Raw genomic sequence first — 288,358 nt, forward strand, 5'->3', positions numbered from 1 at the left:
TTAGCAAAGATGGATGAAGGCAATTTTCATATGTGGCTTCAACTACATTTGGATGTGAGCCGGGTCATTTAGTCTTTTTCCCTTTCAAATATGGTACGATTTACAAGTTCAAGAAAATTAGTTCTTTATTGCTAAAATTGAGCTCCAATTTAATAATCCTTACATTTAATAAGGTGTGAATCAGTAGTGCTTTAAAGTGATTTCATAAGTTAGAAATTTATGAAATACTCCCATTTTATTAAAATTTCTACAAAATCACTATTGTAATTAAATCTAGAGACATCACTTAAACGTCACATTTCAACAGAGGTCTAAATAATGGGACATAGTTCTAATGTTAAAATACATGTATAAACTTTCATGGCACCTTTTGTAATTTTGCAAGTAAAACTAAGTTTCTTCTCGTATTAAGGAATTTCTTCTGGCCCCTCAAATAATCCTACTCTCTGGGGCTGGAGGGTGTCAACTTCACTGCAAAACTCCAGTCCCAATTCATATTCAAGATGGTGTTCTTTGCTTGCTGGAGATGAGCTATGTATCCAAACAAGAAGACGGCTTCCAGGCACTGCTGATAGAAAGGGACAGGACACTTGACTGAACCTGTGCAAAGTGCACGAGATTTTTAGTATTCCTAGGCTCGGTCCTCGGAGCTCCTCAATTATTCTCAAGACTTATGTGAAAGGTTCCACCGATGTCATGGGTATCTACATGGAATAGAGTCAGTCTTCCTCTGTTTTGACTAGTGGACGCAATCATCCCTGGACCATTACAGGTGCGTGGATTGATTAAAACATTGTTTTGTTAAATACCTGTTAAATAACTCTGATACAGATAAATAAATAGTTCCCATATAAATGAAACTTCTGGCCATTTATGATCTTACTATGTGCTTCCGCCAGGCAGCACACTAACTATATTGTGCAGATCATCTTGCTTATGTCTATGGACTAATTCTTTTACCATCTTTTTTGCCGTTAGTTTTATTTTATTACTGTCTTAGTTGGAAGAATATAGTTTTCGAAGTTGGACAAGCATAGGTTAAATACTCGCTCTGTTATTATATCTGTTATTATGGAGGTAAAACTAGCTATATAAAAATGCCTTATTTGCAACAAGGAGCTGTTGATTCTTATGAGGATTTAACAGAATTTAATCCAAACATTAATACTATCAATGTGGCAGAGCTTATGATTTAGAAATGTGAGGCAGCATGTGTCATGCAAGGAATTGTATTCATTTCTTGAAGTATTTGCAAATCATATGAGAAAAGTGTGAATAAGAAAAAAGGCCTTGTGACCTTTCATTTGTTTTATTTTTGCAAAGCCATGCATAAATCCTAAGAAAAACCAGCATCTACCAGGCGCATACTCAGTGAACTACATGCCTAGACCTGGATGAATTTTAAAGAGACTCTTTTGATCATCTTATTGCTATAACTGCAAAATCTTTTGCACTGAAAGAAATTGCTAGTCCTGCAATATTGGAAAACCTTGATATATAGGCAAGCATTGTAATAATTAAATATTGCTATGTCTTACATTTGCACACTAACTATGTTAGAGATAGGAACAGACAAAGATCATCCAACAGTCATTCTTATTTTATAGAGAATTTCCCTAAGGAAAATAAAAGATTTAATGACACATTGCCTGGTGTGGGCGCACACGCCTGTAATCCCAGCACTTGGGAGGCAGAGGCAGGCGGATCTCTGTGAGCTCGATGCCAGCTTGATCTACAAAGTGAGTCCAGTATAGCCAAGGATACACAGAGAAACACTGTCACCCTGTCTCAAAAAGCCAAAAAGAAGGAGGAGGAGGAGGAGAAAGAAGAAGAAGAAGAAGAAGAAGAAGAAGAAGAAGAAGAAGAAGAAGAAGAAGAAGAAGAAGAAGAAGAAGAGAACAGATGAAGAGCATGACAGAATAAGATGAAACAAATGTAAAATAACAGTAGAAAAATAAGTTTCATAGCTATTTAGTAGTTGAACTACTTCTGATTGCTCTAAAGATTAACTGTAACAAAATATTATACATATTCCCCAAAGCCCAAGATGAAATCACAATAGCTAGGCATGGTAATGGGAGATATAGAATCCAAGGTGTGTTTCAGCTACACAGCAAGTCCGAGGCCGCAGGAGACCTTGCCCGAACAAACAAAACTAAAGAAAAAAAAAAAAGAACAAATAAAAAGGAAGGAAAGAAGGAAGAAATTAAAGATTTTCAGAGAAAATTTTCTTCCCTAAATCCATGCAGATCATCTGAGTAGTTTGTTTAATATCATGAGAACATCAGGGAAGTGCATTCCTTCGTGTGTTTTTCACTTTGCCCAATTAATCCAGAGGACTCACCATATATACTTTCATTGACTTCTTTTGGAAACTTACCTAATGCTCACTGAGCTTTCCCTTTCATCTTAAGAAAAATCACATGTAAATGTCTTAATTAAATTTTAATAATATCATTAGCTCTAAAATATTCTGTGATCAAAAGGAGTCTCCTTTCTCCCTCTCCCCTCCCCCTCCTGGCTTCCACCCCTCTCTCTGTCTCTCTTGTGCATATTCTCCAAATACTATTAATTATGTGTATCATCACGAATACTTGTGTTTCCTGTGAGATCTTCATAAAGGGCCCTAGGGAATTGGAGTCCAACAGTACATAGCCACTGCTATGATCACTAATTACATTCCTGAACTGAATTAAAATTTTTCTCCTTTATTGTGATGACGTGAGTGAGAGCTGGCCACAAACACCTAACAGCAGCACAAAGCAAGAAAAACTAACTTAGAAAGTCAATACCGATCCTTTTCTCTGAGCAGGGGACACTCACCTTCAGCCATAATTACAGTGACATGTGGCCCCGTGACCTTGGGCGACCACTTGCAGAGTCATAAATGGTAAAATTTCTTTTGTCATAAGGTAGAGGCCCAAAGGAGTTCTAATCAACCACTGTCCCTGCAGTGTCTCGTGAATCAAAATTGTTTCTAAAATAGAACTATTCTTTTAAAAACCAGGCTGTCTGTGTTCCTATCTACCACCTCCGTACACATTTCCACCGAAAACTTCTGTCAGAACCACTGCCTTATGTTTTCCCAGAGTCCCTTAAAAGGAGGCACTTAAAACTTTTAGTTGAAAATGTCCACAACATGAAGCTATAACAACCTTATGATAAATAAATTTCTGACTCACAGACACATAAATCTGGTAGGCAGGTATCTCAAATAAAGACAAATATTTATCAAAACAAATAATATTGAAACACAATTTCACTATGTCAAATTGTGTTTACCATGTTGGCTCTCATTTAAAAGTTGAAAGGGAAATTTTCTGCCACAATCAAAACATTTTACAGTCTCTTTGCTGAAAGGATTAAAGGTATTTGATTTGTTTTCACAAATGGAAAAGTTCTTGAAAACTTTTATTACAAAAATAGGGCAATACCAGCCAAAAAATATTTTTAAAATCTTTATGCCTTACCATCTGTGCTCTCTAAGCCACTGAGCTTAATAAAATGAATTTAATAGTCAAATGATCACATATTGCACAGGTTTATTAATTTTGACCTTAATGAGAGTTAGCATATTCTAATCGTGCTGACGTTGGGATGTGCAGGCAGCATCAGAGATGCTCAGAGAGAGGTGCAGTCTTCGTGCAGCAGGTTCTCACCACCTGCTTTCAAACTCAGAAGCATGGCCTACTGTCCCTTTTTACTAAGTGAAAATGGAGCCTTTCTAATGCATTAGAAGCTACCACAGAAAGTTGGTTCTGCGTGGCACAAGGAGAGGGCCAAGGTCTGCAGAGGAGATCAGCGCATATTCGCAGGGCGTGAGCATCTGAGGGATGGGTAGCTCAGCAGAGAGCTGAAGAATACATAGGAAATTAAAGGAAAAATAGGCTGTGAGGTGGGTCCTCGCAGAGCTACATCACAGAATTTGCCTTGGGTACCTGAGTTTTGCACATGCTAGCTTCCAAACTGCAAATAAAATAAAATAATGAAAACTTCTGTTATGGCTAAGTCTCTGAATCTATGAGGGCTGGTTATGGCAGTCCAAAACTACATCACTAGTGCCAAGAGTAGTATTTTTTTTTTAAGTTGACCATGACACTTCCCAATTAAAATGTTTTACATCTATTACTGATAGCAAGGTAAAATGCACCTTGGAAAAAATAGGGTCCGCTTTTTATATTTCTGCAGTTTTCTTTTATATACTCTGTCTCACTTCTCATTCCCGTTGTAATCCAGCCTTATAGTTTTGACTGTATCTGTCCTATTAATCTTCTACGCCTGTATTGCAAGTCATTATTTGTTTTACTGTATTATTTATATCACAAAAATACAATATAAGTACAATGTAAGACTCTCTCAGTGTGTCACAGCATGAATATCAAGTTCAGATGACAATTTACAGAAGTCCTATTCTTCTACATGGGTGTATGACTTGATACAAGTATCTTTATGCATGAAATCATTTATGGTACATTGTTAAAGGAGTATTAATAGTGGGCTGCAGATAAGGCTCACTGATTACAGGAACTTGCTGATTTTGTAGAGACTTCAGGTTCGATTCTTGGCACCCACATGGCAGCTCATAGGCATCTGTAATGCCAGTTCTGGATCTAACATCATCTTCTGCCTTCATTAGGCAATGCATGCATGCAGTATGCATGCACATATGCACACAAATACTCATACACATAAAAATAGATATGTAAAATTAATTAATTAAAACACTGTTTTTAAAGGAGTACTAACAGGATCTATCTCTTTGTTTATAACAGATGTTGTTATGTTGGTGTACAGACAATTCAACTGGCCTGTCTTCAGGCAACCTCAGGGTCCTGACAATGTCCTATGCCACCACCTGTGCTACGCATTCGAAAGATAAGAACCCACGGGGCCACCCATCTCTTCCTCTCTCTCTCTCTCTCTCTCTCTCTCTCTCTCTCTCTCTCTCTCTCTCTCTCTCTCTCTCTTTCACACACACTCTCTCTCTCTGTTTCACTCTGCTATAGATGCCCTCCCATTTTCTCCTCTCTTCCCCCTTTTCCACAATAAGTCTCATTTCATACCAGATCTGTTGCTTGGCATCTTTATCATATGTTATAACAGATGTAGCCATCAAAACCTTACCGCACAGCACACAAACAAGTGCTAAAGCGGGATGGAGGCATGTCAACTGGCCGCAGGTTGCAGCAGAGTGTGCCCATACATCACTTCACTCCAGTGGGTTCACTACTGTTGTCAGCCTGTGGAAAACCTGTGTTGTCTTTTTGAAACTCTAGAAATTTTGAACATTTTTTGACAAGGGGTTGGTGAATCAACCATGGATATGAATATGGCAACTATGGTTAAGGAGAGCCAGCTGTAATTCCAGATCCATTTTGGGGGGGGGGTTTACAATCTCAATTTAACAACTTACGCCTTAAAGAATCAGAATTTAATATCATGCTAACACACGCATGCCAGAAATGTTATATAGGCCTATTTATAGTTTGCTAATGTAGTGACTGAATGAAGCACTTCATAAGGTTTCACCCATTGTATTAAAGAATAAACTATTTTAAAATGTGTGCATACCATTTTTATAACTTTTTCAACTCTGGTTTTGAAGAAGCCAAACATATTGACATGAGCAAAATAAGCTATACAACTAAAGACAAGAATCGCCTTACTTTGTTTGATTACATTCTTTCTTACACATATTTGTGAGTAAGGACATGAAGATAGTCTCACAGTGAGGGTTTCTTTGAGGCTGTACTGAAGCTTGTGGCTGAGCCCTGTGAGCACTTTGAATTAATAGTCAGAGTGATGGCCATGATCTGAGTCAGTGGTCTTCAACTTTTCTAATGCTATGACCTTTTAATACAGTTCCTAGTGTTGTGGTGACCCCCAACCACAAAATTGTTTCATTGCTACTTCGTAATTGTAATTTGGCTATTTTTATAAATCTCAGTGTAAATATCTGATACGTGACCTCTGTGGACGGTCGCAACCCACAGGTTGAGAACCCACCACTCTAGCTGTTTGTGGCTTTAGAGAATGGAAATATTTAAATCATTGTGTTCTGACCTCAGTGGAGGATCACTGACCTCAGAGGAACAGGATCTCCTGCCTAGCTTAAAATGTTTTTCCTATGAAGCAACAGATTCTCACTGGGATTCATATTCAAACAGAAGGAGTCAGTACATCAGTCATCTGTAAGACTGGGATGGTTAAAGAGAGGCTGTTGGGTTGAGGATTATATTCAGTTGTCTACTTTTTGTCCTATCAATCTTATATATTTCTACATTTCCCCCTTTTTCTTTTCCATCCCCTATCTCCAAGCCTAAGAAATAAAGATAAAGAAAAAGAGAGAGACATCCCTAAGTCCAACCTTGTTTTCTTTCTGAATAAGACCAATAATAACTTATAACTAACTCCCAATGAAAATAAACATCTATAGCCCAACCCTCCCCCCTTAAGGGAAATGGGGCATTGCTCTCTTAATGTTCCTTCAGGCTGATTTGAGATGAATAATACCTTTGTAGGGGCCCAAATAAAATTAGGGGAAATGGTTAAACAAGCTATGAATAGATAGTTTAGATTTACAATTAAGCTTAGTTGTTTAGGGATTAAAATGTTTTTAGGTCTAGATAGATGTTTTAAGTTTGTGATAGATATTATTTTACATTTTAGACACACCAAAATAGGAAAGATATTTTCTTCAAGATTGTTAAATAAAAATAGCCAAAACACAGTGAATGCAACATTTATATAATTCCTGACTGTTTTGTGGTCCTTCTTGCTGTATGTAATTTGTTGTATATGTGTATAATAATATAAATATATGTGTGTAAAAAAGAAAAATTTTAAATTAAAAAGTCTTTTTTTTTTAATCAATTTCGAGTGCTTGGGCTTAATGTGGGAAGTTTATAGACAAGATGTTATTTGCCACAGGTTCCCCAGTGGGGAGGCATTTCAGGGTAACTGAGTGTTACCAAGCAGCTATACTTACTGAGATGTCCTGACATGCCAGTGAAATGTGACAGGGTCTTGTCCATGCCAGCCTCAGCAGCTCTGTCCTGCTCAGAGCTTGAAGTAAATAACAAGACTGTTAATTAATTTCCTTTGAACTCAGAATTGCATGGTTTGGAATCAAGATCCTGGGCCAGTGGTGACTGAGAAGACATTGGCAACACAGCAAAGGGCCATATGAGAGTGATCCAATTCGAGCCTAATCATCTTTAAACCAACACAGGGCACTTCCAATAAAGAGCCCATTTGAGTCAATGAAAATGAACTTGAATTATTGAAAATTGATTTGGATCTCTACACTGAGAACCGAACTTCCCATTAAGAGAATAGAAAAAATGTATCTTTTGTTGATCATCACTAACATATATTCTGGGGTTTTACAGATAAGTACTAATTCTAAAACAAACATATGCATCACATGTTGCATGATAACAATTAAAAAAAGAAAATAAGACAATACAAAATACGCTACCAAAGAGCTAAAAAGATTTAGATGTTCACTGATCAATTTAATATTTGTTAATATTTTCCTTTTTATATTAATGTAGATTTATACTGTATATATTACTCTTTATGCTACTCTTTATTTACTTTATAGTATATGTGTATGTATATATATACATATATTAATATAAAACTATACATTTTGGCTAATTACTTTAAGTAATTTAAAGACACCATGGCATTGTCCCATCATTCCTTCAGTATGAAAAGAACGCATTTACATGTGATCATAATAATGATCTTGTACCTACTGTCATTGTTAGCTTCAGCTTTCAGTGTCATACAGACCTGAGAAGAGAGAGTCTCTGCTGTGGAACTGTCTTATTCAAATTGTCCTGTGGTCTTGTCTGTGTGGCATTTTACCAATTGATAAGTAATGTAGGTGGGCCCAGCCCACTGTGGGGACTAGCCTAGGCTATAGAAGAGAGGGAGCTGAGTAAGCCAGGAGAAGCTAGCCAGTGAGCAGCTTTCCCACGTGGGCGCTGCTTCAATTCCTCCCTCTGGGTTTATGCTTCGAGTTGCTGCCTTGGCTTCCCTCAATGACAGATCATAACCTAAAAGCCACACAACCCCTTCCTACCTGAGGAGTTGTTTTGGTCATGTTGGTCACAGCATCAGAAGGAAAAGTAGAATACCTGAGAGAAGGGGCAGCGGTTCCCAAAAACCTTCAGAGTCTCAGTTCAAGTGGGAACTTTCTAACTGTTATAATTCATCCTAAAATCAAGGTTTTAATTAAAAATCCCATGCCACTTATTTCCTTCTTATGTCTCTTAGGACTTTAAAAGAAGCATAATTTCTACTTTTTTTTTATTTTCCCTAAGCTAATTCTTTTATTGTTAAGATTATCATATAATTACAACATTTCTCCCTTCCCTTTCTTCCCTCCTAAACTTCCCATATATACCGCCCTGCTCTAATTCAAATTCATGCCACTTTTTTCACTAATTATTACACATATATGTATTCCTACATATATATATGAATACATGTATATGAATTCATATATATATATGTATATATGTATGTGTTCCAAAATATAAATTGCTCAGGCTTTATAATGGTTTTTGTATATATCCTTTCAGAGTTGGTAATTTGGTATTGGATAATCAATTGGTGGAGGGTTCTTATACTACAGGAAAACACAGCCAACCAAAGTACAGAGTTGAGGAGTCCAGTCCCGATAGATACAGCTGAGAAAACACTGTTGTACCTAAGACTCAGGTAACACTGAAGAGGAGCCAGAAAGATTGCAAGAGCCAGGGAATCAGGGAGTTTGCTAAAAGGAAGCAAACTGTTCAAAGACATTACCATAGACTTCCTGGAGAATTCCTGTATTCTGCCTTCAATGTTCTTTCATGTTTGTATTTGTCCTTCCTTCCTTCCTTCCTCCCTTCCTTCCTTCCTTCCTTCTTTCCTTTCTTTCTTTCTGCTTGCTTGTTTACATGTTCCCTATATACTGCATAAAATGGAAACTAAGATTAAATCATGTTTAAACATATTTTGAATCCTTTTGGCAAAAAACAAAACAACAACAACAAAAAAACCCTCATAGAGAAAAATCAGCTGTTCTTGTCTCACAGTTTAGCACACTGAATTTTGCACTAATGAACAGGTAGTGCTGGGCAAATTTTGAGCCGAGTAGAACACTGCTCTGTGACTGCATGCTACTGGTTTTGCAACAGCCAGGTAATCTGTTGAGAAATAACCAGTATTGTGTGAGTGTTGTTTCTCAATATTTTCCCAGGAGAGGGTAGTTTGCATAGTGCTTCCACCCCAGGTGTTTCAATGTGATTAGCTAAATGTCTTTCTAACTTAACTCTCCCTTTCACATTTACAGCCCTAGTAAATAAAACATTCTTTATCAATTAGAATCACTTTTTAAACATTTTGACTGAAGCTCTTAAAATAGACCTAGGAATATTTTTCCCGTGTCCTAATTACTAACTTTCAGAGAAAGAACTTGATGTATGGTTTATCTCTGTTAAAAACTTATCTTGACTTTCTTTTCTTTTTCCATTCATATATTACTTTATTTATTTTTTTCTCCTTTATTAATTTATTCTTGTTACATCTCAATGGTTATCCCATCCCTTGTATCCTCCCATTTTTCCCTCCCTCCCATTTTCCCCTTATTCCCCTCCCCTATGACTGTTCCTGAGGGGGATTACCTCCCCCTGTATATGCTCATAGGGTATCAAGTCTCTTCTCGGTAGCCTGCTGTCCTTCCTCTGGGTGCCACCAGGTCTTCCCATCCAGGGGACGTGGTCAAAGGTCAGTACAACTATTGACTCCACGCTAAGCAAATCCACCTTGTATATTTCATAATTTCATACTGCTATCGAATGCTCTTCTGTTAGGCTAAGGCAGGCCCTTCAAGCTGGATTCTGTAACTTTTAAACATAATTTCACAAATTCCTGAATGCTTTTTAGATAACTAACCTAGGCTAACACCCACTTCCGCCTCCATACTTTACTCATTCAGTTACTTTCTTCGTGTCCCTGGTTCCTTAAGTGAGAACTGATCATTAAGAAACAAAACTGGCCTGAAGAGCACTGAGTCTCACAGGGACAGCAGCAGCACTTCTGGTCTCTCTCAGCAAAAAGGCTAGAGAGCATTTCTCCCAAGACTGTGATTTCATTGCATAATTCTTAACAATTAATTAAATAGAAACCTTCATTTTTCATCGTAGGACATGATTGTATTTGATTTTATTTTTACATTTCCTTTTCATTGTGTTTGTGATTGCTGCTATCAAACATTTTTGTTCATTGCACAGCCGAATACATTACATAAAGTGGTCTTCATTCGAGTATATCATGTAATTTGACCACAGTTGTTCCCCACAACCATCTTTTGTCCCTCTCATTGTCTCCGGCTCTTTTCCTCAAAATGTGACACTCATACTTTCATGTCATACAATAAACATGTGCACAAGCACACACAAACACACACACACAGACACACACACACACACACACACACACACACACACACACACACAGGTAATCTACATTTGACATGTGTGAAATTCAATTCTTAAGTAAAACAATGATTACCATTGGAAAACCTGACATAATTTTTTGGTCCTTCTACATTTTTACATTTTTTTTACTATGCATCACAACGGGTAAATATGTATTATGTTGGAAAGTTATGTTGATGTTAATATTTATATTTTGAAAGGCTTGCAAGTACATACAAGGAATGATGATATATTATTTTTTAAAAATCATCCTTTTGTCTACTTACAGATTCTGATACACCAGTGCATTTCAGTTGCTTGCTTCATAAACAAGAAGTCAAAATATGAAGAAGAAAAAAATAAAGCTCAACTGTCATGAACTGTCAATAATACCATCTCCTAGACCTCTCAGGCCCTAGACAAAGCGAAGAAAAGTAATGTCATCTAAAGCTTTGTGGGCTTTTACTGTCTAATGCCTTTAGACTCATCCTCCTGCATTTGCAACCAGGGCCATAGCATACACACATTAAGTGCAAAGCTCTTGAGTGATGTCAGTACTTTCAGTTTGCTCATTTTCCATTCGTGTCATTCTTCACGATTTGTCTTGAAATTGCCTTTTCCAGATGCTTCCAGTTACTGTTAATACAAAGTCAGATTTTGGCTCTCCCACCCTTTGATTCCACAGTACTCTAACCTCTCTCTGCTTTTAGAATGAGACCTCTGGCTCCAGGGAAAGAACCCCTTCCTCCTCCGGCCCTCCATCCACACGCCTATTCCCTTACTCCTTTCCTGACCTTTCAAAACAAACTCAAGTTCTTCCTGCAGTATTTACATGGTCTTTTTCCTATAAGACCAGCATTTGTCTATTTTGAGAGACATATTTGCTCTGATGAGAGAAGCATCCTATACGTATCCCAACCTAATACAAAGACACTCAGAAAATCCTAGATTCTGGAAATAATAGCCCCGACCTGAAGAAGAAAACCTAGGTTATTCTGTCAACTCAAAGAGCGTGTATGTTGGGAAACAGAACCAAAGAACTTCCCCACTATGGAAAAAGTAAGGAGTTTGGTTAACATTATCCAAAGTGACTGTCTAATTTGACCAAATTCTCAAAATAACAAATGGGCTTAAATTTCTATTTATTTCCATGGATTTTTGTAAAAAGTTGTTGGAAATTTGTGGAAAATAATTCCATAATATATAAATTCTTACTATGAAATTTTTGGTACATTTTTCAAACCATATTTACAGTATTTTATTTGTATAGTACTTTAATTTGCTTTGCAACATTTAGTGTGTACTCCATTGAAGACATGTTTCTTGGACAAATAATTCTGGAGTAATACTTATGAAGCTTGAACCACAGTTTCCTTTATTTCCTTGAATTCCACTCATAGTCTGCTTTTGTCCTTGTGACAAGTCTGAATTTAATGTTGCCTGATGCCTAATGTCTTTGTAACAAGATGAAATGATAACTGAAATTGACTTTTACTTACTTTAAAACATTATCAAAATATACTGGATTACCAAGCATTGCACTAAAAATTAAATAAAATTGATTATATATTTTTGAAGTCAACATTAATGAAACCTATACTGTATATGTCCTTCTGTATCTTATAAAACAATACTATTAAAATATTAGTGTATTGTCTCTCATCCAACATTTGACTGCTGTATATTATTACATATCAAAACATATGCTTTTGCTCTCAGATAGAACTTTTAAAAACTAATAGATGTAGGTTTTAAAGAAAATAGAGGGACACCAAATTTAATATAAATTATTGAATCCCATGAGATTTGTTTTAGGTGCTATTATATTACCTATGAACATGTTAAAAATATCTAATTTTAACATAAACAGAAAAGTAGAATAAATGAGCATCCTTTGCTCATTAATATTTTGGAAGTCTGACCTTAGGGGGTTTCTTACTAGTATTGGGTAAGATGAACTCTCAACTTTACTTCCCCATTAGGAATAAGATAAGTAATGAATTTAAATCCACCCTTCAAAATCTTTAGTTGGAAACTCCTTTGCATGCTTATTATTGGTAGACAGGAATCATTAGTTAGTCCGAAGAGGCTGAAGATCGTCTGGTATGGCGTGTTTGAGAAATACCCTTGAAGAGCATTCTGATAGTATAAGGAGAAATGAATTAAGTTGGGAACCAATATAATGTTACTCAGTAACTGAAGAACATAAGCAATCACATTTGCAGCCGTGAACATCCTAAATAAGAGCATCTGTGTATGTGACAGCTGTGGCAGTCAGATAAGGGAAGCATTGTGCAACGGTAGAGAAGTAATTTTCCTGCAACTTATTTATAGTGGCCACAGCTATAAAGGGAATATAGGAAGGGTGGAAGGACACAGAGAATTCAACACCAGCACAGCATTCAAGAGGAAAAGGGAGGGGCGGCATTTATTTTGTACCCGTTATACATTGAAACGGTGATACTATTATTCAACTTCGTGTCCCATACTTTTGAGATATAAATCGGCCCGGGGAAGAGATCCTGCTGCTGCCAGGAAACGTGTCTCGATAGATGTCAAATACCGTAAGACAGCTGTAAAGCTGCTAAGACTCGTTCAGTTTTCGCTTATTCTATTGATGATTGTGTTGACAGAATAACATTCATGGCACATAGCTGGACTCAGTTGGAGTCTTTCGTGCAGATCCTGGAAGTTTCTGGCCTGATGGGAATGCCTAGTTGGTCTCCTTAAAGAAGTCACCAGGGGTTATTTGAAACAGTGTGCTGAGACACACTGCCCCTTGTTTCTGATTGCCACTAGGCACTGCGCCAAGATGCTGGTTCAGTTACAACATACGACACACTTCAAATGAAGAAGGGAAGAAAAGGGGTTTGAGGGTTGGTCAGCAAGCTAGTGGACCATCATTGTAGGTTTTCTCATCCCTCAAGCCCCCTGGTACAGCTACAAGAACAGGAAGAAGGGTGAGAAACAACTTTCCATCCTTCCCAGAGGAAACCCTAGGGGAAAGGTTTTCTGACAAAGCGCATAGTCTAATCGCTTTTAAAATGTTCTTTTATACCGAGTGCTTCAACTGCGAAAACAATATGCTATAAAAACTGTAAAATGTAGGAGGTCTCCCTCAATCACAGACATAGGGGAGGGGAGAAGGGGGGAAGTGGGAGGGAGGGAGGAATAGGAGGATACAAGGGGAGGGCTAACAAGTGAGATGTAATATGAATAAATTAAAAAGAATGAAAAAAAACTGTAAAATGTGCCTTTCAGGAATTAGCCTTCTAAAGCACATTAGTTGGGATGCTGTAGCTACCATCCTTGCCTCATCCCCAGGTGGGTCAGCTTGCTCGCTCCGCTCCTTGCTATATGTTACCTCTCCTAGCAAGACCTGAGCCTAATCCTGGCATAAATGTGCATACACCAAAGAACAAGAATGATTCCACTAGAGGAGCCCTTGAGTAAAACCTACAGCTGTCAAGGACCACAGCTACCTATCAGTTCACACTCTTGTTTAAGAACCGCTTAGTGCTCTGACGTGCTCTGCTGTCCATCATGCAGCCATTGTTGCTAATACGGGAATTTCTCAGAGAATTCCTAAGTGGAATTCTGTGAGTTCATTTTTTTTTCCTACTAAAATTTTCATCTGAGAAATGCAAATTAAGAAAACATACTCTGCCTGGCTTTTTTTTTTAAATCATTTTCTTTTCTATTCCTCATTATTACTGAAGTTTTATTGCATTCCATTTCTTCTGTTCTGGGAAGATTTCTCACATATTATATCTTCTCACTTACCACACCCATATCTATCTCTCTATCTCTCTCTCTCTCTCTCTCTCTCTCTCTCTCTCTCTCTCTCTCTCTCTCTCTCCCTCTCTCTCTCTCTCTCTCTCTTTTTCTCTTCCTTCCTGGAGTCTCAAGGGTGGGTGAGGTACACAGACTGACTGGATAGATTTGAAAATGTGCTTTTTCTTCTATACATCACAATGGAGGCCTTTGTCATATGGTCCAAGAATGAAAACACTTGGTAGAACTGAACTGACTTTTTAACCACAGGGACATCAGAAAGCATAGCCGACTCTGATATATCCGATGCCATCCCTACCTTATAATGAAACACCTCACCCATGGGGTGGGTTTAAATGAACTACAAAGTCAACATGAATTCAACCACAAATATTCTTTCTTCAAAATATGAACATTATATTACTAAAAGCTATTCATTTGACACTATCTGGAATGCTTGAGTAATGCTAAAAAATAACATTGTTAGATTAGCTAGAAACAATAGATAACATTTAGAGTCAGTGATGAATTTAGTTTGAATTGTATCCAATTGCAATATCATCAGAAAAATATTTGCACATGGAAAACAAGAAAAACATCATTGACATCCAGAGAGATATTTCCTAATAAGCTCAACAAGCGCATATTTTCAAATTTCAAAATAAACCTTGATTTAAGATCTGGAAATAAGAGCAAGTAAGTGGGAATCATTTCTATTTCTAATTTTAAAGTAAAAACTGGCTCCTTCATCTCATTGCAGTTAGCTACCATCTTCAGCATTATTTGTATGGTTTTGCCTGGACCCACACCTCCTTCAGATACATTCCCACTGATTCCTTACTACATTTAGGCATTGGGATAGAAAACAAAGATGCCAAACAGTACCTTGTCCTATATGCTTTTAATGTATCAGGTGACTCTGAATATGAAAAGTCATACATCCTAGGAACAATCCGGAGCATTTGCATGCAAAGTTCGGAGTGATTTTTCTTTTTGAATTCATGTATAATAATAATGTGTGAATGCGTTCATAGTAAAGTCTTATCCAGAGTTAAGCAAGTTTAGGCTCTCAGATTTTAAGAATTTATTTACTGATATGAAATCTCTTAATATAATAGATATCTAGTTTTATTCAAAGAAAATGAGGTGGAGCCAAGGATCAGTTAAAGGACACACACACACATACACACACACATATACACACATACACAAACACACACCTACACAAACACATACACACACATACTCACACACATACACACACTACACAAACGCATACACACACACTCACACACACATACATGCACACACATACAAATACAGACATACACACACATTTAGTCTTCAGCCTCCATATCATCACAAAGACATCAGGAAGGCAGCCCTATTTTCCCCCTTATAATAAGTGTCCATTAAAAGGCATTTCACCAGTCTATAACATCTATTTTCCCTCAAATGAATCTTCATAATTTATTTTAACTCGATTTACCTGGGTTGTTTCAGAGACATAATGTATGTTTTTAACTCATAGACCCCATAAGAATTTCATAGAAATTAATGTGTTCAAATTGACCCGTGAAGATCTATGTAGATTTCTCTGTAAGAAAGAACGGAAACAAAAAACACTCAATGCCATTCACCTCTAACAATAGATTGCTAAGCATGGTCCCATTTCCTTCTAGTGCTCTTTTTTATTCTCAAAGATTCCAGACGCAGACAGCACCGATTTGTTACTACTCCGCAACACGTACCTCCTTGCCAATATGCAATTCTCACCTTTCTGTTACCTTTCATCATGAATTTATTTCACTCCTAAATATATACAGTACCATTTTTTTCCTTCACTATAAAGATAGGGCATATCTTACTGTGTAACTCTGACTAGTCTGGAACTCATTCTGTAGTCCAGGATGGACTTGACCTTACAGCAATCCTTTCACCTATCAACCTTCTGAGTCCTGGCATTATAGGACTGAGCAACCACTCCTGGAAATAATTTTTGTGAGAGTAGCTTTGTGAGTATCTCTAACCAAGTATAAATAACTTGATAGCAACTGTTCAACAATTCTTAGTATTATATTTAGCACATTTTACTGTTACTTATTTACATTGCAAAAAAAAGTGATGTAGCTTATATCATCAGAAACATTTCAATATCTCAGATGAATACCTGAATTCAGATGTACCAAACTTATTATTAACATATTTATGCAAGCATGCATACATTCCATACCTATAATAAAGTTCAATTTATAAATCAATGGCAATATGATGTAAACCATAATAACTAATCATAAATTTATAACATATTATAAAAATATAAAATATATGTATACCTATATAATATATAATTATAATAATTCACTATAATAAAAGCCATGCACATGCTCATTTCTCAGTGTCTCTTACTGCATTTTACTCATTCTTTCTGTGATGATGTGAGATGATACAGTGCCTAAGTGAGGAGATGAAGTGTGGTGAATGGCACATAGTTCCACGTATTACCTAAGGGGCAGTGCAACAGGAACAGGGCCAGAACAAGACAGTCGGTCTGCAGACACACACAGCTGCCATGTGGGCTGCACAAACAGTATGCTCACAATATCTAAAAGGATGCCTACCTTCTAGGCAAAGTGGATATGTGGAGTGAAACATCGCATCCTGCTACTCAGAACTGCACACAATTTGCAATAATTAAATTGCTAATTTCTGAGTTTTTCCACTTGGTAGTTTTAGGCTACAGATGACCATGGGCAACTGAAACTGAAGTAAGCACACCCTTACTAAGAAGAAGAACTAGTGCCCACACACATTACATAATTGTGTGCATATGCCCCTATGCGTGCTAACTATCCACTTGCTATACATACTTACAGAGAATAAAACAAGTAGAAGTGAGATGAGCTGGAAAAGACAGAAGAAAAATAAACTGAAAGACATTGTAGGAAGAGAGGAGAGAATGCAGAAAATCCCAAACGCTTGAGGCAAACAGCAAGGCGGTTCATTGTGATGTCAATATAGGATTGGGAGGACTAATGAGGAAGAACGGAGAAGTGGAAAGTTAACAGTCTCCCAACATTCTTTGCCTTAGAGGTGGCAATGATTCATTTGTTTCTGAAGCTCTAACTAGCTCTGCTCCAGAAAGGTGCTCTGGCAACTCCATAGCGTACTCCGCTATGCCCCAGGTGCATTTGAATCTGTTGGGTGATCCCCCCAACAGGGCTGTAATGGATGTCTCTAGGGTGGAATGTGTGAATACAGACCCTGAAGAAGAAAACTGCCTCAATGGAAGTCTAGCTTAGTCCAGTCTTTGAAAAATACATGTTCAGAAATAGAGCATGCTTATTTGAATGATTTAATGTTTACCTAGGCAAAGTAGGTCAGTGTATCAGAAAAGGAAGCAGAAGCTGTATGTGTAACTCTGAAAGTTGTGGCAAAGCCAGGCCAAATGGTAAGAAAACTTAGAGACAGGTATTCGACAGGAGGAAAAGAAAATTCTCTTTTATCCTGCGTGATTGTTCTAGCAAATTTAAGAAAACAGTATCAGAGAAAAGGCAGATAGAAGTGCCAAAAAACAAAGTATGTGCATTTCTTCACATAAACTATTATGAAAATGCTCTTTAAAACAAGGCTCAGAATTATTATTAAGTGATAACTAAAAAGGAAAACATTCAGCACTGGCTTGACTTGCTGGGTGATTATAAATATGAAAGCCTTGCAGTTCATAAATATGAGTCATTTCTATTTTATAGTAGACTGAGCTGGGCTAATGTATTTTCCTTAATTGATTAAAAATGTCAGCATATGCATGATCAATTCATGACTTTCTTCCATAAATATAATCATTAGTTCATCCTGAGTTGTGTAATAAAAACACTAATCCCTTTTAAAATTTGTTATAAAAGTCATGTTTTGAGAGAAAACTAAATTAAGAAATGTGCTAGCAAACATCTGAGGAGCGGCCATTGATGGAGCCTTAGGAATGGCCTCCCTGGAAGCTTAAAGCAGATTGAAATAATTGTAAAGAAATTTATTGAAATAAAAGTAAATTTAATCTACACAAGTGAAACTTCTCATTAACAAGCACTGAAGGCATATGATAACCCCAGAGAAAGCAAATCTGGAATCAGCTGGGTTCTGCTTGTGGGACTCCTTCCACTTTGGTACCCTTGGACCCAGACCCGGAACCATTTGCAATATGTCCCATCTTCATGCAAGTGCTGTTGTGTTCCTCACCCTATTACTGTGCTTCTAGGCTCGGTTCCTCGCCTCTGGGAAGCCATCCCCCAGCCTCAGATGCAAAGAGAAGGAGCTATGACTCCTGCTGTTTGATCCCCAGAGCACCCTACAGTGACTTCATGGCCATGGTCAGTGCTATTTTTTGCTTAAGTGGATCCTACCCCTCAAGCCCCAACACACTTTCGGAAAACGTATGCCTTGTGGAGGAAAGTTGAAGGCTGTGTCTCGATTACCCTGAAATTTTTCTAATTCTGAGATTGACATTTTGTTTGAAAAGGAAGTTTGCTTCTGGGAAAACAAAGCAACTGAACTTATTAAAGGGTTAAGAAGGGATGATTACATGAATCAGAACTCTGGCCTTGCTTGCCTGAAAGGATATGGAGAAATAAAACATGGCTTTTCCAGGTCTTTCTAGAGATCGGACTGCTGTGGTTATGAAGAGCCCGTGCAGGGCTTCGCTCTCTATTACTCCTCTGTCCGTGCTCCCTCTGGGTCATGACAATTAATCTGCCTACTGTGGAAAACTGCAATAGCATCTGTGATCATTGCTGGCAACTTATCTTGAGTCAGAACAATTCCTTGGGAATTTCTTTTTCAGCCAAGGAGAGACTCCACACAGAGACTTAATCTCTGTCTGCTTAAATTCTTCCTCAACACCTTTACGGAATGACTGAAGGATCCACAGGATGGTGGCTGTTTTTTTCAAAGCGTGTGCTTGAAAAAAAATGGAGGCAGTCTGCAGGTGCTCTTATTTGAATAATGGGATTGAGAACATATTACGAACCTTTTAGAACTGTTGAGTAATGTTGATTTTTGACTGGTTTGTCCATGACTAAAGTGATACATGGATTAAGACAAGAACTCAATGTGAATGTTTGCTTTGTATTTCAAAAACAAATGAAATGTTGAGCAGTTGTCAGGTGTTAGCCTGGTCTTTATTGTAACCCTTTGCAGAGATTATGGGGATTACGCTGTTATGAGAATTATGCTGAGCAATTCAAGTAACATTTGGATAGTGATGAATAGCAGGCTACCATTCTCTGGCTTCTGCATCAATCAGAGAAGCATTAAATTATCAGACAATATCTCTTAGGCTTCACCAAAGTAAATAAACCCCCATTCCAATTCACACATCCTACCAATTATAAGGAAACAGAAAGATCTATTTAAAAACCCCAATAAACAGCATCCATGTAATCCACTCACAGGTCCTGAACCTGGTGTACATAAAGTATCAAGTTTCCTACTCTGATGCACCCTACTGTCACCAAACATTAGACAAATGAAATGTGTCTGGGGTGTGTAGCATCCTTTCTGGCTTTTAAACTCACTGTGGATATCTGTGCTTGATGCCAGTGATTGTCTAATAACTGTCAATGCTCTTTGCAGCCACCTTCAAGAACAGGATGGAAATTATGGTAGAATCAGGGCACTTGAGATCCTAATCCAGTCTTCAAAGGCAACACTCGAGTATAGTTCATTCGCTTAATAAGAAAACACATGGTTATGGGGTGAATACCCTCTGTGGCAGCTATGATCCTCTATTCTACATCAAATGGCTCTTGCTTTGGCTCTGCTTATGACTCAGAAACACTCACAACTGTTTAAGAGAGTCCTGCTTTGCAGTTCCACCAGTGACATGAGTGCCGCTTATGTGCATTTTCACTGAGAAGCAAGGATTCCTCTGTACCAAGATAGCAGCATGTCTATTTCAGAATGTACATGCTGGCGAGCATAGGTGCCTGTGCCGTCTGCCTCTCTTGCACTTCTGTCCTGTGGATGACGACATGACAGATGGTTTCTTCCTTCCTTACTGCTCACTTTTCTCTGCGATTTGCTCTGCACCATCCTAAGTTTCCCTGAGACCTGCGATGGTTCCAGCCTTTTCCCTACCGTTTACACACCACCCTCTGCAGAATGCCATGACCCTTTCCACACTTCACACCCTTCCTCTCAGATTCCTTCTTGAACTCACTCAGTGTCCTAAAGGTAAATCATTGACTTCAAGCATATTAGTAAAAGCTGAGGGTATTTACAAAACAATTCTGAGACCAGGAGAAATTTCAGTGTGCTGCAATTGAAAGGGAATGACTTAATACTTCTAAAGGCAAAATGAATCGATGTACCATACAGCTTTCCTTGCCTTCCTTTACACAGCATCCTTAGATTGACATAGTCTTTTATGAAGCCCAACAAATTGCATGGTAGAAATCTCCCCTTCTTGGTGATTGTCTAGTCTATTAAATTAACCCTTTGGCATTAGGCTGCTTTGCTATCATCACTTGAAATCTTGGCTTCATGCTGAATCCTGATCTGGAGACTCCCTCTTTGGTCTATTTATTTTCAGGTTAAAAATGTGTCTCAGCTCTCGTCTACTCCTGTCTGTCTGGTTCTCTCTTTCTGTGCATCAGTTTGGTTTCTGTCCTCTCTGCTCCGTGGAAATGGCTGATATCAATGGTTTCCATATTGCCAACTCTCCTGATCACTTCTGCTCAGCTTTTGATGTGGTATACTATTTCTTTCCAAAATAGATGCTCTTCTAGATTATCTTATTACCACATCACAGAGAGAGCTGCATCTCAGATGTGGCCTTTTTTTTTTCTTGACTGTCTACTACAGACCTCACTTTGTAGACAAGCTAATCTTAACTCTCTCACCCATAACAGAGACTACCAATGCCTGCATAGATTTCTGTCACGGATTCTTTAGCCTTAACCTCTGCTCTGATATCCACACTCATGTATCTTTCACCAAATGGCATCTCTCTCTGGTCAAAATTCAAGCTTGACAAGAGGCCCTTCCACATCACATATGCCTTATTTTTCTTCATCTCTGCAAATGTCACCACTGTCCACTGTAACCTAAAGCCATTCAGCATCATAGCTTTATTTGACTTCTCATCCATCAACATGCCCTCAGATTCCTGTATCTGAACTATATTCAGAATGCAAACACTTCTTCAGTGCAGGCCACCATGCTCTTTGATTTATAACAATGTGTCAAGCTTCTAGAGTCCTGGCTTTTATTTTGCCTTGGCTTTCCTCAGTGCAATATCCACACAACTAAATACAAACCAGATTGTCCCTGGCAAGGTAGTACTTAATTATATCTCTCCAATATGCCTAAATAAAGTCTGTCTTTTTTGCCAAGATGACACTCTGCATATTATTTGAATAATACTTGCTTCTCCATCCTCATCTTCAATTCTCCAGGCTACTGGGTACTTTTCAAGGCTTCTATTCTCCAAGTTTTAAGAAGATATTGCTATTTCAGGATCTATGCTTTTTCTGATTCTAATTTTCTTACTTCATTGCTGTCATTTGTGTTTGAACCTAAATATGATTTAATGGCTTATGTGTTGTTTTCAGTGGCTTTCATGAGCATATAAGCTTCAGGGTAGTGACCACCTCTGTGTATTTTTCACATTTCTTTAGGGTATTGGAATTGCTCCTGGTTTTAATCTGCATAAAAGAACATCCAATATACAGCAGATGTGTTTGGAAAATGAGGCATGAAGCTCCAACACAGGCAGTTTGAACATGTAGCCTTGAGAGCTGCTATGCATATGGAACTGTCAGAGATTATGTGAAAAGGTAAAAAACAAATGAGGAAAGCATTCTGTATCTAGACTATTCATCATGTAACAGATAAAGTAAGACAAATATTATTTAAGCATAAAGTTAATTTTGTTTATCAGTAGAAACTGTAAATATAGTAATGAGCATAGGAAGTTTTGGGAAAAATTTAACATAGTTTGAGAAGTTGATTAGGCATTTCCAAGACAATAAAATTTCATATTTTAAGAGAATATGAGATAACGGGTGTGGTGAGGAACAGCAAAGAGCATATTGAAAGTTGATTACATGCTTACATCTTGGGAACATACTAACAGGAAGAGAGAAGAAAACCTCAAGAGTAGGTTGGGTGCACATTTGATAGAACTCAAGGATTAAGATTTCCTTTAAGAGAAATGATGAGTTGTGAAAGTTTCAGGAACAGAGGGATAAGATGACCATAGAAGCACAGTGGGAAATGTCCACGTCTTTAGTCATGTGCTACATGGGTATCTCTATTCCACCAACCTCTGAACAAGAAATCCTGGGAATTCTCTTCTCAATTAAATTTCCTGCCTTGAGAGTTCTGCCACAGTAATAGAAAACTGACTGATATACTATTAAGTTTTTACAAAATCATTAAATAACTTTGGTATCAGATTGAGCTCTAGTGAAAATACAGTAATTAAAGATAAGGTGTTAGAAATTATCCAATCAGAATGGAGGCTAAACTATAAAACACTGTAAAAGTGAACTTTCCTGTGAGTTAATATTAAGCAATACAAAATACATGTTTGTTGTACCTGGCACGGTGTTTAGAAAAATACTTGAAAAATAATGGTGAGCATCATCTACTAAGACCCCAGAATTAAAGATAAGGTAGAGTGAGCTAACCACAAAGGCAGGCATGTCGTAATCCAGTGGTGCTCAACCATTCTAATGATGTGGCCCTTCTAATACAGTTCCTCATGTTGTGTTGGCCCCCATCCAAAACATTATTTTCAATGTTATGCCATAACTACGATTTCACTACTGTTATTACTTATAATGTAAATATCGGTGTTTTCTGATGGTCTTAGGCAACCCCTGTGAAAGGGTCACTCAACCCCCAAAGTGGTAGTGACACACAGTTGAAAAACACTGTCATAATCAAACTGCTAAAAATCAAAGCAAATCAAAATGATGTGTAAAAGGAACCAGAGATGAAGACACTTGTGGCAAAAAAAACCCAGCTGTTTAAATACGTGTTGGCATCTAATCAAAACGATACAGTCCAGAAGACAATTGCTTGGAAATTCTACTAAAATATATTATTCTTTTAAAAGCAAAAACTCTTCAGAGTATGGATCGGATAACAGCAATTTCAAATAAACAACTTGAGCAAATCTGTTGCCAGTAAACTTGCACTCTGAGAAAGAGAAAAGAAACTCTACAGGATGAAAGGAAACTATACTCAGAAATGAAAGTGTTTACAAGGAATGATAAAGAAATGCAGTACAATTTCAGAACAATTTGTGTATCAGCTTCACGACTTATTTTTATAGTTAGCTCAGATTTAGTGATGTGCATTTTTCTATGCAACGCAGTAAAAGTTCTGTCATATGCCTGGGCTGTGTCTGATACAGTGAGCTAAGAAAGGTCACAAGGGAACAAACCATAATACATTGTGATTTCTTTTCATTACATAGTTTTGATGCTGGTCATTATCCATCCTGTTCAAAAAGCTGTGGGTACCTGTGTTTGTGTAGATATGGATGCCATCTATGAGAGAATCAATATGCTTATACTTGATGCTTCCTCTGTGATTTGAAGAATAAGATAATGGTGTTCATTAACACCACTCTCAGTCCCACTTAGTAACCTAATATTTAGTCTATGTTATGTGTATTTTAGGCCTTTTTATTTTCACATAAATATCAGAATCACTTTACACACCACCTTAAAAGAACTATTAGCAATTTAACTATGGTCACATTGAATCTAGAAGATGTACATGTTAGCAAAATTGACTCTTTGAATCTCTCTCCCTCTCTAAGGTCTTCCTTGTGTTGAAAATTTATAGAACTCTTATGGACTTTCTATTACATGATTCCCAACGAAAGTGTTATGATTTACAATGACAGAATGTTGGTATGTGGACATGCGCTTGTAAATGTAACTTTTATTTGCCTGATGTAATTGTCATCTCAGAGGCTTACTGCTGAATAAGCTCATCCTTTCTAGCTCTTTCTGAACTCTGGATAGCTGGTTCAACTCAGCTATTCTGGCTCAAACTCCTCTGCAAGCTGACTGATTCTATCTACCTCCTCATGGCTTCTCACTGGATTGCTCTGCTTGGCCTCAAACTAACTCTAGCAGTTTGTTCTAATCTGGACCTTTCTTATTCTCTAGCCTCAGCTGCCTCTGCTGACCTGCACTGAACTACATGACCTCAGGAAAAAGCTCAACTCCACCACACTGACTCAATTCAACTCAAGTAACTGCATTGCCTCTCACAACTTATTTTTTTACACGTATGGCATGTGCCCACACAACTTGTATGAGTCTATTTCACTATATGGGTCCTAAAGATCAAACTCAGATCATCTGGATTGATGGTAAGTCCTGTAACCCACTGCTTATCTCACATACCAGCCCTTCACCACAAAAATTATTTTGAGAAAGATATGAACAGTAGTCAAGAGCAAGTTTCAGAATTCTAATGAAGATAGGATCTACTCTTCATTGGAATTTTAATATTTGGCTTCAATGTCCAAGGTCATTTTGTCTCAAATCTCCGGATCATTTTCATACAAGCTGTCTATTTGGATGAATAAATTCATGAACATACAAATATTATTAAGGCACTATTAAATATAAAATTCAAATGTTTTATGAAAGCTTAACACAGTGAGGTATGTTGGAGCAAGCACAAGAACTATCAGATGTTAAGGAGAAGTTTACGTACATAGATTAGAAGATATCCTTGTTTTCTTTCTTCTTTGTTTTGTTTGTTTATATTTTGGTAGTCGCACTAAATAGCCTTTCCTGCTCTGTAGCCTCCATCTCCTTCCTGCACCTTCCAGGCCACATTCAGATTACAGACACACTTGTTCACATCTGGCCAAAGAACTGCCATCTAAGCTAGGCTTTCCCATTGAACTCGACTCTGCATCTCCTGTTAGTCTCACATTACCAAAGCAGAGAAATGAGATGAGACAGTGTCTGTGTGCACCCTGACTGTTGATGTGTATGAAAGACAGAAGGTGTGCGTGCGTATGATTTGCTGGAAAAGATGACACATGTCCCAGGAGATGATGTCTCTAGGAAAAGAGAATTGGAGCTTTAGTACCCAGCTGCCTTCCAGAAAACTGCTTTGAATACAAAAGTGGCTCACTGTGGATTTTGGGCTACAGTCTGGGTCACATGGATGGTTACATTTTTTAACTGTGCCTTTGTAGCCTTAGATATTTATTTGGTTTTTGTTTTGTTTTGTTTTTGTTTTTCTGTAATGGTACTGGGCTTTTCAGGATTTAAACTCGTAACATTTCTTGAGTGTAATTTGCCAAGCTATTTATACATTCTCTTTCATGTACAGCAACAAATTGGGCTCAGAAAACCCAAGGCAAGGGTATTTTCTATGTCCTAACCCTTAAAGTTAATGACTTCTAATTAGCCCAGCAAGAAGCTAATGACTTGTAATCACTTGCCAATTGATTCTGCTTATTTTCTTCATAAATTTAGTGTAGGTGAACTTGGAAGGGTTTTACAGAGTACATGCTGAGGAAGACCTAGGGCTGAGAAGCCAGGGTAATGTGAGATGTCCATTTGTGACTATACTCCTGCTTAAAACATGTCAATAGCATCGAATAGCATTGTCCTAGCTTGGTTCCTGTTACTGGGATAAAATATTCTGACTGAACTCAACTTGGGGCTGGAAAAGTTTATTTGGATTGCAAATTAAAGTTCATTATCTTGGGAAGTCAAGGCTAAAACCTGAAGGCAGGAACTGATACAGAGACCATGGATGATGGACGATGGATGCTTACTGGATTGCTCTCCCTGACTAGCTTAACGCCCTTTCCAATGCAGCCCAGGCCCACCAGCCAAAGGGTGTTACCGCCCATAGTGCACTACAACATAATATATATATATAATTTATTTATTCATATTATATCTCAATTGCTATCCCATTTCTTGTATCCTCCTGTTCCTCTCTCCCTCCTGCTTTTTATCTACTCTCCTCCCATATGACTGTTATTGAGGGGGACCTCCTTCCCCTGTATATGCTCATAGGGTATCAAGTCTCTTGTTGGTAGCCTCCTATCCTTCTTCTGAGTGCCACCAGGCCTCCCCATTAAGGGGACCTAGTCAAATATGGGGCACCAGAGTTCATGTGAAAGTCAGTCCCCACTCTTCACTCAATTATGGAGAATGTCTTGTCCATTGGGTAGGGGTGCAAAGTTTACTGTCTGTATTGTCCTTGGCTGGTGCCATAGTTTGAGCAGGACCCCTGGGCCCAGATCTTCCCATCATTATGTTCTTCTTGTAGGTTCCTAGGACCCTCTGGATTCTTCTATTTCCCCATTCTCCCTTGCTTCTCTCACCTAGAGTCCCAATAGGATGTCCTCCCCTCTGTCCCACTTTCTTGGTAAGTGAAGACTTTCATGGGACATGCCCCTTGGGCTAGTGTCTAGATATAAGTGAGTATAAACCACTTGACTCTTTCTGCTTCTGGGTTAACTCTTTCATTATGATCATTTCTAGTTCAATCCATTTGTGCACAAATTACGGGAATTCCTTGTTTTTAATGGCTGAGTAGTATTCCATAGTGTAAATGTACCACAGTTTCTTTATCCATTCTTCATCCATTCTTCTACTGAGGGACACTTGGGCTCTTTCCATCTTCTGGCTTTTATGAATAAGGCTGCTATGAACATGGTTGAGCAAATGTCCTTGTTGTGTGCTGGAGCATCTTCTGGGTATATTCCACAGATCAACTAACAGTCAAGAAAGTGCCCCACAGGCGTGTCCACAGGGCAATTTGATGGAGGCAATTCCTTAATCTAGGTTTGCTCTTCCTTGGTATGTCAAGTTGATAAACAAGGTTAGCAATCAAAGATATTAAAGTAAAGATAAAAGTATTGGTGTTTATAGACTGAAGGTTGCTAGCAAATGTCAGGGAAGTAAACTTGTTTTTGCATTATCTGCACCAACCTTTGGCATTAGCTTTCATCCACCACAGAAAGAATCTCCTTTGATTGCATCTAATTACTGTACTAATCTATGCACACTTAGCTAAGAATTTAGAGGGCAGTTTGATACTATGGTGATTTAGCAGAACAACAGTAGTAAGTTCATTCCTGGGGATTGTGAGCACCTAAGCACTCACTCTTGGTCTGATGTGTAATATTAGATAAGTATTTCCTCTTTCAAAGCAGACCTTAACCCTAACCTGGAAGTGATGGGTTACTCCCTGTATTAGTCAGGATTCCCTAGAAAACAGAGTTTACAGAATAAGTCTCTCTATATAGAAAGGCAAGTTATTAGTATGATTTACAGGCCACTATCCAGCTAATCCAACAATGAATGACAGTGAACAGAAAGTTCAAGAATCCAGTGTTGTTCAGTCCACAAGGCTGGGTGGCTGTACTACAGTTGACTCTAGAATCCTGAAAAAGTAGGATCTAATGCTAGCAAGGCAAGAAAAAGCAGGCAAAAAGCAAAACCTTCCTATTTCCATGTACTTATATAGGCTTGGCGCAGAAGCCGTGTCTTTGCGAAGCTCAGAAGACCAGGATTAAGTGTTCCTCTTCCTATTCACAGTTCTTCATTAGAAGTAGATCTTCCTACTTCATATTAAGCAAAAATCCTTCACAGGTGTGCCCTCCATTTTGAGGATCTAGTTAATTCCAGATGTAGTCAAGCTGACAACTAAGAAAAGTCATCCCACACCCATAACATTCCCACCATTATCACACCCATTGAAGGACCCTGTTGTTGAACTCTCAAATTGATCGCTCAAATTTGAACTCTCAAAGCATCAAATTAATGCTTACCAGGAAGTGTCCTCTGTGCTTCCTTTTTTTCCTGAGCTGGGCAGTCATCAGCAGTCTTACCCTCTATGAACTCTGTGAATTAAAATAAGACGAGAATAGTAAGTATTAAGAATTTGTCTTAAAATCTAATAAAATGAACATTTGAATGCTTCAGACACTGTCTTCTTTTTCTCCTTATAAAATAATTAGAGAGAAGTTTGGCCCTGTAATATTTTCCCAACAGATAAACACCAGTTCAGATAAACACCAGTCATCAGCAACATGGGTACTCACTGAACAATAGCCTGCAATGCCTACAAATATTGTCAATAGCTTATTTCTCCTTGGTTTTGTACAAGAATCACCCACAGACCAGTTCATTTTGATTTAACATTCTTCTTTTTAAGTGTCTGCCAAAATACACTAATTAAGAGCTATGGAATAAAAAATGATCAAATTAGGACAGCAAAGAAAAATATCAGGCATATTGTTTGTGCTCGAACACTCCAGGCTAGCATCCCTCCTCAGGATGGAGCCTTGACATCAATTCACAGCCAAGAGTCTGGGATCTAGTCTCATACCATGTATCAGTATACAACCCCAGGTAAACCTTTGATTGCCTGGTTTTTTCATTTTCAGTAAGAAGATGTGTGTGTGTGTGTGTGTGTGTGTGTGTGTGTGTGTGTGTGTGTGTATGTGAGTACACTCAAGTGTTTATGAACAAATATATAGATAAAAGCTAATTATTTAAACTCAGTTTTAGGGGCTGTTACCCTAATTTTGTATTTGATTTCGTGGTTAATTGATCTCAATAATTCACACACACATCTCTATATGAGTGGATATGCACATAAATGTAATGTGTTTAGATTATGTTACAATAAAGTTTATATAAATACATAAGCCACTGAAAAATGAATGATGCTTTGTAATCAACCCACTCTTCTGTGTATAGGGGTCAGGCTGATAGTGCTTGGGTTGGTAACCAGCAATGTGTGTGTGAAAGCCCTGTGGAGCCGGCTGTGTCTAAGGACAGAAATGAGCCGATAACTCGGCATAACACTGACACCTGGGCACTAAACACGCTCAGTAATTTTCCTCACAACGTAGAGATCCAGTCAGGACAGGGTTTTTCTGTTTCAAAACAGAGGATGGGTTTTTATTCTGCTTTTCCTTCTCAGTCACCAAAGCCACTTTTTTCTGTTGTTGCTCACTCTTTAATCACTCCCAGCCTTACTAATCCCACCATAGCTAGTTGTAAATGGTGGGGCACACCTTTAATCCCAGCACTTATGAGGCAGAGCCAGGCGGATCGCTGTGAGTTCAAGGCCAGCCTGGTCTACAAAGCAAGTCCAGGACAGCCATGACTACACAGAGAAACCCTGTCTCGAAAAACCAGAGAGAGAGAGAGAGAGAGAGAGAGAGAGAGAGAGAGAGAGAGAGAGAGAGAGAGAGAATAAATTCAACTCTAATTTCTGGTGGAATCTGTAAACCACTATGTGTGATCCCTACAGATAAATCCAGACAAAGGCCAATTGTTCTTTCTTCTGAACTACAATACACTCAGTAAAATTAATAAGAATATAAGCAAAGTGCACTGATGTATGTATGTATGTATGTATACAAATGCATGTATGAAAATGTTACAGTGAAATCTCTTGTTTTGTACACCAACTAACACATTAATTTTACAAAGATTTTCCATGGAAAACAGGCCTTATTAGCACGGAAGAAATATTTACACAAAGAATACTTCTACCAATGTGAGGAATGCACAGGGTAGTAAATCACAGACATGAGGTCTTTGCTAGGTTCTAAACTCTGTTAAGTTCCAATCCTAGTGTATTTTTTCTTGTTTCTCATTACTGATGATTCAGCTCAAAGAGCATCTACAGGGAGCAGCCATTCCTCGTGGTTCAGTTTGAGAGAGTGAGACAAGCCCATCTTTCCACATTATGGCATTTAGTTTCTACAGCTCTTGGATCTTTGTTTCTTTACTTTTGTTGTTGCTGCAGCTGCTGCTGTTTGTTGGCTGTTTCCCCTTACCCTGTAAGCTGTGTGAAGCTGAGTCTTCCTCCTTGTTTCACTACTATGTTTGTAGTAGCCAAGATAATGCTTGTCGTATGGTAGGCTCTATGGATATCTGTCATTGAATGAATAAGCAAGTCATACACTCATTTTCTTACTGGAAAGAAAAGGATCAAATAGAAGAAAGTGGGCTACCAACTGCAAATCAAGACAGACTAATTTCACATGAAAGTACTTAAAAGTTTAGTGGGCAATGCTTACTAAGCATTTGAATTTTCAGACCTCAGGATATTAATCTCCCTGAAAAGTTTACATATAAAAGCCACCAAGAGAAGTATAAAAGATATGTAAGAGGACTACACAAATAACAACAGCAAGTCAAAAGTGTATTGAGAAGCAAATTACAAATCTAGCCTCATTTAAGTAAATACTGATTCAAAGTGATTTCCTAGGTAGCTGAATCAGAACCACGCCAGTATTTTAATAATATTATATATTGAGATGTACTGGTTCTGTTAACTTTTTTAAAAAATTATTTATTTTTATTTCATGTCCTTTGTTATATGGACTGAATTTTTTCTGTGTGAGGGTGCCATATCTTGGCATTTCAGACAGTTGCGAGCTGTACACGGGGATAGGGATTGAACCCAGGTTCTCTGGAAGACCATTCAGTGCTCTTAACAACTGAGCTATCTCTCCAGGCCCCTGGTTCTATCAACTTTAAAATCAATTGAAATAGCATTTATACATTAAAGTAAATAAATACTCATAATATGTACCTGGGAGGTAGTGGGAGGGCCATCTTCAACTGCATTCCAAGTTTGAGGATACGTTAAGCTACACAAATCCTATTCAAAATTATTATTTTATTTTATAATTGTTATTTCGTAATGTGGTTCCCTCATAGCTCATTTATGAAAAAAAATCAATCTCATTATACAACACAACGTCTTTCAAGTTCCTCATCTGTTGTAGACCTGTTAAGAACTGCTGTGTATTTTGTTTTGAATTCTCATTTAAAGGAAAACTTTTCTAAGTGTCCATCAGTAGAAGAATGGATAAAGAAACTGTGGTACATATACACTATGGAATACTATTCAGCTATTAAAAACAAGGAATTCCCAAAATTTGTGGATAAATGGATTGAGCTAGAAATGATCATAATGAGTGAGTTAACCCAGAAGCAGAAAGACTCAAATGGTATATACTCACTTATATCTGCATATTAGCCTAAGAGGCATGTCCCACGAAAGCCTTCACTTACCAGGAAACTGAGACAGAGGGGAGGACATTCTATTGGGACTCTAGATGAGAGAAGCATGGGAGAATGGCAAAGTAGAAGGATCCAGAAGGTCCTAGAAACCTACAAGTAGAACATTATGATAAGCAGATTTGGGCCCAGGGGTCCCACTCAAACTAAGGCAAACTCAAGCCAAGGACAATACAGGCGGTAAAACTTTAAACCCCTACCCAGATCTAGACAATAGTCAGAACATTCTCCACAGTAGAGTGGAGAGTGGGATATGACTTTCTCACATACTCTGGTGCCTCAACTTTGACCATGTCCCCTGGAGGGGGAGACCTGGTGGCACTCAGAGGAAGGACAGCAGGTTACCAAGAAGAGACTTGATACCCTATGAGCATATACAGGAGGAGGTAATCCCCCTCAGGAACAGTCATAGGGGAGGGGAATAAGGGGAAAATGGGAGGGAGGGAAGAATGGGAGGATACAAGGGATGGGATAACCATTGAGATGTAACAAGAATAAGTTAATTTAAAAAAATAAAGGAAAACGTTTAGGGGAAAATATATTTTCTCATATTTATCACCAGAGTATAAATTGTATGATTCTCAAAAACAAAACAAAACAAAAACAATAACAAAAAAACAAAAAACGATTTATGGCTAATCCTTCTGACTTAAAAAGTGATAGGAGCTGGGTGTGGTGGCACACACCTTTAGTCGAAGCACTCTGGAGGCCGACATTAGTGATTTCAAGGCCAATCTAGAGTACAGGAGTGAGTTCCTAGACATCGAGGGCTACACAGAGAAACCCTGTCTCAAAAAACTCCCCAAAACAAAAAAATGAACAAACAAAAAAAATCAAAACAAAGTAAGCTATCATATAGTTTGGAAACATAGTATATAAAAACAAAATAAATGGAAGGCTTTTTATCAAACTACATCTCATTAATAATTATACAAAATTTCCCCCCACCACCACCACCATATCTTAGTTTACAGTCCATAACACAAAGCAGAAATTTTGGTACTAGCTGCAAACTGGGAGCTTGCAGCCATAATCAGAAAGAGGTGCCCTCACTCTCCCTAGTTTGGAAGGACACTATCAGCGCTTACTATGTACCAGGCTCTCAAAAGGAACAGAGAGTGATGATTTTTAACTCACACATTCTTTGATTTTGCTATTTGAGAACCTTTTCAATTTTATTTTAAACTATAGTGAGGGAGATATGCAATTCCTTCTACGATCTGTCTTCAGAAAAGGGTAAAAGGCATGATAAAGAAATTTTAGAAACAGACTTTATTTCACTGTAGAACATAGATATATATGAGGCAGTAGAGATTTTCTAAATTTAAATATTTTCTTTGTAGAAGACCTACAGCCATTGTCTTTTATATGATATCCATTAAAACAGATTTCTCAGAAAAATTAATCCTGAAACTCCCAAACAACTAGGCTAGAATTTCCTAATTTAGACTAAAGCTTTGATATTAAATGGACATGCTGGCATAGCTCAAGTTTTGTGGAGGGAATTAATCTATTTAGAGAATAAATGCCAATTTATTAACAAACAATAACAGGAATTACTAAGGAGACATGAACACCTGGTGGGAACCCGGTACAGGCCAGCTGATGTGATAGTGAGCAATCACTGTGCCCCAGGCAACCTCAAATGTTTTTCAGAGATTCTTTTTTTACTTTGATTTATGTGTCTATGGATGCTAAGTATTTGGATGCTTTCTTAGGACAGAATAAGACATCAGACCACCCTGAAGACAGAGTTACAGGCAGTGTCCAGTCACCCAGTGTGAGTGCTGGGGACAAAATTCTGTTCCTCTAGAAGAGCAGCAGGTGCTCACAACCACACAGCACATTTCTTCTGTCCCCATATATTCTTATAAGACAATTGTCAACACTTGAGACTCTTAATGAATGAATGAACCTCTTCGCAATTTATCTGCAGACATTTGCAACTCAGTAATATTCTGTAAGGTGACCAATAAAGGACAATGATTGTCTGACATCTGATGGACATCAGGTAAATAAATATCTTCTCAAGCTGGAAGATCTTGTAAGCCACACGTGCCTTTCTGTAAGGTGAAGAGTGAAGTGTGAACATGTTTATGTTGATTGGGGATTATTGCACACTCCTGTAATCTCGGTGATCCAGGGGATGAAACAGGATGATTAAAAGTTTGAGGCTGGTCAGTGGTGGCACACACCCTTAGTCACAGCGCTCAGGAGACAATGGCAGGTGGGTCTGTGAGTTCAAGGCCAGCCTGGTCTACAGAGCTAGTTTTAGGATGGCCAAGGCTACACAAAGAAATCTTGTCTTGAACAAAATAAAACATTTTTTTTTTTAGTTGAGGCCAAGCTGAGCTATACCATGAGTTCCAGGCCACTCTGAGATACACAGTGAGAGTCTAAAATATACAGAGAGGAAGGGGAGCAGTGAGAATGGATATATTATAACAGTTCCTCTGAGCTGTTATGCAATTCAATATAAATTCCGAGGAAAGAAAATATATGTAAAAAAGATAAGGCCATGGACAAAATGAACGAACAGTATGAAAGATTATTATTTGAGAGTTTCTAATGGAAATAAGAAATTAATTTTACATTTTTATCATTTTAATTTTTGGTTTTAATTTAAATAGTTTGAGCTCAAGCTAATATTTTCTAAGTTCTTGTATACATTTCTCTCACAAGCATTGTTAGACATAAATTTACTCTTTCACTCACACAGTCTGTAAAGGGCATAGTTGTTTGACTGTCTTAATGTGGCTTGCTTTGTTTCAAAACAAACCTAGAAATATGCTTGTAAGGTCAAAGTCTCATGACACCCTGGCCACAATTCCAGAAATGTTGAATAAATTAATAATTTTAAATAGTAAAGATCAGTAACAGCCTTGGATATCAGACTGCCTGACACATTAACAGCCATCCAGCTAAAAATAGGTTAAAGGAGATGCTATTTTTTAAATTTTATATTTATTTTATATTAATTTTGGATTTCCCATCAATCAAGTTAGAGTCAAACTCGTTTTTATCTTTTCTAAAATGTTTAAATTAAAATAAAATTCTATCATTTTTCCTTTTTCCTTTTCTCCCTACCACCTATTGCATTCCACCCTTGTTTTCTTAAATTTGTGGCCTCTTTGTCATTGTTCATGTTACATACATATGAAGGAATAAATAGACAAACACACCCACTGAATCTGTTTGGTATTGCTCATACATACATGACTTTAGGGCTTTGGTTTTATTTTGGAATATATCATGGTATAAAGATAAATAAAAACAATTGATAATGGAATTGAGATTCCTCTATTGGAAGAAAAAAAAAACCACAGAGATAATGAAAACACAAACTGAGATGTATAGAAACTGTAAGCCACTTGCACTGCTGATAGAACATAAAATAGTGCTGTCAGTTTGGAAAAGTTGTATTTTGCCGCAGTGTTAAACACAGAGTTATCACATCGTCCAGAAATCCTATGCCTAGAATTTAACCTAAGAACAATAAAAGCATGTCCACACAAGAATTGTACAAAAAATATTGTAGCAATCTTGTTCAGAGCAGTCTCAAACTAGAACTAACTCAAATAACTATCTGCTGATAAATGCACAAACAAAATACAGTACCACAATAGACTATGAAGATAGCTTATTCTGAATGACTCAGTGGTGGAAAGATATTATTTTGATGAAGGAAGGACAGGTAGAATGATAGAAAATGTTAAGACAGGGTAAGCAAGTCCTCAACAGTTCCTGCCTCACAAATATGTCTGTCAGATATATGGGGCCAGAAGGCTGAAGAAGATGTTCCAACATAATAAAGAGTGTTGGGTGACTATTCAGGTAGAAAATTGTCTCTGTCATCTTCTCATTTGGAAAGTTACTAACCTGCACTCCCAGCATACTCAGGTAATCAAGTTTATTCCTTCTCAAGTCTCTGATGGAGTTGAAGACTAGGTAACTTAGTTCTACAGTGAAGCTTTTTGTTTAGGGATTAAGATGTTTTTAGGTCTAGATAGATGTTTTAAGTTGATAATGACAAGATGTGATGGAGATTGACTTACATTCAGAATTTTAGACTCACCAAGATAGGAAAGATGCTTTCGTCAAGGCTGTCAAATACAAATAGCCCAAGTACGAAGAATGTAACATTTATACAATTCCTGATTGTGTCATGGTTCTTCTTGCTATATAAGTGTAATAATTTAAATGTATATGTAAAAGGTAAAAGTTTTAATTAATAAAAAATTTGCACACAAAAAAAAGAAAGAAAGAAACATTATCAACAGAATGAACCGACAGCCTGCAGACTGGGAGAAAGATCTTCACCAACTGTACATCCAACAGAGGCCAAAATCCAAAATACATAAAGGACTCAAGATATTATATACCACCAAATGAAATTATCCAATTAAAAATGGGGTAAAGAGCTAACCAAGAGAATTCTCAACAGAGGAATATTGAATGGCCAAGAAACACTTAAAGAAAGCCTATATGTCCTAAGTTATCAGGGAAATGCAAATTAACAGGACTCTGGAGATTTCATCTTATACCCATCAGAATGGCTAAGATCAAAACCTCAAGTGATACTACTCCTGAGCATATACCTGAAAGATGCTTTACCTTACAACAAGGACATTTGCTCAACTGTGTTCATAACAAACTTATTCATAATAACCAGAATCTGGAAACAACCTAGATGTCCCTCAACTGAAGAAGGGATAAAGAAACTGTGGTACATTTATACAATGGAATACTACTCAGCTATTAAATATAAGGAAATCTTGAAATTTGCCGGCAAATAGAACTAGAAAAGAGCATTCTGAGTGAGGTATCCGGGCCCTGAAAAATAGGTATGGTATGTATTCACTTATAAGTGGATATTAATGCAACATAGATGTCCTCTGAGAGACTCCACCCAGTGGGAAATCAGATGCTAAGACTTGTAACCCCCAGGATATAGGTCTAGTGCAAAGAGTTGTATGGAAGAGTGGGTTGATAGAAGAACCCAGAGGATTCAGGAACCCCACAGAGAGACCATCAAGGCTGGCAGATCTGGACCCAGGGGTACAAACACATGCACCAACCAAGGACAACACACACAGTAAACCTAGAACCCTGTGTTCAAATCTAGCCAATGGACAACCCATCCTCCAAGGCTTTGGGGGGAGCAGGGACAGCTTCTAACATCAACTCTGGTGCCCCCATTTGATCACTTCCTGTTGGTGGGGAGGCCCTGTGGGCACACGGGAAGGAGATGCAAGCTATCCAGGTGAGACCTGATGGGCTATTGTCAGAGAGTGGAGGAGGAGTTCCCCTTCTGCCAGAGCTCTAGGGGAAGAGAGTATGGCAGAAGAGAGAGGGAGGGAGGTGGGAATAGGAAGACTCAAGTGAGGGGAAAACAATAGGGATGTAAGATAAATAAATGATAATAAATAATTTTTTCAATGACAGGAAAAAAGAAACAAACGCAAATGTAAAAAGTGCAGCAAGAAGAGGAATGAAGTGTAGATGCATCCACAGTATGTCTAAAACTCAAAAACCTTTTAAATGAAAAACATCAGGAGCAGAAGGCCAGTAATTAGTTAACTATTTCTATGAAATGTCCATAATGGGAAAGGATATAAAGAAGAGCATAGGGTAATGATGTCCTATATTTGAGGACAGATTGGTAGATAGAGATGGAAAAGAAGGCTGGGAGTCTGTTCTGATGAACACAGTAATCTACAGATAAAAACATTCTAGGAAGAACAGCAACCATAAACATCACCCAACTACAATCCCTGTGAGCCACACCAGTCTGCCCGTAAGACATTCTGGCTAGATAGTGGTACAGATGTTATGGCAGTGATCAACCACTTTTGTGTTGTATTTATGACTTCCTTCATGAGACGAAACCTGTAAATAACACTGCTAAAATGGCCAAGAACATAAAAAAAAAGATAGGGCACAGGCCCTAAGGGAAAACCAACTAGTACTATTCTCTTAAAGGAACATAGCAATAAAATGACTTCTCATGATACATTGTCATATCTGTAGGCCATTGCATTGCTCAGCCCTCACTAGAGCAACCATGTTGTAGGTGGTAACTAACACAGAGACCCACAGATGGACAATGTGCAGATGGTGAGAGAATTTGGAGCACTCAGTACTAAACGGAATGTCTTTCTCAAACTCTCTTCTCAATGGGTCTTTGCAGAGACAGAGGTGGAAATATTGTATAACACCAAATAAAAATCATTGTCCAGACACAAGAGGACTGTAACATGTATGAATCCACAAAGGCTGTGACAGCATGCACAAGACCTGCACAACTTCAAACCAGACAAAATCAGAGCATGCCAAAGAAGGTGGAATAGAAAGTTCTACCTTACCAAGAAGCTATTCACAACTGGTACCTACTAAAACACTGGACAGTGTGTGATATTATAATAGTGTAGTCCTAAAGAATGATACAAAAGAATAGTTGCTCACAGGGGCAGACTGAAGTTAAGGGAAGATGGTGTGAGGCTCCTTAGAAATCAAACTTTTGAAGTGGTTTTTAATAAGTAAAAGTTCTCTAAGTTCCTAAATCATGTCAGGCAAAGAGGTAAATGCATAAACATATATTGCCTTATTGGCCACATGATTAACTAAGAAAAAATGGTTTCTATGAACAGAATGTGGTATAATGCTAGTTTAAAAAGCTCCAAAAAGCAAGTAGAAACCAACACCAGAAATACCCTTTAGGCAACACTAAGGAATTATACATTTCCTTGTAGATGACAGAAAGCTATTAAAATTTTTAAAGGAAAATTGGAAAAAATCATTTTTATGTTTCAGGAATAAAATTCAATTTCTTCAGATAAGATTTATATGTCTGGCCAAAATTGTCCAGGAAATCTAGAAGTTAATGAAACTCTTACTGGTCTGATTTTCCAGCAATTACTGTGGGGCTTTGTTGTTGTTAATAAACAAAACTGTTCCATTTTCTGGGAAATATTACTAAGACCATGGAAGGAGCCAGTACATACTGTAAATATATGTGCCTGGCCATAAGAATGTCCTTGAATCAAGTTATGTCAATTGTAGTAAATCATCAAAAGCCTTTGACCCTTTATCATTTGTTTTTGTTTTTCTTTCTATTATTGAGACTAAAAAAGAACTCCTCTCTTTGGCATGGTTAGAAACAGCAATAACAAAACAAAGTGAATTCACCCCAAACATACTTATATCTTTAGGTAAGCTTAACAGAGAATATTTGCTTAAGAAAATCAGAGACGGGCACTCAGGAACAGCCCAGTGGGTGAAATCAGGTGACACATAAGTCTGATGACCAGAGTTCAAATCCACAGATATGGTAGTCCATATCTGTAATGCCAGGGTTCCTTTAAGGAGATGGGAGGTGGCTATAGAAGGTAGGAGAAGCACCCTGATGCTGCCTGCCTCAAACAAGGTCGAAGGCAGTAACTCACTCCCCAACGTGGCCGACCCTACACTCACCGCCCACAGGTGTGCTCACACTTACACTTATACACACTCTGAACATAAACACATATCAAAAACATTAAAAAAAGAAAATGAAACTAACCAGTGTCCTGGTTGGTCTTGTGTGTCCACTTGACACAAGCTACGGTCATCAGAGAAGAAAGAGCCTCAGCCGAGGAAAGGCCTCCGCAAGATCCAGCTGTAAGGCATTTTCTCAGTTAGTGATCCGTTGGGGAGGGCCCAACCCATTGTGGGTGGTGCCATGCCCGACCTAGTAGTCTTGGGTTCTATTAGAAAGCAGGTCTAGCAAGGCTCTGCATCAGCTCCTGCCTCCAGGTTCCAACCTTGCTTGAGTTCCTGTCCTGACTTCCTCCAAAAATGGACTGTGATCTGGAAATATAAATGGAATAAACTTTTTTTTCTCCCCAACTTGCTTTTTTTGGTTATGCTTTTTTACTACAGCAATAGAAACTCTAAGACAGGCAGAGAAGGGACAGCCAAGAGAGTAACAGGCCAAAGACATCCTGGTGGTGTGCAATCTCAGCTCTAGGAGTCTGTGAAGGCACACCCTCTCTCTTTATGCTATTGGGTTATAGGAGATACTCATCTCCTCTCTGATCTCAAGCCTTTTAAACTTAGGTTTTTCTCACTTGTAGCAAAGCTAACTAGGTGAGAGTTAGCCAGGAGACAGGAGGAGACACTTCCTGGCTTGTTTTGCTGTGTATGTGGTCACTGGCCATCTAAAATTCACAGCTTTTGTAGTGAAACGTGATGGAGTGTGCCTTTAACCTCAGCACTCAGGAGGAAGAAGCAGGCAGATCTACACAGTGAGTTCCAGGACAGCCAGACCTACATAGTGAGACCCTATCTCAAAAACAAACAAACAAATAAATATTATGATTAAGAAGTAAAATTCGTAGCTTTTGGGTTTCTTGGGAACTTTGGGAAGTTAATAACAGTCGATGCTGAGCAAGAAAAGAGACTTGAAGAGAAGAAATGGAAGTAAATTTTCCCTTAGTGAATTTGCTTCATTCCCTGGCGACTAACTAAGGATATATACGGTAAAGAGGCACACTGACTTTTGTAGGCCACTTGTAAGTAGCAATGTAAGAGGACATAGACAGCAAAGATAGAGGCTGTGTGAACCAACTCTCCTTAGATACACTTGGCAGCCACAGCCAGCTCACTACAGACCTGTTTCTCCAACCCTGGGCCATTCAAGAACTCTTCCTAAGCAACCTCCTAGGAAATAACTCGCAGCTGTGTTGAGTTTATGTGGAAGATAAAGCCTGCCTGCCAAGCCTGGGTTAAGATAGTAATTATCTTAACTGAGAAAATCCTTCCAGTTCCAATTCTCTTCTGTATAAAACTTCATTACAGGCTTAGTATTGAAAGAAAAGATATCTCTCTCTCTGTCTTCAGATCTGTGTATGTTCATGTGTTTGTGTGTGTGTGTGTTCGTATACATGCCCTGTGCAGTGAGAAGAGGTTGGCACTTGTCAATCAATCACTTACCACTTTATTTTTTCTACAAAGGGTCTCACAATAACCCTGGTGCTTGCTGATTTCATCAAAGAGGCTGGCCAAGAGTGGCAGCATTCTCCGTCTCTCGACTTCTCAGGGTTGAGATTACCTCCCAGATTTTTACATGGTCTCTGAGGAATCGGAACCCAGGCCATTACGCTTGCATGGCAATCATGTTAGCTGCCAACCCATCTCTCCAGCCCCAGGAAATTTTATCCATGTATGCCGTTCTATCACTTTAAGTCACTTTGCCCCATGTACGAGCATTTTAATCCTTCAGTGCAAACACTGGATAAATGGATTTCATTTGGACGATAAAGAATTCCAGGCCCCCGAGGGCAAATGGAACAGCTATTTTAGGAAGACTTTTTCCCAGAGCCTTTGGAAGCACACGTGTGTTTGGGGAATAATCACCTTTTTTTTTTTCAGAAGTCACGCTGCCTATATTCGATTCACCGGCCCTACTCTACAAAGAGAATTTCAAAGAAATTATGAGGAGCTTCATTAAAGTATAACACATAAAGGCAAAGATAACAAAAAAGTTCATTTTACAAATCAGTTCAGAAGTCAATGACATCTTATTTCTATGTCCCTCCATATTGCACAGCCCCACTGTTAAAAGCAATACTGAGTTTTTCTTTTATCTTAACCTACGTGAAAATCATCCAGCTACTTTGAAAATTTATACTTTTAAATATTTGTAAAAACTGTCAGAAGCCTGGACTCTTATGAATTCTCTCTGTCTCTCTGTCTCTGTCTCTGTCTCTGTCTCTGTCTCTGTCTCTGTCTCTGTCTCTGTCTCTCTCTCTCTGTCTCTCTCTGTCTCTCTGTCTCTCTGTCTCTCTGTCTCTCTCTCTCTCTCTCTCTCTCTCTCTCTCACACACACACACACACACACACACACACACAGATCGAGCCTGTGTGAACCAACTCTCCTTAGATACACTTGGCGGCCACAGCCAGCTGACTATAAACCTGTTTCTCCAACCCTGGACCACCCAAGAACTCTTCCTAAGCAATCTGCTAGGAAATAACTCACACACACAGCCCACTAATATTACACATTAAGAAAAACATTAATTTAATTTAATGTGCATTCACAATTATAGCAATGTCAAGTTAGTGTATATGGTGGCAAAGCATTGTCACTGTTTCCCCTCTTTTTTTTTTTTTTTTTTTTGATGATACCAAGAACAAGGCAGAGTGAGCTTTTATACTTTCTGCTGCCTGCTAAGTACTAAGTTAGTTTGCCAAAGTTCCTTGGATTCTTTTGAAAGTCGTGAAACTCAAGGATCAGAGACAAGACTACTGCTTAACAACGAGCAGCAGTCAGAGAGCTGGTGCCTTCTTGTAGTTCCACAAGAGAATTCCCAAAGGATAACTCAAAGAGACAGGTAGGAATACTCACCTCTACAGAGCAGTACAGGACAGGTATCTTGAACATGGAAAGCCCAGATGTTTTATGCTTGGCGGTAAGCTTGCCTGCCTGATATTGCTCTAGAGCAGTGGTGCTCAACTTTCCTAAAGCTGTGACCCTTTAATACAGTCCTTCATGTTGTAGTGACCCCCAACCATAAAATAATTTTTGTTGCTACTTCATAACTGTACTTTTTCCTACTGTTATGAATTGTAATGTATCTGAGATGTGGCCCCTGTGAAAGGGATAGTCGACCCAAGGGGGTCACGACACACAGGTTGAGAACCTCTGCTCTGAAGGCATACTATTTTATCTTGTTGCTGTGGTTTAAGTGAACATTACCATTTTCTCTACAAAGAGACTCTACATTTTCCAAAGAAGATTTTCCATAAAACAAAACAATATTGGGGGAAAAACTGCACAGAACAAAAGGAGTCAGCTTCTGTACCCACAGACATGTGGCCATGCAGAGGTACGGGGTGAATCTGCCCCTCACAGATGTGCGTGATGGCTTCGATGGGTTCTGATTGGTTAGGCAGTAGAGATGAGTTTGCATAGGGACAAGATCTGACTAAACTGACAGTTATCCATCTATTTCATGATAGATGTTGTCAACAAGAGTTTTCTGTGCATCCTATTGATTGATTACTCTTGTGCAACTTTTAGAGAGTACTGTTGATATATCAATTGGGAAAGAGGCACATTTCAGAAGGACGTGCTTACCATTTTACCCCTGCCTCATTTCATGTTAGTAAATACACTGCAAAGAGTCAGGGGACAGTTTTAGAGGGGCCTCATCCATTTAAACTCACCTTAAGCATACTGTGGCATAGATCAGATATTGCTTTGCCTCTGTGACAGATGCGCTACAGATATTTAAATTAAAACAGTACAATTAATCTGTGCTGCCCCAAAACTCAGCTTTACTACAGATGAAAATATGCAATTAACTAGAATAAATATCAAACCTTTATGTTACAGAATAACACCTCATTCTGTATTTTCTATACCTCTAGCTATAGTTTATGTAATGTGGTACTGCTAACAACAATACAATTTGGCACATATGTTTTAGGGTTTAATCAACAAGCTGACGTGACTCAGACGATGTGCCTGTAGCCTGGTCAGGTTCGGAAAAGCCATCACACTTACACTTGACTTACGCAGGATCTCTGCTCCGTTTAGTTCAGGCAATGATCTCACTTCCACACTCATTTCCACCTCTGAATGACTCTCACTTCTCACCCAGGGACCACTGAGACCTGTATTCCCCGGGAGCTGCAGGGCTGTATTTCTTTTTGGTTGCTGCTTTAACAAGGGGATGTATTTCAAGGTGTGCTCACAGATTGAATATAAATATTTTAAGTTGTATACCAACCGTGAATCCAGACTCTGATCTAAGACCCTTCCTGGTGAGCTAGAGACTAGAGGGAAAACCTTGGGACATATGTGCTCTCGGCTATTGTTTATAAAGGCTTCTGTGCTGTCAAAGCTTTAAATATTCCACATGATAGAAGATTCTTTCAGTTTCTGTGCTCTCAAATTGTCTATATCCTTCTAAATATAAGGTGAAAGGACTATATGACGTTATTACAGTACAATTAGAGGCTTCTGTGGAGGCAAATCAGTGCTCCTTTAGAGCACACTGACATAAACAAGTAGATACTCCTCTCTCTCTCTCTCTTTCTCTCTCTCTCTCTCTCTCTCTCTCTCTCTCTCTCGTTTGTCAACTGTGCTGTATGCCCATGTCTCCTGCTCCCTCACATCAATATTAAGCTTGTCATCACATCAACGTGCCTGATTCCAACAATTCCCTCATTCTTCAAACACAACCTATAACCCTTCAGCTTGTCCAAATTAGTTCATTTCAAGTTATTCTTCTCACGTGTGGCGTCCTCCTCAGCACGTCACTGCCAGCTTCCTACAGGAAGAGAAACCAGCAAGCCATCCATGCTTTAGAGAGAGAGTTGATGCAATGATATTTCCCACCTTTTGCAAAAGCACATGCAGCGTGCAGGCTGCCAACCACACTTGCTTTTATACCCTGTGCTCTGTGTGTCTGGGAAAGGAGGAACACAGGTAACAGGGAACGCAAGACCGAAGGAACCCACTTCATGCTCAGCAGGTTTGTATTTTCCTCGGTGCAAAGTCATAATTATGTTTCTTTATTTAAAAAAAAAACTCAAAATGAAAGAGATGGATTAGAGTGGTTGCCTTAAGTAATTATGCAATTAAGGCATATGTACACTTCTGAGTTCAAAATCTTTGTGGAAATTCTTTTCAATTAGGAGTCATGTATAATAAGCAATATTTGGCTTTTTACATTTTTTAAATATTTTTTTCACTTAACCTTCAGAGACATGGCTGGCTTATTAGACTACAATTTTTTGTTCATATTTAAATTATAGCTGGCAAGGAAATGCTCTAGGAAGACTTATGGTGGAGTTTGAAATCTTCAGTTATCTCATGAGGACATGTTATACCTGTCTTCATGGGAGCTTGTGGTGAATTAGGCTTATATGACCTGACAGTAGCTTTATTTGACCATTCAAAATTAATTACCTTGCTGTGAAGATTCTTCAAGACACCAAATCAGTGTTGCCTACACAACAGGTTTGTTTCCTCCCTAATATATCCATTTGAAGACCTCTCATTGTATTTTTCAAGATTACCTATTATTACATTCAGATCTCCCTTGTATTGCTATGTATAGCCATAATCATCTGGAATAAAGAAGAAATTTGTTTATTCAGGATCCACACCTGTCATTAAATAACTCTCATCTCATGAGGCAAGAAGCAATGTAACTTAAATTACTCCTGTGCATGCTCTGCATTAGCTCTGGAATCTTGTCAACAGTTAAAAAAACACAGCACAGGCCACTGGCTGTGGAAACACGCATATTCTCAGATGTGGAGAAAAAAGAAAGGAAGTCCACATGGAAGGGAGAGAGGAAGAGAAGAGACAAACTGAGAGAGGGGAAATGGGCTTTCAGGTTTTTATTAACCATTTTAGTCATTTACTTGTGTGTACTATGGGTCTAACAGTAATTAAATAAGCCCAGTCCTGGAAAGAATCTAGTGAACACAGCATTTTGATCTTTGTTCTGAGATCCTAGATTCTTTTTAAATTGTGGACAACTTTCACTTTCAAGAGTTAGAGATATGAAAGTAAATATCTTTTTTCAAGTGACGAAATTAAGCTAATGAAACTGGTTTTTCCCTCTTTTTAACTTTTTCTCACTTAATTATTTATCTGTTTGTTTGTTTGTTTGTTTGCTTACTTACTTACTTACTTACTTACTTACTTACTTACTTACTTACTTACTTACTTTTGGCTGCTTGATGTTTGGTTGAGGCAGGCTCTCACTCTGTAGCCATAACTGGCCTAGAATCCTCTCTGTAGACCATGTTAGCCTCGACTCATGAAGATCTGCCTACTGCATGTGAGTGCTAGAATTGAAGGCATGAACTTCTGTAGTAAGACACCATGCCAGGTTTCAAATTTCTAATGCCATGCTTCATTTCCTCATGGGGATACCATCTGAAAAACAAGTTACTGACTGACATGCTTGCCTGAACATCTCAGAATGTGCAAACACAAACCAAGCTAAGATATCCTTAGACAATACACCCTTAGGAATAAATTCACATATATTTTGACAGTGGTGAAAATGCTGTTATTCAGTGCCGAGTTGTGTCCTAGAGGGCATTTGATTCTCTCCAAAGTGTGTGTGTGTGTGTCTGTGTGTGTCTGTGTATGTGTGTGTCTGTGTGTGATATGTATGTTATACACCAATTTAAAACTGTCCCACATCTATTACAAATTATCTTGTATTTTTTTTATTAGTGATGATCAAGTTATGTAAGACCTGTGAAACTTATAAGGAACCATTCCCGTTTTTGATTCTTAAGATTTGGGCTCACCTTCCTCAACTTTGAAGGGTACCTAAACTTATCTTGTAATTTCAGCTTAGGAAATGGAATCTCCTATCTAAGTAGGTATGTCTCTTACAGCTTCAATGCATATTTATTTTATGTTAACCATGTTTAAAAGTTAACTCAATCACTACTACTACATTACATCCAAACCTAGTACTACCCTTAAACTAATTTCACCCTTATTATCTTTTTGTTTAGTTTTCAGATTATAACTTAATTATGTGTCTCTTTTCCTTTCCTCCCTGAAATCCCTCCCAAATGGCTCTCCCCACACTCGTTCCATTTAATGACCTCTTTGTTCACTAATTGTGATTACATGCATATTTTATATACATCATATATATTCCTACATATAGCCTGTTCAGTCCTTATAATGGTCGTTGTATGTATGTTTTCAGGTCCCACCATTTGGACTGGCCGGACCTGGTCAGTTAATTGGTATGTTTTTCCCAAGGGAAGACCGCCTCTCCAACTCCAAGCTTTATACAGTTGCCTATATTTCTTTTCCCCTTCCATTTTGGCATGTCCATTGGTGTTATTCTTGTTCCGCTCACGTTAAATCAAACTTTTTCATCTTCATTCTTCTGTTTGGCTCATTGACACCTATGTCTCCAGTGAGACATATTCATCTCTACATGATGGAAGCCGCTTTGTTCTCTAAATTATTCTGGAATCCGACTTTTCTTTGGAAAGAACAGGATATACAGGCTGACAGCTTTGTGAGCTGTGAAAAAGCCATGTACATATTCCATTTGTTTTAAAGATGCTCAATGACGTGTCTAGAAGAAGCTGCGTGCTTTTCAAAATAAGGGCCTAAGAGAGAATGGCATCACCAAGACAATTGACATTTCCAACACCCAATCCCTGGTAGAATTATCAAGGTACCACCTCTATCTATGCTATCTCCCCTTCTGGGTGAAGTTTAAGCATCCTCTCTCAGACCCTCTTTGTTACTTATCTTCTTTGGGTCTGTGCACTGCAGTATCTTTATCCTGTACTGTATGGCTAATATCCACTTATAAGTGAGTGCATTCCATGTGTGTCTTTCTGGGTCTGGGTTACCTCACTCAGGATGATCCTTTATAATCCCATCCATTTGCCTGCAAATTTCATTGCCTGAAGCCTCCCAGGACCCACCTCTGGGGAGAGAGCCAACCCCTGACATTATTAAAGATATTCTGCCATGCTTGCAGACATCAGCCTGGCAGAGTTGTCCTCTGAAGGGCTCCACCCAGCAGTTCTTTGAAATATGCTGAGACCCACAGCCCAACATTGGGTGATGCATAGGGAGTATTGTGAAAAAAAGAGGAGAAGGGAAAAAGAACCTGAAGGAGACAAGAGCTCCACAAGAGGACCAGCTTAGCCAACTAACCAGGCCCCAGAGGGGCTTGCTGAGATTGAAGCATCACCCAAGGACCATGCATAGACTGGACCTAGGCCCCCTATACAGATGTAGAGGCCTAGGCCTCTAGTAATGGGTGCGGGGACTCTCTCTGACATGGACTCTGTTGCCAGCTTTTTCATCACTTCCCCTGGCAGGAATGCCTTGCCAGACCACAGGGTAAGATGATGTGCTCAGTCATGATGCAACTTGATGATCTGGAGTGGATTGGAAGTGAGGCTCCCATTTTCTGAGGAATAAGGGAGGGCTAGGGGAGAGGAAGGTGCTGTGACTGGGGGATGAGAAGGGATGGGCCTATGAACAGCATGTAAAGTAAATTAAGTAATTAATTAATGAGGAAACATCAAGGCTATATAAACAGCTTTCATCAAATTAAAAATACTTCCACAAGAATGAAGACATTCAGTTGATAGGTTATATAGCACACGAGTAGAACATAGAAATAATAAACCAGGGCCTGGGGAGATGGATCAGGGATTAAGAGTACATACTGTTCCTGCATCTGTGCAAAAACACCATCACTTCCCCAAACCCAGGTTAGTTGGCTCACAATCACTTGATACTCCAGCGTCAAGGGATCTCACACAGCTTCTGCAGACACCTGCCCTTGTGTACACACAACCACAGACACAGACTCAGACACACACTTTAAAAAATAAGAAATAAATCTTCTCAGTCACAGTGATAGGGGAGGGGAGTAAGGGGAAAATGGGAGGAGGGAGGGAGGAATGGAAGGATACAAGGAATGGGATAACAAATGAGATGTAATATAAATAAATTAATAAAATAAAAAAAAGTTTTAAAGAGATAAATTTATTTAAATAATAAAAGAATGGGTATTAAAAAGAGTAGGAAATTTAGTTTCACATTTTCATCATTCTCTCTATCAAAGCCTATAAAATTTTTCATTGAGAACATACCCCCTTCTAAATAAGGGTCTGCCACAAACACTTCAGCTCCAAGCCCACCTGAGAGATCCTAGTACCATACCAGGAATATTACTTTGACTCATAGTACAGGTTAGAGACAGTAATCTTGGCCAACTGGAGCCTTCACCCAGCAACATCAGAGCTTATTCATTCACTTCAAGCACACACAGAACCTCTTCAGGGATATCATATTTGAGGGAACAAAACAAGGCTTAGCAACTCAAAAATATTAAAAATCATATCCACCATCTATTTCAAACATAATAGTATGAAGCTAGAAATCAATAACAGAAAATCTAGTGAAACTAAGTAAACGCAAAGGTATGAAATAGTGACCTTTAGGCAACTATAAGTCAAAGAAAAGAATTAAAAGAATAAAAGAAAAATTACAAAAGGGAAACTGAACATGCAACATATGACAATGTGTGGAATAGAGCAAAAATAGCTCCAGGAAAGCTAGCACTGCCTGCATCTGCTCAGAGGAGGGCTATCTGAGGAAGGCAAAGGAGTGGAAAAGAACATACTGAGCTCAAATTCGGTAAAAGAAAAGACAAATTAGGGTACAAGTGAATGAAATGTAGACCAGGAAGACAACAGGAAATGACAACAAAACTGAGGGCTCATATTTTGAAGGAAAAAAAGTAACTTAAAAAACATTTTCTAGACCACGAAAGAGAGAGAAGATTCAGAGAGTGAAATCACAAAAGTAATTACAGCAAAGCAAAGGAATAGAGAGGAGAAACCATGTTGAATAATGTGGAAGAAAAGAAGCTGTGTTTCTGGAAACATTCAATCTTTAAACAGAATTATGAAGAAATAGAAGGTTTGAGCAGAGAAAAAGGACATTGAGTTAGTAATGAAAAACGTCTCATCAGTGAAAGACTCAGCTCAGGAATTGATTGCTTCATTCCCCAGTTCCAACCCTTCCCATCTTTTCAAAAGAAAACACTTAAAAAGGAAGAACATTTCCAGTTTAGTTTTCCTAGGCCAGCAGTGTTCTGATTGTGAAACCAGAGAAGGGTGCCTCCAGAAAAGAAAACGACTGCACAATATCCCTTATAAGCAGAGACATTAAAAAATTCAAAAAAATAGAAGCGCAAACTGAATTCAGCCACACATTAAAAAGATCACTCATTACAATAAGGATGGGTTTATACCAGAGATGCAACAATGCCTCAACACAAATAGAACAATAAATGAGATTACAACTAGCATAATGAGGACAGAGTCCTGTGAACATTTCAACAGATGCAGGAAAAGCTTTGAGAAAATGCAAGATCCTTTCATAATAATAATTTTAAAAACATATTCTCAGCAAACTAGGTGTAGGAAAAATGTACAACACAGTAACAGGTATGTGAAACACCATAGTTGACATCAAACCAATAGTGAATGGCTGAACACTTTTTTTCTGAGACCAGGAACAAGACACCACTTCATCACTCCTGTTCAACATAGTGCTAGAAGTGCCTAGGGAAACTGGAAAAGAGAATGCCATTAAACACATACGAATCCATACATTGTCTCTGTTCCCAGATTCTATGAGCTTGTGTTTACAATACCTATCTTAGTCAGGGCTATTATGGCTATGATGAAACACCAAGACTGAAAGCAGCTTGAGGATGAAAGGGTTTATTAGCATTGCATATCCCAACTCACAGTCTGTTGAGGGAAGCTAAAGTAGGAACTCAAACCAGGTGGGAACCTGGAGGCCCAAGCTGTTGCAGAGGCCATTAGGGGTGCTGCTTACTGAAGTGCTCCTCCTTGCTGGCTCAGCCTGTTTTCTTACAGAACCAAGGTCTACCAGTGCAGGATAGTACCAGCCAAAATGGTACTTTCCTCTTAGCACTGCTTTCATTATGTCCCACATCAATCATTAATTAAGAAAATGTGCTATAGCAATGATTCTCAACCTGTAGGTTGTGATCCATTTGGAGGTAGCATATGAAATAGCCTGCATATAAGATATTTACATTATGATTCATAACAGTAGCAAAATTATACTTATGAAGCAACAAGAGAGCAATTTTTTGGTTGGGAGTCACTACAACATGAAGAACTGTATTTAAGGGCTCCAGAATTAAGAAGGCTGAGAACTGCTACTATGTAGACTTTCCCACAGCCCAGTCTTATGGAGGTATTTCTCAATTGTGGTTCACTCCTCTCAGGAAGGATCTTTTATTGTATAGGATTGTTTTTGCTGTTGTGGGCTTTTTGTTTCTCCATAAGAAGTTGAGAATTGATCTTTCAATGTCTTCAAAATATTTTGTAGGTATTTTGATAGGGATTGCATTGAATCTGTTAAGGTCAACAATTAACAAATGGGACCTCATGAAGCTGGGAAGCTTCTGTAAGTCAGGAGACACTCTCAACAGAACAAAGCAACAGCCTACAGACAGGGAAAAGATCTTCACCAACCCTACATCTGACAAAGGTCTAATATCCAAAATATATAAAGAACTCAAGAAATTAAACACCACCAAACCAAATAACCCAATTAAGAAATAGTGCTCAGAACTAAACAGAGAGTTCTCAACAGAGAAATATCAAATGGCTGGGAAAAAAAAAAACTTAAAGAAATGCTTGTCCTCGTTAGTCATCAGAGAAATGGAAATCAAAACAACACTGAGATTCCATCTTACACCCATCAGAATGGTTAAAATCAAAAATTCAAGTGACACCACATGCTGGTGAGGATGTGGAGAAAGAGGAACACTCCTTCATTGCTGGTGGGAATGCAAACTGCTACAACCACTTTGGATATCTATCTGGCACTTTCTTAGAAAACTGGGAATAGGGCTTCCTCAGGAAAGACCCAGCTATTCCACTCCTTGGAATATACCCAGAAAATGTTCCACTACACAACAGGGACATATATTCAACCATGTTCATAGTGGCCTTATTCATAATAGCCATAACATGGAAACAACCCAAGTGTCCCTCAGTAGAAGAATGGATAAAGAAACTGTGGTATATATACACTATGGAATACTACTCAGCTATTAAAAACAAGGAATTCCCAAAATTTGTAGACAAATAGATTGAACTAGAAATGATCATAATGAGTGAGTTCACCCAGAAGCAGAAAGACTCAAATGGTATATACTCACATATCTAGATACTAGCCCAAGGGGCATGTCCCATGAAGTCTTCACTTACCAGGAAAATGGGTCAGAAGGGAGGACATCCTATTGGGACTTTAGGTGAAAGAAGCATGGGAGAATGGGGAAATAGAAGGATCCAGAGGGTCCTAGACACCTACAAGAAGAACATTATGATGGGACTATCTGGGCCCAGGGGTCCTGCTCAAACTATGGCACCAGCCAAGGACAGTAAAATTTGAATGCCTACCTAGATATTGCCAATGGACAGGACATTCTCCACAGTTGAGTGGACAGTGGGGACTGACTTTCACATGAACTTTGGTGCCCCATATTTGACCACATCCCCTTGATACGGAGGCCTGGTGGCACTCAGAGGAAGGATAGGAGGCTACCAACAAGAGACTTGATACCCTATGAGCATATACAGGGGGAGGAGGTCCCCCTCAGCCACAGACATAGAGGAGGGGAATAGGGGGAAAGCAGGAGGGAGGGAGGAATGGGAGGGTACAAGGGATGGGCTTACAATTGAGATGCAATATGAATACATTAATAAAATATTTTGTAAAAGACTGATTGTGGGCACAACCAACTGCCCTCTTGGTTGAATTTGAGACCAGCTCTATAGGAGGAAACTCATTTCTGATACCATAAACAAGATCAGAACCCTTGGCTAGCAAAACACTAAAGAACTAGAATTTTGCTAGATAATCATGTTGCCAAACATCCTTCTAAATATTTACATTTATATATGTAGACATTGGTTAGAGTAGCTTGTCATTGAAGAGGGTAGTGGTTAATGAAATAACACTTAACTGATAGACTTTAGTCAGATGGTGAGAGAGGAGGACCCCACCTGTCAGAGGCCTAGGGGAGGGGAATAGAGCAGAAAAGGGAGGACAGGTGAGAACAGGAATATAAGAAGGAGAGAATTACAACCAGGATGTAATATGAATTAATAATAATAATAATAATAATAATAATAATAATAAGAAGAAGAAGAAGAAGAAGAAGAAGAAGAAAATCCTACATACTAATAATGCTAGGATAAATAGGTGTAAGAGTTGGAAAAAGAAGTTTTTCAGCATGATAGATAAAATGAATCTTCCTAAGAAAAACCTAAACAACAATTAAAAATAAATTATTTGAATTACTGAGTTGCTCAAATGCTAGATATGACTTATCTAGGAAAAAACAATGCCATTTCTGTATAACTAAAGTTATAAACAAAACATATGATTTAATATTTTTTTTAAAAGAAAGTGGGTGAAGAGTTGATGGCAAGAATGTAAGAGGTTGAAAGGAGAGTAAAAAAATGGTTGAGAGATCTGACCAAACTATATTGTACATATGTATAAAAATATCAAAGAATTATTTTTAAATGTATCTTGATTAGGACTAAAGGTAATAGGGTTAATTTTTGTTATTAATGTATTTATTTCTCTTTGCAAACCTTACATTCAAAGGAACTGAAATCAAATCTTATACATACAGTGATACTGATGGTTCAAATTAATCCAGCATAAATCACTGTTTATGTTCAAGAAACACGATACCAAGAAGTCCTGTTACATCTCGAGGGTATACAGGAGATATTTAATGGCAAAGAACCTTAACATCATTGAAGGGGAGTCAACAAACAAGAGAAACTTCCATTTGTGATGTGACATTTCTCTTCGGTCTCTTCTGCAAGACTTAATCGTTGGCTCCTAATTGCTGATGAAAAGGTTAGAGATGTGCAGTTGTAGCTCAATATGAAGAAAACCTTCACATGTTTCAAATTTTCCACACTTTCTCAAGTATTTCATGGAGAAACTAGAGTTTGAAGATTCTGAATATAGGCAATTATTATGTCCTTCATGCTACAATGAGCCGAGTGACTGTGTGGCCCTTACACCATAGCAATTTTATTTCTTCACCTTAAACTTTACAAGGACTTAATGTAGCTTACTTATGTTGGAAGAGAGCTAATAAATGCATTTTGGTTTTTTTTTTTTTTAGAACTCTCTAGATAACCTTCAATCCTATGAAGATTTCTAAAAACACAATCTACACAACAAAAAAATAAGAATTTTAGTTCCGTAAAATAACTTTGATGGTTACCCAAAGATAGTTCCTTGTCCATCATATAGACAAACAAAGCAAAGCCACCAACTTCCCCATCTTCATTTATTCTCATTCTTATCCAAACAGCTGATGCTGATCTTTCAGGTTAAGGTAGGAGGGCTGAGAATAGAGGAAAGCTGATTCCTAGGTACAAGACTGCATTCAGAGCAAACTTAATGTGCAAATTACTAGTTTTTTTCTGACCTCGTCCTCTTATTCTTTTTCTCACTTTCCATTCATCAGTAAGAAGAGCTGAGCCAGACTTCTTCTCCAGGAGCCACTTAACTCTTCCTACAGCTTTTCAGAATCCATCAGGGAAGCTCTGGCGTCTCCATCCATGAGTGGAGGCGCAGGGCTTGAAGTGGTGACGTTTGACGGGGCAGGAGGAAAGTAACTGCACCTTACTTGCTATGGTGACTCTTTCTGTGATGTTCTATTCATCAGCCAGCAGAGGCCTTGGATGGCAAGTGAACTATTGTAAGAGATGGCAATGTGGTGAGATGCTGAGGAAACACGAATTGGAAACAAGAGTGATGAGGTCTCTAGAAAATCTGCTTCCACTTAGCCTCTAATAAGACACAAAAGGGTCTACACTGTAGACTCATCAACTACACGTGCATTATATTTCTTACAAACTCTGAAGTCCTGTGATGGGTTTTTTTTTTCTGATTTAGAAATAAATTAATTAAAACCCTTAAACAATTGGTTTCGTCCAGCTGCACCCAAGACCTGACCTAACTTGCTCACTGGTGGAATTCTGTCTCAAACTCAATTCTTTCTGTTATATGGCATTTTTAAGCTGAAATTGCCTAAGACCTTTAATTTGACTTCCAATCAACGGTGTGTAAAATCTCACAATGACAAAAAAAAATTGGCAGCTGGCATGGAAAAGTGAACATTGTAGGGACAAAAGGACAGACCTCACCCCTGAAAGTAATCAGACACTCTTCAAAGAAGGCTTCTGAAAATCAAAGCATGTACTGGCTGGGCAGAAACTCCAGCCCCTTCTCCCAGAAGGTTAAAATTACACCAATTCAATATCAGAGCTTTCAGTGTGGAGCTGATACTGAAGTGTGATATTTAATTCGATGGGATAGAATTATCCAGGACAATTAAATGCAGAGCTATGACTAATGGAGACTATACAAAGGACACTTGGTTTTATAAATGTCCTACTCAGAGAACATGCTTACTCATGCAAAGTGTTTGAGATTCTCAGAACCAACCTGGTGATGAGAAGAGTGGAGAGGAAGGGGACATGAGTGAGGGGGGATTAAAAAATAAATCTTGACCTCTCATTTCTTTTTATAATATTCTGTTGGTTTTGTTGTCCATGGTAAAAAGCTGTTTGACAGTGAGTGTGTTTATGTATGGACTTACCAGCAGCAAAAATATTTTTTAAAAATCCAATGGACTTTAACTGCCTAACACCAAAGTATCAATTTCAAAAAACTTTTAGGGGGTAGATAGTTAAATATTAATACTAGTATGCCTGACTTTTATCTTGAGAAGCGGTGAGGAAAACCTGGCTAGCTATCTGAGCACATACTAGCCAAGGCCAGCATCAACAGGTTATGGTCTCTGGGCAGCACAAAGTAGTATGGGTGAAACTCCATGTACAGGGAGGAACACATTTTACAGTGCTTAATAATAACAGGTATTAACAATGGCTTTGAAATCTCTACAGTCACACTATTTTTGTATTTATGATCTATGTACTAGTGTCTCAGTTTACCCTATCCTCTTCCAAAGATAATACTGTTACTAATTAATTTACTAATAACAATTGCTAATATGAGTTTCATACTGCAATACAAAATTTTAACACCCAGTATGCTGATGAATAGAACTTGAAACTTGGTTAGTTTCTCAGTTACTTTACCAAAAGCCATCTACACGACTACAAAGTATCAAAGGCAGGAATAGAATGTACATCTTACTGAATTTCTAGACCAAGCTCAAAAGCACCACCACTTTTTTTTTCATCTCCTCCATTACAGTTGTCCTATAATTCTCAACCCTTCTGTAGTCCCATTGCTCTGGAGATTGGAATTTTCAGGAGACCTGCACAATGGCAAGGCATCCAAAATCCCAGTGTGAATAAGGGAGAAGACACTGAAATTTCTTAGCAGCTGGTGGTTACTGGGGAAAGGAGAGTCCCTTCTGTTCATTGATATGGCTCCTGGTAGCTTGCCCATGCTCCGGTGAATAGCCCTATAGCAGCCCACACACTGGAAACACTCACTGGAGTTAGGTGCACTTAGTCACTGTAAAAAGCGAGAACATGAACTTGGGAAGTTGGAGTTATGGGGAAGAAAGAGTTGGAGGATGGGGTATAAATTCTCAACTTTTGACAATGAAAAAACATTTTTATACTATTGAGTCCTGAGTATCCTGGCCAACTTCTTGTTCCCACCAGGGAACTACAATTTCACAGATGTTACCCAAATTTCAAAATATTCAGGACTAAGTATCTCAAAGAACAGTCTACATGATTCTTTGAGTTTGGGAAACAAAGGAAATGGTAGAGTTAGGTTTTCTCTGCTCTCTTGTTATATACACAGTGTCCAGCCTCACCAAAAACTAAATAACAGAGCTGTCATGGTTTCTTCTGTCTCACGCCAGCACATATACCATCGAAGTACAGAGAAATTGTTGGGCTTAAGCCACTTCGTATATAATCCTTGAGCATTTATGTTTTATTTAAAAATACCTATTATTGTATAAATAGTACACAGATATTTTAATTAATTGAAGGCTAACATATACATCAGGTGCACCTAATTTGTTCTATAGAGTTCATTTCCAAAAAAAAAATCACACAAGCCTCTTTCCTCAGCCCATCTCTAAATAATCTAGTTGTCTTTCACACGCATAAACCAACATTCTTAGGATTTTTCTAGATCTTGCTTGCGATCCATGTTTTAATTGAGTCATTTTTTCCATATGATCTAAAATAAACTAAGGGTTTGGCTGTCATGTTTGTTATAACACTGACTTCTATTCTGTCAAACTCAGAAGTCCTTTAACCCTCTGATAAATTGCCAACCTTCCTTTGTTATTCCGTCTTTGAAGGCATCAGTGAGATGCCTCCTTGACGGTCCTTTTGTAAAAACGCACACACGTTTTGGAATCATCTGTCTTTAATTTCCTCCTTTTACTTTTCTCTCACTCTAGTTTCAGTAAAATATCATCTACCGTTCAGATGATATTACCATACTTGCAGTGTTATGAATACCAGTTTAAGAGTTTCCATATTTAGAATGCCCTCATGGATTTACGGTTCTCTGGGAAACAACATGCCCTGCCCTCAGATCTGATTCTCTGTGTCCCTTATTGATGATTCTCATCACAGTTGAAGGAGCCAGGACTGGTGGTGGGACACTATTATATGTCTGGTAGAACTGAATAAAAAAAAATGACAAGTGAGAGGAGTACCCCATCTCTCACTTATTGAGAATTACTGCATCCCGGTGTGGTGAGCTGAGTTCATTTCATCCTCACCGCAGTCCAGAAAGAATGTAGCATCCTCAGAACTGGCCGAAGTGATGCTTCAGAGCAGAGAAACCCAAGTCACTGCTCCAATACTCCACAGGAGCAACTACGATAGAGGAGAATTTCACCCACGCAGGCTGAGCCTGTTACTGACAACACTTGTAGTTGCCGGTGATAGTTTTTACTGGGCAATGTTGAAAAGACCCAGCCATGAGAAGCAAGACTAAGAATGGGAAGACATTCTCAAGAACAGGGCTGGGTATATCCCATATTCTACAGCTGTTCTGAGAAGCCAGCATGAAGGAGACCGCAAGGATGAATGCTTTTGAGACTGTCAATTCATTTGATTCAATCTAGGTGCACGAGAATACAGATGGCTGCATAATTTATAGTAGTCTATGTAAATGATTGGCAAAATAGCGAAAGCGCTTGGCTTTGGGGAAATTGTCAGTATGGCTGCAGATGCTTAGATGTGCTCCCCAGACTAAATCAGGCGGGAGCCCTTGGGTGAATTACTACCATTCTGTGAATCACACCCCACATTTGTAAGCTATGCACTGTATTTTTATTTATTAAGCAGCCATGAAAGACAATGCTGCAGAGAATTCCCGAAGCACCGATAAACAATCCGAGAAAGCCCAACTGTTGTTTTCTTCACAATTCAGTTTCCCCACATGCTCTTCTTCCCAAACTGCAAAATCACAATCCTTCCCCGTGTTGACTTTAACAAAACGTGATAATCTGCAGGGATCATTTTCTTTTACGAGCAGATAGCAATAAGGCTTGCTAGTTAGGTCCTCTTCCCATCGATACACTTGAGTATTTAAATTGCACAGTTAAAAGGAATGAGCACTTAGCAACGTTTCTTACTACATCAAACTGTTCTCTCCCATTATCTCAGAGAAGAGTTTTATTCTGAGCTACTCAACAGAGTAGAAAAAGGATTGTTTACCTGTTTTATTTTCATTCTTTTACCACCCAGGTTCCTCAACCCTTAGTCTAGCTGCTGTTGCGTGTGTGTGTGTGTGTGTGTGTGTGTGTGTGTGTGTGTGTGTGTGTGTGTGTTTTCATGCTTGCTTTAAAAGATAAACTGCTCTTTGGAATTCTCAGCAATGACACCCATTTGCCTGCTGCCAACATTAGAAAATCTGCAGCATGTATGTTCTTCTCTTATTATACCATTTTCCAGACCTATGGTATTAGGTGTGCTGGCATGAAATTCTTTGCAAAACAGTGATGTTGTCACTAGCCTATCTCACTTGTAACATGGAATGAACCTTGCTTTCCTGTCAAGTCAATGTTAGGCCATCAAAGGCATCACCATGAAAACACATGACTTAAAAAGCACTTGTGGGTCTTCAGTGACCCAGGCTTTGGGGCTCAGGATTCACCTACCCATTGATTCTCATAATTAAGGAGGATTCACCATCAGATATCTCAACTTCAATGTCACATCTTGTTCTCAGTGATAAGTTCTTCTCTCTCTTAAGCAAAGGATAACTGAAACACAGGACAATAAATTGGCCTATAAAGGGTTGTTCCCTGTGTCAGGGATTGTATCATGTTGGACAGTGTTGATGGAGAGTGGGAGTTGGTTGTACTGCCCCCAACCCCAGGTCCCCCTTGGTTTGAGTAAGGAGCAAATCAAACAATACAAGTTACCAACTTCCTCCATGAAGAGTGATATACCTCTACATAGGACATCTGTGACTTTTCCCATGTCCACTCACTCTATCACCTATCCCTTAGGACTCCATGATATCCTAGATATTCTGTTAGAAAGATCAGGATAAATAGTAAATAATTTACTATTTGTAAAACAATATTTCTTTATATAAATTGAAAAAGACCCAATCAAATAGAGATTGACTTTAAAGTATAAGTGAAATAGTGTTTTTAAGTAGGGAGAAAAAGGAAACTCCTAGTCACTCTTACTCAAATAAAAATTCATGCTTTTTTTTCTCTTTTTTTTTAATCAATTTATTCTTATTACATCTCAATGGTTATCCCATCCCTTGTATCTTTCCATTCTTCCCTCCCTCCCATTTTCCCCCTACTCCCCTCCCCTATGACTGTGCCTGAAATTAAAATCCAATTTTCAGATCAACACTAGGTACCAGAAGATAAAAGGAATAATATATGTTCCTTGTTTTTAAATAGTTCTGTGATTTGGGGAAAGTTTACCTTAGGTGAATAAGAACTTAGAAAGCCCAAATGGAAAAATCTGTGCCCCTCCAGCTAGAAGAGTTCTTTTTTTTTAAAGTTCAAATAAAAAAAAAATTCATGCTTTACCTCAATGTTGTGATATGTTTTGATTACTTAAAAGTACTTGTCAATTATCTATATAGTGTATCAACAGTAAGGAAAATATTCACTTAGCTACCACTGTAAGTTCTTGATATATTTTATATTTTATTAAATTATATGTGTTGATCTTATACAAAGTATTAATATTCTTAAGCAATTGTTATTCCGTTAATGTGATTTTTAGTTTATACTATTAAGGCATCTCAAATTTATGTATACATTTATGTGTAATTTTCTTCTACTGCTTAATAATGTGTTTTTGAGATTCATGTTAAACGTATGGCTTTCCTTTACTCATGATAATCTTACTAGGCACTAAATTCTTTCTAAGTTTTATTGTTGTGAAAACACAGGTACATAAATCATTCTGTAAACACTGGAAGTGACTAAAAAGAGGGAACATGATAGAAAAGGGAGTGCTGAGGGAAATGAGGATAGAGATCAGACATGGGGAGAGCTGAACCATGAGGACAGAAGGCATGAGGAGAAAAGAGAAACCATTGGTGGGGGCATCTCTGAGGCAAGCTCAAGACCTTCGACAGTTGCCTCCTAGAAGGATATGGGAGTGATTCTAGCTAAGACCCCATAGTAGCAGGGGTCATGGAGATGGAAAAGGCCACTTTGTAATCAGATAAGACTCCTAGTGTAAAGAAAGGAACACTAACCCACCTTCAAAAACTCCAAGCCAAATTTGCCCTGCCTACAATATGTGCAGGGATAAAGATAGAGCAAAGATTGAGGGAATATCCAACCAATGCCTCACCTAACCTAAGACCCACAACAAGGGAAAGAGTCAACCCTTAAAGGACAGAGGACACTATTAAGGCTTACAGATGGAAGCCTAGTCCTCTTAGAGGCTACACCCAGCAATGGATTGAAATAGATGCTGAGACTCAGGCAAACACTGAGCAGAGTACAGTAAGCTTTGTGGAAGAGTGAGAGGAAGTATAGAAAGATGTGGAGGGGACAGAAACTACACAAGAAGACTAATTGAGCCAACTAACTTGGACCCAGGGGGCTTGCAGAGACTGAAACACCAAATAAGGACCATGCATAGACTAGACATAGGCCCCCTACACAGATGTAGCTGATGGGCAGCTTGGTCTTCAAATGAGTCCCCTAGTAAGGGGAGTGGAGGCTGTCTCTGACATGAACTCTGTTGCCTGTTTTTCACTTCCCTCTGTCAGGGCTGCCTTGCTAGGCCACTGAGGAAGAGGATGTGCTCAGTCTTGATGTGACTTGATGTCCTGGGTTGGTCAGAGTGTGCTCCCTTTTTCTGAGTGGAAAGAGAAAGGAAGGGTGGGACTGGGAGGAGAGGAGGGAGAGTGCTAAAATTAGGATGTAAAATAAATAAATAAATAAATAAATAAATAAATAAATAAATAATCCTTGTGTATCTCCTGGTGCATAAAGGCAAGAATTTCTTCAGATGATAACACAAAGAAAATTCTTATGTTACAGGTAATCCACATATTTACCTTTACTAGGCAATGCCAGACTGTTCCCCAGAAATCTGCTGATTAGTGAGAGTCCCAGTCTTGTAAACACTTACTCTATGAGATTTAAAATATCTTCTCCGGGGCTGGAGAGATGGCTCAGCGGTTAAGAGCACTGACTGCTCTTGCAGAGGTCCTGAGCTCAATTCCCAGCACCAAGTGGTGGCTCACAACCATCTGTAATGTGATCGGATGCATACTGTATACGTAATAAATAAAATTTAAAAATAAAATAAAATAAAATATCTTCTCAATGTATTCATGTCAAGAGGCAACTACCATTTCATACAGCATTCATGTATTAGCCAGTCTTGACTGTACTCTAAGACGCTAACTGTTCAGACTGTCACACATGATTCTATGTGATTATTTCTTTATATATTCAATTTTATATATTTAAAGAGCTCTGGAAAATGATAATGTTTTACATTAATTGAAGTGTTTAAAAACATTTCTACATTTAAATTTGAGTTTTTACAGTGGTCACCAAGGACATTGAAAATTATTTTTTCATCTCTCTGCTAGCAAACTTTAAAAGACAGTTAACTTAACTAACTTACACTACCAGTCTTAGAAATGGAAACAGCCTTCACCCCCGTCTTTGTTCTGTAATAGGGTTTTCACTCTGATTTATTGGATAATTGCCCAATTCATCTTCCATATGTAGACAATATTTTGTCAACCCAAGATGTGTAAATGTCTTTGAAAGAAAGCCTTTCACCATCTAACCAAATGTCATAAGACACTAACTATGGTCATCACTTAACACTCAGAAAGGATTCTTTTTCTTAACCAAAACTCTAAAATTTCAACTTATGCTGAAAATATGGGAACAACATAACAGTATTTAATCAATCTTAGCCAAATAGATCTAAAGATATAATTTTAGTTCTGTGAGATACAATTCCTTGTGAGAATTAGTGGTCCTCAATATACCATAGACCTCCAAGAATTGTTATTATCTTATAATTCATCTAGTTTTTGGGGTGAATAAAGTCACCTATAAATGGTGATAACACTTTGATGTAGTGATTTAAAATATTATATGTTCTTTCATTTCTTTACTTATTTGAATTACTGGAGCTATCTAATAGTTTTATTACTACTAATGACACAATAAAATATAATATATAAATAAATATCTAATATATACACACACACTCCAAATTAACACAAATGTTTAACTTACAAAGGTATAACTATCTCACAGGCATTACTTAACTGGATTTTATTCTCTGGATAGAATAAAACTGTAATGAGTTCTATAATCATTAGAATATTTATATTAATTTGTGTAAATACCTGTGCAAATAGATGTGACATTCAAGCATATAGACTATAATTTTTTCTTAATATAAATAAAACTCTATATGAATATGTCTATGAAATTATTCCCTTGTAATATCAAGATAAATAGGCTTCCATAATTATATATTCAGATATTTTATGCAAATGCCACACCATGATTATTTGCATAATCTGGGATGCTATGTAACCATTCCACCACTGATGAAAATGTACAATATTTACATAAATATTTATCTTCTTCTCTTATATCTGGGTTAATGTTCTTTCTATAATAAATATCCTCATAAAGCCCCCCTTTTAACATGAGTCAACAATATCAGAGAACAGAGTTGGAAATTATAATTTTCTAAGTTCTCTATCTTCACACTCTTACATTAGCAAAAGAAAGATGACCCACTACCCAGGGCCTCTTCATGTTCCTCCTCAACCTACAAATAAACAGAAGACTTATCTATTCCATCTCTTGAGCCAGCTCTCATGTCCAAGTCCTATACTGTCTTCTTCCATATCCTCTTGCCTGAATAAGACTGTGAAATGTTCTCTCTTCTGGCTAACTCTTGCTCTCTGAGTTGACTGTACATCATACTATTCAGTACTTATATGGTAGAACATAATCATCTGATTACAGGTTGGCTGAAATCTGCAATTCACTACAAAATTGGTTCAAAATTATTGAGTACAAGAACCATGTTAAAATGAATTATCAGCCAGAAGCGGTGTTAAAGTGATAAACTATTGCCCTATTTAATTAGGAGCTATAATTATGTGACCTTTGGTGCAATAGTCCATGGATGTTACGGGAGTAACCAACCATGTTCTGACTGAATTTAAGGCTTCCTAACTAATATAGAACTTATTCTTGGTTCTCTTAACTAAGCCGAGAACCTGTGGCTGGAGAGGTCAGAGGTCCTAATGAATAACCTACTACTATTATTTTCCTAAAAGAACAAAGCATCGCACTGATTTTTAAATATTTTATAGTCCTATTGGGACTCTAAGTGAGAGAAATATGGGAGAATGGGGAAACAGAAGGATTCAGAGGGTCCTAAAAAACTACAAAAAGAACCATCATGATGGGTGGCTCTCGGCCCAGGGGTTCTGCTCAAACTACTGCACCGACCAAGGACAATACTTGCAGTAAACATAGAACCTCTTCTCTTCAGATCTACCCAATGGACAGGACATTCTCCACAGTTGAGTGAGAGTGGGGACTGACTCTGACATGAACTCTGGTGCCCCATATTTGACCACTTCTCCATGGTGGGGAGGCCTGGTGGCACTCAGAGAAAGAATAAGCAAGATACCAAGATGAGACTTGATAGCCTATGACCACATAGTGGGGGAGGAGGGGCCCCTCGGTCATAGACCTGGAGGAGGGGAATAGGGGGAAAGCAGGAGGGAGGGAGGAATGGGAGGATGCAAGTGATGGGATAACAATTGAGCTCTAATCTGAATAAATTAAATTTTAAAAAGAAATAGAAAAAAATGCCAAAAAATGATTCCTGACAATATTCTGCTATATTTACAGTTCAGGCATCATAAAAAGTGTCCTCCTGCAGCAGATGGAAACAAATACAGAAAGCACAGGCAGACGTTATACAGGGAGTAAGAAACCTTGGAAACCTCTATCCTAAATGAATGGTACCATCATAGTCCTCCCCTGAGGACTCTGGGAACCCTGTAGAAGACTGTAAGGTTCTGATGGGATGGAGGTTACCAAGGAAACAAGGCCTTCCTAAAGCAGCAAGACTGTCACATATAGGAACTTACAGAGACTGTGGCAGCATGCACAGAGCCTGCATGCTGGGTCTGTCCCAGGGGCAGTCTCAGTACTGAAGGATGTGGGCAAAAGCCTAAATCCCTAACCCGGAAGCTATCTCCAATTGATAACCATTCTCATATGAAAAATTAGTTCTCTTCAACAGAATCTCAGTAGCAATGCAAACAAAATGAATTCAACAGCATCTTTGGGTTTTTTTGTCTCATAATATTTGTCAGGGCATTTGTTGTTGTTGTACTTGTTATTCTTGTTTGTTTGTTTTCTTTACAGATCCTTTGTTCATATATTTTCTTGAGATTTCTGTGTGTAGACACACATGTGTTTCTCAGTCTTTTTCTTTGGCTCTTTTTTCTTTTTGTTCATTTTGTCCTACTCTGGTTTCCTTATTTGCTTGCTTTCATTTTATGTTGTTGTAGTTGTTGTTGTTATTATTATTATTATTATTATTATTATTATTATTATTATTATATGCTTGATTTTAATTTTTCTATTTATTTGGTGCTTATTGAAAATAGAGTTTTATACAATATATTCAGATTACGGTTCCCCTCCCCTGACTTGCCTCAGATCTTCCCTACTTCCCCACCCCCCCAATTCCACATTTTTTCTCTCTCTCACTAGAAAACAAAAAGGCATCTGAAAAATAAGACAAAATAAAAACAAACAAACTGGAATGACACAGAACAAACAAATGAACAGAAAAACAGAGACAAAGAAAAAGCACAAAAATACACATATAGACATAGAGACACATAGAGAAATCCCATGAAAACACAAAATCAGAAATGATCATATATATAAGACATGTAGAGTAATTAAAAATATCCTGACACAGCATTATGAGATAACAAAACCTACAAAAGTACCATTAAGTTCTTTTGTGTTGACCATCTACTGGGCATGGGGCTTAACTTTAAGTGTGATTTGTGTACCTGTAAGACTCCGTTAGAGAAAACTAATATTCCATTGATCAACATGTCTGTTTTTATGCCAGTACCACGCTGCTTTTATTACTACAGATCAAATTATACTATACAATTTGAGGTCAGGGATGGTGACACTTCCAACAGTTCTTTTATTACTCAGGAGTGTTTTACTTATCCTGGATCTTTTATGTTTTCATATGAAGCTGAAAATTGCTCAAGTTATGTAAAGAATTGTGTTGGAATTGTGACGGCGATTGCATGGAATCTGGAGCTTGTTTTTGACAGGGTAGCCATTACTGTATTAATCCAACCAATCCACGAACATGGGAGATCTCTCCGTCTTCTGAAATCTTAAATCTCTTTCTGCGAAGTTTTAATGTTTTATGACAAAATTCACCTGTTTGCGTAGAGTTATCTCAAGATATTTCATATTTTTTGAGGCTTTTGTGAAAGGTATTGTTTCACTGGGTTTTTTTTTTCTCAATCCATTTGTTTTTTGTATGTAGGAATGCTGCTGGTGATTTTTGTGTGTGCTGGTGATTAATTTTTTATCCTGCTACTTTGCTGAAAGTGTTTATCAACTGTAAGTGGTTGCTTGTTGAATTATAGGGTCAATTATGAATACTAACATTTTTTCTTCAAACAAAGGTATTTTGATTCTTCCGTTCCTATTTGTATGGCCTTGATTTCCTTCAGTTGCCTAATTTCTCTAGCTAAGACTTCAAATATGATCTTGAATAGGTATGGAAAAAACGGAAGACTTTTGGATTGTTCCTGATTTTAGTGGAAATGCTTTGAGTTTCTCTCCATGTAGGTAATGTTGGCTGTGGTCTTGTTGCAAATCACCTTTATTGCATTGAAATATGTATTTGTATTCCTAATCTCTCCAGAATTTTTTTATCATAAAGGGATATTTTGTTTCTGTCAAAGGCTTTTCTGCATCCAATGGGATGATAATAATATGTTTTTTGTCTTTCATTCTATTTACATGGTGGATTATACTTATGATTTAAGTATATTGAATTATCCATGCATCTCTGACATGAAGCCTATTTGATAATGGTGGATTTTTTATGTGTTCTTGGATTTGGTTTGCAGATATTTTCTTAAGAATTTTGCATTTTTTTTCTCACAAAAAAATTTCTGTAATTCTGTTTCTTTGTTGCGTCTTTAGGTGCTTTAGGTATCAGGGTAACTATGGCTTAGTAAAATGAATTTGGCAATGATCCTTCTGCTTCTATTTTGGGAAATAATTTGAGAAGTATTGGCATCAATTCTTCTCTGAATATATGGTAGAATTCTGTGTGAAAATCATCTGGCCTTAAGTGATATTTTTTGTTGTTGTTGCAAGACATTTACTTACTGCTTCCTTTTCACTAGGGTTTATAGGTCTGTTGAGTTCCTTATCCGATCTTGATTTAATTTTCTTAGATGGTATATATCAGGAAAATTATCCATTTATTTTAGATTTTCCAGTGTAGAAGAGTTTAGAGTTTTTTTTAAAGTATTTACTCATGATTCTTTTATGTTCCCCTTTACATTTCTAATTTTGTTGATTTGGATATTCTCCTTTAGCTTTTGGGTAATTTGGCTAAGGTTTTTCAATTTTATTGATTTTGCTCAAAGAATGAACTCTGTCTTTTATTGATTCCCTGTAATATATTTTTTGTTTCCATTTTATTGATTTCAGCATGCACTTGATTATTTCTTGCTATATATTCCTTTGGGTTTTATTTGATTTTATTTTTTTCAATAGCTTTTAGGTGCCCTCTTAAGTTACTAATATGAGCTTTGTCCAATGTATATATGTAGTCACTTAGTGCTCTGAGCATGGCTTCTAGAAAAGTATTCATTCTGTAATGAAAGTTTAGCTATGTTATGCTTTGATTTCATTTAATTCTAATCTTTTATTTTAATTGTTTAAACTTCCTAATTTTTTTCTGAATTTTTGTCTTGACCTAAATTAATTCAGCAGTGAGTTGTTCATTTTCTATGAGTTTGTAAGTCTTTTGTTGTTGCATATTTACAGCTTTAATTCATAGTGGTCCTATGGGATTCAGGCATTATTTTAGTTTTCTCATGTATGTCGAGACTTGCTTTTTGTTTGAGTATTTCTCAATTTTGTAAAATTTCCATGAATTGCTGACAAAAAAAGGATATCTTTCTTTGTTTTAGTGAAATGCTGTATAAATATATGTTAGGACTCTGGTTTATAATGTCAATTAACTCTATTCGTTTTCTGATCATTTTTTTTTTGCCAGGATGACTTATCTATTAGCAAGAGTAGGGCTTTACCAAGACATAGGTATCACCCAAACACACAGAAGAGAGGACAAGGTTTATTTATATAATCTCCTGGACACATGATTAATACATTTTCTAATCACTTTTTCTCAGGTAACATTAGGAGAAAACCACTCTCCAGGAATGCCAAAGGCTCAGGGAAAACACCAATCCCAAGGGCAAGCCTGCCCCTTCCATACTTTCTACACCATCTATGGAACAGAAAGAGAATCACCAACCTCTAGATCTCAAATTCCTCTCCTGTCTGATTCGCCTCTTCTTACTCTGGCCACATCCCATCTCATTAAGTACCAAATGGAACACAAATCTGCCACCTGGGCAGCGCTGTGGTTTCGCCATAGAATGACTGGTTGATTTGCTTATGAAATCGCCTGACTCTGTACAGAAAATATGAGAAATAGATCTCTCCATTCTTGAGGATCTCCTCTTTAAACTACCATCAGAAAGAACTCTGGACGGCAATAGCATCAATGAAGCAAGCCTGGAAACCTGTCACACGTGAAGGTGTAAATGATATGACAGTGACACCAGATCAAGTATCATCCTTACAGAGTATATTTAAAACGTGATAAGTATACAATGTTTTCATAAACAAGCAAACATAACCATTTCCCTTAATCGCTATAATGTGATTAAAAGAAAGTTAACTGGACAAAGAAGGTGTGAGAATACACCTCAGGGCCCTAGCAGCTCCTTATGTCATCACCTGCAACCACCAGGTGTACCATGTGCACTGAAGACCAAAGGGCTCTCTCCAGCCACCCCAGATCTCTCTCCTTGCCCCACTCTCTCTGCTCTCGTGTTTCTCTCCTTGTCCTTCCCCGTGTTTCTCTGTGTGTTCTTTCTCTGATCCCTCTGTCTCCCTGTCTGCTTGGCTACCTGCCTGCCTCTCTGCCTCTATCTCTCACCAATGTCCCCACTCCTCTTCACTCTCTGAATAAACCTCTCACACCAGATCTGTTGTGTGGCATAATTTCTTAGGGGTACACCTTGGCATGGGCCTGCCTAAGGTATACAACCCCTCACAAACGTTTTGGTCATATCAGAAGGTCTTTTTTTTTTTTTAAGGCCAATCTTCATTTTTCATAGAATGGGATTGAACTTGAGGTCACACCCATATACCAGGCAAGTGTTGCACCCTGAGTTACAGGAGGCTAAACATGCTTTACAGACAGATGCATGTGTATGGGATGCCGGAGGGAACAGCATAGCAAGTCCTGGCTGATGATGTAGAGAGTTTCAGTCTCCAGGAAAGAGGGTTTTTATGATAACTTTACAAAAAAGATTCATTAAAGGGATTTTAGGCAAAATACGTTCAGCTCTGATGGATGCTTTTAGAAATCAGGGGATGGTCTCATGGTGAGGGTCAGTGGGTCTGCTCAGCCTGCAGCTAACCCCATATTCTGAGGCCCCCAAGCAGACAATCGGCATTTTTCTGATGAGGAATAAGACAGGGGGCTCATACGGTTTACATGTTAAATCCTCAGACAGAGAAGGACAACTGGTCTACTAGAAAGACTACATAGTCAGATCAGGCATGTGCTTCTCCCAAGTCCGTATTCCAGTGGCTGCCTGAGGCCACGTTGATGTCTGTAGTCTGTGCATCCACAGGAAGACAGAAGAGACTCCTCATACACTGTGACAAAGACGCTGAACTGTAGCTCTTCACAGCTGATGGTTTCTGGCAGGAGGTGGGGTCAGGAAGGACACAAGTATCATTAAGGGACTGAGGGCTGGGAGCTTGACCATTCTCCAGTGAATATATGGGCAACACAAGTTGGACTTGGTATAATTTTTTCCTTTGTGGGGGAGAGTCTTGGGTGGACCTAGGAAGAATGGGAAATGAGTGTGGCTGGGGTGCATTGTATGGAATTCCCAAATAATCAATAGAGATATTATGTCAGAAAGAAAAAAAAGAAAGAATATAAAGGAAAAAATACATGAAAAGACACTATACATTATTAGTCTTCAGGAAACGCACCTTGGAAACTATGTTAGAAACCATGGAGTGCCCATCAGCACTGCTCCCAACAAGTAGGCTGACAGAAATGAAGTGCTCTTCACTGTTAGAACCCTCTCTCCCACATACAGGCAGGCTGTAATCCTCCTCGGGATCCGTTTGGCAGTATCTGCTGTAGACGTGCAGGAGGGCTGTCAACCAGCTGTGTCATACACTAATGGTTTCTTGCAGTTGGCAAATGTGGGAATACTATAACACAGATACAAAAGAGGAATGCTAGATGTTGGAAATTTTTCTCACCAGAAAAAAAGAGAAATGTAAAGGAACCAATGACCGGGGTAAGTATACTATGAGGTATGAGCTCTGGTGCTAAGAAAGGAGGAAGGGCACAGGAGGCTGAGGGATAGGTGTGGAGACAGAGGAAGATGAACTGTACCTTATTTCCCAGTCACAATACACTGCTGGGCAGGCACACACTGGCACGCAAGGGTCATGTACAGGCAGGCGTAGCCACCGTGCACAGGCTGCACAGGGGTAGGCAGACAGTCCTACCACAGGCAGAAACACACACCAGCAGGCGAAGTCAAAAGCAAAAGACCTCAAAGTCGTATTTAATCAGAGTCACACAAAGGTGAAATTTTGCAAGGATCTTACGTTACTGCTTACTTTTGGGTCCCCTGGACTTCAGGTGTCTGCCATATGTGCCAATTCATAGCCTCCTCGACCTCCACAACTCATATAGGGCAGGGACCATCATGGTCCAAACCAAGTATAAACTGGCCTGGCTAGGCCTCTGTTCCTCGTATTCCTTCCAGGTAAGACAACAGGTGCTTTATCAAATCAGACCCACAGGAATGTTGCTTGGGTCCATGGCCCACAGTAGCAGTAGAAAGGAGAGCATTTTTCTATTCTGTAGGTTCCCCAGGCACTCTGGTCTGGTAGGCTGTCTAGGCTCCCGGGCCCTGCCTGCTCTCAGGCCCACTGCTAGCTCCCTAGATTATATAGGTGGTTTTGATCCTTGCAGTTTTTCTAAGATGTCCCCATTAATCATCTTGGTCCACTCCAGGCATTTATACCAGTGCTGTGTTGTGGGAAATGCATTTAATGAAATAGTATACAACCTAAGAGGGCAAAGCATAGATAGGTCTCAGGAATATAATGTTGGAGGAAGAAAAGAAAGGGTATATATGCATGTAAAGTTCAAAATTAGCCTAAGGGAACAAAGCTGTGGTGATACAGAATTGGGGATGGAGGAGGAATAAATCAGAATAAAGATGAGAGTGGTGACTCACAGTGATGTAAAGGATCCTGGAGATTTCTCTTTGTTGATATGTACTGGCTACATCAGCTCACACCATGAAAATTTATAAGCTGTATTTTTTTTTAGTTTCTGAGCACATCTGTATGCACATGTTATTCTTCAATCAAGTAATTTGTGAGAATGCTAATCCTTGAGGTACTAGGCAACCTCAACCCCACTCCTTGCAAAGTCCCAATAACAAACCAAAGTTGGATCTTACCAAGATCATGCTGGGGAATCAGTGACTTTACTACGCTTACTTTTAGGGCATGGGTGAAAGATCATAGTCAGAAGTGTGCTTTGACCTCGCTAGCTTTGACAACCACTTCCCTGTGGCTGTACAGATAGAGACACATTTCTACATCCCTTCCCTGCCCATATACACTAGCTCCTCTATGAGCCCACATGTAACTATTACAGAATTGCATACAGCTGGATGGGAGGCAGAGATGGATACACCATGGGACATCCTATGACTGTCCCCATCGTCTCCTTCTGCGGAAAGGAGAAGAGTCAACAAGCTCAGCCATGATAATCTTTGCAAGCAGGGACAACTCATGAAAATGGCAGCTATGGTGCTAGAGGGTAATGCTGTGCAATGAATTGTAAGTTGCATTCAATCAAGAAATAGAAAATTAAACAAACTGAAGTAAAAGTAAATCTAGAAATTGTTCCCTTGTATTTTGTAGGTAAAAGAACTAATTCTCTTTATTTTGTGTATCTTGGGCTGATATTAAATAGTCCAGGTTACTGGTGTGGAAAAGCTGCTGATATTGTATCCTTAAGTGTTGGTTGTTCCTTTTAAATGTTCTCTGATTTGCCCCCTTGGCTTTCATTACATTTGGCCTCCATGTAATTATTAGAAAATGAAAAAACCCCGGAGTGTTGGTTTTCATATTTTAGCAGGCATAAGTCTCAACAAGGAAACTAGCTATGAATTAAGATACCTCAGGCTGATCCATCACAGAAACAAATTGAATAGATATGTTGGGGTGTAGGAATCCACATTTTAATAATAATCTCATGATGTGAAGCAAGTGAAGGTGTAAGAAGTGATCCAGACGAAAGCATTACTCTAGCCAAGATAGATAATAAGCGATACATATATACATAAAACCATACATATATAAATATATAGATACACACATACATATAGATAGATTTATACAGATAGATAACCATACAATTATACAGATACATACACATATACATACATTCATACATATATATATATATAAGTTCTCACATACATATGCGGATATATGCATGCAAACATACATAAAGTCAGGGATACAATATTCGGCTACCTAGTTCACAATGGATGGCGAGTCACTCAGTAGATTGTATGGTTTTTGTATCTGAAATCAACTATATTGAATGATGGAAATTTTCCACTTTGCAGATGCTAAAACTTATGTTTTGAAATATCCATCTAATTGAAATGATCTTGGCATAAAACAATTAAAGTAACAAGTTTCCATGTATATCTTGAAAGACATAGTATGATTGAAACCCAAAAAACTAAATGCTCAAGGTAGTTATAAATAGATACAAGAAATGCATACCTGTAGGGATATCTACTTCAGGTTTGGAGTCTAAACAACTTTTATTTCTTTTTTAAAATGAAAAACACCCTTAAGATGGAAAACAAAGACAAAGAACTTATCACTGCCTCGCTTCTGTGTTCTCACTCTTTGTGGGTTGCTGTTCTTAGGCACTGTGGAGCTTCTGACAAGTGCTTTAATAAAGGCTATGCTGCTTAGAAAATAAGTGCTGTGTTATTAAGGAAATGTATCATTATGAAAAGCAGCTAATGAATGTTTAAGTATCAGAAAGTGGAAATAAGTATCTGCTATAGACTTTAATGACATATGTAAATGAAAGGCTATTTGGCAATCTGATAAAAAGCTTGATCTTGAACATGTACACACACGACCATAGAAGTCTCTAGTCATAATCTTCTGAATAAGACAGTCTTTGTAATTAAGAGAACATATAAGGAAATAAAAATTACAAATCCCAAATTGAAAGAAATTGCACAGAAGCACAAATGCAATTCCGTTACTATGACATTCTGCAGTTAAGACTTCAAAACTAAATCTCTGCAAAACACAATGTTGCCTAAAGCTACAGAATTAAATCTCTCCCATTTCCTATGGAAGACAAGCTGATCCCAGGCAGCAACACTGTTGAAAATCAGACAGAACGTAAATTATTATAATAATACACTCTTTACAATAAAGGCCTCTGTAAAATTATTGGTTCTACTAGTAATGGAAACAGAAATATTAGGTAAGAATTTAAAAGTCAATAAGACAACATGTATTCCTTGGTGGATACATGATTAGGAGTACAGCACTCTTGTGTGCTGATGCAGAGTGAGTGACTGCAGATAATGACAATATTACTTTATATTTGAAAGCCAGAAGATGCTTGGTGAGATGGTGCTTTACTTTCAAGCCCAGAGTCCTGAGTTCCATCTTCAGACTCAACATAGCACAACGAGAGAACTGATAACTACATGTTGTCCACACGTGTGCAATAATGCCCATGCTTACATGGGTTTGTGTGTGTGTGTGTGTGTGTGTGTGTGTGTGTGTGTGTGTGTGTGTGTGTGTGTTAGAGTGTATGACATGTATGTTCATTAGCCTCCTGAGGACATAAGAGAGCCCTGAACCCTCTGAAGTTGTGCAGAGTGCTTGCAAAGGGTGCTGGGATAGAGTTGGATCCTGTGGAAGAGTAGGCAGCTCTCTTATTTAGTGCCAACCTAACTTTTCTCAACTCTCCATTCAGTCTCGAAAGCAAAAGCAAACATAGTCTTGTTACCTGAAGACTTGACTCTGCCAAAAGGCAGATATAAGCAGCACCTTTGTACACTAACAGTCTATGTCACCTAAAGAAGGGGTTCTCCTGAGGGCGGAACCACAGAATAAGTGAATATAGGCACCATTTGCCAATTCAAATTTTTTTTTCAGTATTCACGTGATAACGCCCTTGGATTGTTCTCATAAAGCCTCTCATTTTGTAAAATTTCATCTTTTCATGAACTTACACTATTTGAAGAGCTTTTCATAGCTTATTTAGACTCTTTGTTTGCTTGCTTGTTTGTTACTTGTTTGGTTGTTTTAAGACCCAATCTCACTCAGTGTGCCAGACTCACCAAGAATTCACTCTGTAGCTATGGGTGGCTTTGAATCCTCCAGGGTCCTTTTTTCTCAGCTTTGCATGTGCTAGGACTATCAGCGTGAGTCACTATAACTAGCCAATTTCCTTTTTTTTTTAATTGGTTTTTTTGGTTTTTGGTTTTCAAGACATAGTTTCTCTGTGTAGTCCTGGCTGTCATGGAAATCCCTCTGCAGACCAGGCTGGCCTTGAACTCAAAAGTCCACCTGATTCTGCATCCTGAGTCCTGGGATGAAAGGGTATGTGCCACCACCATTTAGCCCATTTTTCAACTGACTTTCTTAAGATAACCTGACGTATAAGACATTTCTTAGTGAGGGATTAAGTGAGAGAAAATAATTTATGAACTTTCTGATTGTGGTGAACATTAAGAGTAAAACTTTTAAATACTCATGAAAACACCATTTTTATGAAAATTCTTAAACTATTATACTTTCCCCCACACCATTTCACCTGCAATGCTGAATAATTTCTAGTTTGATCAGAAGGAACAAGACATAGTGGAGGGAAAACTTAAGAAATGGGAAGGCAAGTTATGACTTTGTACTAAGAGAAAATTAATTATGTCTCTCTTAATAAAATAATAAATGAAAATGGAAGTCTATGAAAGATAGAGAAAGGAGCTATAAAAATTTTGATACTTGAATAAGGTACTTTAGCTCCCAGATGAGGACAAGTGACAAGTCCCATAAAATCATAGATGACCCAATAAAAGTTTGAGATGAGCTAGTTTCACATGAGAACGAAGGGGAAAGCAGCCTGCTTAATAATGGCAGGTTAGGGGGAAATGGATTTAATCACACTTTACTTTTTAAAAAGTTTCTGAGGTTGAATTATATATCATTTGTTTAAATATACATTATGAACCTACAGTAAGCAGTCATTTCATTAGGAACTAAGCGGAGTTCTTTTAAGCACCATTTGTTAAAAGAGTAGGAAAAGGATGTTGCTGTAAATCTCTGTTAATCATGCTTGTGGGACGCCTAAATGTTAGCTTGAAGACATAGCCCAGTTATCTCCACACAGTGGAAAAGTACAGGAATATGAAGTATAATTCTCAGAAGATTTAAAAAAGAAATACCTGTAGTTGAGTCTCAAGACCTTTTAAGAATAATTTTGAAATGTCAGTATAAAATTAACCAGGCTCTTTTTGCTGCTGTTTGTTTTGTTTTGTTTTGTTTTCTAAGATTTTCATCAAGATCCCTTATATTTTCAGTGTAAATAAGAGTTTCCTTTCCAGAAATGTGGCTTACCATGACCAGTTGTAAATACTGTCTGACAAGTTGTAAATACTGTCTGACCAGTTGTAAGTACTGTCTGACCAGTTGTAAGTACTGTCTGACCAGTTGTAAGTACTGTCTGACCAGTTGTAAGTACTGTCTGACCAGTTGTAAGTACTGTCTGACCAGTTGTAAGTACTGTCTGACCAGTTGTAAGTACTGTCTGACCAGTTGTAAGTACTGTCTGACCAGTTGTAAGTTCTGTCTGACCAGTTGTAAGTGCTGTCTGACCAGTTGTAAGTGCTGTCTGACCAGTTGTAAGTACTGTCTGACCAGTTGTAAGTGCTGTCTGACCAGTTGTAAGTACTGTCTGACCAGTTGTAAGTACTGTCTGACCAGTTGTAAATACTGTCTGACCAGTTGTAAGTACTGTCCGACCAGTTGTAAGTACTGTCTGACCAGTTGTAAGTACTGTCTGACCAGTTGTAAGTACTGTCTGACCAGTTGTAAGTACTGTCTGACCAGTTGTAAGTACTGTCTGACCAGTTGTAAGTTCTGTCTGACCAGTTGTAAGTGCTGTCTGACCAGTTGTAAGTGCTGTCTGACCAGTTGTAAGTACTGTCTGACCAGTTGTAAGTGCTGTCTGACCAGTTGTAAGTGCTGTCTGACCAGTTGTAAGTACTGTCTGACCAGTTGTAAATACTGTCTGACCAGTTGTAAGTACTGTCCGACCAGTTGTAAGTACTGTCTGACCAGTTGTAAGTACTGTCTGACCAGTTGTTGTAAGTACTGTCTGACCAGTTGTAAGTACTGTCCGACCAGTTGTAAGTACTGTCTGACCAGTTGTAAGTGCTGTCTGACCAGTTGTAAGTGCTGTCTGACCAGTTGTAAGTGCTGACTGAAGTGTGACATTTCTCTGAAGGGTGGACTGGAATAGCTGGGTCTTGAGGAAGCCCTATTCCCATTTTTCTGAGATAGCACCAGATAGATTTCCAAAGTGGTTGTACTAGTTTGCATTCCCACCAGCAATGAAGAAGTGCTCCTCTCTCCCCACATCCTCGCCAGCATGTGATGTCGCTTGAATTTTTGATCTTAGCCGTTCTGATGGGTGTAAGATGGAATCTCAGAGTTGTTTTGATTTGCATTTCCCTGATGACTAAGGAGGTGGAGCATTTCTTTAAGTGTTTCTCAGCCATGTGATATTCCTCTGTTGAGAATTCTCTGTTTAGTTCCAAGCCCCACCCAGAAGATGCTCCAGCACACAACAAGAAAATCTGCTCAACCATGTTCATAGCAGCCTTATTCATAATAGCCAGAACATGGAAACAGCCTAAGTGTCCCTCAGTAGAAGAATGGATAAAAACTGTGGTACATATACACTATGGAATACTACTCAGCTATTAAAAACAAAGAATTCCCAAAATTTGTGGACAAATGGATTGAGCTAAAAGTGATCATAATGAATGAGTTAACCCAGAAGCAGAAAGACTCAAATGGTATATACTCACTTATATCTGCCTACTAGCCCAAGGGGCATGTCCCATGAAAGCCTTCACTTACCAGGAAACTGGGACAGAGGGGAGGACATCCTATTGGGACTCTAAAGGAGAAAAACATAGGAGAATAGCAAAGTAGAAGGATCCAGAGGGTCCTAGAAACCTACAAGTAGAACATTATGATAGGCAGATTTGGGTCCAGGGGTCCCCTCAAACTAAGGCACCAGCCAAGGACAATTCAGGCAGTAAACTTTAAACCCCTACCCAGATCTAGCCAATGGACAGAACATTCTCCACAGTTGAGTGGAGAGTGGGGTATGACTTTCACACGAACTCTGGTGCCTCTTATTTGACCATGTCCCCTGGAGGGGGAAACCTGGTGGCACTCAGAGGAAGGAAAGCAGGTTACCAAGAAGAGACTTGATACCCTATGAACATATACAGGGGGAGGTAATCCCCCTCAGGAACAGTCATAGGGGAGGGGAATAAGGGGAAAGTGGGAGGGAGGGAAGAATGGGAGGATACAAGGGATGGGATAACCATTGAGATGTAACAAGAATAAATTAATTAAAAAAATTTTTTAAAGAAAAAAAAAGAAAGGGTGGACTGCTAAGAAACATTTTCCTACCATACATTTCTATGGACAGCATCTGTCCAACAACTAAGCAGTAGATAATTTTAGATAAGGAATGGTACTTGCCAAATACGCCTTTTTTTTTTTTTATGTCTATGGTTGGTGTCTGGGGGTCAGACCCAGAGGCTTCTACGTGCCAGTAAGTTGCAGCCACGGGTGCTGCCCGTAAGCTGCAGCCACAGCTAGGTTTTCAGGGTTTTGTTTTGTTGTTGTTGTTGTTTTCTGTTTACTTTGTGTTGACATGGGATCCCTCTAAGTTTTCCCTATCAGCCTTGAACTAGCAACCCTCTAAGTGCAGAAAGGAATGGCTGGAACTTTCCCCTGGGAGCAGAGATCTGGTGAACAAGGTTGTTGTAGAACCCAAGATTGGGGCCATTCATATTCCCTCTTGGAAGGTGGGGCGGCTCAGGAGGCTCATAAAGTAGCCAGGCAGCCATGTGTCTTCCTGGGATCAACAACTGAGTAGATCTTGCAGAAGGTGGATACTTTTCTACAGTGGTGCAGTTTCCTTAGTCCTGTAAGTAACTGCAGCTGCTTACCTTGGATCCTGTAACTAACTCCAGTTAAAGCCACTGGGTTTACCTTTGCCTCTTTGAATATGTACCTCTTTGCCTATTTGTATATTTGCATATTTGTCTGGAGTGAACAGAACTAGACTCCCCATGAAAATCCATGCATCAAATATTTTAAAGTCTGTATCAGAATGGATCAAGTTGATTTAATTCTGACCTTTTCCTAGAGAGTTTTTCCTTCATTCATTCCTTCCTTCCTTCCTTCCTTCCTTCCTTCCTTCCTTCCTTCATTCCTTCATTCCTTCCTTCTTCCTTCCATTTTTTTTTCATTTGGTACCATAGATAAAGCTTCATGAACGTATTTACTGTGTCCCATAAAGAGACCCAATCTCAGGAAATTGTGTTTTTAAAACTGCTTATATTATTTGTCTCTTGATATATAAATTCAAGGTCTTTCCAGCCTTCTTCGAAATGATGTATCTACCATTATGCTGCCTTTTGAAGCTGTGTCTGGATTCCTAGCTCCTAGTACTAGAAGCCATTTTATTTCAGAGACTAGAGTCCTAGAAATAATTTCATCCCTGATGATGTTCCTTGCAGAGAAGCTGTTTTCCCTCAGGTTGCATATTAGATCGAGCTTCTTGCCTAGTCAGTGTGTGTGTGTTCCTACATCTCGGGTCCACTTCTGCATTCTGATAGTCCTTTAAGGGTTTTTGTGTTTACTCTTAGCTGTTCAGTTTATAAATCCCTTAGTTTCTGTGAAGAAAATGTCAAAGGAATTCCTTATGGGTATTTGGAGGTAGAGGATTACTTTACAAATAGCAGCAAGGCACTTTGCAGGCTTTGGAATTGTGTGGGATCCCACTACCAAGGTTTTCTACCTCCCATGGGCTGGACAAAAAGGTTAGTGACTATTATCTCCAATTTTTAACTATAAGAGATCAGTATATACCAGGACCCTCAAGACCAACAGAGGAACAGAGGGCAGGGAGTACAAGACAAAGACAGAAGATAGAAGAAGAGGGAGAGTGGAGAGGGAACAAAAGAGGAAGAAGAGGTATTTGTCTTGGAATGAAACAAGGGACTGTCTGTGGTTAGAAAAGACACAGATATAGCACTTAGTTTATAAAGGTACAAGGAGAAACCCCATGTTAAGGTGAAGTGTTTAATTTTAACCAACCATGTTAATTTGGTGAGCCAAAGGGGGCATTTTGATAGCTGGACTTTAATACCTGGACCTTGGTAGTCAGCCTCAGGAAGAGGAAATGACCATATAAGGGAATAGACATTGGTGGCTAGCTCTAGGAATGTAACCTAATGGTTTTTTAGCAAAACAGAGGACATAAGGGAGAAGGGCAAGGTCTGCCAGAGCCACGTTTGTCATGCTCAATGATTTGCAATAACTGATGGTATTGAGAATCTTTCATCTACATTTTTTTTATCAAATTTCATCTATTTGTAAAGTTAGAGGGGCCAGGATGGGGAAATGTATCTGCGTGTACATGTTCAGATGTGTGAGCACATGTGAATATAATTGTGTAAGAGTGCACATTTGCATACAAGTGTGTGAAGAGGCCGGAGGTTTACATCCCTCCTCATCTTCATCACACTCCATCTTATCTCCTGAGACAGGCGGTCACTCTCTGAAGCTGGTCCTCACTATTTCAGCTGTACTGGCTTGCCAATGAGCTCCATAGACTTGCCCATCCACCTCTGCCATCCTGGCATTGGTACCATAGATGCACACTGTTACACCATCTAGCTTTCACATGAGTGCTTGCTACCTCAACTCAGGTCTTCACACTTGTCCTGCAAGTCTTTCATGCACAGAGCCATCTCCCTAGCCTCAGATAGACTTCTGAATCCAACTTTATCCCATCTCCTTACTAACAATCAAATGTAAGCTGTAGTAATTCTTTAGTTTCTTATTCTGCATATTCCATATAAATTACCAATGTCATGGAGCTGGAAGAATGATTCAGTGAGCAGCTATGCTTAGTAAATAGTTTCATTAAGGCACTGTGTTTACATATTTACATGTGTGTTTATATTTTGTGTGCATAGGGGTGCTAGCACAAGACATTCCTCTCTCTCTCTCTCTCTCTCTCTCTCTCTCTCTCTCTCTCTCTCTCTCTCTGTGTGTGTGTGTGTGTGTGTGTGTGTGTGTGTGTGTGTGTGTGTGCAGATCAGAGACAATGTGTTGGCAGTTTTCTCTTTCCATCATGTAGTTCCAAGGGACTGAACTCCTGTCACCAAGGTTGGCAGCAGTTGCCTTTACTCTTTGAGCCATCTTTTCAGCTTTATTTATATTACTGTAATTAGAATGTTCGGTTCAATGAATGAGTTGTGCAAAATGGTGGTATTGGGGACTTCAGCACAATGTCCCAGCCTGAATAGTCTATGGATATAGCTCACAGGCTGTGTTCAGATTGTCCTAGGTCACTTGTTTTTTCAGATTTTCTTTATATAGGGAGTCTCCTGTTTTTATTTTAAAGTAATTTTAAATTTACAAAACATGTTTAAATGTACAACTTAAGAAAACACTTCCCCCAGATAATTGTAAAAGTATGTCAGCGAGTTTACACCTGATCGTTTTCTGCGTATATTATTGCAATTCTTCCCAATACAAGCCACTGCTTTAGATAACTACAATATAACCTTAAAAGGCTGAGTGTACCCATTCACCCTATCTAACCTCAGACTTTACTCACTTGCCAGCATTTTCCCAATACTGTCACTTTCAAAAGTGATCCAACCATATTTGATTGCCAAGCATGCGTGGTCTTCTTCAAAGTGGATACACGTCTCCCTACTAACCTGCCTTGTGTAAAATCCCTGAGGCCTGTGAATATCACAGGCCAGTTCTTTTGCAGCCTGCCTTCCAAGTTGGAGCTTCCTGACTTTTCTGCATGACATGACTCAACTCTTCTGAGCAGAAATATCAGAGCAGTGATGCTGCTACTACTGTTCCTGCATTCCATCAAGTCAGAACCAAATTCAATTTGCTCTATCTTGAGGGAAGTTAACCATAAGCGCTGGATTAAAGTCGTATTTCCTGGGTTCTCTCACTCGCACCTTTCTAATTTACAACTGTTCCACGAAGAGAAACTTTGCATCTGGACAAGCCCTTTATGCATCATCTCACTCCTGTCCATATTTTTAACGTGCACCGACAATCTCTCTTGATTTCTTTTTTTTTCTTTTTGATATGCTAACTGTAAGAGAATCCCTGGAGCCATTTTTAAATAATTTGCTGACATCCCTGGTTAGGAAAAAAGTTTCACCCTTCTATCTCTGTTTACTTATTAGTTTGGACATGGGTTCTTGGATCTTCTTTTAGTCAGTATGTTATAATCTGTTACTGTCATTTCTTAGGTTAAAACTAAAATAGTATCAGATTTAACCAGAGACAGTCCTCTACACTGTTTCTGGTTTGTTTATTTACTCCTTTATTCCATGTTTTCTTTCATGTTTTCTTATTTACTTGTTTGTTTTTGTACGTACATGCAATTATGTGAATGGTGTTTCTGTTTGTCCAGGAATGCAACACATGTATTTCATCCTTTACGAGCAACACAACTTGTTTTTGAGACTCTTAGCCTGAGCCTGCTGGTTAAGGCAGCATAAACCTGAGATCCATCTGTCTCTGACTCCTCAATCTTGGTATTAAAGTGTGCATCATGATGGCTGGTTTTATAGGTGAGTGATAGCATGTTATTATTTACTTGTTCAAAGATGTTCTGGCCCATCTTTTACTCTGCTTAGAAATAATTAATTTCTCTAAGGAGTCACCGTTGCTCCTGGTGAAGAATGGTACATTGAATGTACCCATATGAGGCAGAGATGGGCTTTTTGCAATTGAGGTCTCTATCCCTTTCCCCAATGTCTCTAAGGAGACAAAGCTAAGAAATATATAAATTATGTTCCTTGTAGATAACTATTTATCTAGATAGTTATTTAGTTATTGAAAACTAGGAGTCAACGTTGATATTTCCATTGCTAATTCTGCAATCCAAGGCTTGAGAGAAAATTGCAATTTTCTTTCTCATAATTGTGACTCCTTTTACCAGCAGAAATAAAGGAAACTCAGTAGCTCTCAACACACATAAGTATTTGCTCATTCTCTTTATGCATACCTGGTATAGTTGGAATACTAAACACCTTCCAGAGGTCCCTGTACTGAAAGTGTGGTCCTCAGTTGATGAGAAATTATTGAAAAATGACAATTCTGCCAAAATCAATGTGTTACTCTAATAGACTCAATCTGATGGAATTATTAGGATATTGTGGAAATAAGAAGGAGCGACTTTTTTTGTGGAAAAAAAAAGTAGTTCATCTGAAAGGAATCTTTGAAGGTCATATCTTGTCCCTTCACTTTCCTGTTTCTCCTTGGTCTCCCTGCTTTTCAGATGGCACATGGTGGTCAACTGTGCCTTTTCATACCCTCTTCTTCTGCCAGGCTCTGAATTAACAAAATCTCACAGCTAATGGGGCCTGAAAGCGTCAGCCAAAATAAGTCTCTGTTGTGCATAACATGCATGCCAGGTACTTTCCCACGGTGGTGAAAGGCTGACTGACACAGTGCCCAACTTTGGCAACATTCATCTGCCTACTCATCCCACTCCCTGATGTGAATGAACTTCCTGACCCACTAGGTCCCTTGGCATCCTCAACTGTTAGTGCCCATGGTCACTTCCTCCTTCTTCACTTTACTCAATCCCCAAAATGCCACACTAGATTCTCACTACCCATCACTCCAGCAGACATCTTCTTAAACTTGTTCTTGTCCTAATAACCAGAACCAAGTTACTTCCTGTGTCCTTTCCCGGTCCTTCCCTCATTTGATTCCTGAATACCTAACTAGACTGCTGCTCTCATCAAAGTAGGAATGGCAGGGTCCATACACTGTAACAAGTAAAAGCCAGTGATGTGTTAGTCAAACCAGCATCCAAAAATGAAGTGCTCAGCCATCTTCATTTACTTCAAATCTTTGTCTAAGCAAGTGGTTTCCCAGATAACCCCCTTGTCTTGCTTCTCCGTCATACTTAAAGCCTAGTTCGTGACTCAATTCTTGATCTGTATGCCCGACAGCTAATTCCTTCCTGTCACCATCACACTGCCTTTGATTGAAGTGATTCCCATTGCTACTTCTTCATTTTCTATTACTAAAAATATTTCAAGTAAAGACTTCCTTGCACACTGGCAAAACACTGTTTTGCTGATGGCTGAAGGGTGGGGAAATGCATTAGAGTCATTACCAATTGGTTCTTTCTTTTGACACTGAGAAGGTCATGGAAGGTTACAGAAGAGAAACACAGGTAGGATGGTCTGTCTGGAGGTGGATTAGAGGGACAAACAGGCAGGAAAGTCTATACATAGAGACCAAAGAGGGGCCCAGAGTCCCCTTTAACTACATGAGTCTTTGCTCCTAATTTGATTTCTGCATGACACTGATTGATAATCAGACACTGAAAATGTCAGCCCTGCTCACCTCAGAACATTTATGATGTCTATGTGATGAGGAGTTTTATTGGATGTCTAGAAGGAAAGTGTAGTAAAAGCAGAGGAAATGAAGTGAAACGTGTCCAGTAGGAGCCAAGCATAGACGCCCGTTCTTTTTCTCTGCTGTTCTTTCCAGATGTGCAGAATTTCTGGAAATGAAAGGGGCTGGGGCGGGGGGAGATGGCTAATGGTACCTAAAAATATATAATTGGATCCAATGACTTGTGTGCTGGAAAGGTGGGGTTCAGATGTGCCTCATGGAAAGAATAATCACTGGAGAAGCCGGTCTCGGCTCCCTGGCAGGCGTCTTTCCTTCCCGTCGGGAGGACTCTGAGTGTTATACCTGGCCGTCACACACTTTGCTTTACTGAGTATTAACACGCTGAACATATATTAAGGACTCTGTGCCAAAGGAGCTGTACAATGTCTCCACTTTTAGCTTGCAGTCGGCTGGCAGTCACTGTACGTTTTGGAAAGTCGGATATATTGCTGTGGAATACAGGGAAGTGTTTTCTTTATAGATTGAGGCTAGTGAGAAATGTGGAACTGAGTCAGTCTGTCGCTTTTCACAAAGCCCTTTCTTTGCTTTCAGCTTGCTTGAAACTGCCCTATTATCTTCCTCATATGCCAAGTTCCCGATTCGCCTGATGCTGTTGACAGTTCACCTTTCTAAAGGAAATTCTCTTTTTCCATCAGGTCACATCTGCAGAGCTATCATGCCGAGGAACTTGACTCAGTCTCACTCCACTTTAGGACCCCGGTCACACACCATGTCACATGCCGTGTTCTTTACCTGTATGGATAAAAACCCTAACGGCATATTTGAAAGTGCAAAGTGCGTCTCCCTAATTTCTTCGTTGTCTTGCTCTCCCAATCTTGTCATTTTCCAGAACAAAATCTGAAACAAAAAAACCGTTTAGACTTACAAGGAAAAGGGGTGAGGGATCTGCCTGTGAGGAGACTTTATCCTTTTTCCTCTACTCAGAATGTTGCGGTGGAACATCTATTCATTCAGTATCTGTCTCTTGAGATTTACTACCTATGGAGTACTAGACACTTCAGTGAACATAAAAATCTATTAGACACCATCACTGGGTGCAAAACTTTGGATTCTAGCAGGTGAGAAAAGCTATTTCTTAAAGTAAAAGTATTAGATGGTTAAGCTAAGCCAAGGCATAAGGATCTACCAAGCAGTAAAGGAGCACGTGAAAAGGCACTGAAGGCACAAATCAGAAATATATTTTCTTTATGGCCCAGGAAGCTGTTTTATGGGAGTGTGCCCTTTAATTGGCAATAGGAAACCTGGTCAAATTCCTGAGCGTAGAGACAGAGTGGGTGGACAGGAATTCAAACCAGAAAGCAGGGCATTAAACCTAATCACCTCAGCAAGCTGACAAGTGTCTGCTTTGCTTCTGCCACGTGTTTACATGCAGGGAACTGGTGAGACAGCCAAAGCGCCCCACCGTGCAGGGCATGACCTACGGATGCACTCAGGAGCAGACCCTGTTTCTGATATTGTTCCTTTCAGCTGTACCTCTGCCTTTTGTAGAGCCAACGTATAGAAACCTCCATTTGTCCTCTTGAGTGCTGTGCTCCAGACGAAGCACAATCCAAACCGTTGTCTCCTGAACCCTGGGCTGGGCAGGTAAGTGTTAAGAGTGTGTGCAGCTGAATACAGAATTCGGGATGTTCAAAGATTACTCTGCTGTTGTGACTCATCTTCTCTCTCACTTTGCATATTGAGATGATGGAAGATATGAATAAACAGACTCATTTGTTGTCATGAGTTAAGAGTATGGGGACAGAAGAGGGTCTTTTAACCTCAACGCTTCCATTTTGACAATGTTTTAATTAACATGTATTGCTGTAAAATTAATGTGAAAGAAATTTTAGAACAAGAAAAATTAAGACTGTTACATAAAATGGTAAAAAAAAAAAAAAGTGTGTGCAGCCATAACCCAAAAAGGAACTTCTAGAAATTGAAGAGAATTTGGACTTCAGGGTTCTCTTTCAAGTTTCTCCACACACAACTACAACTGCTGTCCCCAGCTGACATGCCTCTAATCACATGGCGCTTAAAACTTCTACATAGAGCCTATGCCTCACTCTGAAAGCACCACTGTTAGGCTTTCCTTGCTCATTGATCAAGGGAAAATGTACAATCTTGTACACTGTGGCTTTTTCCCTAAGAGATCTTCTGATGAAGGCCTGGGCAGTGAGAATAGAATTTTTTTTAAGCCAATTCTTATCTCATCCAGAGTTGACTCTGGCCACTATATAGAGTGAATGAACATGTCCTCTTCAAATTCATGTTATCAAACTTTCCAACACATTTGAGCTGAAGTCACTCGGTAATGAACAGGGGTAGGGCTGGAGGATGATGGCGGCATGTTCATGGTAAGAGCAGCACTCATAGAAAGGGGGGGGGATACAGAATCTCTTCTTCTCCTCCTCCCCTCCCCTCTACTTTCCTATGCTCTCCTCTCCTCTGTTCTCCTCTACTTCTTTTTACACACACACACACACACACACACACACACACACGCACATGCGCACACTCATGCACATGCACACACACTCACAGACCCATACACACACACAGACACACACACACACACCAAGGAATACCATGTAGAAGATAACCAGGGAGGAATCTTCAACATTAGCTCAGAGGAATTAGTATCCTTTCATATTTCCAGCTTCCAGACTTACAGAAAATATTTGTGGTTTCATTGTTGCTGCTATTTGGTTTGCTTGGTTGCATAGTTTGGTTTGGTTTGTTTTTTTTTTTTTCCCCTCTACCAAGTTTTTGTGTTTGGAGATAGCAAGATAGTTTGGCTGAGTCTTTTATTCCTGGAAATCACACTTAGAATGTCACCTTTGATTGGACTTATGACTTGAAATGTTGGCTTAGGTTATCTTATAATTTTACAACAAATTAACAAATACTCTCAAAAAATACTTCCTAAGAGTAAGAACATTGCAATTAATAATGAGTCATGGAGAGTAAAGAATACATTCAACTCTGCTGGGGGGAAAAACCTCAACTTTATAAAAACCACTTTTCTTAATGACCCATTTCCACTATGGAGCCAAATGGCTTGGGTCTCTAGATCCTTTGCTTGGGAATGTTTACCATAGCCCTACATGGCTTAGAAGATGGCAAGGCAGTGATTAGGAGGTAAAAGTGGAAGGATTATTTACACCTTTGGGAATTCTTTATGACAGTGGAGGCCATTTCATGAGTTCAGATGATGTTGGCTAAGACACTGTGAAAGCCACTGATTGTTGGAAGCATACTTTTTAAACAGAAAGGAAGCTAAGCCCAGGGTCCAGAAACCACAAATGTTCCAAGCTTGGATTTGGTTATAGGAACATCTATATCACTCAATGCAATAAAAGTAAAAATGATATTTTTGTAGTCTTCAACTGTTAGACAAAGATGTCTGCTTGTGGCTGAGTACCTTGTAGAGCCCAGTTCCATAGAACATCACAATTGCTTGGGGTATTTGGAGGTTGTGCCCCTGACTGTAACTTTGTCAGTTCTACTGGCTTCCTCTACAACTTGTTCCTGTTTGTACAGGATTGGCCAGTTTCTTTGAAGTTCACTCTTCCTCTTGGATATGAGCACACAGAGGACAGCTAGAACAGTTCAAATGCAGATTCTGGTGCTTGTGCAGCTGGGGCCAACAGCATCACTAGAGATCTTTTAATTGAAATTGACAGGTACAGAGATGTTTTCCTCTTGGATTAAAGAAAGAAGGTGACATCATACAGCATCCTTACACACAGACACCAAGGTAGATCATGCAAGCCTGTAACCAAGAATATCCTCTATTTCTTCTCAAATCTGTCCTATCCGTTATGCTTCCTACTATCAGTGAAAAGTACTCACTTGCTCCTGTCTGTTTATCTAGAGAACACGATGTGAGGTGTCATCTATCTTGGCTTCATGGAGGAGACCTTCCAGAATCACTAAGTACTATGTGGAATTGGGAAGCAAGGTGTGCTCCAATTTTATGTAAGGAAACTCCACTTACCCGGAGCCTTGTATGGAGTACATCTAAGCCATGAGAGCTTAACATCATCCATGAGATTAGCTAGGGCATATTGGTAATTGAAAGTGACATAGGTTTCAGTCACCTTCGGGGAAACTTAATGAGCAAAAGATAAAAAATAGATAAAGAGAACACAAAAGATGCTATACGGAGATTATTGGTAGATAGATGTATCAAGGCACAGTATGAGCAGAAGTACATAAGTGGAGTTTTAAGGAGCCAAGGGTCTTGTATAACCAAGCAAAATTAAAGGAAAAGTTATATTAATTATGAGAGCTTTAAAGAGGACTAAAGACATTCAACTACACCAAAAATGTTATTTCTATCCATTTATTGGCAGATAAGTACAGCTATAAAAATATGCACTTCAATAAAGTAATGTGGGAGCTTGTATTATGTGCCATGTGAAGCCATAAGTGCTCTAATTCACTAGCGTAGAATAGTTAACCCTGCCCTAGTGGCTTCCCTTTAGTGATGCTGACAGTAAACAAGCATGCTAATAAAAGAATAAAAATTCAGGAGTAAGTGGCAGATGACACCAAACCAACTGCCAGACTCTCTGGAGGAAAGCCAGGGATAGCTGGAAATCATCCATCCTCTAAGGTGGAAGACAGAGGAAAGGCGATGACTGAAGTTTCAATAAGAAAGAGGCAGGGGAACTTTAGAAAGTGTGACAGAATAAGACAGAATCCTCTCTGGGGTGGTCTGTGCTGAGCAGGGTATTCCCAGTGCCTAGAATAGAGGAAACACTACTGTAGAAAGTGAAAACTGGTGGTTAGGAGAAAGACTCAAAAACTGTGAATGTGGTTTCATCAGCAGATAACTTAGGGGGCAGCACGAAAATGATAGAAGGGACAAGAGACAAAAGCTGATGGAAATGGATAAAGCACATTTATCATCAGACTTATCACTGTGTAGAGTGCATTCATATCAGACAGAAAACTTTGAGGTATACATATTATATGGGTATAGGGAAAGGCCTTCTCATGGCACTTGACCATAACAATGACAAAAAGTCATTCTTTAAAAAAAAATATGCTTGTTCAGGAACAGCATACCAACTGGTTGTCCAATGCCAAACAGTTCCAAACATACATACAAGTATGTGCTCAACACAGCATATTGTGGAATATGTATGTATATACAAATATAAATATGCATGGAATAACACCTAGTGTAAAAAGGGAGGCCAGGAATTTTCAGGAGAGCGGGGAAGAGTATGTGGGAGGATTTGGAAGAAGAATATGGAAAGGAAAAATGTTGCAAGCAAAATAAAAATCTCAAAAACAAACAATCAAAAAACTAGAGTGAGATGGTTGCTCAAAGAAAATGCACACTCCTTCCCGTTTGAAAGAAAAAGTGGAGTACAGATTTTGGATGCGTAACTGTCCTTTGGATAATTTATACTCTTTACAGGACATACATATTGGGGTATTTGAGGGGTATATGAGTACATCTCTGAAGTTTTATCCTGAAAAGAGCAAAGAAGGAAAGTGGATCCACAACATCAAGAGTTTTCATATGATTCTGTGAGAATCTTAATCATTGTTGATATTTTATAATACAGTTGCAATAATTATAACTGTATCTCAAATAATTCTGGTAATAATGTAAGATTTAATTAACATAGTAATCCATTAATTTGTCAGAAGATCCTTCCAGGACTGTAGTCTCACTGGTATTATTTTTAGAAGTAATGTTTACTTAGTATACATTTTTCTTTGTAATATAGAAACAAGCGCACACAAAGTAAAACTCTTGAATTTGTCTTAAAACTAACTCATGCTCCATTGGAGGCTAGGGCTCTGAGGCAGAAGTCCCTTGCTAGTTTCTCACTCCAGGAGCCCAGAGTGAATATCAGGAGACTTCTTCTCTGGGATTTGGCCTCTCAGATGCTTTGATCTAGAAGGGAAAAATCTCTTAAGCCAAAATCATTTAGTGTTCCAGTGATCTATGATCTGCGTCAGACCAGAGTGAAGTTCTCTAGCTTCCCAGAAGAGGAGAGAATGGTGGCAGCTGGTTGCAGGTGTTAGGGTCAAAGGCATCTATCTCACCACAAAGGTTATGTGTCAACAGAAAATGCCAACTGCAACAATCACAGGAAAGGCAAGACAGCAGACAGACAGACAGACTCTGGGTGCCAGTGTACCCACCCTGGGAAGAAACAACTCTGGGGATGAGAAGCTAACTCTTTTTATCTTTTCAAATACACACTCACATTTTTCTTCTTATTGTAAATCTTTATTGGGTTTTTTCATTTCTATTCTTATTACCGCCCTTTTGGCTTTTTTCTTTATTCATCTTTCTTTCCTTCCTTTTACAAACGTATACATTCAACAGACATCTACATACTGTTATATCCAACAATTGCTGAGAATACATTCTGCCTGTGAAATTTTTTTTCCAAAGCAGCCCATCTCTTCAGACACAAAGCAAGTCTTAGGCTTAAGATAACTTTCTGTAGACTGCCTTATCACCATGGAATAAGAGAAAGAGAAGCTTCAGAAAATACAAGCTCCCATCACTTGAATAACACATCATTAAATGATAAGTGGATTGGATAAGAAATCAGGAGAGAAGTTAACATAGACTTTGCAGTCGTGAACTATTGCAGGACTTTCTTAGACCTGCTAGTGGTAAAAATAAGGCACAGAGACTGCTACTATAGTTTAAAGCTTAGGCCTTTCACTGCAACAGTCTCCCAGCTACCATTTAAACTTAACTCGACTATTCTTGCCTATGACCCACCACGTGGCTAGCTCTTTACCTCTCTGCTCCTGTCTCTGTCCATCTGTTCCATCCCATGTCTGCTTCCAATTCTCCCACAGTTGCCTTCTTCTCCCTGTGTCCCTCTCTCTCCCGGAAGTTCTGCCCGCATACTTCCTGATCCAGATATTGGCCATTGGTTCTTCATTACAGCCAATCAGCAGCGAGACAACACCTGATCACTCTCTTAGATTGCCTCTAGGCATAGAGGGATGATTGGCCTTCAAGTATCTGAGCAGGTGTGGAAGAACAAGCATTTACAAAATAGAAAACCCAGAAGTTATAATACCACAATCCTGCCAGGACTTAGCTCTCTGCTGGTACAGAATGAACAACTGAAAATACAGAGGCGCACCTTCAAGCTATGCGAAGGAAAGTCACTCCAACAATGAACCCACTGTAGCTGTGTTTGCTGCATTGATCCTGCACAAAGCCATGGATAGGAAAGGAGCTGATGAGGTTCAACCCCCACTTCCCACAAATTACCCTCTAGGCCTAGAGGCAAGCTAAGAGATATTTCAGGTGCTGTTTCCCTGCTGATTGGCTATAATAAAGAGGCAATGGCCAATATCTGGGCCAGGAAGTGTGAGGGCAGAACTTCCGGGAGAGAGGAATGCGAGGAGGAGAAGAAAGCAAACGTGAGAGATTCTGAGCAAACACGGAAGGAAACAGATAAGTGACAATGGGAACAGATTCTAGAGGAAGGGAGCCATTATCTACAGCCGTGGACCCACTCACAGGCTTCATTAGAAGGCTTCATACTAGTAATCAAACAGATAGCCCTGATTAAACTCAAGTCACAAAACAAAAAGACATTAAGATGGGGGAAAGTCCTATAGGGAGAAGTGGTATTGGTACGGGGTTGGAGGGCAATAAGAAAGAGTGAGAGTAAAAGTACTCAGAATGTATTATGTATATGAATAAAATTATGAGAGAATAACTTTAATAAAAACAAAGAGTAAAAGAATTCTCTTCAGTTCTCAATTTCTTTGCAGTGATCTATTACTCACTTTCTATATGTGAAAGCAAGTTCAAAGAAAATAAAATGTAACTCACCTGTATGTTTGAGTAAGCAAATGGAAGCTATCTGTATCATAAAATGCAAAAAAATGCCCTATATACAGCTACTTTTGTTGATACCCCACCAAAAAAAAAAATGACTAGAATAAGAAAATGAAAACACAATATACCAGAAATAATGAAATATAATGAAAGAGGTTCTTAGAGGGAAGCTTATAGCTAAAAATGCCTATATTAAAAATAAAAACAGATTCAAAAATCAATAAACCTCCATGTATTAGAATGCAAGAACAAGCAAGTCAGTCCCAAATCAGTAGATGAGACTGAAATGTAATCAGTAAAGTAATAACTATCAAAAAAAATAGTGAAATGAAAACAGCAGCAAAAGAAAAAGAATGAAAGAAACAGAGTTAGTCCTTGGGAAAAAAAAGATAAAGAAAACTGACAAATCCTTGCCTTTTAAACTAACTAAAAGAAAAAAGATCCAAATTAATAAAAAAAAAATAGAACTAAAGAGGAGATATTGTACAGATACCAATGGAATTCAGATGTTCACTGGGGCATACTCTGGAAATTTTTACTACAATAAATTAGAAAATTTAAACGAAATAAGTAATGTATACACAGATATGACCTGCCAGAATTAAGTCAACATAAGATAGACAATTTAAATGGACTATATTGAGCCATGATGTTGGGTCAGAAATAAGAAATCTCCTAACAAAGAAAACCCAGATCCTGGGGTTGGGAAGATTGCTCAGTCAGGAAAGTCTCACTTTATAAGACTGAGGACACGTGCTCAATTCCAAAATTGCATATTTACCAAAAAGCCAGCTGTGATATGGGTGTCTGTAATCCCAGGACTGAGGTGACAGAGAAAGTTGCTATCTCTGAAGCTCACTGACAAACACCAAGCTCAGGAAATTGAAATAACTTGTCATAAACACAAAAACAAACAGAAACAAAATGGGACTTCATTTGAGGAGACACATCCCAAGGTTAGCCTTTAGCCTTTACATGCGTGGGCACAAAAATGCACCTGCATCTGCACGTAGACACACACACACACACACACACACACACACAAAGAAAGAAAGAAAGCTCAAGCCATGACAGAAACACTGTAGAATTCTAACTATTGTTAAAAGAACTGATATCACCTACATATATGTACCGATGTGCCGGATGGGCAGCTCAGTCTTCATGTGGGTCCCCTAGTAAGGGAAGCAAGGGTTGTCTAGAACACGGATTCTGTTGCATGCTTTCCGATCACTTCCCCTTGGATGGTCGGCCTCCCCAGGCCACAGGGGAAGAGGATGTGCTCAGTCCTGGTGTGACTTGATGAGCTGTGGTGGGTTAGTAGCATGGGCTCCCCTTTTCTGAGGGGCAGGGGATAGGGAGTGGGGGAGGGGGTGGGAGAGTGGGGGACCAGGAGGAGAGGTGGGAGGGGACTATGATTGGGATGCAAAGTGAATAACTAGATATATAAATTTAAAAATAAAATAAAAAAGAACTGACATCAATCCTCCTCTAACTACTCCATGTTTTAAAGAGGTGAAGAAGAATGCTATCAAACTCACCTTATAAAACCATTATTATTCTGATGTCAAATAAGATAAACAAGATAAACATTAAACTAGAAAAAGCGGGTCAGAGGCCAATATATCGCTGGTGGATGTTACTATGCACAATGAATACATACAAATAAAAATGAAATTTCAGATAATGAGAAGAGCTATAAATATAAAGAAAATAAAGAATATCTGAGGAGGCAGAACTATAGTTCTATGTATTATTAAATTATTGTATGTGCATCTAAAACTCAATGTAAATATCATTATGCTGCAAATGGAAGTTACCGTTACTCAGTCTTTAACACACAGAGAGATGCACACACAGATTTATTTTACATTTTGTAGGCCTTGGGTGTTGTTTCTGCTTATCGAATGGTACACAGTCCTATGCATGTCACTTACATACTTATTTTCACTTTCAATGGACATTTAGTCAGCGCCTCTAACAAAATGTTGAGTTGAGCATCTTCACACATATCTGAGCAAACTTCTCTAGAGTTATTCTCAGGAGTGAAATTGTTTACTCTCAAATGACAGCAAAACATTTTCAGTAAGTTATTTTACAAAATGTAATTCTATGACACATTGTTTCCATAGAATATGCGGGTTTCCTGTTCATCCTTGTTCATAACTTTACTCCAGTTTGATGGGTTCAAGTGAAAACGTTCTATTTGCATTTTATGTATCCACTTCGTACTTGATGCTTCTCTTCATGTGCAGTACTCTGTGAGTTCCACAATGTAAGTTTCTTGTTCAAAACCTTCTATTCATTTTTTATGAACTCCTTCCTATGATTTTATTTTAAACTGTGGGTACAGGATACCATAGCTCATACTTGGAGGACAACTTGAAAGAGTCCATTCTTTCATTCCTCACATGGGTCCAGGGATCACACCCAGGTATTTAAGATTGGCAGGAAGTATGTGATGAGAATCTACCTAGCTCCAAATAGCCTCCATTAATAATTACATACTTATATGCATGTACATATATGCATAGTACATATAATTATAAATATAAGACATTTGTCTATGTGTATGGATGTTTTGCCTGCATGTGTGTATGTCTGTACACTACTTGTGTAGCTGGTACCCACAGAGGCCAGAAGAGGGGGGTGACATCCCCTTGAAATAGAATTACAGATGATTGTGGGACACCATGTGGACTGGCAATTGAACCTGGTCCTCAGCAAGAGCAGCCAGTGCCCTTAATTGCTGAGCCATCTCGTCAAACCACCACTCTTGTTTTGTGAGAGAAAAGTCTAACACAAAATTCTTCTGAGTCCAATTATTTTCATTTCCTTTGTCAGTTCTGTTAACAGGCAATCCTCTGTGGGTCTCTCAGTTTCCGCTATCTTGTATGCAGAGTCACTAACAGCCTTGGATCCCATCATCATTTAAGGGATGTTTGTATAGTGAATAGCCCAGAAAGATACATCCTTCCTCTGGAGCAAAGGGGATATTTGATATCCAGTAAAGTAACGATACTATCTCCCTCTCTCACAAACACTGGACAGGTTTGCCTGAAGTCTTCTACAGAGGTTGAGGTTTCCTAAGCATGGGATTTTTGGGCTCTAATGCAAACCCACAGTTTTCCAAACATCTATCAAGGCCCATTCGCACTGCCCCAGTGGAACCTGGAAGATATGTAGCGGTAGGGCAGGCTAATAACACAGATATGACGTCCTCTCTTCCTGCTGTGCATCGAATAACCAAATCCTTTGTCTTGGTCCCAGGGGCCTCCTGCTGTCTCAGAGCATCTGCACAGCTTCAGTCCATGAACCTGCCAGCTTTAAGTGGCAGAAACATCTCAGGCTGTAGAGTTCATAACAGTTTCCCTTAAGCAAAACATAACATTTGTATACTATAAAATATACTTTTCAATTATTTCGTGGACATTTTCCATTTCTTACATGCTGAAACACTAGGGTATTTTCTTGTTGTTGTTGTTGTCATTGTTATTTTATACTCATTCTCATAGGTTTACTTCTTGATCCAGAAAGCAGCACATAGATTTTAATATCGCTATTATATTAATTTTTATTGTTGTTGTTGTTGTTAGTGGCACTGAACCTAAGACCTTGGGTATGCTGGGCAAGTATTCATTTAATGTTATATCAGCAGCCATTTTAGAAAACTTGGGGTTTTTTTGTTTGTTTGTTTGTTTGTTTGTTTGTTTTAAGACCACAGTTTGCTAGGCTGGCCTTGGACTTACATTTTTGCCTATGCAGGTTAGCTGCTTGGATTGCTTCTACTTCATCTTCTCCACAGAGCTTGAATTGTGTGACCTCACTACTATATGGAGTTCACTTTTGATATAATGTTTGGGAAAATCAAACTCATTTTTGTCTCAATAATGTAAACCAATTGGCATAACTTAACAAATATTTTATTCTTTCCCATTGATTTTTGATGCCAGCTCAAATATTTTACTGGTTTCTGTATATAAAATCAGATCTTTATCACACAAACTCTGGTGCCCCGTATTTGACCATGTCCCCTTGATGGGGAGGCCCAGTGGCACTCAGAGGAAGGATAGTAGGCTACCAAGAAGAGACTTGATACCCTAGGATCATATAGAGGGGGAGGAGGTCCCCCTCAGTAACAAACAGTAACAGACATAGAGGAGGGGAATAGGATGAAAGCAGGAGGAAGAGAGGAATGGGAGGATACAGGGGATGGGATAACATTTGAGGTGTAATATGAATAAATTAATTTTTAAAAAGTAAAAAAGCAGATCTTTAAGCATCCCCCCACTTTTTGAACAATTGGTCTATCTCTGTACTCCTACTGCAACCCTGTGTTTAATGTGACTTTGAAATATGTCTTCATAAAATAGACAAGGCTTCCTTTTCAAGTTGTTTGAGCTAGTTGTGGATGCCTCTTTATTATGTTGTTTAGAGTCAATATTATAAGTTCTTAAGTAAACTGGGTTAGAATTTTATTAAAAATATCAAGAGAGTAGCCCTACTTGACACTGCTTAGGGTAAATAATACTTTTGTTCTAAAACAAAAACAAAAGCAAAAACAAAACAAACAAAAACAAAAAACAGAGCAATAAAATGATTCCTAATGACATTTTGTTGTACTCACAGATCAGTGCCCTGCTTAGAGATACTTCCTCCAACAGCAAAAGGAAGCAAGTATGGAGGCCCACAGCCAGACACTATGTAGGGAATGAGAGATCTTGAGACACTTGGCTTCAAATGGGATCTCTCTACCAAATCCCTCCCCTTCCCAGAGCTCAGGGAACCCCATGGAAGAGGAGGAAGAAAGAGCCAAAGAGGACGGGGGACACCAAGAAAACAAGGCCCTCTACTTCAACATGAGCAAAGTTCACATGAACTCACACTAGCTGAAGCAGCATGCACAGGGGCCTGCATGGGTCTGCACCAGATGCTCTGCATATAAATCGTGTCTTCCAGTTTAGTGTTTTTACTGGTTTCTGGAGTATGCAAGAAAGGGTTCTATAATTCTTGCTCCTTCTATAAAACTCTTTTTTCTTCCTTTCGTTTGTCTTGTCTAAAATGTGTTAGCTTTTGCTTTATCATTTTTTTATGTTATTAGTATCCCTTAGACAGTTCTTTGTTGTCTATTGAGCAACAGAAAGGGGGTAGATCCTCAGGTGGCAAGGAAGTAGAATTTGTAGAGGGCAGGGAAACCATAATCAGAATATATTGTATGAAAAAGTATACTTTTTAATAAAAGAAAAATGTTTTTAAATTATATTAGGCAAGATGTGGTGATGTACACCTTAATCTCAGCACTCAGGAGACAGAGGCAGGTAGATCTTTGTGTGCCTAAGGCTAACCTGGTCTACATAGTGAGTTCCAGGAAATCCAGAGCTATATAGAGAGGCTGGACACAATTTTTTGCAAAGATTCTTTAGCTTTCATCATTTTCCCCTCTTGCTTTTAGTTCTTCAATGGTGAATTTATTCTATTTCACTTATCAATGTTCATTATTTTTCCTTCTGTTTTTCCCTGGTTTAGTTGGACAAACTTTTGCCTGTGCTTAAAAGTATTGTGAATTGGGCTATTCTTTCAGATTACATTCATTGGCCACAAAATTATGCACCTTTTATAATAGTCACCCTCTAATATATAAATATTCTGTATTCGGTTTCCATTATACTCATGCGTATTTCCTGTTCCATCCCATGCAGTTTGGGCCCTGGAACGCTGACAGGTAAAGAAACAAGGACAGGCACACAGAAACACATGTAGTGGTGCTGGAGTCATGTGGGGTTTTGCTGGCACCTTAACCTAGAAACTTGGAGTGTTTGTTGGGTTCAGCACAGGGTGAGTGGTTAGAAAGTCTAGGTAGGAGGCCTCTCTAGGTGAGCAGGCTCAGAGTGTGAGCATCCAGGAGGAGGCAGCTGCAGTAGCTAGTCTTTGCACACAGATCGATCATCCATAAACAGTCAGACTCGGGAGGAAAGCATTGCCATTATATATATTGAGCCTGAACCATGTGGGTAATGACTTTGCCAATTTCCCATGGGTCGGAGGCCTTGGAACCCTCAACATGGCTGAGCCCATATTCCCTTGGGACCTTCCATTCACTCAGAGCTTCCTTCGTTCCCTAGAGTCCACCAGCTTGTAAAACAGCTCCTGTGACATTTGCTTATATTTAACTGAGTATGAGTACTAAAAAAGAAATGGCACTTGTTTTGCCTGTAAGGATCCCTAGTGTTTACTTTTCCTGGGATAATCCTGTTCTACTGGAAAGTCATCCCTAGGCCAATCCATGACAGCTGCTTTCGACAGGGATACATATGGCTGCAGAAGGATCATTTTGTGGCTCCTATATCAGTCTCTATGAGTTAAGAGATGGGGGAACACTGCAATTCTTTATTTCAAGTGCTAACAACTAAAATCAGTGTGTGTGTGTGTGTGGGGGGTGTTCCTCTCTCTAAATGGCTCCAGCTCAAGTGTGTTCTACCTACATCTCTACAAAGAGGTAAAATAAATATAATAGATACCTTTGGCACAGTGTGCCACACTTCCTCTGAAAATCCTTTCAGAACGTCTATATTTGCTGCCTTTTAGCATCTGTCATAATGCTTAACACAAGTGTTGGTCAGATATTCCTAAGCAATAAATGTAGCAATAGTCTTTATGTTTTTAAAGTACCAGATAAAAATATATATGCTAATACCAAGAAACTTATTTATGTTACTGGGACAAGCAAGTTTAGGTGAAAAATGTCACTTCCTAGGATCCCAGGAAAGCATATGTACTTCATAACACGTATTGAAAGTGGTCAATGTGACATAAACCTATGGGGTCCATTTGAGTTGAACAGGTAAATGACAGGCATACATATGGGACCATGGATAAGGACATGAATGCATGTGATTTTCTGATGATCAAGTGTGAGCAATGAGAAGGCACCGTGATTACAGCAGAAAAGGACGGACCACAGCTCTGGTCATAATCAGCACTTCCTGAATCCATAGAGACCGGAGTTCATTAGTCTCACTGATGAGAACAAATCTAAGTCCAAGGTCCTGCAGAGACCGAATTACCTTCCCTCCAAACTGAGCTCAATGCCTCAATCCTAATAGCAACTCTGAGTGGCTGATCACAACATGATGAGTGGGAAGAGGGTGCTGTTTTATATTGAACCTGTCATTACAAGTGGGAGACAATCTCAGCCGTGATGCTTGTCATTCTGGGCTATGGAGCCTTTCCCTCAATTACAGGTAATCCAGAAGAATACAACAACACATTCCGCAACACTGAAATGCAGTGTACAGATGGAACTTTTCTTGCTTGCAGCTCAAGTGAAAACAGATCCATCCACACCAAGTTATATCTCTATTGAAGTCTAATTGTAATGTATTAGAGGCATTGTTAGAGCCGTTAGAAACAGTTTCAGGGTCAGGTGGCACGCACAAAAGGAAAATGCCAACAGCATCGTTTTAATATAAGATAAAATAAAGAATTGCCTCCTATGCCCCCTTCGTATAGAAATGTCAATCTGAGACGGGTAAGGGCCTGGTGAACTGCCTTCCATTGCATCCCCTTACAATGTAACAGCAGCAGACTTACTGCTGTTGCCTTTTGTTTGTAGCTAAAGAGTAAGCAGGTGTTTTCCTAGCAGCCCAGGTGGGGCTGTGTGCCTCAGCCTGGAATTTCAGCAATTCTCATGTACAACGTGTAACGGCGGTTAGCTGCTCTCACTAGGACAGCTCTGCAAAGGAGAGGACTCGGGCTGTGGATATCTGGAAGCAGGAAGCTGCAGTTTAGTTTTCGCACTCACTGGCCAGTTGCTTGTAAACACTCTTACTTGTGTGTGCTGTCAGCACTCTCATGTGGACATGAGGAAGGCATTAACAATTCCAAGCCTGGCCCATATGGGGAAAAGCTTTGGCATTCCTATGGATCTGAAACTTCAGGTCCTTGACATGGCTGCGCCCATGGCAAACGTTGCACATTCACTCAGGGCTTTCTAAGCTACCCAGACACATCAAGTAATGTGAAAATGCAAAGTTACAATGATTTTTTTTTACCAAAAAAGGTTATTCCTTGTTGTTCTTGTAAAGTTAATTAATATATTACAAGTTTAATATACCTAAGCCAAGCAAGAAGAAATATTATGACCAATTATTTGTTATTACTGGGCTTTTATACTTCTATGCTTGAATATTCTAAAACATTAAAAGCTATTAAAGTTTTCTAACAAATATAGGATAGCTACATGGAGATTTACTTTATCTCAATAAATCTTGCTAGAGTGGTCATAGGTCCTACAGTGGAACCTACTGCTACGGTTTTGTTACAGATCAGGCCTGAAGTTCAATTAGACAGCTGTTGGTTGAGAAAAAAAATGCCACTTTTATGCCATTACACATCTTGCTCGAGCTGCGTAGGACTGCCCATTGTATCTCTCCCCTGGAAGCTTGGTTAGCACCTTCCAATTCTATGAGAGCCAGTCCTCAGGGAGGACGCACCCATGTCGGTCCAGCTCAATCCCTCCAAGTCCTGTGTCTGAAGTATGCAGTGTCTTCAACAGCAACAACAGGTGCTTACCTTCAAGTCTGGAAGGCAGCCTGGGGCAATGCTGACAGCCCATATTGTTTTGGGAATCTCTTACATTTCTCCTTACTGGGAGACTTCCCATGCCTGGCATTAAGGTTTCTGGTAGATAGATAATCCATGGCTCTTGGATGGCCCATATGATGTAATGCTATTAAAGCCCCAAAATAATGTGTGTGTGTGTGTGTGTGTGTGTGTGTGTGTGTGTGTGTGTGTGTGTTTTATAAAATGCTTATGTTTTTCAAGCATCCTTTGCGTTATTTACCTCTCCTTCCTCCCTCTTTTCTAGTATTTTCCTCCTCCTTCCACCACTGAGCATTAACACACACACACACACACACACACACACACACACACACACACACACACACACTCGCAGCCTATATCCAACTATTCCCCTATCCAGAGCTTCTTTCCTTCTAAGATCCCTCTCTATTTTCCTGGCTTCTTCAGTGACATCAGGTTATATATATTCAAATTAAAAGATTCAGAGCTAGGGTCCATAAATAAATGATAGCATGGCACTTGCATCTTTCTAGGTCTGAGTTATCTCACTCAGTACAATATCTTCCGCGTTCAGCCATTTACCTGAGAATTTCATGATTTAGTTTTACTTTGCAGCTGACTAGAATCCCACTGTGTCAAAGTACCACATTTCTGTTTTCCATTTGATTCTCAGTTGAAGGACATTCAGGTTGTTCCTATTTCCTAGATACCGTGAGCAACAAAGAACATAGCTAAGACAGTTATCTCTCACCTGGTATATCCTACTGAGCGTATGTCAAGGAATGGTATAGCTAGGTCGTATGGCAGATCTACTTTTAGCTTTTTGAAAATTCTTTATATTTATTCTCATGGTGGCTGCATTTAAGATCCTGCCAGCAGTGTGTGAAGGGTCCACTCTTCCTGCATTCTCACCAGTATTTGTTGTTGGCCGTTTTCTTGATCTTAGCCCTTCTGACTAGTTAAACTAAAAATCTCAAAGCAGTTTTAACTCACATTTTCCTAATTGCTAGCAGTGTTGACTTCTTATAAAGATAGTACTAGCCACTTTAATTTGTTCCTTTGAGAACTCTATATTCAGATCCATAGCTCAGTTTTCAAATCAGGTTGATTTTTTTTTCTTGATTTCTATTTTAATTCTTTGCATATTACATGTATTCAACTACCTGTGGCTGGAGAGACCACAGAACCTAGATGAGAACCTAGTGATAACATTTTCCAAAAGTAAAATAGTTGCTAATTGTAATCTAAGTACTTATATTCATAGCCACAGGTAAGTGTTGCTCCAACTTTTCATCAAATAAGCTCCATTTAGCAACAGATGAAATCAATGAGAGAGAGCCACAAGTGGTCAAAATTCAGTGAATAGGTGAGTGATCTTGGGTGCTCAAGGCCTAGTGAAACATTTCTAAATGCAAATGCAATCTTTGCCCCTGAGGCACAAGGAAGGAACATCACAGAAAAGGGACAAAAAGATTATAAAAATCAAAGGACCGTGATGTTGGAAGGACCACGCTGTTTGAGGTTATAGTCCTCCCAATCTGGATAGCCTTTCTGAGCTCAGTGCTGGGGGCCTTCTACTCTCTGCCTGACCTCATCTGGAGAGTGTCTCTAGGCATAGATGCCCTAACTACATTTGATACATGGTCTTTGGCACAGTTCCCAGCTTTCCCCTCTCTGTGCCTTTGGTATAATAGGTACTGTGTTCCCGTTCATATGGTAGGATTTTGCTGCCAAATGCAAATCAAGTATCCCAAGTTCCAACCACTTACATACACCTATCCTAGGAGTCTCTCACCCACTCCCCAAGAACTATATAGTCCCTTTTCTTCCAAATAAAGTTGGACTATCTCCCTGAAGTGGTTCCCAGAGGATAATTCTCCATCATGCTCACAATCTTCCAAGCCCTGTGCCTTGCCTTCTGCTTCCCCTGCCTTTGTGGGCCGGTGGCCAAAAGCTACCCCCACCCCAGAGAAGAGGAGACCCACATCACGATTCCTGATTCTAGTGGTCTTTAGCTATGGGAAGGAAACTGCTCCCAGGAAACTTCATCAACATGGTTTCCTGAACAGGACATACATACCAGTGTGGATGAGGGAAATTCCACAAGGTGGGACTCCTGGATGAAGATGAAGGTCATTTACACAGGTTGTCTAACTCCATGAAAAATCCCTTGACACATGTACATACAAGCAAGGCGACACAGACTCAGTAAATTGTATATATACTTATGCATGTGTGCAATAATAATATACACATAGATACTAAGAATAATTAAAAAGAGGTCATGACATTGAGATGGAGGGAGGAGAGAGATTCTAGGAAGATGGAGAGGCAGGAGTGATGCAGATACAGTGCTCATGGATGAAGTTCTCTAAAAATAAATTGTAAATATATGAGTAATGTTATCAAACTGCCTTGTGAATATTCATGTTTGTACCCATAGATTTGAAATGGACCAAGCTTCATCAGAGAAACCTCCTGAAGAATGGAGTGGTTGTTACACAAACCCATAACTCAGCAAAGAATGTAGATTGAGTCTTGGTAGAGTACTCAGTCCCTGCTGGGATATCAATAACACACCCTCCAAAGCTTAGGGGACATCTCAGAAGACGGGCTGAAAAGAATGCAAGGACCAAGAATGGGGAACTATGCAAAACAAAAACAGACGTTTTCTGGCCATGCCATGGGATTTGCACTCCACAACCCACTGCAGTCATGGTTGTCTGCTTAAGAATGAATCCAGAGAAAGGATAAGCAGGCTACCAGGATGAGACCTGATACATTGTGACCATATGGTGGGGGAGGATGTCCCCTTCTGTCACAGACCTAGGGGAGGGGAATAGCATGAAAGAGAGGTGGAGGGAGGAATGGGAAGATACAAGTGAGGGGATAACAATTGAGATGTAATCTAAATAAATCAATTAAATAAAAAAAAGAGAAAGAAAGAAAGAAAAATAAGACTGAATCCAGAGACATCTCATGAGGCCCTACCCCATCCCAGGGTGAGTATCAGTGTCTGATGTTCGTTGGGCAAGGGCTATCACTTTCTGAAATGCTGTAGCCACAGGCAAGTTGCTCTTGAGCCACAGAATAGTTTCCCAGCCAATCTTACACATATAAACCTAATTAGGCTCATGGGCCACACAGAAAGAGAATACATAAAAGTGAGATGTGAGGTTTAAGAAGAAGGGTGCCAAGAAAAAAAAAGGTGAGGATAGGGAGGGGAACCAGAGGTGGAAATGACGAAAATTCACTATGTAAACTCTCAAACATTTTTAAAGGGAAAAAAGTCACAATGGCAAATAAACTGTAATGCAGAATCAACCGTGAAGTTTAAAATACAAAATCAAAAGATTCAATCAAATATTTTAGCATTTAAGCTCTCAACTTTTCTCTTAATCATTTCAACATCTTTATATTGTATCTTGGTTCTGGATTTTTCACATGCCATTATTTATTGTGCTACTTTCTAATTGGATAGTTTCTGGTAAATAGCATAAACCCAAATTTCAGTTATGGCTTTGTTTTGTTTTTTGTTTTGTTTTGTTTTGTTTTTATTCACACAGTATTCTGCCTGCATGTATACCTGCAGGGCAGAAGGGGGCACAAGATCTCACTATACATGGTTGTGAGCCACCATGCAGCTGCTGGGAATTGAACTCAGGACCTTTGGAAGAGCAGGCAGTGCTCTTTACCACTGAGCCATCTCTCCAGCCCTGCTTTTGTTTTTTTAATGCAAAGGACAGACATTTTTCAGAAGGGTCCTCATTTTGGGGTGTGCTGAATGCTTTTGGATGATTAGATTTGGTCCACACACTGTTGGCTGGGTACCTACAAAAGTCATCCTGTGTACTTAGCCCATGACATCAGGAGCAAACTGATGCAAACTTTTAGAAGATGTATTTATCTTAAATGGGTTTATGTGTGTCTGGGTATAGGTATGTGCACATGTGTATGTAGGCACCTACCTAAGCCAGAAAAGAGCATCCCCTCAAGTTAGAATTACATGCAATTGTCAACTGCTAAACATGGGTGCTGGAAATATATTCCAGGTCACCTGCAAAAGCAGCAAGTGCTCTAAGGGAAACTTTTAAGGAAGCCATTCATTCAAAAGTATTCTGGAAAACAAAGGAGAAACAAATTTGTTTCTCTGTATTATAAGTTTCAATAATTATAATTCAGTCTAAAGTAACTTTATTCTGCTTTCTTTTCAAATATTATAGAATTTTTGTTTCTGTGTAATTTGATAACTCCTATTTCTGTTCAATAATTCCTTCCAACCAAGTTTCTGTACCATAATTAACTTTCCGACTTGGCTATTATTACATGTTTAGCTATTTCAAGTGTTTCATTCTGTTTTGTTAGTAAGTGAATAAGTATCTGTTTATATAGCACACTGTTCTTCACTGATCAAAAGGCTGCAGGGAAACATTATAGAAATGTAAGCTAGCTTCTCTATCCTAAAGGCCGGTCAGTTGGCTAGTGGAAGGTTTGCAGCAAGCAGGTCTGGCAGGGAACATGAGTGAATGAAGCATGCATCTATTCCAATCCTAAGCATTTATTTAAACAAACTGTAATTGAAGAGGCTTACATGTGCTTGGTATCATTTTTTTAAGAAATAATTCACATGGGAAGCATATGGTATGTAAAAGCTAAGTTTTACTCATGCTTTCTCCAACTTGTCTGTGTGCCTGTACGTGGTATACATACATGATGGTGTGTACTTCTGCATATGAACATACCACTAATGTGTTTATTTGTGAAGTCTGTGTGTGTAGTATAAGTGTGTGCACATGTATATGCCTGTGTATGTGGGCTGGTGGAGGTCACAGATCAAGGTCAGCTGAATTTTTTCATTCCTTTTTACCTTACTTTTTGAGTCAGCCTTTAAAGCTGAACCTGATTGTTTTGTCTGCTCTGGCTGACCAATGAACTCCGGAGATCCTCCTGCCCCACCCCTGTAGACTTCTGCAATTACAGAATGTAGCTTTTTTCACTTGAGTGGTAGAGAGCCCACCAGAAGTCCTCATGCTCACACAGAAGGCACTTTGTTGGTAAAGCATTCTTTATTTATAGAGCATTCTTCCCAGCCTGCCTTCCCCAACTGTTGGACTAGAAAAGCCAACACCTATGAGGAATTTGTGCATAATTACCCAGATGGCATTTATGTTTATTCAAGGCAGCTATTCTGTTGACTGATCAGAAATGGTCTGCTAGCATCCTATGATGAAGCTTACAGTTCCTCCCACAACATTGGAAGTGCCCCAAATGTGCCAACGGGGGAGTTTTTGGAAACTGAACCTCAAACCTGAGAGCCAAGCACCCTAATGCAATGGCAAGCCCCAAGGAAGGAAGAAGAAAGACCAAGAGGAGGTGAATATTATTGATCTCAGCTAAACACATACCCAGGTTGACAGAAATTAATTGTGACTGCATTTCTAGCACTTGTCCCACTATCCTAAGACAGAGGCTATCAGAGAACCAGCTGCCACGTGGGGAGGAGTTACTGCGGCAGTGCTCAGGCCTTACATCTGTGCTCAATTTGACTGTTGCGTACACCTCGTCAACTCATAGTTGTCTGTCCTAATGGGTCTCCCAGGGAGGGGTAGGAACTCATAGCCGTGACACACATAACACTGGAGAGCAAAGAAAGGAAAGTATTTTCAGTTGGGCTTTTGCATACATCATACAACTAATAAGGAAATGTGTTTGTCTTTGTAATTATGCACTGCTTAGGCTGTTTTTCTTTTTTAATTCCCACACTGAAGAAAGAGCCATTTTGCATTGAACAGATAGCAGTGAAACCACCAACCATGTTTAAAGCATTCAAATGAATTTCTTGAAATGACTAGGCTACTCTTCTGAAAAATGTATGCATGAGGACATGCCATCGCCATTGTCCCCAGTGCCTTTGTCCAGGCCTCCATCCTCACTCAACAAGACTCCTACTAGTCTCCTCCACCTTCTTCCTCCTCCTAAATGCTGTGTACACAAAAGAGCATCATTCCCTGCACGCTACCTTTAATACCTCAAAGGCTCCATAGTGTGTGTCAGAAGTCCTTGCAGGCTTTAATCGGCTGAAGAAAAATCACGAGAGGGTAGTGTGAGCAGCAGAGGTTTACTCTAAAATCCACATTTATTAGTAAGTGTTGACCAGGCTCATACCATTTTGTGATGCTCATTTTTGTTGAACTCTGATAGTGCCTGTAACTCCAATAGCTTGCAACTATAAAACGGAAGTAACTCGTTTCTCTAGATTCTTGTGGTCCCTGTCTCATGGATTCCTAGTAATGTTCAACCAGGAAATATGTTTACACATTGCTTTAACTGAGCACTCACTGTTTGTTCTTAGGAACATTAGACTGCGGACCAAAGGGAACTTTTCAATCTGCCTCCTGCCCCTCTTCCGCTGAAAACTAAGAAGGGTCTCCAGGATATCCCCCACGCCCCCACCCCCCCCACACACACACACTGGCCACTGAGCCCGGATTTCTCCTCAGAGCCCCTCCTATGTTGCTGTTGCCTGCCTATCTGGCTATCTGATTAATATATTCTCTACTAGCTCCCTCATATAAAAGGACAATCTGTCTAGTGTTCCCCTTGATCCCTAAACCAAAACCTTTTAGTAACTTTCCCAAATACCAGTGGACAAAAATAACAGGGAAACTGCAGTATTCCCTCAGTTTCAGTACTGTAGGCTTCTTTGAGCCATGGACAAGCTGTGTTTACATTCCTACAATGACTCTGTCAAGCTGTGCGTGGCCAACTACTCACCCAGCTGCTCCATCCCCAACCCAAGCCCGCTTCTCCCATCAGATACCAACTCCTTTTCTTGCCTCCTCCAAGGCACAAGCCGCCCAAATCTTCACCCTCTCAACAGAAATGTCCCGCTGTAAATTTCTTTTCTTATCATTAAAGTGGCGGAATGACTTCCAACGAAAATGTCTTCCACAAAAGAGATTGTTTCATCTTAAAAAAATAAAAATAAAAAAATAATAAAAGTATTGATTTGAGGAGGATCGCTGAGCTTCAGAAGCCTAAACCATAAGACAGAAAAATCAACTGTAACTTTTTCTCTCCAAATTTCCAGGTTAACATTCCGAAGCGCTCTATGGAAGATGCCCCGCCCTCGGTCTCTAGGAAGTAGAAGTCACCTGCCAGAAAGCTTAGAGAACAAAAGCACAGGCAGAAATCTTTAACCTGCTTCTTTGGAAAGAAGACTGTTCCAAAACAGACTCTCTGCTTGCGATCCCTCAGAGACTTTTTAGCATCCATGGCCCTCTGTCTGTATGCCATAGACTTCCTTGATCTCACAGGCCCAATTATGACAAACTCATTTCTGGTTTCCAAAGGCATGGTGCCTTTGTTTCAAGACACTGGTAGATGGAATAAAATAAATAGAAATAAAAAAATCAAGAGGAAAACGGAACTGGAAGCCTAAATAAGGACTCTAGGACTACACCTACCAACACAATATCTTGGTTAACCTGCAGAAGGAGGGTTTACTGCCCTGCCCTACACATACACACCAGGGAGAGACAAAAAAAAAAAAAAAAAAAGACTTAATTTTACTTTTTGCTCTGTGTTTCTATAATGTTTTATGAAGGTTTTTTTTAAGTCCTTGCAGTTTTTGTATTAATAAGGCACTGCCCAAAATGCTCTGTGTCTCTATTGACTCCTGTGTCTGTGGTCATCAATTATGAGGCTAAAAGGAGTCATAGATCTTTGTTCTCCATGCCTTTCTTGATGGCCAAAGGAAGGATGACATTGTCACAAATTAATTGATCTTTTCCTTTTGCTTTGATTTTAATTGAACAAAATTGTTGGATTACCCACTATTTACTATGGGGATAACATTGGTTAAGGATTTTAACTTTACCTGATTTTTTTTACCTGAACTTTAACAGTAAAAAATAACTTCATATCACTCCAGACATGTGTAAATATTAGTTACTAATGTGTGTGCATATTTTTGCTTAGGATATGAGATGTTCATATTCTATTTCTCCTCTGGCTTTGTTTTCCTAAGCCGGGCTGCAGAGCCTTAAGTAGATTTTACGACCATCTTGCCTTCCTCTAAATGGCCACCATTGCATGTTCTTTCTCAGTTGTGCCAGGTACCAGCTCCTTTGCCTACTCCAATGTCCGATTTACCTGGCACACATCAGGGAGCCTCTTGCCAGAGTTTTCATGACGCAACTAGGGCAAAACTAACTTAGCCCTTTTCTTTTGCCTTTCCCCATATTATAAACCCATGTATCATCTATCTAAATTTTACTTCATGTATTTTGAACTTAAGTTTTTGAAAATTCCATACATAAGTAGTATATTTACATCAGTCCCACCTCTCCTGCTCCCCTCTCCAACTCGACCTTAGACCTAGGACGTTTTAATTTTTTAAAAAAATTTTGTGGGGTTTTCGAATCACATGTGGATTCTCATGCTTACAAAGCAAGCATTGTACCAACTGAGCCGTCTCCAATCCTTTCACTAGTTTATTCCAAGTATCTAAAATAGCACTTCACATATTCTTTGTTACTAAACATTACCAATCGCACAAAATAATCCAAGACACTCAGGTTTCTATTCCTTTACATAGAACCTCAGCTTCAGGTAACGTATTCTCACCCTGGGTGTAATTCTTTTGGATATCAAGTTTGTAGCATTAAGATTAGGAGAAATAAATGCACAGTCTATAAGACTTAAGCAATGCGCAGCCGGGCGTGGTGGCGCACGCCTTTAATCCCATCACTCGGGAAGCAGAGGAGGGCGGATTGCTGTGAGTTCGAGACCAGCCTGGTCTACAAAGTGAGTCCAGGACAGCCAAGGCTAACACAGAGAGACCCTGTCTCGAAAAACAAAAAAAAAAAAAAAAAAAAAGACTTAAGCAATGCGTATTTCTCAAAAAAAAATTTCCTTCCTGGTAAATGATTAAGTCTAACTTCTTTGCTTCAGGCTCCATCATGATTTAGCTGAATGTTTAATAGGTGTTCAGTGCATGTTGTATAGAAAAAGAGCTTTAAGGTGTCGGCTTAGACACAGTTTAGAAACTCACTTCCATACTATTAAAATCCAAGACCGTTGAACACCTTAAGAAATAAATGTCATTTTAGTTAACAGAGGGTTGATTTTCCATGTGAGAGCTTTTCAAACCCTCCTCCCTTATGCTTTGGTGCTGCTCACTCAGGACCCTCAGGCGAGCCCGTTCACGGCCACCCAGGCCACAATTTTTTAAATTATGAAGCTGCAGATGATATCCTTGTTAAACTGGAGACCTTAAAGGTACAGGGATTTTTGAATGGCAGTTCCCTACTCTCTGAGCAACTGTCTTCCCACTGCTGCAACAATCAACCGTGTCATCAGCTAGAATTGAGTTCAGTTGAGAATCCATCTCCTGTCTGTGTCTGAGCACGTCTCCTGTGGAACAATGCTGAAGATTAGCCAACGTTGGATTGAAGCGATCCAGAGAACAGAGAACAAAAACGGCAGTAAGAAAGGACTGCCAAAACAAAGCCTGGCTCACAAAGGTATGTCTGCTTTATCCCCCTCACATCTATAAAGTTCTGGGAGGCTGGTTTATTTTGGAAAAATTAATCGTTCCTTCAGCACACATTACATGTTTTTAAAAAACCATGGTTGACATGAAAATGTCTATACAAAAGTTGCCACAGTGTACTTTATAAGTGCACATGTGTTATATAAGGCGTGGGGAAAGAAATAAAATATGGTTAATGTTTCTTCCTTTGGGCAGATTCCAACATTCACCCCACCAAGCCATAAACCATTCGATCTCTGCCTTCTTTCACTCCTTTGGAAGAAGTGAAGTTGGCATAGGTGAGCTTTGCAGATGTCCCCCAGTGGTCATGGGCAATAGTACTCTGTGAGTCACTGTTTTACATTATCTGTTCCTGAGGCTTCTGTTTATTAGAGTAAGAAAGCTCTAGATGAGGAAAAGCTCGCCGTTCCATCATCCTAGCTGGGTACAAAGACTTCTTTAGAAAAGGAAGAGCCCCGAGTCTTCTCAGGAGACAAGACTGGGCACATCCATCATTCTTTGTCCCTAGATTTTTCTTCCAAGGATGATAGCATGTCCAGGTTACTTGTACATATGCCTGTGGTTATTGAGACCAGAGAAGACCTCAGGAGCGCCAAAAAAATCCTGGTGTTTTGAGTCATTTTGTCTATTGTCATCTCTTCTGCTAGTTGGGGCTGGGGTCTCTTGTGATTATTGCTCAGTTCATCTTTGTTTTTTAATAGTTAATTTTGTTCTCTTTTCTTTTAATTTATTCAGATTACAACTCAATTGTTCTCCCATCATTTGTATCCTTCCATTCCTCCTACCCTCCCATCCCCACCCTATTACCCTTCCTTAGGTCCATGTCTGAGGGGGATCTCCTTCCCTACTTTATGGTCGCAGGCTAACAAGTCTCATCTTGGTAGTCTGCCTATTCTTTCTTTGAGTGACACCAGAGCTCCCCGCCAAAGGGAGGTCATCAATTATGGGGCACCAGAGCTCATATCAGAGTTAGTTCCTGCTCTCCACATAACTGTGGAGGATGTCCTGTCTATTGGCTAGGTCAGAGTAAGTGTTCAGTGTTTACTACTTGTATTGTCCTTGGTTAGTGCAATAGTTTGAGCAGACACCCCTGGGCCCTGATGCAACCATTACAATGTTCGTCTTGTAGGTTTCTAAGATCCTCTGGATCCTTCTATTTCCCCATCTCCTATATTTCTCTTACTTAGAGTCCCAATAGGATGTCCTCACATCTGGCCCAATCTCCTCATAAGTGAAGACGTTCATGGGACATGCCTTTTAGGCTAGTGTCCAATTATAAGTAAGTATATACCATGTGAGTCATTCTGTTTCTGGGTTAATGCACTCAGTATGATCATTTCTAATTTCCTCCATTTGTCCACAAATTTCTGGATTTCCTTGTTTTTTATAGTTGAGTAGAAGTCCACAATTTCTTTATCCATTCTTCAACTGAGGGACATATAAAGAACTCAAGGAATTAAACACCATCAAACCAAACAACCCAATTAAGAAATGAGGCTCAGAAATAAACAGAATTCTCAACAGAGGAATATGAAATGGCTGAGAAACACTTAAAGAAATGCTCAATGTCCTTAGTCATCAGAGAAACGCAAATCAAAATGACTCTGAGATTCCATCTTACACCCATCAGAATGCCTAAGATCAAAAATTTAACTGGCACCACATGCTGGCAAGGATGTGGAGAAAGAGGAACACTCCTTCATTGCTGGTGGGAACGCAAACTAGTACAGCCACTTTGGAAATCTATCTGGTGCTTTCTCAGAAAAATGGGAATAGGGCTTCCTCAAGACCCAGCTATTCCATTCTTTAGAATATACCCAGAAGATGCTCCAGCACACAACAGGGACATATGCTCAACCATGTGGATTGCTCAGTTCATCTTTGAAACCGCCTCCTCATCCCTACTTCCAGTCTGCCCAAGCTGAAAATAAAGTTGAACTCTTATTGGGGAGCCTCCCGAGGCTGGAAGTGAAACATGAACCACTGTTGAAGAATCCTCCCTGCACATCAAGTCCCATCAGATTCGTTTCATGTGTTAGATTCTGTAACTCTTCTAATACAGCTACATAGAGGAATGTCATTATTATTTCTCTACCAATTAAGAAAATTGGTCTGGAAGAAGACTTCATGCCTTGAAGTTAAGACCAAGTCCATCTGGTCTACCAAAAGACAAGATGCCTCCTCACAAGTGAAAACAAACAAGACAAAAAGCCTTGGCTAACTTGAACTTCATGTTACATAATGGGGAAACAGACTAAAATGATGTTTTCTCGAAGAACACAGCCAGTGTTGAAGTGTGTGGAGACATCTGATTTGCAGTTTCTGGGCTCTTAGTTCTACTCCAAATAGTCAAGACATCTGACAAACAACTTCCAAATTAGTGCAAAATTGTAATGACATTTTTCTTACTCAAGTATAACCTTGGACGCCATTCATTGGACAGATCCATTGGAATGTAAATATTGAGCAACTATGTGTATTTATGGTCCTAGTGAGTGTTCAAAAAGAGGCATAGTTGCAGGATTACGACTGCTGTGTGTCTGCTGTTTGTGAATCTGTAACACGCATGCCGTTGATTCCAGCCGTACCTTGGAAACTCTGCCACCCATCATTCCTACTGGCTTCTGTTTTACAACACCAGTCATTCCCCAAATCAGGTTTTAATTTAAGTTCTTAAAATATATGTGATGTTCATCCTTCTCTAAAGAAAAGTTTTACCTGTATGAAACAAACAGTGAAAATTGAAGCATTGTAAAGACACGTGGTGTTCATAATTAAATAGGTACTCAACAAGTAATAGCTAATAAGAACAACAACAACAAAAAACTTCTTAGCGGTTTTAAAACCACTATGAAATACAAACTACTAAACTGAAAGGGCTTTTAATGTCAGTGTCATTCTTACAGTTGTTTTGCACAGTAGCAGATATCTGAGTCATAACAATAAACTAATGTGAATACTTCCCCCGTATTAAAGTGAGATTCAGCTTAACAAAGTCTCACACAGCAGTGCAAAACTCTGCATGCACATAGAGATAGGCAGTGTGCTATGGTCTGGATATACTTTGCTCCCAAAGGTCTTATGGTGGAAACTTGGTCCTCAGTGTGGTGGTTTGTGATGCTGTGGACCTCTAAGAGGTGAGACTACTAAAAGTCCTTGCTGCTCTGAATACTGCCCTCACGATGGACAGAAGCAGTTCTCATGGCCTTGAGCTACTTTTCACGAGAACAAATTGTTCCGAATGCCCAAGCCAGATTCAATTTCTCTCCAGCATTGTGTGTGGTAATCTGACACTCTCTCACTGAAACCAGGAGACTCTTCTAGATGTGGGGAGACTTCAAAGGGGAATGGCTGTGTGGGACACCAGAGGAGGATGAGCTTGGAGTGCAGTGTCTCCCAGCACAAAGAACTGGAGAAGTAGTTATAGGAAGTCTCGCTGTAGAAGGGGGAGGGGGAGGGAGAAAGGGGGGCAGGAAGGAAGGGAGGGAGGAGAAAGGGAGGGAGGGAAGAAGAGGGTGGAGAGGGAGGGAGGAAAAGAGGGAAGTGGGGAGGAGGCTTGGAGGGAAGAAGAACAATTGAAAGCTAAGAGTGCTTAACAGCGTACAGAACCATGCCAAAGTGTAATTGCTCCAGTAGGCAGCCAATTTTACAAACTTAAAAATGCCATTCTATGATGCCCTGTATAATGACAGTTCTTCTCTTGTTGTTTAAATCATCTTGATATTATCATATTTATAATGAATCCAAAGATGGATGTTCCAGTACTTAACAAGCTGCAATAAAGACACATGGTATATCTTCTTTGTGGAACATGTAGACCAAAATTTCAACCCAGTTACTTAAAGAGCCAGCATTCTTTCCACTCGTTCCAATCAAAGGGCTCTTCAGAGCTTTGATGGAGCCAGAGGCTCTGGGAAGTGGAGTCAACACTGCCATGGACAGAGAAGTTAATTGTCGGTCTGGTAGGTGACCTTTAAGGACTCCCAGAAACCCCCAAGTCTGCTCTGACCTTTTTTCCCTAGAGTGATGAACCACACTTTCTCCTTTCTGTCTCATCATTTCCCGGTCACAACTTTGATATGACCACAAAGGGCACTGCTATCAGCTTTTAATGCACAATTTACAAAATAAAGTTTTCTTGCTCTCCCCAGTCATGTAAACTATGATCTGCATCACGCCCCTTCATATGTTCCTGTAAAGGTATTTCAGGCATTACTTGCTAAGGACTTTTCTTTCTTCTGGAAAACTCTTTCTTGAGGGTGCCTTACTGCATTGGGAAATTCCATAGTCTCAGTTTTATGTTCACCCTGTTATACATGTTTAAAAGCGGCCAAATATAATTATTTTTTCCTTCTGGTCATAATCTGTGGGTCTATAAATGTACTCATCAAAAAGAAAAAAAAGCCAAAGCAAACAGAATCCCTCCTAAAGCCATTTGTGTTATATATGTATGTTTACTTTTGGTTCACATTCTTGTGCGTGTCTCTGTCACATATCACACACACACACACACACACACACACACACACACTCACACATGTGCACTCACATGCAATCTAAATTTCCATGTTCCTTTAAACAATCTATACCACTTGGGTGCTGGTCAGGGCCACAAGGCCCTGTTTTCCAGTAAGAGACTGAAGCCCATCTGAGGTTATTTTCCTTTTCTTGGCTTAAATTGATTTTATAAAGACTCAAAGAAACAAAAGTATGCATATCTATGGGGTGCCATGCGATGTTTAGACGCATGCATGCATGTTCAGATCAGCTTCAATACATATTCCTTCAAGCAATTATCATTTCTTCATGTCATTAACTTTGAAAATTAATTCCTTTCTTCCAGTCTTTCTTTTCTCTTAAGGAAATATACAGTTCTTTGTCCCCTGTAGTCATCTTGAGCCACATATTGTGATAGTACCCCCATAACTTCATACTCCCATCTCTTATTTAAAATCGGTGGCTCGGTCTTTCCTGTCCTCCCTCTATTCTCCCCAGGCTAGGGAAACTACCATTCCACTCTCTACTTCCATAGGATCAAGTTTTTAGTCCATGTCTGAGCAAGATCAAGTTGCACACACCTTTCTGTGCCTGGCTTATTTCACATTGCAAATGATGTCTCGTACATCCCACACTGAAACAAATGACTTCTGAAAGTATTGCATCCTGTTTACAGCTCAATGGCGTTCCCTGGGTATACAGGATACATTCGCTGTGCTGCACAGGAGACTTGTTTCCATTTCCTGACTATTCTGAATGATGTAGTAAACAAGGGAACGCAGGGATTGCTTTGGTACCCTGAGACAACCCGTTTCATTTCTTTTCTTTATTTACATATGTGTGTGTGTGTGTGTGTGTGTGTGTGTGTGTGTGTGTACGATTGTTCAATGGTAAAATAAGTCTAATATTTTTCTTTCTTTGCATCCTGTTTTAAGGAATAGCTAACAGTGTAACTCATTTTCAATCCCATAACCATTATGTAAGGGTTCCCTTTTCATTCTTTAGTTGATTTTTTTTTCTTTTATTTTGGTTTTGTTGTTGTTTGTTTGCTCAGTGCTTTGTTTGATAACCACTCTGTCTCTAGAGTGAGATAGTATATCTTAGCAGGTTTAATTTGCATTTCTTGGATAATTGGTAATACTGCACATTTACTTTTACACACTTGCCAGTCTTTTATGCACATTTTTTGAGAGAAAAAAAAACGGTCTATTTGGGTCTATTACCCAGCTTTTAACCAAGTTATTTATTTGGTTGTTTTGGTTTGGGTTTTGGTTTGTTTGTTTGTTTGTTTGCTATTCATCATTTGAGTTACTTATGTATTCTCTCTAGTTTTATTGTCTGTCCCCCCAACCCTACTCCTTGCTTTAAAAACAAAACCAAAAACTCTAATCAACTAATTTCTAGGGAGTTACATGGTATTTCCAGGTGGATTACTAGCACTTGGGAATGCAAAAAATCTTGATTAAAACTCTCTTCACACTCTGTTTCTTGGATTCCTGAACATGTGTCCTCAAAGGAGATAGACCCAGGAAAGAAAGATGTTCTGCAACATGAGAGAAGATCAGAGGAAAGTGCAAGCAAGAAGGAAAGGACATCAGGAGCAGCATCCAGTCTCTAAGAAGCAGAGTCTCAATCACAGGCAGAAAACACAGTGAGTTTCAGCACTTGGCTTCAAGTGCTGCTGCTTGCCTCAGGAAAGTCAGTAGGTAGTTTTCCTCAGCACCTGTTATTTAGTACATCAAGAATAGCTAGCATTTTGCTATGAATTAGAGTTAAGGTCTCATAATAATGTACAAGTGGTCTTTTTGGTCATATTGAAGTTGTAATGGCGCATTCAGGAAGTAGAATTTACTCGTGCTAGGCAGAGTACACGATTGTATATAGAGGCTACGTTGAGCACCCTTGAACTATACCAAATTGCATGTCTCAGGCAGATGACTGGACTCTCTGACCCACAGTGACAATAGTATTCACCCTGTCTCCCTGCAGCACTGGCCAGGTCAGTGGTCAGAAGAGCTATTGGATTTGAGCCTGGGTGGAGGTAGCTAGGTACTCTTAGGAGGCCTTGGTCTATAACCCAAAGGTAGAAGCTGCATCGTGTTTCTTTGCTGGGTTTAAATTAAAGCAGTCTAACTTTAAAAGTTCATCTTCTGTTTATTACTGAGGGCCTCTCACTTTCTCTGGGCTCTACATAAATATGAACAATATCTGAATAACAGGGGCAGGCTTCTTACATTTAGAGTATTGTGGTGATATGCAAGATTATTTTAGTCCCAATCAACAGGAAGTGTTATAGACTTTCTGCTGCTTAGAATCTAAAGAATCTATGAAGAAATATTAACACTTAAGGACTGAAATCAAGGATAGTCATAAAGTCATTTCTAGAACTATTATTGATATTTCTTCTTTTTTTCTATTGATAATCTGTACTCTATCAAAGCAGATGAGTGGGGAATCCAGAAATTTTTCAAGTAAACATTAATCCTTGTTACTGGTGCCCTTCCAGAAAGTTCTGCCAATGTTTGTTTTTAAACTCATTTTATTTGGGGTATTAAGGCCTCTACCTCTCTTCCACTAATCCCTTAACCCTGGGGAAGAGAAAAAAGGTTAGTGGAGAGAGGTGGTGAAGCCCCTTTTATTTCACCTGGTTGTTTGGGGTTAATGGGTTCTTTTGGGGGCAACACTAATCTCTGCCAACAGCAAACTGCAGCAAGCAGTCTCCCCCAAGCCTCTGTGTTGAAACATTTCTCTCCATCTACCACATCGTCCATCTCTGGACTCTCCAAACTGCTACACAACACAAGCCACCACTGCATGCAACACTTTATCTAGTCTCTTCTACTTATCTCCCTCAGAATCCTAGACTATGGCCCTCTTGGTGCTACACAAGGCAGACAGTTTCCAGCTGCCAAAGACCGTGCCCGCACGTGACAATTATCCACTGGACAAACTAAAGCCCAAACTAAAATTCCACAACTGGGATTAAAACAAAAACATATTAATATAACATAACTGAGTTTATAAAGAACCTACATTTTTCATTAAAATTTTTTGTGTGGTGTGTGTGTGTGTGTGTGTGTGTGTGTGTGTGTGTGTGTGTGTGTGTGTGAGTGTGTACAAACCAATGGGAACAAATGCTTGTTGAAAAGCTTCAAAAGTAAGTCCCCTGCACTCAGCCACCAGCCCAGACCTCTGTACCACGTTTCACCTCGTAGTTCCTTCAGCTTGATGTCGACCAGCGTTGTCAGGCGGTGTGACAGATGACATTAGAGGAAGGACTCTCTGTAGAGTGGCTATTTACCAATTAGTATAAATGTCATGTCATTTTATGGTCCCTGGAGTAACCACAAAGCATTTGCAGATGGAGTTATGAGTCCAGAGTAAGTTCTGTAGCTTCCTTATCGTTCTCTTATGGCAGAATATATTTCTGTCCATGAGAATTTACCAACTGATAGTTGATGATAGGCATGGTGAGATGAGATATTGATCCCTTCAGCTCTTGCTGTGGCTAGGCAGTCCTGGGCTCCCACCCCGTACAACAGCTACTCTGGCTAGTTTGACTGCTTATAAATACTATGTGATAATGCAAGGAGAAACCTCTGGTTCTCTTCAGGGGCCATGGTGTGAAAAGCATTAACTACTCATGCCATGGTTTCTATGAGAACATATGGTTATGTTATATGCCTATGGTGTGACCAACTTAAACAACCCTCAGATCTGTGGACTTTCAGCTCAGACTTTTTCTCAATATTCCATCCATTTTATATATATATACACACATATATATATACATACATACATACATACATGCATGCATACATACAAACAAACAAACATTCCTGGTGAAAGATTTTGCTAACTAGGATCCTAGTTAGGACTATAGAGGCCAACAGTCAATGTCCCTTCTGACCCTGCCTGCTAGGAGGGACCGATTTTGGCCTCACAAGCTAGAGTTTACAACTCTTTCGTATCATGTTCTTATATGTGTCACCTCAGGAAGGTGATTCAGTCCTTCTCCTCCCCAGTCTCCTTGCTGAGCATAGAAAAAACACAAGACACATCTTACTCAGATGCTATGAGGAGCCTGTGAGATCACAAATACAATACTTAGAAAAATCCTGAGTCACCAGTACCACATGATAAATATCACCTATAGTCAACAGTTATAATAGGGCGTTCATAATCACAAAATACATAAAAAGCATTTTTCCTCAATTCCAAAAGCACCAAGAACCAAGTCCGTTGGTGTACTGCTTCTTTACATCTAGGGGTCACAACTGCTTTGGCAAACCATTAACTCTAGAAATATTTACATTATGATTCATAACAGTAGCAAAATCACAATTATGAAGTAGCAACAAAATAATTTTATGGTTGGGGGAATCTCCAGAGCTTAAGGAACTGTATTAAAGGGTTACAGCAGTAGGAGGGTTAAGAAACACTGCCATAAACCATGAATCTTTAGAGAAACACACTTCAATTGCTTAAGAGACTGAATCCATGAACTTACAAATCTTTTTCAGGCTACGTTTTCTTGTTGTTGTTTTTGGGTTTGGGGGTTTTTTGTTGTTGTTTTGTTTTGTTTGTTTGTTTGTTTTTGGCTGTTGGCAAAAAGTGGGGATTTTTCTTTTCTTCTTTTAAAAAGAAAATTTTTCTAGGCCTCTGACCTCACTCTGCGTGACCTGAATAAGGGAAATGCCCAGGTAATTGGAACCTCCTGGATGTGGTCTAGATAAGGAGAGGTGTTTTTACAATCAGCACTGCCCAGTATAACCACCTGGGAGACTTTAAAAGCTGCTGATAGCGAGGCCTTACCCATAGGGACTCGCATTTAATTGGTCTGATTTAATTACCTGGCATCAGCATTGTTAAAAGCTCTCCGGGTGATTGTAACAGGCAGCCAGGACTGAGGGCAGTGGTGTAGGTGGGTACTGATTAATTCTGGGTCAACTGGGTGTGTCTGGAGATGTAGAGGACTGCTGAGAGCTGCTTCCAGAGTCAGTCAGCCCTCTCAGGCACCTGAGTCAATTGCCATAGGAAAATACTATCTACAAAATCTGAGAGTGAAACCGAAACACCCTGCTTAGCAAGGCAGCTTTGCGATATCTTGAGAATTACATTCTGAACAGTTCCTTTTCCTCAAAGTTTCTTTTAATTGAACACTCACCCCAAAGGTATGCCTTAAGTTTGGTGGTTGCAAAGAATATTCTATAGATAGTTCGTGTGTTTCATTATGTCCCGTCCATGTTTTGCTGCTATGGATGAATCAGTCACCACAAAGCATTAAACATATGCAAAAGAAATCACAGATATGCGCTCTGTGTATTTAACAGCTTTGATCTTCCATCTACTTTGAGTACAAGTGGCTTGAGTACTTGGGAAATTGTCCTTGAGCTAGGAATATTCAATCACAATGCATTTTCAAGTAGGAGATGTAAAGGCAGCTTCAAAGAGCTCAGAAATCAGGAAGATGCTGACTCGCAAGAAGCCCAAGAAGATATTTGCTTTCTGTGGCTTTAAAGATGTAAATAGAAACAACTATGGCAAAGGATTTCTATAATTAGCTTTCATCCTGACTCTAAAAGTTGCTTATTGCAGAGAATTTAATAGTCTATGAAAGCCACTGTTTAAAAACTTAAGTTGAGCTTTCTGGAACTTTAATGGAAAAATTACTATGTTCAGACTTTTGTGGTTTCTCTAATTCAGTAGCAGTTCTCTGTCACTGAAACGTTTTGGAAGGGGGTGGTGGCGAATGCTTTGGTAATTTTCTTGTCTCCAGGCATAGTTTACTGAAAGCAATAACATGAGTTTAAATTAGAAATTAAATGAATTAGTGTTCTACACTGTGGGTGTGGTTATGGAAAAAACACTGGGATTTAGACCAACAAATGTGTCTTTTTAGAACACAGTAACTTTACCCAGTTGTTCTTCCAAAGCCACAACAGAGGACAGTCTGATCAGCTAACATACCTCCCTGAAGAAACCACAAGCTCCAAGGGTGTCTTTGCACAGCGCATTCAGCAACAGAACCAGGAAGCCACATCCTAACCCTGAGCCACATAGCCTCCTCTCGCTCCTGTCAATCACCAGTGTACTTCTAAGCTAGCCCACTGTGCTTTCCCATGTCTTGTTCCTCCCCTTTGATAAACTCCTTGTAGATACACATCCAATGGGTGTGAGTCAAGTCTTGAGAAAGAATTAGAACGAGCCTTTCCTACCGCACCCACATTTTCTCCATGTGACAAGTAAACCAGAATCAGAGAAACTAACCCACATCTGCAGTTGAAATGGAATTCTTGAGTCTCTTTTTTATCATTTGGATGAAAAGTCTTAAGGGAAGGGTTGTTGATAACAGTGGTGACTGGGCTCCACGGTCAAGGGTACTTGCCACTCTTCTAGGGGACCTGAGTTTGGTTCCTAGCTCACACAGTCAGCTCACAGTCACATTTAACTCCAGCTCCAGGGAATCTGATGCCTTTTTCTGACCTCCATGGGACCTGCACACATGTTTGCATGCACAAAGACACACACACATATATATACATAGATAAAAGTAAAACAAATCTTAAAAAATAACAACGGTGATTGTTGAGAGTCCAAGGAAAAGTGTTAGCTCTACATTAGGTTCTTGGGTTCCAAATGGGAATACTGTTGACTGATCAACCCTTCAGCTTGCAAAGATGATAGTAAGCTTGGATAGATACATCACAGGAATTGCTAAATCTAGTTCAGCTCTCCTCCAATAATTTGGAGTGTTCTTTCAGAAACTGTGTTGGATCATGCTCAGACTACTGATATACCCAATAGGAGTTCAGGAAGCTTCCAGGACTGATACTCAAACTTTTGTTGTTTCCTCATCTTATCTACACATAGATTTGAAATTACCTATAGCCAAGCCTCATCATATACCATATGAAGCAAAATCTTTGGTGGTGTACATACGTAAGTATTTCTTATACATGGTGGAGCACATATGCAAGTATTTCTCATACCTGTGGTACATATATGTAAGTATTTCTCACACATGATGATATATATGCAAATATTTTTATGCATGGTAGTTCATATATAGACTGTGTGTGTGTGTGTGTGTGTGTGTGTGTGTGTGTGTGTGTGTGTGTGTTCTTACACATAACAAAGTTGAGTACTTCAGTGTTTGGCAGGACATATGCAAGAAGCAAAAACAAAGATTTCCACAAGAAGGCAACTGTTTCTAAGGGCCTTTGAAAGAGCTTCTATAGTTATTTTTACTGGAGTTTTTCTTGTTGGCTCTTGGCCAGTGGTTCTCAGCCCTCCTAATGCTGCAACCTTTTAATACAGCTCCTTATGTTGTGGTGACCCCCAACCATAAAATTATTTTGTTGCTGTTTCATGACTGTAATTTTGCTATTGTTATAAATCATAATGTACATTTCTGTACTTTCTGGTGGTCTTAGGCAATTCCTGTCAAATGAGCTGCAGGCCAAATATTGAGAACCACTACTCTTGACAATACCTTCCTGAGAGCTTGGAGACAATCATTCAGTATGTCCTAAAGACCAAGGCCAGCTATAGGCTGATCACTATGTAAAGCATCTTTGGATGATACAGGGGTTCTTAATGGAAAGCATCATTCTATCCAATTTTATACTGCTAGAATTAAGATCAGAGATGACATTAGTGCTTATTGCTTGTAAACTTCCCAAAAAATTCACCTTGCAACTTCTTCAATTAATTTAGAAAATGTTCCATGTTCTATAAATACATCATCCAAGTAGGTATCTTTGTATATTTGACCATACCAAAAATGCTTTCATTAAAAATTTGCTGAAGTAGTTAATAGGTAAATTTTGTGAAATATATTTGATGAAAAGGAGTGAATGCAAGAGGAAAAGGTTGGCTTAATATTTGTTAACTTCCTAACTTCCATCTTTTAAGTGATGGATTGACTCGTTTTCTTCCCATTTTGCTGTTGTAAAAGCTAAGTACAGATACAGCAAATTGCAATCTGACTGGGTAGCTCACATATGTGTTAGACTGCACGTAATATATTATAAGAAATTTTCTTTTTTTAGTCCTTAAGTATATATACATATATAATCATATAAGTGTTTTTCTACAATATAGTTTATTTTAGTCCTCCCACAAGACCTCCCAGATCTTCTTTTCTTCCCTATCCACCCAACTTCATATTTTCTCGCTTTCATTCAAAAACACAAAAACAAGATGAAAAGAAGCCCCACAAAATGAAAATCAAAACAATCAAAAGACCACTAAGACAAAATGGAAGAACAGAGTAAAAAGAAACAACAACAACAACAACACACACACACACACACACACACACACACACGCACACGCACACACACACACACACATGCACGCGCACATACACACACACACACACACACACACACACACACACACACACACACATACACCCTCAACACTGAGTTGGAAAAGCACACAGTTTAAAGCTTTGTATCTTGGAGGATAGCTGTGATGTTTATAGTACAGCAATACAGATTGTATGACTGGAATCTAATAAAACATTTCCATATCTCTTATTTTTAATGGAAAAATTAACGTTTCCATTTTACCATGATTTTTATTCTTGAGAAGTTTATAAACGTAAACAATTAAATGTGATCATATCCGGCCTCAGTTCCGCACTTCCAATCCTTCCTGTGCAGCATGGTTCTTTCCCTACTTCTTTCTCTCTCCCTTCTTACCCTTCCCTGCTGCTGCTTCTCCTCATCCTCCCCATCCTTTGTCTTCTTCTTCACCTACTACCAAATCTATTCAATGCTCCTCATACATGAATGAAGGTGAAGCCATCCACTGGAGCATGAAAAACCTGCCAGTGGCCACACTCTCAAAAAGTACAAGTGTCTCCCTAGAAAATCAGCTTCCATAATTACAGTCTCCATTCACTAGAGACATAAAAGGAAAATCCTCACGTAGATTTTTTTTAATATTAACATTTCTAGAGTGTGGTAATAATGCAAATATTAAAGTTGATGGACAGGAAGAGTGGCTGTTCAAATATCAGAGAAGAGAATAATTATTCATTTCAACTATACTAGAATTCCACACTATTTCTAAAAATTCTGTTGTCTTTCATAAAATTTATTTAGATAAAGGTAGTTTTGAAGAAAGAGCATTCATTATGGAAATTTAAATTCATTTTTACCAGAAAACTAGCAAGACACATATGATAGTATTAGCCAATTACCTTTTTTGCTGAACACACTTATAGATGTTATTTTGACAGTTACATTTATGCACCATATATTATATATTTGAAGAAATATTTTGTCATTTAATATTTGTAACCATATCATGTTTGCTTGTTCAGCTGGTAATCCATTTATACCAACAATGACTTCACAAGTGAAATGTAATTTCATGAATGATTTTGAGCAACTGGTTTATTGCATTGGTTTTCAGCTTTCATTTAAACAATGCTGAGGTGAAAGTTTCTGAAGAGAAACATGCACTTCTCTGAAATTTCTGCAAAGTGCACTAACTGATTAGAACTTTAATGATCAAGGAGAGGTTGGAATGTTGCAAGTCCATAGCCATTCAATAGATCATGTTACATACAATTTATCATGGATTCTCTTTGGCCACATTTATATCTATGCCTTGCCCACTTCTGTGTCTGACCTACCATCCTTACAGGTAAGAGGTGACATTTTTTAGGAGATATTAATTTAATTATTATTTCAGCTTCCACCAGCCAAGAGGTCAAACGTCCTCAGGTAGAGGATAAGGACTACAATAACATTTCCCGACTTTGTTTTAACCCTCCCACCTAGCATCTCCACGAACGTATTTGACAAGTGCTTTGGCTTAGGATTTACTTTATTCTGTTATATAAAACTGTATCAAACTGTTACCTCATCTGGGAACATGGAATTTGGGGCAATATGACTCTGTTCCCAAGGCATGAGGTTTCCCATGTTTGGTTGCAGAATGAACTGTGTCTTATTACCTTTGAGATAAGCTGTGTTTTTGTATGGACAATGTACAATATTAAGGAACTGTCCTGAATAATTAGGCTAGCCTCCCCTCACAGCCTCACCATAGGTTTCTATATTAGGTTTCCTAAACTTGACCCAATATTTGTTTACTCAAAAAATCTGAAATGTATATGACGGGCAGATCTGGGCCCAGGGATCCTGCTAAACTATGGCACCAGCCAAGGACAATACAGGCAGTAAACTTCGAACCCTTACCCAGATCTAGCCAATGGACAGGACATTCTCCACAGATGAGTGGAGAGTAAGGTCTGACTTTCACACGAACTCTGGTGCCCCATATTTCACCATGTCCCCTGGATAGGGAGGCCTGGTGGCACTCAGAGGAAGGATAGCAGGCTACCAAGAAGAGACTTGATACCCTATGAGCATATACAGGGGGAGGTAATCCTCCTCAGTCACAGTCATAGGGGAAGGGAGTAAGGGGAGAATGGGAGGGAGGGAGGAATAGGAGGGCACAAGGGATGGGATAACCATTGAGATGTAATATGAATAAATTAATAAAATATATTTAAAAAGGAAAAATCCAAAATGCAGAGAAACACTGGAGTGGAATGGCCTCGTGTCCCACAGAAGGACACTTGGAACTAGAGAAGAAATAACAGAAGGAAGATCACCAACTGATTCAGCAGTGCTACATCAACTGCCTGAAGTGGTCTCCCAATAACCAATGTCCTACTGTGGATTTTATTTTCACAATGCTAATTTTAGACTTTAAAAATTCTAGCTTCCAGGACATTTGTTAATGTGTGTGTGTGTGTATGTTTAGAGTTTAAGTCGCTGTACAAGTTGTTATTTTAATGTGGTATGACTCCAGAAAAGCAGAGGCAATTTATGTTGTTGTAGTATCTGCATTGAAAAAACAAACAGAAGTATTAAAAAAAAGATCCTTACGCATCTTTTAGCTACCTCACTTTAGGTATACGTCTGTGAAGGAGATGCAGTGGCCTTTCTCCTGGCTTCTTCTCCTAGACTAGCAATTTCATTTGGCTATGACTCACACTACCTTCGTTTTACAAGTCTCTGCAGTATCCAGAGTCCGCTAAACATAGTCCCCACTAGGTTGGGCTACACTATGGGCTCAGGTTACATAGTCTGGTACAGTCGTGTTTATTTACTTTGCCTTGGTATAAAAGCTGAGATGTCCCTTTCTGTTTATTACATTACAAAATGTTTAAGTGCACTTACCAAATCAAAAAGGCTTTGTATTCCACTTGGCAGCGGGTAACTTTAAAGTCTCCAGAGATGGTCATGTCTGGTCTCCGAGGTTCTCCGGGCACTGTGATTGTAAAAAACAATTCTCTTTTTCCTCTAGACACACTTGGACGCCTCTCCTCTCTTTGTTCCCACTTGATTTAAAAACCTGCCCTGCTTCACTACATCAAGAAGGAAACAGTTTTCCTGCAGCCAAAGAGTTTCTCACTGACTGAGCCTGACTAGAAGATTTAACTCATCTTCCAAATTTTGAGATAAAGTCTTCTCTCTCTCATCAACTCTTTCCATCAACATGACATCAGAGTCCCAGAGATAAGCATGTGAATAAAGACGTAGCTGTCAAAAAATAACTCCTAGGAAAACAAGGTATAAAAGGCAACATATTATAGTGTATGCCACCACAGTGGGAAACATGGATCCCAAAAGAAATGAGATAAGTTTGCTATCCCATTGGTATGAGCAGACTGAACATGGATCAGGAAGCCACCTGAGGACCTCCGATACCAGAAGGGGACATTTTATAACCCATTCTTCAAAGTATGCTTCCTTGGAAGTGGACAGAATGTCTTGTCACATTTCTTCTGGCTCCTTTGGTGGCTCCAGGTGCAGTAGGCCCACAAGGAAAGGCTCAGTCAAGGACTCCCAGGCTCTCAAGGCCATGAGCATCGGAAACCATTATTTTTCCATCAAGTTGAGTGAACTCTGGCTAACATCATCATATGACTGAATAGAATTAAATGTATGGAGGGGACAGCTGTGTTTATATGTGTGTGCATGTCTATGGGAGTGCATGTCCACTCCATGTGTACTTATAAGTATGAGAAGGCAAGAGATCAACATCAGGTTTCCTGTATCATGTCTATGTTACTTTGGGGGACAGTCTGTCACTGAACTAGGAGCTTACCAGCTGGCTACAATGGATGCCTGGCAGCTCCAGAGATCTGCATGTCTATGCCCAGCCCCCAACCTCCAGTGTTAAGATTAAAGACGTATGATAACTCTTATGTGGATACAGGACATCCCATTACAGACACTTTACCATCTCAGCCATCTCTCCCCACATTTAGGGTTATATTTTTAAACTTCAATTGTTGATTCACTGTCTCCTTATTATTTCTACATAAACAGACCCAGCCACATAATCTGGGTTGGCCATCTGACATACACTTTCTTAATGCCGCTACAAGCTCCCCGCCCCCACTGTTTTTCTTGAGGGTAGGTCTTTCCATAACCTTCAGCCAAACAAGTTATAATGGAATTTCTCAGCAACTGTTAGAGAGCCAAAAGGTATGCTAGATCTATTAGGCTTGCGTCAGATCAAAACTCGAAGGCAAATGACATTGGGAAAAATCAGAAGAACCCCATCCATCCTAAGAGAACGCAGAAGTTGGATTTGTGCCTTAATGGGCAGCAAGAATGATGTAGGAAGGATTAGAAGTCTCTCATTCCCCAATTAGAGCTCATTTTCCCGGATGGCAAAATAAAACCATGTCCCCACACAGCAGTAAAATTCATATTCCGCCCATCAGTCAGGCTCTTTATTGCTGATTGGATTTCCTAATAAAGAATGTCCAGTCAGTAGTAGCCATAATGAAAAACACTCCAAATTTGAAGGATGGAGAGACTTGGAACCTCTTTAATGGGAGAGTTTTAGTTTTTGTCTTTAAGACTCTTGTCAAATTAAATTCTCAGCCTCCCTAACCTCCAGAGCAACCAAACTGTTAGCCTCGAAGGTCTGCCGCCACGGGAGTCTTCATGGAAGGTCAAAGGAAACAGTTTGGGTAGGAATATCTTGTGGATCAAAATATGCAGACATGTGTCCCTAGCAGCTTGTTTATTCTGCGAGTTTGATTTTTTTTTTCTCTCTCCTGTAGTGTGAAATGCTGAACTAAAGACCCAAGTCAGGCGGGTAGGACTAGAATTACAAAAATAGTGAAAATCAAATTTCTTAAGCTCAGGCTTCCCACATGAGGACAGCGCAGCCGAACCCTCCAGTAGCAACAGTGGTTGCGGCAGATAGGAGGTTCAGGGTGCCACTGCTTATCGGGCATTGTTCCTTCCCTACAGTTGAGAGTTCCCTGGGGTTTTCCATTTCCACAGCCCACATGTCAAAGAAGCTCTGGACAAGATTAAGACACATGCAGCCAGAGTTTAAAACCAGTTACCTTTGCCTTAGACCAGCAGTTCTCAAGCCATGAGTCATGGACCCCTATCAGACATTTACACTATGATTTGTAACAATAGCAAAATTACAGGTATGATTTAATTAATTAATTAAGAATTAATACTGCAATGAAGTAATTTTATGGGTGAGGCTCACCACAACATGAGGCACTGTACTAAAGGATTGTTGCAGTATTAGGAAGGTTGAGAACAACTGCCTTAGACCATGATAGAATTCTCTTGACAATGATGGAAGCAAAAGAAGGGTTTGAGGACAATGAAGGTAAAATTGCCACAAGAAGATGCACATGTCAGATTTCCTCCATCCTCCTCTGGTTGCTGTGATGGGAAAGAATTGTGCTTCTACATACAACCGGCACTTTGTTCTTCCTGAAGAACCAAACATTTACAGTTGACATCCTAAGTCTAGTTTCTTCTCCATTTTTGTTTAACATGAAAAAAAAAGCGCTAAATCCTATTGATCCTCATTTTTCTATGCAGATTTCTGAACACTTCTAAGTGAGTGGCAAGGCAACAGGGCATTCCCGTCAGTTTTGTTCACTGCTGTCTCCCCACACTGTGTAACGGCCATCACAAAGTAAGGCTCCACACTATTTCCTGAAATGAACACATACATTGAAAACATGTTATTTAGAAATTTATTAGTCACTGATTACATGGTGAATGGTAAAATTACCAGGATGCTTTAAGCTCCTCCATAGTTCATTACTTTTAAGTGAAGAATGGTCAATGAAAGAAATTACAACACATTCAGTATTGCTATATTTTGGATGAAATCAACCTTTAAAATGATGTTTACAGCCTACATCTCATTACCAATATTTTTCTATAATAAATGTGGTTTAACTTTTTAGCAATGACTGTATATTGAATTCTTGAAAACGATCCATCTGGAAGCTGACACAGTCCACAGAAAGGCCACTGGGCCATGAACAGCTCCTAAGTAAACTTGCAGACAAATTATCTGCTGTTATTTTTGGTATATGTTCTCCAACATCCTTGCTTGCCAGAAGAGGATTCTTCATGGCTCACAGGCTCCTGGTGCTGCAGATGGGCATGGCACTGCGGAGGACATGGAAGAGTTTGGAATGCGGCCTGGGGCCAGCAAGAGACCGATTTCCTGTTTCTGCCGAGACACACACAATCCTTGTGAAGTACCTTGTCTGTTCATTTGTACCTGTCCTCTTCCTTTCTTTTCTACCATGTAGCTCAGGAGAGGATAAAACAAGCAGAAACTGGTTGGAAGTGATAAGCGTGTACAGAAACCTCCTGAGTCAGACTGCACAAGAACACACATGAAAGGCAGACAGCGACTTTGCTTCCTTCCATCCCACCTGGGTGCTCCTCAGCGATGTGAGTTAAGGACAGTGCTCTTCCTTTCATGAGGAGCACAAAGCCTTCCAGATGACAGTCCCCACAAAACCACCTTCCTCCAGCTCCAGGGCCCAAGGCTCTCAACTTCCCGGAGCCTCTCCATTTTTGTTAATAAAAAAAAATTTCCACTCAGACATCTCCTGTCACTTGTAGGTTCTTGTGATTACAATAATTTGCCCATGAGGATATGACAAACCAGCAGATGTTGGTCTCTGAAAGGACATCTGGTGTTTGACTCAGGAGAAGTTGTTATTCCTGATAAGTATAGAGGAGGGACAGTGAGTTTAAAGGCACCTCAGTCTGATTCATCCAAATTCTCCAGCAGGGAATGAAACACAAGGTAATAAATCAACCTAATTTTCTCATTTGATTTTAATCTTTCAACAGTGAGGTAGTCTTTATTATTCTATTATTTTTAATGAACTAAAATCCAGAAAAGTTAAAATTACTGAGTGCTGCTCCACACGGTGCAGTGACTGGAAAAAATAGTGAGGCTCCACAATATTTCTTGAAATTAATTAATATATTTTTAAAAATCTTATTTTGAAGTTTATTAATAATTGACTACATAATATAAAAAACAATGAAATTACTATGATGCTTTAAAGTGCTATATATTTTATTACTTTTAAATGATGAATGATCAATGGAAGAAATTACAACATATATAGAATTGTAGTCACATTTTGGATAAAGTCACACTTTAAAATGATGTTTGTAACCTACACTCTATTAGGCTCTAAACATCATAACTCCATATTTATTACCAATAGTATACATTATTTCACCACATTGAAATTTTCAAGATGAATATTTGAAGTATTCATTTTTTTTAAAAAAAAGTATAATGCTTTCTATGTATGATCTCAGTACCTGGGGCCCTTTTATTTATAATAGCAAGTGTTTTAAAATGGAAAATTGGAATCTGAATGCCAGCTAGAGAGATGACAGAAAGAGCCTTTAAATTTCCTGAGGTTTTTTCCTCCTGTGTCTAATGAGGATCTCTCGATGGTTATATGAAATAGTGTGTTTAAATACTCCATGCTCCTAGGTACGCAGTCCTTGTTTAAAGTTCCATGCTTTTGAGATGTAGAAAAAAAGCGCTTATTCTTTCAAAACATATCATTATTCATTAAATCTACTAGTGGAGAGTGGGATATTACTTTCTCACATACTCTGGTGCCTCAACTTTGACCATGTCCCCTGGAGGGGGAGACCTGGTGGCACTCAGAGGAAGGAAAGCAGGTTACCAAGAAGAGACTTGATACCCTATGAACATATACAGGGGGAGGTAATCCCCCTCAGGAACAGTCATAGGGGAGGGGAATAAGGGGAAAATGGGAGGGAGGGAAGAATGGGAGAATACAAGGGATGGGATAACCATTGAGATGTAACAAGAATAAATTAATAAAGTAAAAAAAAATGCTAGTGATTGTCATCCTAAGGGATACTATATTCTATTTTTATTTAACAAATATTTTATATTTTATATAATCATTATATGTATGTATATATGTATGTTAATTTAAAATAGAGTAATATAATCACCCTTAAAAGGCTACAACATACAAGCCTGCTGTTTTTAAAAGTTATAATTCCTTTTATTGAGAATTTTCTTCCAGATAAAGATAACCTTGTAAACATTTAAATGCAATGTTATTCCAGAAGGTACATGAAAAGGACTATAGAAATTATTTTTTTCTTCTCTTGAAGGGCATGGATAAGATCCAACTTATTTTGTGATTGACTTCTTTGCCAAAGATCCCCCACAACCAACACTAATTTACATAATTATCTGATACCTAGAACTTCTGAAATAGTCTTAAGTTGTACTATTTTAAGATCTTAACTATTTAAATATAGACCATGGATGGCCGCCCTCATTAAAACTTAACAATTTAAACTTTCACTCCTCTTATCACATATATTTTATCACTTTCTATGTGAACAAATTTTTTTTTTTTTTTTTTTTGGTTTTTCGAGACAGGGTCTCTCTGTGTTAGCCTTGGCTGTCCTGGACTCACTTTGTAGACCAGGCTGGCCTCGAACTCACAGCGATCCACCTGCCTCTGCCTCCCGAGTGCTGGGATTAAAGGCGTGCGCCACCACGCCCGGCTTTTTTTTGTTGTTGTTGTTTTGTTTTGTTTTTTTTTGTTGTTGTTGTTGTTGTTTTTGTGAACAAATTTTAATAAACCCAGAAAAGATACAAAAAATAAGGCGGGAAACTTCAAGAGACAAAAGCGCAAAGTGGGAGTTACCTCATTGTGGTGGTTTGAATAAGAATGGCCCTCACAGGCTCATATATTTCAGTGCTTTAGTCACCAGGGAGTGGATCTCTTTCATAGGATTAGAAGGAGAAGGAGGTGTGGCCTTGATGAAGGAAGTGTGGCACTTTGGGTAGGCTTCGACAAAAGCCCAGTACTTCTCTTTATCTCTTGGCCTGTAAATCATCATGTAACACTCAGCTACTGCTCTAGGCCTGTGCATGTGGCCGTACTCCCCCTCAGGATAATAACAGACCAACATCTGAAACTGTAGTAAGCTTCAGTTAAATGCTTTCTTGTATAAGAGTTGCCTTGGTCATGGTGTCTTTTCTCAGCAATGGAACCCAGCACACACAATGCAGTCAGTGGAAAGCAGTTTCTATAAACAAGGTGGTGAGGGAGGATAGAGTAAGGAGCACTGATTCTTCCCAGTCTATTGAAAAGGGATGTAGAGGGATGACACACTGAGACGTCAAAAATATAGAGAGAAGCAGTTTTTAATCTGTGAATCATGACCCCTTCGGGGGGGTCTAATGACCCTTTCAAAGGGCTTGCATATCATATATTTACATTACAGTTCATAACAGTAGCAAAATCACAGATACAAAGTAGCAATGAAAATAATTTTATGGCATGAGAAACTGTATTAAGGTCTTGCCGCATTAAGAAGTCAAGAATAGAATGAACAGTACTATGAGGTGCCAACTCAAAAGACAAATTGGAACACAGAGAGTTTGAGATCTAAGAGTTTATTCAAGTTGACGTGATCATGTTCACTGGGTAGAAAGCATGGATTTATTAATTCCAGTTGCCCAGATGTTTTTATAACATTATCTAGATTTGTTTTCTTGCTTTGTTTTATTTTGTTGTAGGTGGTGATAAAGCTCAAGGTCTCATTGTGTTTAGCAAAAATAACATTTAGATCTTGTCAGGGTAATAATATCTGAGATCTGTGTGTGTCACCTTTCTTGTCACAGAGGAATTAAGATTGGCCAAAAACACTAAAAATGTAACATTTATATAATTCCTGATCATGTCATGGTTCTTCTTGCTATAGGTAGTTTATTGTATATATGTGGAATAATATAAATGTATATGTAAAAAAAAAAGATCGGCAATGAATTGGCTTACCTGTAGGGGAAGTTTTGCATGTGCTTAATATAATTAAATATCTTTACAAATAGAAGAGGGAGGCATAAGAAGTCACAGTGGTAGTTTGGAAGAAGGACATAAATACATGGCTGTCTTTTAAGATGGAGAATGAGGCCAAAGGCCAAGATATCCAAATGCCTCTAGAGTAGGGAAAAGGTAAGGAAACTGGTAGTGTTTCAGTTTCCAGGATGTAATTCAGCCAAGATGCCACCTTAATTTTATCCTAGCAAGATTTACTTGAAACTTCTACACTATAAGTCTGTGTTGTTTTAAACCAGAGGGTTTTGGGTAGTTTGCTGAGACAGCCATAGGAAACTAACACAAAGATGAAGGTGCAAGATGACATTGAAAGAGTTCAGATGCATTTAGGAGATATCCTCGCATCATTTGAAGAATTAATTGAGAAGTCTATGACCTTTTCTATGCATTGGATATATGAATTTTAAAACTATATGAGGTGTACCCAGAAGGAAGGTATGGAGGGAAAAATATCTTTAAAGTGTTGTTGCAATAAAATTAGACATTGATTAAGAATAGACACCAGTGCTCACTTTGGCAGCGCATATACTAAAAATGGAATGATACAGAGAAGATTAGCATGGGCCCTGCACAAGGATTACAGGCAATTTCGTGAAGTATTCTATATTTTTGTGAAATAGTTATGACACTATCTTTATTTTGAGACATTAGTACAAAATACTGCAGAGAGGAACTTTTCTTTTTTTTTAATGTTGTTCCCTTTACTATTAAAAAATTTATGTTGTATAATTTTGATAATTTTCATAAAATATTCAGAAACATTAAATAAACAAAAAAGAATAGACACAGAATTAAATATGAAGATCTACAGTAGCACCAGACTGAGTTGGTGCCCCAGTTCTCAAATGTGACCAAAAGGTCACAGGTAGAAGTGCTATTTTGGCTGCTGGTTAAAGGACTGTTTTTGGCTTGTTTCTCAGAGCTTAGAGACCAAAACTAATTCATTGTCAGTTTCTCATTCTTGGTTTCTATATGTAGCCTTGGCTATCTTGGACTTGCTTTGTAGATTAGGCTGGCCCAGGACTGACAGAAATCCGCCTGCCTCTGCCTCCATAAGTGCTGAGATTTAAAGGTATCCACCCAAAACACTACCCATTTAGTCTCCTTTAAAGATGACACCTATGAGCCACAGCAACAATCGGAATGACATTAGAACCCTAAGGGTACAATAATGACATGCACACCAACAGCTCTCTAATTGGGTTTAAGAACTAATCAACAAGAGGGAAATCTTGTCTGGTACTGGAAATCTTGTCAACTCCTCTGGGCTGGTGAAATGACGTATCTCAGGGGAAAACCTACAACCACTATGTTATCAGTATTAGTTATTATGTAGTAAACCTAACTACATTCTAAATATACGTTCTTAGAGGTACAGATAAGTGTAGTCCTCATCCCTCATCAAGGAAACATTTTTTGCAACAAAGACTATAATAGAAATTTTCAACCACTCCAAATGCAGCCGAGTTGTGGAGTGCAGTCCAAAAGGATACATCTACAAAACCAAGTTCTGCACCGACATTGTGGTACACGTGGCTCAAAGATTGTAAGAGCCAGAAGATCACGGGAGTTTGCTGTGAGATTATGTCTCCTAGTAAAATAAAAAGATACACACATAAAGCGTGACAGAGCAAGACAGTGCAGAGGTTCCCCCATCTTGTATTCTTGCTGAGGCCATTTTAGGTTTAACTAGAATTTTATCTCCTTGGTGGGGAATTCCATTAAAAATTACCCAACTCTCTTTTAGAGACCTGAGGTCAAGATGCTCCAGCTAACTTACCTTAGCCTCTGTTAAACTACCCGCTTCTGGAGAGCCTCTGCTGTGCCTAACTTGTTATTTTAGCTTCTGTTAAACTGCTAGCCTGAACAAACCCTGATCTTGCAACTGCAGAGACAGAGAGAGAGAGAGAGAGAGAGAGAGAGAGAGAGAGAGAGAGAGAGAGAGAGAGATACCAGTGTGGGGTGTGTGTGTGTGTGTGTGTGTGTGTGTGTGTGTGTGTGTGTGTGTGGTGTCTTCTTTAAAAGTCACTTACTCTAAATGTTTGGGGCTTACTTGGGTCTCAAATATCTGAGTGTAGTCCCAGCTGGCTGGAATAAATACTTTCAGTTAGTGATAAACTGTGTCTGAGTGGTAATGTCTGGGGGATTCTCTGTAACAAAAGCTTCACCAACATGACTTCCTAAACATGAGATGAGCAAGGAAACAAGAATGACATGCAAAAATAGTTGGGGAAACACCGCATAGCCTCAAACCTACACAAAGGACTCAGGAAATAAATAAATGCTGGGATAGAAAAAATTGTCTTCTCCAAAGAAGAGCGTGCTTATTGCTCCAACACCAAATGATCATCCTTAAAAATTTACAAGCAAATAACATTACTGAACAGGTTATATCTAGGAATGCATATATGTATGTGTGTGTATGTAATATATAACATATATAGTGTGTATATATTATGCATGTAACAAGAATTAATGAAAAAAGAAAATGTGAATTTGAAAGAGATCAAGGAAGGGTATATGGGAAGTTTGGGGGAGAAGTAAATTATATAATTGTATGAAAAACTCAAAAAACAGAAATAAAAATATAAGAATTGATCAATAATAGATTTAAAATATTGCTTTTATATTCTTATTACTGTGTTTTAAAATTATTTCCAATAGGAAGAAAATTATACTGACTCAGTAGAAAAGAATGGGTTTTAAAAGGCAGTATTCTGCCTCTAGCAACAATAGCAAAAGCCGATCAGAGAGGTGGGGACCAATCAATCCATCTTTTTGGATTATTTTTAAAGAATATCTGAATTTTTCAGCCACAGACCCACTGATCGTGTATCAATACAAGTATATGCCTCTTATCTAATTTGTCTATACAAACCCATAGTCTGCAGTAATTTGTAAGTATGTGTATTGGATGGCCTTTCATATACTATTTCCCTAGACTGACTAATCCAAATATTAACTATTGTAAAGGTTAGTGATTTGCTGGGCATGGCAGTTAGTTCCTTGAACTTTCCAAGAGTCTTCAAGAAAAGAACACAGAGAGTTCACTATTACAGAACGAGATAGTTGAAGCACACCTTTAATAGAGTGGAAACACACAGCCTAAAGCTCAGTGAATCAGTGGAGACTTTCATATTAGGATTCCCTAGAAGACCAGAACTGATTAAATATTATCTATAAAAGAGGAGTCATTAGATTGGCTTCCATGGTGTTAGTAGGTAATGCAGCAATGGCTGTCAGTACATTGGAGGGGCCAAGAGCCCTGTACTACTCCACCCCTGAAACCAGACGTCTCGGCAGTCCTAATCTGGTACTGAAAGCCAGGGAGATCCCGAGAAAGCAACACTGGAAGGCCAGAGGGTCGGATGGTATTATAGGATGGTAACAGTAGCAACAGTAATGCAGTCTTATTCACCAGCAAGCAATGAAAGCAGGCAGACAAAAAGAATTGTGTGTCCTCAGACCCCCTTTTATCTGGAAGACCATCCCTCTGGGGAAAGGCCTTCTCTCAGGAAATACTCCTGGGCCATGTCCTCCCAGGCTTTCCAAGGCCCTCCCAAGCTTTTCTTTTCAGGCCAGAGGCATGTCCCCCTAGTTGATTACACATCAAATCAACTTGACAATCAAGACTAGTGATTATAGCTTCATAGAGAAGACAATTCTGAAGGTTTATATAGGGCCTGTGAAAGGCAGGTGGAGAGGAGAACAAAGAAGAAAGAGCAAGAAGATGGGACTTTTGTAAGAAAACAGATTCTGGGCAGAGTTTTAGGAGAAAGCCAGGTGAGCAAGGCATGGAAGCAAGCCACAAGCAGCTTTCTTCCATCTTCCTGCCTCTCCTGGTTGAGTCTCCTTCCCTACTCCTTCAGTGATGGACTGTGATCAGCCAAGCTAAGCCAAATAATCCCTCCCCTGGTTCCTTTTGGTCATTGTATTTATCACAGCAATAGAAATCAAGCTAGAGCCCTGCTCTTATAGAAGACCCAAGTTTGGTTCTCAGGAGAATCAACATCTTCTTCTGGATTCACAGATGAATAAACATACACAGAGCCATGCATGTTCAGTTAACACAGTTAAAAAATAAAACATATACAAACTTTTTTTAAAAAGGGTAAATATTCAAAAAAAAAAAAGTGGCCAAGGTCTCTCTAATAGAAACTGAAGAGAAAGACAGCAAAGGAATCATAATCAGAGACATAATTTTTAAAAGAAAGTGGGGGAAAATGGGCTCACAAGTTACTGAATATGGTGAAATTTTAATTAGACCTACAGAGAAAGAATCTAGGATATATTGCTCAGGACAGAAAATAAATAACTTTAGTCTTCAAACTTAACAAGAACAGAAACTAGAAGAGTCAAAGAGCTGAGGTGGAGAGAAAGGTGGGTTCCAAAATTCCTTCCTTTACAAGTCAAGGCATAAGGCACGTTCTATATTCCAGAGGCCAAAATGAGTGTTACACATCATAGGAAGCTGTAAACACAGCCAACAAATAGCACTGAAGAGATACAGCTTCAATAAACTTCATGTTTATTGAAGAGATACAGCTTCATACACTTCATGTTTAACATTATTGAGCAGGAAAAAGGTGTGAGCATAATTTTGAATGAGCACCATAATCTCCCAAAGTATTAACTCTTTAAATGACGAAAATAAAACTCTCAACTTTAATCCTCCCACACAGAAGACTGAGAAAGGAGTATCACTGAGAATTTCAAGCAAGACTAGTCTACTTAGTGAGTTCCAGGCCAACCTGAGCTACACAGCGACTCTCAGGGCTCACTATACAGAATAAGATCTGTCTGAAGAGAACAACTTCCAAAGAGAAAGTGATGCCGGAAGGGACTGCATAGTGCAAAAAAGTCTTAACTCTACCTAATTGTTTCATTTTGTAGCCTCTACCATTGAAATATCTGATAAGCTCTGTCTGGAAGAAACTGGACTTGGGATGAATAACAACACTGCTTTATAGACAAATTACTTCCAATGTGTATTAGCATGGGTAAGTATTGCAATTCTAGTTTAGGTGCTGTGGTGTAGCACTGGAGCCAGAGAGGATAAGCCAGTAAATACGTGGGGTGTTTTGGGTCATGCAGTCTTTGTTGAAACCACTCGGCTCTGTGTTATAATGGAGGCAGTTGTAAAGCACACCTTGGGAGAGGACATGGCTGTGTTCTAATGCAATCTTATTAGCAGACACTGAAGCATACATTTTGTATAATTTTCATGTACCAGGAAATACTCTTCTTTTGGTTAAATTTTTCAAGAACTGAAAACCGCAAAATCCAATCTTTGCTCGCAGCCCATAGCCCCATCTTTGCTTAAGGTTCACACAAAAATGGGGCAAGATCCTGGATTCTACTCACATGCTACAGTTTTGAGACCATAAATGATGGGAGATAATTTTTCACCTGCCCAGCTTGTTTTCCTGTGTGCTTCCTTTGGCTGGGCCTTTTCAGTGAGGAAAATATCCCTTGTAGTCAAGGAGGTACAGAGAGACTGCACTTCACTTTAATAAGTAGGGCCAGAGGACAATGATTTTTCCAGACAGAAGACCCACATTTGATTTAGACATGAGCTAAGTCAAAGCAGGAGCCTTGGTAGGAGGTCCAGAAGTGAGGCAGAGAGCAATTGTCCTCTCCAGGAGAGCTGAGCAATGGGGACTCTGTAATCCTCCCGCTTGCAGTCACCACTTTAGTGATTATTGAACAGGACCTTGGCCAGAAGGGCAAACTGAGGGTTAATTTCATGTACCTATTTGACTGAACCAGGGTACCTGTGATGTCCATTTTTTTGTCAAATGCCTTCATGGTTATTATTGTGTAGGGAGTTTGAGCTGCCATTAGCTCTAAGTACATATGGAGTAAATCTTCCTCAGTATGTGATAGGCTTGGGGAGCCTCATTTAATCAACTGGTGGTTGGGGATAAAGCTAAACACTGACCTTGACTGAAGAGGAAGAGATTCTGCCCTACATTCTCCTCAGGTTTAACAGGCAATGCAGATTCTCCTATGTCTGCAGCAGCTCAGTTCAATTCAGTATCTGAGGGCAAGAGCTCTTGCAGAGGCTATGGAGGGGTGCTGCTTACTGGATGGCTCACCATGGCTTATTCAGACTGCTTTCTTGTAGAACCAGGACCACCATTCCAGAGATGACACCACTCACAATGGGATGGGCCCTCCCCCATCTATCAAAAATTAATAAAATGTACTACAGGCTTGCCTGCAGCCCAATCTTATGGAGGCATTTTCCTCATGAAAGATGAGTTTAGCTTGTGTAAACATGACATAAACTAGCTAGCATATTATAGATAGATGAAAGATATAGATGGGTAGATAGATAGATAGATAGACAGATAGATAGATAGATAGATAGATAGATAGATAGATAGATAGATGATACAGACTATTGATGGCAATAATACGTAGAAAATAGATAGATGATAGACAGATCATATAGATTCATGATGAGTTAGATAAATAGAAGATAGGTGATAGAAAGATTATAGAGAGATGATAAATGATTGATAGATAGATAGATAGACACACAGACCAATAAATAGTGGTAATAGACACATCAGTTCTGGTTTATGTTTTTAAGCCAGAATTAAGTCAGGAAATAAAAGGTATTCTTAGCTATAATTTTGAGTTAGGTCCCTCCACATCTGACAATATTACCTCCAACCATTTCATTTGTGAAGGCCATGGATCTGTATTTTTAAAGAAGGAAAATACTATTGATTGATTTCTGTCTGTTTTGCACAATTGAGGGTTCAAGCAAATATATATATATATATATACACACACACACACATACATACATACATACATACATACATGACTAACAGTGTCTTGTTCCTTAATGAATATTCTTGAAGTCACTGGAGTTTACATACAAAAAAGAAAAAAAGAAAGAAAGAAAAAAGGAAAAACAATCATAAGAAAAAACAACATATTCATGGGCACCTATATAAATATGACCCTTATATTTGAAGGTGACAAAGATTCTAACTTAGTAGGACAGAAAGCCCTAGGCATCCACGAGCCTTGGAACTGTTTCTATTCCTTGCTTCTCATGAGAAAGGTTTTTATTCCCCGAGTTGATCAGAGAGCACACTTGGAGAAAAATCTGTTGATATTTCCCTTGCTGGGTTTTAAATAGCCCTAGAATGTGTGATATATCTTTTGTAGTGAGTGCTTTAGAGAAAAAAAAAGCTTTGCTTTTAAATCTCATGCCTGCCCCAAATGTAATGTGAAATAAATTCCACTGTGAATGAGCCCCTGCCATGTCTCAGAACTGAATTGTAATACGCAAGGTTTCTCTGAGACAGGCCATGTGTGTGTGTGTGTGTGTGTGTGTGTGTGTGTGTGTGTGTGTGTGTGTGTGTGTGTGCACGAGCTCTTAAAAGCTGCACAACTGAGAGGATTGATAAATTTCAAATCTCTATAGCAAAGGTTGTGTAAAGCAGTAGGCTTATATCTGCATGAGACTTCAGCCCCAAAGCACGTGGGCTGTTCAAGCTGAGATTTCTCAGGGACTGGTTTTAGTTCAATTAGCGGGGTGCATTTTTCCTCCACTTGTGAAAGTTGTGAATAGTTATGATAGCAATGATAATACCAACAGCCTCGGAGTTGTGCTCCCAGAGTTCGAATTTAGTCTCTGTAATGAATCTAGCTACAGAGGGTAGTGGCTGGAACTTTTTTCATTTCATTGTCAGCATGTCCTCAGACTACCCAAAGATATAATTAATACCCCAAATCAACTGAATGCTCGGCTGAAGACTACTATAGAAATCGAAGCACTATCTTCTTTTCTGATTCTCTAATTCCTTAATGTGAAAGGTCACTTTTGAACCTCACCTCCAAACCCTCTCCAGATTCAATAAGACTGAAATTAAAAGTGTCAGCTATTATTTCCTCAGCACACCCTTCACGCCTGCTACCCCCTCAGAGTTTCATACAGTGTTTTCCACAGCAATCTATTACTATTACCGAATTGAAGATCAGGAGGCCAATTAACTGACCTAAGTCCGCAAAGGTCTTAAAGGAGCCAGTCCCAAACCCAGAGTCACAGTGCCTTTCCTTGCCTGATTCTGCCTCTAGTGCCCACGCTAAGGCTGTGGAGTGGTACATTAGAATACATACAGTCTTGGATGCTCTGGCTTGCTTTCTTCTTCCACCTCTTTGATCAGACTACAGCATTCTAGAGCTTTCTCTGTAACCTAAGGAGGGAATTGAGTTCCTGGGCTCACGTCACCTGCACTCAGCTGAGGGAAACATTCCACACTCTGAGCCACCTGTTCTCCTTGAACAGGGTTCCATGGCTGAGCAGTAAGGAGACTCGGTGGTTCGTGGATATGACTTGCAAATATTGCCTCTGAATATCAGCTGTGCACTCCAGAACAGCTGCTGCACGTGATCAATATGAATTGAAATACACAGAGCATGCGGCTGAGCATACATGCTTGCAGATGCAAATGTGAATGCATGTCAAGGCTACGCAGCCATGAGTTGAGCAAAGAAAGCAGGAGTTCCAAGAACAGTGCGGTGGCTTGCCATGTGTGTGTGAATGTTAGCACTGTGGGGTTTGAAGGAGAGAGGGTCGTATCTTGCTTTGACGTCTCCAGGAATGGTAACTGCAGCAAGGATATGCTTCTCAGCCACACATGCCTCACTGAAATTGTGAACCAAACCATCTGTAGCGAGGGTGCTGAAAATGAAGTACTACAGTGTCACTGCTGCTGAAAGCACTGTTCTTCTTAATTTCATTGGCTTCCAAAATCATTCATTTGAATCATTAGATTTGATAGTGTTTTCTATTTTTCTTTTCTGATCCTTAGCAGCTGTATGCTACTGAGACCGAGTAGGCAGTTCCACTGGATAAAATAATTGTGTGTGAAAACGCAATCTGAGGGCTATCTAGAGCAGCGGTTCTCAACCTTCCTAGTGCTGGGACCCTTTAATACAGCTCCTCATGTTGTGGTGATCACAACCATAAAAATATTTTGTTGCTGCTTTATTGCTATAATTTTGCTCCTATATGAATCATAATGTAAATTTCTGATGTACATGACCTTTGATATACAACCCCTGTGAGTCATTAGCCACAGGTTGGGAACCACTGATCTAGAGGAAGAGAACTGATAAAATTGATAGAATTCAAACATATATGTACTAATATATATATATATATGTATATATATATACATACATACATACATACATACATACATACATATTCTAAAGTAAAGGGGGATTTGTTAGAATGCCTTATCACCAGTAAGAGCTGGGTAATCAACAGTGGCTGTCAGCACACTGAGAACGCATAGAGCTCAGGCCATGGAACACTTTAATCCTATTCTAGTGTTGAAGGCCCAGAAGATTCTGAGGAAGTTGCTTGTCTTGAATTCCATGCCAGAAAGTCAAAGTCTGGACTCTGTTGTTAGTGAAGGACAGTGGCAGGAGCCGCATTAACTGTGACACTGGGATGGGCACACTCACCTTCAACAGGCACGCAAGAACTGCTTTTCCTTTTCAACTCTTTATATCTGGCCACTGCCACAGATGCCAGCCTCTCTGGAGGTCAGGATTGTCCCTCACAGATGCGGACCAGACGCTTGTCTCTTAGTTGACTCCAGAGCCCAGTGAAGTTGAAAAATCACCAATAACCAGGACAAGGTTACGTTTCCCTTTAACTCATCTATGCCTTGTTTTTAACTGTGGCAGAATGCATGCAGCATGCCATCTGTCATCTTCTCTTTTTTAAGTGTGGAACTCCATGCAGCACCCACAGTCCCACTGTGTGTGATCACTGCCCTCTCTACCAAACTTCTTGATCTTCACAGATGAAACCTTGTGCCCGGAACACACCCACCATTTTACCTCTATCTCCATGATTCTGCATCTAAGTATCTCACCAAAGTCAAGTATCAAGTACCTGCTTTGCTGCACATCTGGCTTACTCTACTTAGCACAGGATCTCAACATCTTTACACATTGTTCTCCTTTATGAAGCCACACAACCGCCCATCGTTAGTGATGCTGCTATGAAGTGGGCCATACAAGTGTCTCTTTGAGAACTCACTGTCAATTCTTTGGTGCAAACACTAAGAGACAGAATTGATGGATCTATGGCAATTCTGTTTTTAATTGTGGTGAACTGGCACACTGTTTTACACAGCACCTCTGTCACCAGTCCTGCCCAGTTGCTTCAGTTCTTGTTCACAGGCCTCATCCTAATCGTGACCCTTCATTGTCGTTTGAGTTCCCTGACAGTGAGTGACGCTAGGTATTATTTTCTTGGCTTTGTGGGTCCTTAATATATTCTTTGGATCAATGTTATGAAAATTTGCCATTTTTTTAAAATCAAGCTGTTTGGCATTTTGTTGTTGAGAAGTAGGATTTATTTAAATATCTTACCTCAGTATGTGTGGTCTGTTATTTGTTTATTTTTTGACACTGTTTCATTATAAAGTCCCAGCCCAGTCTTAATTTCCAATTCTCCTGCACTATCCTTTCTTCATCATCCCTAGTGCTAAACTTACAGCTGACCACTTGGCTTGTGGCCTGCTTTTTCGATGTTTGATCATTTCCTTTGAAACATAAACTTTGAAATTTTATATGATCCAGCTATGTATTTTTTTTTCTTTCATTGTCTCTGTTTGGTGCCTTTGTATCAGAAAAAAAAAACTGTTATTAAATCCAATACAATGAAATGTTTCTTCTAAATTTTTTCTTGAGAGGATTTTTTAAAATTTTAGTCTTTAGGTTGAGATCTTTAGTTCATTTGAGGTTAATTTTTCTGCTTGAGACAAGGTAAAAGTCCAGTTTCATTCTTTTGTGTGAGGTATACTTACACAGAGAAAGAATGAAAGGGAGAGACAGACAGACAGACAGACAGTCTGCTATACCCCTCAGTGTGGAACCTGTGACATTTTCTAATTGAAACATCGTACTGCATAGTGTAGTTCACTAACATGAAGCTAACTTGCAACAGCACTATAGACCCATGACCCCAAGAAGCTCACTCTGTACATATCCTCTCTATAAGGCAAATGCTTGCCAATACTAGATACTCCAAGCAACACTTCCACGCTGTATTTGCACCCCAATTTAAACAGCAAATACCAAAGAAATGGGAAAGCAAGGCACTAAGAAGAACATGTAAAGAGCACAAGTTTATAGTGTGCAGCAGACACATAAAGAGAGTGTCAACTTCTTTGACTGTAAGTGGGAGCTTGTGCTTTCACTGACTCAAAATGTTTGCTGCTCAGTGTGTGTCCACAATGAATTGTCAAAGTAGCACAGGTATTGACTTTGAGCTTCGAGATTGTCAAAGTAGCACAGGTATTGACTGAGATTCCAGATGCATCTCTGTGAGTAGGCAAATCAGCAAACATCAAATTCAAAAGCAAAGAAAACATATATGCCTGTGCATTTTTCACTTCAGGGATAGTTGTCTCTCTAGCATCTACTGGGGTAAAGAGAATTTCACATGCAGGAGCCACAGAAAGTAGAGAATATACTTTGTGTTAGTCCCCTGTCAGATAGGTAAACAGATAAGCATGTGCTTCATAGTGACATGACTTTAATGACAAAGCACATCTCTATCGGTGGTGCCATGATACTGTATTAGACAGTGAGGTCATGGCCATCTTGGTGTCTGTCATAAGCTCCACATACACAAATGAAATTCCCTTAAGACCTCATTCCTCAGAACATTCCTTGTCACTAATCAGCACACGATTGTCAGTTGTATAAACTGATTTTCAAAAGTAAGGCACTCTTACCTACAGTCAGGGTTTCAGGAAGCTCTGACGAAAAGATGCTTACTACAATCATGAAAGTTTGTTTTATATATAGTTATTTGATCCAAAGCACTGAATTTTCCCGACGTGGGCCTGGTAAAATCAAGTACTGAGAGCACACAAAAATAGTCATATCTATTGTGAGAAATAATGCATCCAACTAGTGCATCTTGGGTCCTTCAACATTCAAAGGACCCTACTCTGATCTTTGACTGGTCACCACAATGCTTACCACAGAATAAGTCTACCAGCTAATGATTCCAGTCCACTTGGTCATAAAGAATGCCCCAGTGAGTTAACAGAATGGCAGGATTGCTGAGCTTATTTATTTTTTGGTTGTGCTAACCTGAGACTTTGCATAACAAGACCAGCAACTCTGAAACACTGTTAAGACCCTAATCTGACAATGCAAGGCTGGAGGTAGCCATGCACCTGTGGTAAGCCCAAGAAAAAGACATCCTTGTAGCAGCCTACAGATACTTTGCTCTGATTTTCCTGCAAGACCTCTCTGTTGTCTGTCTGTCTGTCTAAGCAGCTGAACTAAATTCATCTAACACTACAGTAGTTCTATAAGTTACCTTTCCCATCTCTGGAACAAGGTGCCTGGCAGAAACAATGTAACAGATCTATTTGGGCTCCCGGTTGCAGAAGGTTCAATCCCTGGTGGATCTGCCCCGTGAGTTTGGGATAAACGTGACAGCATCAGTGCACGGGGCTTGGTGTCAGCTGTTCACATCATGACAGATGTACCATCAACCACCCACCCTCAGCCGTCAACTTTTCCCAGTAAAGTCAAGCTCCCAAAGTTTCCACAGCATCCCCAAATGACATAATTAGCAGAAAACAAAATATTCAATACATCAGCCAGAGGGGGAGGCTTCATATTCAAACTCTAGCAAAAAGGTTTTTGGTTTGCTTCTTACTGTTTTGAGGGAGATATTTTCAGTGAATGCTGTATATAGTAATGGATGTAAGAAATCTTTATATTGAAACAAAGCGTTATCTTTATATATGTCTCTTCATTTCACATTCCTTTCTTCTATGCAGAGATCAAAACTCATCACTTTCTTCGGACTCCTGCACAGAAATAGACCATGCTGGCAAGTGCTGTGGGTTGAATTGGGTCCTCCCAAGCAGTGGATATTCAAATCTTACTTCTGTCTAATCTGAAAAGGGTATTTTTAAAAAGTAAATTAATATGCAAGCCTGCCGGGTATGTGGGCCCTACTCTAAAGGAATTGGTATCCTTAGAAGAAGAGGGAAATTTTGACATATATAAAAACATCCACAAGTGATGGCTTTGTTACCATAGAGACTGGCTGGAGCAGAAAATCTACAATCCAGGGAGGACCAAGGACTGACAGCAAGCATCTGAAGCCAGGAAGGCCTTCAGAGAGAGTGGTACTCTGAGGTTGATTTCTGACTTATGGACTTCCCAACAGTGGCAGATAATATACTTTTGCTTCTTTAAGTAAATAATATTATAGAATTTTATTTTTTTATATTTTAGTGTGTGTGTATGTGTGTGTGTGTGTGTATGTGTGTGTGTGTGCATGCGTCATGTCTGTATGTGTGTGTGTGTGTGTACATGTGCCTGTGAGTGCCCAAAGACATAAGTGTCAGACTCCCTGGAGGTTGTGAGCCACCTGACATGAGCACTAGGAACTGAACTCTGGTCCTCTGAAAGATCAATCTTTGCTCTCAACCACTGAGCATCTTTCCAGCCCGGGTGTAGTAATCTCTTCTACAGTTCTGGGAAAGGAGCAGAAATACTTTGTCTGGAAATGCTTCTCATTTCACATTCATCTCCCATTCTACTCTAGAGAATACGTTCTTAATGGAATGTACAGTACATTGAATTTCCTCATACTGTGGATATGAAAACTGTTGTCCAATGCCATGATTTGTATTAGATGACTGGGGTATGAAGGGGGTTATTTTTCAAAAAGCTCTTATTTGTCTAGTGCTCTTTATCAGCAGATACTTGTGAAAGAATTTAGAGCTAATACTTGGAACATCAAGAAAACGGGAAGTTCTTTCTTGTTCTTTCATATTATTTTTCCCATAATAATAGTCTTATCTGCAATCAGAAAATTTCTTAAAGACATCAGGAACCGGTACCTCACTGTTCTGAATGCAGCTCACTCAATATTTGCTTAGTGCCATAAATACAGTTTTGTAACACAACTGATAATTCTGTCTAAGCTTTCGCTCATATTCACAGTGCCATCACAACTGCATTCAGGCTTCCTTTATCAACTCATGGCTCTGCCAAATGTAGCTTTTTTGTGTGTTTTTTACTTTCCCCTTCCCAGAATTACCATTCACACAAAGACACTTATGGACACACACAAACTTATGCAAATGTTTGTCCCTTGCATTGGGCCAGTAGATGAGCAGGAAAAATCCACTCATATGTGCATTCTGCAGTGACAAGATCTCCTTTTCTCTAAATTCATCTATATGCAACACTCAAATACTGGTAAGAGGATGCTTGGCACCAGAAGTGAAATGTAGGGATGTTACCTCTATTGATGGTGACAAGCACTTATAACGTCACAACAAAAGCCAAAAAAAAAAAAAAAACCCTTAATTTCTGTGTTATTTGATTTGTATTTACTTATTTAGTTTTGAAGAAGAGTGTCATTTGGCTCAAGTTGGCCTCAAACTGATCATGTTAGAGAGAGTGGCTTGGAAATTCTGATTCTCCTGCCTCCAACCATGGCTATTAGTTTTATTCTGTGCTGAAGCTCAACCCAGGATTTTGTGCTTGCTAAGCAAGCACTCTATCAGCGAAACTAAATCTTCATCCCTTGTGTTTTTAAAAATGCATTTTTTAATAACACAGAAAAGTGGTATTTGACACCACTGGTCAGTGTCAAAAATCTGAATTCTTTTATTAAGATTCATAGCTACTGTGATCAGCAAGTTATAAACGGTGGAGTTATTACTCTTTCTACTCTATTATCAGTTACATGATAGTTATGAGTAATATGTGCACTTTGCTGGATGTGAGAACACGTCATGGAGTTATTTTCAAAATGACTCCCATAGCATGTAGTTCCTGATGCTTTCTGATGGGTGAATGTTCATGGATTATGCTCACCTTAAAAGGAAGTGCATCAGATTGACTTTACCTTGTCATTTTCTGTTCCCAGTCCTCACCGAAGAACATTTTTCATGGAAATACTTTTGCTGTTTGTTCTCGTACATACAGTGGGGCTTATCTTATCATTAATTAAATGTACCTGCATGAATTAAAATGAAATGAGGATGAAACTTCAATTCTTCAATCCATCTAGCCAATTGTTAGTGCTCAGTAACCACATACAACAGTAGTTACTATAAGTATGAAATATTTCTACCATTGCGAAAAGTTCTACTGGACCATGTTCATATATAACATCTAATGTTAGAAACTGAAATGAAATGCAAACCACTGGCATATTCCATGTGTAAATGTGAGGACTTTCTATAAGAAGAGCTAGGAGTATAGCTCAGTGGCAGAGGCACCATTTTATCACAAAGGGAGAATTAGGCCTAATATCTAACATTCACCCCTGCATCTCAGGGCCAATAGGAAAACTCTAACAAAAGCAAAAGATTCAGCAACTTCTTCAGTTCCAGTTTGCTAAATGCTCAGTGCAGTTCATATACACTTAGCGGCCATTCTGTGTTACTGCTCAGTAATTCTCAACGCTCTGTGTCACACACCAGCGTAGTGCTGCGCTGTGATGACCCTTAGCTGCAATGCTTGGAATAATTATTTCAGTCAGGGGGTTAGCTAACTCCTGCAAACATGCTAATCTAATTTTAAAGTGAGATTATCATTGCATACAGTCTCTTAATTCATGCTACAGATAAGTCAGTGGCTATGTTAATTAAACTTATGCATCTATATTGCAGCATTACATTTTTAAAAATATGGTTAGAAATGTTATTTGATTTGAGTGCTCAATGTAAATATTGTAGCTTTATTCAAGGTAAACAGTAATATTCATATTAATTTTATTTTTTCTCTTTTTTCATACAAATTCTAATGTGTTTCCGAGGAGAAAAGTAATATGAAAAAAATTATGAAAACTAATACCTGAGCTTATCAAAAATAAATTATCAAAACATTGGTAAATTTGAGCCCTAACTTAAATTTTCCTTCCTGTCATGTAATAAATATACTTTATATAGGTATATATTTGATGTAAAAAGTTATTGATTATAAGTACTACATATTGAACTATACAAATATAATATATTAAAATATGTATTTTTAATGTTAATATGCTGTTTGGATAAGAAAATTGGTCAAAGCATGCCTCTAGTCTTGAATTACTGCAAAATCCCATTCTACATTGCATTGTGGAGGGTCAGTGCTCAAACGTGGGGTAGGCCACTGGTTATGCAGGGCTGGGGGGGGGGGGAACTGATGAACAAATAAAATCATAGTTTCAAAAAGGAAAGCATGTCTCAGCCAACAACAGGGAGATGGCATAAACTTTTGGACCTGAGGACAGTGATCAAATGATGCATGTCCTTCAGGAAGAATTAGACTCAATAATGCAATGGGTTAGTCAAAGTCCACTGCACCGTCCTAGGGCAACTGGCAAGAGAGACATGTGCTGGCTGGCAGGGAATTCCATCTCCTCCCAGGCATTAGAATCACAACTGTTACTTCATCCTCCTTGGCAAACATTTCTTTCTTATAAACCATGTTCAGGTTGTACGGCTCATTTTGTAATGTGTCTGTTTAAAAGGCCCTGGTGGGAAATGGCCTAAAAATGAAGAGAGCACTCACTCAGCTACTGCAGACCAAACCTTACTGTCAGGAAAGCCACTGCACGGGTGAAGGCATGGGACTGGTGGAAATAGGATAAGCAAAAAAGGAGAGGTGGGGTGCAGCTATACATCCTTATTGTAAAGTTTGTTTCTCTTATCGATTTAATCCTTTCTGCTTTCCATGACTTCTTCAGTGTTATAAGCAGGAAGAGAGAAAAAGGAAAGATAACAAGGCATGTCAATAGAACGTGTAAGCAGTAAGGGGAAAATGGGAGGGAGAGAGGAGTAGGAGGATAGAAGAGATGGGGTAACAATTGAGACGTAATATGAAGAAATTAATGAAATATATTAAAAATAGAATGTGTAAGCAAATAAAGAACAAAAGAGGGCCCAGATGAGTTCTTTCTAGCATAAATTTTATGTGATTAATTGTACATGTGCTGTTAATTATAATTTATTTTAGCAGATTAAAGGTAATTGTTGTGAAAAATATATGTCTATATACAGAGAAATATATTGCATATCTAAAATAAATTCTGGATTCTAGTAGGGCATTGATTAGGATGCATGAATAATTTTGTACCTAAAAGTGTGCATACTGTCAGATTTTCAAGTACAGACATTTTTAGAATATATATATACACACACACACACACATATATCAATATATATATATATATATATATATATATATATATATATATCATCAAAGTGTATATTTTAATTTAAAATACCTAAGAAGAAAAATAGCAAACTGGGCCTCCAGGTTTATAAAAAAAAAAACTGAGTTCAGGAGATGGTTATATTACTGAAGGGAAACATGGAAGTTGATGCATGTTTGTACAGTTACAGGGAGTCAATTTTCAAATACCAGGTAGAAATTCCCATTAGAGACTCACATCAGCCCTAGAAAGCAGGCAGAACTTTCTAAGTGGCAGGTTAGATATATGCATTTGCCCCAATTTGCACTAAGTCTTCAATGACAGCAGGAATACAGAGGGATAAAGTAAGGAAGAAACCAAAACCATTAGAGAGACAGTAATGAGGATGCTGAGTCAGTACAAAGGAACAAGATTTCAGCAGATGTCTCAAAGTCAGTGAGGGCAGAAGCTGCCCAGCCTGCAGCCCCGCTGCCCTGTGGGGGGTGCTCAGGGAGGGAGCAGCGACCCTGTGGACCCGTGAAGTCCCGATGAATCCTCAGGTACTGTTGAGGACCAAAGTCGAGACAGATGTGAACAAGAAGAAGGAAGAGTTCCTTGAACCAGCCCCACATCCCTTGATCCTTCCCAGAAATGGGAAAGAATCCTAAAAGCTGGTATTGTCCCAGTGACAAACGCTTGGCTGAGGAAACTGAAGGAGTTGGAAGCTGCTGTTCCTAACCTGGTGTCAGGAATCCGAACCAAATCTCTCGTCTCACAACTGAGGCATATGCATGGGACAGCGGGTGAGTAGACTGACCTGCATCGTCTATGCTGAACACACCTGCACACGGCAGGCTCCAGCGGGGGGTGAGCTTATCCTGCAGAAAGCCTGCCCTTGTACTTCAAAATTTGTGCTCAGCATCTCAGTAAAATGCTCCAGCCATACTCCTGTTAATTTATATGCAACTGGAGCCTGCAAGATGAATTTTCCTGGACTAACTCCAAAGTAGGCGTTTGCACAAGTCCCAGAGCAGGTAAATTAAGAAATCATTTTAGGCCCTGTGTTAGCAGGGAGTCTGTGACCTGTCACGGGCAGCAAAGGTCAACTTCTGTCTGGGAGCTGTGGCCGCCCATCTTCCACAGGCCACTCATGCTTTAGCTCTTAAACTTATTGATTGCCTAAACTCCAGGAACAAACTTCCCAGGAACAAACTTCTTATTTCCCACTAAGAAGTACCCAGAATCGATCCTCTTTTCCCTATGTGAACTGGGGCTCATTCTTCTGACGTATTAAGAAACTCAGTGAAGAGCTAAGAAACAAATAAATAAAATAAAAGACACCATGAAAGACTATATGGCACCGGAAACGAAAAAGGCATGGCTAGGACATGGCTTAGTGAGGGAAACCCTTGCCACATGAGCCCGAAGGTGAGTTCAGATGGGCAGCACTCAGGTAAAATCCAGAGACAGAAAGGCTCAGTTCTAATCCCACCACTGGGGAGGCAAAGACAGGAGGGTTCCTAGGTTTGCTGGGATGCTTGAGAGCTGATTTAATGAGCCCTAGAGGCCCTGAGACACCCTGTCTTCAAAACAGAAGATGGAGAGTGATTGAGATGGCGCCTAACAGTAACTTTGCACACTCATTTTCCTCACCACACATGTTCAGAAGCTAATCTAGATGAGGGAGCAGCTTTCGGTTTCTCAGGCTTTAAACAGAACACATACACGACACCATAGGAAAGAAACAGACAGCAGAGACCGTCTAGGATGCTGACACAAAAACATGTCTGGGGTAAATGAATTGATAGAAAATGATTTATACATTTCAGGAATTTTAAAGACACTAAGACAATGAGATTGGAAGATGTAAAAGAAACAAGACAGTGGAGTTTTAAATGTAGAAAGACAGTAAGAACCAAATAAATACATAAATATTTGGGATGAAAAGAAAATGGGGGGAAAGTTTTATAAAAAGACACACTGGCACCAACCAAAGACAATATGTGCAGTCATCATAAAACCCCTACCCAGACCTAGCCAAGAGACAGAATATTTTCCACAGTTAGGTGGAGGCTGGGGACTGACTTCCACACGAACTCTGGTGCCCCTTATTTGGCCATGTCCCTTTGATGGGAAGGCCCAATGGCACTCGGAGGAAGGATAGCAGACTACCAAGAAGAAACTTGATGCCCTAGCATCATATTCAAGGGGAGGAGGTCCCCAACAGTTGTAGTCATAGGGAAGGGGAATGGGGTGAAAGCGGGAGGGAGGGAGGAATGGGAGGATGCACGGGATGGGATAGCAATTGAGATGTAATATGAATGATTTTATTTTTCAATAAAAAAATGACCTGAAAAAAAAAAGACATACTATCCAGTGGTGATTTTTTAAAAATTTACGAAGTTATTAGTAAGGTAAACATAGTATACTTAAACTCAAATTTTATCCTATAAATGATAAAAATTTCTAAAAATTTAGACATTCACTGTATTATACATTTAAGCAAAATAAAATTACACAAGAAAGAGATTTTGAATGTTTTATCAATACTTAGTGTTATACTTAAGGCTTCCCAGTTACCAAACAATACATTGCCACCCACTTACAACCCAGCCCTCTTTTTCACTTTTTCTTTTGAGACACAACTGCACCAAGTTGCCAGGCCTGCTTTCTATTTGTGATCTTCCTGGCTCAGCTTCCTGAGTAGCTGAGATTAAAGTCCTGTGTCTCCAGACTCAGATGAGAGGTCTTTCTATATTGATCGCTAGAGACAGGAAACTATATCAATGTTTTCAAATTATCAGAATCCACTCTTAACAGAAGATAAAATGTTTTATAATTAAGGTCTGGATAGAAATTCAATCTGAGGATTTTACTTAGTAGTAAATGAGGCATCTGGCATGCTCAGAACAATGCCAGAGAAACAAAAGCAAAAGAAGAAGCCTCTCAGTATCCCAAATGCCAACTTTCCAGGCCTCCCATCCAAGTACTAGCCAGGCCTGACCCTGCTTAGCTTCCATGATCAGAGGAGATGGGTTGCGTCCAGAGTTGTATGGTTGTGGACAAGCTAACTCCTAGGAGGAGAGAGTTTTAGTTGAAGATGGCAGATAGGTTTTGTGCTGCCTTCTGTTGTCAGACTGTGAATTGTGACGGTTTGGAAGGCTTTGCTGAAAGGTTTTTGTCTCAGCTCAGTAACATGTCATAATCAGTTAGCAGTTTTTCTTTGAGTGACATAATAGGCAATAGCCACGTGGGCTGCCTTTCTATGTGCCTCAAAATCCCTTCTACCTTTGTAGTCTAAGCTTCCTCCTAACATGAGAGGGTGGCATTACGAAAATAATATGCATATGCAACTGTCTATATGTGAAGAAAACCTCACCTTCAAAGGTACAACAGTCTAGAGACAGATTAAAAGGTGAGGATGGAATATGAATAGTATTTACATTTATTATCACAGTGAAAAACCAGTGAACTCGAGATGACAAAACAAAAGGGACTTTTCTGGTACAGGAAAAAAACATAAAACAGAAGGCTTAAGGAATACGTCATTATCTGCCATGTGATCAAAGGTGATGAGTGATGGAGGAAAGATAAGTGAGGTACCACAATGAGAGCGAGACAGTGTGAGCAGTGCCTCAAAGGTGGTAAAGCAAGGGCATGTTCTTGTCTGGCAGTTAGAAAAGTAGATGAGGGGGTGGGTGAAACAGGCAAGAAAGGGAGAGGGGAATAAGCAAGAAACAAGCAAACACAGAGATGGATGCAGACTGTAGAAGGTCCAGCCGTTGCTAAGAGTTTGAGGCTTTCTTAGAGAGGGGTTATGAGCCTTTGAAACCATAGTCCCAGAAAAGGGGCACCAGAGTTCGTGTGAGAGTCAGATCTCACTCTCCACTCAACGGTGGAGAATATCATGTTCGTTGGCTAGGTCTTGGTAGGGGTTCGAAGTTTACTGCCTATTTCTCCTTGGCTGGTGCCTTAGTTTGAGGAGGACCCCAGGACCCAGATCTGCCTGTCATAAAGTTCTTCTTGTAGGTTTCCAGGACCCTGTGGGTCCTACTATTTCCCCATTCTTCCATGCTACTCTCGCCTAAAGTCTCAATAGGATGTCCTCTCCTCTGACCCACTTTCTTGGTAAGTAAAGTTTTTCATGGGACGTATCCCTTGGACTAGTGTTTTGATATAAGTGAGTATATACCGTTTGTGTCTCTTTTTGCTTCTGGGTGAACTCACTCATTATGATAATTTCTAGATCAATCCATTTGTCCACAAATTTCGGGAATTCCTTATTTTTAATAGCTGAGTAGTACTCCATAGTGTTAATGTACCACAGTTTCTTAGTCCATTCTTCTATTGAGGGACACTTAGGCTGTCTCCATGTTCTGGCTATTATGTATAAAGCAGCTATGAACATGGTTGAGCATACGTCCCCTGGATGGGGAGGCCTGGAGGCATTCAGAGGAAGGATAGCAAGTTACCAAGAAGAGACTTGATAATCTTAGAGCATATATAGGGGGAGGAGGTCTCCCTCAATCACAGACATAGGGGAGGGGAGAAGGGGGGAAGTGGGAGGGAGGGAAGAATGGGAGGAAACAGGGGAAGGGCTAACAATCAAGATGTAATATGAGCAAATTAATAAAAAATGGTTAAAAATTTTTAAAAAAATAAAAAAAAAGAAAAGAAACCATAGTCCCTCTGAGAACTGATCTGTGAGAGCTGGCTTTCAGAACAACCATGGGCATGTTCCATATAAGGTTTTAGCTCTGTCACCTGGTACATTACATGGGTGTCTTCATCTCTTCCCTGAGTATTCATTAACCCACCCTGATCAGCAGTGTTGCTTTTAGTAAATGTCACTGTTGCTAGGAGACCTTCTGAGCTTTCTTTTTCTACTTCATCTGGACCATTTGCAAGTAGTTTCCCATTCTTTTTTCATAACTTTCCTTCTGGCTCACACAATGCTCTAAGCACGATGCCCAACACCCACTTCTTCTGGCGCCTTTGTTCACCAATTTTACTAAGGCTCCATTCTCTCAATCCTTGCTGTGTGTATCCACTTGGGTCACGTGCAATCGCCTCAATGAAACACTCTTTTATCAATATCCTTTGTGTTCTGCGTGCCTTTATTCTTTCATACCATTTGCCTATATAAACCACAACCTTAGACTAACCCAGCACACCTTGTCTATTCTCACACTGATCTGCGGAGAAAATCCCAGAAGCAGATACCGTGTAGACTTGAACTGAACTTGCATGGTTGTTTTCCTAAGAGTCAATGATTAAATACAAGCGGATCCACCACCTTGCACTGTAACCTCCATAAATGCCTCAGAATGACCTTAGTTTTTCCTGTGTGCTTTCCCAGCATTCTATAAGTATTATCAAACCATGGTATATTATGTGAAATTTTACAATGGCACCTGGCTGGAGGAACGTGACCAACTCTTTGATGTTGTCTTGTGACGACGTAAGCACTTTTTCCTTGAATCAATTAACATTTGCCCTAGTAACTAAACGTTCCCCTTTTTCTAACCAAATTACAGGAATCCACTTGATCTTGCTACCAGCCAGGACAGTGCTCCAGTGAATAATGTTTTATAATTATGCTCTATATGCCTAAATCCCTCTGCCAGTCTTCTGTCTTGTGGAGTTTTCATATGATGGAGCTTGACTGTTCTACAACAAATACACAGGAATTTCCTGAGCCACTTCTAAAACAATCTGGCTAACATAAGTATGGTGGGAGTGTTTGTACCACAAAGTTGAAAATACTATATATTCTTGGATTAGCCTGTTTGTTTCCCAAATAGCCAATTTATAAACATACCATATCCATCTTCCCAAAGAGCAAACATTTCTGGTGTGTATAAGACATACAGGCTGAAACACGGGCAGGAACTCTCGCTGCTTCCCTATTATGCACTTGTTTACTAAATATCATAAGGCACGTGTTCCTGGTGATAGCAACTGGTTAACTCTTCAGTCAAAGATAAATAACACCATGCCACATCCACAAGATTTGTAAACTAAATTATAAGTATTGTAAATGTTGTTCTTCCTACCTCTTCTTCCCTGTTTCAGCAAACCTTCATCAGTCTGGTAGAGCCATGGAGAGCCTACTTCCTCTGAGATGCCTTCATACCTCCCAAAGTCCCCAATAAATACTTTATCTGTAAGCCCTTGTACACTCTGTAGCCATTATACTTTTGTAAAATGATTCATAATTAATGGCTCACCTTACTGGCTTCTAATGCTGTGTGTTCCTGGAAAGCAAGAATGAGGGAGGAGTCACTGTTTTCTTTCCTAGGTTCTGCCCTACAAGAGATAACAGCTAACCTTTATTTTTTTTTAAATCTATATATTAGGCATAGAAAGCACTGACATAGTTGTATTTAATCTTTTCTAATATTTTTAGGTTACTTTTTTATTCTTTGAGAATTTCACGTGTGAATACAATGTTTTTTGTTCATATCCAACCTGTATAGACAGCCTACCACTGACCACAATGTCAAAAGCCAGAAAGCTCTCCATCTACCAGCAGCCATCAACTGATGATAGCCCCTGAGGCAGGAGTGGGGCCCCTGAGCCTCTTCACCATTGTGCCCTAGAATGCTGACTGGCTTGCTCTTGTGCAGATAACAACAGTTGCTGTGAGCATGCTGGTGCAGTGGTCACGTGATGTGCAGAGGATAACATTTCCATCACTCTTCCCCATCCTCTGGCTAGGACATTCTTCCTGTTCCCTCTTCCATGGTGTTCCTGGGCCTTGTGGGAAGGCAATATAGTACCCATGTCCTATTTAAAATGTTCATGTTGCCAAACTGCCTTCTAAGTAATAGTGCTTATGTGCAAAGGTCCCTCTGCTCTCAACCTCGGTCAGAGAAGGTTCTATTTAGCCAAGAGCAGTGGTTAAAGCAAAATGGCGAAAGTGCTGATCAGAAGTCACTGTTAGTCTGGATATTTTGAACATCTTCAGGTCAGGCATTGTTTTCCAAATGGGAACATGAACTTTTTCAAAGACATTAGTCTTCAAGAGAACTTCTTTTTGGGAGCTTCAGAAAAGAAACATCTCTGCTTTCAAGGGCTATTAACAGTACTTCTCTTTTGTGTGGTGTGATGAGTAGATCAAAGCCCACAAGTGTAGCATTTTGTTCTCAAGCAGTCATCAAGTGATAGGACTCTTGGAAGCTATAGGAAGCAGAGAAGGGATAAAGAGACAAAAGAACCCAATGCTTTCGTACAGAATGATGAACTATTGGATCAAGCCAGGCCTGAAGCTGTGCCTTACAGACTCTCCATTATAACTGAACTGTCTATTATCTCCATTTCCTGATTTTTTTTACTATTTATTTATGGAAATATGTAATTGTGTGTGAAAACAGGGTAACAATACAGAGAGTACTTAATTTATTTCTCCCTCTGCAGTCTAGTGAAGTCTATTGTTTTGACCAGACTGTCCAGTCACTTAAAATGGATTAAATGTTACAAGCACACTCATATTCATGTTTGCCTGGTGCAGTTAACTAGCACTGGTTCTAATGTCAGGTAAGAGCTCGGCGTGAGTTGGATGACATGGCATTTCCTCATGTGACACTGAATTGTAGAAGAAGGGGTCATCGTGTTGAATTGAGGGATAAATTATCTGAATGTCCAAGAGGAAGCTGCAATAAAACAATGAACCATACCAATGAAAGGCTTCTTTTTTTAACTGCTATATAATTCATGTAATGGACACAAAAATTTCAAGAGTCAGGGTTGAAATGTACCTGCTTCAAAGTGAGCCTTGCCTGAGCTTCAATTGAACTCTTGTGTCACATAAAACGTACGTTTATGTACTTTTAGCGTTTGGAGCACATGTCCTCATGCTTGTCTGCAAACCTGAACAGCTCAGGAGTGCTCAGAACTGACTCTGAGCCTGCTTAGAAAGAAAGCAGCAACCAAATCTCATTACTCCTGCTGCACTTTACTAAAAAGAATCAAGTTAGTTGAACTCTTACAGGTCTTCTTGATTCCATTAGCATTCCTGAGCTTTTCCTATGGGGTCACTTTAGAATATTAGTGTTTGGCAATTATTCCAAATCATGATAGATGTGTGATTTCACAGGCTAGCTTCATTCACATTTCTGACTGGAGTTATCCGTATTCATGTGCTCTTAACATGTTTTCCCCCACATACTAGGTTTTGGATTTTTGTTCTCCCATGCACTTGTTAAGTTAGGAACAGTGTGTCTGGTTTGTGAAATAAGGAGAACACCACAAGAAAGAGTGCAACCAACTGGTTATCCAATACTGAGAGCTGAAACATACACACGAGCAACACTGTACAGACTGGGCAGATTATATTTTAAAATGTAAATACATATATATGCATGCATATATATATAACATACACATATATACATACATACATTTACATAATATTTCATTTGCATACATGGATGAAGTTTCATGCAATAATGATTAATGAAAAAGAGCCCAGGAATTTGAAAGAGAGCAAGGATAGGTGTATGGTAGGCTTTGGAGGAAGAATAGGAAAGGAACAAATGTTGGAATTATATTATAATCTTAAAAAAAGTTTTTAAAAAAGGAGCTGAGAAGTTAGCATAGGAAGAAATGAGGGACTCACATAAATAGAGTTCAGCAATAGTTTCAGTGAAGACATTTCATCTTCACCGACTTGACTTTTATGTCAAGTAAGTTTTGTTGCAGATCCTGGCCCATGCATTGTGGATTATCAGTAGCCGTCCTCCACTTGGTGACTGCCAGCAGCAGTCTCCAGTGTTGGCAGTCTCAAATGCTTTGGAGGAAAATATAGTGGACTTTGGGGAGAGGCTGGGGTATATACAATCATATTTCATTGTATACATGGATGAAGTCTTAAAATTAAAGAAAAAATAGCCTCTGGGAATGGCCAACTGTTCCCTGCTCTGTTTGACAGTCCTATTCTTTCAGATTAAAATTAAATGAGGTTAATTTAAGAACTGATTAAAGCTGGGTGGTGGTGGTGCATGTCTTTAATCTCAGCACTCAGTAGGCAGAGGAAGGTGGATCTCTGAGTTCAAGGCCAGCCTGGTCTACAAACCAAGTCCAGGACAGCTAAGGCTACACAGAGAAACCCTGTTTCTAAAAACAAATAACAAACAAACAAAAAACAAAGGCAGAAGATTAAATGACAACCCTTTGTCTGCATGCTGACTGCATCCAGCACTGTGCTAGGACTTGACCATTCAACAGCCACCAATATATGTTTGCCTTAAAGAAGCTTTTAAATGGATAATGAGCAGGTACTTATTAGGTATAAGATTACACACTTAAAATGGAATAATAATAAAAATACTAGGTTGGGTCCTATTCAAAGTGGGAAATAAGTAACTGCTTAGAGTTAATATTATTTAATATTATTTAGTTCACCTTATTATACCAGCCATGAATGTGTGCCTTATGAGGGCTTATGTTAATGACCGACACTGTTGCTACCTATCCCCCTCCACCAACCTGTGCCTGTTTTTAAAAATGGCCATGCATAGTGTGTTCATGCATGTGTGCATGTACACACACACACACACACACACACACACACACACACCTAATGAAAACAATACGCATTTATATCAAACTTTACAAACTTGCTGAACTCCATGTTACTTATACCATTGAAACCAGTGCAACAAACGAGTTCAGAGTTTTATCCTGAGGCAATGAGAGTCTCTTTGGGAAAGCAGACCTATGCATAGTTATGTACCGGGCCCTTCATTTCCTATGGAAAATAGTCCGTGGCTGTTTCACAAGAGTAGTTTTGCATGCTGTCTTTGAAGTTCCTTTATTCATGGGAGAATAAAGGAAACATTTCATTGGACTTGAAAATCAGCCACATCTTCTCTCTGATGTTTCTCTCTCTCTCTCTCTGCAAGTTATACATTCAAGCTGTGAACTTTACAATTATCCTAATGAATTTGGGAAAGAAGGCAGATGGTGTAGCTCTTAAGAGCTGGGTCCTTAGGTTCTTTGTAAACAGCAAGACTGACATTACACGGCCACAGGTAAATCACTGGAATTGATTGGCAGGTCCTGACAACCTCCTTGAGCTGTCATAGGAATACAAATAACGAATTCATATAAAAGTGATTTAAAAATAAAATGAACAATGGAAAGATTTGGCAAGGAAAGTTTTGCATGGTGTAGCTCCCAAATCCTAAGCGCCTACATTTTAAACCACTTTGTCTTCTCCCATTTGTTTAGTCCACTCTCACCTTCAGATGCTGTCTCCGGCTTGACCCATATCATTACACAGTGAAGGGATTTTTTCAGTGCTCTCCTTTCTTAACCCTACATCCTCTTCCACAGCATGGCTCCTCCTCCCTTGTCTTCCACTGAGCTCTCCCACATTTGTGGCTGCTTTGCCCCAATCTTCCTTGCAGCTCGTGCTCCATCTTTGACCATTACTCTTAAACTCTCCAAGATTATTTCATGACCTTGATTTTCCTCTTTACCATTACACAATCTTTCCAAAGTGGATGCTAGTGGATACCATAATCTGTCACTGATGCCCCCTAATGTTTTCTTCTTTCTTGAAAATATGTAAATTTTATTCATGATACAGGTTTCAAATCTCATATCTCAGTTGTTCATTGATTGACACTTGTGTTCCCCGTTCTAAAACTGCACACATAAATATGCATGTTCTATTTGCTCTTAGATTCTTAACACATAGCCCAGCATTTGATGTCCTGTAGGCAACCAATAAAAACGAACAAAGGAATGACTAAGGGCCAAATATGGGAATGAATGGATGGTAGCATATTTAAGGATAGTTTGCATCAGTGGGACACCTACACTATATTTTTCTGTGTTTGTTTGGTTATAAGAACTGTAGATGCTTTCTCCATTTATTCAGGGCCCATTTGTATGGAACCCTGCTTTGTATAGGATTCGTTTAACTCTATTTGTCCTGGCTACTTATACATGTACACATAGGAGTGCTTATATATGGCCAATTTAGCCAAATCATGACGAGAATGACAGGAACAGGAGCTGGGAAGAATGATGTGAGAGAAGAGTTTGTGTCACTCTTCAGAGCTGAGTAACATGTCAAAGATAACTATCAGGAGATAGATGTGCTGACCCTGATCTGAACATCTCAGGGTGGTGCCTGCATTCAGACATCACATGATGGTATGCAAACATGCATCATCGTACGTGCTGGCTAATTTTTTAAAAAAATAAATAAATTACTATGTGATTGACCTCTTACTATATCTTTTAAACTGTTTACTGCCCAATATGTTCCGTACTGCTTGAAATTAAGGTTGACTACTCTGTGCAGTAGCCAGTGTGAAGCCAGTGAGAAGGAAGTTTTTGCTTTGTTTACGGCTTTTTCCCATGTTATACAAAGATCAACCTAGGCATTTGGGAAAATAAATACAATCATATTAAAAATAGGAGAAAATGGCCACCTATAATCCCTTCACCTAAAAGTTTAAATGTTTTTCTAATATTTCAATATGTTGCCTTCCTACACCTCCCCCCAAAAAGACAGGGTTTCTCTGTGTGTAGCCCTGGCTGTCCTGGAACTCTCTTTGTAAACCAGACTGGCCTCAAACTCACAGAGATCCGCCTGTCTCTGCCTCCCAATTAAAGACATGTGCCACCACATCCAGCTGCCTTCCTCTGTTTTCTGTGAATTTTAGGAAAAAAACCTGGGACATGAGATATGTTTACAAATCTGCAACTTGTTTTTTGTTTGGTTGTTTTAGTTTGTATTTCTATTACCCAAGTGGCTAAGAGTGCAGGATCAGTGACTGAGCCGTCATAGCCAATGTCCCTCATTAGTTACCTCACTCCCATTCAGTTTCTTGGCCAGGCACTGATCATGTTCAAACCCAACTCTCTCATGTTAAAACTAGGATAATCTTATTAACTGACCCACCTGGCTCTTAGGAAGGTGAAGTGAGATCATCTAGATGCCTGGTTTGTGGAAAACATTAATTTTAGACGGTGCAAGCCTTTCAAATGAGCCTAGACTCCTAGTGCCCATGTCCTTGTGCATCCTCCTCCCTTGAGTATGGCTTGGACCTGTTACTCACTGCAGAGGATGGAACAGGACAAGGGCAAGAGCAGTGCCACTTCCAAGACAGATCAGACTACACATTTGAGGCTCTTGCTCTGTGCTCTCTTTCTTGTGGTCTGAGAGCTCACTCGGGAGGCAGCCAGATGCCAAATTATGTACAGTCCAATGAAAAGGACCACATGCCCAGCAGTGTGTGGAGGTCTTGGATCAGCAGCCAGTAAGAAACTTCCCCTGCTAACAATCTGAGTTAATCTTGGAAATGGATGGTCCATCGTCAAGCTTTTTTATGTGACAGTGGCCCGTGTCCCAATTTGACTGCAATCTTGTGAGAAGCCTTGAGGAAGAGACAGTTGAGAATGCTCTGTCCAGATTCCTGACCCTCAGAAACTATGAGACACAGATGCATGTTCATGTAAAACAGTTCTTACGTTTTGACATAAACTGTTATATGGTCTTTATTTATGGGCATTCTCAAGTGTGGAAGTATCAGGTGAGCCCTATCAAATCTAACACTTTTCTTTCCGAACAATTTTATAAAAAAGACATAAAAACGGGCCCGGGAGATGAAAAAGCAATATACTGCTTTTATTGATAAAGACTAACCGAGAATATGTGATCAAGTGTGGCAAACAAATAATCTTGCCTGCTGAGTCTAAGGGATCTGACTTAGAACATCATCTTGGCAGTACTGAGTGGAATAGGGTGGAATGAATGTGTCTTTGGAGAAAAATCTATCATTAGAAAGAAGCAGACCAGCAAACCAATTCCAAAAGTCTGAGGCATCCACTCCCTGTCCTAAATTTTCCAGTCTTGGTGAGGCAGCATGGGTCTCCGTAAGGCCAGGAAGCCACGCCCCCCCACATCAGCAGGACCAAGTGTGCTTCCACTCTGACAGTTAAACCATTGCAAACTACTTGGTAATTAATCCCAGAATGATGGCTATGCAACCTCCATCAACGGGTTTTATGCCAATTCACCTGTTATTGAAATACACATTATTTCAAATTTTTACTGTTCCAAAGGATGCGTAGCTTCATTTCTTAACCCTCCTAGAAAAGAAGTACTAAGTCCAAGAATTTAAACATTGTATTTGCTATGTATGTCTCTATGTTTCCTGCAGAATGTTTGACTTATTTCCTTTTACTCTATTAGAAATATATAAAGCTGATCTTCGACACCTGAGGACTTGTGGTACTTGTTCATTTGTTAAGTGAATCATATCACAGCTTTATTTAATTTATAAATGCCTTGGTTGCTATAATACAGGTGAAAGCTTTCCCCTTATTTGTGGCAGTCTATATTTCAGTGTCCAGCATGCAAATCTTAGACCTTGTGTAACCTCGACGTGGTAGCCAACTCTCTGCCGCCCTCTCCCCTTGATTAGTAGAACCTTGCAGATAAAGGGATGTTAGGCATATGTCACTGTGAATTTCAAGTTATTTTTATATCGCTATATCATTATCTTCTTTTGAATTTGGGTTTTTTTTTCTTGAATGTAGTTTTCATTCATTAAGGAATGACTTTCCTCAGTGTGTAGCCTGTACGAACATTAAGCGAGCATCATAGAAGTCACTTTGCACCAGGCATCACTGCAAGGACTGTGTTTACTAACCTACTGGATCAACTGTATGTGGCAGGTAGTGTTTTAGTCCCTGTTTACAAAATAAGGAGGTGAAAAGAAAGAAACAGAGAAGAAAGAGGTACCAAGTCCTACAGCTGGGACATGAACTCCAGCACTCACTCACTCCAGGACACCGGTGGACCACCTCCACTTACCCAGGGCAGAACTGCATACAGCTCCTAGAGGACTTAATCTGAAGTCTTCCTAAGACTTCAGCCTTCACCAGCATTAAATGTGGTATGGATGCTGCCTGACTCTGATGACGTCTTAGTAATAAAATAATTGTTCTCACAAGAAGAAAACTGATTTTTCCTGATTATCAATGGAATGCGTATTTTGATATTCAAGTATTTTAGAGAATGGCTGTGGGTATATCTCTGTGGTAAGGCTGGAAGCATTCAATATCTTCTGAGTTCAGTCCCCAGCAGCAACAAAGAAATGCTCAGAGAGTACAAAAGACAGAAACAGGGATGCTGTGATTCCATCTGCCAAAATAGAGAGGTCCAGGTCCAGATAGAAGAAAGTGAGAGAGACAGTGGTAGTCTTTTGTTTTGTTTTTGTTTTTCAACACAGGGTTCCTCTGTGTAGCCTTGGCTGTCCTGGACGTGGTTTGCAGACCAAGCTGACCTCAAACTCACATGATCTGCCTGCCTCTGCCTCCTCCCAAGTGCTGGGATTAAAGGCGTGTGCCACCATGCCCAGATGACATTCTATTTTTTATTAGTAACACTAAATGGGATGGGGTGATGGAAGTGACTGGGAAGTAACGCCCTACTCTTTTTGCATAGGCTTTTGTCCCACACTTTGTCTATCTGTTGCATTATAGCATTTAAATGGTACCACAGAGAAACATGTAGGGTCAATTTAAATATGCCAGTACAGCCATTTTAATTTCTTTGTAGAGCAATGTCCCAGAGGATACAGGGTATTTTTATTAATTCTACTATATTTCTCCTATGTAGGACTCAATTTTGTTCCATTTTTATTAAGAAGAAAAAAACACGCTCTTCACTTAATAAAAAGTATGTAAATATGTATGAAGCAATGAAAAGTGACCACACTTTGTGGAGGTCATAGCCTTCTCAAAGATATGCCTTTAAAATGATAATTTTTATGTTACCAAGAGCTCATAAACTTTTGCCAGGTACTTGAGACAGCTTAACAGTTTTGGTTAATGAGGCTATTCAAAATAATGCAAAACTAAAAGGAAAATCATACTGTTTTAAATGCAATGTATAATTTTAAAATCCAAACAGTGGTAATTTTTAAGCCTGGAATAACCTGTGTTTGAAAATCGCCTTAAGCTAAACGTTGGTTATTTTTCCATCGTCATTAATGTCTACCTTAATTGCCAGGGATACAAAAAGAGAACTGATGTTAAATTCATATTTTCTGTTCCTAAGCTAATATCTGTTTTTCACCTTTTTAACAGTACTATGAAAATTATACTTCATGGTGTGTGGACATAATTTATTCCTTCAAAGGCAGGTGGCAGACCCCCATCCCATATATAACAGTCATTGTTCCCACTTAACATGAGACGTCCAACGAATGCTTGTTTGGTTTGTCTTTGGTGAAAGGTAACTTAATCAACTGAAAATACTATTGTTTCATGTAATATCTCATGAAACTTCTCTTCCAGCTTTTCCTTGAATTGAAAACTTAAATGAGGTAGCTGACTGATGTTAAATTAGAATCTTTTCCTCCCTTTCTTGTTTTCATATTCTCCCCTTCCCCTAATGCCTTGTTTTCCAGACTAAAAAACATGGGGCTATGGTATGATACAGAAATGAAGGAACGCCCTTGCGGGTGAGCAGAACTAAGTTACACCCTGAGTTCACCTCTTGCTAACAAGTAATGGGGGAAACTAGTCATTTGATCAGTAATTGAGTCTAATATTGTTACTCCATAAGCCCCTAACAAGACCACACCTCCTACTTCCGTAATATTTACTCACTGCCATAGCCTAATCTTGGGCGTGTGTGTGTGTGTGTGTGTGTTTACTTGTAATAATTCAAGATATTCAAAGATATTCTTTTCGACATCAGAATTCCATAACAAGCAAAGGCATCCATTCTACACACTGCTGGTGGCGGGATTCAGAATGAAGCATTCTGAAAGAGGTCCCAAAGGGATGGTGTCATGGTCATGGCGCAGTGGTCAGTCTCACCTCTTCTATCTCTTGTTATGTTTTCACCCAGCCCTGGAATCCAGGCTACCCTGACACAGGAAGTTCTGAAATGGCTCTGGGAGGACTCAACCTCATTAAGTTTCTTGTTGCTTAGCGACAACGTGTCTTCTGGATGACCATGGGCGGGACTGTACTGCAGTGTGAAGAGGGACTGATCTGTAGCACACCACTCTAACGTGTAGACTCTGCTTGTCCGGGATGACCCGATTGGACACTACCAACGCCTGCGTAACACAGCCTTGCCAGTTCTATACTGTGGGGTGAGGAAGGACTGGGTTGCTCCACATACCCCACTTCTGTGTCCTTTTGTCTTTTTCCATTGATCTTCTGTTATAGCTGCACCCTGAGTTCCTCAGTGATGCTATTTTAACTTTAGTAGAGCCCTAAGAAGTTGATGGGTTTTAAAAATCTATTTATTTATTCACTTTGCATCTTGATTGCAGCCCCCCCTCTCCTCTCAGTTTCCCCATCTTACACCCTTCACCTCGTTCTCCCCATGGGTACAATAAGTCTCTGTCGAACTAGGTACATCCTCTCCTACTGAGGCCAGGCAAGGCAGCCCAGTTAGTTGGTGTTTTGTTTTGTTTTTTAGTTGAATTTTAAAACAATGCTCACATGCTGAAAGAAATTACAATATTTTTGGTGAACAAAACAGTCAATTAACCTTGATAGGTGGGTATGTTCCAGCCACTTTTCAATCTGAACAAAGATACTTTTTTCTTAGAAGAAGAGTATACTTAGGAAGTAATCCGACCGGAGGAGGCTACAGCTGTTTAGAAACTGAGCTGTCAACAAAACACTTCACAGTAAATCCAGACTAAACCGGCGCTGCATTTGCTACAGGACCCACATAATCCAATAAGACACCAGGAAACATAGTAAAATCAGATGCCCCTGCTGTTCTCAGCAGAAGGCTCTGGATTGCCGTACATCACATTTGCTGTCTTCCTGCGCTGCAGTCCCTATGGCTTCCCACTCCGGGGGAGTGAAATTCTAACAACAGGTTTGTCCAGATGCTTGAGGTTCAAAATGAGGAACCCATCATGGGCCGGCGAGATTGGCCTCACTGTCATGGTTCTTTCCAGGATTTCTTCAATTAGTGTTCTCTCTTCCATGCACCAGCTTATCAAAATACCAGTATCACTTTGGGCGCACTGTAGACCGTATTGAAAGAACATTTGAACTGTAGTAAATCGCTGGACTCTGACAGCCACCAGATTTGGCTGAAAATACCAGAATCATCCCAACAGTCCAGAAACGTGTGGTTGGTCCACACTGACCACTATTTCTGTCACTTTCCTGGTCATTGGTCAGAGGGGGAACAGATTCAAGAATCATTGTCTCCAAATACAAATAGCCAAAACACTAAGAATGTAACATTTATATAATCCCTGGTTGTATCATGGTTCTTCTTACTACAAGTAGTTTATTGTATGTATGTATAATAATATAAATGTATGTGCGGAAAAAAATAAAAATGTTAATTAATTTTAAAATTGTCTCCAAAATAGTATTCAAAAGCATGAAACGTTTAGCAGCAGTGAGAAGAGACACGTTCTTACACTTTCATTGTATGTAAGGAGGCAAAACATCATAGAAAGCTTGTGGCCTGACAAAAAGCATGCTAACCTCTAAGCAAATGTTAGCATCAGTTTTCCTGAGGCCACAGCTCCTAGGCCAAAAGAGAGTTCTAGTCAGCAACAAGAGGGCCAGAAGAAGCTTTGAGATGATCAAATTAGTTTATATTTGTGCTTCTTCTTCTTTTTTTTTTTTTTCCATCACTTTGGTAAAAGTTGCCTTGGAAGAGGATCATTTGAGAAGTTGCCTCCATCAGACTGGCCTATTGGCAAGTCTGTGGAGCGCTTAGTCTTTATTTGTGAGTAATGTGGGAGGGTCCATTCTACTGTGTATCCAACTACCGCTGGTCAAGTGACCCTAGGTAGCATGAGTAGACAGGCTGAGCAAGCCATGGGGAGCAAGCCAGTAAGTCTTTTCCCTTCATGGTTTCTTCGTCTGCTCTTGTTTGAATTCCTGCCCTTCCTCCCTCACTGGCGGGCTGTGGTCTGACTGTGTGAGCCAAATGAACCCTTTCTTCCCCTATAATGCTTTTAGCCATAGTGTTTAGCACACCAACAAACGCACAAAGGAGAACAGAAATTGCTACCCCAGAGTGGGATGTTGCTGTGGTGGACCCTACCATGTTGATTTGAGGGGAAGGTTGTAGAAGGATTTGGGAGCTTTGGGCTGTGGAAAACTATTGAGCTTTATGAGCTGTTGCAGGAGGTTAGAAGATGGGAATATTGAGACATTTGAAGACAGTGGACACTGGCTTGTGATGTTTCAAAGGGAACCAAAGATTCTGTCAGGGACTTATTGTGATATTTTGAATTTAAGTTTTATTCCTTCTCAAGTCTCTGAGGGGCATTGAAGACAAGATAATATAGTTCTATAACCAAGTTTAGCTGGTTAGGGGACAAGATCGTTTTAGATCAAGATAAAGAAGTTAAGCTATTAGAGTTGAGATAAGATAGCTATTGAATCTCATTCGGAGATCTAGACCCAACAAGACAGGAAAAACACTTACTTCAAAGGAGACGATTGCAGATGGCCAAGTCACTATGAATGTAACATATATAGTATCCGGTATTCTCATGATTGTCACATGGTTCTAACTGCTGTATGTAGTTTGTTTTACACATGTGTAATAAAATAAAAGTATATATTTTTAAAAAATAAAATAAAATTGATTACATAATTAGAAAAAAAGAATATGTGGAAACAAAAGCTTTGGCTTACACTTGTTTTATTACATTTTCCTATGTAATACCACAAATTATGAGGTACATGTTTACTTAAACCTTTGGACAAAGTCAATATCCAAACAATACATAATTGGCACTAGGCTATACAGCTAAATATGAATGGAATTAGATTATGGTTCAAGTTTGCCCAAGTTCTAAGTACATTCTTTTAGGGTTTTTTTTGTATTTATTTATTTATTTATTTATTTATTTATTTATTTATTTATTCACTTTACATCCCAGTCATAGCCTCCTCCCTCCACTCTTCCCTTGTTACTCAGAAAAGGGGAGCCCCTACCTACCCATTCTAGCTCATCAAGTCCCGTCAGGACTGAGTTTGTCCTCCTCCCCTGTGGCCTGGCACGGCAGTCCCACCAATGGGAAGTGATCAAAAAGCTGGGAACTAAGTCCATGTCAGGGAGAGTAACCGCTCCCTTTACTAGTGGACCCACAGGAAGCCTGAGCGGCCCCTTGGCTACATCTATGTGGAGGACCTAGGTCCAATCCATGCACCATCCTTACTTGGTGTTTCAGGCTCCATAGGCCCCTCTGAGCCTTGGTTAACTGGCTCTGTTGGTTTTCTGTGGAGCTGTTGTCACCTCTAGGTCCTCTGGAGAAAGGGGAACACTCCTCCGTTGCTGGTGGGAGTGCAAAGTTGTGCAACCACTTTAATTTTTAACTCTGAAGTTTATGGAATATTGTCCCTTGTAATTAAATCACTTAAACTGGAGTGTGTGTGTGTTTGCTTCTCCTGCATATATGTACAATGTTACTACATAAATATAAAACAACATCCTCAATTCTTTTCATTAGGATAGTAGTTTCCATAAAGATACTGTAAGATTTAAGTAGAGTTTGCAGGACAAGGAGTAAGCAGTCATCAGGAAATCCCATTGTTCATGAAGTTGATAAGGATCAATGTGACTTATTCTGTTTTAAAACCCAAGGGTAGCCACCACTTATATGTAGATTAATAATGCACGGCAATCATATCTAACAGCAGTTACTGTAAGTATGGAGAAGAGTCTTTTTCCTTTAGCCTTATGATGCAGAAAGCAGGTTACTGTTGAGTCTGGCCCTGCTATTGACTTCTGTGCTTTGCTGAAGACAGATCTAACTGCTTTTACAGTCTTCCTGCAGTCACGGAAGACACTCGAGCATCACATAACACTAGGTGGTCCAGAGACCTTTCATGAACGAACGTTTTTTTCTGACAGATTTGCTTTGCTTATGCTAATGCTAAAATGTGTTTTCTTTCTTTGAGTTCCCTCCAGCTGGTCTAAATATAGGAGAGTCCCTGAAGGAAGCCAGCATGAATGCTTCATTCTAGAAATGCTGCAGATGTGATCATCCCTTCATGGAAAATTGACACTTTTTTGTATAGCTTTAAACTATCACACTGACTGATTTTATAATTTTTCTGTGTGCTTTAGTGGAGGCAAGCGATTCTGTGTGTTATTATGCTAAAAATTGGTACTGATAGTAATAACTGTGAGCCATTTACCTGAGAATTATTGGTGCAATGATTTGTTGAGTGAGCTCCTTTGATTTAGCTCTCCATCATAAGAATTATTTAAGCACTGAGAAAATACAATATGCATTCATGGAGAATTAGGGCCTTTTTTGACTTACATCAAATCTCATGTTCAAAGGTAGAATTTATGCAGAGTATCACTTAGAAAAGTATCTATAATCACTGTTTTCTCCCTCCAAACTGAGCAGACACCTGCAGAGTATCATCTTATTTTTTAACTTTCTGTGTGAGTGAGAGAGAGAGAGAGAGAGAGAGAGAGAGAGAGAGAGAGAGAGAGAGAGAGAGAGAGTGTGTGTGTGTGTTGTGGTGTGTGCCACACATGTGCAGGCACCCACAGAGGCCAGAAGAAGGCATCAGATCTTCTAGAGATGGAGATACAGACAAAAATGAATACTGGGTATTATCTGTGAAGGTTTGATTTGTTTACCTACTCTGTATACCTTAGCATTTTATTCACTACTACTGTCAATATGACTATGGAGTCATAGGAAATAAAATGTAAAAGATTTTTAAAAGTAACCTTTGGTTGAATCAAAATAATTAGTTAAAACAAAAAAAAGCCTGAGTTGAAGAAACAAAGAAACAAAGAAAGAAGAAAAATGAAATTCTGTAAAATTCCTTTTGACTGTAAAAAAAAAAAAGCACACTGTGGGACTATTTCCTTTAATTTGAAGAATCTAATCAGATGCTCCCCTGAGGCCAGCACCTGTTCAGTTCTTCTTCCCCACCAAGGGCTGCTACAGGGATAAAGTGCTCCTCCAAAGAGGGAGAACTTGAAACTTCAGCTGGAATTCTCGAGGAAGCCGGCATCCTGAGTCAATATCCAGCACCAGGTTCAATTGAGACTTTCCACACACAATCAAAATCGTAGTTTTTCTAATAGTTAAGACTATTGCCTCTTCTGCTGTCTTTTATGGGCTCCCTGAAGTGTGTGTGGTGGCCAAATATTTCAAATTGAATGTGGAGTTCTTTTTCAAGGGTGATAATAAACCTGATGCTGCAGCTGGGCTTAGGGAAGGTAACCGTTAATGTTTCTTCTGATATGATTGATTTATTTTGTCTTGAGGAACAAACTAGCTCCCAGGATCATCTAGTGGTAACTCCAATTTAAATAGAAATATAGATAAAGAGTCTAAAGAGGAAGCATAAGTCATCTGAATTTCTGCAGGGCTTATCGTTAGATTGCCCATTATATTAATTATACTTCTGACACAACTTCCAATCTGTCATACAAATGTAAATTAATGTTTCGTATTATTTGCCACTTAAGGATTAACAGGGACAAAAGTTTTGGAAACAGGACAAAACTCAAATACAACTCCTAATGTTTGCACACTAGAGAAATCACATACCATATTTACAGGTTATTATTAAAACCCTCTCCATGGTTACTAGAAAGGCAGCTTATTTCCAATGGGGACAAGAACAAAGAGCAGCTTTTGTGACTGCCAGTAAGCTCATCTCCGTGCTTACAAACCTGACCAATATTGAACCAGAGGATACCCTAATTAGGGATATGATTTTTTTTTGTTAAATTGGCAACATGGGACTCTTCATAAAGCCAAAAGGATTCTACCATTTGACTTCTATTGTAAATGCTTCCCACATACAGAGACTCAATAGTCTCTCTTTAAGAAATTAATATGGATATTTTATGGGGCATGACGAACCTCACAGTCAGTCATTGCCAGCCACCCTATGTTCATAGTGGTGCCCCTTACAATCATGGGTTAGATCTCTCTGATGGCAGAGTCCTTCACAGGCTTAGCCATGGAAGGAAAAGTATTACAGTAGAACTGACACCTATCTGAATACCTTTGTGACCAGGATGTGGTAGCAAAGGGCTCTCCGCCTTCCAGCACTGAGGAAATAGCTCAGTTGCCTATAATTCTGATCCCTAAATTACTCCTCCTCCCGCCCCCCATTGAACTGTGGGGACCAACAGAATGGTCACAGCATTTGGCTAGTGCATGGCTTATTGATGGTTCGTCAACTACTGATGAAACCAAAATTAATGGAAACAGCAGCCTATGCACTGGAGGATGGAATGGCCAATATTGAGGAAGGAACCACATTATCAGCACAGCACTATTGGCTATAAGACAAGCAACCTGGAAAGAAAAATAAAAATCTCTATCTTCTTCAATACATGGTGCATGTGCAATGGTATAGCTATATAGTCATCAAAATAGAAAACCACTAACTGGCAGAATGGCAAAGATATCTTTTCATGGGAGGCATGAGTGGAAATAGCAAAACCTAGCAAAACTTAGCAAAGACATAAAATTTCATGTAGCTCATATGGGCAAGACAGACAGACAGTCAGAAAATAATAAAATAGTGGACAAATTGGCATCATGTTTTCACTAAGACCAGAGTACTAAAATTTGCCAAGGAACAAATTCAGAAGAAATCAACAAGAATGATATATTACACATTCAGAAAACTTGCAAGTTTACCCCTAACACTAAGAAATAAGGGGAAATGGAGAACCAAATTAAACCAGGACAACCCTATGAAAATAACTATTATAAGGAATCCATAGCCAGGTGGTGGTTCACACCTTTAATCCTAGCACCACAAAGGCACATGCCTTTAATCCTGACACTTGGGAGGCAGAGAAAGGCATGTGAGAATTACAGTGATTTAAATTTAAAAGCTGGTTGCAAAAGACAGGCTGAAATTCAAAGTGAATGTCCTTTGTGATCTAAAAATAAATACACTCAAAACTTGAGTTTATATATAAAGAGAAAGGGGAATAGAGGCATATTTATCCACACATACTAATGTATTTTTAGTTTCACATTTTCAAAAGAATTTTTTAAATTTCAATTTCATTTTGCCCTAGGAATGATATAACTTGCCAAAAAACGGAACCCCCTCCCCCCCAGAGCTGGGGTTTGAGGGCAGAGTTTTGCTTTTATCTTTCCAGGAGAATAAAAGCATCCAACTAAGAAATCCTGGAGACCACTGGAGAAGTGAAACATCTGAAGAAAAAGGAAAGATCTTCAAGAGAAAATGTCCCAAGAAAAAGAGTAAATTGGCCTACATGGCAAATGATCTTTATGTGGTCCCAATTTAATTAAAAATTAAAGCTGTCTTTGGGGTTAGACCATGGCTCTCTCATTCTCTGAACCCACACATGCTTGTTAAAGGAAAGTTCACAATCTCTGTCTCATATCAGAAAAGCCACATGGTATAGGACAGGAAAAACAAATACAAAAAAATTAGGGGACTATTTTATTGCCACTAATCTCATAATCATTTTGTTTTCAGTTGACTCTTTAAAACTTTTCTTAAATATATATATATATATATATATACTTTCTGTAGTGATACTGGTCATCATACAGAGAACTAACTACTCGTAGAAATAGGCTTTATATGTTCTCAGGTTTGAGTTTGAAGCAGATAACTAGTAACAAAGTTTGTGTACCTTGAATGTACTTAATAGATTGTGCTCCTCAAACTTTTCTGAGATCTGCTGAATATAGCATTTAAGATGTTTACATTTTGTTTTGTTTTAACCACTCCTAAGAGTAACCTTTGAGGTCTCCAAGAAGATGATGGGGCCCTACAACAATGAATCCACTTGGGTTGTGGTAACCCTAACCACGGGGGAAAACTGCCCCATGCCTTTTCTGCTGCCAGATTCTGTGCAAACAGTGAACACCTTTGGGTTGACTGCTATGTTTTACCTAGCCAGGATTGCCACTAAGGTGACAAATACTACCCAAAGATCAGCTTCAGACTACAAATTGCTCAGGACATACAAATTGCTGAGTTAATGGGAGGCTGACATGAATATTTCACAGAAATTTGAACTAAAAAATGCTTAATCCTAAAATTACTAAATACAACCAAGCTGGGCATCAGGGTAAGCTTGGCAGAGATGCCTTCATTACTGTAAATAGTTTTATCGTGTTTGAGTTAAAATCTTTCCTTTTTATTTAGACAAAAATAGGGAAAATTTGCAGGATATTTGATCACACTGTGAACCCCAAGATTGTGTTGTTTACTTGAAAAACCTGTTTTTAATTGTGGTGTCGCTCAGACCTAACACACACCTTTAATTCAAGAGCTTTCTGCTTGACTATTCTAAACAGGATTAAATAAAGCATCCAGCTGACAAGAAGTGAACAAAGGAAGAAAAAAAAAACATAGAGAGAAATCAGAAGTCAGGAGGATGGAAAGAGAGGACCACAGGACGTAGAAAAGATGGATATTCACTTTGAGGGTTTTTTGAAAAGGCATGGGAAGGCTTGCTTTTTCCTTTAGGCTGAGCAGGAGGTCACCTGGGTGCTTTCTCTGCCTCTCTGAGCTAGCAGGTTTTCACCCCAGCATCTGAGTCTTTACTGGTAAAATTTGAATGATTGAGATTCTGCTAAAAAAAATTAATTAATTTAAAAAACAAAACAAAACACTGGTGAGGCATGTATTTTACCAATGCTGAGCCATCTCCTTATCCTCTTGAAACAATTTTAAGATCGAAATGGTTCTTGACATATATGGCAAAAAGAACTAGACCTTGGCAATATTAGACCAGATTTGCCCTTTTATCCTTGACAGTCATTTAACTATGGCTTCAATTTCTCTATTCGCAGAAAGAAATAAGCCTTCCAAGGCACTATATTTACCAAGGTGGAATTACTGACTGAGTGTGGAACTACACTAAACACTGTTAAATAAAGTGACAATTATGTTTCTCTTCTTGATGATCCTTGCAACATAGAGTTTTGTGAGAGAGGGGGTTGTTGCTGTTGCTGTTGTTTGGAGGGAGGGTTGTTTATTTTTGTTCATTTGTTTTTCATTTTGAGTCCAAAGAAGTTGGAATTGCTTCTCATGTGTCACAAGAGGTTTGCCTAAAATGATGCATAAGGTGATGGTGGCATGGTCTTGTTGGGAAAGGTATGTCTAACCTTCATCTTACACAGGCAATTATAGCTGCCTTGGATTGATGACAGTTCCGTACAACCACCTGAACTGCTCTTCATTAGGTCATCATGGCCTGGATACTCCTATCTCAGGAAGAAAGTGAAGAAAATTCCAAACCTACACTAAAGGAAGCCCATCTTCCAAAATAATTGGTTATCTAGAAAAAAAATTACAAAGTACCTAACAAAGAATGTAAGAAATAAAGAGATTTGGCCCTTATAATAAATTCTGTAATTCACACACTCTAACAACATTCTTTATAGCGTTTAAGAATTATGTTCTGTGGCTATCCACTGTCAGATGTTGTGTGTGTGTGTGTGTGTGTGTGTGTGTGTGTGTGTAAATTTTAAGAATTATTGTTAAAATATGTCGATAGGGGTCAAATAGATTGTCAGACCACAGGGAAATGTGTCTTTAGAGTTAATTAGACATTACAATGGGCAGAGAACATTAATGTTCATTGGAGATGTCTAGGTAGCTTGGGCTTGGAGCAAAGTGAGAATGCTAAACCCTAGGAAAACTTGTCCTCAGATTGAGACATCACTATGGGAGGGAGCACTCATGTTCACAGACAAAGGATAAAGGTCACTTGGGATGATGTTACAGAAGCAGCCACAGGCTGGACCAGTGTTCTTCGCTTCAATTATAAAAAGCATACCCTTTGTTTCTTCATATTCTGCTTCTTGGAATCTGAGAAAGAAGCAATCTTGTATAAAGATTTAAGGGTCTAAGGGTTGGTGTACAGCTTAACTCTGGCTCAAAAATATTAGGCGGCAGTGAGTAGGAGCCTGAAGAGATGACTCCGCAGTTAAGAACATTAACTGCTCTCCAAGAGAACGAGACTTCAATTCCCAGTAATCACAGAACTGCTCACAAACCACCTGCATCTCTAGTTCAAGGGGATCTGACACCCTCTTTTTACCTCCACAGACATTGCACACATGGGATGAACAGACATAGATTCAGCCAAACACCCTTCCAATAAGATAAAAGTAAGTACAAGTAATTAAACAAAAACAGGAAAAGATTATTTATGGGCTGGAGATACAGCTTGGAGCTTCAAGGCAGTATTTATGAGACAACTACCCTCCCCCCAGTAAAACACAGAGAGAGAGAGAGAGAGAGAGAGAGAGAGAGAGAGAGAGAGAGACAGACAGACAGACAGACAGACAGACAGACAGACAGACAGACAGACAGAGACACAGAGACACAGAGACAGACAGAGGCAGACAGAGACAGAGACAGACAGAGACAGAGAGAGACAGAGAGACAGAGACAAAGAGAGATTTTCATTGAGATAGGAGAACAATTGAAAACACCGGGGAGATGGTTCTGTGTGTAAAAGTTCTTGCTGCACAAGCATAAGGGTCCTTGGTAGTCGGTCTTCTTGAATCTGATGTAGCACAATCCATTTGGATGGGTCTGAAAATCAGCCTCTCTGTTCTTAACTCGCGAACCTCGGCATGAGGAGCTGACAGAGGTTTGGTCTTCAGCCATATCTCCTTACACAAGGATTCTGCAATGTTCCTTCTTCCTAGGTTTCTTTCTTGCTCTCCAAAATAGACTCTTGTATTTACACATAAAAATGTCCAATTAAAAACTATTATTGTTGAAGGAAAAAAATTGGTTAGGGGATGCAGGCAGACAATGAAATGTTCATATATAAACACACGCACACACACACACATACACACACACACACACACACACACACTTCTTATTAGTAACTGGTACAACAGGTAAAATCTCTGGGCTGACAGAGGCAGATTTTATAAACTGAGGGTTAAGAGTAGAGGAAAGAATAATATTACTATTTTAGCCTTGATTCCAGTAACATCATCCTTAAGTTTTTTTTTTTTTAATAGTGTAAGAGTTTTCACACTTCTCTACCAGGTAAGAACATAGACTTATTGATTTTATGAAAGCCTGCCAGAGCCTAGTCTCTGAGTTCTCTGCTTTCATGCCTGGCCTCAGACATTTTCCCTTCCTAATCCTTATTTTCCTCATCTGAAAAATGAAGTCTTTATCTTAGCTACTGCTCATATTTGGAACTCTAGGCTAGATTTGCTTGTCCTGTGCAGAATATAGTGATTAACACATAATAAGCGTGCACAGATTTTTAGGTCTTTTACTGTTTCTCTTAACCCATCTGACTTCATTTACAAAATACGATAGAAGGGCCATTATATGCTACAGAAATTTACTGCTTACAAACTGGAGGGCTGAGAAGGCCAAGATCCAGGCGCCAGCCAGATTCAGTGTCTGGTGAGGACCCGGTTCTCACGGATGGCATTTTCTGTGTCCACACCTTTGGGTGTCCCACACCTTGTTTGGATGGAACAAACAAGACTGGGGCCTCCTGTAAAAAGTGCTGATTGTATTTGCAAGGACTCACCCCCATGATCTCATGACTTCCCCGAGGTCACACTTCTTAATACCAACACTCGGGATGATATTTCAATGTAAGTCTTATAGGGTTATAAATATGCAGACTGTAACACTCTTAGTCTCAGCAGATGGACGTTGTTGTTGTTGTTGTTGTTTTTGGTGGTGGTGGTGGTGGTGGTGGTGGTAGTGATGGGGGTGGGGTCAGGGTTTTTACTGAAGAACTGGGAGCAGGATTCTGGCCTTATCATCAACACCTTTATGAACTGTCCTTTCCGAATACTCCTAAAAACACAGCAAATGAAGTCAGTGGCTTACTAGAGCTCTTTCCCTAGTATGTGTGAGGAAGGGACAGAGGTAATAGAGGCACAAAAAATGATGTCAAGACAATGGTGTGCATAATAATCCTGGGGCAGAGTGATAAGTTTGTTAATGTGAGTTCAGAAAGAAGGTTCAACTATATATTCTTTGCGTCCAACACAAAATGAGACCAGCCCTTCCTGATATTTCAAGTCGGTAACCATTAAATCTAGTGGGCCCTTTCGGGGCATAAAACCTGTGTCACAGCAGAGAGCAGACATCCAGGGTCCTGACTGCATGACAGTATCAATATCATGAAAAAAAAAATAGGGAACTTTTACTTCTAATATAAAAGATTTCAGTTCAAACTTAAAGGTTGGAAATAACTTTGAAAGAATGGTCAGAACTTTGCAGATAAATAATGCAGTTTACACCAAGCATATACAAAACTAAATTATGTGTATGCATATATATTTTTAAATTATATATATATCTGACACACACACATGCACACGCACCCACACACACCCACACACCCACACACACACACACACACACACACACACACAAACACACGAATGAGATTTCTGGAGGAAAAGTGATTTGACAATCTGTAGAGGTAACAGCACTGAATACTACTGAATCTGAATTACTTATTAAGCGAGAGACAATCTAAATGACATTGAGAATAGCGCCAAGATTAGAACAATTTAGAGGGATGTGTGCTGCAAGAAAAACTGACAACTAAAGCAGAAGAAGTCAGACAGCAAAGACACTTATAATGGACACAATGCATTTGCATGAGAAATGGCAACAGGCATCTGCTGTTCCCCTGCAGTCTGTCTGCTTCTCTTCCTCCTCTCCCTAAAGCTGGGCTCTGTTTCCGTTTTGAAGACATCCTCAGTTATACAACGTGGGCCAGAGGGAAAAAATACATAATGAAATTTCAACCACATTGCTCTTTTTCTCTCACGACAGCTTTTCAAGAGCGTCTCCATTCTAGCTACAGAAAGAGACCCTGAAGGCGCCAAATGTGCATTACAAATGACCACACCTCTCCTTGGCCTTTCACATGGAATTGTATTCCAGAAAAAAAAGCCCATGTCATTTCCATTGCAGCCAATGCTTTGAAGACAGTCTGGATGAAGCACTTGTGCTGCTCATCCCAGCATGGAAGTGCAAGTCTGGGCACGTTCCGTGTGTCTGTCTCTCATCTGACAAACTGTCTTCCGTGCTGGAAAACTAAACCTTCTTCCTTCATTTTCTGTTTTCCTTATAATAACTCAGCCTTGTGGGGGGGCACAGTCAGCATCCCAGAAGTGCGTGCGTCTATCATGCAGAAGGAGATGCTTTTGTTTCTTAATTTATCATGTCTTTAGGAAGGTTAAAAAAAAAAACTTCAGGATGACAAGGATAGGAAGCGCCAACACCTTTGAGTTAATGTGTACCCAGGGAACTGAATCTCAAGTCCTTCAGTGTGGCATTTCGTGCATGTTGCAGATTCTGACAAAACAGGCGAAAAGGTGAATCGGTCTCTATGTGAACAGAAGGAGGAAATGTTATTAAAAGTTTAAAAAGCAACTCCCCTTAAGGTAAAAATCCATGCTTTCTTCTTTTCTTTTGCTCGTCCACTAAGCTTTTAATGCTTGTGATAAACCCATCCAAGCTTCAAATGCCTCAGAGCCTTGAGGAAAAAAGACATTTGTGAAGACTCTTCCAGCACGCCCCATCTATCTGAGCACTCTCTAAGTGGCCAAATCTACGCTGCAGAGGCCTATATATGGATCAGCTAGCAAGACCCACATTCCTGCCGAAATATGTGTCTACGAATTGCCAACAATCACGGCACTTGCACCTTTCAGTGCCTGTAGCTGCCCTGAGATTTTCCCCTAGGAAAAAGTAGAGATTATATCAGCAACGAACATTCTTCTAAGCACACGTAGGTGTTATAAGCATGAATCAGCAGCTGCCCTATGGAGCTTGATGAGAAAGAGAGGGAACATGCTCAGAGAGTCATAGGACATGTGCCGGCCCTGGGATGCAAGCACAGCCCAGGCAGTGTCCTCTGTGGGTCTGTTCAATAAGTCTCACCAGACTTAAACAGTCTTTTCTGGTGGTGCTTTAATTTTGCACATTTACATATTATATATATAATGTATTATAATCACACATATATCACAATAATCTCTCATAATTGCACTAGAACATTTTCCCAAAGGGTAGTAGGAAAACTGTAGAACAGCTTCTGGGAAATCCTACAACAAACTCTAGAGTTCTGTTAGCTAGAGGAGAGGACCATGTGAGAGGGACTCCCTGAAGGCAGAAAGCAACACCTTCTTCTAGGATTCACAGGTTATGGGGGGGGGGAGTGAACAAAGTGCTGGGGAGCTGCAAGTACTTGCTGCCTTCCTGGAAAAGTTCAGAGGACAAAGATGAGACCATTCTCTCATGCACTCCACACACAGGGACTGGAGTATCACCTGCAAGGAGGTACCAAGGCTAAGGAAAGGAGCAACAGATGCATCATCAAGCAACGAGACTGCTGTAATTAGTTGTTTAAAGTTGTTTAAAGACTTTTCACTCCCTGTACCATTTCTGATCCACTCCTGTGGCATTTCTGATCAATAAGTTATAGGATTAAGGTATCTATTGGTAGAGTATAATAGCATTAAACTACATATAAATATATGCCTTGTCATCTATACTCTAACACTGAACTAGAAACAGAAAATGCTAATTGTCTTTGCAGCTTACACAGTAACAGTTTTGCTAACTTGGTATAGTAGCTCACACGTACAATCCCAGTGCATAGGAGGTGTAGGAATTGAAGTGTGAGGCTGGCCTACTTTATATAGCTAGACTTTCCCTGAAACAAAACAAGTAGGTATAATAAGAATATACCTGTCATTTTCTCAAAAGCATTTGCTTTATTTTGCTATTGGTCTTTATTAAGATAATATTTTCACTTTTTATAAATTTTCTTTTGATTATTTTGACAAACACAATAGTGAGAAATTTCTCTCTTGCACCTACTCTTTAGATAATAGAAAATGTTGAAGATAATAATACACTTGACTTAGCAGTTACTTTTAATTTTCTTTCTTTTTATCTCTAGTTTTTACTAATATGCTAATATTAGTGGAAGAAGAAGGAGAAGAAGGAAGAGGAGGAGGAGGAGAAGATTAAGAAGAAGAAGAAGAAGAAGAAGAAGAAGAAGAAGAAGAAGAAGAAGAAGAAGAAGAAGAAACATTTTTGCTACTCCAATAATCAGTAACAGAAGGCATGACATACCTCAATCCAGAGTCCTTAACATTTGACAAACTAAAGAAAATTCATAAAGCACATGAGTCATCTCCTGCTCCAGGACCAATTCAATATGGCAATCACAGTTTTGCACAACCTTTCATAAATTTAAGTTTAGAAGAATCAGCTTTCTTAAGATTAGTCTGTGACTAGTTGGTATGTGCCAGAGTGCCCATTCCAAACAAGTAGTCAGTCATCCTTTTCCACATTTGAAACCTGCACTCCTTTGTAAAGGTCACCCCTCTCCTTTGAGCGGTCATCCTCTTGCTGGGGAAGGCCACAGCCCTTGGTGTTTGCATGTCTTTCATAAGATTTGCTTCCAGCTGAGTGCCAGGATTTGGTCAAGCCCACAAATCTTGAGAGTGTGAGGCTGCAATACTAGCACAGTTAGAACAATCGTTGACTGCTTTCTTGGTGTAGTGTTTCAGCCAACAAATACTCCTCAGATTTGGTGGTTTTTCTGTGATGCAGTCAGTCCTTCATAAACCCATCAAACTCAGCAGCTACAGCTCCCTTGGCCTGTTTAGTGCCTGGTCTAGAGAGAATGCAATAATATGCTGATACATCCACAGTCGAGCCCAAATCTTAAGTAAAACTCCCATGACTCAATCCGTGCCTTCTGAGACTCAAGAAACCAGAGAGTTGAACCATCTACAATTTACTCTATTGAAGTAACTCTCTTATCAGACATACACAGGGGTGGCTATTTGCTAAAATGATGAGCAAGGGCCATGTGTCATATGTAGAATGCTAATGTTAAAGTCAGAATGTTTTCTCAAAATATATGAGTGGCTGTGTTAAGTCTATGAGAAAAAAAAACTAATGATTAATAAGATTTAAACATGCAAAGGAACATATGGAAAATATCCCCTTGGTCCTGGCTCTATTCTTTAGTTACATTATGACAAAGACCAAATGCACAGTTTTCTTTGTTAAGTGAGAAGGCCAAGAAGTCTCCCAGCAGTATTACATAGTAAGTTTGAAAAATGACAGATAAAATTTCTGATAAATATTAAAGCATTGGGATACTATGGGGTGTTGGGATATTAGGATTTTATAAGTAACCACTCTAAGACGTTTTATTTTTTTTTTTAAGTTAAATATTGCAGCATTGGTACCTGAATACTTTCAAAATAATTTTTTAAGTACTAAGGTACAAAAACAAATTCATGACAGGCTTTTTATATGAGCCCCATTTCTTGGCATTTTAGAAAACTTTTCTGTTACTTAATTTGTGCTCTTATGCTGTGGTTCTTTGCTCTTATTTTGTTTGAATAAACTTTCTTTACCTTTAATCCCAGGACTCAGGAGGCAGAGGCAGGCAGATCACTGTGAGTTTGAGGCCAGCCTGATCTACAAATGGAGTCCAGGACAGCCAAGGCCACACAGAGAAGCCCTGTCTCAAAAAACAAAAATAAATAAATAAATAATAAAAATAAAATAAAATAGGATTTAAGTAATGATCTATGGTCAGAGATGGGTAATGTCAAGTACTATCAGCATCATATGTAAAGGTCATATCTTGACCTTAGGATGTCTGACATCAGATTGGGTCTGATCCTCAAGGCCAACCTCTTGAGCCTCTTTGTGCATTAGTGCTACTGCCTATAAAACTGGACAGCAAATGAAGCCATGTGATACAGCTACTGTTAGACTTAAAGTGAGTTTTGCTCCATGTTAGGAAGTGAACAATTATCGAAGTCCAGCTTCAACACCATCTGGGGAAAACTGAGGTGGGGCATGGATCCTGTGCCTGGCTCGCTGGTGACCCTGTAGACTTTCTCTGAGGGCAACCTTCCAGGCCGGAACTGATAGTTACCGGCAATAGCTTTCACTGATGGTGACAAGCTGGGGCTAGAGCTGATGGCTCCTAGCAGGGGCATCCACTGATGGTGGCAAGCATCGAAAAAAGAAAGAAAAAGGAGAGAAAGAATAGTACACACACACACACACACACACACATATACACACACACACACACACACACACACACTTACACTAGACGATGAAGTAAGACATACTCCAGGTGGTAGGTTTCAACCAGCTGTTTCTTCTTCCTTTTATTATCTTATTTTCATCCTTATCTGTATTCTTATCTGTTTTCTTCTTCTTCTTCTTCTTCTTCTTCTTCTTCTTCTTCTTCTTCTTCTTCTTCTTCTTCTTCTTCTGTTTTTTCTTATCTAGTTTCTTGTTGTTGTTTCTTCTTCTTGTTGTTCTTCTTCTTGTTTCTTCTGTTTCTGTTTCTTCTGTTTCTGTCTTCATCCTTTTCATTTCACAGTTTATATACCCCAACAAAATCTTTCAAGCAGTACAAAAATCACAATGTGTTCACATTCTATTTCTCTATAAATAAATGATTACAGTGAGTATATGTGAGAAAATCGTGTTCCACAATACCTTCACATGACCAAGTGGTTTACATGTTATGGGTAGGGAACAAACTTGAATAACAAGTTATTTCTGAGAACCCACATACATTTGTACTTAAGCAACTTGTTACATATTATCAAAGTATAAGCAAGCAAGGGAATTTCTCAGCCAGCTTTTCTTTACTGGCAGGCTGCAATTTGTGGTTACAAAGAAAGAATCAATTATCTTAAGAAGTAATCTTATGAAGATCTTAAAGGAATCACAAATCTAAACTCCTATATAAAACTAATCAACCATGTCTATTTTAAGTCCTAAAGGTGATCACCAACTCATTAATATGTTTTATTAAATCATATCAGGAAGTGGAGGGCAGAAAAATAGAATAAGGAAATCAATCGTCATCTCAGTCACCAGCCCAGCTTGAAAGAGTCACGTCAGCCAATGCTGCTATGGGCCATTGTTCTTGCTTTGCCAACCTCAAAAAGTCCCTAGCTTTATTAATAAGAGTGTGCTTTCTCTTAACTTCAATTGTCCCCTAAGATTTCCTGCCAACAGCAAAAAACATCTTTACCTTACTTTGCTAAACAATCTATTCTTTCCTAAGACTTTCTACATCAGAGCCGCTAGCAAAAACATCTTTACCTAACCTTTTTGAACAATCTATTTTTCCAAATTCTTTCTAAGGGTAGTAATCATTGTTAGCAATCTACATCCATAGGTTGTTTTCAGAGATGGTGGTTGAATCATTAATCTGCTCTAGCAGCAGTGCCTGAAAGGGATCAAGCATTGTTATTGCCTATACCAATCATACTGCTCAGTGAGGGGCTGGGAGCCCCCTTTATAGTGCTCCTACAATTCACATATTAAAGAGATTATAAGGACCACAAAGGTAACAAGCAGAGCTATGCTCCATAACAGCATGAAGTCCTCAGGAGGGGTTAGGCCTCGCTGAGACACGCCCATCGTGGGTTTGCTAACTGGTGGGCCGCATTCCATGAGCTCTAGAGATGTTTTGCTGTTCCTCTTGCTTTGGACCCCAACAAACAATTCTCTTCATGAGCATCAAACTCAGGCACAGAGCCAGCCAGGGAAAAAGAGCCTCCAGGAAAGGGAAGGGGACCACACCTGGTGGCTCAGGTTCTCTCGAAGCCATTCCCATCCTTTGGTGGAGTTTGTAGTGAATTACCAACTCTAAGGTCATAGAAGGAACAGACGGGGTTTGTAACACAAATAGGTGTAGCTATCTGCTTGGCCAAGGTATTCAAGAACATTCTCAGGCCTCCCTTTTCTGTGATCTTTTTGAGGAAGTGAGCAGAAATATCAAAGCGCTTTTAAACTGTCAAGTGTGGTTGCTGTGGGGCGAGTTCCTAATGACTGTTTTTAACAGGCTCACAAGGGGTAGTTCCAGTGTACCCTTCTGTGGGACAGGCTTGCCACGTACTAAATCTTTCTGCAGGATGCACATTTGTCTATGTTGAAGAAGAAGGGCTATTCTAGCCACTGTTCTCATCTACAAATGATTCTTGAAGGCTAATGCTTGGTCAGTTGTGAAATTAGGATAAGGTCCTTGCTATATTCTGTGATCTGAAGGATAGGACAAGATTGTCATCCGAGGATGACCCTAGCAAAAGCCTGACTAGAAATCAAGTCAGAAGATGTTTTTCCTTAGTTTGTTGCAAATTTTTTGTGAAACTCTCCTAGAGACTTCCAGCACTCTCTGCAGGCTCCTGGCTGCTTGCCATGTCCTCTCACTGGCGTTTTTCCATGCCCAGGAGCGAACTGAACCAAGACATGAGTTTCTACAAAAGGTGCTATGCATGGTTGGGGGTCTCTTGTCTCCCAGTAGCTGCAGGGCCTTATTACAACATGCCCAGGCCTCCCAGGATCCTCCTGGGTCTGGTGGCACACAGCCAGCCCTGCCAAAATCAACAGGTATTGGCCTGAGTGCCAAGACCTCACCACAAAGGCCTGCATCTGCCAGGCCCCCTTGTAGGCTTAGATTTTTCAAAACCTACCTTATCTAGGGTTCTTAGACACTTCTAATCCACCAACCAGAGGAAGGGGAGAAAGAATGTTAATAGTTGGGGACCTGTTTAAATGTAGTTCCTTGGGCCAATTCCACTTTGCACTTTCAGGATATCAGCAGTCCAGTCTAATAGTAAATACCAAACAGCAACAGGAATCTGTAGCTGTGGCACTATGCAGCAGAAACAGCAAGGCTGCTGAGTCAGCATGAGCCAGTGGAAGTGGCCAGAATCACCTGGAGTCCTATGAGAAGATCTCTAGAACATTTCTCTCTGCGAAGCAAAGACCAGCAAAGACCAGCGAAGGACTGCAAAGTGATGTGGCAATGCAAAAGCACTATCTAACTGTCTGTGGGGTTCTATTTATATTCTTTCTAAACACCACACACCCTCCCGCTTGTCTGTTTTCAGCAAAACATCACATGACACAACTGATTTTTTTTATTTATCCATTTTTAAATAATGTATTCAGATTACATCCCGATTGTTCTCCCCTTGTTTGTATCTTCCCTCATTCGCCCTATCCCCCTCCCCCAGACCTCTGATACAAGGAGCCCTCCTCCCCCACCATATGCTCACAGCCTATCAGGTCTCATCTTGATAGTCTGCTTCCCCTTCCTCTGTGTGCCCACGGGGCCTCCCCACCAAGGGGAAGTGGTCAAATTGGGGTACCAGAGTTCATGTCAGAGGCAGTCCCTCTTCTCCCCAACAACCATGGAGAATGAGATGTGCGTTGACTAGATTTCAACGAGGGGTCTAGGTTTACTGCATGCACTGACCTTGGTTGGTACAGCAGTTTGTGCAGAGACCCCTGGGTCTAGATCCACCAGCCTCGCTTCATCCCCTGTAGGTCTAGTGCTTGGTGTAGTTGTGAACTGCCTGTAGCTGGCCTGAAGACCACTCAAAGCTGTGAACAATGATCTCTGCAGTCAAATTCTGGCTCGGAAGCATAGAGTAAATGAGGTGACAGCCGTGTGACCCTAGAATTGGTGTGGCTAGAGGTTTGGGGTGGTTGGCTAGCTCATATTCCAGGGACGACCACGGTGAAGGGTGTAAAACACGATTAGGTTTGGGCTCCTTGACTGCTACTTGTCATCTCAAAGAGCAGCTGCTGTGGGGCCAGGAGTTGACTGCCCAACTGCCAATCAGCTGGTGATTCTGCTTGGTGTCTTCATTCAAGGTCCAATCCTTGGAGCGCAACCAAGCAGAACCAGCCTTCTTACCCTTGTCTTCTTCTGTTAAAGCTGAGAGTGACCCTAAGGAGAGAAGACGGGCTGTCAGCGCCACAGTCTTCCCGCAGGACATTCTCAGGGAACTGTGAGGCTTCCGGACTTGCTGCCTTCCTTTGCCTTTGCTGAGCCAGGCAAGTCTCAGCTGCAGCGGGGGAAGGAGTGCACTCTGCTAGGTACTGGATCAGGATAGAAGGAGGAGCCCGCATGGTGTGAGGCTTGCTTACTCTCTGATGGCACACATGGAGCCATGTTAATTTTCTTTTTATCTAACTCAAAATATATAAAATCAACCAAAAAAAAAAAAAAACTAATGTTAAATGAACACAGTATATCTGTGTATCAAAACGCAGTTTGGAGCATCTTGAAAATATGCAATTCCTTATTGGAAATTATACCATAGTAGTAGTAGTAGTAATAGTAGTAGTACTACTAATCATAATCATAATCATAATCATAATAAAGCAAAATACACAAAACCAGTAGGAAACATTCATACTTGGTCAGTCAGGTGTATTTTAAAACAGTCATTTGCTGTTCCCAGAAATTTCATTACAGAAATATAGCCCCAGGGCAGACAATTGGTATAGAAAATATGTATTACAAAGTTCCCTATGCTACTTTGACCTTATACGAGCAGTGCAAAGCAGTTGGTTGCCCCAGGGCCAACAGCTAAGCCATGTACTGGAAGCATTTACTGAAAGAGTAAAACCAGTGGTGGGCCCCAAGACAGCATTAGCTGCTGAGGCTGAGCACTCAAGAGGCAGGGAAAATAAAGTCCCCTTGTCTCTCTGCTCACCAGGGACCATTCACAATACCCTGCTAAGAGCATGCCTGTCTATGTATCTGTCTGTGTGCACGCCTGATTGTGTGTGTGTGCGTTAATTTTAGAAACAGAGTCTCACCAAACCTGGAATTCACTGGTTGGGCTAGACTGGCTGGCCACGAATTGCTAGGAGTCTCTCTTTGTGCCTACTTCCACTGGACTTGGATTGGGTATTCATCACTGTGGCCAGCTTTTTTACACGGATGCTGAGAATACAAATTTGTGTGTCCCTGCCTGCACAATAAGTACGTCATTGACAGACACAACAAACACTAGGTGTTGAGATCACACAGGGTGTCAAAAGAGTCCCCTCTGTTACAGAGTTTGTAAGTTGCCAAAATCAGATGAGGCAAAGTAACTGAAGAAAAACACCGAGCAACTTAAAGAAGAAGGGTTTGTGTTGGCTCATGGTTTGAATAAATACAGTCAGAGGAGGGAAGGCATGGGAGTGGGAGTGGGCTAGTCATGCTTGCATCTGGCATCAGGAAATAGAGCGTAAGGAGTGCTAAGCTGTCTTTCTCCTTCTTCTCTTTGTAGTCAGTCTGAGGCCCCAGACCACAGGACAGTATTTGCTACATTCAAGGTGCGTGTTCCACCCTCAGCTAAGCATCAGTGGATGTGCTCTCACAGGAGGCCTACTTCCTAGGTGAGTCTAAAGGCAGTCAAGTTGTTGAGAAGTTCAGCGCATAGAACATTTTCCCCATGACTATAGATTGTTATCATTTGGTTTTTTAAATGCATGAAACTATTATACTTACATATAAGAAAAAATAAAATGGAGCATGTCAGCTAAGACATATAATTTATATGTTATAATAATATTTCTCGCATGCATAGACGGAATATAATGAAGTAGTGCCTTTTTTTATTTTAATGGTCAAACTGACCTTTGATTGACCTTTAGAAAATCAGTTTATTTCCAGAGAATAACGTTGGGAATTCCATATTCCATAACAGGTAGAACTTAACTTTCTATTCCTATGTGAATTAAGATGTTAAACAAAATAATAAAGGAAGAGAGAGACAACAAAAGAGAGAGGCAGGGAGGACAGAGAGGCAGAGGGTAGGAAGAGAAGAAGGGAAAGGAAGACAATGTCGGAACAAAATAAAGTTCTGGGTGTCAAGTAGAGTTAATCTATGTTGGGGGAGTCTCAAGGTGGGAAAAGAAGAAAAAATTAAGTAAAATGTATTTATAATATTTATAATTTATAATAAATAAATATAATGCACACACACACACACATATATATATATATATATATATATATATATATATATATATATATACACACACACATATACATAGGGATACAGACAGAAAGACAGACAGAGACAGAGACAGACAGATAGAGACAGAAACAGACAGACAGGCAGGCAGACAGACAGTCACAAATACCGAGAGAAGGAAAATTGGGAAACAGAAAGTTTCCCAAAGATGCCATACATCTCCCTCGCTAAGAACTCACTTTTGAAGAACTTACATGGCAATAGTTATGTAAACATCCAGAACTGTCAACAAATGAAAAATTCTTAGATTACCAAACGTACAGCCTCCTGTGACCACTCTAAGTGCAAACCCACAAAAGCTCTTTAACACGGAAAGGATATTGCTCTTGGTCGATGCATTATCTTGCTCTCTGTCTCTAAACACCATGGCTACAGAATTGTCTTTGAGGAGCTAAGTGCTGCAAGGATGGTCTTGCAACTATACCCCGGCCTGACACAAAGTATGATAAATGGATGCCCTAGAATCAATACCATTGTCCCAGCATGGTAGGACCGCAGTCTGCAGAGTCCCTCACACTAGGTATACCCCTGAGGTCAGGCAGAGTGGCAGCACTTCGGTTTGGGCACAGGGCATTTGGGGAGACTGTGGGTCAGAGAAGAACTATGGGGGTGTGCTTTGAAGACCCACCGCATATATCACATCTACCCACACATGCTTAGGAATCTTCTGGAAGGTCTAAGCATCATGCGTATCTTCCTAAACACCCAATTCACTGTTGAGGAACATCTCGGCATCTAGAAGTAATTTACTTTCATCAACACAGAATGATAATCACAGCCAAGATAGTATGTCATTTAGACTCCACAATCTCACAGAGTAATTTCTTGACAATTTATCATTTTTTTCTAGTCTGGAACTTGGTAAAAGATAAGTGTAAAAACAAATGACTCTTTTCCTTCCAACATTCTAAATACTTCATCTGGTTATGGAAAGATATTTTAATTTCTCTGTGTTGGAATAGATAGTCTTATCTTAAATCACTTATTTGTCTCTATGCCTCATCATCAGATTGGCACAGGGTCTACATTTTCATATCATGTCATAAATGCATGAGTTACAGGCAATCTTTGGAGCATATGCATGACTTATATATATATTTAACATTCACTCTATTCTAATTTATTTAAAGCCTAAAATCTTTGAAGTTGAGAGATGTCTCATTCAGCATGAACAAAGACATATGATTTTTAATGAATACTGCTGCGTTTTTTGCCAGGATAAATATGGAAAATGTCAGGTGAACCTTCCAAGGATACAACATAGTCTTATTTACAAATACAATGGAATTTCACAAAATCAACCAATGTTCAGATGGACAAATTTGTGTTATTGCTATCCATTGAAGATGCTAAAACCTTTCATCATATGTTAAGTGCCCTCATAGTTATGAGAAAACAAATCTGTAGAAATTGCTAAATGTCAAAAGATAATAGCCAAGAAATTATTTGGAGTTCAGAATTGAAATAAAATATACATAACTTATAACAGCTACCTGCAAACTTGCTATTACATAATAGCATAATGTGACTAATTATTTGGGAAAGGGGGAAAAAAGACTGGAAGCAAATGGAGGTAGATATCTTCTCAAAGAATTCAAAGATGAAATTGAAGTGTTTGTATATTTTTATTATTATGTGAAAGCGTTATTGGCCTTTATCCTTCAGACAGACAGACAGATACACACACACACACACACACACACACACACACACACACACACACACACTTCTTTAAAGAAATGTAAAAGTCTATAAAGATTTCCCTTATTTAGATAATCTGCTTTCCCTCTTCTTTCATTTATAAAACTGAACTTTTATAAAACCAACAGTTTCTTTGATCACATTTTCATCATAATGAAGCAGTTAGTTCATTGAGGATGTTGGGTAATGGAAACATCGTTAACTGTCCAGGGAAAGGCTAAGTAGGTTACCAGTCTCTGTTGTTTCTATATTTGAGAAAACTGTGCTTTTTTATTATTATGTAATTAACTTATTCAGATTACAACTCAATTGTTATCCCATCATTTGTATCCTCCCATTCCTCCCCCCTCCCTCTTTCACCCTATTCCCCTCCCCTAGGTCTAAGACCGAGGGGGACCTCCTCCCCCACTATATGTTCATAAGCTATCAAGTCTCATCTTGGTATAGGAGATGGAGAAATAGAAGAACCCAGAGGTTCCTAGAAACCTACAAGAAGAACATCATGAAGGGTAGATCAGGGCCCAGTGGGGACTGCTCAAACTACTGCATTAACCAAGCACAATACAAATAGTAAACATCAACCTCCTACTCTGATCTAACTAATGGACAGGACACTCTCCACAGTTTTGTGGAGAGCAGGGAGTGACTCTGACATGAACTCTGGTGCCCCATATTTGATGACCTTCCCTTCGTAGGGAGGCCTGATGGCACTCAAAGAAAACTGTGCTTTTTAAAACCATAATTATTCATGGTAAATCTAGTAGCAAATAATCATAAAAAAGATTAGTATGGCATATCATTCTTGTGTTGGAAAGAAACACAGAAAAGCCATGTTGTTTCTTTCAGAAAGACCTTGGCCTGACCAAGAAAATGTCTCCAAGTTTCTAAGGACAGAAGCTTGTCTTTTTGTTTTTGATGATTGTTCCTAGTGTTTAATAATGGTATATCCAAGACCTGCTGTTAGATTCAATACAATGTTCAATTTTTGATCCTTCCAGAAGATAAAACATTAATTATCATACTTTGAATGACAAAATACTTACAAGCCTTTTTCTATGTTTTCTAAGTGATGATAGTCTTAGCTGAAGGCCTATATCCTCAGTACAGTCTTGGTTCTACTGGACTGTGTTTGTGTGTCTATTGTTATGGGAAACCAAGAGTCTCATCACTGAGTCAATCACATGTAACAGAAAGCAGACAACTCAATAGACAAATTATTAATGAACTTCTTGAGGCTTAGATAGTTTGATTCTACAAGTCCATTAATAAATATAAAACTATACACAATTATATTTTTGTGGCTGGACCATTGATAGGGAGAAAACTGAAAATTGAGAGTGATTCTGTTAAAGGGTTGGGAACCAAAGACCACTCAAAATGATCAAAACTGAATTGAAAGATTGCCTGGCGAGATGCTCTTCTTACAAAGCAGCCGCAAATTTATTTTACAGGGAGCCTTTAAAGCCAAAGATCACAGAAAAACTACACAGTTGCTGCCACTGGGCATCCCAGTACTAATCTGGGGGCTTGCAAAGTTGGCTGAAGAGCTCCCCAGGAATCCTCTGGGATTTTTGTGTTGATGGCACAGCTGCAGGGGTAGTAAAGCATGTAAGCTACTTAATAGACCCTAGAAGCATGCAGTTACCTGGAGCATTTTGACTCTGAGTTCCTGGAATAGGCTTAGGTACTTACCACAGGACTTTTCATGTGGAGGGTAAAAAAAGGAGAAGAGGGCTCAGTTTCAGGTTAAACCAAAATGGCTCCAGCTGAGACTCAATTCAAACTAAAAAAAAAAAAAAAAGACAATGTATTGAGTTCTACAGAGCACACCAATCTAGGCTTAGTACAGCTACTATTTCACCAAAAAATTACTACAAGACACAGATGATGAAAAATATGAATGTTATTTAATTATTGTTATGGCTGGGATATGATAGGGCCCTCAAGGCTTTCTCTGACAACACTATTCAGATTATAGGATTATAAGGTTCTAATAAGTCAAGTGGTCAATCCACTGATGTTATCATAATCTGACAACATTATTAGACATTAAAACTGTGAGGTTGTTCTTTGCTGGTAAAAATTAAGCTACCGGGGTCATGAAATTGAATGTAAATCTTGTGCCTAGCCTCTACGTATGTCTTTCTGATGCCTAACTGCCTTGAAGTAAGTGCGTTTCCTTTGTCCACACCTTTTTTCTATGATGTTCCTTCATTTCTGTATGCCTTGTTGACATGGCTGTCTGAAGATTATTCATTAGACGGTTTACCCAATAGTATCTGGGTCTCCATGTGGCTTTCCATCAATGAAAAGGGCAAAAATCCAGTCTATAAGCTGGGTGCACAAAAATCCCAGAGGATTCCTGGGGAGCTGTTAGGCCAACTTTGCAAGCCCCTAGATTAGTACTAGGATGCCCAGTGGCAGCAACTGGGTAGATGAACCTGCCAGTGAAAGTGAAGGCAAGTGGGACAAAGAAATTTCCCTCTTCCACCTTTCATCTGAGCTGCCACTGGGAAGTGACACCCACATTTTGGCTGGGTTTGTCCACTTTAAATATTCTGATCAAGAATATTCTTCACAGACATGTCTATTGGCTTACATTTTAGTTACTTGCAGATCCAGTGAAGTTGACAAGCATGATTATTCATCATAGGATAGGAGCCAGCCATGAGTTCCTACAACTCTTGCTTCCATCCCATAATATATTTATCTTAGAAATTTCGTTACAAAGAGACTAAATATCTTGCTTTCCCCAAGCCCCAGTTATTTGGGAAATTACACTTGAATAATGCTTAGATTATGGCCAATTGGGAAGCTATTATACACCCCCCCCAAAAAAAAACACAGTGAATCTTACCACCAGATGATCATATGAAATAAAAGCATTTGAATAGATGTTTTTAACATCGTCGTCGTGACCAAAACACCTTACAAGAACAAGTTATAGGAACAGGAAGTTACTTTTGGCTCACAGGAGAAGCAGCTGTTGACTTCATGGAAGACCAGTAGTTATAGAGGGAACCAGAGCCAGGGATGAGAATTGCCTTCAAAGTCTACTCCAGTGATCTATTTCCACCAGACTTTCACAACATAACAGCCCACTGGGCAATGTCCACTCAAAACATGTGCATGGGGAGGACATTGCAAACCCAAACCATTAACAAGCATTCGTATGCATTCATGTGGAAAGAGACAAAAGGAACAAAGATAAATACTTGCTGGCGTCCTCACCAGCCAGATCCCTGAAGTCTGATGCCTGTGAGACTCACTAACTTAATAAAGTAAACTACTCCATCAATCTCATATCGAATCTCAGCCAACCAGCTTTGCATTCCATCTATCAGACGAGAAGGGCAAGCCTAGTCTGATAGATGGACTCATCCCTTGGGGAACTATTCAGTCTTGGGAAAGTCAGCTCTATTTTTGTTTTAACCTTATACATCAAGATTGACATGTTCCCTCCACAACCCCCTCATATAGCTTCTCCACAAAACCAAAAGGAAAGTAAAGAAAAGTCCAGACGAGGAGTCCCAACACTTGGGGATGATGTGCAACAGAAGAAATTCCATGGGAGAGATCTGCAGTTGAGATTCATTACACTATAAACAGAAGTTCTACTAAGGAAAACCAATTTCAAAATGATTTCTTACTGCATTCTATTGGCCTACATAGCCTCAAAATCTCTGTTCTTACTGATAGCTGTATGTCTAGCAATAAGCACTTGATGAATGAATGAAGCAGATACAGATGATATACAATTAATTTTCTCAGCAAGGACCATGACAGGAATAGACATTTGAAGAAAGTCACACTACCAAATATGTTAAGTATAACAATTTTTCATTCTGATTTCTAAGCTGAAATATAATGACATGAAATATTTGCATATTTTACTAATTATACATACATGGCTGTTATTCAACTCAATATCACAAAGTAATATGAGAAAATGCAAAAGAGGAGCATCCATCAAGTAGAACGCCAAGGGATTCTGGATATTATTACAATTTTTTTTAATGTTCAAGCCGAAGGATGTATCCAAATAATTAAAGGAATAATTTTAAGAGAAGCCATTATGACATCCACATTAAACACAGATGGTACAGATATTTATTCTGCTCTCCAATGAAATGTAGAATACAATGTTCTAGGCATTGCACCAGACATAAAGCATTTAGTAATAAATAAAACATGGATTTTATTTTTTATCCAGATCCCAGTCTAACCAGGTATAAAAACATGAGAAGGAATAGTAAACAAAGCTATGTGAAAATGGGAAAATAAGTATTGATTGCTGGTGTGCATTTAGACGGAGCAAGCATTTATATAAGTGCTTAAGTATGGTTAGCGGATTTCTTCTAGGAGAACTCTATATAAGACTGGAGGCAATGTAGAAAAAATGGTGCTATAGTATTAATGTTGGTAGCTATTCAGTATTCTTATATTAGAACATAATTCCCAATGCAGCTATATTAAAATTAAGATATTTAAGAAGTGTCAAAGTCATGAAGGCTTCATTTATGAGCTTAAAAAGATGGAAGAATTTAGTTCTTAAAGAATGAAGTGTGCTGGTTCTCTGTTTTGATCAACAAATTTAAGTTACATAATAATTTTCTATTGGGCATATTCTTTTCCACAGTGCATCTGATTTAATAGGCATAGGAGAGAAGAGAGGGAATGGGAAAAGAAGGAAGGGAGGGAGGAGGAGAAAAAAGGAGGGAAGAAGGGAAAATACTTTATAAGGTGCATGTTTCAGAAGTATAATTGAAATTATGCTGGGAGTCAAAAGGAATTTATCACCACCTGGGTGCTGAGGACAAAGCACCCAGACACAAGTGCTGGCCTCTCCTCAACAGCACCAAGAACTCTCCCTATGGCTGTCTCTCTTTCTATCCACCTGTGCATAACATTTCCCCAGATGGTAGCTGTACACATGGCATCTTTTTTCTTTGTAATACAAAAAAAGTTTTCAGATTATATATAATTAAACAAAAAGTGTAACTTAACTTCTCTTTTCAATAGAATCCTCAAAGGAGAAGAGTTATCCAAGCTTAAATTCTGCATCCATCCTAATCTAATCATCCTTTCTAGGGAAAAGATCTCTGATTCACCAAGACATGGGTCCAAAATTTGTTTCATGAAATGAAGCTCAGTTTTACTAGTCCATCAGATTTCAGAGAATTCCTGAAAAGGGGGGATGTTTTCCGTAACAAGGGGATAATATGTAGGCAATACCACTTATTACTGTATTGCTCACCCCCAAAGTATTTAAAAAGATAAATCAGAGCATAAACTAGCACACACAAGAAAACTGATGCACTGAAGCAGCAGCTCAATGGTAGAGTGCTTGCTTAACCTGCAGGGCACCCCAGGTTCAATTGCTAGTATTGTCTCTCATAAGGAAAGAAACTGGGAGGGAGGGAGGAAGAAAGGAAGGGAGGAAAGGAGGGAGGGAAGGAGGGAGTTCAAGGCATTATGGTTCTATTATTAAATGTTGAAGTAAAATATTAGTATAATAACACACTATTTTTTTGTGTGTTCTGCTTAAAGAAGAAAAATCTACCTCAACACTTCTTGGGAGCCTTTTGCCCTCATCATTCAGGTTAAAGATACTGATGAGTGGTATAGTATTGGGAAATTTAGAACCATAGCAGTCATGATACATATCACTCTTTGTGATGCGACAAACACTTGAGGAAAAAACTTAAAGGAGGGAAAGGTTCATTTCGCCCCATGGTTCTAAAGATTTTGGACCACGGTCAGTTGGCTCCATGTTTCTGGCCCTGTGATGAGGCAGAATGTGGCAGATGATCACGCTGGAGGAGATCGCCTCACACCATGCATCCAGGGATTTAGAAAAGGAGAATCTACCACCCCTAAGGCCACCTTCCAAGTGACTACTTCCTCCCAGTGGCTCCTACTGTGTATGTACCCCGTCCCCAAACCTGCAGCTGTGGTAAATACCCCACAAGCATATGCCAACTGGGTCATGATCATTAGGCTCCTCCGTGTCTACATGCCTAGTTTAACAAGCTCCTGATGTAGATGCAGGGTACTTCTAGAATGTGGAAGCAGCTTCCTGGTGCCCTGGATCATTAGGTGGGAATGGATTTTGCTCAATGAAGATGTGATGCATGACTGATTTTCAGTCTTATTTGGAAGCCAGATAAGGGTAAATTCAGTTGGAAGTCACTCTCCCATTCATTGCATTACAGTTACCTATCTGGGTTTTTAAATAGACTGCTTCTAATGGCTCTCAGTTTTAAGGATTATTATTCTATTATAACCATCAATTTCTAACTGATAAAAGCAATTAAATGAGAATGGCTAAAAGAGTAATTTCTTTCTAAGTTTTCAACAAAGTCAGATCTTCTGGTCTAAAGTTATGAGATAGCTTCATTTTAATCCTCATTTATATCATTTGACATTTCCACAAAAATCTTAATAGAATTAGATAATGTCACCCTTTGTTTCAGGAATAAAGGAAAAGATGGGCAATGATTTTCCAAACCTTTTTCTTTAATGTTTGTCTGAAGATAAAAATGCAGATTTTTCCTTTACTTTCTTCTTTAAGATCAATTGGCACAGAAAGAACAGGTGTTTAAAAGCAGCTGGTCAGTGTACACTTTTTAAGAAATCATGTATATAAACTCATTACTTACCAAATATATCTATGCTGTATTTTTAAAAATCTCAACAGCTTGTAGGTTTCTAGGACCTTCTGGATCCTTCTGCTTTGCCATTCTCCCATGCTTCTCTCATCTAGAGTCCCAATAGTATGTCCTCCCCTCTGTCTCAGTTTCCTGGTAAGTGAAGGCTTTCATGGGACATGCCCCTTGGGCTAATATGCAGATATAAGTGAGTATATACCATTTGAGTCGTTCTGCTTCTGGGTTAACTCACTCATTATGATCATTTCTAGAAACCTACAAGTAGAACATTATGATAGGCAGATTTGGGCTCAGGGGTCCCGCTCAAACTAAGGCACTGGCCAAGGACAATACAGGCAGTAAACCTTAAACCCCTACCCAGATCTAGCCAATGGACAGAACACTCTCCACAGTAGAGTGGAGAGTGGGATATTACTTTCTCACATACTCTGGTGCCTCACCTTTGACCATGTCCCCTGAAGGGGGAGACCTGGTGGCACTCAGAGGAAGGACAGCAGGTTACCAAGAAGAGACTTGATACCCTATGAGCATATACAGGGGGAGGTAATCCCCCTCAGGAACAGTCATAGGGGAGGGGAGTAAGGGGAAAATGGGAGGGAGGGAAGAATGGGAGGATACAAGGGATGGGATAACCATTGAGATGTAACAAGAATAAATTAATAAAGGAGAAAAAATCTCAACAGCAATTTTTTAAAGTTAAAGGAAAAAATTTAGTAGCCTTCAATTATTTGTTTTCGGCATTAAAGAACGACTAAGAAGAAAGGATCAATTCTCACGTATAAGATGAATATGTTCTCAAGACTACACTTAGTATGTTTCATACCTGAAATTTGCTAAGAGACTAGACTGTCAATATACTACTCACAAAAAATCTTAGCTGTGGACAGTAGTAAAGACATTTATTAGTTTAATTGTGGTAGTCACAATGTATACATAGCAAAATATATAAACTGGACACCTTAAATACATAATCTGTCAATCATCTTTCAATAAAGTTAGAAAAAAATTGTATAAAAGACTCTTTAAAAACAACCAAGAAGAGTTTTATATATAAATATGAATGTCTTTTGAATTGATCTCGTTTTTAATTTATGAGGATTGCAATGAATAGATGAATGCCATCAATATTTATAAAGTCTTCATGAGCACTGCTGTCAGGTATATTGACCATAACACATAGAGGAGCTTATCACTGCCAGTTCTGCTTTGGAGCTTGGTGACTTTGTCTCTTTAACACCAGAAGAAAAAGTGGAGACCCTGCTCATTGGACTGAGTATGTCCCTCTTGTGGCAAAGATCCTAAGTCACAGGTAACTTACAGAATGTGGTACTTGGCTTGGTGACTACTTAACCCCCAGTGGAGTCTACAAATTATTTCTCTTTGGGGAAAACCAGATCAAATGAAAAGAAACAAAATAAAAATCATGCTTTCCCATTATTCAGTTAGGACATCTCAAAGGGACATTTTTCAGAATAAAAAAAAATCAATAGGCATATGTATTCACTAGTGCATGAATCATAAGGCATTGGATTCCAAAAGTTTTCTGCCACCTCTTAATGCTCTACAAGGGATATTTGTCACTGTCACAGTTGCTGGGCTCTTCAAGGAGGAAAAAAAGCAGTGTTGTAGGATCCTTTAGGAAAAATACTTCAGTAGCACTTTGTACAATTTATGCAACCTACACAGAAAGCCATCAGCCCACTGGAAGGCATCAGTGGAAAGAGGCTTCCTGGACACTTTTATACCCTAATTATAGGCTCCCAGTCTGTCTTATGGACAAGTGGATAATTCTGGCATCTTCTCCCTGTTCCCTTTTCACTTTCCCATTCTCCTCCTCTGCTCTTCTTGCCAGTGTTCTTGTGGGTTCCTTTCTTCTATATTTATTCTCTACCTTTCACCTCCTTGCAGAAGAGAAGAGAATATGATTTAGAGTTAGTGAGTGTAAATAAGCAACAAAGCACTATTCAAAGTTTTTCTTTTTCTAGGAGGGGCCTTATACACACATTCAACAAAGGATGACAGCAAAGCTTTAGCACCAATCAAATTTATATTATAGTTTGGGTAAATTCTATAACAGAATCTTATATAAGAATTTTTAACTCTCATAGAGAAACCCATAGCTCTCCTAATGGAGCTTTCAGTCAAAATGGAGTAATATGTTTCTGTCCAAAGTTTTGGTTTCAGCTTTTGTACTTTCTGAAAAGTATGTGGAAGAAAATGTGCAAATATTTGTATTTATTAGAATTATGAAACCACTAAAAGGGTATGTTCTGCACACTGTTTTTAGCCATTAAATAAGTCTTTCTATAATGTTCCCTTTATAGTAATTTTGAATGGCAATTGGCAGTTTTGGCAGAGCTGTTGCTATGTAGGTCTTGCCATCATTAATAGTTTTGATTAGAATCACTTCCCCAAAGCTGTGCATAGGCCCCTATGTTGCCTGTTGAGAGTAGTAGAGTGAATAGTCCAACCACAAAGCAGATGTGTAGGCTTAGATTTCTCAAAACCTACTTTATTTAAGGTTCTTAAACACTTCAACCTCACTTCTAACCCTCCAACCCAAGGAAGGGGAGAAAGAATGTTAATAATAAAAAGAGGTTGTGGACCTTTTTAGATGTAGTTCCTTGGGCCAACTCCACCTCTGTGTTGTCAGGAAACCAGCAGTCCAGTCCAATAGCAGACACCAAACAGCCACATGAATGCATAGAGGTATCACGATCCAGCAGAAACAGCAAGGCTCCACTGAATTGGCACAAGTCAGCAAAAGTGGCCAGAATCAGCCTGAGTACCATGAGAAGTTCTCTGGACCATTTCTCTCTGCTATGCATGGACCAGAGAGGCACTGAATGATGTCCAGCATAGCAATTCAAAAGTTATCCTACTGTCCCTGGGGTTCTATTTCCTCTCATGTGCCTGCTCCCAGCAAAACATCAAATACCCTCTCACAAGACATCTTCCAGAAAAACACCATGTGACACAACTGAGTCTTCAAAAAAACTTCCACTGCACAGATGACATTGTCACTTGTTTTTCATCTGAATTCTCATCAGTCCTCCCAGAACCAGCTATCCACAGGAGTGACACCTGCTCCCTGCTACTCTGTGGAGAACACAGTGCAATCTAACCAACATGTTCTGAGCAACAGCTGTGAGAGAATCCAGAGCAGGCTCCCTCAAGGCACTGCATGGAGAAGAGCTGACTGCAAAGTGTAACCACCTGCTTTTCTACTTTGTGAGTTACTTTATAAAACCAGGGACCTTCCTTACCTTGCCTTCCTTAAATATGAATATATTCACCCCAATTTCCCTCTTCCAATTTGACGTGATTGATGACTGATGTGTGAGATGTCATCTCATACACACACACACACACACACACACACACACACACACACACACACACATGCATGCCACACAAACATTTCAAGCCTAACTTCTTAAGAATGGTGCTAGACCAGCCAAGAACAATACAGGCCGTAAACTTTAAACCCTTACCTAGATCTAGCCAATGGTCAGAACATTCTCCACAGTAGAGTGGAGAGTGGGATATGACTTTCTCACGTTCTCTGGTGCCTCACATTTGACCATGTCCCCTGGAGGGGGGGACCTGGTAGCACTCAGAGGAAGGACAGCAGGTTACCAAGAAGAGACTTGATACACTATGAGCATATATAGGGGGAGGTAATCCCCCTCAGGAACAGTCATAGGGGAGGGGAATAAGGGGAAAATGGGAGGGAGGGAAGAATGGGAGGATACAAGGGATGGGATAACCATTGAGATGTAACAAGAATAAATTAATAAAAAATTTAATTAATGAATTAATTAATTTAAAAAAAAGAATGGTGCTAGCCACTGTAAGATGAGCCCTCTTACATCAATCAACAGGTAAGTCAATATCTCATATATATATATGTATAAATGTATATGTGTATGCATATATATTTGTACATATACATATATACACATACATGAAAATGTGCAATTCAATAAGCACATTTTTCCATGGTTTCTGTTTCAGGTTCAGGCCATGAGAGTTTGTGCTCAGTTCCCTTGTTGGCAGGCTGTAATAATTAAGACAAGATAAACTCTTTTTTCCCTTAAGTTGTTTTGTCAAAGTGTTCTTCACAGCAACAAGGAGCAAACTGGAATGCCCTATACCCCTCTCAGTACATACCATTATTAGTGTCTTCTCTTTGAAAAATAACCAACAACATCCAATTAGCACAGCTCATTCTAACATGGCTGTGGGGACCTCCACTGGACTTTACCAGTACAAACTGGTAACAAACTCTACCTCCCTCTTCTTGGTACTTCCCCAATGCATGCTGGCATTTTGGCTGGCTTGATTATGCGCACATAGTCATAGCTGCTGTGAGCTGCGAGTGTGACACCCAAACTTATTGTCTTAGAAACCCATTTATTAAAATTTTCAGGTTTTGCACATTCTTATTGTACAAAACATAGCTTCCAGATTCAAAATCATTTCAGCAGTAACCTCCATGGCTCTTGACAGACCAGACAGAAATTTATAATTCAGTAAGTGCGATATCAAAAGCGAACACTAAGACAAATTATTTTATGTGACTTATACCCCCTAAAGCAAACAAATGGAAGCAAATGAAAAACAGTTTTTATATATTAATTCAACCCTACTACTTACTAGTTACAATCACTTCAATATATTTCTTTATCGTGTCTTATTATATTTTTCTTATTTAAACAACTTCTGAAAGTATAATCAACTCACCACTATTTCTGTGTGTTTAAAAGCAAAAATATAGTTTACAATGAGTCAAGAGATCTTAGTGCTATCATCCTTATCATCAGCTTGCCAGTGCAGATATTTAATCAAAATGCCAAGTTATTATCTCAATTGGTAGAATAGTTCTGATAGAAACACACTGTAGAGAAAAGCTTAAACTTGTTTCTTTCTCTACTGAAAATCTTCATTGATATTGATATTAAGGAAAGATTTCTGACCAACATAATCTACACACACACACATACACACACACACACACACACACACACAGAGAGAGAGAGAGAGAGAGACACATGCAGGCACACACACATGTGCACACTAAGGAAAAGGCATACAACCTGAACAGCTATAGTCTTCCTAGGCAAAGCAGAGCTAGGACCACTATTGGGCATCCTAAAGCAAGCACCAACTAAGAAAAGCTGATGAGGTGGCCATAGCTAACCAGTGCAGGATCTGTAAATGACTACATTGCCGTCCAGCAATGGCTATGTCTCACCATACATTCATCCAGGAGGCAGAGGAAGTAACTTTAAGAAGCCTGCTCTCTGCTTTCAAGGAACATCCCTTTCTGTTCATTCCTGAAAGCCCAGGAGACAACACCAGTGTTGGTGCCTAGAAGTAGACTCAGCACATTTAGCAGCTGTTTAATATAGCTTCTTTTCTTTTTTTAACCCTTTTCCAATATAAATCATCCTGCAAGCTCATAAATAACGCATTTCACAAATGAGATAAAAATACACAGTGAAAATAACCTATTACGCCTGAGAATAAGCTTACTTAGCAAGGGACTCCTTGATAATTAGAGGGGATTAAAATTCCATATTTAGCAAATACACCTCAATGGAAAATAAAGGTAGTATTGAGCCACCCTCAGGAAGTGTTGCCTTCTCCTTTTTTCCTACTCAGATTAATCACTACGGATGGCAGAGCTTTGTTGTTAATCAATGCTGGTGATAAGGAGCCCGCACTGCAAATGATTAAGTAGCCCAGATCCATTCCTAAGACAGTACCATTTCGAAAGGACACATAACACCCCTGAGACGTAGAGGGCAAAGCATCTGTTCTTCATCTGTGCTGGGTTCCCATTTTTTAGGGATCAATCTTCATCCAAACGATGCATGTTTGTCCACATGTCTTAGGCACTAGTAGAATGCCCAGCACATCTGCATGAGACTGCAATCCTCTCACCTACTCACTAACCTGTCAATTAAGGAAGTTGGCTGGCAACTTAAAAATCACATTTGGGCTAGTTTTTTATTTTGCTTTTACTATTTTTTTTTTTTTTTAAATTTTGGGTGACTTCTCAGAGATCAGAGTAGCATGCTTACATTGCATGAAGTTGTATCAGGTCACAGAGAATGAGGTAACAAAGGCATAACTGATGTGCTCACAGAAGACTGTATTTTCTTTTTCCCTTTGTTGGGAGAGGAGATGTTGAGAGAGGTCTCACACGAGCTCAGGCTGGTCCAGAACTCATGATGCGGCCAGGTTGGCCTCCAACTCATAGTCATCGGTTTCCTGAGTGCTGGGATTTCAGACACAGGCCACAAACCCACCTCTGTATTTTCTGTCACTGGTGATCACGGCAGCTGAGGTTAGGAGTGACAGTCACCAAGAGGTGAATTGATAGACACTGCATCGCTTTGACACTCAGCTGTGGAGCTGTTGTGTTTCCTTGTCCCTGTGAGTCACTAGCTTTGCTTAGAGCAATTACTAAGTGATGGAACTTCACAACTTTCCCCACTTGCTAAAAACTACTTATAATACGACACCTTTTCTAGACCCACACACTAATGTTAACTTTGAATCTTGTGCTGAACTTTAATAAAACATGTCTAGTAGTTGATACCACTTGCTACCTTGGTTCATTTTATTTTATTTTATTTTATTTTATTTTATGGATCTTTGTTCACAATGGAACAAAATGAAAAATATCTAATTATTGCATTTGATTAGGACTTGGAAGGCTGTGCTCCCTTGCTCTCCTAAAGACTACAGCTAGGATATATTCATACATACATACATATACCTTCACATTCTCAATTACACTCAGGTAGAACTTGTCTATCAGAGTAGTAGATGTTTTCACTGTTTTATAGCCTCTTATAAAACAAGTAAAGCTTTGTCGTGCTGTATTGCATGAGCTCCATGGACCACTGTTGATTAGTTGTGATTGCATGACATCACCCAGTCCATCATGTTAACAAGGCTAATTAGAAAAGACATGTCCCTGTGCCACAAGGAAGAAGAGCTAGGATTCTCCTGCATGGGATGAAAATTCTTCCCATCTTTCAAGCATGGTATCTTGAAAATGAAGTTATCTGCTTTAGCTCCATGTTGCGTTAGTAACAAGATTTTGGCTTCCTTCTAACAACTTTGTCATCAACCCTACAGTGCCGATATAAACCTGATGTTGTATCACTGTATATTTGACATTAATTTCATGCCTGACTATGTTAATTATCTTCTGCATCACAAATTACTCAAACATTAAGCCTTTAAAGAAACAAACATTTTTTTTCATCTCATACTTTCTCTTTGGATTCAGTCTTGCAGGACACAGCTAGTCAGAGCTCTTTCAAGATCACAATCAACTCTTGGCTGTTTAGATGTGATGTGAAGGATGCGCACAGGGAACATCCTCTTCCCTACTGATGCATGTCATAGTTGAATGGCCTGGTGTCTCACAGCATGTTTCCAGTTTCTGACTATTGGTCAGATGTTCCCAGTCTTCCGCCAGACTGACCTTTCTCTATGGCAATCCATGTCAGGTAGACAAAGGAAGCAAATGAAAAGCAAGAAAGTGACCAGGATGGACATGGCCGCCTTATTTGTAACTTCACTTACAATGCCATTCTAGTGCTTTTGGTGTATTCTATGCATCAGAAGGATATCGCTGGCTCTGCCTTGCCTGGAAAGGGAGGACACTACAAAGGCACATGTCCTTTCGTAACCACAGTTATTAAAGCCCAGTGTAACAGTTCTTTTTTGCTTCCTTAAGTTTTTCCTATATCCAGAGTCTTCAATTAGTTTTATCCTTTGCATTATACAAATACAAAATGCAAAAGCACATCACACGTGCATGCAAATCCTATAACAGACACTGTGTGCCCAATAAAGATCTTCTGTGTAAGATGAATGGCTTTTGCCCTACACAAACAACTATATTAATTCATATATTATGGAGATAGAGTTTCTTTGAGTACTGGAGATTTTACAGCTAAGCAAGAAAGAAAGGAAGAAAGGGAGGTAGGGAGGGAGGGAGGAGGGGAGGCAAGGAAGGAAGGAAGGAAGGAAGGAAGGAAGGAAGGAAGGAAGGAAGGAAAGTGGGCAGATAAGGAAAATGTTCCATTCTCCATAGTGAGTAAAGGAAGCTAACAGAGACCCTTAGATTCTGAGAAACACAGATCATCAGAATTCACTATTTTCACATGTGCAGCTTGTTATAATCTCTTATAGTCAACAGGTTTGAATCTGAGAGACAGACTAGTTCAAAGAGACTGGAGTTCAGATTCCAAGTGACAATCAGAGATCAAAGGGATTTCTATTATACACAGAAACAGGCAATATTTGTTAAAGACTGGGTCATTTGTGTGTTATTTTTTTTATTATGCAATTAGAGGGAATTTAAACATAGACTGCCCCTCAAAATGATCAACATCCAAATTGCTGTGATTTCCCATGAGAAAGGGATTCCTCCAAAGTGTTCCCTGCTCCAGGGCTGGCCTTTCTGCTGGCTTCAGGATTAGGACTGTGGAAGGTTTCCATTGCTAGCACTGGACTTTGTTAGAAAAACTAATGATAGGCCATTACCAAAATGATAAAAAAGACCTTTTATATGGTAAATTCATTAAACCACAATGAACACAGAACCATGTGTAAACCACAAATAATGCACTGCATTTAACTTAGAGTAGAAGTTCTCAACCTGTGGGTCACCACCTATTAGGAGAGACTATACATATCCTGTATATCAGACATTTACTTTACAATTCATAACAGTTGTAAAATTGCTGTTATGAAATAGCAACCAAATAATTTTATGCTTGGGGGTCACCACAACGTGAGGAACTGTATTAAAGGGTCATAACATTAGGAAGTTTGAGACCCACAAACTCAGAGAAACCCAAAACTGTAAAGAGGTTAACTTATAAACTCTTGAGCTATTATGACAGAAAACAGAGATGGAAAGTTTATTCTGTGCATGTGTTCAGAGAGGTCTGTCTGTTGCACCCATTGCGTGTGGTGGAAGAGGCATGGGAATACGAGTGTGTGGTGGAGGCTGTTCACGTGGTGCCAGACGAGGCAGCAGAAAGAGTAAGAACAAGCAGTGGCTGGGCTCTATCCTTCCAAGACCCCTCTAGCAATCTCTTCCTTGTTTATAAAAAGTCCAAAGTCTTCCAAATTAACATCACCAGCTGGAGAGGAAACAAACTGTGAGCCAATAAGGAAAGTTTTCAGATTCAAACAAAAAGAAGTGAAAGGAAATATAAGGCTGACATGATCCAACTTGGCTCAGATAGAAAGCTATGATGCGTGTAAGTCTAAAGGTCATTTAGCTCATTAACATCACTGTAAGGCTGAATTCATACCCCGCTGTAGCACCTGCCCCAGAGCCATGTCCAACGCATCAGGCCATATTATCCCCAAAGGGTGGTAAATGTGTGGAATCTGTCTTTCAGAGGCCATTAGACACGTTTGTTGCTTATATTTGTGGGATATTTAATAGCAAGTAGTTATTTAAGTAATTCTTGTAAATATTTGTTTTAAAAAATTAACACTTGCAGTCATTTTAAAAATTTGTATATAAGCTGTAACATTTTCACACATGTCATTTTCCCTCATATTCATATCCTTTATGCTCATGTCCCCCTCACCTCTTCTCCTGCTTCATTTTCCCAAATAATGCTGCTTCTGCTTTTATGTATTTCCTATGTTTTAATATATTTCTGTATATGAATATATCTCTGGTTTTTACTGAGATGGCATTCAATGCTGACTTACATTTTGTTCAAAGAGTTATTAATATAAATTGCATTTGATTATTAATATTAAGTCATTCGGGTGACTAGAATGAACTAAGCTATAGCCTGACGAATTCTGAATTGGATTTACGAGGCTTTCTTTTTCTTTTCTTTCATTTTTTAAATAATATTTGCATGGGTATAATTGACTAATGATTCTCTCTCTTTTATAACTTTTGCTGCCTTTTGATATGATATCCCAGCTTCCCTTCAGAGTGAGGCAAACAGGCCCTCTTTCCGAACAGATAAAAGAGTTTGTAACAAAGTAGAACGGGATAGTGCATTCTGAACATTCAGCTCCCTGTAAAATGGTCTGTTTCCATTGTTTTATTTGAAGAAAGATTTGAGCTACTAATTTAATTTCTTTCATGGTTACAAGGCATTTTGAATGTTTTATTCCTCTGTAAACCATTCTGCCAGTTAGTTGTATTTTTCCTGGATCATCATTGCTATAGCATCTTTACCACCCTTTTAACCTTTATATGTAGCACAGATCCTTTTTACACATGAAACATGTTTGCATCTCTACTCTGGATCAAAATGATCATAGGTTCACCTATTTCTTAGGATATTTACTCTTATGCTTTTTTTTTTTTTTTTTGACTCTCAAAAATAACTTTTGCCTCCCTACCAGGCACCATTTTCAACTTCAGGAACATTTCTCCCTGTAGACTGACATCCTGCATGGTCCTCAGCCCCCATTCCCCTGGTAATCTGATCTTTGTTTTTGTAGATGAGCCAATTTCCCACAGTACCGTGCCCTACACATAACTCCAATCTCCTTTTACACTTAAAAGAATCTACATGGCGTATGCTTAAACATCAAAGTCTCTAGTTTACCCCATTCTTCCCTCAAGTCAATCCAGTCTCAGTTGGAATATCTGCATTCATGTTAGGGAAAAATTACAGGGCAGTCATGGGAGCAAAGGTTTCGTCTCCTTCTACCAGATTCCCATGTGCCCTTGTCCTTGCCTTGCCTCATGAGCTTCAGTTTCTGTGAGATGTCACCACACTTACTTGACTACATTGGTTTGGCTCAAGGTTCACCAACATTCGGTTTGGTGATGGAATGGCCACCACCCTATAGAGCTGTTGGGAAATAGAACCTTTAAGAGGTAGGGGCTTCACTGAAAATCTCAGTCACATTGGTACACACCTTTGAAAGGGATCTTGAGTCTCCAGGCTCTCCCTTCTGTCTCTCTTTACTTCCTGGCTGCCATGAAGGGAAGGTTTTTCTCTGCCAGGAGCACCACTGTGATATACTCCCTCAACACAGTCCCAGAGTCATTCAGAACAACCTAACCTGGACTGAAACCACCAAGGCTGGGAGCCAAATTGAGCCTTTCTTCTTTTTATATTGATTCTCTCAGTAGCACCAAGCTAATTAGTACACGGGCCAACATTCCAAGCCTTCCACCTTTTTCCCTGTCCCTTATGAACTCAGCCAATATATAGTTACAGCCACGTCTGGCGTAGCCACCTTGGCTTAGTCCATTTTGTTTTGTCACATGTGCATCTTCAGGGATTGTAAGGCATGAAGACAGAGAGAGAACAGGTTAAAAATAAACACACAGAGAGAAAATAATCATCTCTGAGTCTAAAGGGGAGGGATGCATTCCAACTGAAAATGAAAGTCCCATGGTAAGGCTTTATTTAGGATTAATCATACTTTGTTTCTCTAGTGTCAATTACTCTTTCAAAATATTAGCACTTATTATATCTATGCAATGACAAGAGTGAATAATCTGGAAACCAAACAGGTGTAGATTTGCTGAACACACATTTGAATGTTTCAAAATATTTAAGATGAGTTTCTTTTCGCCTCATGCTCGTTGTGTGAACTGTAACACATCATTTCCACTTCCTTTAGGAGTGTGAGATATTACAGTGCACAACCTAGTAAGTCAATAAGTTGGCCCATGCTTCTGTTTGCCCTAAATTCCTCTATGATTTTCTGATACCCACACTTCATCATGCTGCAGCTTAGTACCCATGTAACAGCAAAAGTCAGCCTGTTTATTTCCTAGCTCTTGGTGCTATCTTGTCAAATGTTTGTAGCAGACCTAAAAACAAAATAATAATTCATTCTATAATTTTCCATCTTTCTTCTTTCATTGTTTGACCAACATTCCCATCTGTCAGATCCTCAGAAAGATAATTCTTGAATTTTTAAAAGCTGATTAACAATGGCTCTGTCATTGTTAAAAAAAAAAAAAAAACCACGCCTGGTAATCAATACCAAAAAGAATCCACAGACAGGAAATTGATATCAAATGAACCCCCTGAACATCACCTTCGGTTTGGTATCAATCATTTGTCTAATTATCTCCATCTTCATTGTTCCTAGAAGTTTTCGCATACAACGCCATGGTGTCTGAGAACACAGCCGTCTTCCTTTGTGCCCTAAATTAAGGGCTTTGATGCACCCCCACCCCCCACCCTCCGCCTCTCGCCTCTCATTTGTTACATCTCCGCCACCTGAAAGTGAATGTACTTAATAGGCTTTGTCTGTGAAGAGCTTCATTTCAGTGCTTTGAAGGAAGCTATAGCCTTGGATTCTCTCTTCATGCACTCCACCTTTTGACAGCACCGGAGCCCTTATTTATGAAAGATGTTTAATTAATGCCCTTGGATAAACTGTTAACCTTTGCAATGGTTTCCTGATGCATGGAGGCCCTTTTCTCTCATGCCAGGAATTGATTTTGGAAATGGCCCTGCCTCCTCATAACTTATGATTCCGAGAGGAAGAGCCCATGCAAAGTGGAGCATGCAGAGGAGGCTGTGAAGTGTGTTGATGAAGGGTTTGCATAAGAGCTCGGGGGATATAGATCATGGCAAATGTGTGGAATTGACCTTAAGGGAGATGATGATATTACAAAGGCATTATAATGCTGCAGCGCTGAAACAGGGCCACAGCACTGAAAATAGTAGGCTCCAAATCAACTGAGGCTAAGCTCTCAGACTCTAATCAGGACATAAAGATGAAAAGGAAAAAAAAATTCCTTGATGTTAGATGCACAGGAAAGAGAATAAGACCTGGGCTAGTAAACACTTTATATATTTCCCAGTGTGGCTACCAGAGCCCTTCACAAATAAAACAGAAAACGATACCAAGAAGCTGTTCTTCACAGTGCTCCATCTCATTAATGCAAATATTCTTTGGTGTTAAGTCGTGTACTTGGAAGGTGTTCTTTAGTTAAATATAATGTTAGGAAAGGATTTTCTCAAAACAATACCTGCATTTCTGAGATTTCCTCAAGTTTGAGTTTGCTTCTTCTAGTAGGAACTGTGGGTATAATTGAATTATTGTGGTCCCCAATCTGTTCCTTCCTTAGAGTGGTCAATAGAAACCACTGACAAGTGTGTCCCCAGAAGGAGATCATATTGATGTGTTTGCACATAAGCTACAGAAAATGTTGTCTGCCATGAAGTAAAGATCATAAAAACTATATTCTGTTATATCATTAATTCTCTGCTTGTTAGATATAGATATTCACTTAAGATCTACCTGTCTTTTTTGAACTAGGCTACAGATTACATATTAAATTAAGAAGAGCCAGGGGATAAAGATCTGAGGAGAATAAACACTTGGAACAGACTGGACTATAAAATAATTCCATTCTTATCAATCAAAATGTGAGTATTAAGCTGTCTGTTGCCTAGTGAATAGCATCATGAGATTTTGTGCTGCATCCTTTGGATATCTCACTGTGCTGTGGGCATGCCCGAGGCAATGTCGTCTAACCCTCAAGTTTTTAACCAACAGGACACAGTGGTTATAAAGCTAATCAGAAACCACAGCAGAAACATCCTGATGGTCATTTTTCCAAAGAAGAAGTTCCGCCCTGCCACCCCAGCACATGGTCTCCACGCCAGGTCTATTCAAATGAATGCAGCCAGAGCTAGTGTGTCGCTTTTCCAAAGAGTACAAAAGAGTGATGAAAAGACAAGTCCACTAGCTGTGACATTATACAAAGTAAGATTGGGTAGAGAATAGCACAGCCATTAGAAGTTGTATGCTGTTGTGAAGCAGAGGGAATGTAATTTCCAGAGGCACCTCTGCAGTGTAAGGTTCTTTCTGTATTAACTTGCTATCGTCCAGAATTAGAAAGTCATAAAATCATACAATGTACCCTGGTGTCAAATAGCCCTAAAAGAAATAGCATGGTCTTGGTAAGGATCTGATTCTTAGGGCCAGTGAGATGGCATATGTCACCAAGTCTTGGGGCCTGAGCTTGATCCCTGGTTCTACAGGTAGCTGGAGAGAATTAACTCCTTCAAATTGTCCTCTGACTTCCACATGCATGCACTCTTCTAGCACATGAGGTACACAAAATAAATATTAAAGAAAGAAAGATTTAATATGTTTAAAGAATATGATTGTTCAAATTCCCACTCTCCAGTTTTACAGAGTGAGATGTTATATTAATATATAACAAGAAAAAAACATAAATGCAATTTTATTCGACTGATGATTAGGAGATGGGGAAAGCAAGGTTTGCCTCTACTCATGGCAAGTTCTCCTGAAAGAGTCAGTATGATATTCCTGCTACTTCCAGGAGTAGATGGGCAGGAAGTGAGACATCCATACCCTCTTCATTGAAAGACTTACAGTAGGACTAGTTAAGTAACACCTATTTTCATTCATTGAGCTATAATAAATGTTCACTTTTCTAATTTTCTAGGAATGCATAAGGATCATGCTCTGCCACTTCTAAAGATACATAATGCCCTGATCTTCTAGAATTGTCCTGAAGAAGTGAAATTAGTCATTGCCATTGGAAGGCAAACAACAATTCCAGGCATAATATTCAAATAATTTTTAAGCACCTGGATAAAGTTCTGATGCATATTATGCATACATTTGATCCATCCTCCATGGCTTCCGATTTGTGTCCATGTACTATAGGGTAGATATAATATGACATGACATGACATGATAAGATATGATACATAGATGATAGACAGATGATAGATACATACATACATACATACATACATACATACATACATACAAACCTTGAAGAGATGTTTTCTGACTTAACTGAAAACACTCAGGGCAGTGGCCGTGGAACTCTATAAAGTACTAGACAGCTAATCTCTACTGCCATGGTTTCTAGTTCCAAGGGTTTTCATAACCTGCCACTTCCCATCGTATGATCATATTGTCAGACATGAGTTTTTGTTGGGGAACAAACCACCACACTAAAGAAACATAAGTCACAGGTTATGGGGAAAATATTAAGAATTCATTTTTCCAAAATTATTGGGGAATACAAATCAAACTGGTAGCACTATTAAAAGCAAAAGTGACCTCATGGTTGCAGTGATAAAAAGATTTTATTTGCCCAGTTCAGATACAATATGATGAGGAAAGAGGATGCAGAATGTTTACTTTATGATAAATGAAATATTAATATTCTCTATTGTGTAAGATCGGTATTCTAACTTATGGTTATCCAGAAAATTATTAATTTTGTCCATTTTATACAACATTGAGCAAAAATTATCACAACATTTGCTTCATTTTCTGTTTTATTTTTTACCATTATTAGTACATATATTTCATTATGTTTTGAAATTTAGATTTTCTATGCTTTCATTATGATTGGAAAACCAGTTTATATTACTTATACTTAGACTGAAGTAGTAAAGCTTCCTTTGTGCTATACTGTATGTCAAAATTTCATAACTATTTCAGATCTTCTTAACAAAAGCCATACAATTTGTTTTGTTTTTGTTTTTTTGTGACAGAGTCTGTACTCCTGGTTGTCCAAGATTTGCTTTGTAGACCAGGTTGGCCTCAAACTCACAGACATCTGCCTGCCTTTGCCTCCCAAGTGCTGGGATTAAAAGTGTGTACCACCAAGCCTGGGAAAACCATGCAATTTTATAGTGTTGTATATGCGTTTTAAAATTACTATGTTTGTTGAATTATTAAGATTTCTGTGCAAATACAAATTTTATTTCATCCAAAATGATAATCTGTCACTGAGAACTATAGTAGACATTCCTTTATAACCAAATGAAAAATGATAACTAAACAAATTGTGGGGTTTTTTTTTTCATCGTTCTTCCAGATGTTTCTCTGATGTCAAACTCAGTTAAATGAAAATAATGGAATACAAAAGTTCTGAATACTTAAAAACAATGGGAAAAGAAAATAGCAGACGGGGAAACTCAATTGTTAGGAAGAGAGAACATGGATGAAAGATTGAGAAATAAGTAAATGAGACATGTCATTACAACCTAGTTATTTGGTATATGAATAAAATGAACAGTGAGTTCGTGGTGCCTCTGGAGCTCCAAGACCTGCAGAATCTGTTGAGTCTGGCTGTGACCGTGGGCGGGATTGCAATGCATGACTTTATCCAGAGAACTTCCTGGCTTGTCTGTGTTTACAGTGACCAACTCTTTGGTAATCCACCTGCAATATTGGGTGGATGCTTCTGACCCAAACTTCCCTGCCCCTCCAGAACCTGGAGAATGTCATGGATTCTTGCGACTTGGAGATTTCAGGGCATGTATGAGCAATGGCCAAACGGTAGAGAATTAAGTGAAATCCCAAAAGACAACTGCAAGATTTCCATCTCCTTTCTCTTGTCCTAGTTCAGAATGCTATCTGCCGAGGTGGGAATTCTCAGTGCCTTCCTGGGCACAGGGCAGCAGGTGGAAGACATTTAGATACAGGCTCCCACTAGAGAAGATAAGCTGAGCCCAACCACATTCTAGAACACTGGTTCTCAACCCTTTAATATGGTTCCTCGCGCTGCTGTGAGCCCAACCATAAAATTATTTTCAACTACTTCATAACTGTAATTGTGCTGCTGTTATGAATCATAATGTAAACATCTGATATAGGGTATCTGGTATGCCACACCATATAAAAGGGTTGTTTGACCCCCAAGGGGTCATGACCAACAGATTGAGAACCAGTGCTGTAGAGATTCTGACAACTGGCAGTGCCTCACCATAAGGAAACTCCTAAAGAAGTTCCCATGCCTTGCCCATAGAAAATGACTCAGAATCATGACAGTAAAGAAGATATGCTATATGAAAGAGAAAAGGAAACGGAACACAAAAACATAGAATCTCTCTCTCTCTCTCTCTCTCTCTCTCTCTCTCTCTCTCTGTGTGTGTGTGTGTGTGTGTGTGTATGTGTGTGTGTGTGTGTGTGTGTGTGTGTGTGAGAGAGAGAGAGAGAGAGAGAGAGAGAGAGAGAGGAAATGGACTTCACAGACAACATTTCAGTGGTATATGAGGAGATATTGCTTCTAGAAATACAGAAGTGCATTCCCTTGGAAGACATAATTGAAGTTTCAAGAATTGGGACATCAAAATTAATAAGTATAAAGGCTTGTAAGAATAAAAGGTATTTTCAATAATACACAATAAAATTGCAAAATGATTTAAAAACTTGGAGAAAAACTATAAATATGAAAAAATAACCTTGAAAAAAGCTATCCTTAACAAAAAATGTGGGAGAAATTGTGCATTAAAAGCACAAGGGTGTATTTTACTAAGACATAGAAATCAGCTTTAATGATGTCGTCAAAGTTGTGAAATAATTACATTCATATTGCATATGAAAGGATAAAAATAATGTCACACATTAATAAGCCAAGTAATGGACTAGTAAGTCTATTATGTAATAATAATGAGATTTAGCACCAAGAGATTAAACTGAAGAATTCATTGTTTGTTTCTGTATAGAAAATTTGATACAAGGGGAAGAGAAACAGAGAGCTGGAGGATAATTCAGATTATGTGTAATTAGTGCTTATTATTGATGTTTCTATGATATACAAGGATTAGTTAAATGAAAATAGAAATTAATTTACAAACAAACAGGGGCATGAGAGAAAATGGTTAAAGTACTTGATGTCAAAGTATGAGGATCAAAACCTGAGTTCTGGCCCTCAGACCCCCACAGAAAATCTTGTGATCCTTGGGGTAATTTGTAATTCCAGCCTTAGGTGACAGATAGGGATCCTCAGAGAAAGCTGGCTGGAAGGATGAGGCAACTTGGAGAGTTTTGAATTTGACTGAGATACAGGTTCTCTCTCTCTCTCTCTCCCTCTCTGTCTCCCTCTCTCTCCTCTCTCTCTTCTATTTTTCTCCTCTCCTCTTTCTCTCCTCTCTTGCTCCTCTCCCCTTCCTCTCTCTCTCTCCCCTCTCCTCTCTCTCTCTGTGAGAGGAAAAGCTTTTTAGAATAATAAATAAATAAATAAATAAATAAATAAAATAACTTAGTTTTAAGAAATACATTAAAGAAGCCCTTTCCAGCATTTGAGAAGCTGCAATTAGGAAGTAATAACAGAATGCTGTAACCCTCATATTCTTCCCAACTGAAGTGAGTTTTAGAGAATGAATTTTTCACATTCACAATATTAAGAATCCAATCTATGAAATGATTTCTGTCCTAAAACTATAGATAGTCATATGAAAGGCATTTAGCAAACATTGAATCATGTCGCCTCGCTATTGTAGAGTTCGCCATGTCCAGGTCTGAATCCTGTTCCTAACAAATACCAGTGACTGGACCTCAGGAATGTTTTATCCCTCTTCCAAAATGACAGCGGTAGCAAGAGCCACATTGCAGCATTGAGGGTCTTCCAGAAAAGAATGCACATGAATATTTAGTTTAGTCCTTGATTCTGTGGGAAATATTGTTGTTGAAATCAAGGCATTAATAGCAACAATCATAGTTAATATTCATTATTTCTAAAGAAAGTAGACAAGTTTTTAAAAAAAATAGGCTAGTGAAAATTCAGAAAATGTATAAGGGAAATAGTATCCAGATCTCGATGTTTTGCATCCTTAAAACTATGAGTGGTAGTTAAGATTGATTTATTTTTAATATCTTTATTTTGAGATACACATTCTCTGTTAAGTGGGAGATAAGAGTAACAAAATGGCCAGATTTTTTTCTTTTCTTACTTAAAAAATCCAAACAATTGTGATGTTTTCCCTCCCCAGTTCTTCACATATCTTCCTCATTTCCCCAGCCGCCCAAAATTATGCTCCTTTTTCTTTAAAAAACAACCAGCTAAGAAAGATAGAAAGACATGCACTGTACACACACACACACACAAAACCTTCACAAAAACAAAAATCAAAATAAACAAGACAAAAACAAAACAGCAACAACAAAACAACAATAAGAAAAGAGAAATGCTCAAACAAAGCAAAATGAGACAAAAATCCACAAAATATACCATTAATTTCATGGGCATGGGGCCTGCCCTAAAGTGTGATTAATGAACCCAGCGAGGTTCTATTGGAGAAAACTGATCTTTTTCTTTGCCACTGGGAATGGGCCGCAGATAGCTTCTTGGATAGTAGATGTAATTACTCGGGAGTCCATGGGCCTCACATTCTATGCAGAATAGCTAAGGAAAGGCTGCTTTCCTGGCACGTGGAAACCACAAAGACCACAGTGTAAAAACTAGTGTATTCTCTGCTTTTGCATGTCTGATAATCATGTTCTGGAAGGCAGATATTATGAATAAAATGCTTGACTCTCAGCAAAAATAAGGTTTCACTCTTTCCTAGATACCCTCAGGTTTAATTTTTACTGGGATGTAAAGCACGGATGCTTTAAATACGTAAATTGAAACTAGGATATCATCAATTCAGGCTAAGTCAGCAAATCCAGGACCTACAGACCTGCAGGCAACAGGTAAGGCAGAGTAAGGAGTAAAGCTAAAAGACCATAAAACAGAGCTGCCCCTCAGGCTCTCTGCCTGGGAAGAGGATTTTTTTTTTCTCCTGTGATACTTTCACTAGTCAATAATGCAGGTTTCAGTATGAACAGGGTTCATTATATTAGAATTGAAAATAAATGACTTTACAAGGCGCAGGGGATACAACTATTATTATTTTAACTGACAAGTGCAACGAAGCAATGAAAGATGGAGCACACCCCATAAGCTACGCAGTGAGTGATAGAAGCTTCAAAAGTTCAGGTCCTGAGGTCTCTGCAAGCATTCTCCCTCCACATATCTGGCTCCACTGTGCAGTTCATTTTTCTCTTCTGAGAAGGGATTTCAACCAGGACAGAAGAACCCCTGAGACCTCAGAGGATGTTCTCTTTCAAAAGTCACTCATTTAATTTAAAAATAAAAGAAACTACCATGAAAGAAAATGAAAGACATTTAATTAAGCATGTAAAAGAACCAAAGAAATGAACAGCAATATTAAAATGGCAATTACTATCCCGGCCCACTTGCCAGACTTCAGAATTTGAGTCACAGAAGTATAAATGAACCAACAAGAATGAACCCTTTTCAAGTATTTACAGTGTTTTGATGGAAATGTAGTCCCAAATTTATAAATACATCTTTTAAATTTTGCCTAGTATCTTCTCTTTTAAGGAGCCCTTTTCAGGAGCTTATTTTCAAAAGCAACACAGACATGGAAAATTTATATTTCTCTAAAAATAATCATGATGCTGTATAGACTCATTATTAAAACATTTTCAGACGTGTGTGCACACATGCAAGAGTGTGCACATGTATGTGCACGTGAGGACCTGTGCCCACATGTGTGAGTGTATGTATGTAATTAGTGGCAGAAAAGGATCCCTACAAGATTCAGTCTTTTTTTAAATATAAATCAAGTATGTTTTAAATGCAGAAGAGTATTTGAATAATATTTGACTTTTTATAATAAAATTCTACTGGCAGAATTTGCCGGGAATACCCAACTTGCCAATCTCATAAGATTCACAATTATGACCTTCAAGTTTATAATCAGTTCTTCACTTCTATTGAGTGGTTTCACTGACTAAATATTGTGCAGGATGAGGAACTGTGGACAAAAGGCTGAAAGAAGGTACCCGAGGGTCAGAAGAGAAGAGGTACTGAATGCATGGTGTATTTTGGTTAAGCCTGGTAGGAACTAAGGTAGAGTAAGATGTTGATTAGCAAACTATTAGGAACTAGCTCCTAAGGAAGCTTCAGGAAGGTACAGATAAAGAGAGCCAAGAGGCATCATGTTGACTTCTGTCCCTGGGGAGAAAAATGGCAGAGATCCACAGACAAGTCAGAGGTGAATCTCTGAGCACGGCTAGTATTCCTCTGTTTGTCTGTCTGTCTGCCTGCCTGTCTGTCTGCTGTGTTTCTCTCTCTCTCTCTCTCTCTCTCTCTCTCTCTCTCTCTCTCTCTCTCTCTCTCTCTCTCTCTCTCTCCTTTACTTTTTCTCCCTCCCTCTATGTTCTCAAACTATACATAGAACATCCCCAAGCTATTTGCTTTTCTAGTTCAGATAATTTAATTAGAGTCATTTTTTAAGCCACAAAGTTCACCCCCCAACAATTTGAATTAAAAAATAACTTGGAAGTGAAACATCTGAAGAGACAGTCGTTTCACTTCCCTGTGTCTTATGCTGGCTGCCACTTCTTCTGTGACTCTTCTGCCTCCTTACACAAGCCCATGCATCATCTCCTCAACTCTTCCTGACTCCCCGGTTCATCTTGTTACATAGGATGGAAGACAAAACATGAGAGAAGGAAAGAGATGGCCACATATGGTAATATGGCCACACCTAATCTTAGATGCTCACCTGTGTACACAACTGCCCCTTTGTATTTGATGTGAGCTGCTGTTTCCTGTGTCTAGAAAAAGCTCATGAGCCTCGGAAGCAGACTAGACTTTCCCATTGCTCTGACTACTACCAATCTACACCCTTTTAAGCTCACTTACAAAACTAGCGGTGTCCATGATTTGTACAGTCTTTTTATCTTATTTTATTAATTTATTCAGATTACATCTAAATTCTTATCCCATCACTTGTATCCTCCCATTCCTCCCTCCCGCTTTCACCCTATTCCCCTCCCCTAGGTCTATGACTGAAGGGGAGCCTCCTCCCCCACCATATGGTCACAGCCTATCAAGTCTCATCTTGGTAGCCTGCTTATTCTTTCTCTGAGTGCCACCAGGCCTCCCCACCAAGGGGAAGTGGTCAAATATGGGGCATCAGAGTTCATGTCAGAGTCTGTCCCCGCTCTTCACATGTAGGAGTTTCCTTGTATGCATAAATATCTTCTGTGAGGTAGAACAGGCACTCTTCCTATAAAAGGCATGTTTTCTGCCTATGACCCTTGGGATTCCCCCTGTAAGTGGGAGTCAGAGAGAAGGTTGCACGAACACACACTCTAAGTTCAGCCTTTGTTGTTACAGTGGCTCACAAGATTGACTTGTGCACAACTACTGAACTCTAAAGGAAGGCCAGAAGAAGGGCAGTACACTAGAAGAAGAAAAGAGTTATTATTTGATTTATTTAGCTCTGCCTATGTATTTTTAATGTGAGAGTGGTATAACTCTTATGATTTCAAAACCTAACAAGTGGTAAGTAATATATTAGAGGCATTTGAGAAATTAAAAAGATTCAAGTAGATAATAATTCTTTGGGAGTTCAATCTAATGCCTCTAGAGCATTTACCGTTGGACTAAACAGACAGTTTTAATCGGTATTTTAAGATATGCTGTTTATTGCTACATATTTCTTGAGGATTAATGTACACACTTCACAGCTTGCACATACAGCATCAGCACTTACAAGCCTCCTGATACCATACAGTTATTTTTATTCTTAGCCCTCCCATATATCCTTGTCTCAGGTCACTGTGCTTTCTTTGTTATTAATAAACATTAGGCAGAGACTAAAAGTTAAAAAGAAATAGGTAACCTACCATAGAGGTCCTCTGAAAGACTCTGCCCAGCGAGGGGATTGAAACAGAGGCTGAGACTCACAGCCAAAGTTTGGGGTGGAGCACAGGGAGTCTTATAGATGAGTTTAGGGGATAGAAGGACCTGGAGGGGACAGGAGCTCCACAAGGAGACCAATGGAGCCAACAAATCTGGACAGAGAAGGAGGATGATACAGAGACTGATGCATCAGCCAAGGACCATGAATGGTGAGGACCTAGACCTCAGAGGAAGTCGATAGACAGCACTGTCTCCTTGTGGGTCTCATACTATGGGCAGTAGGGGCTACCTCTGACATGGACTCTTGTGCTCCCTGGTCGAGCAGCCTTGCCAGGCCACAGAGGAAGAGGATGCAGGCAGTCCAGATGAGACTTGATAGGCTGAGGTCAGATGATAGAGGAGGAGGGCTCCCCCTTTCTAAGGACTAGGGAAGGGGAGAGAGAGCATGAGGGAGGGAGTGTGGGGCCAGGATGAGAGGAGGGAGGGGGCTACAATTGGGATGTAAAGTGAATAAAAAAATAAAACAAGAAATAGGTAGCATCCTCCCTATGCCTTTACTAAAGCTCTTATTCATTTTACTGAGATAGCACGTATTAATACTAGGGAATGTAAAAGGGTAAGTTGCATATTTTTAAAATATATTTTATTAATTTATTCATATTACATCTCAATGGTTATCCCATCCCTTGTATCCTCCCATTCCTCCCTCCCTCCATTTTCCCCTTGCTCCCCTCCCCTAAGACTGTTCCTGAGGGGGATTTCCTCCCCCTGTATATGTTCATAGGGTATCAAGTCTCTTCTTGGTAGCCTGCAATCCTTCCTCTGAGTGCCAGCAGGCCTCCCCATCCAGGGGGTGTGGTCAAATATGGGGGACCAGAGTTCGTGTGAAAGTCAGACCCCACTCTCCACTCAACTGTGAAGAGAGTCCTATCCATTGGCTAGATCTGGGTAGGGGTTCGAAGTTTACTACACGTATTGTCCTTGGCTGGTGCCATAGTTTGAGCAGGACCCCCAGGCCCAGAACTGCCCTAAGTTGCATATTTATACATATCATTCCTCCGAATATGTAAGATAGGATTAGCTATTTTTAGTGCACATGCACTCACACTCATGTGCCTGCATGTTCATGCATGCACACACACACACACACATACACACACACACACACCAACTAACAGCAAAGCAGTACTTTGTCTGGCCCATAATTAGAAAGCATGACTATTCTTGTCAAACTTATATAAATTAATGATCAATGGTTATTTATCAATATTCTTAAATACAAAGAGTTCAATATATTGTAAATAGTGTCCAACCAAACTGAGTTTCAATAGTGAATAAATTACATTAGCTAAAGCACTGAAGAACCCTTACCCCTCAGAACTAGAATTTGAGAGCTTGGGGAGATATATTTGTTGGTGGAGTGCTTGCCACGCAAGCACAAGGACCTAAGTTCAGATCCCCAGCATCCATGTAAAAATTCAGGCATAGAAACACACACTGATACTTCCAACATTCAGAGGCAATGGCTGGAGGTCTGCCATTTGGAGCTGGCAGGCCATCTAGTATTGCCAAATTGGTGAGCTCCAGGTCTGGTAAGAGGCACTGTCTCAAAAAAATATGATGAAACCTGATCTAGGAAGTCATCTGACATAGGCTTCTGACTGCCACCCATGCGTATAAATACACACAAGTATGTAAACTCATATATGCCAAACACATAAAGATTTCAGTGCTTAAAATCCATCACTATACTCTTTAAAAATAACTTGAGGATTTGTAACTTGGCAATCGTTGCAATGTTAAGAGTAGAAGAGAAGGCATTTTTCAAACTGTCGAAACGTAAAATCATATATGTTATCTTATTATATATGATTTATCTTATTGTTTAATGATAAACTTATTATCATTAAAAAAAATTCCACTCTCTGTCTGGCTGACTGGTTTCGTGCAATTGCATTTTGGATGTTATTTGAGGTTTGCTCTTCTGGGTACCATCCTCTCAGTGCTTTGCCGTTGAGCACTGTCTTTTTTTGATTTTGGCATCAACTCAGTTTCTGTGGTACTGATGTCCTCAGCCTGTCCTCATAAAAGTTCTCTCACCTAATGGAAAATTTCTTTAGTAAAATTCACTTGAAATGACTAGAGATCTGTGACTGCAGTGTCCGTACGGCCATTGCCTTGTATGATAGCAAGCATTTGCTTTCCTATCAGAGAGCTCTTCTACATGAGACACTTAGCTTAGCAAACATTTTCTTTCCTAACAGAGAGCTCTTCTATATGAGACACTTAGCTTTCTCAAGCACGATTGTAGTACACATCCTTTGGAGCCCTTGAAACACAAGCTCGCCAAGTCTTCCATGAAAGTGTGTCAGTAGCTCTGGTGAAGAGAGCATGACTCCTTAAAGAGGCTCTGGCTCTTAGTGCCCTAGATACAATGACATTTTCTTCAAAAATCTGCTGTCCAATATTTTCACTTTTGGTCTTGGTGAAAGTGCTCTGGAAAGATAATCAAAAGTCATGCCACCCACAGAAGTCAGAAAAATCCAAAATAAATCATGCTGTTAACTACACACACATACAAACACTTGTAGCACACATGATTCAGTTTATACGTATACATATATGGTCATAATGAACATTTCTCATCTGGGCTGAGAGTGCTTCCTCCAACAGCTAAAGTCCACCTTAGAAAAACCAAATCAAACCAACGCTAGACACGAGACTCCCTCTTTGAATTGTTGCTTAGGGCTTTTAAAGAGATTCACAAAGCATACAGCCTATTGCTGTTGCCCTTGACTAGCTCATAGAGGCAGAAGTTAAATTTTTATTGCTAAAGACACTGTGCACTTCAGAAACCAGGCCCCAGAGACACCTGAACTGGAACTGACTTCAATTCTTCTTCCCTAAAGACTAGCTACATGGCACCAGAAGGTCCCATGGAAGCTTCCAAAAAAGGGAGACAAACAACAGTCCTACCCAGCTATGATACCTATGAACCACATCAGTTATCAGCATGGCACCACAGCCTTACAGGTGTGGCAGTGGCATACATAACTCGGTGGTAACCAACAGTTCTCTAATTGGACTCATGACCCAGGCAACAAGAGAGATGCCATAGCTGATGCTGAAAACCTAGTTAGCTACTTAGTGCTAGTGAAATCATGGGAATTGGAGGAGAATCTATAACCACTATTTACTAAACCAGCATAACTGATAAGAACAGTCCACAGGCCTCACCCCTTATCAACGAACCCTCTTTTTACAACAGGTGCCACTATAGCAATCCACAACCAAACAAAATGCAGAGTTGTAGAGCCTAGTCCCAATGGGTACATCTATAAAACACTTCCACAGTCAAGGAACATTGCAGAAGTGGGGCTACAAAAATTGCAAGAGGCAGGGGATTAGGGACTTTGCTGTGATGTTGTATGTCCCAGTAACATCAGAAGCTATTCCCATAAAATCTCACCATCATGACTCCTCAAACATGCACTGGACAAGGATGACACCAGCGAATACAGCAACCTGGAAAAGGGAAAGGCAACACAGCGACAACCCTAACCAAGGAAATACAGGCAACTGAGTAAGGCAGAGAGCAGCAGAGGCGTTCCTCCCCAGGGAAAAGCACATCAGTTGGCTGTCCGGTATCAACCAGTCAGCCCTGAAAACATACATACAGGTAACAATGCAACAGGCTATATTTAGGAATATGTATGAATATGCCAATACATACATTCTATATGCATGCAATAACAACTAATGTAAAAAGAGACCATGGAGTTGAAAAAGAGCAGAGAGGGGTATATGAGACGATTTGGGAAGGAAAGGGAAGGGAGAAATATTATAATTAAATTACAGTCCCCCAAACAAACAAATACACATATAAAAAAAATCACTCCACCAATTCCAAATAAAAAGTTCATTTTGTTGGTCTGTGTCAAGTTATTTGATGCTTGTTATTGACTCTGCCAGTTTATCTAAGCTAAAGTATCCAGTTTTCTAGCCTGTTATCTACACATGTGAATATATCAGCAATATTACTCCATGCCAGTTCTGAGTCATTCCCAGTGCAAGCAACTGGGAACCAAGATGCGAGGTTTCATATGACATTGTCTTTGTTATTTACTGATTCATGCTAAGAGAGCAGGGGTACCAGCTGACAACATTCCGCATGCTAAACAAGACCTATAAGGACAGGTTCTACGTTCATTATATTCTGTGACCCAGCCTCAAGAAATTATTTGACAAATTACACTAATTTATGTGTAGGAGGAGCATGGATCTGTAAATGGATAGCTACCCACCTATACAGCTGAATTACACTTACATAGCAGCTAGTTCATTGACAAACTAAACACTGTTTATTTTCCAGCATAGGATAATTATTCTAAACTATCTTTGCAGAAGTCATATTTTCAGGGATACTTTATAAAATGTATAAGACAGTGTAATTCATTGAAGAGTATTGTTGTTTACTGGTTTGGATTGTTTTTTCTTTTTTTTTCTGGCTTTTTGAGACTTTGTGAAGGAATGTCTTCAGGTCATGTAGCAGTTGTCGATAAAGAGCTGTTTAACCAATCAGCTGGGCAGGACAGGAAGTGGAAGGCGTTTCTTCCTGGTAGAGGGGGAGGTGTGGTCCGTAACTCTAGGAGGACAGCAGAGTACCTGGCTGTAGAAACAGATTGGTGGAGTAGAAGCTGCCCCAGGGAGTCATCAGATTGGCAAGTTATTGGTTTTTATGTGAGTTTTAAAGGTGCTAGGATTAGAATAGCTCAGATTCTGTCCAGCATAATACCACTTAAAAATAAATCATATGGGGCTGGAGAGATGGCTCAGAGGTTGAGAGCACTGACTGCTCTTCCAAAGGTCATGAGTTCAGTTCCCAGCAACCACATGGTGGCTCACGGCCATCTATGATCAAGCAGAATACTGTATACATAATAAATAATTTTTTCTCCTTTATTAATTTATTCCTGTTACATCTCAATGGTTATCCCATCCCTTGTATCCTCCCATTCTTCCCTCCCTCCCATTTTCCCCTTATTCCCCTCCCCTATGACTGTGCCTGAGGGGGATTACCTCCCCCTGTATATGTTCATAGGGTATCAAGTCTCTTCTTGGTAACCTGCTGTCCTTCCTCTGAGTGCCACCAGGTCTCCCCCTCCAGGGGACATGGTCAAAGGTGAGGCACCAGAGTATGAGAGAAAGTAATATCCCACTCTCCACTCTAATGTGGAGAATGTTCTGTCCATTGGCTAGGTCTGGGTAGGGGTTTAAGGTTTACCGCCTGTATTGTCCTTGGCCAGTGCCTTAGTTTGAGCGGGACCCCTGAGCCCAAATCTGCCTATAATAATGTTCTACTTGTAGGTTTCTAGGACCCTCTGGATCCTTCTACTTTGCCATTCTCCCATGATTCTCTCATCTAGAGTCCCACTAGAATGTCCTCCCCTCTGTCTCAGTTTCCTGGTAAGTGAAGGCTTTCATGGGACATGCCCCTTGGGCTAATATATAAGGGCAGATATAAGTGAGTATATACCATTTGAGTCTTTCTGCTTCTGGGTTAACTCACTCATTATGATCATTTCTAGCTCAATCCATTTATCCACAAATTTCGGGAATTCCTTGTTTTTAATAGCTGAATAGTATTCCATAGGGTATATGTACCACAGTTTCTTTATCCATTCTTCTACTGATGGACAAATGGGACCTCATGAGGCTGAGAAGCTTCTGTAAGGCAGGAGACACTGTCAAGAGAACAAAATGACAGCCTACAGACTGGGAAAAGATCTTCACCAACCCTACATCTGACAAAGGTCTAATATCCAAAATATATAAAGAACTCAAGAAATTAAACACCACCAAACCAAATAATCCAACTGAGAAATGGGGCTTGGAACTAAACAGAGAATTCTCAACAGAGGAATATCAAATGGGTAAGAAACACTTACAGAAATGCTCAATCTCCTTAATCATCAGGGAAATGCAAATCAAAACAACTCTGAGATTCCATCTTACACCCATCAGAATGGCTAAGATCAAAAATTCAAGCGACACCACATGCTAGCGAGGATGTGGGGAGAGAGGAACACTCCTTCATTGCTGGTGGGAATGCAAACTAGTACAGCCACTTTGGAAATCTATCTGGTGCTATCTCAGAAAAATGGGAATAGGGCTTCCTCAAGACCCAGCTATTCCACTCCTTGGAATATACCCAGAAGATGCTCCAGCACACAATAAGAAAATTTGCTCAACCATGTTCGTAGCAGCCTTATTCATAATAGCCAGAACATGGAAACAACCTAAGTGTCCATCAGTAGAAGAATAAATAATTTTAAAAAATCAAAAATAAATCATATTCTGTGTCTGTCAGTGGGGAATGAGCTGGTTAAAGAAAACTACTGTCTTAATAATTTACTCTATTAATTAATATAGAAAGAGTAATTTTTAATTCCACAACACAGTCTTACTAAGTAGCCAATGCGGCCCTCAAACTCATGGAAACCCTCTTGTTTCTGAGTGCTGGAATTAGAGAGTGAGTGAGCTGCCACAGAGACTTCCTTAAAGTACTTCTACAATGCAAACTTGAACTCAAGTGACAATTCCAACACCCCTTGCCAAAGACTTGCATAAAAAGACTATTTCTAGCCATGTTGTCATGCAAACCATGACTTTAAATAAAGCAAACTTCAGTCTTCTGTATATTTGAGAATAAAGGTTAAACGATTAACAAAAGAAAGGACATAGAGAGCTATGAGCAATAATAACTTTATGGCCCTGGGTGTATATTATTTGAAAATACTTTGTAATCACTCATCTTTTTTTCTTATGCTATTAAACTAATAATGGGAATAATGGTTGTATTAAGTAATGGATGATACAGATCTGAAGATAACATTGAGAATGCTATGCTCATATAAATGAACATTCGGCTTTATTGTAAGAAATGCAGCCATAAGAAAGATGAGTTTTAATAAACTTAACTTAATAAAAGCATCCATTGATCACTGCTTCAGGAGAAACAGCACTAGACCTTCTCACTCTTCCATAGAATAATGTAAGGAAAGCTCAGAAAGTGTGCACAGAGGAGGGCTCTTTAGAGCATGGTCAAGCATTTTAGACACTGACAGACATGTAGATATTTAATAACATTTTTAACGCTTGAGTATTTAATTTCATGAAAACCTACTTTTGTTAAGGATGTTCAGGCTTCTAAAGTATTATTAAAGAGATTGAATGATATAATTAGTTTTCAGCAAGGAGGTAAACAGGTGAAAGTAGAGTTATGAGAGCTTCATCAATAGTCTACTGACTAAAAAAAAAAAATAGTCTACTGACTAAGAAGAATGTGTCAAAAGAAGCCCGTCACTTTTTCTGTAGGCTTCACCTTTTCCAAACCTGCTTTATTTGGGTTTCTCTAGTGCATATACTTCCCTCCCAACCCACCTATCCTAGATGGGAGAGAAAAGAGGTTCATGAGAACAGGAGAAGTAGACCTTGTTGAATTCAGTTCCTGAGAGTGATCCCCTGGTGCAGTTGGCAGGATTTCAGCAGACCAGCAATTCTATCAAAGTTGCTGATTGGAATCTGGAACAGCAGCTAGAACCTGGAGCCCGGGAGCATTCTCTGGAGCGGTCCTCTCTTGGAACATCTTGAAGTGGAGTGAAGAACAATACCAAAACCCAAAAAGCTCCTCCTATTTGGGATATATATATATTCTCAGAGTCTGTACTAGGATGTGTTTCATCTAGCAAAAATCAAGTCTCTCCATAAGGTGGTTCAACTTCTAAGTCGATAAACATCACCTGTTCTCTCACAAGTCTATTCCCCATCCCATACTTGGGATCAAAACAAAAACATGTCTATATCCACTACATTTTTCAATGGTTTTCAAATCATACATGGACACTATTTTTTTAAAGAAGCTAGTTAAGATAACAAGATCTCAGTAGCAACTGCTTGAGCTCAAGCAAAGTTATTTCAACCCACTGAGTTTTGATTCTCAAATACACAGTAAGAATCTGAACCTTAATAATTACTAAAGTATTTTTCCAAAAGCGTAAATAGTGTAAAGAAAAATGACTCATGGAGCCCCTTTGCAATACAATAAATGCAAAGGAAAATGTATGTGCTGGACTATACTGAATTATGCATCACTGTGTCTGGGCAAGTGGAATGAAGCCTACTCTCTACTAATGGCAAAATTCACCACTAGCTGTAAACCCATGCATCATTCATAAGGCAAGATGTTCAGGGGATTTGACTGACAGGACAAATCTGCCTGTTACTGCCCTAGGAGCTCTTCTGCCATGAGTTTTTAGTAGTATCACTTATGTGCAAGAAAACCACTTCGTTTTAATAAGAGAGTTGTGCAATAATAACATTGAACTTGGAAGACATACCCACCCAGCAACACTTATTTTTCCAGCTTTGCAAAACTTTGCCACCATTGCATTATCCATAAGTAAGCCACAGGTGTAAAGACACAAGTGCTGTGTTTATGACGATTTTCAAGAAGGCGAAAGTGATCGTTGAGGGTGGTCAATGAAACACTCATGGGAAAGAACTTTAAAGATCAGTTCCAAAGCCAGAAGAAGAAACTAGGTTGTCAGTACCAACGTATCCATATCCATAAACCAAACTAATCAAGTGAGGTGAGCATTCTCCGCCCGGCTTTGCACTCCTACGGTGTACAGGGAATGGCTTCGAACAATGTGCAAATATCAACATGGCATCTACTCCTAGCATCTAGGACTCTGTACTAATGATAGGCCAGATATTGGATTCTGCACGAGAAATAGACAGATGCCTTTATCTTTAAATCCTACAATCTATCAGAACCTGGGTCCAGATGCTCAGTCTAGTCACCATGAACTTTCTCTCAAGTTATCACCACTAACTTTATGTGAAAAGTTAGTCTAACTAAATACCTTAACAGATTCTCTCTGGAAATGTATCTTAGGGCTACCAGAAGTTAGAACCTCATTTGTTTATCTTCCCCTCAAACCAATCTTTACACACCAGTGTCAATTTAGAGTTAGAGTTAGGCTCATTAAACTCCATCCCCATTGCCTCCTCCCCCTCCCCCTGCCTTGTATTCCTGAGAGGAGTGCTACAGGAGCTGGAGGCCTGTGTGAAATTTGCTTCTCCTTTGAGCATTCTTCAACTTCCACCTTCAGCGGATGGGCACAACCCTTCAGCTCTCAAACAACCTTCTGGGGTCCGGGTGCCTCACAGAAGCCCCTGTACTTCCCTGAAATTACTACGATGCTATCCTCAAACAGCATTTCCATTCTATGGCCTTTCTACTTTGATGTCCCAGTCAACAGATTCGACCCTGTGATATGAATGCTGCTATAGAACGCTATTTTTAAAAGCCCCAGCATCCCCTAGTGGGGTGGTTAGCATTCATTTTCATCTTGACAAAGTGTAGAATCATCTGGCATATGGGCTTGTGGGCATGCCTTGATTGCTAGTCAAGAAAGACACACACACACACACACACACACACACACACACACACACACACTGTGGGTGGGCCACTTTTTCAGTGGGATCTTGAACTCCAAGCAGCAAACAGTGCGTAGGCACAATGTGAGCCGCTCCCTCAAGCTCCTTTTGCCATAACTTCCCAGCCATTCTGTGACTGTCAGTCAAACTGAGGTTTTGTTTCTTTAAATTAATTGCAGTTGTCAAGGTGTCTCATCACAGCAACAGAAGAGAATCTAGGCCATCCTGTGAAGAGCCATTCTCCACACTGAGTCCCATTCCTGCCACTCTGTATCATTTCCTTCCTGCCTTATGGAACCCTAGCCTTAGTTACAACTCAAAATACAGCACTTCTGTACATTAAATAACTGGGAAGCAAAGTAAGCATAAAATAAATGATCAATGAAATATAGCTAAAGGCTAATTTATATGATAAAGCCTGTATGCACCCCAATAGGATACCAAAAGGAATGCATTTAATATAAGTGGATAATTACATATCTCATTACTAATCTGTTCAAGGTTTTTGATTGAGATACTGTACAATTATTCCTCCTTTTGACACATTAAAATAATACCACTTTAGACACAAAATTAGTTGTATTCCTATTTAAATATTGTAGATTATAAAAAAATTTTTACATTTTAATTCCTCCTTCCAAAATGCAAAACTTCTATTAAGTACCATGATAAACATAAAAATTTTATTTTAAAAAACTCCTAAAAGTAGCAATATTCAGTTATTTGTGAGACAGACTTCTGCAAGCCTCATTTAACATCTCGGGTGGCTGATTGAGATGAATGGAGAGAACCACAAGAGTGCATAGATTTGTGACTATTATTCCACCGTGTGCAGCCTCCCAGAAGGCTAGACTAGCAGAGCACCGACTGTTCGATTCTACTTTGATGGCTAAATCATCAAAGCGGAAGGAAACAAACACCTCACGGTGGCCCATGCCTGTACTCCTCCTAGCACTGGGGAGGCAGAGGTAGGTGGATCTGTCTGAGTTTGAGGCCAGCCTGGTCTACAAAGAGAGTCCAGGACAGCCACGGCTACACAGAGAACCCCTGTCTCAAAAAACAAAATAAACCAAAACAAAATAAAAATCAAAAGAATAAGAAGCAAGGATGGTTCAGGCCAGTACAGAAGCCTGAAGATTACTGCAGCTTTTGGCTAAAAGCCTCACTTCTCCACCACATCATTTGCCAAATAATACCGCTTTTTCATGAGACTTTTTATTATAACAGCACTTCAGTGGTCACTTCTCTCTGAAAAGTATCTTTAAACTAAGGCACCAGCCAAGGACAATACAGGTGGTAAACTTTAAACCCCTACCCAGATCTAGCCAATGGTCAGAACAGTCTCCACAGTTGAGTGGAGAGTGGGATATTACTTTCTCACGTTCTCTGGTGCCTCACATTTGACCATGTCCCCTGGAGGGGGAGACCTGGTGGCACTCAGAGGAAGGACAGCAGGATCCAAGAAGAGACTTGATACCCTATGAGCATGTACAGGGGGAGGAAATCCCCTCAGGAACAGTCATAGGGGAGGGGAATAAGGGGAAAATGGGAGGGAGGGAAGAATGGGAGGATACAAGGGATGGGATAACCATTGAGATGTAACAAGAATAAATTAATAATAAAAAATTTTTAAAAAGAAAGAAAAGTATCTTTGGCTGACTGTTTATCCCTTGTGCTTCTCACAAATCTGAACAGAAAATATTTCTATACCCCCTCCCCCCCCCCCCCGCCTCGCCTTTACATGACCAAGAAGGCCTGGGGCAAGAGCCTGAGATGGCTGGTCACATGCCATCCACAGTCAGAAAGCAGAGAGGGAGGGATGTTGCCACTCAGACTATTATCTCCATGTTACTCAGTCTGGGATTCCACCCCATGAGCCGGTGCTACCCATATTCATGGCAGTTCTTTGCTCTTCTGCTAATCGTTTCTGGAAACATGTTTCTGTGATGAACTGAAATGCCTCCAAGTTGATAATAAAGACTGCCAATATCGATCAAGCTTTCTCGCTATGTGGGCATTAGTCTTGTTTTGTACTTTTAGGTTAGGATGTCACTGTGCAGCCTAAACCGGTCTTGAACTCATAACCCTTTTGCCTTAGCTCTTCTCAAGTGTTAGGATCACAAGTGTACATAACCACGCCCAGCTTGTTCTTTTCATTTTTTTCACATCATTTTAATGGATTTTATTGCTTTTATCTCTTTTAGTACATATGTGTATATTTATATATAAAGTATTTTAATGTTCAAGTTGTAGTGTAGCTGTTGTTGTTCTTAAAGGCTTCAAATCAGTGGTTGGACGTGGCCTCTATCACCATCTGCCACCGCGGCAAAGGGCACATCAAAAGCTGATGATCTGTTAGGCTACAGAAGTAATCAGTGACATTTTGATTTGAATATGCAGAAGTTGGGAGGGTCATGTTCTTGCAATTTTCTCACAAATCACTCAAAATTTGATTTCCACTAATAGGTGTCCAATTGTATTTTGGTTCTCTGAACACTTCATTCTAAATAAAACTTGAAAAGGTAAATGGAAAAATAGGCATAACCTATATATGGGGCAAGAAGAGTCAAGATGATGCTCCAACTTTATAGAGAGTGCTGGGTGACTGTTCAGGCAATAAACTGTCTCTGTCCTTTTGTCATTTTGGAAGCTGCTAACCTGCACTTCTGGTTCACTCAGGTATTTAGGTTTTATTCCTTCTCAAGTCTCTGATGAAATTGAAGACCAGATAGCTTAGTCTTACAATTAAGTTTAGTAGGTTAGGGGCTAAGATGTTTTTATATCAAGATAGATGCTTTAAGTTAATAGAGATGAGATATGATAGATATTGATCTTCATTCAGAAATTTAGACCCAACAAGATAGGAAAGATGTTTACTTCAAGTTTGCCAAATACAAATAGCCAAATCACTATGAATGTAACACTTATATAATTCCTGATTGTCTCGTGGTTCTTCCTGGTGTATGTAGTTTATTTTATTCATGTGTAATAATAGAAACATATATGTTTAAAAAGAAACATAATAAAAAGTGAAAACAAAACAAGAATAAGCATAGCATGAAATACAAGATTATTAAAGGATATGTGGAGGTAGTTATATGGAAAGGTATTTTTCCATTATTTTTTGGCAATTTCATATATGTATATACCAATTTGGGGGCATTCCCATCCCCTCCATCACCCTCTCTCGTGCCTCCCTCACTTCCATTGGAGGAATCCTTCCCAATAATGCCTTTACCACTTTGCTATGTTTTTTTTCCCACTGAGTTTAAGGTTTCCAGCATGGGGGCGGGGGCGGGTGTTTACTGGAATAACAGCAATTTGCCTAAGGAAAATGGCAGCCCCTACCCACATATGCTTTGTCTGGTTAGGAGTGGAGAGTCAGGAGCCCTGCCACCACCATGACGAACTGGTGACAGGTCCCGTCTTGGGAGGGCTTGTGTAGGTAAGCAGCCTGCAGTGAGCTCACACAGTGATGAGATCATACCCAGAAGACACTGTCACATGCTCCCACCATGACCTTGGGTTCTTGCATTCTTTCTGCCTCCTCTTCCATAAGCCTTGAGCGGGGTGATAGAAATGTTCCATTTAGGACCGAATTCTCATGGACTCTTGTTCTCAGCACCCTGACTACCTATCAACCTCTGTGTCTACTTCTGCATATCGCAAAAGGAAGCTTGTCTGCTGGAAACAGTAAGTATGATGGTTTTTATCCTTTGCCTCTGCCGCTTTCCTTGTGAACCTGCCAGCTAACTGTTCTGTGCTGCAGAATAACACTTCCTTTCCTCTGCTTCAGGCTGGGAGAGGCTGGTGAACTAGGCCCGGTCATTGATAGTAAGTACTGTGTGTGGTTAGTGTCATTTTATAGAATTCTTGAGCTTTTGTCCCACACAGAGGCATTAGTTTGAGGCTCAGACTTATAAAACTAGACAACGCTGTTCTTCGTTGGACTTGTATTGTGTGTCTTTCATATGGCACCCCATTGCTCTTTTTTTTATCATAATTGGAAAAGTTTCAAACCTTCTGAAAAGTTATAAAAACCATGGTGAAATACCCATATACTATTTTCCCCAAACATATTAGCTCTGTGTGTCTATTAGCTCTGTGTGTCTCTGTCTCTGTCTCTCTCTCTCTGTCTCTCTGTCTCTCTCTGTCTCTGTCTCTGTCTCTGTCTCTGTCTCTCTCTCTGTCTCTCTCTGTCTCTCTGTCTCTCTCTGTCTCTGTCTCTCTGTCTCTCTCTCTGTCTCTCTCTCTGTCTCTCTCTCTGTCTCTCTCTCTCTCTGTGTGTGTGTGTGTGTGTCTTTCCTTGTCTCTTTCTTTTACACACACACACACACACACACACACACACATACATACACACTTTCTGAGTTATTTGAGAGCAAATTTCAAGAACAGGACTCTCAATCTTCTGCATATCTTCTAATAACAAAGATATATTAAATGGCCACAATACACAATTGCATTCTGTAAGCTTTCTATTAGCACAATGCTATTTTCCCAGCAGTTTTCTTCCAGTAGCATTTTCCCTGAGTCAGCATCATACCCAAAGATTTGCACTGTGCTTAGTTCTGCCACAACGGAGGGGTACCTTTGCTTAGGTGGATTTATTTTTACCTACTTTTCCTATTTTAGGCTAGATCATAAACTCTTGAGAACTAGCTAGCTAGGTAATTAAGATCAGTGCTTTTGCTAAAAGCACAGTCTTGGCACATCAAAGGGTCTCAGTAACTATTTATTGAAAGACAAGTCAGAGTTCATTAGTGAGGGTTTTTTTTTCTATAATTAACAAGTGCCAAACATGAATTTTGATGGAGTAATATTTATATTTTCTAACAGTGACTCAGAAATACTGTTTTCTTTACATTTATATTTGTTAGATGAAGCAAGATGACAGGATGATGGGGACCAGATGCCCAACCCTGAGCTTTATGCCCTCTGATGCCTCACACTGACTCTCTAAACATCCTCCTAATCTCCTTATCCACTCTACACGTGTACAGTGTAGTTGCCTAGCCAGCAGCTATTATTTTTGGGAACTTGAGCAATGAAAAGAATAAGTGAAGTTAAAAATCATGTCCATTCCTTCCTTGGTTTGAACCAATCACAACTAGAAACCACCAGGGCGCACAGGGCGACCTTTCCTAATTGAGATGCTTTCACAGTGGCTCAAAGAGCAAGTTCTTCTCATTCCTCACGTGGTACATTGTGCAGTGTTTAGCTGGACTGTCAGAATATGAATATCATAATCAATTTAACAATTAGCATTTTCCCAGACAATAGACACATTATTGGTTGGAACAGTAGCCAACCCTTTAGACAGAGAGCCATTGAGCTTCTCTTGAGTGGCTTCCTTGGTACTTTCTCCTATGTAGGCTCAATAAACAAGGATGGTCAGTAATTTTAAAAAAAACAATGAAAATGCATTTTATTCAAATATCATACATTTTCATATCTTTTCCAGAATAATCCAAAAAGAAAACAATATAGATTTTAAAGATAAACTCTCCTCAGTGAGTTAGATAAACTCTCTCTTATTGATATATATTATAACTATAATATAATATAAATATAATAATATAACTATTATAATAATAAATCATATTAAATAACGCAACTTTCATTTACTAACTTTTAAAAAGCAACTTATGCCTTCCTCGATGCATGTTTCATTTAAGAATTTTATATCAATATAATTGTCTATTTCCTCCATAAATTCGTAAATTAGAACTTTTCCTGTGATGGGAAAGGGAAAACAGGGTTTCTTTGACTATTAAAAATCAAAGCAACAAACCTGCTTTATTCCTAGTCATTAGGCAGAGAAAGCGTTCGGGGAACTGCGCAGTCAAATGCGGCATTTCCTTCCCTGATAAAAGTTTACAGCTATCAATGAAAGGGGGCATATGTCACCTGGTCTATACCAGAATCAAATAAAGGAGGAAAAAAAATGTCTTGAGGCCAGGGAGTAACACTTGATTAAGAGGCTAATTTAATTGTCACCATCAGAGGGACAGAGGTAGAATACTAAACTGCTGGTGTGCAGTGGAGCCGAAGCAATTTTGTTTTGTTGTCAGGGTCCTTTTCTGTTACTGCAAGTTGAACCATTAGACCCATTGCGTCCAGACCAGCTTTGCTTCCACTCTCCGGTGTTTCACCAGAGGCCCTGAATGTGGAGAAGCGTAAGAAATATTGATAACTTGGGAGGAGAAAAGAGGGAGGTCATAAAGAAGAAAGAGAGGAAGAGAGGTAAGGTGGGTACTTGCTAGACCAAGGAGCATCTCCCCCCAAAAAAAACCACAAGCCTCCTGCCTCCTACTGTTTCACAACGTACTTCAAAATCTTTGCTTATATATATTGTGTTTGTGTTTTCCCAATCCTTTCCTCCCTGCTTCATACCATGGGGAATTTATCATGAAGCGCAGACACCGGAAAGCTGTGTAATTATTTTCCTGCCCCTGCCTAACCATGAAATATAATTAATAGTTTGATTGTGAGCTGAAACTTGGTAGTACTGGATGTCAAAAGGGCCTTACGGATGTTTGTTCTAATTCCGTCAATATGAGATGGAGAGATAGAATTCTCGAAAAGATTCAGCCATCCTGGCTTAGTGATGCAGGCCTGTGACCCCCAGCACTTACCCTGAGAGGCAGGAGGATTTGGGTACAAATCAAATCCTGTCTTAAGAAACATAAGTTGCCAGTTCATAGCACAAAAGAAACAAACTAACATCAAAGTGGGTTGTTTTTTGTTTTTTTGTTTTTGTTTTTAAGATCCCTGGAGTTTCCTTCTTTTCAAATGTGAAACAATTTCAAATGTTCCCAGCTCTTCTGCTGTTTGATGCTCCATTACCAGCTTAAGTATTTCAGAGTGCATTTTTCTACAAAACACACACACACACACACACACACACACACACACACACACACACACACACTGCATTCAGGTTTCCCCATGAACATGCATTTGAGCTAAAGAATATAAGTAAACCAGGGGCTTACATGGTTCTGTGGTCAAATACAGTGTCCAGATGCTCCTCAGTTTATTTCATCTTTTATGGTTCACACGCTGTTTGAAGATTCCAGGCCAGTTACTCAGAACGTCCTCCACTCTGGCTTTGCCGGGTGTGTCATCATAACTGTATTCATCCACATCACACGTTGTGGGCGGAAATGTCACAGGCGCCTTGGCAGGTGTTCTTCACTACTGACTTGACGCACTCACAACTTTCACTTTCAGCTCTTGATCTGTTTACTTTTTAAACCATAAGATGCCTACTGTTTATTTAAGAACAACTCCCATCCCTTCCCTAGAATCAGAGGCTCTCTCGCTACAGTATGAATTTTAGGCCGGACTCCTGGTTCGCACTTGCACTATGGACTTTGGGTGTCTATATGTGAATGTTAATGGAATCCCTTGTGCTGGGTGTCTCTCCTCGCCGTCCTCTTGTCTCCCCAGGCTCGTATAGGCATATGTGCACACATACATCATTAGCAATATTTTTCCTATCTCATACATATTAATCCATCTGTAACGTACGTTGAAAACCTTGTGTTTAAACAAATCGTTATACTTCTGATCAAACCCCACAGAGGCCATTGCCAGTCTCTCTCTCTTCCTCTCTTCCCAGCAGCTCCATTTATCATCCAGGTGCATTTTTATTCACTCTGTTCCCCAGTAGGTAACCAAATCCCCTACGTGGGTACTAGCATCCACGTGCCTCAAGATATCCTGTTTACTACACCCATCACTCAGCTACTCCATCACCTTGGTCTCCATGTGCCTTTGTCTTTCTGTCCAACCCATTTTCTTGTGCACATCCCATGGTGGGTCCTTCAGCAGCAGCATTCACTCCACACCCTGCTTCTTAAGCTTCAGTGATCCTCACAAGGCTTTGACCTTCGCCTCAATGGAGCAGCTACACGCTGGCAGGCCACAGTCATCCTCTCTCAATGCATAGACTCTTCCTCCACCTCTACATTTGCTAGGCAACCAAAGCTTCAGTCTTGCAAGAAGGCGCTTCCAACCATCGGTACACTCGTCAGTAAGGGTTTTTCAGAGTCTACCCATCCTGTACCAGCTTCAACACCCACAGTCAGTCAGAAGGCCATCTGAGCTGGTGCAGACAGGATATCCGTACTGGGCCACTTCCTTCCCCACTATGAAAAGTATTTTGCTATGACCACTTCATGGCCTTCAGACCAAAGAAGATGTAAAGAAAAGAGTGAACTTTGAACTTACAGAATGGTTCACTGCTCTACCAAGGTAGGGGCTTTGTTTTTCAATCCCTGTACTAATCACACGTTATCAGTACATCTCTTCAAAATGTAGAGAAGGGGCCAGAGAGATGGCTTGGTGCTTACAAGAGGCCGTTGCTCTTGCAGAGGACCAGAGTTCAGTTCTCAGCACAACCTTTGGTTGGTTTTGTTGTTGTTGTTGTTTGATTTTGGTTTTGGCTTTCAAGACAGGGTTTCTCTGTGTAGCCTTGGCTGTCCTAGACTCACTTTGTAGACCAGGCTGGCCTCAAACTCACAGCAATCCACCTGCCTCTGCCTCCCGAGTGCTAGGATTAAAAGTGTGCACCACCACACCCAACCCTTGTTGCTCTTTTGTTTTGTTTTTTGTTTGTTTGTTTCAGTACAACCTTTAATAACTCAAGCTCCAGAGGATCCAATGCCTTCTTCCAGCATCTGTGGCACAAGTACTCACATGTATACACACACACACACCACAAGTAAATAAAAATAAAATCATTAAAATAATATTTAGAACAAGCCGCCTACCTACTCACTGGATGTCATATACTCTTTAAAATGATGCCAAGCGCACAGGACAGAATGATGTTTCTTCTGGGGCTCTCAGAAAGTAGTAATTGATTGAAAAACTACATAATTGTGTTACCACATAATAAAGATTCAGCTGCAATTGGACTTCTCATACAATGTTGTGGTAGTTATATACTCTTTACTGTGATTTATGACTAATGAATTGGGTACCTATAAGGAACTAGGTGACTAAATTTAATCTAAGTATATTCCAGCAATTACTCACTCTATCTTTTTGTATTTTAGCCTTAAGCATGAAAGAAAATTCTTTCTCTTCATATTTTTAATGAAAAATCCATACTGAATAATGCTTCCATTTGAACTAAATCATTGCAATAGACAAAGATGACACAACTATGGCTGAATCTATGCCTTCAAATTGACAGCGAGATGACTATATTTTGTAAATGATTTGATTTGTAACAATCATAATGTTCTATTATAACACTGACCACTCAAAGTGACTTTCTTCTTATGTCTTAGCATTTGCAAAACTGAAGGAAAATCCATTTTTACCATAAGCCCATATCAGAGGACTAAACATCTAAAGAGCTAATGTCAAATAAGTCAGTATCTGAGGAAGTGTTTTTATTACATTTATAATTGGACATCCCCTTTAAAAAAAAACCTTTGTTTAAAAGTTAACAGGAAAGGGGCTGGAGAGATGGCTCAGTGGTTAAGAGCACCACCTGCTCTTCCAAAGGTCCTGAGTTCAATTCCCAGCAACCACATGGTGGCTCATAGCCATCTATAATGTGATCTGATGCCCTTTTCTGCAGATAAAGCACTCATATGCAATAAATAAAATAAATCTTTTAAAAAAAAGTTAACAGGAACATATATGGTAGAGTCAGTTGGTTTAATGGCTGCCTACATATTATTAAAGTGCCATAAATAAATTCATTATGTGTACACATCACAAAGGATGGAGCACATTACCTGCTTTGACAGTCGGCCCTTCAGGTGATTGGGAAGTTTTACAAACCAAGAAACAGCAGGGGCTGAACACTAATGGACAAACAACGGCCAGCGCCTATCTATCCCCAACATGTACTAAAATGATTTCTGTGCTGAGACCAAGCCACTGAGCCCTGGGGAGGATGCCTATGATCATTTAAAGATGGAGCGTGACTGTACTGCATTTGATCAAACATGATTTCTCTCGACGCATCCTGAGATATCTTTTGCTAAATATCGCAGACAACGCTTTTGTCGTGCCCGTGAGTTGGAAACTCCTGAACAGCTGGGGCCCCACTAGCTAAAGTCTTGCTCAACTAGAAGAAACACTTAGGTTAGATTTAGATCCCTTCACTGTGGGTGGTCATGCAGTTTTAAAACCTCCCTGTAGACATCGTTCATCAATCCCGAAATGACCCGTAACTCCGAAGCTATTTATCAAGCACACTCCATGCCCCCCAGCCCCCCAGCAAGCTGGCAGTCCAATGGCAGCTGCAGGTGTGGGGGCTGCTTGGTGGGTCCTCTGCCTTAGAAAGGTCCCTGTGGCTTTCTAGCCCTAGGCTGATGATTCCATATTATCAAGAAGCCCCGAACAATGCATATTGTGATTCTAATCAGATTAACACGCTTTAATCACTATCTTTATTTCTGCGGCTTATTTCCCTCTAATTAAAGCTAGTAAAATTTCTGCCGCTAATTTAATTAACGGAACAACTCTTCCTTATCGGGCATCTCTTTCTTGCTTTCCTGCACAGATATAAACAAAATCTGCCTGCAGGTGAGTCACGTAATGTCTCTGTCTGACTGTGGAGAACCCTTCACTTCCCCAGAAGTTTCTTTATAGAAGAGCAGCTGGGATAACCATCACCAAGAGACGCATCTCGCACTCCGTCCATGAATGATTTGGACTTCAGCAACTTAACATCTGTCAGGTCCTTTTGTATCTGGGATCCCAAACTCATGCACCAAAATAGTAGTCATGCCAATTACCAACTAGTTAGAGCTGGGGGGTGGGGGGGGGAGGTGATTAAAAGCCCCATGGGAGTGACTGAATTAATCACTTAGTTCAGCTTTGAAATTTGCTACAGTTTTCAAATCAGCCTAAATTCTAAACTAAACAGGACCCAGATAACTACGAGGTCCAAATGGATTTGTAAAGCCAAAACTTATTTCTTCCAAAATTTATGCAAATGGAAGTTGGCTTTCGCAGTCTCTCAAAGAGCATATTTGACCTATCTATATTGGTCCTATGTTTACTCACTGAAGCACTACATCTCAGAAGCAAGTTTACTCTTCTTACAGGCCTGAGGCAGACATTTCTGGGTCCTGGGTCCTACTTCAAAGATTTCCCATCTACTGAACTATTACATTGTAGTTTGGATTATGAAACATTTATTTGCTTTGCTGTTGTTGTTTTGTTCTTTTATTTTTGTTTTTGTTTGTTTTTTTTGTTTGGGGGTAGGTTTTTGTTTTGTTTTGTTTTGAGACAGGTTTTCTTTCTTTTTTTTTTTTTTTTTTTTTTGGTTTTTCAAGACAGGGTTTCTCTGTGTAGCCTTGGCTGTCCTGGACTAACTTTGTAGACCAGGCTGGCCTCGAACCCACAGAGATCTGCCTGCCTCTGTCTCCCGAGTGCTGGGATTAAAGGTGTGCGCCACCACACCTGGCTCATATAATCCAGGTTGACCTCAAACTCATCATGTAGCCAATAATGACCTTGAGCTACTGATCTTCCCGCCTCTACCTCCCAAGCACTAAGATTGCACGGTTGCCCCTCACACCTTAATATGTAAGTCTGGCGGTCAAGCTCGGGGCTGCAGGCATACCAGGAAAGTGCTTCACCAACTGAGTTACATTCCCTTCCTCTCTGACTGTTTTCATAATAATTTTAAGTGTTTGTGTAGTTAAATTCCTCATATATGATGAGTATATCCTAATGCCAGGATATCGTGGTGACCAGACTAAGGCACATAAAGGGAATATTAGTGTGGCTACTGTACAATGTTCCTGTTTGCTCTGGATGAACAGAGATCCAATGGATACTCTTTTAAGGGTTAAACATGCTAAACTAAAATTTTAGGTGATTTGGCACATGACCAACTTGTAGACTTCCGTGTCTCCTCTGAAAGTCCTAGTCTCTAAGGCTATAGGGAAATAAAATCATGGCCCATCGTTTTTCTTAAGAAACAAAACAGTATTAAAGTATATTAAAGATAAAAATAATGAAGAACTCCCAACTCCACTCCTTTATAGTTTAGCATGTTACTTTGAAATAGCCCAGGTGTGAAAGTTTAGTTTTACTCACACTTAACAACCCTGTAGATTATTAGCATCTTCAATAAATGTTGCTCACCCAACTGGATGTCTGCATGTAGAAGAATGCAAATAGATCCATATTTATCACCACTCACAAAACTTAAGTCCAAGTGGATCAACGACCTCAATATAAAATCAGAAATACTAAATCTACTAGAAGAAAAAGTGGAGCTCAGCCTTGACTTCATTGGCACAGAAGACAACTTCCTGAAGAGAACACCAACAGCTCAGGCTCTAAGATCAACAGTTAATAAATGGGACCTCATGAAACTGAAAAGCTTCTGTAAGGCAAAGGATCTGCCAACAGAACAAAAAGACAGCCTACAGACTGGGAAAAGATCTTTACCAACCCTACATCAGACAAACGGGTTATATACAAAGCATATAAAGAACTCAAGAAATTAAACACAACCTGCCAAATTATCCAATTTAAAAAATAGGGTATATAGCTAAACAATGAATTCTCAACAGAAGAATATTGAATGGCTGAGAAACACTTAAGGAAATGCTCAGTGTTCTTAGTCATCAGGGAAATGCAAATTAAAACAACTCTGATATTCCATCTTATACCTATCAGAATGGCTAAGATCAAAAACTCAAGTAACAGCACATGCTGGTGAGGATGTGGAGAAAGGGGAACACTCTTTCATTGCTGGTGGGAGTACAAACTTGTACAATCACTTTGGAAGTCAATCTGGCACTTTCTCAGAAAATTAGGAATAGTTCTACCTTGAGACCCAGCTATACCATTCCTGGGCATATACCTGAAAGATGTCCCATCATACCACAAGGACACTTGCTCAACTATATTCACAGCAGCTTTATTCATAATACCCAGAAACTAGGAACAACCTAGAGGCCCCTCAACTGAAGAAGAGATAAAGAAAATGTGGTACATTTACACATGGAATACTACTCGGCTATTAAAAACAAGGAAACCATGAGATTTGCAAGCAAACGGACAGAACTAGAAAAGATCATCCTGAGTGAGGTAACCCAGACCCAGAAAGACACGCATGTTATATACTCACTCATAGCGAATAGTAGTCATATATTACATACTAAAATTCACAGACTCAAAGAAGCTAAATAATATGGATGGCCCATAGGAGATTGGTTGAATGTCACTCAGAAGGGGAAATAGAATAGACAGCCCAAGTGGATGAAGAGAGGGTGCTAGGTAGAAGATGGCATGAGGAGGATAATGAGCATGGGGATCAGATGTGGGTGGGGGGAGGGGGTGAGAGGGCTGGGAGAGGGAAGGGAAACAGGATGGGGGGAGGAAACTCCCTCAGACAAGCTCCAGACCTCCAACACGGTAGGCTCCTAGGAGGAAATGGGGTTGACTCTAGCTGAGACTCCTAGCAGTAGGGGACATGGAGGCTGAAGTGGTAGGACTCCTAGTGGAGGGCGGGGAACACCAACCCACTTACAAAACCTTCAACCCATAATTTACCCTGCCTACAAGAAGCGCAGAGATAAAGAGCGGCTACGCTCAGCAGTAGATTGAAACAGATGCCGAGACTTGCCGCCGAACATGGGGCAGAGCTAGGGGAGCCTTGTGAAAGTACTGGGGGACAGAAAGAAGGACCAGAAATACCAACAGAGTCAACCAACCTAGATCCACCAGGGCTTACAGAGACTGAAGCACCAAGCAGAGCGCATGCGTGGTCTGGACCTAGGCCCCTACACATATGTAACTGATGAGCACTTGGTTTTCATAGGGGTCCCCTAGCAAGCGGAATGGGGGCTGTTTCTGACATGGATTCTGTTGCCTGCTATCAGATCACTTTCACCTAGTGGGGCTGCCTTTCCTGGCCTCAGCGGAAGAGAATGTGTTCAGTCCTGGTGAGACCTGAAGTGCTTGGGTGGCTTCAAATGGGGTTGAGGGGACTCCCCTTTTCTGAGAAGAAGGAGTGGGGTGAATAGGGGAAGAGAAGTGGGAGGGTGGGGCCATGACGAGGGGAGGGAGGGGCTACGGTTGAAATGTAAAGTGAATAAATAAATAAACTTAGTAAAAAAGTAAAAGATCCAGTTTTTAATTGAAAGCAAGACACTGTAATACACTCGTCCCAGCAGGACCTTCAGTTAGCTCTTACATTAGTCTTTGCGTCCTTGTCATTTACTCTGAATGAGAGGGTGTCAACCAAGGAGTTCTCATCAGAGACTCAAGAAGATTTCCTTCTTGCTGTTCTCGCCATCCTGTTGCCATGGGAACAAGCTCACACTACCTTGATACATTATAAACACGTGGACCAGTTCTCTCCACTGCCCCCAGCTGACACGCAGTCAAAGCCCTAGAAGCAGAGCTGGCAAGGTTGAGTGACATCTGACTATGGACGCGTGACTAAGGCCAAGGGAACAATCGCTCAGCTAAGCACATTCCAAATCGCTGACACATAGAACCCGTCAGCTAACTGAGTGGCTCTTCTTCTACATTGCTAGTATCGAGTGGGTCTGTTTCCTAGAAAAGGTCAGTCCACGTGAGAGACAATAAGGCCTGAGCACATTTGCAGAGGGATTCAGGTGGAGATGATCACCTTCTCATAATCTTCACAATTAAACTCTGTCTAGAGAGGGGAAAGGCATGAGGTGATGACTGAGCTCCTCATAGAAGAGTGCAGCCAAGGAGGGGAACTTTCACAGCCCAACTTCAAAGCTTGCCAGATGGCAAAAGCAATGAAGGAACCAGGGCTAGCATAAACACAGACCTATATATCAGTGGAAATGAATATAAAACACAGAAGTCAGCCTCTACGTTTATGCTCAGTTGGTTTTTGATAGTCAGAAGAATCCACTGGAGAAAAGTTTTTTTTCTGGATGAATAAATGACACTGGTACAATTGCATGTTTACATGCAATAATAAAAATAATTATGACCTCAGATCCTTATCTCATGGCATTTCACATGAAAAATCTATTCAAATGGATCAGAGACCCAAATATGAGAGCTGAAATAAGAATTCTAGTGAAAACATGTAAAAAGATGTTATTGGCATTGATGTAAGCCAAGATTTCTTAAATATGAATCTATGTTCATGGTCAATTAGAGAAAAATTGATAAGTTGCACTTCATCAAAGTTAATTTTTCTCCTTTCCAACAATACTATTAATATTAAAAGACAGTCTATAAATTAAAAGTATTTTAAAATATATTTCTATCTAATTTACATCCAAAATATATTAAGAACTTCACAATCTACTTGACAAAACAATTCAAGTTTAAAATGAGGAAAAAATTTATTGGGACCACACCACATAGATGATAGGCAAGGGTCCAATAATCATGGTATGTGTGTGGATAGGGGATCCTGTGGCAGATTGCATAGGCAGTTCACTCAGTAAAGTACCTGTTTTGCTAATACAAGGGTACAAGTTCCATTCTCTCAGAACCCAAATTTGAAAAAAAAAGTCAGGAGTGGTGGCAAGTGTTTATGTGCTGGGCAGATGGTTCAGTGATGAAGAGCACTTGCTGCTCCAACAGAGAACACAGATTCTGTCCCCAGCATCTGTGTTTTTCAGCTCATAATGGCCTGTAACTCCAGGTCCAGGGGATCTGCCACCCTCCTCTGACCTCTACCAGCACCATACGGAAAGGCGTATATGCCTAACCCCAGAAATAAAAATAAATCTCTTTTTAAAAGCCTATAGCAAAGATCAACATCCATTTGTGATTTTTTAAAAAAAAAAAAAGTCCTGAAGAAATTCTGCATGGAAAGAATCATATCAATATATGAAATTCTATGTAGCACAAGCTTATAGCCAACATTGAAGTAAGTGGGGGGAAATGGAAAACATTTCCTTTAAAATCAAACAGGAGTCATGGCAGCCTCCCCTCTCAGTTCTTTCTCAACATGGTACTTGATCAGACAATAAGACAAGAGAGACGAATAAAAAGATAAAAATTAAAAAAGAAAAAGCTAAATTATCTTCATCTGCAGATGGCCTGCTTGTATACTTCAGAGACCTAAAAGACTTCACCAGAAAATTCTTAGAGTAAGAAACACTTTCAGCAACACAGCAGGGTATAAAATTGACAGACAAAACTCGGTAGCTACTGTATAAACCAATAAAGGACTTGTCAAGAAAGAAGCCAGGAAGAAAATACTATTAAGAATAGCTTAAACAAACAAAAATACACACGGGAATAAACTTAAGCAAGGAGGCAAAACTTCAAGATGCCGAACAAATAAATTGTAGAAAGTATTAGAAGAAGAGAATGCTTCCCATGCTCATGAATTAGCAGAATAAAAAATGTAAAAATGCCCAAGCAGCTGAGCATGATCTACAAACTCAGTGTCATCTCCAGCAAAATCCCAATGACATTCACAGGACCAGAAAGCAACATACAGTACACACAGAACCATGCAATATCCTGGAAAGTGATAAGCACTGCTAAGCAGAAAGCAATGGTACCTATCAGAGTACCTATGATCAAACTACACTACCGAGTCATAACAACAAAGCAAACATGATACTGGCACAAAAAAAATACACATAGAAACCAATGAGATAGAATAGAGAACCCAGAAAAAAGCTTAAAATGTTACAGCACTTGATCGTTCATGAAGGAGCACAAAACATACAGTAGAAAAAAAAAAACTTCCACTCAGCCAATGAATACATGGAGTACCAAACTGAATAGAAAATTCTGTTCAGAGAATTCTGAAAAAATACAAATTACTGATATTTGAAAACAACAGTCAATATCTTTAGCTAGCAGTTAAATGAGATGTCATCTTATCCTAATCAAAATGGCTGTCATTAAAGGAAAAAAGTCAACAATGAATGCTGCCAAGAACATGGGGGATGTAAGGGGCTTACAGAAGTCTAAAGGAAGGAGAAATGAAGTAGTAAGCGAGGGTAATAAAAATATACGACATGAAACCCCAGGGGCTTAGACTACTTAGGGAAAGTATGGAACCCATCAGGAGGGGTGGAGGGAAATAGAGACTAGAAGTGGTAAATAGACATTCTGATATATGTAGTAGGTCAGTATTACAATGAAATTCATCCTTTGTACATTATCCAAACCTAAGGAAAAAATGATGGAAATGTTTATATAGTAGCTCCCTAATGGTAACATACAAATGTTGGAATGTGAGAAAGAACATTACCAATCCTTATGTGGGAGCTGTAGCTGTAGCTCAGTTGCTACAGTGCTTGTCTAAAAGGCACAACAGCCTGGATTCAATCTCCAACACCATGTAAGTCTCAGTGTGTTTCAATAAGCTTGCAATGCTAGTACTCTAAAGGTGGACTAAGTAGACCAGCGATTCAAGGTCATCTTCAGCTACAAAGTAAGTTCTAGGCCAGCCTGGGATATGGAGGCCTCTCTAAAAAAACAAAACAAAATAAGAGACAAAAAAGAAAAATAATAAAATTAAAATTAAAAAAAAGAAAAAAGAAAGAGATGAAGGAAGAGAAAAGGAAGGAAATAAAGAGAGAGGGGAGGAAGGAAGGAAGGAAGGAAGGAAGGAAGGAAGGAAGGAAGGAAGGAAGGAAGGAAATGAAATGTTAGGTGAGTCTGTACCAGACGCACCATGAATACCATCTAGGAAACAAATAATCCAAATTCATGAAATAATATTTCAAGAATATGGAGAAATTGGAAAGCAGAAATTTTGTTGATAAAAACAAAACAACACTGGTCACTTTGGAAAATAATTTATGTTCTGCATGTGCGTGGATATACATTATTTTTTTTCTCCAACTGAAAATTAGGCATCAACTTAATGTGTGCCATAGTATATGCTAAAGAGAAACGGGGACCTATATTTTCCAGAGACTTGTCAGTGAAGGCTCACAGAAGTGCATACATTGGGCAAAAATTTAAACATACACCAGATGCTATCTAATGGAAAAGCACTCTTATACAGTGCAAGATAGCCACACTTTAAAATATTATTTTGCTAATAAAAAGGCACAGTTATTGATCATGGCACAGCAGGGATAAACCTCAAAATATCATGCTACATAAAAGACTGATTTGAAAGAGTTCACATAATTTTGAGTGACACTGCTCTACAGAGAAGGCGGTATTTGCTGAGGACTGGGGAGGAGATTGGCCGCACATGTGGGCATAGGAGACCTGAGTTACTACAGTGATGGTTACACAACTTAGCCAATAATCTCTGGCACAAAACAGGTGCATCTCCAGATAAATAATGTCTCTGTAAAATTTAACTGCTTAAATCACACAAACTTTGGTGTCTCTCTTGGAGAAAAGGGAATTTAAAAGCCTGAGTAACTATGAATTTGGTCTGACTTTAGCTGAAACATGCACACACACATACACACACACAAAGGATGAGAGCACAAGTCCTGTGCTCATGTAAATGAAGGTGCAAAGGATGTTCGCGCCAGAATGGTCCATGATGAATGACTGTCCGTGCCCTTCCTGACCAGCAGGAATAAGACTCAAGACAACCGGGTTCCTTCTCAAGACGGTTTACTCAGGAATGAATCTTCAACAGCTTCGCTTGGCGGAGAATGGCCCCGCCCCCAGGCAGGCAAAGGCTTATACCCTCAGCAAGAGCCAATCAAGGAGAGCCACGTGTAGCCTCTCCATAGGTCTGAAATGAGTCACGGAGACGGAGACGTAAGGCTTGATGCCCGTGCTGATAGCCATATAAGGACTTGTTTACTAGAGAGAGCACTCACCGTCGGGAGGGTGGAAGGCAGAAGCCAGCGCCATCTTTAGGCGTGGCAACATCGCAGCTCTCGACAAATGACCTTTGCTTTAGCACTTCTGTGCAAAGGGAAAGTGAAGACGGGGGCTGGACATCAGGTTGTGACGTGGGCTGTAGCTGCCTGTGATGTAAGGACACCAATGGTGGGTACGTGCCATCTGGAAGTGGTACAGGATATAAACATAGCAGGGAAATGGTCCTCTTGGCCCACCCCTTCCCACAGCCATCCTGTCTTTGCCATCTGCTTTGATACCCAGCTTCAGGTTCACACTGGGGACATTGGGTGGTCCCGCTGGAGGACATGGCTCAGCTTTGCTGACTTGGTCCAGTTGTGTTAAAAAGACCCTGTTTACAGAGAGCACTATCATCCCATTTCAATACCTTTCCTGGAAATTTGAGGGAGGGGCAAATACCGTATGTGCTCCCTGTTTAATTTCATTCTTAGTGTGAGAAATAAACTCCTTTATTACTTTACAGTGGACAAAAAGACTGCACCTGAGTTTTGGTTTACTATGTCCATAAAAAAACATATTGTGACAAATTAAATCTGGCAAGGAGAAAGAGAAAATTCTCCATTTGAGTGATTGTGAGGCTTAAACCACATCAGCGGATCAGCAAAACCTTCTTTCTGGCCCAAACAGGCCATACTTGAAGTGCTCCCAGACAAGTAAAACTGATTCTATTTTAAGGATTTTCATAAATGAGGGTATAGGCTTTCCCCCCACCTAAAGACACGTACTGTGTCTGTGAAATCCATTTTACATAACAACATACTAGAAATAGTGGGAACAGGCTTGTCTGCCTTTACCAGATTCGTGAAATTTTATTCTGAAATACAAAAAGACAAGCTGGAAGATGAACCTCACATGGTACCTAGCACGTGACTAACAAAACACCACCCTCCAATTCATTAAGGTCGCGCGAGCCCAGCCTACAAGTCCAGCTTTTGCATTTTAATTTGGGGAATTTTGAAATAACAGAATTAGCTAAACACGAAAGAGTTAAAACCAAGAACTCCTTCCCCTAGAACCACTGTCCTTTGCCCCAGCTGCCACACTGAATGCAGTGTGGCTTTGCTAATGGGAGATAGCCCCACAAATGTAAAGTATTTGTGGAGTATTTCCATTATTCCAAAGTAGAGATCGCCTCTTAGCAAAATGGAAAATTTAAAATGAGAAAGACCGAATAACTAAAAAAGAAAAAAAAAGACTATACATGAAATATAAATAAGCTTCTGGGTATATCAGAATTTAAAGGAAATCAATGCCTCTCTGAAATAATTTTAATTACTCAAATTCCCCTCATCCTGAGAAGCTAATTCTCATTGTTTCTTTTTTTTCTAATTGAATGTGATCATTAACTCAAATCATCTTCCTCTCGGTGGGTAATCGGCACAAACTGACCTTATAAAAAGGGCTCACTTAATAAAAATGAATATTCCCCTCCACTTTAGTTTGTGATTTAAAAAATCGTTTAAAGAAAGATTGAAAGAGCGGGGTAGAACTGGAGACAGTTTGAGCACCCTTAGGCAGTGGAAGATAAACATCAGTCTGAATCTCTAAGGAGCAGAGAAGAATCCTGGCCAGGCTGAAGGCTCCCATACTTCTCAGCCTAGCCCAAAGCCAGGCCTTGAGATTCAGTAAGAATGGTTCTCTTGGCCCCACCCCCTTCCTCCCCGCTTTTCTCTCACCTTTGCCTGGGAACAAAGAAACTAAACGTATGAAATAAGCAAGTTCGGAGATACATATTTAAGCTTTATTCCATCCACATTTGCTACCCCACCCAAAGGATACTAGCATACATACTGTTTTTCACTTCCTTCCATGACACGTACTGTACCTTTAAACATGGAGCATGCCAGGAATGGAATGCACCAGCTTGTCCACCATGCCAATGTACCTGGGAAGGTGAAGACGGCAGAACAGTATTGAGGATATGTCATTGTCTGTAGTTTACTAGCGCTCTGAAGCAGGAATCATCCCAGACCAAGCAACCCAGAGGATATTTTCTTGGAAGGCAGAGGGGAACAATTTGGGAATGTGGTCCCAAAGGGGAAAGAGTTGACTGTAGCCACTACAGTTTAGGTAAAAACATCCATTGAGTTTAGAGGAGTGCACAAGGAGCCGTACATGGCAAAGGGACAGAGACGGCAGGAGATTTGAGGGTCACTGAACGAAAAGGTTCTCTGTAGTAACAGCTGCTTAAACTTAGCTACTTAGGCATGGGACTTAGTATATGCATCTCTAGGGATCATTTAACCAAGATTAACTTGTGTTGTTATTCCTCACTCACGAAATCTTCAGCTGCTTGTCTCCTGCATACAATGGCATAGGACCCACATATAAGCTATGTGTGCCCTCCTGCACACTTTTTGTTTCCTGTGTGGTGGTACACGTAAGGCTCAGCACATGCAGAGATCTCAGAGAACATCCCTGTGGGACAGTCAGTTCTCCCATCTTCTAGGTGAGTTTTGGAGGTTGAATTGAGGTTGTCAAGCTTGGGGGTAAGTGTCCCCACATTGTGAACCATCTCACCAGGCCCTTTTGACACTCTTTGTGTCATCTCTCACTTTCACATAAGCTTTGGAAAGGTCACTGATGATGCTCTTACGATCAGCATTAGATTTATGATGCATTGGGAAACCGAGGGTACCTGTGTGTCCCACACAAGTCTCTTGTACTCAGCTGTGTGTTATCACCCTCTGCATTTTTCTTCTGACCTAAATTATTTTGTCAAGGGTATTTAATATAGAGCAGGAAGTTCAAAAAATGGCTTAAATTGTTTATAGAGTACTTGCATTCTCTAGAATAACGCCAACGCTAGGTTAGCTGGTCTTTGCTTAGGGAATCCAAATAATAAAAGTTTGTACATGTCCAATACAAAACGACAACACAAAAAGACGTGCTTGGTTTCTATTTCTATTGTATTGAGATAGTCTTGCTATGTAACCCAGGCCTATTTCTTCCCCAGTTTCCTTCATGTGAGGATTACAGGGGTACACTACCATAGCCATCTTAACATTTGAAAAGATGTTTTTGCCTGACTTGCCTTGAGCTGGAACCTCTGGCTGCCGTGCTGACATCAATGACAAGGAGGTCATCACAGCTCCCAGGGTTGTGCTGATGGCAGTGGGGGTTCAAAGTAAAGCCAACAGATATCCAGAGACCTGTTAACTGCCATGCCACGCAGCCTGGGCATGGAAAGACACCCATAGACCTGCCCTCTGCCGGAGGGCATGGCTGGTCATATGCACACCGACCCCCACCTACAACCATGGTGAGCAGCTCGGGAGCAAAAAGACATCCACAGATCTGCCCACTGCCATGCCATAGTGCCCTGGTGGGGAAAGACGCCCAGGTACCCAGACAGACCTGCCTGCCACCACATGGCTCAGGTAGGCTGTAGACCCCTAAAGACCTGCTTGCCGCCACGCCACACCACAAGGCTTGGACGGAGGAGATCACCCGAAGGCCCGTCAGCTGCGTGGCCTGCCTATAGCAGGAGCCATTACAGATTGCAAGCGTGTGTTGGACAGATAGGACAAAAAGAGACGTGGAATGGGTTGAGCATTTATGAAGAGAGACGGAACTGGAGATGCGAGGGTGGAGAGGAATGGCCTGTTGTGAGCAGTGAGCCCCGCCGCCTGAGGTGGTGACGAAGTCCCTTGCTGCTGCCGAGGGCCATGGCTGAGTCCGTGGCTATGCAGTCAGACCAGTGACTCATTACAATGAACATTTGCAAGTGAAGATGTATGAACAGAGGGGTATATTATGGGACGCACTGTGACACACTACAGCTTCCACAACAAGGTGCTTTCTATGTTGTGTTTTGTTTTTGTTTCTTTTTTTAAATTGTTGGGGGGGGCGGGGCGGGGCGGGGCGGGAGGGAGGGAGTTTGCAGAGGCAAAGGGAAGATATGAGGGGACAGAGAGGTTAGTGGGACTGAGGTACATAATGAGAAACTTACAAAGAATCAATAAAAGGCCTTTTTAAAGATATTTTTGATCAATAGCAACTGTAATCTACTTGCAGACATAGAGGGCTGGCTATATACTTATAATCTTAATTTTAAAAGTCTATGTGCTCTTATATTGGGCATTGTGTTATATGATTTATATACGCTTACTACTATAAATCTCACAAGGGTTACTTGAGGTGGCTGGGCTCATTTAGACCATAATTATTAAAAAAAAAGACTTAATATCATTAACTTTATAATTTCAAAAGCAAGATTCAAACCGTATTTCCCCAAGGTTTTGGGAGGTTTGGTTTTGGCTTTTGGTTTTTCTGCTGGGAGTCCTGAAATCTGGGTTTCTACAAAGGTCTCGCAGGCATCCATGGAGGAAGGTCCCTGTGGTTATCACGAGTTGATTTTACCCAGGAGAAAGCTTAAGCTGCAGCTGCTGTCAGAGGCCTGTCCTTCAAAGCTGGAAGACTCAGGACCCCTAGCTAGGCAAATACAGAGAGTCTCAAGAGTACCCCCTTCAGTCCTTTCCTCCATCCCCTAAATCCATCTTAAAGTCCAGGTGTGCAGGAAGACTCACATTGCTACCAGCTTGAAGGGAGCATCTCTAAGAAACAGGTCAAACATAGATTTGCTCAAGGAGTGGCGCTGGGAAGCTCAGTCCTGTACAACTAACACAAGAGACTGGGTGCACGGAAGGAGCTGAACTGCAACACAGCCGCAGCCTAGACTTACCAGCCATTTTTCTGCCGACAGTTCTTCCAGAGGCTGGGAGTGCCTCCTTTCTCAAGGGGAGTTAGTGGTACCTCACAGGGTCTTTGAAATTCTTAGACTGCCTTGCCTCAGCAAAGTAGAGATGGACTCATTTAATAAGCTGGAGACTTTCTTGGTAACTGTCTTACCACCAGCAGCAAATCCTTCCTCTCTCCTGTTCATGTCTTCAGGGATAACGCCACGCCCACAATAGTGATTAAAGGTGCAGAAGTGCACATGAGAACTACATGAAGTTCCTACAAAGGTCAGCACTACATAGATTGGAGGACATGGTAGGAAATCCATGCTCAAACAGATATTCCATGGAGTGGAGAATGAAGTCCAGCCCTTTCTTTAACTGTGCACTCACCACACACCCTCAAAGAACATTTATAAAGGGGTAAAATGGAAGAAAATCTAGTTGATACCAACCCTTGGTCTATCCAGGGGACCATACGCAGACAAGCACTGCTACAGCTCCTTGCTTACATTGAAAAGGAAAATGACTGTCTTGAGTTCAGCCCCCCCACTGATGCTTCACACTAGCTGACTGAAAGCTGCATTGCTGATGAAAGCTGGTTACTATACATCATGGTTCCATTGTTTCCCCAAAGATCAAATGTTAAAATGCACAAGTTTCTGTCTCGTAAGTGATTGCCATGGCTAGGATATCTTTTACCCATTCATTTACACGCGCATGCACACACACGGACATACACACAATATTATTAAAGTCACTGGGGACAGAACATTTTGCTGAAATAGCGTTTCCTGTTATCAAAAATTATTTGTATTGAATGCATATAAACAGCTAGTTATTGACCAATTTGAGGACTTATGCAACAGAGATATGTACAAATTGCCATGAGAGCTCAAAGGAAGAAGTAATCAGAGGGGAGCACCAACAACACGATTCAAAATAAAGGCAGGTGTTGAGTTGAACACAGGGGGGAGTTTGAACTCTGAGGAGTCTGTTGTCTAGCAGCCTTGTCTGCTTATTCGTTTAAGCAAGTCTCTACACTGTTTGCCGCTGCCATGCTCCCGGGGACTCATGCAGAACTCTGGGGTGTTGGCACGAGAAGAAACAGAGAGGAAGACATATTCCAGGAAAGCAGGTCTTCTGAAATGATTTATCCCCAAACCCAAACAGAGCTTGACATTTTCCTTCAAAGAATGCAGATGTAAAACAGAACACGGGCACAATTAAAGCCGCCAGTCCGTCACATCTTTTCCCCAGCCTCCCTGACTCACATACGTCTTGTCATCAAAGAATACTCACCTTGATTTCAAAAGCCAGTCGAAAGGCATACCAAACCATCTCCTTACCCCGATACACACAAACCTAAAAACAGATTCCTTTTGAAACAGAGCTGTTCCTTGCTTGCGTTTTCTTTCATGTATCCACAGATTCATTTTTTTAAATTAGTGTGTGTTAGGAGAGTGGTGTTCTTACGGCTGCACATGTAGAGGTCAGAGGAGACCCTCTAGTGTCTGTCCTTGCGTGCTTTTCAACATTTGCTTAAGATAGGGCTTCTCATGAGCTTAGGATTTTGCCACATAGAGTAGGCCAGCTCATCCACAAACTTCCGGGGATTCACATATCCCTACCTCCCATTTCACAGAAAGATATGGTGGCTGTTGGCATGTACTCATGAGCCATTCTTATTGTGGGGGCTCAGGGGATCTGAACTCAGCTTCTCTCACTTGTTAGGCAAGTGTTCTGCCAACTGAGGTATCAGCCAAGTCCTTGGTTGGGGTATTTTAAATAGCAATCAGCAAGAAAGTAGGGTGGTGTCTACCTACATGTTTATGCTGCCGACTGGGCAAACCATTTCAGGTGGTCTAATGTGTGTTGCTGACACGTGCCCTGTGTCCAACATCCCTTGGCAAAATGTTCCTTTACTGAGGCAGCTAGTTGAACAAGAAGCCAAAGTCTAAGGTTAGCAATGGTGAACCTCCTTCTTTCTCCCATGTAGACTTCCCCATCAGTAGCATCTTACAAGCAGGAGTTTGAAATCTCCCATTTCCCATTGGGAGTATTACAGCAAAAATATCTAGAGAAAGTGACATCAAGGATAATGGAGAGGGCGGGGATGTGGAATCATAAACACACATCTAGAACTGTACATGAGTTTTGAACTGTGAAAGTATCTAATAACTGAAAACAACTTTGTAAGAATATTCTAGATGAATTGTTAGTTGCGGGGTCCAATAAGCGACAATTATATAAGAAAACATTGTTTTTATCCTGTGTTGTCACATTACTTGATTTCTATAAAACAAGCTGTCAAAGAGTGAAAATCTGCCAAGAGAATGATTAATAGAAATATATGAAAATATCCTCATGTGGAGAAACTGTCATGCAGAATGCCATCTCTGCTGGGCTGCCTAGCCCACAATAGTTATGGCGCATGTTTTCAATCAGTATTGAATAGCCCTCCTGCCATTCTGAGGCTGCAGTGGCCTTGGCTTCAGTGTGAAAGAAAAAAAAAATGTGGCAAGCCATGAACAAAAGCAGAATTGGAGAAAACAAGCAAAACACCAGAGCGATCTGGCAAGGGTAGAAAAATGGCTTAGTGTGCTGCCTGCCACAACACACACCACCTTTATCTACCTCCCTCTGACAAAACCACCCACAATGGAGCCTTAACTATGGGCATGCATTGCAATAGTTTGGCCACACTCCAAAATGAACAATCCTTTTCATTTAAGTGGATAGAGACAAAGGAGGGAAAAACAATTGGTAAATATAATGAGTAGAATTCTTTAAAAAACAAACAAACAATAATCATAACATTATTTTCATTGGCTGAGATTCTAAAAGATGTGAATCGCTATGTTTCAAGGCACTATGAAGACACTATAAGTCTGTAAAATAAGGAACCAACTCCTTAGAACATTGGATGGTGAGAAGTTGTAAAGTACCTGACCAATGCCCCTAAAGAAGGAAGGGTTTATTTTGTTTGATAGCTTAAGGGACAGAATCCACCATGGTGAGGGAAGGTATGGCAGCAGGAACAAGAGTCAAATGGTTGTAATGGGTTGTTGGTAGTCAGGAAGCAAAGAGAGGTACCTTTTGATAACTTGTTTTCCTCCTTGTTAGTTTCTTTTATCCAGTTGGAGATCTCAGTCCACAATACAGCGCCAGTTACACTCAAGGTAGCTCTTCTCTGTTCCATGAAACCTCAGCAGGAATGTCACTACAGGCTTTTTATGTAGATTTATATCTCTAAAGTAATTCCAAATACAATAAGTTTGACAATAAAAAACTGGCCACCACAGAAGTTAAATGACTGATTCCCCCCTTACATGACAACCACATTCTAGAGATTATGTGTCAGTCTAATATTTATGATGCTTCTAAGTTTTTACAAAATAATATCCTCAGTATTATTTAGTAAACACATATGTGTGTGTGTTTAATATTAGTTAATTTTGTTTCCACTTTACAAATTCCATGGAAAGGCAAAGTGTTTTCTAACCAAGGTAATGCCTTTGTAATAAGAATTAGTTAAGGGTTCTATTGCTGTGATGAGACACTGCGATCATGTGAAAAGGAAAATATTTCATTGGGTTAGCTTTGTAATTTCAGAGGTTTAGTTCATTAGTGACATGGCAGCATGCAGACAGACATAGTGCTGGGGAAGGAGCTGAGAGTTCTACATCTAGGTTCACAGGCAGCAGAAGTGACCATGTATCACTTTGCACATAGCTTGAGCATGAGACCTCTAAACCCACCCCCAAAGTGACACACTTCCTCCAACAAGACCACACTTTCAAATAGCGCCACTCCCTATGGGCCAAGCATTCAAACACAGATGTCTATGGGGTCATTTCCTGTTCAAACCACCACAAATAGTTATCACTACACATGTTTCAATAGGCATGATGTCTACCAGTCTTGTTCAGGAAGCAGATAGAAGTTTATGTTGTTTACATCTCAAAAAATTCTACCAGGTTCTCAAGAAATTTTAGCTACCCCTGGGCTTCATATTAGTTTTATACAGTGATGGGTCAAGAACACTATCTTTAACCCACAGAGAATAACAACCACATTCAATTCATAATAAGAAGTGGGGGAGCGGGGGGGAATGGAGTTATCCAAACAGGTATAGAATCCATGCTTAGCTGTTAAAAGATGCCTGCTCCTCTAGATACCATGTCAAATTTTTCAAGTAGCTATTTCCTCACTTATGAACTGTAGATAATAATAATGTTCCTTGCTGTAGAAACCAAATAAAATGATGTCAAGAAAACATGCACTGTATTTCATCTAATCATTTGCCATTGTTCTTTTAGGATAACAAATAATCATTTCATAGCTTGTACTAATTGTGTACTTCTATTGTAAAATCCCAGGGTAGCTATGTGGGAACATTTATTGTGTCTGTACGGTTTCAATGAGGTGATGTCTTTCGACCATATTAAAAATTGTTTCCATTCTCAAACGTACCACTAAGGTCATCTGAACCCACAGCCAGCATCAGTCTTAGACATCAAGGAGCAAAAGAACAAAAAGATGTCCATTCCTTATTCCCAAGCTAACTTCTCTTGAGCCACCTTCCCAAAAGGTTTATGCAGTGGTCTGCTTCATCTCATTGATCACATCTTAGTGATGTTAACACACTATGCCAAATAAGAAAACTGGAAAGTTCTCTTCTGCTCTAAGGAAAATGTGTATGGCTAAAAGCATCATGGTCTATTTGTATGGAGGACTGAGAGGAGGATGGATAATAAAAGTGGTATTCCTGACATTCTGAGGAAAAGTGATGTCTTCCTGACCACAGCCTGTCAAGCTGCTAGAATACAAGTCATCTTTTCTTCCAATCATTTTATTTTTAAAAAAGGAAGGAAGTTGAGTGTATGTACCAGGACACGTGAGTCAATAGCAGTCCATGAGCCGACCTCAGACAAACTGACTTCCAACTCTTTGGATGCAATTCCATCAAATTCACTACCCTTTTAATACATGGTACTTTAATAAATGTCCTTTTAAGAGTAAGACCTGTGTGTGTCTTATAAGACCTTCATTTCTCGGCTTTTGCACACACTAGTTATATGTTGACCATTATCCAACAGGAATGCATTTGCCATTCTAACCAAAGGCAGGGCAGGCAATTCTGTCTGCTCTCCGCAGGAACTATTCCCCATGCCTTTCATTATCTTAGTACCACACCAAGTCCTTATGTTCACTCAGCTTAAAATTCATCCTATGGAGACATAGTTTTCCCTTCCTGAGTCTAGCTACAGATGTATTACAGTTTTTAATAAGGAAGCTTATGTGTTTATTAAAATAAATCTAGTTTATATGATCCTATCTCATTTAAATCCAACTCTTCCAAATACTGGAATACGATTTACTGCCTTGGTAGCTTCTTGGGGACTTTGAAAATAGGATTATGAAGAGACTTTCATTCCCCAAAACAGGAAAACCTACACAGTGCAAAACTTTCTGACATGTTAGAGCAGTAAGGGTTAGAACTGTAAGCCTAATCCAGTGAAGTTTAAATGAATCGTAAATTCAGTGAATCATGTAGATCCTAATTAGAGGTTTGATCTCAGATGGTGAAGACAAAGCATTGAACGTGTAAGACAGGAAATAATTCATATCATTCCGATGGGATAAAGCTGTTTGGGGAAAAGTAAAATCCATGTACTCGGATGAATTCACCACACCCTCCAGGCACAGATTCTAAACGAATCTAACCTCCATCTGACCTATAAACCTGGATTTTTCCCAAGCACAGATTCCTTTGAAAAGTATTCAATGGACAATTCTAACATTTAAGATGTTTTCTCATGAAAAACATAAAAAATATTGTCCCTAAGTTGATGAATGTGGAAAGGGGGTGGGGTAGGCTATAAACAAAGCCTTGAACAGATCTTGGTTATTTGTTTATGTACACATTTAAAAGTTCTAGAAGACTATATACTGGGATATTAGCATCAAATATGTAGAAATGGAGACTAATATATAATTTTTTCAAAAACAGAAATTAATATTTTCATTTTAAATAAGGTCTGTATGATAAACCAGCTTTCAGAGAAACAAAATAGTCTAATTTCTAGTTGTATGTTTTCATAAATGAACAAAATCCAGCCAATGTTGATTTTATGTTACATAGATAGAATATTTTATACTTATAGAAGTTATGGCTCCATTTATCCAATAAAGCAATTGACCATTCTAAGACAGAAGAAATTTTATATTTCTGCTTATACAGAATTTCAAAGAAAAGCATTTTCCCTAAGAATTCCACATGTTCCATTACTTCTGCTATAGCCTGCTGAGGAGCCAATAAAAAAAACAGAAAATCAATATATCTATATGGATTTTTAGCATTTCAAATGAATTCATATGTTTGTGATAGTGTAAAAAGGCATACAGATGCATGGCAGTTATTTGTTAAATCTACAAACAGTTCATGGCATATTGATTAACCACTGCTGAGGATTCCAAAGCCTCATGGATGTGAGATTCATGTACTGGGTACATGTTCTGAGGTGACTGACATCACTCAGTCTACAACCTGGCTCATCTTTACATTTAACTCATACAAAAGAACATTCCCCTGAAGCCAATCATGTCTTCATCCCTTTCTCGCATGCTTCCTCTCACTCAACCATCTCTTTTGTCAATAAGCAGGAGACAGTGATGGGATATGAAAGCTCAGCCAGGGCCAGAGAGCAGGGTAGCGTCTTAAGTTGTACAGGTCAAGGAGAAAGAGCATTCATCTTGTGCTTCAGAGTCATCTTCCAAGATACAGCCCCGGAACATTCACTTGTGAGATACTCTAGTTAGATTAAGTCTTGAATCCACAGGTGGCAAATCTTTTTTATTTTCACTGTCACATATTTGTATGCCGTATTATACATGGAGAAGAAATCCGTATTGCTCACAATTATGTTGTCTGTGTCCATTCTGCGTCTTGTGCATTTCTCATCAAAGCTGCCAAGTTAATACCAAATCCCTATACAATTCCATAGTGTCTGTGCTAAGAATCTTCTTGAAAAATAATTCAGATTTGTACAGTTTAAACATTTTGCTTCCACTAAGTGGAATGAAGAGCAAAGTGACCAGCAGTAAATGAATTTTGATCCAGAAATAGAAACTCTGTGCGTGAAATGTAAGCTTCTGGCTGTAAAGGCCAACTTACAAATTCATCCGCCTCCACAAAAGAAGTGAAAGCTAAAGGCTCTGCTATTGATACCATGCATCTATTCCTGACCACCCAGCTTTCCAGTGAGTAGCTGGTTTGTGGTCAGCATTCTCTTGTCAGTCTTCACTTTTGAAAACAAAACAACAAAAAAATCAAAAACAAAGGCTGTCATGCAAGATAAATCAAGCGGAGGTTTCTAAACTTCAAACTTTACCCTTTCTATTCTCTTTACTGCCTCATCTAGCATGGCTGGTCCTGGAAACCCAACTAGAGAAACAAAGGATTGAAGCAAAAACAGGCATGTGTACAGTAAAGCTGGGATGGAGGGGGTTGTGCGTGCTCTGATGGAGTGGCTCCAACTACAAAACTACCCACCGAACTTATTATGTACAGCACAGGAAGGAAAGGTTAGTTAGTCTCAGTAGAAGGTCTGTAGGGAAGTTGTCTCAGGTTGCAGTCATCTGGGAGGAAGAACAGACAGTTGTTAATTTTTTTTTTCAAACAAACCAGAGAAAGACGTTGCTCATTTCCCGAGCTTTACCCAAGCAAGGCTTTACCAATTCCCAGTGGTCCTTGTCAACATTATGCACTAACTCAAGAATCCATCTGCTCTTTACAGATTCACTCAAGGCTTCCTTTGCAACCCAAACTGTACTTCTTGTCTCCAAAGTGGGTATGAAGAACTCATTCTGAAATTACGCTCCCATCTCACCCTACAGTTCTGGGCTTTGTCATCCTGGAGATCTATGTCCTATAAAAAAATGATTTCATGAGTTTCTGCAAATTTGGACATATTTTAACCAAGAACATAGTTTGTGTTGTTGGATTACCTATGCCTTGCCTCCTGTACTTGTTGAGCAGAGAGCATGGAGAGCCTGGGTGTCAAGAGTCAAGCCAAGCAATTCCTGTCAGGTGTGGGCCATGGACCACTGTACTCAGAGAGGCATGCCTTGTCTGACTCTCAGAGAGAATACATCTTTCCTGCCTTCCCAACTACTAATGGTCACAGTCAAAGACAGAAGAGTATCATATTTCTCTGTGATCACATGGCCTTTGAATGTTGTAGCCAAGCATCTTCCTTTCTGTTTCCTATGGAGCCCTGTAATCAGGTTTAGGGAGTGCTGGGGTTTAGGTCTTAAATTGTCTTAATGGCTGATATCCATAGATTTGTTTTTGAACCTGTCAAGCTGTTAGAATGTGCAAAACCTTTAGTGGGTGGGGCCTGACGAAAGGCAGTGAGTTCTTGGAGGCATGTAATGGAGGAGGATGTTGGGAATCCTGAATCTTCCTTTTTTTTTTTTTTTTTTTTTTTTTTTTTTTTTTTTTTTGGCTTCCCAACCACTACGACGAACTAGGCAGTTCCTTTGCAGTGTGCTTCTCCTACGATGCTATAGCATCCTGGCAACAAGCTGACCAATCATGGAATAAAACCCGGGAAACAGTTCACTAAAAATTAAATCTTTCTTCCTTTTAAAGTTGAATTTTCCCAGGTATTTTGCTACAGTAAAATTTTAAAAAATACAGAAACTGTTACACACCAGTTGATCTTGCCATACTGAGCTCCCTAGCTTTAATATTCCTATAAATTCCTTTTGCCATGTAAAGAAAAATTCACAAATTCATAGGATGATAATGCTGATATCTCTGGGGAGGCCATTATTCAGCTTAGCACAGCCATGAAGTAATTGTCTTTGATTTAAAAAAAAATTTTATATTCTAGTAGACATTCCACATTCCTGAAGTATACATAGTACAATTCTCAAACTGCAAAAGAGTCTATTACTGTTGTGGACAGAAAATAGGCAAACCTCATGATTGTCACATGAATTTCCATGTGAATCACAGTGTCTATGCAACTTAATTCTACTGTGCAATAATATAATTTCAACCCTTTAAAGTATTACAGAGTGGTCAATGAATCCTAAATGTCATCTACCAATGAATCCTTACCACCCACCTTTTACTGTTTTGCCATGAAAGGTAGATCTGTCCCACTCTACCTACAGCAGATTAGCTCTGAATTATTCAAATCCAAATGAACCCGTGCCCATTGACTTGGGTTATGCAAAAATCTATAATTCATAAGGCATCTGCTTCTGTAGTAGAAGGGTGGCTGCAGTCATTAGACACACAAAGCCCAGTAGGCAAATAAATGCATTGAGGAGTGAGGACCCCAGCACCCAAGTCATGTTTGTTGATTACAATTGGAGGAGAAAGAGATGAAAAAGTTAGAGTGTGTTAACACATTTTTGTCAATGAAGACTGTAATTCAATAGCATAGACCCTACCTAAACATCATTAATGTAATTGGGAGGGTTTTGATTGCATTATAAAGAGCAAAGTATAGGAACATTTTTAAAAATTGATAAGAGCCTTACAAATACAATACCTTTTAAAGCCGAACTAACTGTAACTGTTATTTGTAGTAAACCCTATATTTTAGAAAAACAAATTACTATAGTGGAATGTAATTAAAACATATATATATAAAGTATTCATATATATTAGCATATATGTAATACTAATCATATATATTTTGTTTATATAAAGTGCCTAAATTTTTAGGTTTTCTTTATTTTAAAATTGTGTGTGTGTGTGTGTGTGTGTGTGTGTGCACTTGCAAGTGCACACATGCTCACTCATATGTGTCCTAGCACATCAAAAGGTCAGAAGAGGGCATTTGGTCTCCTGGAACTGGGGATACAGCTGAGCATCTCTCAAGTCTCACCTTTCAGAAATTTTAAAGCCAAAAGATAGCCCACAGAGAGCATTCTCGAAGCTGCTATGTTGCTGGGGTAGTGGTGGCCCTTTATCTTCTGATAAAACACCAATTTCTACAAACAGCATCTGATTCTGGAACAAGAAACCTTCATGCCAAAATGAACAAGACAAAGCACAGCTAGCTGAAGGATTTCTCATCTGGTGGAAAATGCTTTTATTTTATTTTATGTTATTTTTTGTAGGTACAGTGAACTTTATTGATGGTATTCAAGAGAGTAGGGCTCCCTGGGTCCCTCCCATTATTCTGGGGGGTCTAGGATGGAAACTTTTAGGAAGGATGCTCAGTGTCAGGGGCTCAGTTGGAACAAGGACTCCTCAGCAGCCTAGGGCCCCTCTCTTCCTCTCATGTCCTTGCTGGGGTGGGTGGTCCAGGGCTTCTTACTCCTTGGAGACCATGTAGGCCATGAGGTCTACCTCCTTCATGATGTAGCTATATTCATTGCCATATCAGGAAATGGGCTTTACAAAGTTGTCATTGAGGGAAATGCCAGCCCCAGCATCAAAGGTGGAAGAGTGGAGTTGCTATTAAAGTCTCAGGAGACAACCTGGCCCTCAGTGTAGCCTAGAATGCCCTTTAGTGGGCTTTGGATGCCTGCTTCACCATCTTTTTGATGCTATCATACTTGGCAAGTTTCTCCAGTCAGCATGTCAGATCCATGACAGTCATGTTGAGGGTAGAAACACAGAAGGCCATGCCAGTGAGCTTCCCGTTCAGCTCTGGGATGACCTTGCCCACAGCCTTGGCAGCACCAGTGGATGCAGGGATGATGTTCTGAATAGCCCCACAACCATCACACCACAGCTTTCCAGAGGGGCCATCCACAGCCTTCTGGGTAGCACTGATGGCATGGACTGTGGTCATGAGTGCTTCCATGATGCCAAATTTGTCATGATGACCTTGGGCAGGGAGGGCTAAGAAGTTGGTGATGCAGGAAGCATTGCTGATAATTGTGAATGAGTTGTCATCCTTCTCACCGTTCGCACCCATCACAAACATGGGAGCATCGGCAGAAGGGGCAGAGATTATAACCCTTTTGTGCCCTCCACACACACACAGTCAAGTGGGCCCCAGCCTTCTTCATTAGACTCCACAAGATACTCGGCACCAGCATCGCCCCATTGATACTATCGCTCTTGGATCTCGCTCCTGGAAGGTGGTGATAGGCTTCCGGTTGATGACAAGTTTTCCGTTCTCAGCCTTGACTGTGTCATTGAACTTGCCATGGGTAGAGTCATATTAGAATGTGTAGACCATGTAGTTGAGGTCAATGAAGGGGTCACAGATATTAACAATCTCCACTTTGCCAGATAAGAAGCAAGCCCTGATAACCAGGCGCGCAGCATGGCCAAATGCGTTTACTCCAACCATCACCATTGTGTCAAGAGTGAGGCTAGCACTGCACGAAAAGATGCTGCTGTCTCTGAAACAGGGAGGAGCAGAGAGCTGGAAAGTGTTTTAAGAGAAACTGTGCATATTCTCATATAACTAAGACTTCAAATGATAACGAAAGCTGATAAACAGCAATTTAAATGATAAAAATCTATCTCATCTCTTTCCCATCATGGGTTTTTGAGCACTGTTGATAGCCAGTTGATTATCCATTTATAAATAATATGTTATGGATACTTTAGACAGGTAAGACTTATGAAATATTATTTACACACCCATACAATCTCATGTCTAGTAATACCTTAATAACTGGATTAGCTTTTGCTTGTGTTTAATAATGATGCAATCAATCCAAAACAGGCTTAGAGAAAAACAGTTGACATTTATTTCAGTTTGTTAGAAGTAAGAGGTTGTAGTCAATTTCAAGAAATATTGATGCCTGGTGTAGTAGCACATACCTTCAACCCTAGTTCTTAGAGGCAGAGGCAGGTAAATGTGTGAGTTTGAGGCTCTCCTGGTCTGCATAGTAAATTTCAGTCTAGCCAAGGAAACCTAATGAAACTCTTTCTGGGAAAAAAAATAAGAGAATTAACATTGTTTTGTTTTGTTTTTTGTTTTTGTCTTAAAAAGAAAATCCTAATCTACAAAATGACTTTAGAAGAATGGCACAAGCCTAGGAGAGCATTTATTTGCTGTCTACTTTGTGATGAGTATTTTTCCATGCTATTCAAATAAATATATGTGTCCAAAGAAATGTTTATATTCCAATAGAGTCTAATTAAATACCTAATCCTCTAGATGCCATAGCACATACCTGGAATCTCGGCAATAGGGATCCTGAGAAGCCATATGCAGACCCTATATCCATCAATCTATCAGTCCATCAGTCAATTAATAGGGTTGGGGCAATGGATCAGTGGGTGAAATGTTTGCTGAAGAAGCCCGAGGACCAGATTTGGACCCTCCACACCAACATAAAAGTTGCCACCTGCAATCCCAGCACACAAGAGGCAGAGACAAAAGGTTCCTAGAGCAAGATGGCCAGCTAGACTAGCCAGAATCAGCAATCTCTGGCATCAGTTACTCAGCATGAAAAATATAAAGTGAAGGACACCTGAGGAAGGTGTCCAATGTCAACCTCGGGCTCTCCCTCCCCCTTCTGTCCCTCCCTCCCTCCCTCAATTCGTCCTGCCCCTCCCCCCCTCTCTAATTCTCTTTCACATACACACATGCACAAATGTGAATCCATATGCACATAAACACACATACATACATAACACAAACTTATACACGTTTTTTAAAGAATAAAATGTATTAAACTATTTCTGAATAAGGAGCTACTATTTTAGATATATACATTTTGGAACTGAAATACAATTTTGGAGAACTCAGAGAAAGGGGTAGCTAACCCACCCTGCAAAGGATGAGAGAAGACCCCGGGCTCAAGAATGAAATTGGGCTGCAGAGAAGGAAAGGGAGCAGAAGAGCCCATAGTCACAGAAGAACAGAGGTACAGGCGTAGTCGAAGCCTAAACACAGTAAGAAGAAGGCTGTGTGTGTGGTTTGTTTAAATATTTTATAAATTTATTCATATTACATCTCAATTGTTAGCCCATCCCTTGTATCCTCCCATTCCTACCTCCCTCCCATTTTCCCCTTACTCCCTTCCCCTATGTCTGTGACTGAGGGGACCTCCTCCCCCTGTATATGCTCATAGGGTATCAAGTCTCTTCTTGGTAGCCTGCTATCCTTCCTCTGAGTGCCACCAGGCCTCCCCATCCAGGGGACGTGGTCAAATATGAGGCACCAGAGTTCATGTGAAAGTCAGACGTCACTCTCCACACAACTGTGGAGAATGTCCTGTCCGTTGGAACTCTGGCAGTGTGTTTAAGAGAAAGCTGAGATAATGAAACTGAAAAGGAAGAGAAGACATCTTTGGTTTTTTTCCTGAACACAAAGCCCTACACACTCCAAATAAAAACACAGCTTTGGGAGACTGGTTAAGCAAGATTTGCATGTTTTGTCACTAGAAAAGATTTTTTTTATTCATAGAAATACAAGGTTTTTTAAATGACTGATTACTAAAGTACACAAATGTCACTGAGGAAAACAGATCACCCTGAACTGATCTTGTGAGAGAACATGGAGGGCTACTTGAAGAACCCCCTGCAGGAGGACTTCACACCCCTCATCTTCGTACGCAAAATCTACTTCTAGATTTTGACGTAATATAATCACGTTAGGGTATGCTAAAAAAAGCTCTGATAAGACAAAGGATTTAATGTGATTCAAGTTCATCAAAGAATCACAGCAAAAGGAAAAGAGAAAATACCTAAGTATCCTACCATAGAGAACTAGAACAGTAACTGGTGATTCTTACATTAGTTATACGCCGTAATATGGTAGAAAACAGTGCATACCACTTAACTTTAGGCTATAGAAGCAAACATACTTAATTAAGTATATAAATACAATAAATGTATAACATATGTGTGCATATATTTTACCCAGAAGTATTTGTACCGAAAACTTGCCAATTTTCAAAACTTAAATTTGTTTAATTTTATCTTTATTTTTTCTTTTATCTTTCTAGCTTTTTGCAACACTTGCTAATTTCATAAACATAAAAACTTCTCTAAAACTGAAATGAAGACCATAATATGTAAATAAATATTAAGTAAGTAAAAAATAAATAAAATAATATTAAGTATACTAAAAAGTAATTCCACCTCACCATGATAAATTCTCTGTTAGTCAATGTTTTTACTGCAGACTGGGCCCTGTAGACTCCACAAGGTCATTACCCACATACCATTCATCAAAATGGATGTCTAAAATATCTTTCTATTTAATATTGCCTCAAAGGAATTTGGCAAAGTGCCAGCTTGAATGCATTATTAAGTATATTCAGGGGAAAACTCTTTTGATTTTTATAAGTCAACTTCTAAAGACAATGAAAATGGATATCACAGCATTCTCAAGTAATTTATAGTCAGCTTGATTCTAGTCAATGGTAACTTGATGGCCCTTACATTAACCATGCCCAGGCAATCACTCTCAAGGGGCTACCTCCTTTGAATTTGACTCATGGGAAGAACATTGTCTAAATATTTTCAATTCATATGACCACTTTATTTGTTTAGATAAGAGATCTTTCAACCCCTGAGGAAAGACTTCTGGCCATCTAGGGCACTCAATGACCGCAAGTGTTTTTATCACCTATTTAGATGGTTTCATTAATTAGAAAAAGAAGCACTGTGTTCGCAGCAGGCTGGTGATACCTTGAGAAAAATAAACTGTAAGGACACATTGGGTGGGACAGGATTTGGCGATTTATTAGGCACACTCCCTCCGCTAGATGAACTTACATATAAATATTTATGTTAGGCCCAGGGGGAACTTAGATGCAACAGATGGTCCTTAGGAAGAGTAAAGAGTTAGAAGTTCCTTGGAGAGCCATGAAGATTCAAAGCTGATTTAATGGAACACTGGGGAAACACGGCCATCCACTGACTAGGAAATGAAACTAAACATCCTGATAGAATTTTCAGAAACTTAAATATTATTGCATGTTATCCATGGAGATATAAAGTAAACTTTCATATCTTTGATTCTTTCTTTCTTGGCCTTACAAGTTTTTTTTTTTCATTTTTCAACTAATTTAATCAGTGCTCTGGAGTCCTAGTATTTTAGGAACTGATCTCTTTACTTAATCTTATTTTACTGTAAAATATTCCTTTATGGCAAAGGTATTCTTGTTGAATTCTTTATTAAAATGTGAATTGCACTTTAGGAAGGCTCAGTAATTCCATGGATAGAGTCTAAAATGCACGTGGGGTTGCTGCATATCAAGGACTGGAGTTGCCGCAGATTCACCATGTGGTGGTTAACCAGCATACAAATAAAGTGTCTCTGTAAGCCATGGTGCCTTATTTGATTGTATGTTTTCATTTTATAGAGGAATATTGCAAGCTTCTAAATTGGGTACAAAATGACAAGTTGTTCTATGACTACCTTCATCTACAAACCAGGGAGTTGAACAAAATTATTTCTAAGTTCCTTTCCATTTTTAAAACATCCCTATTCTGCCCTTTTCAGCACAACATGACATTAATGGCCACCTTAAGCCATAGCAGTATTTCCAGAATGCCTTTTAATGACCATCAACTGCCAACCGTTATTTTCCATGTCACTCGATCAGAAAAAAAAAAATCATTGTTGTTTATAGAAAAGTGAGGTACCTGAGGCACTAGCTAAAGAAACTTTCTCTTGAGTTTCAGAGTTGGACTTCTATTTAATAACAAAACCATGCTGTGTTCTCTCAAACTAAAGTGATTGATTAAGGTAGTGATAATCAGTTTTCTCTTGCCAACTCTCAGACAGTAAAATGCATCTCAATATACCCCAAAGTGTCTCTCTTTCCTGGGCAAAGATTCAGTATGGATACCTTGCAACGGTACAGGGTCAACAATTCTTTTCTTATGTAAGGAATCCAATTGCCCTAGATTGTTGTCTTCAGAAAGTGGGGGAGCTCCTAGGGAGTAAAAGAGAGTAATTTTTTTAAGAATACAAAAATGGAAAGGGTTGGAATTATGGGTCAGCAGTTAAGAGTGCTTGCTGCTGTTCCAGAGGACCAGAGTTTTAATCCCCAGTGCCCGCATTAGCTGGTTCCACAACCCCCTGTAATGCCAGCCCCAGGTGGTCCAACACCCTCTACTGGCCCAGACAGACACATACACAAAAATAAAAGTAAATACATTTTTTTTCATGGAAGGGACTTAGAATCTGTATGCTGCACCTCCAGGACTTAGTAAGTGTATGGATATGTGAGGTGAGACAGCAGAAGCCATGCACTGGGTTCCAAGGGGGCCCACAGGCACGCCATACCTCCCCCAAAGCACAGAAGGAGCAGCAGTGCATCAGAGAAGCAGGTCATGTCTTTAGGCGAGTAGACCCCCTAGGAAGAACCTGGAAGAGGGAACACTCGCATCCTGCACCCACTACCACTCTGGAGAGTCCTGGAATCTTCTGGGGAGGAATCTGCCCATTGCCTTCTTGGGCTTCTTCCTCTGGAGAGCTGGACATCTGATGTCACTGACTAAGATCATACAGTTTCCCACTGCTGATGAAGGTCTGGCTTTTTACAGGAGCACTCTAGATTAACCCGGTATGATGCTGTCAAGGACACTCTACATTATAAAAAAATAAAAAAATAAAAAAATTAAATGATTAAATCTGAAAACAAATTAAAACTTTTCTTCCAGGGCAAATTACATTTCAGTGTGAAGTTTTGAAGTAGAGCTATACCTAGACCACTGCTTATGCGTTAATTCATTATTATAATTTAAAATAGCACTAATCCTAGTTAATACCTATAAGAGACTGGATAAGGCAAATTCAATAGTCTAGCCTTAGTCCCTATTTGCAGAATAGGAGGATAAACAATTCAATTCCTAAAGTCCTTTGTGAGTTCTAGTATTGCATAAGTCTGTCAGCTCCTTCTAAGAAAAAACAATATACATCATATGAATTATTTGCCTTTTGTTGATTTATTGATTTTACATTGTTATTGAAATCATAATAGGTTGGTTATCAAAGAAATGAGGTCCAGCTATCAAAGTATTGAAGTGCAGCAATCAAACGCCCCCTTTGGTGCACCTAATTATCATGCCCAGTTAAAATTAAATACCTCATCCTAACACGGGGTTTCTTCTTTACCTTTATAAGCAGCCATTTGCCTACGTGCCATGTCTGTCTCCTCTCTATTCAGAGGCAGTCCTCTGTCTCATAGTCTATGACAAATATCCCTGCCCCCCCTCCCTGTTCCCTTCCCCTTCTCCCTCATCGCCAATCTTCTGTCTGTGTCTATTATTTCCTACCCTTTGTCCCTCTGGGGCAAATAAATCTCCTTTGTTCTGAGAACTTGGTCTTGGGGTGTCTTGAGCCAACTTCACGGTTCCCTACATACCTCCTACAGTTTATCTGACTTTCTGATTTTCTAAAAGGATATAAATGAAAACCTAAACATCAAAATCTGTAGCTATGGACATTTTGGTAACATATATTGATCTTCTAATTTTTAGTCTTTAGTTTTAATTATTGCCTTTACATATACCTGTAAAAATATAAGAAGAGTTTTTCTTTTTGAAACAAGGTCTCCTTATGTAGCTCTAGCTGGCTGTCTGCATAACCCAGGCTGGTCTCAAACTTGTATCGACCCTCCAATTTCTGGCTACCAAGTGCTGGCATTGCAGACATGAGCCACTATAAATGAGTTCCCATGCTTCTCTAACCTGGAAAAAAAAACTTTCTGACTTTAGCATATTATAATACGCGTGGTATCCAATGAACCATAGTCCAAATTAAGATGAAACAAAGCATTCACCTTCTATATATGGTCAACCAACCAGTTAAAAAGAAACAAAGAATCTAGAAGTAGGCCTCTTGCAGGAATGGCCAGTTCCTGAGTGAGCCTAAATTTTTTTTTCATCTTTGTTTAGTTACTTGTTTGATACAATGGCTGGAATGGAGTTATTGCTTGTAGCCTTGGCTGGCTTATTCATGTAACAATCAAGCATAGTGAGGTGTATCAAAAATGAAATCTTCATTTGTTTCACTAATGGAGCTTATTTTATTTCTTTTGAGCTCTGGCTTTGATTATTTCCTTGTGACAAGGGAGAAGCAGCCATAAAGCACATTTTACTGATGGCACCCCAGTGATATCTGTCACACCTGCTATAAAGTAATTAGTTATTCAACTATAATAACTTCTTATTAAAATGGAATTCAATAAATACCATGAAAATCTGCAAGTCAATTTAACCACTTAGCAAAGTTATGGTGCGTTAAGCTACCATGAGCAAAGACTTATGTGTGAGATCTTGGAGCTACTTTTTTAGTGTGCCATTGTACAAGGCCCTCAGCTCAGTTATTAGCCAGCTGGTGTCCTCATTATACAAAAAGTTTAAACAGTTACAAACAACTCCTCCTATGGCAGAGAAACAAAATCTCTGATGCTCACAGAGAATCACTTCATCATAGAAATGTTCTCCAGGTTCCAACCTGGAAAAGCCTTCTTTTCCTGTATGTTAAACTGTACGGAGAATTGATCCTACTGTGGAGACATCCATAAACACCAAAGGCAGATTGTGTCCAAAGGAATAATCCCAAGGCTCACACAAGAAGCAACCTACAGCTGCTGGGAAAACTAACTGGAATGGGCGTGGCAGTGCTCCTCTGGGAAAACTAGAAAGCCAGGGCAAAGGAAACTCCCAGTAATCTATGAGCGTGACTTGCTTACGCCCCCTAGCGATGAGGGATACAGAGCCTGAACTGGCCATCTTCTGTAACCAGGCAACACTTCCAATGGATGGACTGGGACACCAATACAGCCGCAAAACCTTCGGCCTATGATTTGTCCTTCCCACAAGATATGCTGGGGTAAAGACGGAGCAGAAATTGAGAGAAGGGCCAACCAATGACTGGTCCAGCTTGAGACCTATGCCATGAGCCCGTGCCCACTTCTGACCCTGCTAATGATATTCTGCTATTCCGGCAGATGGGATGATGTAACCGTTAACAGAGAGGCTTTATCCAGCAACTGATGGAAACAGATGCAGAGACTAAAAGGCAAACATTAAGCAGAGCTTAGGGAATCCTATGGAAGAGGAAGAGGAATAGGGGTTCACAGCGACTGAATTGCTAACCAGGCAACCTGTGTGGGACTCACCTAGGCCCTCTGCACATGTTACTGTGGTGTAGCTTGGTCTTCATGTGGAGCTCCTAACAGTGAGAGCAGAGGCTGTCCCTGACTCACGTTGCCTGCCTTTGGGACCCTTTGCTTTTACTGGACAGCCTCATCCAACTGAGGCCTCCCATTTTTAAAGAGAAATGGAGAGGAATGGATTGAAGGAGGGAGAAGGGGAAAGGACTAAGAGGATGGGAAGGAGGGGAAACTGAGGTCAGGATACAAAATTAATTATTAATTGACTGACTGGTTGACTAATAAAAAATAAAGCTGAAATTTATGACTCCCAACTTTTGTAAACATCACCTGTCTGGCTCACCCTTTGTTCCCATAGTTTCCAATTACTTTCTATTTTAAATGATGATTTTTGTCTCACAAGATGACTAGGCTGACTAGAACCCTATGATCTTGATGAAAGAATTTGGTGACCTTGAAGGGAAAAAATTTTGTACATACACATTATTTCACTGCTCGGCAATTCATTTTTTTTAGCTCAAGTATCACTTGCGTCCCATTTGTAGAAAACCAGCTATCGATATGTAAAAGGCCCGTTACATGCAGATATTATAGTTCATCTATTCCTTAACAAATGTTCTGAAGTTTTTTGGATTTTGGTTTTGGTTTTGGTTTAGTTTTGGGTTTTTGAGACAGAGTTTCTTCTCTGTGTAGCCTTCCCTGTCCCGGGCTTGCTTTGTAAACCAGGCTGGCTTCGAACTCACAAATATCTGCCTGCCTCTGCCTCCTCAAGTGCTAGGATTACAGGCCTGTGCCGCTGCACGTGGCTCTGAGGATTTTTTTTATAGCTTGTTTGTACAGAAAATATTAGGTGGAAACATCTATGTAGTGAGGTTTGGAAATTCCTGTCTGAAATTCCTTACAAAAACGCCCATGGATACCTGTATGTTTTGTTTTTCTTTTTGTCTTATTTTTATTTTGCACGGCTTTTATTTCCTTCATTAATGAAACCTCTTTGGTACATTCTAAGAAAATTTGTAGGCCCTTAACTGACTTTGTCAAAAGGACTGAGATTTGCTTGAAAAACTTCAAAATTTTTCTTGAAAAAAAAAATCACTTGAAACCTAAAAGCAACAGAGCAAATGTTAAGGTAAATTGTGATTAATATAATTACTTTAATTAACACAATATATTTTAATCATATTCTTTCCCCTCCCCCAGGTCTTCCAAGATCCTTTTAAAATGGGAACTAAAATGCATAAGTTCACAACTTTTTACTTTGTTTTAATATCATGGGGAAGTTGAAGTTTTTTGACCCCTCATTTTCTACAGTTAACTGTCTTCCCGTAGCTAGCCTTTGCATATATTCCTCAACGACTGGGCCTCTGGTTGAGAGAAGGGCACAAAATCCTGAATAGAATAAAGGTGGTTCATCAAAACACTGGAATGACAGGCAGAGGTGTATTTTTCCATTCTTATATGTATAATCGTTCTAATTCATAAATCTCAGAACCCAACTCTAGTGTGCTCATGCAGGAAAAACTTTCCCAGTACATTGCTAGCCTGCTGAGCTTCCTGTGGTGAAATTATATACTCCAGATATTAGTTGTAAGACTCTAGGAATCCAAAAGAATAGCGAAGAGCAAGGGGAGTGCTTAAAGCCCCTCTCTGTGCCAGCAGACACAGCATGCCACCATTGGAAGCACAGCTGCTGCTGCCTACCATACCAATGTTAGCCTCACTTTTGCCTCTAGTATGATGCCAAACTCTTTCTTTTGACATGCAAAGGTGGCTCTTGATTCAAAGGCCCCAGGACTAGCACTGAGCAGGATAATTCAACTGGTCAAACATAGGTTACTCAATGGTAGACAGTGAGCAGCTTAATCTGTGGGGGAGGGGCATGTGCTGTGTGTGTGTGTGTGTGTGTGTGTGTGTGTGTGTGTGTGTACAGGTCAGATGACAACTTCGTAGAGTCAGTTTTCTTTCCACCTGTATGTGGGTTCCAAGAATCGAACTCAGGTTACCAGTCTTGGACATAGCAAGCTCTTTTACCCACTGAACAATCTTGTTGGCTACTGGAGATTTATATGTACATTTATAATGTAATAATAACTTTCCTATCCATGTGCATCCTTTTAAAGAAATTTTTGTTGTTGGATTTTGGGGGTCTTGTGATTGTTTTTAGTTTTGCTTTTTTATTATTATTAATATATTTACTTTATATCTCAGTTGCAGCTCCCCCCTTCTCCCAACACCCCTCTCTCCTCACCTCCCCCATCCCATCTCCCTTTCTCCTCAGAGAAGAGGAGTCCTCCCAATGATATCAACTCACCTTGGCATATCAAGTTGCAGTACCACTAGATGCATCTTCCCCTATCGAGGATAGAGAAAGAAGCCCAGTTAGGGAAAAGGGAATCCCAAGGCAGGCAACAGAGTCAGAGACAGCTCCTCCTGCAGTATCAGGGGACATGCATTAAGGCCCACCTGCCCATATTCTTTGGTCAGTGGTTCAGTCTCTGTGATTCCCTATGGGGCAGGGTTAGTTGATTCTGTGTGTTTTCTTACGGTGTCCTTGACCTCTCTGGTTCCTTCAATCCTTCACCTTCCTCTTCCACTTTGTGCAGAATATCCATTTTTGACATTATATAATTTTGGCTTCTTTGTCAAAAATGAAGTGTCTGTAGCTTTGTGGGTTGATTTTTCAGTCTTCAATTTGATTCTATTGATCAACCTGTTTTTAAGCCACTACCATGTTGTTTTTTTATTAATTTTGCTCTTTACTACAGCTTGAAATCAGGGATAGTAATAACTCCAGAAGTTCCTTTCTGGCACAGGATTGCTTTAGCCACCCTAGGTTTTGTTCTTCTTGTTATTTTTCCATATGAAATTGAGTATTATTCTCTGAAGGTCTGTAAAAATGTTTTGGAATTTTGTTGGGAATTGCATTGAACCTGTAGATTGCTTTTCATAAGATGTTCAATTTTATTATATTAATCCTACTAATGCATGAGCATGGGAGGTTTCTCATTCTTCTGATATTGTCTCCAATTACTTTCTTCAAAGACTTGAAGTTCTTGTCATACAGGTCTTTCACCTACTTGGCTGGAGTTACACCAAGATATTTTTGCTATTTGTGGCTATTATGAAGAGTGTTGTTTCTTTCATTTCTTTCTCAGCACATTTATACCTTGTATAAAGGAGGGCTATTGGTTATTGTTTGTTTGTTCATTTATTTTGGTTTTGTTTGGTTTTGTTTTTAGTTAATTTTGTATCCAGCCACTTTATTGAAGGTGTTAATCAGCTGTTCTCTGGTAGAATTTTTGGGGTCACTTATGTATACTTTCAAATAGCAGTACTTCGACTTCTTCCTTTCTAAAATTTTCCCCTTGATCTCCTTTAGTTGTCTTATTGTCCTAGCTAGACCTTCAAGTGCTATACTGAATAGATATGAGTAGAGTGGGCAGCCTTGTCTTGTCCCTAAGTTTAGTGGAATTGCATTAAGTTTTCTCCATTAAATTTTATGTTGGCTATTGACTTGCTGTGTACTGCCTTTATTGTGTCTCTGATCTCGCTAAGATTATTATTATGAAGGGGTGTTGGATTTTGTGAAAGGCTTTTTCAGCATCTAATGAGATGATCACATGGTAGATTACATTGGTGGATTTTCATCTGTTGAACCATCCCTGCATACTTGGGTTAATGCCTACTTGATCATGGTGGATGTTGTTTTTTGTTTTGTTTTGTTTTCTTGGATTCAGTTTTCAAGTTTCTTATTAAGTAATTTTGCATCAATGGTCACAAGGAAAATTGGTCTGAAATTATTTCTTTGTTGAGTCTTTGTGTGGTTTAGGTATCAGGGTGACTGCAGCCTCAGAATGAGTTTGGTAGAGTTCATTCTCTCTCTATTTTGTGGAATAATTTGAAGAGTATTGGTGTTAGCTCTTCTTTAAAAGTCTGGTAGAATTTTGTGCAAAACCATCTGACCCTGGCCTTTCTTTGGTTGAGAGATTTTAATGATTGCTTCTATTTCCTTAAGTGTTATAGGACTATTTAAATAGTTTGCCTGAGCTTCATTTAAAGTTGGTAGGTGTTATCTACCAGGAAAATTGTCTATTTTGTTTAGCTTTCTAATTTTGTGGAGCATAAGTTTTTGAAGTAAAAGCTAATGATTATTTGAATTTCCTCAGTGTCTGTTGTAATGTCACCCTTTTCATTTCTGATTTTGTTAATTTGGATATTCTCTCTCTTTGCCTTTTAGTTAGTTTGACTAAGTGTCTATCTTGTTGATCTTTTTCAAAGAACAAGCTCTTGGTTTCATTGATTCTTTGTATTGATCTCTTTGTTTCTTATTTACTGATTTCGGCTCAGTGTTTATTTCTCCTCTTGGGTATGTTTGCCTCTTTTTGTTCCAGATTTTAGGGTAGGAGAACTCTCCAATGTGTTTATGAAAGCACCTAGTGCTATGAACTTTCCTCTTAACACTGCATTCATTGTGTGCCATAAGTTTGGGTATGTCATACCTTCATTTTCATTGAATTCTAAGAAGTTTTAAAATTCTTTCTTTATTTCTTGACTGACCCAGTGGTCACTGAGTAGAGAGTAGTTCAGTTTCAAAAAGTTTGTAGAGTTTTTGTTGTTTCCATTGTCTGATAAAATACAAGGAGTTATTTCAATTTCCTTATACAATTAAGTCTTGCTTTTTGAATGACTATATGGTCAATTTTGAAGAAAGTTACATGGGATTTTGAGAAGATGATATATTCTTCTGTGCGTGAAATCTTCTGTAGTTATATTAGGTCCATTTGAGTCATAACACATGTTAATTTCCTTATTTCTAAGTTTAGTTTCTGTCTGGATGTCTTATCTAATGGTGAGAAGCAGTGTTGAAGTCTCTCACTATTAATGTGCGAGGTGGTGTGTGATTTAAGCTTTAGTAGTGCTTTTTTTATGAATGTGAATACCCTTGCTTTGGGGGTATAGATATTCAGAACTGAATATATTGGTGGATTTTTCCTTTGATGATTTTTCCTTTTGATTAATTTTGGTTGAAAGTACATTTTATTAGCTATTAGAATGGTACTCTAGATTGCTTCTTGGGTCTGTTTGCTTGGGAAACCTTTTTCCAGCCCTTTACTCTGAGTTAATATCTATCTTTGTTGATGAGATATGTTTTTTGTATGCTGCAGAATGATGGGTCCTGTTTACTCATCTCCTCTGTTAGCCTGTCCCTTTTTATTGGGGAGTTTAGTCCCTTGATGTTGAGAGATATTAAAGTCCAATGATTGTGAATTCCACGTGTGTGTGTGTGTGTGTGTGTGTGTGTGTGTCCCTTCTTTTGGTTTTTCTGGTGTCAGGTTACTTATTTGCATGTGTTTTCTTGGGTGTAGTCAACCTCCTTGGGTTGGAGTTTTCCTTCTGGTATATTCTGTAGATCTAGATTTGTGACTAGACATTGTTTAAATTTAGTTTTGTCTTGAAATATCTTGCTTTCTCTCTCTATGGTGATTGAAAGTTTTGCTGGGTGTAGTAGTCTAGGCTGACATCTGTGGTCTCTTAGGGCCTATAAGACATCTGACCAGGCCCTTCTGCATTTTACAGTCTCTGTTGAAAAGTCAGGTATAATTCTGATAGGTCTGTCCTCATGTTATTTGTCCTTTTTCCCTTGCTGCTTTTAATATTATTTCTTTGTTCTGAACATTTAGTGTTTTGATTATTATATGGCAGGTGGACTTTCTTTTTTTGGTCCAATCTATTTGGTGTCCTGTAGGCTTCTTGTATGTTTATAGGCATCTCTTTCATTAGGTTGGGGAAATTTCCTTCTATGATTCTGTTGAAAATATTTTCTGGTCCTTGAAGCTGGGAATTTTATCTTTCTTCTATTCCCATTATTCTTAAGTTTGATCTTTTCATAGTATCCCAGATTTCCTGGACATATTGTGTCAGAAACCTTTTAGATTTAACATTTTCCTTGACCAATGTATTGGTTTCTTCTATAATGTCTTCTACACCTGAGATTCTTCAACCTCCTGTATTCTGTTGGTGATGCTTGAAACTGTACTTCCTGTTCTTTTTTTCTAAATTTTTCATCTCCAGCATTCCCTCATTTTTTGTTGCTTGTTTTCTTTATTGACTTTATTTCCCTTTTCAAGTCTTTAAACACTTTTATTCATTTCCTTCACCTGTTTGATTACATTTTCCTGTATTTCTTTAAGGGGTTTATTCATTTCCTCTTTAATGGCCTCTATCATTTTATAATGTTAGATTTAAGGCCATTTTCCTATGTTTTGGCTATGTTAGGATATCCAAAGCTTATTGTATTAGGATTGCTGGGCTCTGGTGGTGCCAATGCCCTGGCTCTTCTTGGTAATGTTCTTACACTGGCCTTTACCCACCTGGTTGGCCCAGATAGTGGCAGGCATCCATCCCAGAGTACTGGGAGAACTGTGGGCCTGGAAATGGAGCTCATAAAGAAGGGTGCAGCTCACTTCTGGGCATGCCCCAGGGGACCTGGAGAGCAGGGGACTGAGTTGAGGAAGACTAACCTGGATGTTGTTTGTGCTGACGGACCTCCAGGAACGCAGGCAGAATTGGGAGGTGGAAATGAACAGGGTGTAGTTTGCTGCTGCTGGGTATGCCTAAGGGGCCTGGTGGGCAGGGGGTCTGGTGCATCCTGCACTAGTGTCCCAGTTGTTGGCAGACCTCAGGAAAGGCAAGCAGAGCTGGGGGCTGGGAGATGGAGCTCAGGAGACAGGCTTGTTTTGCTTTTGAGACAGAGTTTCTTTGTGTAGCCCTGGCTATCCTGGAGTTAGCTTTGTAGACCAGGGTGTCTCTGCCTTCTAGTTGCTGGGGATTAAAGGTGTGTGCCACTACCTTCTGGCTAAGAAATTGGTTTCAACTAGGAGAAAACTTGACATTTTGTCATATTCTTACTAGTGTTGGTTGCTCAGCCTGGATAAGAACTGTTATTACACAAAATCACAGATTGTAACCTGTGGAAGGAACCTGAACAACAGACTCAGAGGACACTCACTGTCTTAACTCCAAAAAATGAATACAGGGATCTGTGGAGAAGTATTTAGAAAGGTGACACTGTTTCTTCTTGTAGCATCCTAATGTTAACTTTAGACTATATGATGAAAAAGTTAGTAATACATAAAATATCATCATTGTGTTAACACACACACACACACACACACACACACACACACAGTTTCAAATATCAACTGTTGGAATGATGATTTAGCTCAATGGTCATGTGAGGGTTTAAGCTCTAGTCCCCACAAAGGGAATGTAAAAATTAAAATAGTTCAATCTGTTTTTTGTTTCTTGGCTATGCAACTTCCTCTATGACCTGCTTTTGAAAGAGCAGATGTTAAACTCAGGGCTTTACACATACTTGCTAAGGAAAATATATCTGCAGTCTGAATGATCTTTTACGTTTTAAGATTTTTTAAAAATGTGTGTGTGTGTGAGAGAGAGAGAGAGAGAGAGAGAGAGAGAGAGAGAGAGAGAGAGAGAAAGCCTGTGTAAATTTATGCACACAAAGTGCATGCACAATCCCCTGAAAGTAGAGTTGGGGTGATTTTACCACCATGTGGGTTCTGGGAAACAAACCTGGGCCTTCTGCAAAACCAATAAGTCCTGTGAAGCACTGAGCCTTCTCTCCAACTCTCTTTTGACTTCCTTAAGAACTCAAGTACACTATAACAAATATACTATAATGCTAACTGTATTCATTCACATCCAATGTTAAAGGAAACAGTTGTCTCCAGGGCACAGATAGTTCTACTCTAAAGTATTATATTCTTAACCTTAAGTTTAAATAAATAGCAAGAAAAATTGCTATCATGTTCTTGCCTTATTCCCTCTTCTTTTGTGTGGATTTAACCCAAGGCCCTAGGCATGCTGGCAGATTCCTAATCATTTGCTTAGTAGAACTACGTTCCTTTAAGTTTCCTTTTCTTTCTATTTCTTTGCTTAATAAATTTGATTTTACCCATGAGTTTGAGTTTGAAGCGGCTTTGGAATGAGTAGCCGGGTAGAGGTCAGAATAAAAGTGGGGCGTAGAAGTAGAGATTGCAGGCAGCACTGAGTCTTCAGAGAAGACAGTTTCTTGCAGTCAGCAGCATTGCAGTGGGAAGAAGGCGGAGCCGCAATCACCAAAGGTCTAGAATTTCTTTAGTCTTTTCGTAGTGGTACAACAGCAGAGAAAATTGGTCAGCAGGGTTTCTTCCAGAACTGGTTTAGTGATCACAACAGAGGATTAAGGGATACAGAAGCCAATGCTCGTGGTGAGGATTATACTAAACACATAAAGAGGCAAAGCCTGGATGAAAGCCCTAAGCAACCCTGCTAGGCTGAAAGCAAAAAAAAAAAAAAAGGAACAAGAATGTGGAGAGACGGTGTCCACACGAGGCAAGGTGGACACAGAAAGGTTTGTGGAGATGGCAGCTGTTGATGACTCTGACACAGAACTAGCTGAAAGTGCCAAATGCTACTACAACCACACACACGTTACCACAGGATCCGGTGAGAGGGAGCCGCCAGCACCGTCATTAGCAGTATGGGAAACAGCGATGCCCAGCCGAGTCCTGTGGTATCTTTTTGCACTCTATGGGACCAGCAGCTAATTGCCACTAAACTGTGAAAGTGGCTCTTCCCAATGCTGGGTCACTGACAGCCTTGGAAGCACATACACTGCAAAAGCCCGAGAGTTCAAACCTTCAAATGCATTTAAACCAAAGGTTTAGTCTGCAAGGGTATAAGGTTAACTGAGAGTCAGCTTTACAAAATCATAAAAGATTGAATAAAAGGTGAGAAGTATGAATACAGCATTTACTGGGGAAAAAAAGAATTTTTCTATCATCCACAGTCCAGACAGAAAAGAAAGAATTTGCCCCTCTAGCCCCTATTTTTTTTAAGAAGAGTTCCCTCATATTATTCTGAATGCAAAGCATGCCTTCTCTTTAAAGGGTATCATCAGATATCCCATGGGAAGGGACTTGGGGGGACCCTAAATGTAGTCAGGATTGTCCTGTGGTACTTTATTGGTGACTGAAATGCTTGCTTGAAGCGAATATATATTATATATATTTTTTAAAGCAACTAGGAATTTAGTACCATAAGTTTCTGGTCCCAGTTCTGATTGTTGAAATTTTGTAAAGAAGCATTTTGTTTCAGTAGGGCTGTACAGAAACGGATAGAAGAACACCAAATTGTTTTTTGGTTTTGTTTGTTTGTTTGTTTGTTTTGTTTGTTTGTTTTTTACCAAATTGCTTTTAATGTCATCTGTAAGAGCCATCTAAAAGTGATGATGATATGGTTTTGGAAGAAAGAGAGAAGCAGGAGAGAATGAGAAGGGGAGAGAAGAATTAAGGAGGTAGGGAGAGAGAAATAATCACTGAGGAGGGTGAGGTTTATGGAGGGATGGAGTGCAATTCACTGAGTCTCTATCTGGAGTTTTTTCTGCAACACTCCCTTGAAAGAGTGTTAAGAACTAAAGCTTTGCACCAAGCCACAGTCAGGGAGCTACTGACATTGATACCCAAGTCTGTTCAATTAACTGAAATTTTCTTTTCACTGCACCAACACTGTTAGAAGGGATTCATTTTATGGACTGTGGGATGACTAAAAGGGTTATTATTTGCCCATATTGGTAGCACCTACTGAGAAACTGTGGCACTCAGGTCCCTCACACGCACAGTTCACAAATTGAAGAGCAAACCCTGTCCTCCTCCACGACCCTGCTAACCCTCAGGCCTTCACCCAGAAAGGATTTACACAGAAGGAAAATCAACCCTGCAAGAAAGGCTGCAGGAAGTCCAGAAGACTGTGACATCTCTTACACAAAGGGGAGTCTTCAGAGGTGCACACCTGCACAGAAGACGCGCTAACAGCTTCAGATGCACAGATATCAAGTTAGCTGCTCTCAGGGACCATGTAGAAGACTATTGGGTGTGAGTGGGTGTGCTTTTTCTTTCTGAGTAAGTATCTACACACACATTTGTGCATATACATGTACACAGGAACGTATTTGTTGTGTTTGCTTTCTTTCCAATTTATAAAGGTAGGAGATAGGAAAGTGAACCCAAGGAGAAACCTTGGAGCAGATAGACACAGCCTTAAAAGAGACTAAGAACTGTGGGGATTAATTGGAAATGGAGCGGATTCTACACAATAAAGGACGTTATATGAAGGTGGGTTCTGTTTGATTCGCTTTTTTCCTTAACTCACTTAATAAATATTTACTGATGTTTAATTAACATAGAGTCGTCTGTGACTATACCCACAACCATAGCTCACTCCCACACAAAGTTGAGTTCTAGAACAGAGCTTTGCTTCAGTAGAGTTGCTGAGCTCCTGTTGCCAGAGTTGTTTTCGGGGCTGCGGTAATGGCTCAATCCTCCGTAGGCAAATCACTTGCGACTCAAGCATGAGAATTAAACTTTAGGTCTACAATACTCACATAAACAGCAAAGCACGGTGGCATGTATGTTATCCCAGCAACAGTGAATCAGACACAGAAGGAGGCCTGAGGATTGCTGGTCAGTGAGCTCCAGGGTCAGTGAGCAACCCTGCCTCAAAATATCCAGTTAGAGAACAACTGAGGATGTCACCCAATATCGACCTGTAGCCTCCAAAAGCATGTGCACACACATACATCCTCCCTCCCAAATGCACATACATACATGTGCACACTCAAAACTTATTCCTACAGTCCCCTTCTTAAACAAATGAACATTTGAATAGTGTTGAATAGGCAAATACTATTGGCTGCTAATTAGTTCCCAAGGATTCTGCTAATGATGAATGAGAAGGTTCAGTCCCATTAATGAAGTTAGAATGGGAACTAGGTAATACAAAGCTGTGTTGTGATGTGAGTCATATCAGAAGTGTGTAGCACATTAATGGTAAATTCTATGGGCGAGAACGTCAAGTTACCCATGTCAGAGACCCTGGAGCTGCTAGGTGCCGGGGAAGAGTATTGGAAGGATTCTACACTAGAGAAGATGTCTCCTATGAACTGGGGCAGAAGGAACCCATATACAATATATACTAAGGATGCTCCCATGAAGGAGGGCATTCCTCAAGGGACACAAAAGGAACTGTAGGCACTATAGCGAAGCACAAGACAGAACGTCACTTCCCATATTGAAACAGAGCAGAAGAAAAATATTTTCTTTCTATTCCTTCCAAATAAAATGCACCTGAAATTGATCCAAAAAGGAGGACAGGGGAAGTTAAATTTTAATTGGCTGACTAAGAAGCAACATTGCTATTGATATGGAGACCGATGAGTCACTTACTTTTTATCAACATGTACAAAATATGAGGATAGCTAGGCTGAGAGCCATGTTCTCATTCGATTCAAAAGAAGGAATGTATGTGGCACATATCTTCATTCTTTATCTGTTCTCATCATCAGTAGTCATTAAGTGGAAAATCCAACTTATATATCTCAAAAAGTCTAGCATATAGCAACCAAAGCAACCTAATAAATTGAGTTTGTTTTGGGTTTTGCTTTTGTCAACCTGACACAAGCTAGAGTCACCTGGGAAGAGGGGCCCTCAGTTGATAAAATGTCTCTATAAGATTGGCCCACAGTCATGTCTGTGGAGCATTTCTTGAGTAACAATGGATATGGGAGGGTTTGGCCCACTGTGGTAGGTGCTAACCCTGGGCAGATGGTCCTGGGTTGTATAAGAAAATGGGTGGAGTTGCCATAGAGAACATGCCAGTAAGCAATGCTTCTCCGTGGCTTCTGACTCACTTCCTGACACGGGGTCATGCTCTGCTTGAGTTCCTGCACTGGCTTTACTCCATGGACTGTGCTCTGGATACGCAAGGCATATAAACCCTTTCCTCCCTGAGCTGCCTTTTGTCATAGTGTCTTAGTTACTTTTCAGCTGCTGTGAAGAGACACCATGACCAAGGCAACTTATAAAAGGAAAACATTTACATTAGGGCTTGCTTACAATTTCAGGGGGTTAGTCTATTTTTATCATAGCTGGAAGAAAGGCAGCAAGCCTGAGGCACAGATAGAGACTGAAACCTCAAAGCCCACCCTCAGTGAGACATCTCCTCCAATAAGGCCACACCTCCTAATCCTTCCCAAAACAGTTCCACCAAGTAGAGGCCAGACATTCAAATCTGCAAGCTTTAGGGACCTTTCTCTTTTAAACCTCCATACATGGTCTTTATCACATCACTAAAATTAAATTACGATACCAGTCTAACTCAGTACATACTATTATTTTCCAAGTTGTTAGAAGACATCAAAATTCTACAAATATGTCTAAGATATTTAACTATATCCTTACATTCCATGACTACTCTTCCATGCCAAAAATTTTGTAGTATTATTCTGACCATGTTCCATGAGTCTATTTCACAATTACATTATTATGTATACTAAAATATTTACATTTGGGGAGATATTAATTTCCCTTTTTTCAGAGTGATCCACCAGCTTCTTTGAGTCAAGCTGTTTTCTCATACAAATATTGGCCTTTCTTGAACTCAACCAAGCCATGAAATATAGACTTTAATTGAGGCATTTTAAAGATTGTTAGTAAACAATACATCCAACCTTATGCGACTATAATTTCTATGGTAAATCCTAACTTTGCTTATAGAGCTCTGAATAAATTTCACTCCTGCACAGTAAGTGTTTGTTTTTCATCCCCGTGCCCACACAGGGGCTGATTACCTTGCAAGGCATTGCAGTGGTGCCTCAAAGTTCACAGATGCATAACAAATCACATCCACTCCTTGGCCAAATAGCAGGAGTTTTCTGATTAGAGATGGTATCAGATGCACAGTGGGCAAATGATAAAGTGTAGGGACCATTTACAAAGGAAAGGGGGTATTTTAAAGAAACTGGAGCGATCAGGGCAGCGGGTTGGAGATAAGCATAGCAGGTGTAATTAGCATTTCTACTATCAGGGTAACAGTGGGGAGCAGTCACCAAAGCTCTGGTAAGGAGACAAAGAGGGTGGGAAGAGCACAAGCTGGATGCACAGTGCACACAATTTACTTTCTAAGATTCCCAATGGTCCCTTCTACGGGTTGGACCAGCACAAAGACTAAAGGCAAGAGAGACATTGATGAGGAACCTCCTGAGTGATCCAAGAGCACAGAATAAGACAGAGAAGGTAAAGTTTGTCATGGAGAAGGAAAAGGAAGGTCCTATATGACAACAGAACTGCAAGTCAGGACTTGGCATTTTATCCCTGCCCTGAATGCACCGGCAATTAGCTGAATTTAGACTTCAGCTTTCCAGCCTGATACCTGATCTGGTCATTCATTCATTCTTACAACAATTCGTAAGCATTGTTCTGTGAATGCAGATAAATGGTAAAGAAAAAAAGTGGGGTACAGACGTTCACATGCATAAATCTGGAAAGGGAGCCAGCTGTAGTGAAGGGAACATGGCTCTAGAATGTTCTGCTCTTTTGAACAAAATGTGAAATTCACAGGCCAAGCGCAGTACCTCACATCTGCTCCGTAATCCTAACACTAAGGAAAGGAGGGTCAAAAACTTGAGGCCAGCTAGAACTACAGACTGAGTCCAAGGCCAGCCTAGACCTACAGAATAAGATCCTGCCTCCTACGTCTCCCCCAAAAAATAATGCTGAAAATTGTCACCATTACCATCTTCATCACGCACACTACTCTTAGTCATGTGTCATTGTTAAGGTTTTCTGAAGAGTCTGAGATCTAAAGGAAGAGTCATTGGTTTGCTTATCAACTTAGTTTGAACATTTCACAGGCACCGTTAATGTATTGGATTTCTCGCAGCTCTTGGAGCTTTTGATAAACCTTGAAACATGCCTTAATTAGAATTACTTTCACTTTTGTAGTTCTGTGCCCCCATTTACACCTACCATAAGCTAATTTGTAACATCATTAGCTCCTTGTATAGAAGCATGGTTTTGTATTCTCCAATAATCTGGCACACAGCCTTGCATCTCATAGCAACTTGTGAAATCACTTTACCAATTCAATCAGTGTCTTTAGCATGAATTATCTAGCTATAGTTATCTCTCATTTCTAAAATACCTATAATCTTAAAAAATTATTCCTAAAGTATTTCCACAAAACAGCACCTTTCTTGCATTGAAAGACTCAACTCTTTCTCTGAGATGAAGTCTAAAATTGAGTCTGAGGAATATCTTCATGCACATCAACCCATGGCATCCTGAGCGTGTGGCCTAAGTATTTCTCCTAAGGCAGTCCCAATACATGGCATAAATAGTGCCCTCCTCTATGTGAAGCTGTTCCCTGAAATCTTACATCATGTACAGTAAGAAGGCTGGCAGAATAACTTATAAGATTGTTACATGTTTAACTATGTTTCAATGTTGCAAAATAGTAGCTCTCTATGAAAAGAGTCATATTTGATAGCAGTCCTTCTCAGCCTTCCTAATGGTGCCTCCCTTCAATAGCTCCTCATGGGTAGACACTCCCCGCAACCATAAGATTCATTTCTTTGCTACCTCATAACTGTAATTCTGCTACTGTTATACAAATACCTGTATTTTCTTGTGGTCTTAGGAGACCCTTGTGAAAGAGTCATCCAATGCCCACCAAAGTGGCCGTGACCCACAGGTTGAGAACTGCTATTCTAGAGTTTTTCATGAATTGTAGCCATATCAAGATAAATTCTAAGAAAATAAAACATTGATCATTACTTATTATAAGGTATATTGGTGCCATTTAGATTGTCTTTTCTACTTTTCTCCACACTCAAAAAAAAATAGGAATAAAAATCCATATTTCTGCTAGAATGAATGGTGAGTTCCTGTTCTTCAGTGTCTCCACCTAGCCAGTCTCAGCTCAGTCAACGATGCCTGCCAAGTGCCCTTGCTGCCTGCAGGCCTGTGCTGAGCAAGGTAGTAAAGCTACACCAAGACTCAGCAGGATAACAAGCTGAATCAATTTGAAACATCTGCCAAGAGAGCCTTGCCTACAGAGAGCTGGACGGTACAGCTTGGGTCAGTCCCAACATGTGCAGGAGACCCAGTGCACTGTGCAGAGTTTGTCTGCAACATCTGTTCTACAAGTCACACATTTCCAAGCCCAAAGCCAGAGGCAGACATCAGGAAAAAATCTCTTTGGGTTTGGAAAAGTAGAAACTCTAATTTTAGGCAAATGAAAACACAAGACCATGATCTTAATTTGATCCTTTTCAAAATGTGAGCGTCAAGTACATCTGAAAAATACATGAAGAGGCAAGTTTTATCAACACAGAAATTGAGAAGCTTCTAAAAGCAGAAACACAGGATTTTCTAATGCAGTCTTTTGATTTCCCTTCCTTCTTTCTTTCATTCTTGCTTGCTTTCCTTCTTTCTTCCCTTTGCTATAGTGAGTTAGATGCTTCAGGAGACCTTGCAGTGGTTAGAAGGCCAATAGAAAGGACTTATTGTAACTCTTCAAACTATAATTTCAAAATTATAGTCTCCAAAATATAAGATACATTGAAATATTAACTAGACATTTTACATATGCTTAATTAATATTTAAAATCCTTAAATTTAAGAACATCACCCATGCTACAACTGCGTCATTTTAACCACATGTGCTGTACTGGTGAGAGGGGGCATTGGACTTGAAAACAACTAAGCAAGATTGTTTAATGTAACACTATCAAAATAATACAAGCCACTCATTTATTTTCTTCTGAATTGATGAAAACATCAACGCGGTGATCTTTGCAAACACATTCAGTTTAGATAAAGATAAATCACTGCCAAAGTAAACTCAGTTTCCACACTGAACATGTCCTCTTGTGACAGAAATGAAGCTGACTTTTTTTTTTTTTTTTTTTTTTGTCTTCTCCCTTTCCCAATTGCAAATATTTATCTGGACCTTTCAGTTCTTACTAGGACAATAAGCCCAAGATCTTTAGAAAGGCAGTCTGTGGTTCTCATATACAAGAGATGCCCTGGAGGAATGGAAAGACAATGACTTCAAGTGGTACTCATCTGTTTTGTTTCTTGTACAAGCATCAACTAATATGGTGTAAGGCATGCACAAAGAAATGGAGTTATTTCTCAAATCCCAGAAGATAGTTTCCCTCTGCTAATAGTTCCCACTGTGGAGACAAAAGTTGTCTTTGGTAGCCAGGGTACATGTTCATTCACAAGATCAGCATTTGTCTACATCACAGACGATACTTTCTCATTTATTGTGCAAAGCAGACTCTCCAATGAAATATGGTTTACCTAAAATCAGAAAATCAAGTTAAATAATGATGAGTCTAATATATATACTAACAAGACTACCCTGATATCCAGTGTCTTGATAGCAAATTCCAAGGAGTGAATAATGACTACAGTATGTTTTGTTGCAGTTGTGATCTTTGTATTAATGTTTTATATAAACATGTAATAGCTATTCTTGTATGAACTCCACTAGTAGATGATAAACAAGAAGAAAATTGAAAATAATAATAGTTACTTTATTTTAATACAGATCTAAAACTCGGCAATTGTTTCTTTTTCTATTCATTATATTTCTAACATTTTTACCAATCGGTATTGCTTTGTAATACTAAAACAGCAAAATAATTCATTAGAGAAAATTCTAGATATGGAAGCTTTGTATTCTCTAGGCAGAGAATACACACAGAATGCACTGGGGAGTAGCAAAAAAAGAAAATAGTCCTAAGACTAGTGAGGATGAGTATCTTCAAAGAACAATGCTTCGACAACCCTGAATGGTCCACGGTCCCCACAGAAAAGACACCACAAAGACACCACCATGATCCCTTGGTGTCCAAGGGACATGACTTCCCCACAGAGATCTAAATTCAGGGCTGGTAAAGTACTTTAAAAAGCCTTTCCTAACGCAGGTACATCCTCCTACATACACTCTGATTTTTAACAGTTCTATGATTACTTCTTGGTGTCATTTTTCTTAGATTTATTTATTAACTACTTATTTCCCTTCTGAAATTGAGCATCAGCATTTCTGTCACCCCTCTTCCATCCAAGCTTCTTGCATCCTCATCCTAACAATAAAGCCTACTAGATTGTTTTAGGTAGATCATTATTGGTATCTAGAACTTTCTGTATTAGGATCATATAAACACTAATGCCCCATGACCCATATAATATGCAAAACTTCCTAACCACCTTCATGGACTTAGCCCTAATAACCTAATTATCTCTCAAAGGACACACCACTTAATCACTTGCACTAGGGACTGGAATTTCAACATAGGAGTTTGGGGAGAAAGGTGTATGGGAGGTAGCCAATAACATAAGGCTTTTCTGCCTTTGGTGAGGGAAGGACTAAGATGAGACTGTTATTAAGGCAATCTGACGAGTTTCCATGAGAGTAGATGAAGGAACCACAGTAATTTACATGCCCTGTAACAATCAAGACAGCCACTCTGCTTCTCTATGTAGCCAGATGACTTCCTGGCAGTCCTGTTCTCTGACCCCCATTCTTGGCTTCCACCCTCCAATATACAATGGCTCAAAGCATGGCCTAGAGAGACGACCATAAGCCTTCCCAGAACGAGAAATAACAAAATATATATGACAGTCTAAATCTAGATTACAAATACAAACAGGTTCCAGAAAATAGAATCTATGGGGAAAGTTTACAGCAATAAGAAGGCAAAAACAGTTTGGCTCGTCACAGCTAGAATTTGAGCATATCCATTTGAGACCAGAATTTCAGGACATAAAATATGAAATAAATAGCTTTCAAGAAAAGGAAAATAGTTCCCAATATAGTTTTCTCCTTGTGAGAATTACTTGCATGTAGGTATACGAAGTTAACTATATTTGAAACTATACACAAGCACACGCACGTGCACACACACACGTACACATGCATACACACATGCAAGCAAGCTTCACAAGAAGAGAACTGATCCTGCAACAAAACTCCTATGTACTCAAAAAACAAACAAAAAAAACCACAAC

The 288,358-nt window shown here is 39.5% G+C and overlaps 1 pseudogene across 1 annotated transcript; it reads right to left on the reverse strand.

Moving 5' to 3' along the window:
- Nucleotides 1-261,705: 261,705 nt before the first annotated feature.
- Nucleotides 261,706-262,702, reverse strand: LOC311585006 (glyceraldehyde-3-phosphate dehydrogenase-like; annotated as a pseudogene). Its single transcript has one exon. The product of its transcript is annotated as a glyceraldehyde-3-phosphate dehydrogenase-like (transcript).
- Nucleotides 262,703-288,358: the final 25,656 nt, after the last annotated feature.

Source organism: Acomys minous, assembly GCF_964271855.1.
Source record: "Acomys minous genome assembly, chromosome: 15".
Lineage (NCBI taxonomy): Eukaryota > Metazoa > Chordata > Mammalia > Rodentia > Muridae > Acomys > Acomys minous.